The sequence below is a fragment of the Antedon mediterranea genome, chromosome 11, assembly GCF_964355755.1.
Source record: "Antedon mediterranea chromosome 11, ecAntMedi1.1, whole genome shotgun sequence".
Classification (NCBI taxonomy): domain Eukaryota; kingdom Metazoa; phylum Echinodermata; class Crinoidea; order Comatulida; family Antedonidae; genus Antedon; species Antedon mediterranea.
Genome location: NC_092680.1, coordinates 1,150,227 through 1,438,584, shown reverse-complemented (window position 1 = coordinate 1,438,584; position 288,358 = coordinate 1,150,227). Strand labels below are relative to the sequence as shown.

At 33.4% G+C, this 288,358-nt stretch overlaps 18 protein-coding genes, 4 long non-coding RNA genes and 2 pseudogenes across 41 annotated transcripts in view; 8 read left to right on the top strand and 16 right to left on the bottom strand.

The window, feature by feature from the left end:
- Positions 1-15,105, top strand: part of LOC140062288 (protein unc-13 homolog B-like) — a 130,015-nt gene extending 114,910 nt beyond the window's left edge. For 8 of the 10 annotated variants that reach the window (XM_072108438.1, XM_072108436.1, XM_072108435.1 and 5 more), the window contains 13 exons: positions 1,620-1,742; positions 3,314-3,391; positions 3,685-3,832; positions 4,360-4,389; positions 6,272-6,310; positions 6,700-6,765; positions 7,024-7,053; positions 8,083-8,115; positions 8,627-8,662; positions 9,043-9,069; positions 10,515-10,610; positions 10,925-11,084; positions 11,582-15,105. In XM_072108438.1, coding sequence (XP_071964539.1) covers positions 1,620-1,742; positions 3,314-3,391; positions 3,685-3,832; positions 4,360-4,389; positions 6,272-6,310; positions 6,700-6,765; positions 7,024-7,053; positions 8,083-8,115; positions 8,627-8,662; positions 9,043-9,069; positions 10,515-10,610; positions 10,925-11,084; positions 11,582-11,867 — 1,152 coding nt within the window. In that variant the 3' untranslated portion in view covers positions 11,868-15,105. The remainder of the gene's footprint in view (positions 1-1,619; positions 1,743-3,313; positions 3,392-3,684; positions 3,833-4,359; positions 4,390-6,271; positions 6,311-6,699; positions 6,766-7,023; positions 7,054-8,082; positions 8,116-8,626; positions 8,663-9,042; positions 9,070-10,514; positions 10,611-10,924; positions 11,085-11,581) is intronic. The other 2 variants (XM_072108440.1, XM_072108442.1) reach the window with 2 other exon arrangements.
- Positions 15,106-19,438: 4,333 nt separating this feature from the next.
- Positions 19,439-27,590, bottom strand: LOC140062630 (CST complex subunit CTC1-like). Its single transcript, XM_072108928.1, has 12 exons — positions 27,450-27,590; positions 26,830-26,958; positions 26,065-26,443; positions 25,564-25,937; positions 25,261-25,316; positions 24,143-24,367; positions 23,813-23,911; positions 22,708-22,854; positions 22,415-22,501; positions 21,886-22,051; positions 21,532-21,631; positions 19,439-20,293 (listed from the first exon to the last, which is right to left on the bottom strand). The coding sequence occupies exons 1-12, from the start codon at positions 27,549-27,551 to the stop codon at positions 20,238-20,240; spliced, it is 1,920 nt and encodes a 639-aa protein (XP_071965029.1). The 5' UTR covers positions 27,552-27,590; the 3' UTR covers positions 19,439-20,237.
- Positions 27,591-27,824: 234 nt separating this feature from the next.
- Positions 27,825-28,614, bottom strand: LOC140062850 (uncharacterized). The gene is made up of 3 exons (XR_011847537.1): positions 28,536-28,614; positions 28,386-28,448; positions 27,825-27,967 (listed from the first exon to the last, which is right to left on the bottom strand). It is a non-coding gene; the product is annotated as an uncharacterized lncRNA (long non-coding RNA).
- A 1,488-nt stretch (positions 28,615-30,102) lies between these two features.
- LOC140062561 (uncharacterized) lies at positions 30,103-30,960 on the bottom strand. The gene is made up of 3 exons (XR_011847499.1): positions 30,813-30,960; positions 30,426-30,495; positions 30,103-30,169 (listed from the first exon to the last, which is right to left on the bottom strand). It is a non-coding gene; the product is annotated as an uncharacterized lncRNA (long non-coding RNA).
- A 74-nt stretch (positions 30,961-31,034) lies between these two features.
- On the top strand, positions 31,035-32,778 carry LOC140063175 (uncharacterized). 3 transcript variants are annotated; one of them, XM_072109650.1, is made up of 3 exons: positions 31,035-31,107; positions 31,595-32,409; positions 32,596-32,778. In XM_072109650.1, exons 2-3 carry the CDS (start codon positions 31,636-31,638, stop codon positions 32,647-32,649), a joined length of 828 nt encoding a protein of 275 aa, XP_071965751.1. In that variant the 5' UTR covers positions 31,035-31,107; positions 31,595-31,635; the 3' UTR covers positions 32,650-32,778. The 3 variants fall into 3 exon arrangements, with proteins under 3 accessions (XP_071965751.1, XP_071965750.1, XP_071965749.1); XM_072109649.1 differs by having other exon boundaries at positions 31,068-31,391; XM_072109648.1 differs by having other exon boundaries at positions 31,068-32,409.
- A 46-nt stretch (positions 32,779-32,824) lies between these two features.
- On the bottom strand, positions 32,825-49,052 carry LOC140063173 (xylosyl- and glucuronyltransferase LARGE1-like). The gene is made up of 19 exons (XM_072109645.1): positions 49,007-49,052; positions 48,224-48,341; positions 47,669-47,768; positions 46,863-46,986; positions 46,225-46,396; positions 45,625-45,659; positions 45,128-45,223; positions 44,243-44,404; positions 43,625-43,756; positions 43,180-43,275; positions 42,383-42,577; positions 41,679-41,780; positions 38,069-38,156; positions 37,570-37,694; positions 36,897-37,052; positions 36,054-36,233; positions 35,435-35,559; positions 34,835-34,933; positions 32,825-34,547 (listed from the first exon to the last, which is right to left on the bottom strand). Exons 2-19 carry the CDS (start codon positions 48,324-48,326, stop codon positions 34,460-34,462), a joined length of 2,178 nt encoding a protein of 725 aa, XP_071965746.1. The 5' UTR covers positions 48,327-48,341; positions 49,007-49,052; the 3' UTR covers positions 32,825-34,459.
- A 921-nt stretch (positions 49,053-49,973) lies between these two features.
- On the bottom strand, positions 49,974-53,971 carry LOC140063014 (uncharacterized; annotated as a pseudogene).
- A 716-nt stretch (positions 53,972-54,687) lies between these two features.
- LOC140063174 (uncharacterized) lies at positions 54,688-61,741 on the bottom strand. Of its 2 annotated transcripts, none has more exons than XR_011847582.1 (2): positions 61,542-61,741; positions 54,688-54,716 (listed from the first exon to the last, which is right to left on the bottom strand). XR_011847582.1 is itself a non-coding variant. In XM_072109646.1 (2 exons), exon 2 carries the CDS (start codon positions 57,383-57,385, stop codon positions 55,586-55,588), a length of 1,800 nt encoding a protein of 599 aa, XP_071965747.1. In that variant the 5' UTR covers positions 57,386-57,432; positions 61,542-61,717; the 3' UTR covers positions 54,869-55,585. The 2 variants fall into 2 exon arrangements, 1 of the variants encoding a protein (XP_071965747.1); XM_072109646.1 differs by lacking the exon at positions 54,688-54,716 and adding an exon at positions 54,869-57,432 and having other exon boundaries at positions 61,542-61,717.
- Positions 61,742-64,885: 3,144 nt separating this feature from the next.
- LOC140063012 (uncharacterized) lies at positions 64,886-78,232 on the bottom strand (annotated as a pseudogene).
- A 15,929-nt stretch (positions 78,233-94,161) lies between these two features.
- On the bottom strand, positions 94,162-99,024 carry LOC140062905 (epithelial sodium channel subunit alpha-like). The gene is made up of 9 exons (XM_072109293.1): positions 98,973-99,024; positions 97,475-98,481; positions 96,899-97,002; positions 96,497-96,660; positions 95,999-96,203; positions 95,681-95,753; positions 95,087-95,218; positions 94,864-94,939; positions 94,162-94,359 (listed from the first exon to the last, which is right to left on the bottom strand). The coding sequence occupies exons 2-9, from the start codon at positions 98,422-98,424 to the stop codon at positions 94,201-94,203; spliced, it is 1,863 nt and encodes a 620-aa protein (XP_071965394.1). The 5' UTR covers positions 98,425-98,481; positions 98,973-99,024; the 3' UTR covers positions 94,162-94,200.
- A 3,795-nt stretch (positions 99,025-102,819) lies between these two features.
- On the top strand, positions 102,820-109,519 carry LOC140063010 (epithelial sodium channel subunit beta-like; the record flags this gene model as incomplete). Its single annotated transcript, XM_072109439.1, has 9 exons — positions 102,820-103,466; positions 103,802-103,914; positions 104,511-104,674; positions 104,941-105,142; positions 105,483-105,555; positions 105,894-105,951; positions 106,285-106,358; positions 107,055-107,130; positions 109,196-109,519. Coding segments are annotated over 9 exons (1,560 nt in total), but the record flags the coding sequence as incomplete, so codon positions are not given.
- Positions 109,520-110,265: 746 nt separating this feature from the next.
- Positions 110,266-114,111, top strand: LOC140062544 (armadillo repeat-containing protein 6-like). Of its 2 annotated transcripts, none has more exons than XM_072108805.1 (6): positions 110,266-110,295; positions 110,793-111,573; positions 111,820-111,968; positions 112,363-112,494; positions 112,891-113,028; positions 113,366-114,111. In XM_072108805.1, the coding sequence occupies exons 2-6, from the start codon at positions 110,808-110,810 to the stop codon at positions 113,567-113,569; spliced, it is 1,389 nt and encodes a 462-aa protein (XP_071964906.1). In that variant the 5' UTR covers positions 110,266-110,295; positions 110,793-110,807; the 3' UTR covers positions 113,570-114,111. The 2 variants fall into 2 exon arrangements, with proteins under 2 accessions (XP_071964906.1, XP_071964907.1); XM_072108806.1 differs by lacking the exon at positions 110,266-110,295 and adding an exon at positions 110,455-110,470.
- Positions 114,112-114,136: 25 nt separating this feature from the next.
- On the bottom strand, positions 114,137-119,782 carry LOC140062546 (protein mono-ADP-ribosyltransferase PARP16-like). Of its 2 annotated transcripts, none has more exons than XM_072108808.1 (7): positions 119,743-119,782; positions 119,090-119,277; positions 118,676-118,819; positions 118,237-118,440; positions 117,850-118,015; positions 117,483-117,636; positions 114,137-116,870 (listed from the first exon to the last, which is right to left on the bottom strand). In XM_072108808.1, the coding sequence occupies exons 2-7, from the start codon at positions 119,273-119,275 to the stop codon at positions 116,723-116,725; spliced, it is 1,002 nt and encodes a 333-aa protein (XP_071964909.1). In that variant the 5' UTR covers positions 119,276-119,277; positions 119,743-119,782; the 3' UTR covers positions 114,137-116,722. The 2 variants fall into 2 exon arrangements, with proteins under 2 accessions (XP_071964909.1, XP_071964908.1); XM_072108807.1 differs by having other exon boundaries at positions 119,739-119,767.
- Positions 119,783-120,047: 265 nt separating this feature from the next.
- LOC140062556 (solute carrier family 2, facilitated glucose transporter member 10-like) lies at positions 120,048-147,877 on the bottom strand. Of its 4 annotated transcripts, XM_072108821.1 has the most exons (15): positions 147,744-147,877; positions 145,418-145,455; positions 142,050-142,253; positions 141,570-141,686; positions 140,068-140,174; positions 139,091-139,174; positions 138,509-138,612; positions 138,143-138,338; positions 137,917-138,003; positions 137,260-137,487; positions 136,696-136,915; positions 136,293-136,415; positions 135,736-135,868; positions 123,010-123,036; positions 122,251-122,361 (listed from the first exon to the last, which is right to left on the bottom strand). In XM_072108821.1, the coding sequence occupies exons 2-14, from the start codon at positions 145,425-145,427 to the stop codon at positions 123,015-123,017; spliced, it is 1,635 nt and encodes a 544-aa protein (XP_071964922.1). In that variant the 5' UTR covers positions 145,428-145,455; positions 147,744-147,877; the 3' UTR covers positions 122,251-122,361; positions 123,010-123,014. The 4 variants fall into 4 exon arrangements, with proteins under 4 accessions (XP_071964920.1, XP_071964921.1, XP_071964922.1 ...); XM_072108819.1 differs by lacking the exon at positions 123,010-123,036 and having other exon boundaries at positions 120,048-122,361; XM_072108822.1 differs by lacking the exons at positions 122,251-122,361; positions 123,010-123,036 and adding an exon at positions 132,500-132,578.
- Positions 147,878-148,852: 975 nt separating this feature from the next.
- Positions 148,853-183,208, top strand: LOC140063210 (muscle-specific protein 300 kDa-like). Of its 2 annotated transcripts, none has more exons than XM_072109701.1 (66): positions 148,853-149,150; positions 151,335-151,393; positions 153,867-154,018; positions 154,402-154,570; positions 154,732-154,820; positions 155,071-155,278; positions 155,532-155,894; positions 156,092-156,196; positions 156,401-156,496; positions 156,806-156,949; positions 157,197-157,619; positions 157,943-158,263; positions 158,458-158,572; positions 158,792-158,997; positions 159,145-159,462; positions 159,581-159,747; positions 160,077-160,236; positions 160,336-160,534; positions 160,704-160,942; positions 161,274-161,507; positions 161,603-161,749; positions 162,100-162,525; positions 162,607-162,906; positions 163,450-163,564; positions 163,756-163,973; positions 164,464-164,781; positions 164,943-165,109; positions 165,266-165,425; positions 165,812-166,019; positions 166,284-166,516; positions 166,883-167,116; positions 167,288-167,434; positions 167,560-167,985; positions 168,108-168,428; positions 168,668-168,782; positions 168,941-169,155; positions 169,256-169,573; positions 169,731-169,897; positions 170,119-170,278; positions 170,466-170,679; positions 170,775-171,007; positions 171,111-171,344; positions 171,652-171,798; positions 171,912-172,334; positions 172,588-172,899; positions 173,105-173,219; positions 173,460-173,674; positions 173,991-174,308; positions 174,434-174,600; positions 174,683-174,842; positions 175,061-175,295; positions 175,436-175,671; positions 175,849-175,981; positions 176,088-176,287; positions 176,508-176,840; positions 176,983-177,145; positions 177,311-177,477; positions 177,775-178,104; positions 178,433-178,583; positions 178,848-178,990; positions 179,160-179,375; positions 179,676-179,900; positions 180,299-180,511; positions 181,107-181,271; positions 181,554-181,724; positions 181,813-183,208. In XM_072109701.1, exons 1-66 carry the CDS (start codon positions 149,093-149,095, stop codon positions 182,329-182,331), a joined length of 14,358 nt encoding a protein of 4,785 aa, XP_071965802.1. In that variant the 5' UTR covers positions 148,853-149,092; the 3' UTR covers positions 182,332-183,208. The 2 variants fall into 2 exon arrangements, with proteins under 2 accessions (XP_071965802.1, XP_071965801.1); XM_072109700.1 differs by having other exon boundaries at positions 151,335-151,399.
- Positions 183,209-187,948: 4,740 nt separating this feature from the next.
- Positions 187,949-194,173, top strand: LOC140062801 (2'-5'-oligoadenylate synthase 1A-like). Its single transcript, XM_072109134.1, has 5 exons — positions 187,949-188,012; positions 189,581-189,752; positions 190,185-190,461; positions 190,715-191,087; positions 191,638-194,173. Exons 2-5 carry the CDS (start codon positions 189,582-189,584, stop codon positions 191,789-191,791), a joined length of 975 nt encoding a protein of 324 aa, XP_071965235.1. The 5' UTR covers positions 187,949-188,012; position 189,581; the 3' UTR covers positions 191,792-194,173.
- LOC140063009 (NXPE family member 4-like) lies at positions 193,917-197,185 on the bottom strand. Its single transcript, XM_072109438.1, has 6 exons — positions 197,102-197,185; positions 196,740-196,864; positions 195,075-195,799; positions 194,795-194,859; positions 194,072-194,547; positions 193,917-193,949 (listed from the first exon to the last, which is right to left on the bottom strand). The coding sequence occupies exons 2-6, from the start codon at positions 196,812-196,814 to the stop codon at positions 193,917-193,919; spliced, it is 1,374 nt and encodes a 457-aa protein (XP_071965539.1). The 5' UTR covers positions 196,815-196,864; positions 197,102-197,185.
- A 6,272-nt stretch (positions 197,186-203,457) lies between these two features.
- Positions 203,458-214,094, bottom strand: LOC140062243 (adhesion G-protein coupled receptor D1-like). The gene is made up of 18 exons (XM_072108372.1): positions 214,051-214,094; positions 212,985-213,099; positions 212,733-212,876; positions 212,507-212,576; positions 212,154-212,280; positions 211,689-211,768; positions 211,423-211,543; positions 210,547-210,650; positions 209,814-209,910; positions 209,285-209,505; positions 208,781-208,847; positions 208,340-208,422; positions 207,834-208,002; positions 207,227-207,304; positions 206,957-207,014; positions 206,487-206,524; positions 206,047-206,141; positions 203,458-205,372 (listed from the first exon to the last, which is right to left on the bottom strand). The coding sequence occupies exons 2-17, from the start codon at positions 213,067-213,069 to the stop codon at positions 206,058-206,060; spliced, it is 1,626 nt and encodes a 541-aa protein (XP_071964473.1). The 5' UTR covers positions 213,070-213,099; positions 214,051-214,094; the 3' UTR covers positions 203,458-205,372; positions 206,047-206,057.
- Positions 214,030-218,585, bottom strand: LOC140063008 (uncharacterized). The gene is made up of 6 exons (XM_072109437.1): positions 218,374-218,585; positions 217,035-217,107; positions 216,567-216,863; positions 215,415-215,455; positions 214,497-214,673; positions 214,030-214,098 (listed from the first exon to the last, which is right to left on the bottom strand). The coding sequence occupies exons 1-6, from the start codon at positions 218,374-218,376 to the stop codon at positions 214,030-214,032; spliced, it is 660 nt and encodes a 219-aa protein (XP_071965538.1). The 5' UTR covers positions 218,377-218,585.
- A 2,728-nt stretch (positions 218,586-221,313) lies between these two features.
- On the bottom strand, positions 221,314-238,624 carry LOC140062887 (speract receptor-like). Of its 2 annotated transcripts, none has more exons than XM_072109275.1 (22): positions 238,575-238,624; positions 235,793-235,962; positions 235,422-235,544; positions 234,215-234,488; positions 233,961-234,110; positions 233,338-233,501; positions 232,384-232,525; positions 231,587-231,750; positions 230,734-230,842; positions 230,212-230,290; positions 229,652-229,835; positions 229,101-229,178; positions 228,642-228,746; positions 227,798-228,038; positions 226,936-227,088; positions 226,395-226,575; positions 225,759-225,899; positions 224,348-224,471; positions 223,843-224,086; positions 223,212-223,310; positions 222,476-222,567; positions 221,314-222,148 (listed from the first exon to the last, which is right to left on the bottom strand). In XM_072109275.1, exons 2-22 carry the CDS (start codon positions 235,889-235,891, stop codon positions 222,059-222,061), a joined length of 3,036 nt encoding a protein of 1,011 aa, XP_071965376.1. In that variant the 5' UTR covers positions 235,892-235,962; positions 238,575-238,624; the 3' UTR covers positions 221,314-222,058. The 2 variants fall into 2 exon arrangements, with proteins under 2 accessions (XP_071965376.1, XP_071965375.1); XM_072109274.1 differs by lacking the exon at positions 238,575-238,624 and adding an exon at positions 236,865-237,195.
- On the top strand, positions 237,831-257,975 carry LOC140062888 (CYFIP-related Rac1 interactor B-like). The gene is made up of 12 exons (XM_072109277.1): positions 237,831-238,004; positions 238,136-238,337; positions 244,265-244,352; positions 244,735-244,856; positions 246,527-246,632; positions 247,849-247,985; positions 251,208-251,282; positions 252,002-252,124; positions 252,628-252,707; positions 253,048-253,174; positions 253,908-253,978; positions 254,448-257,975. The coding sequence occupies exons 3-12, from the start codon at positions 244,274-244,276 to the stop codon at positions 254,512-254,514; spliced, it is 987 nt and encodes a 328-aa protein (XP_071965378.1). The 5' UTR covers positions 237,831-238,004; positions 238,136-238,337; positions 244,265-244,273; the 3' UTR covers positions 254,515-257,975.
- Positions 257,976-260,895: 2,920 nt separating this feature from the next.
- On the bottom strand, positions 260,896-261,841 carry LOC140062889 (uncharacterized). Its single transcript, XR_011847543.1, has 3 exons — positions 261,729-261,841; positions 261,274-261,401; positions 260,896-260,994 (listed from the first exon to the last, which is right to left on the bottom strand). It is a non-coding gene; the product is annotated as an uncharacterized lncRNA (long non-coding RNA).
- A 1,088-nt stretch (positions 261,842-262,929) lies between these two features.
- On the bottom strand, positions 262,930-264,750 carry LOC140062890 (uncharacterized). Its single transcript, XR_011847544.1, has 3 exons — positions 264,699-264,750; positions 264,089-264,211; positions 262,930-263,532 (listed from the first exon to the last, which is right to left on the bottom strand). It is a non-coding gene; the product is annotated as an uncharacterized lncRNA (long non-coding RNA).
- A 3,991-nt stretch (positions 264,751-268,741) lies between these two features.
- Positions 268,742-272,905, top strand: LOC140062125 (proteasome subunit beta type-2-like). The gene is made up of 5 exons (XM_072108183.1): positions 268,742-268,912; positions 269,562-269,684; positions 270,337-270,407; positions 270,860-271,022; positions 272,146-272,905. The coding sequence occupies exons 1-5, from the start codon at positions 268,822-268,824 to the stop codon at positions 272,295-272,297; spliced, it is 600 nt and encodes a 199-aa protein (XP_071964284.1). The 5' UTR covers positions 268,742-268,821; the 3' UTR covers positions 272,298-272,905.
- The last annotated feature ends 15,453 nt before the right edge of the window (positions 272,906-288,358 follow it).

Below are 288,358 nucleotides of genomic sequence, written 5' to 3'. Positions count from 1 at the left end.
CATTTATGTTATTAAGATCAGTAATTCAAGCATTAATAAACAATTGTTAACAAACTAAATGATGTATTCATCTATAACATTGCATTTTAAGGCTCTGTCTACAAACTTTATATGAAAAATATGATGTGCTCATATATGGACAAGATGATGTCATCACAGCCATATTTGGGTATATCACTACCATATTTGGGCACATCACACTTTTTTTGTCAAACTAGTTTTATAGTGTAGACATGAGCTATAGGGCTTGTGTTCTTGACCCTTTGGACATTTTGTACTAGCACTTTATATGCAAATAAATATTGGCCTTGTAATAGTTCAGATACTTGAATTAGGCTAGTTGAAATGTGTTGTTGTGTTGTAGCCCAAAGTACTATAAAATAAGGCTAAAATTATCTGTACCAACTTAATTGGAAAATATAGGTAGATAATTATTATTGTCTCAGAAACAGTAATGAACTATATCATCCATTAATGATCACAACCTAATTATGTATTACCTATTAACCTAAAACTGTATTGAGCTCTTGCGCCTGAATTAAAATATCAAAGGTCAACAATGATGAAAAACTTTAATTAGACTTGGCACAAAACATAATAATTAACTTGGCTGGAGAACAGGGTGTAGAATAATCTGTATTAATAGTACACCTATAATTTATGCAACATTACCATAAGTTTGCTATAAAAAAAAAGTGGTTATATTACTTTAGATGTTATACAAGTACAGGAATGATTGAAAGAATAGAGTTGAATGTTTCAGTCCAAGAACTAGACTCTCTAACTTAGTTGACATATTAAATAGGACTCCCTAACTTGGTTGACATGATCAGTTCAATCCAGAATAAAAGTACCGGTACTTAAAACTTAAAAATCATACATACTGTAATGTTAGCATTCCAAAAGGCATAGATTTACAAAAGAAAAAGGAATTGTTATGTGTGTTTTAACAATTTTGGTACGGATTTAAAAAACAAAAAAAATCGTATTCTAATTAATTGTTTTCCAACAATTTATATAAGCATCTTACAATTTACCCAACCTACCAAATGATGTAAACCATACTATCTTGTCTTGAAAAAATCCTACTTTTTCTTTTCCTTTTCCAGTTTTACCCCTCCTCATGTTATATAATTATAATTACCATTTTGAACTGGACTTAATTATTTATTGTTGCTTTTGCATAATGCTACTAATTGCAATCAGTAGGAAAATATTAATATGTACCAAAGATAATTAATAAAAAAAATGCAAAACAACTGTTGTTTTTCCTTTCACATTTTTAATTAATAATGGAAACATTATAGTGCAAAGATCTGGCTATTGCATTATACTATATACGAATGGGTTTACAATGTTTTAATTCAATTATTAAATATATCGCAATCAAATAATAATAATTACTATGCATACTTTACTTATATACATTTATATTTGTAATGTACACATATTTAAGGATTATTTTTTTGTATTATTTTATATATTTTTAAATCTTTGTTTTTTTAATTTATTACTTATATTGGTGTTTAGTTGGTGTATTATTTTGATGCATTGTAAAATCTTGTACGGAGGATAAATGGTAAAATGTAACTTTTATTTCTTTTTGATTGCTGATGCAGAAAAATTCTATATTAGCCTCATTCAATCCAAATACGTTAGTCAAATTACCGGGTCAGGACAATACAGTCGCACGGAAGTTAGCTCAGCATGCTGAGGGTAACAAATGGTTAACCACCGCTCTGGTAAACACCAATTTGCATAAATTTGCATATCACTAACATGTGCATATTTTGTGAACTTGTGAAAATGTGTGCTGAATATATTAGTTCATATTAAATACAATTTTTAGTAAATCTGCCTTTAATATTTTTGATTTAAAAAAAAATCCAATCAATAATATGAACTGATTTATTTGGTCGGACACGCTGTTTCTGTTTCGTATGCTATTTTCATTTTGTTGTTTTTCTTTCATTTGGTTGACAATATTTCTCCCATTTTTAGTCTGCAATGGTTTAAATAATTGTGATATATATGAATGAAAATGCTGCTTTTTTTTAAAGATATAAATCTTCCTAAAAACTTTCTACTTTCTGCGTTGAAAGCTGCTTTTCTGAAAAAAAATTTTTATTTTTATTTGGAATAATGCGAAAGTTATAAATACAGAGTTAAATTCTGCAAAAATAAAATCTGCGTGCATGATGATCAATCTTAGATTTCCTAACATATTTGTTCAAAGTACTGTATTTTTCTACCCCTGTTGTTAATAGACTTTCCCATTTTCCCCCAATGTTACATGGTATATTGTGCACTACAGAAAATCACATTCACCTCACCTTGAAAATCTGCACTCAATATTTTAGATTTTATCAGTGATAAGTTGGAGTACTTTATGATAAAATACTGGTAGGTAACCAAGCATCAATAAATCTTTAAACTATAAATTGAAATATTTCAGGGATAATCAAAATTAAGACATATTTCAACAATTCTTATAATTCTTAACAGAAATACACCCACAAAATTATGTTGTGTTTTCTATGGCCCTTAATGTAATCCTCTGATCATTTTAAATCATAATCAAAATACTTTAATAACAATACTCTGAATGGAAATAACTTCCCTGATTTGATTGGCTGAAAGTTAGTAAATCAAGTATTACTTATTTGATTGTATAGATTTGATCACCTTGTTACTACATAATGCACAAATGCCTGTCTCCTACCAAAACTTAAATTATTAAACTGTAATTTGATTGGAAGTTATTTTAACCAATGATATCTCAACTCACTAATTAGATCTCCTGACTGTTTTAGAGGAGAATATATAATTAAACAAACAATAAACAATCGGTTAACAATTATAATTTAATAAATAAATAAATAATCATGTTTTATCAACAACATTTTCTTATCTTGTGTATCCGTTGCTATCACTTTCAGCATTAAACAGACTTGAAATTGTGAGTGTATTCAGTGATGCTGTTGTTGTAATAGTACATTGCTTTCTAAACCTTTTGTTTTGTTGTCTCCCTGTTTGGTCTTAGTGCTGAATTACTGTCCTTCATTTATTTTGTATTGGCTAACAATGATTGTATTAAAAAAGTGTTTTTTAAAAGATTAAATTAATCTGTGTAATTGTTTTTTAATTGTTTGGTTGTAGTTATTTTTAATCAAGACTTTTTATACTCTAAACTGTGTATTAGTAGCGTATCTTGCACACAAGAGGAAACATTTTATTTAGCAGGTGATTCTTTTTTGACGGTCCTCATGTGATTATTATTGTGTATTCTTATTGTTTTTATTTATATTTTCAGGATATGGGTAAAGAAGAAGGCAAGAACCTGACTCCAAAACAGTGTGCTGTCGTTGACATGGCACTGGATAAGATAAAGGTTTGTACTATTATACAAGGTGTCACATGCAACAACATAATAATAATAAAATCTTTATTTTAAAACGGATTGAGGCTAGTTCACAACAAAATGTGTTCCTCCACGAGGACGTATAAAAGAAACAACTACATTAAAATGATGCATGCATTGTGGATAGTAAAAACCAAAGTTCACTAATCTATGGTTCTCTAATATTGGAACCATATCGCCTTTAACTAATCTATGGTTCTCTAATATTGGAACCATATCGGGTTTAACTAAATAATAAAATTGTTTCTTGTTATTTATTACAGTCGTACTTCCATGCATCCGGTAGCGGTCTTAGAAAGGCATTTTTAGAGAGAAGTGAAGAGCTGCAGTCACTACGATACGCTCTCTCCTTGTACACTCAAACCACAGATACGTTAATAAAGACGTTTGTCAAGAACCAAACAACTCAAGGTAGGGCTACAAGTTTCTCACATTCTTTCCATATTAAAACATTCAAAATTATAGATTCATGTTGAAATTTTGAAAGCTCTAGAAGAAAATGGCTTGAATAAAACAATGAAGAAAAGATTAAATGAAATGTCCTAGGTACAGTATAAACGGTAATGTGACCTGTGGTGACCTATGACCTACTCTCAGGGTAAGGCCATTGTTCTTTATACAATTGTTCTTTTGTGAGTCTACATATCGTAATTATCCAAACAATATTCCACTAAAGTTCTAAGTTATACAAAAACTGTACAGAAAATTAAGGTAAGTAATATAAAGTTCACTTTATATATTTTTTCTTTGGGAACATTATTTTATATATAATATATATATTTTCATATAGGCCATTGGTTTTTCCAACATTCCAATAGCATCAGTATTTGTGTTGTAGAACAATCTATAATCTATACTGTACAATACAAATGGTAGTCTACTACTTCATAAAACTTGATAAAATGTAATCGTTTTATGTATACTTTTTACTAAAATAGTCATTCGGAAAAATCGTATTGAGGCAACAGGTAAACACTCATTTTAAAATTAGTTTGGTATTGTTGTTTACTAAATCTAACAATTATAACAGTTTTACAATTGAAAATTAAAATCTCACGATAATATAAACACAATTCTAAGGTTTAATGTTTTTTTTAATTTTTTTATTTACTGTATAAATATTCTTTAAAATGTTATTTTTCCTGTATCATTACAAAATAAATTGTAGTATTGTGTATTGTGATCTGTTTCTTTCTCTTTACAAAGCACATTTCAAGAATTTCTAACTCTTTCTACTCCGATAAAGTGTTGTTCTTCTTATAAGTACTATAATTAAGGACTTATATTACAAATATTGTAGGATAATGATGCATAATTTTACTCTGAATGGTGTATTCCATATGAGCAAAGGTCAAATACATTCAAATTGATCTGATTTGTTATCACATGCTAGTCCCTGCCACTACAACTCTGCTAGGGATATTGTAAACATTTAAATAGGAACTTTTAAGTCTAGTGTGCACTAGCAAACCTTACTTGTCCACTCGAGCAAAGTTTGGCAAGAAAAGTTGTCCAAAATTTGCTAGGATAGACCAGTTAAAAACTTCAGCACACTGCAGAAAACTAGTTTTCAGCAGTTAGGTTGTGAAGAAACTAGTGCTAAGGTTTATAAACTCAACAGTTTTTAGGTGCTTTGCAGTCAACTGATTCTCCAGATAAAATAAGATACAAACCAGCCTCATTAACTTCTGGAATCACAAACTTCTTCAAACAGTTGCAAACTTAGCATTCATAAAAAAGTTTGGTGAAGTTAGCTAGTGTTTGGAAGTAGCAGGAGCCATGCTTCTGCCATGAAAACAAATCTAGTAGCACTCTTCCCACAAGAAACATAGCCAGATAATCTATTGATGACTTTGTTAAGATTGGATTGGAAAAAATACTGCTATTGCCTGTACAACATTTTTGTTTTAAATAATTCTTTGTCATTTCAATCAAGAAACTTTACAAGTTCATTATAGATATATATACAGTACTACCTCATTTTGAATAATTTAATCTGAATAATAAAGTAACAATGACAAGGAGAGATTGGATTTGTTCTAACTGGCACTGCTTTTATTTTAATATCTTAACTATTGTCTTTTGATTTTTGTCAGTTTTTAATTGCATAAGCAGGTGCACTGACACATGTCTTTGCTTATTAACTATGTGGGAAATAAACCAATTCTTAAGGTCGATATATTAATGTAGTACGTTCCAATAACATTTAAATCTAAATTTTTTTTTTATTCTTCTGCTTGCATTTGTTTAATGTTAAGCATGGGTAACTGTGTAATTTTGTTGTCAAAGCAATAATAATATTGCTGAATAGCATCACTCTAATAAATAATTTCCAAAAGCGCCAATGAATGGAGAAGCTAACATGTGAAACAACACCTCTAAGACAGCTCCTCCTCCTCAACGAAAGTTGAATTAGAACTAGATAAAGATAATTTTACCTAGAGATATGATCTGATATGATTGTTGTGTGCCTCAAACTAGTCTACTAGTCTCTTGCCTCAATCAGAGTTGTGATATGGAATGTTGGTCTTTATTGCTCTAGAACTCTGACTGCATTCTTGTCAGCAATATCAGTGTTTTCACTTGATCTTTTAAGTAAGATTGTGCATGATGTTGTCTATAGTATATGGATAACGTAAATAACTCTTTTCCATTTGTTGGTATAACAAGCTGTGTGTTTTGTGCCAGTTATTCTACAAGTGCTAATGCAGTATTTTGTCTTATTTAACTGTTTCTACAGTTGTTCTTTCTCACGCTTTTCATGTTTTTATTCCGACAAACATTTATCACTGTATGCAAATTAGGTATGTTAATTATGACTATGTAATATTTCATTACACATTTGAATAGAACGGAAAAAAGTTGAAGAAGAAGAGCCTCCGCCACCAGGTAAATTGTTAAACTTAAATGTATTTGTACTAAATCATCAGAAAACTTAATTGTAGCAACACAATTTAACTAAGGTTCTAATGTATAATGATAGTAATATGCTTTATTTAAACTCAAAAACTTGACTCAATTGGCAGTTTTTCTGCAAGGCCATGTATAAAAACAAAAATATTCACAAACAAAAACCTTCACTACAATACATTATACTGAAATATAAATACTAATAAACAATCTTAACTTCTGTTTTTGATGTTTAGAAATAACTACTGAATAGATTAAAAATATGTAGCTAAAGAAGTTAAAAATTGGGTGACAAAAAACTGTATGCAAGATTTCAGTATAGTTTTATTTCCTGTACTTTAATTTTCGATTACTTATTCTAACTAAAGATGAGAAAAAGAAAAAGAAGAGGAAAAAGAAAAAAGAGAAAGAGGGTGAAGCAAAGGCAGAACCAGGTAAATGGTTTTGTAACTAACAACATAGAGTAATCTAATTATTACTCCATGCTAACAAGGAGTAGTAGGCTAATGTTCCAATAGTATATAACAGTTACTAAAAAACTATACATTTTTGTCCCTAGCATTTGTTCTTTAAAGGTCTTTGTTTGAAAAAAAATGTAAACTTTGTAGAGTACAGTACGTATAGTATTCAATAATTTATTTGGGTTTAAATTAATTAGTAACATATTTTTCTTTTATTATATTGTGAAATAGAAGCCAAACCAGCTGAACCTGAACCAACAGGTATGAAATGCCTTGTTATAATTAGCATAAAATATTTTATGTTTCAAATTTTAACAATTTTCTATTTAGTGGCCTTTAGAAAATTATGATGGGTCTTTCAGTTTAGCTTAGTGAAAATCTTAATATAGATCTTATTTTCAACTTAATTACCATACATAATAATAAGTTACAAAATCTAAATATTTAATATTATACAGTTTCACAGGTTTCTTTTACTTTTTCCCAGACTATGAGTTAAAATGCCATATTTTCTAATGTACCATTTAATTTTAAATTTGTCACAGTATGATTAACTTTTACAAATTAAATCTTGATTAAGAGTAGACAATAAAAATGTTTTTCTTTTAAAATTTAAAAACAGTTGACTTGACTCCACCGACAGGTACCGTAACACTGCTTCATGCTTTTAAGAAAATGTTAATAAATTACGTACAAAAGAAAAGCAAATGTGTAACTTTATTTTTGTAGATATAAATTATGTGCAGATGTAAATATTTGTACATTTTGATACTGCTACAGCACATTTATAATTCTTTTATTAAACAATGAATACATTATGTAATGTATATAGATTTAAGCATGTGGCTACAGTAGATGGCAATGCAACAGAGCACATTGTCTGAGGTGCGTTGAATGTTTGTAGGATCAAGCAGCTTTGCTTATAGCTACAGTACTATATCAATACACACCATTTGTGACCAGCTTGATCCAGGTGCATGGGCATATCCCCTATTACTTTGTGTATCAAGCTCTATAGTGTCTCTTTCAAATTGTAAAATTTATTAAAACAATGAATACATTATAGAAAAATTATAACAATAATTAAGCTAAAGTGCCGTTTTTTATTACAATTATTGCTATTTTCCAAAATGTCATCAAATAGTTTAGAAAAAAAAGTGACTGTCTTTTTGTACCATTTCAATATTACATAGGCTATGCAAAATAATTCTTGTTGCTTTTTGACAACTTGATAACATAATCTTAACATTAAATTTGTAATCTAATTATTACTCTTTGTATTAAAAATAGATTTAGCACTTCCCGATTCGACAGGGCCAAAAGGTAAACAGCAAATGTTTATATTTTTAATTTGTTGTTTATGTTCCATACAACATGAAAGATCACACTGCAATGTTCTAAAACATGTTTGTATATGATGGTGATAGATCACACTGCAATGTTCTAAAACATTTTTGTATATGATGGTGATACATTGAATGCAGTCTTTAAGCCAAACATTATTCTTCTAGCTTTACATATGATATTCTACACATTATATTTCATAAACAGCCTTCTACACTTAAGATATATGTACAGTTTTTTTGACTGTTAAACTTTTCAACATTTAACTGTTAACATTAACCTGCTCATCTCAAACATTTTTTTTCTTCACATTTACAAAATAAACTTTACTAATTTATTTGCATATCACCTTCTACACTTAATTGTGACAATATTCTGAATATAATAATTGAATTTAAAGAAAAGTTAAAAAAAAAACATAGTAAAAGACAAGATATTTATTTTATATGGTTTAATAATTATTTTTTATTTGTATTGTATTTTTTAATAGTACCATTTGAAATAATAGAAAAGATTGAGCCAACAGGTAAAATGCATTATTTATTACAAGAAATAGTTCTATATTATAATATTTAATAATAATTTTAATCTAAAGACTTGATTTTTATAATAAATAACTATATCCCAGTGCATGACAAAATGTACATTACATTGTAGCATTAAAATTTAATTTAATTTTCTGATTATACATACTAGATTTTTTATTTGATTCTTTGAATGATTTTTGGGAAGAAATAGTTTAAAGAAGCACTCAATACAAATTAGTAGCTATAATAATATTAAACTTCTAACGTTTCAAAATTAACTCTCAGTATATCACCAGGTGGTTTAGAATTTCTTCTATGCCTGTAAATATTAATAAATTTAAATAATTATTTTAAACATTATTTTTCTATCATACTATAGTAAACATACAAGGTTCAGCTCCGCCAGGTAACATAATTATCAGTATTATGTTGTGGATAATTTGATGTTGATTTTAGGTTTTTTTAGCTGTTTTTGATAACTGTCTGTAGCAATCTGAACTTCATAACTTTATCTTGTTACCATAAGACAACATGTCGGCTATAGAATAATCTGGTTGTTTTAACTACTCACTTTTTTGTTGTAAAAGCAAAAATTGTGTGATTCTTAAATAAACTGTTTTTAAGGTGTTTGTGAGTTAATGTTTTCAAATTCAATACATATTTTCACTTTCTTTGTGTAAAGTGTTGACTTTTTGCTTTGACTTTAACAGCATTGCAATTGTGGAGCACGTCTATTGCTTTGTATTTTATTGGAGAAGTTTTTCGTTTTTAAAGATGTAAACTTAATCTTTGTTTTGTTCTAAAACTCGACATTCAATAAATTTGAATGTTTTCTCTACTGAACATTTACATTCAAATTCACTAATATATCTAACATCAGTTGAGTAAGAATATGTCAAATTGTTCTTGAGCTACTTTACAAACTTACAATATGGCTTTAGTAAAACGGTTGGCTGTGTGTTAACATTGGTGATTCAAAAAACAGGTTTGTGCTTTTTGATTTATTTTGGATGCAAATCTACCATGCCAGGCAACTGTAAGTATGATAATAGTATCAGACTTTTCCTTTATAGAATTCCTTCTAAATATGTTTGAGAAAAAAATATGTAGATATGGAAAAAGGTTTGTAAACCATTCATCTGTTGAAATAAAAATGTGTCTGATTTTATCAACCAATATACTAAGGTTGGTTTCCGTACTACGGTATTCGTAGTCCACAACAATGAAATAATATCAACACACTTAATATCATCATTTTGCTGGAAAAATTTCTTTGAAAAAGTAAGTATAGCTTTGATCTGTAAGCTTTTAACTAACCAAACACTATTCTTATTTGTTTTACAGAAAATGTCATTTTTTTTGTATAAAGAGTAAATTTAAGTGTATGCTTGATAAGTGTACTAATTTTAAATGTCATTGTTTCAAGTTGTATGATGTACTATTAATCATTAAAATTATCTTTTTTTGTATGTAAAAAATCTTATCACAAATTTTATGCGATATTGCACAAGTTGAAATTATAATTGTCAATGTTCACATGGAATGCTGGTTTGGAAAGTATGTTGTGTGGTAACAAATTACAAATACAATCTTAGTAGCATTCCTGCACCATAGTGCACTTACTGCTGTTATTGTCTGGGAACCATGGACAGACCAGAAGAGAACCGACTCCTTGTCTTAAACTGTTAACATATAACCTGGTCATCTCAAACAGTTTTTTAACTGTTAAACTGTTAACACTTAACTGTTAACATTTAACATTTAACTTTAACATTAACTTGGTTATCTCAAACTTTAACTGTGTTGAATACTATTCATTAAATGCTAACTGCAACTATTTTTCTTTTTCAGATTTACCAAGTACATCTGATAATGTAGGAGAGGTATCTATTCAGGTTGATTTATTCACTCATCCAGGTACAGGAGAACATAAAGTAACAGTCAAAGGTACGATAATGATTCTCAACAAATTTGTGAACTTTTATCTTTACTATACACCAAAATAGAAAATAATATATAATACTAAATCGGCGATAAATTGGTAACAGTGGCTTAGGCTGCTTTTTTGCTTTCTTGACAGCTAGTGACTATGATTTTATATTCTCTCCTTGTGTCGTGTTTGTTTAATTTTGGTTTAATCTGTGTTATATTTTGTTATATTTTGTAAAAAGCATCTTTTGCCTGAATAAATAATGATAATAATAATAATAAAAGTATATTGTAATAACTATAGAAGGAAATCTTTCGATATTCCATTTTAGTTGTTGCTGCAAATGACTTGAAGTGGCATACAACGAGTATGTTCCGACCGTTCGTAGAAGTTAATATGATTGGGCCGCATCTCAGTGATAAAAGACGCAAGCATTCCACAAAATCAAAGAGCAACAACTGGGCTCCAAAATACAATGAAACTTTCCACTTGTAAGTATCATCTTTTTTTTAAAATATGTATGATCAAATAGTGCCTGGATTTTAATCTGTATTTTATCCAAACTATTTTGGAACATTTTAAATCATTCTTGGGCCAGATAAAGTTTTACATTGCTATGCCTGGAAATTTGTAGCTGTATAAACAGCCAACAGTTAAAAAATATTGTACAGCTCAGTTGTCAGTTGTCATAAGTCATGGAGCAACAGAATGTTCTGACAAGGCAATATAACAACATGATGTCGAACTTGCCTTGCCAAGATATCAACATGTAACAGTCCTTTTATCTTATGTCTTGCTGCAACAAATACCAACAGTACTGTACTATGTACATATTCTCCATCGCGTGTGTTTCTGTTAAGGTGCGTGGAACTGATAGTGTTGCAGCCACAGATAAACCCTTTGATCTCCAGAGCTCAGCATCCTGTTGTTAGATTGCCTTGTTTCTAATCACAACATTGATTGTATTCATTTCTTTTCATTTGTCTAGTATTCTTGGGAATGAAGATGAGCCAGATGCTTATGAATTGAACATTTGTGTAAAGGATTACTGCTTTGCGCGTGAAGATCACCTGATAGGAATTGGCATACTCCAACTACGTGACATTGTTGAACCCGGAAGCTGTGCATGCTGGACTGTCTTAGGTAAAAGTCTGTACATGAACGACACCGGCTGGACCATACTACGAATACTTTCGCAGCGCACCAATGACGAAGTTGCAAGGGAGTTTGTCAGGTTGAAGTCAGAATGCAGATCTGTTGGTGGCGAGCCTTAACATTTCTAAAACATTCATTAATCACATGATCATGTCGTGGATCAATATGTTATGTAATCAATGTGTCATGTGATCAACATGTTACGTGATTAATGCGTCATGTAAAGCAACGTGCTAGGTGGTCAATGTGTTTGATCAATATATTATGTAATCAATGTCATAAGACCAACATGTTCCATTAATATCATGTGATCAACATGTCATGTGATTATTGATCATGTGATTATTGATCATGTGATCAATTGTGATTATATTAATAGAAGAAAACCAGTACACACAAGTGGTTACCGTGAAAGCACTTCATGCACGTATACAGAATAGTCGGAAAATGTATGCGGACACACGGCCAACCGCAACAAATTCATGTAACCGACTCCTGTTGGTTACATATCTCAATACAGCTGTTCATAGCCAATGATTGGCTGTTTGAAGTGTAGATATGTGGCTAAATACGTGGAATTGTTTCGAGTGAAATAATGAATAAAGTAGATCCAGATGGTAAATGTTGGATAACTGCTTTGAATTCAAGCAGGTTGTTGAATATGTACTTGTATATCAACAGCTTAATATTATTTACCAAATACTTTTATCAACTATTAAAAACATATTAATAAAGTTTTCATTGCTCCTTGAGCACCGATTTTCTAATTGTATTTTCTATATCTGACTTAATTTTCAGTGCATTTAGATTTTAAGGTTTAATGGAAGTATTTAGTTGCATGTTCAATCACTTTGTAAGCTATGGTTTCACATTAGTATGTCTTTGGCATTCTATACATGGTATTTAGTAGTAGCATTTTATAACACACCTGAATGTATCCAATATGATTGGTTTATTTGGTTTCATACATGTAACCATTAGAGGTTTCACAACATTAGGCGCTATATAAATCCAGGATCATGATGATCAAATCGTAAATTTGTGTTAAAAACAGCCTGTTTGTTTGAAACATTTTGAGATTTGTGTTATAAATAGTAAAACATGGAAAAACCAAAATGCAGTCTGTTATTTTTCTAACCCAAAATCTGAGCTGCACCAACACCTTTCTGTTTTGATCCAGCCTTAAGCATCCGCACGTTTTGTGGTTTTAATAAATAAAATTTAGATTACACTTTACTTTAGGACATTTAGGTGTGTTATATGTTGTTTTTATTCGTTGAATGGAGAAAACATTTTTATTCGTTGACATATTTACTGTTCCATCTCACTAAATATGGAACAGCCAAATCTTTCAACTCAGGAAAATATTCTCTGCATTCAGCCCATAAAGAAGTAATGCAACCCTTCATATACATAGATATATGTATATACTTATATATTATATAAATAATAATGCACAGAAGAGAATAAAAGTGAAAAGGTATGGGTTCGAGTCCGAGTAGACTCCAAATAGAGGTGAATGCTTCATCATAAGACCTTCTGCTATGTTTAATATTCAAGTATATAAATAATACAGTATATATATATAAAATTATAATTATAGTAATTTATAGGTTAATTCATCATTAAATAATGAGTTAGTTAATCATCAGTAAATAATGAATAATATTTTAATTGAAAGTGGGTGCAGGATGTATTTGATCGGAAGCTAAAATATTGTGGTTGTTTTATGCATCTAAATAATACCAAATTGCTACACAATCCACATAGCAAGTTATTGATATATTAGGCAGCTTTCATTTTGTGAGGACCTTATCTAGGCCAAGTAGGTCGTCGCCTGGCCCTAGAAACAATCAAAATTGTGTCAAGGTAAGGAACAAGGAAACACGTTCCTGCATGTGCACAGTGAATTAACGCGTCATACTTTCGCGGATCGAAAGCTCTCTATTACAGTATAGCAGAGTGTTTTTACAGGTTTTCAAATCAAATCTCAATTAAGAAAAAAGATAATGTTGTGTCAAATAAAGGCCAATATAAGAGATTCCTTGACATCATGAAAAAATCACAATATACTTGAAGAATTCAACACTTTCATTCATTACCTACAAAAATATGTTATTGTGTACCTGCACTCTGGGTACAATGAGTAGATATAATGAAAATGTGCATTATATCTGCATCTTTCATGGGGTGTTGTGTAGATGTGCAATTGGAAAACGACCACCAAATATAGTGCAACTAGGGAGGCGGTAAGTACCAAATAAGGCTGCTTAAGCGAACGTACGTGCAATATCGGTGTAGATCAGAGAGTATATTATATGATAGCATTGCAATAAATGTTTATAATGACAAATCATAAAAAACACCTCATTTTACCTAATAATTGTATTTCATTGATATATTTACACTATACAAATACTACATCATGCTAGACTATTAAGTAGATAGTTTTGTATTAAGGTGATTGTTTATTCCAAAAATTGTAAATATTACGTTTACTTATATTATTGTTAATAAGATGAATTGTATTGTAGCATTTGTTGATTGGATGTTTTTTTAAGATATGATGATATATATTTGTTTTTTGTCACAGTTTTTTTTTTCAGTCTATGCATTCCTGTATTTTTCCCTTTATGCAATGGTTTTGCATTTTACTCAAGATAGTCACAATTACACGGGTTGACGACGACAACGTTAATTTAACTAACATTCAATGTTACATGTTTTCTGTATTGAAAGTGCCTACTCTCTAACACACTTGTTGAGTAATAGGAACCAGCTACTGTTTTATTGTGCCCATCTCAACAAGTTGTGCTTACTATGTATATTTTAAGTTATAAAAAGCATGCTTATTACGTTGTAATGTAACCAACATTAACGGTTAAAAAAAAACAGACAAAAATAATTTTAATACAGTATATGAATATGATACATATAGCATTCCAGTCATAATTTATACATTAAGATGTACAAATCTTTGGTTATATACAATATGATATGAGATATTTATAGAAATACTACACAACTGACAACTGTGGCTATAACTTCTGGGAGATGGGACTATTAGTGTTCATCGCATTTGAAGCTTAGCCAGATAGCATATGACACAGGCTTTTATACCAAGTGTTGTTTGTGTATAAAACAACAACTTTTTATTTCAAGAGTAGGTTTTGTTTGTTTAAGGCATTTGCATATAATGTGCGACTTGTATGCTATACAGCATAATGAATATCTCAGTTTGTATGACATCATTGTATTTCTATCAGTGTTTATTTTTATTGACAATTCATGTACTCAACTTATCTAACATAGCTTTAGTTAATTCATTGTCAAATAAACTACATTTAAACTGTTAAACTGTTTTTTTTGTAATATCACATCATTTTAACTTAGTCCTATTACCCCCATACGATGTAACCCAGTATGTGCACATGACGTTAGTGTATAACAATTTAAGGGGGAATGGTAACACTATAATATGTGCACATATAGCAATAATATTGAATAATAAATTAATTTTAAAAATTCAATATTTTGCATATATGGAAATTTTTGAAAAATTGCCAAATTTCGACCCCTTTATTTTTCGACATTACTAGTTACTATGGTTCTATAAGATGATAATAACACAATATATGCCAATTTTCGACCTTTTTATTTTTCGATAAAACTGGTTACTATACCACTATTGACATGCGCAGAACACATTATTCGCCTCTGCGCATGTTTATTATGCTATAGTAACCATTTATGTCAAATATGGTTATGATAGCACAATTGACATGCGCAGAACCCATTATTCGACTCTGCGCATGTTTATTATGCAATAGTAACCATTTATATAAAAAAATAAAAGGGTCGAAAATCGGACATTTTTCGAAAATTTCCCTGTACTATAGTACAGGGATTTTTTCAAAAAATTGCAAATTTTCGACCTTTTATTTTTCGATAAAACTGGTTACTATACCACTATTGACATTACGCAGAACCCATTATTCGCCTCTGCGCATGTTTATTATGCTATAGTAACCATTTATGTCAAAACTGGTTACTATAGCACAATTGACATGCGCAGAACCCATTATTCGACTCTGCGCATGTTTATTATGCAATAGTAACCGTTTATATCAAAAAATTAAAGGGTCGAAAATCGGACATATTTCGAAAATTTCCCTGTACTATAGTACAGGGATTTTTTCAAAAAATTGCAAATTTTCGACCTTTTTATTTTTCGATAAAACTGGTTACTATACCACTATTGACATACGCAGAACCCATTATTCGCCTCTGCGCATGTTTATTATGCTATAGTAACCATTTATGTCAAAACTGGTTACTATAGCACAATTGACATGCGCAGAACCCATTATTTGACTCTGCGCATGTTTATTATGCAATAGTAACCGTTTATATCAAAAAATTAAAGGGTCGAAAATCGGACATTTTTCGAAAATTTCCCTGTACTATATATAGTACAGGGATTTTTTCAAAAAATTGCAAATTTTCGACCTTTTTATTTTTCGATAAAACTGGTTACTATACCACTATTGACATACGCAGAACCCATTATTCGCCTCTGCGCATGTTTATTATGCTATAGTAACCATTTATGTCAAAACTGGTTACTATAGCACAATTGACATGCGCAGAACCCATTATTCGACTCTGCGCATGTTTATTATGCAATAGTAACCGTTTATATCAAAAAATTAAAGGGTCGAAAATCGGACATTTTTCGAAAATTTCCCTGTACTTTAGTACAGGGATTTTTTCAAAAAATTGCAAATTTTCGACCTTTTTATTTTTCGATAAAACTGGTTACTATACCACTATTGACATACGCAGAACCCATTATTCGCCTCTGCGCATGTTTATTATGCTATAGTAACCATTTATGTCAAAACTGGTTACTATAGCACAATTGACATGCGCAGAACCCATTATTCGACTCTGCGCATGTTTATTATGCAATAGTAACCGTTTATATCAAAAAATTAAAGGGTCGAAAATCGGATATTTTTCGAAAATTTCCCTGTACTATAGTACAGGGATTTTTTCAAAAAATTGCAAATTTTCGACCTTTTTATTTTTCGATAAAACTGGTTACTATACCACTATTGACATACGCAGAACCCATTATTCGCCTCTGCGCATGTTTATTATGCTATAGTAACCATTTATGTCAAAACTGGTTACTATAGCACAATTGACATGCGCAGAACCCATTATTCGACTCTGCGCATGTTTATTATGCAATAGTAACCGTTTATATCAAAAAATTAAAGGGTCGAAAATCGGACATTTTTCGAAAATTTCCCTGTACTATAGTACAGGGATTTTTTCAAAAAATTGCAAATTTTCGACCTTTTTATTTTTCGATAAAACTGGTTACTATACCACTATTGACATACGCAGAACCCATTATTCGCCTCTGCGCATGTTTGTTATGCTATAGTAACCATTTATGTCAAAACTGGTTACTATAGCACAATTGACATGCGCAGAACCCATTATTCGACTCTGCGCATGTTTATTATGCAATAGTAACCGTTTATATCAAAAAATTAAAGGGTCGAAAATCGGACATTTTTCGAAAATTTCCCTGTACTATATATAGTACAGGGATTTTTTCAAAAAATTGCAAATTTTCGACCTTTTTATTTTTCGATAAAACTGGTTACTATACCACTATTGACATACGCAGAACCCATTATTCGCCTCTGCGCATGTTTATTATGCTATAGTAACCATTTATGTCAAAACTGGTTACTATAGCACAATTGACATGCGCAGAACCCATTATTCGAATCTGCGCATGTTTATTATGCAATAGTAACCGTTTATATCAAAAATTTAAAGGGTCGAAAATCGGACATTTTTCGAAAATTTCCCTGTACTATAGTACAGGGATTTTTTCAAAAAATTGCACATTTTCGACCTTTTTATTTTTCGATAAAACTGGTTACTATACCACTATTGACATACATAGAACCCATTATTCGCCTCTGCGTATGTTTATTATGCTATAGTAACCATTTATGTCAAAACTGGTTACTATAGCATAATTGACATGCGCAGAACCCATTATTCGACTTTGCGCATGTTTATTATGCAATAGTAACCATTTATGTCAAAACTGGTTACTATAGCACAATTGACATGCGCAGAACCCATTATTCGACTCTGCGCATGTTTTTTATGCAATAGTAACCGTTTATATCAAAAAATTAAAGGGTCGAAAATCGGAAATTTTTCGAAAATTTCCCTGTACTATATATAGTACAGGGATTTTTTCAAAAAATTGCAAATTTTCGACCTTTTTATTTTTCGATAAAACTGGTTACTATACCACTATTGACATACGCAGAACCCATTATTCGCCTCTGCGCATGTTTATTATGCTATAGTAACCATTTATGTCAAAACTGGTTACTATAGCACAATTGACATGCGCAGAACCCATTATTCGACTCTGCGCATGTTTATTATGCAATAGTAACCGTTTATATCAAAACATTAAAGGGTCGAAAATCGGACATTTTTCAAAAATTTCCCTGTACTATAGTACAGGGATTTTTTCAAAAAATTGCAAATTTTCGACCTTTTTATTTTTCGATAAAACTGGTTACTATACCACTATTGACATGCGCAGAACCCATTATTCGCCTCTGCGCATGTTTATTATGCTATAGTAACCATTTATGTCAAAACTGGTTACTATAGCACAATTGACATGCGCAGAAACCATTATTCGACTATGCGCATGTTTATTATGCAATAGTAACCATTTATGTCAAAAAATAAAAGGGTCGAAAATCGGACATTTTTCGAAAATTTTCCTGTACTATAGTACAGGGATTTTTTAAAATAAATGGCCAATTTTCGACCTTTTTATTTTTCGATAAAACTGGTTACTATACCACTATTGACATGCGCAGAACCCATTATTCGCCTCTGCGCATATTTATTATGCAATAGTAACCATTTCTGTCAAAAAATAAAAGGGTCGAAAATCGGCCATTTTTCGAAAAATGAACAAATTTCGACCCTTTTATTTTTCAACATAACTAGTTACTTTGACTCTATAAGATGATGATAACACAATATATGCATATATATGGCAATATTATTGCATAATTATTGAATTTAAAAAAGTGGATATTTTGGGCATTTATCGAAAAAATACCTGGGGAAATTTTCTAAAAATGACTAAATTTCGACCCTTTTATTTTTCGACATAACTAGTTACTATGGCTCCTTGGCTCTATAAGATGATGATAACACCATATATGTGCATATATGGCAATATTATGGCATAATTATTGAATTTAAAAAAGTGGATATTTTAGGCATTTTTCGAAAAAAAAACCTGTACTATAGTACAGGGAAATTTTCGAAAAATGACTAAATTTCGACCCTTTTATTTTTCGACATAACTACTTACTATGGCTCTATAAGATGATGATAACACCATATATGTGCATATATGGCAATATTATGGCATATTTACTTTTGATTTGTTCGAAAAGTTATTTAAAAAACAGAAAGATCAACATTTTGCTATTTTTTATATTTTTTTCACATAATTCGTTCTCACAAGACAATAATTTGATGGTAATGTTCTATATGTTCACATATCAATAATAACGATTACTAATTTGATTTAACAAAATCTCTTTACTTCTCCCTGTAGTATAGTAAATACATCAACATATATTTTTCATACATCTTTATTCAACTTTATATCAATTTTACTTTAATTTTAGTTTAATTTTCAAATAAACTGCATTAAAACATTACTTGTCTTGTATTGGTTGCATCTTTCCTGTTTAACTGCTATACATGTGTGGCATCTTTCCTGTTTAACTGCTATACATGTGTGGCATCTTTCCTGTTTAACTGCTATACATGTGTGGCATCTTTCCTGTTTAACTGCTATACATGTGTGGCATCTTTCCTGTTTAACTGCTATACATGTGTGGCATCTTTCCTGTTTAACTGCTATACCTGTGTGGCATCTTTCCTGTTTAACTGCTATACATGTGTGGCATCTTTCCTGTTTAACTGCTATACATGTGTGGCATCTTTCCTGTTTAACTGCTATACATGTGTGGCATCTTTCCTGTTTAACTGCTATACCTGTGTGGCATCTTTCCTGTTTAACTGCTATACATGTGTGGCATCTTTCCTGTTTAACTGCTATACATGTGTGGCATCTTTCCTGTTTAACTGCTATACCTGTGTGGCATCTTTCCTGTTTAACTGCTATACATGTGTGGCATCTTTCCTGTTTAACTGCTATACATGTGTGGCATCTTTCCTGTTTAACTGCGATACATGTGTGGCATCTTTCCTGTTTAACTGCTATACATGTGTGGCATCTTTCCTGTTTAACTGCTATACATGTGTGGCATCTTTCCTGTTTAACTGCTATACATGTGTGGCATCTTTCCTGTTTAACTGCTATACATGTTTACCATCTTTCCTGTTTAACTGCTATACATGTTTACCATTGCACTGACAAATAATTGATCACTTTTATCATCTGAATAATAATAAAAAAATCATTGTGGATTAAAAATTGTTGGGATTGACATGCTCAGAAACTTATTTGAAATTAACTACGGATTAGCGTAGTAGGAAACCAGATTAACCATGCTTTAGCGAACGCTCTTCTTGACGCTTTCCATCAAAGAGACACAACTGCCATCAATGATAAGTAAACATTTATTTCAAATGACAGATATTATTAGGAATGTTTTAACAGCACTAGTAACACATTAGGTTAGAAAAACAACATTTATAACTGTTTTATTTTGTTGTACAAGGTTTTATTCTAACAGCTTGGTTAGTGTAATATGAAGTGAGTCTTTTATTTTAACAGCTTGGTTAGTGTAATATGAAGTGAGTCTTTTATTTTAACAGCTTGGTTAGTGTAATATGGAGTGAGTCTTTTATTTTAACAGCTTGGTTAGTGTAATATGGAGTGAGTCTTTTATTTTAACAGCTTGGTTAGTGTAATATGAAGTGAGTCTTTTATTTTAACAGCTTGGTTAGTGTAATATGAAGTGAGTCTTTTATTCTAACAGCTTGGTGTAATATGAAGTGAGTCTTTTATTCTAACAGCTTGGTTAGTGTAATATGAAGTGAGTCTTTTATTTTAACAGCTTGGTTAGTGTAATATGGAGTGAGTCTTTTATTCTAACAGCTTGGTTAGTGTAATATGAAGTGAGTCTTTTATTCTAACAGCTTGGTTAGTGTAATATGGAGTGAGTCTTTTATTTTAACAGCTTGGTTAGTGTAATATGAAGTGAGTCTTTTATTTTAACAGCTTGGTTAGTGTAATATGGAGTGAGTCTTTTATTCTAACAGCTTGGTTAGTATAATATGAAGTGAGTCTTTTATTCTAACAGCTTGGTTAGTGTAATATGGAGTGAGTCTTTTATTCTAACAGCTTGGTTAGTGTAATATGAAGTGAGTCTTTTATTCTAACAGCTTGGTTAGTGTAATATGAAGTGAGTCTTTTATTTTAACAGCTTGGTTAGTGTAATATGAAGTCAGTCTTTTATTCTAACAGCTTGGTTAGTGTAATATGGAGTGAGTCTTTTATTCTAACAGCTTGGTTAGTGTAATATGAAGTCAGTCTTTTATTCTAACAGCTTGGTTAGTGTAAATGGAGTGAGTCCAGGGATTTGTTTGGTCCATGGTTATGAATAATTGTTGATCGATTAAAAACAATTATATATTATTATTATTAGAGCCAAATCATATAGGCCTACTTACCACTTTGCCTAAGGTAGGCAGAGGAACAGAGTAACTGTACTGGTCTCTTTACTTTACAGCTTCTGCACAGCTTCCATAGTAACTTTAGTACAGCATTACTCTAAAAAGATTTATAAAAAAAAAAATAAAACCAAAATAAAATCATCTTTATAGTTTCTATTATAGCTCAAACATTTATCATCTAGTGATTGGTTAAAATGATCATGTGATCAAGTAAGTATGAATCTACAAATTTTTAAATGTTTACTCTTTGGATGATAGTGGCATTGCAGTTTGATGGGTGACATGCTTTATAACAATTCAAACTCTGTCAAAGAGAGAGAATTAGTGAGTACGTATTTGCTGTTGTGTTACCTGATCATTTGTAGAATTAAAGAAGTTGAAATGGAATGGTCCCTTAGCCTGAACAACATCTAATATCTGCTGCCATCTTAGATGAGAAAGGCATAAGATGTATGCAAGTGACTCAGTGTCTGACAACCATACATTAACAGCAGCAGTTCCATCATCAATCAAAACTCTGAAATAACAAATCAGATCATTATAAGCTAATGGGGGCACCTGAGCAGTGCCCAGAGGAAATAGGCATTACAATATGTCGAAAAGAGATAAAAAAGTTTGAAGCCTCCAGTGTTGGAGGGCCACTTAGGGTTCCTAAACCAGGAGCCTCAGGCCTCTGAATTATACTACTGTCATTATGCTGTGCATCACATACAATCTATGGAATTGGGACGTGTTTGGTTTAGTAGTGGGAAAATCAATGGTCCTTCTATGACCTGTTAATGTACTAAAGATTCCATGGTATAATCATGTTGTTTTCTTTTCCCATGTATATGTACATACATGATTTTTATGAAATATTAAATAATAAATAATAAGCTACCTTGCTTTAAAACTCATTTCCCCCTTAGCGGCCTGTGATTGTGCTGAGCATCGACACTGATTAGATCTGCACATATAGCATATCCATCTGTAAAATAATTTTTAAAACGGTAACGGTAAGCAGAAAACTATCTAGTTTGTCCCACATAGAATCTGTATCTATCCGCCCGTTTCCTCTGCCTGTAAATGGTCATACGGAATATTACATAAACTCGACATCGTGTATGTATATAGGCACATCACATGTTTAATTGTGTAGACAGAGCTTAAGAATCTGTTAAGTTGTAACCTTACCTGATCTCTAGACTGTATATTGTATTAATGTATCCATTTAAAATAAAATCATTCTCTTTGGTTCCAGAAAGAAGTGACTGCAATATATGAATGACATATCTTGGTGGAGCTTTAGAGAGGTCCTTTGTATCAAATAAGTTTGTTGTGCTGGGTTAAAAAAAAAAGGTTGTTATTATATATTATAAATGAACAACTTCTGTCCAGGGAGTTGTAAACAATTCACTTTTTTAATAAACAAAATAAAATGTATATAATGTAATAATCACGGCATCTGTGATACCACATAAATAACACAAAATTGCCCAAACTTGCATAAAAGTATAGTACTGTAAGAATTTGAGAATAAATATTAACATATTTGTTACCGAGAACTGGGTTTCATTATACATAAGATCAAAGACATATTTAGAATTAAAATTTTATCTAGTATATTATTTTAAAGAATATATAGGTCAACTTACCTATCTTCAGCGCTACTGGGTATTTAAAATACCTGTATTGATGTTAAAGGTCCACATATATAGGTCAACTTACCTATCTTCAGCGCTACTGGGTATTTGAAATACCTGTATTGATGTTAAAGGTCCACATATATAGGTCAACTTACCTATCTTCAGCGCTACTGGGTATTTGAAATACCTGTATTGATGTTAAAGGTCCACATATATAGGTCAACTTACCTATCTTTAGCGCTACTGGGTATTTGTAATATATGTATTGATGTTAAAGGTCCACATAGGTCAACTTACCTATCTTCAGCGGTACTGGGTATTTGTAATACCTGTATTGATGTAAAGGTCCACATATAGGTCAACTTACCTTCTTTAGCGCTACTGGGTATTTGTAATATATGTATTGATGTTAAAGGTCCACATATATAAGTCAACTTACCTATCTTCAGCAGTACTGGGTATTTGTAATACCTGTATTGATGTTAAAGGTCCACATAGGTCAACTTACCTATCTTCAGCGGTACTGGGTATTTGTAATACTTGTGTTGATGTTAAAGGTCCACATATATAGGTCAACTTTACCTATCTTCAGCGCTACTTGGTATTTGAAATACCTGTGTTGATGTTAAAGGTCCACATATAGGTCAACTTACCTATCTTCAACACTACTGGGTATTTGTAATACCTGTATTGATGTTAAAGGTCCACTTTGACAACGTAACCTGCCTTTGTAACTATCAACTTCAATTCCTCTACAAAAATAAAATGTCTACATGAATAAATACACTAAATTGTTCTTGTTTTTTTCCCATGGAGTTTTGGAAATTTAGAAATTTCCCCAAATATGGTAGTGATATGACATCATCATGTACATATATGGGCACATCACATTTTTTTTGTCACATAAAGTTTGATAGTGTAGACAGAGCTTAATGATAGCAATGTAGTTTTTCTATGTAAACCAATTTTTAAAGTATACGTACTGTAAATATAACACAGCTTGTGGAACAAGTCCTAACGGATACTGTATCTTAGGACATTTAATACAAATTGACAGACTGCCTGTTGCATCAAGACTAGGCTTGATATCCACAATCCTTACATTCATGGATACTGTATCTGATTCGGTTGGTTGGTGCGACTTGTTACTTGAATCACATGATACAATTACTCCAATCAAAGAAACAATACCTTTGGATGATTTAAATCTATTAAAACAAATATGCTTATATGACAATCCATAAACTATGACAATATGTATATTGGAGAAAGCTATAAATCGTAAATGACACAAGGTATTTGTGACATTTTCAAGTTAAGGCCAATTTACACAGACAAACAGTAACAGTAATAAAGATATAGAATCTAATATTATTCCTTATGACCATTTACACACGCGGAGCGGACGGACGGATCCGTTCAAGATAGATACAGATACAGATGTGCATTACCGCTCATCTGCGTAAACTGACCTTTACACTATGCGCCTATTAGGGACCTTTCGATCGTGTGAGCGTGCATGTGGTTCACTTCGACACATGATGCATTCCCAACAAGTTGACCACTTGCCAATGATAAAACTAGATAACAAATGACAGTGGTATATGTCAAATGACAGTGGTATATGTCAAATGACAGTGGTATATGTCAAATGACAGTGGTATATGTCAAATGACAGTGGTATATGTCAAATGACAGTGGTATATGTCAAATGACAGTGGTAAATGTCAAATGACAGTGGTATATGTCAAATGACAGTGGGATATGTCAAATGACAGTGGTATATGTCAAATGACAGTGGAATATGTCAAATGACAGTGGTATATGTCAAATGACAGTGGTATGTCAAATGACAGTGGTAAATGACAAATAACAGTGGTATATATCAAATGACAGTGGTATATGTCAAATCCATAGTCACCTAACCCTCAAGGCAGCAAGTGAACGAGGAAGGCGATCTAATGGATGCGTGACTTTTCAAAATGATGTCGAAGTCGGCATATTTGTAATGAAAATACCCCAATAGTCTAACATACTTTTAAACTCAGCAGTGATGTGATAAAAATGCTTTCTAATGAGGCAAAGTTGCATGTGAGCTTACCGTGAAATCACGTCATCAACAGAATAAAGATCAACTTGCTGCTCCAAGGAATTCACCTGTGACAAAACAATGTGACATGGACATGATGATGTCATAATCCTTGAATTGAATTGAATTGAATATCACTTCCTTAATTGGGCATATCACTACCATATTTTACACCTTTTTTTTTGTCAAAGTAGTTGGTTAGAGTAGACAGAGCTTAAGAATGGTATGAGCTTGATCACAAGAGAGCCATGTCATGCATTTTAATATACAATTAAGTTCATAATTTGTTGGAATTGGAATAAAATATCTACATACCCCTAGTTGTTCAATGGCATCATGTTCAGTGACTGTAAACGTGCTGTGATTACTGAACCGTGACAACACTTTACAGTTATCTGAATTCTGCCGTGCTGTAATCCTGTACACAGATCCTATATACAGAACAGGGTACCATTTGACAGCTTTTCCTTCAAACCTTAATATGATGTTCTGTTTGCTTTTACAAGATGAACTGGTACCTTTGGCAGATGCAGAGGCAGCAAGATCTGGTGAGCACTTCTTTGTGCAATCTTCATATACAATGCCATCAATTGTGAAAAACAGACTGTTGTCAGTTTTTCTAAGCCTTCGAACAAGGTTTCCTTTCTTCATTATTTTAATTGTTAATAAATGTGAGGAGGAGTCTGTTTCTGAAATTTCCAAAGAATAGCATTATTTATCAATTATGAATACAGGTTTGCAGTACACCACATGTTTTAGTAAAATTGAGAATTTTTTTTTTATAAACTTGATTTAGTGATACTACAGATAGAGTACCTTTTGTTGAGGCAGCCCCAGCAGCAGGTACATTCTGCAGTAGGTTCTGTGTGGACATATAAACAACTTGTCTCATGTCAAATACAATGTATGACCTCCCTCGATTTACATCCTGTTGACCCGACTGCTCATGTACAACAATAAACCAAGTAATTTTCACAAGCCCTTTTAAATTCCAAATATGGGCATATGGACAATTGCAAGAGTATGGTGCATGGAATGATTGGTGGTGTTGTAAGTAGCATATAGAGTTCTTGCAACTGTGGCTGGCAGTTCCTTTGGATTGTATACAAGTTGCGATGCAGTCAATGGATCCTGTTTCATCATTAAGACGAAGGACTCCTGTGTCAGGATTTGATGACAGAAATCCAACCAAGATCTATTTTTTGAAGTATTAAAAAATATATTAAGCAAAAGAGAAGGTTGAGACGGGGCGCTAAACTGACAGAGTACACTTTAGACAATGTTAGGTTTACCAAAAAAATTAGAACAGGGAGCTTATACTTAAAAAATTTGTTTTAGGTAAATTGCCATGGGTTGCCGTAAGTGAATTCATCCACTATCCTTTTATCCTTCTATGAATGGATGATTAGGTGGGAACACGAACGCTAGTTGATCATACCCAGTACCGTTTTGATCGTACGATTAATCGGGAAACCACCTCACGACCTTAGTGGCAATCCTGGTCACAAGACAAACATATACAAGATGCTCTTAGTCTACACAAAAAAGTCTAAACGATAAGTGAGTATTTGATTTACTTACCATTGAGTTGTTAATGTTTGAATGACTAATGTATTGCTTATAGCTTTTCTCATCATGTTTATTTGCATCTCTAAATTGTTGAAGTATTTCTTTCTTCAAGTCTGCTACACTTGGTAATATAATTCTACTCTGCAAAAAAAACAACAAAATATTCTTTGACATACAGTACTTACATATAAAGCATTTTCATTTGTCAAACGGTACCTTAACCTATCCTACACATGATGATAAAGAATATCTCAAGAAAGAACAATCAAATATTATCATGGAATAATTAATTTGATTTAGGAGATTGTATTGACAATTTATGAATTCCTAGACTTAGCCTTTTATAATTTTAATGCCTATACATATGTGTTTATACAGCTACAGATCAAAACACCATTACCAATTTTGTCATCATGTAGGCGAAGAAGAGATTGTAAAGTGCTCCAGGACAGTAATTAAGTAACTTGATTTGAATTATTTTATACAAGACAGGAAGAACACGCACACACAAAAAACCCAATAATTTGCATACTACTAGGGATAGCCCTCCAAATCCCAAAAAGATGATTTACATCACGAGGGGACGTTCATAAACCATTTCAATGCAAAGATAGGGATCATGTTTACTGTACCTGTAATTGGTTTTTATGAACATCATCCACTACACAGGATTGGTGAGGTGTATTAAAAAATTCATTATAAATATTTCTTTTCCGTGGCGTTACTCTCTGCATACCATTACTTTCCAATATTGTTCCAATTATTAAACTTATTTTTCTAAAAAAGTAGTAAATAAATCAAAATTAAATTATTAAAAAAAATATTAGAATATTAGAAGCTTAGAAGATTTTTCTTGATACCATAGGTCCTCATTCTTTTTTACACATTTAGATACTTCCCAGAAAACCAGACAAATTAGGTCAGCCCAATGGTGTCAAGCATTGAGAGAGTTCACTGTGCTGTACATTACATTTCAATAATGAAATTTATGTTTAATATTCCTGCTAAACAAAAAACCTCACCTGTGGACATTTTTTGGAAGCTTGTGTGTGAGTTGTTTTAGCATTTTGTGCATGTGGGTCAACAGGGAAAACGCAGGAACAAATTGTGTGATTAGTTTGATAACAGGGTCATCCAAAGAAACTAAACACTGGATTAAGAAACACACACAAATAAATAAAATACATTGAGAATAAGAGATTTAGATATTAGATTCTTCGTATAACTTGTCTTGTTTTACTTACTATAAAATCAGTTTACTAGCCATTACATTTGTGAGGAAAACTTGCCCAGTTAGTTTTACTGACTCGATATATGTTTTACTGGTCAAACAAGTGTTTGTTTGGAAGCTAAACTTAGTTTTATTTTGTGGCATGTGTACCTTACCTAATATAAGAAAAGTTTACTAGACTGTTCACACTAACTAATCAATGGATTTGGATAATGTTCAGTTTGAACAAGGCTTTAGTCCCAAAGGAAAACATAACAGAAGGAAAAAGAACATAAAGAAAGAAAAAAAAACCACAAATCAAAGAATGGGATACATTGCAATCATCAAGATAACTTACTAATGTTGACTTGAATGGTAAAACCTCAACACAAGATCGCATACAACACACAAGATAAACAACCTGAAAGATCAATTTGTAAAACTTTTATTTTGGGAAAAACAAAATGTAAAAGTGAAATGTACAATACAATTTTAAGATCATTTTTACCTTTGAAAGTTTTTTGAAGTGAGCATTGTATACAGTAACATAGCAACCAGCCTTAATGTTGGGCACAACACAGCCAACATCTTTATTAAGGTATGTCATATACAATCTATAAAGAAAAAAACAGAAATAATAAATGACAAGAAACGTTTCCATGTAAAAAAAAAAATATAGAAAAATTTAAAGCTCTGTCTACACTACCAAACTAGTTTTACAAAAGTAGTGTGAAGAGCTCAAATATGGTAGTGATATGCCAAATTTTTTTTTTGTCACATAAAGTTTGATAGTGTAGACAGAGCCTTACACATGTAAAGTACAGTATTGTTTTTGTTTAGTTTTGGGAGTAAAACTCTTGAAATCAAATCAGATATGGATAAATAGATTAGTAACTCAAAAGAAAGTACAAATCGCTGTAAACATTTAAGTGGTTTATCAGTACAGTTGGTGCTAAGTGGGATGTGTCAACAGTGAGGTTATGATCAGTATTATTTAGTATCGAAACTAATTTATTAATTTCTCTAAAAGTATTAATTTTACCTTATACTACCGTCTAGTTCATAAATGCCAGCCTTAGAATCAATTATATCTGTCACCATTCCCTAAAAATACAATGGTTTGTAATATCATAATTGTTATATTTTGTTCTGATTCAATTAGATATTTGGAATTTCATCTCATGCATGTAATGCGTCAACAATATATTGATTGTATCTTTAAAGCCTTGTCTACACTATCAAACTTTATGTGAAAAAAAAATGTGATGTGACCATAATTGACATGATGATGTCATATTACTACCATATTTGGGCATACCAGGGCAAACCTGTTTCATAGTGTAGACAGAGCTTTAAAATAGATATGTTTAGGGTTTTACTTGGTATGATGTACCAGCTCCAGAATTGCATTCCTCATTCTGATCAGTACAAAGTGAGTGTTTATTGGACTGGTCAGTGGCTTGTGGTGGTTTATTGGACTGGTCAGTGGCTTGTGGTGGTTTATTGGACAGGTCAGTGGCTTGTGGTTGTTCATTGGACTGGTCAGTGACTTGTGGTGCATCTGGTACCTTACTAGTTGTACAGTAAATGTCTTCATCCTGTGATTGTAATTGGCTTTCATCTTTTACTGATATCTAGAAACATAGGAGGAATCCCCACCATTATGGTACACTGTGTGTGTATATATTTCACGCAATGTACTCCAAATGGGGATAGAATTTTTTTGGTATTTAGTAACATTGACAAAAATACTATTTTGAGGATACCACTTTTAATATACAATTGAAATGAATACCTGAGTTTTACTTGTGCAAGCATATACCTTGATGTTTTTATCCAAACCCTGCAATTCAACAAAACAATGCATTGAACAGTATTGTCATTTTTATTAAAGCTCATAAAAAATCAGAAACATCCCCAGATAATCATCTCCCATTAAAATGCAATTTCTTCTGATTATTTTATTTATATTAAACAAAATTTTGGTCCATAAGCATTATTTAATAATTAAAGTGAAATAATTGGTACATTCATTGGTTGGTAATTTATAATACCTACCTTTGTGATTGTAGTAGAAATCATGTTTGATAGGATAATATACTTGTGTACTTGTATTTCACTATACAACTTCCACTGTTGACCCTTTGAAAAAAAAAGTATAAATGATTTGTTAACTGTTGCAATTAGTAAACACAACGGTACCTTTACCTTTATAGATGATTTTCGTGCTATAGAAGCAAATAGTTGTGACCAGCCAAGGGTCAAAACAAAAATAACATAGCGTTTTCAGGGGATTTTAGGACACCATGTTAAAACATCGTACTTCCTGAGCTAGTCATGACTGTTTGTCATATCTGCAAGATGGCTTATTTAAGACGAAAATCGTCTATATGCATACCTTTGCAACAACAAAGTGTCGGTTAAGTCGCCATGACAACTCAAATAAAAACATTTTACTTCCATTTCTTCTAAAAAAACAAAAATAATTAATTAAATATTTAATAATTGCACAATGAAATTCTTGCATAAAATAACAAATAAATCGTGCAAATCACTCAAATTGCATTGGGCAACTACCCAGCAGGCCTAGCTCCACTCGTTCTAGGCCTGGTCTAGCTAGGAAAACTACTATAGGCTTACCTAGTTTAGCTCCCTCCTAAGTATAAGCATGGTAGTATAATCGGTATAAGTAGCACCTTTTAAAAATAAATGGGCCGGCCCATCAGACAAAAAGACAGGCCGGCTAGCTAGCTAGGCCTAAGTAATAACAGAAAACAAATCTTACTCTACAAGTGGACTTTTACAAACAACGAGTCCTATTAAATTGAACGTGGACCTCGTAGACTTAGACCTGCATGCTGTTTTTACTTTTGAATGTGACATTTTACTGTAAATTATTCATTTAAATGAGCGACACGAGTTTTGTTTACATTTTGAATCAACCGCGTCAAGAGAGGGAGCTGTTTATTTTACTACCAAAACGTTGAGGTCGCTTGACTTTGTTTTTGTTTACAAATTGCATGCATGAGTCGTTTTTCTAGCTCCGCCGACAGTGTTTTCTGTTGACCTGTATTTTATAAGTATATTTTTACATTTTAAACAACAATTTATATAAACATCACAAACTATATAAACGTCACAATGCGTGACGTTGAATTTGAATAGCTAAATAAAGTAGATAAGCTACAGTGTATAGCCTAGGCTAATTAGTGATACTCTAGCTAGGCCAAAAGGCCTATAGGCCTAGGCCTAGCCTACTAGCTAGCTATAAATAGGCCTAGACTAGACTAGCCCTACTACTTAGTACTAGTACAGTAGTAGTAGGCTAGGCCTAGTTATAGTAGGCCTGCAAAAACAAAAACAGGTACTGTGTACTGACTGGCCACCGAAATACTCAGACTCGCGTACTTCTCTAGACCTAGAGGAGCAACCTGCCTCTAGTAGGGTGTCATAGCATATGCTGTGGCTAAGAATATGATACTATATTGATATTCAAACTTACAATTTATTTAATAAATGTAATAATTTGGTCAATAAACATCTTTAATTTGTCTTTTTTTCTTTAAGATTGAATTGTGTGTATATAGAGATGCAATGTTAGCATAAAAATGGACAAGTCTGCTGGGGGAGATCAACAGAGTAGTGTCCTCTCCAACACACTAAAGGTTGAAGAGTATGTTGCAGAAATATCTATGAAACAGGAAAAAACTGTCAACCTTAGTCATCGTAACATTAAAATACTACCTCCAGTTATCCAACGTCTTTCTCACTGCAAACGATTGCTCCTGAACAATAATGACCTCATTATGCCACCCACTGAACTTGTCTCTTTGATAAACCTTCAAGAATTGTCATTGGATTATAACAGCCTCACAGTCCTTCCCTCTGGGTTTGGTCAGCTTATCAATCTAAAGTATCTCAGTTTGAGCCATAATCAATTGGGGTTTCTTCCACCAGAAATTGGGGATCTTAGCAGTTTGGAACAACTTTGGATTGTTGGTGCACAACTTACAGCACTACCTCCCGAGTTAGGCTTGCTACAGAAACTAAAAAAACTGGGCGCAAGAGATAATCATTTACGAGACCTTCCTTCAGAACTCGGCAATCTTCAACAACTTCAGTGGTTAAGCCTAGCATCTAATAAACTAACGCACATTCCAGAATCCTTTTCAAAGCTTAGAAATTTCTCTTATTTTGACTTGAGCGATAATGATTTGGAAAGTGTCCCGCTGTGTTGTTTGAAGCAAACTCGATTGAACACTTTGCTTTTGTCAAAAAATAATGTGTCTAGTGTACCAGATGATCACCTTGTTGGACTTGCGAAGCTCACCAAAGTTGACTTGCGTGACAATCCATTCAAAGATAGACCCAGTCACTGGAAGGTAAATCTGTTCACACCAGATTACACTGTAATTATAGTTAAAACAATTTAGAGTAGAGGGCGCTTCATGGTGGTTGGACGTGTTTCTGAAGTTGTAAAAGTTCAATAAGTGAATAAGGGAGACTGGTTCTAATAATAGCATTTGTTTTTTTAACAAATTGTTTATAGAGTTTTATTTTGTTTGCAGGGTCTGGGATTCATCTTACTGGGATCATCAACTGAAAACACTGAAGACGAGTAGACATTTTATTGGATGGAAAATATTCCATGTAAAACAAAAATTGTGTTTTCAAATTGTTTGTTTTCAAATAGTTTTTCTAAATCAGCCTGTTAACATAAAGTTTTTTTTACACAAATTAATATTGCAGTACACAACCTTTTAGCAATTGATTTATTTGATCAAATATAAAATATTACATTTACAAGTTAAAACACTTCATAATTACAATTATTTAATCAATCTAACTTTATGTGATGACTAAAGGGAAAGAGGTAGTAAGTACACACTGAAACAAGCAACAATCATGTACATAATTTGTTTTTATTTGTAAACTGTCTACACTATCAAATTTATGTGACAAAAAAAAATACAATGTGCCATATAACTACTATATTTGGGAATATCACTACCATATTTGGGCACATCACACCTTTTTGTTTTTAGTTTGATAGCGTAGACAGAGCTTTAAATGGAAAGGGGTTCCTTATTTATGGTGAGACACCTGTAATTGGGGCCTAGATGTACATTTTAAAGAATATAGTTATAACAAAAAGCACCACTCTACATCTGCGTACAGCAAGACCGCTATATCTGCCTATACCTATTGCTGTCTTCCGGCAAGATTGTGCTTGATGACATGCCAAATAAATATCATTATTACAACTGAAAACATATATGAACTTCAAGATTATAATTTACTAAAAACAAGTTAATGGTAACAACGGTCATAATTGTACAGAAAAAAATAAATTTCTTTTAAAGTTCATATTTTACGTAATATTTTCAATTAAAAATATTATATATAAATTATATCATATTGTTCACAAATAACTTAGCAAGAAAACAAATGTACCTAACTGTGTGAAATGTGTACCATTTAAAAATGTCAAAATGCATGTATTAATAGGAAGAGATCAAAGGATTGATAAATGGGGAAGGAATCGGGAAGACTATATATAGTGTTGTCCAATAACATTTAATGATTATAAAAATAATGGATTGTATATAAAATGGCAAAATCTAAAAAACACATACATGATTTTGTTGGAATCTTGCATGAATTGTACACAGGAAAGAGTGAATTTGTCAATAAAATCTTATATTAATGACCCGTTACCTTATTTTAACTTTAAATTTAGTTTATTATCAATTTAGTAACATTTCATGTATTATTTCTGTAATAAAATACATCAATACACAATTTGTGCTTAGAAATCAAACCATATCATAAATCATAAACAAAATAAAATACTTTAAATCTTTACAATCATTTATTTGCTGAAAGACCAATTTTTCGGACAATAAAAAGTATATGAAACAATTACACGATTTACAGAGAAACCTGCGATTATTCTTTGATTTGTGAAAGTGATTATAAATCTTCCTAATAAATGTTTCAATCGATGTGCGTAGCCGCGTGATGCGTCGTAAAAACAGAACATTGAGGTTCGATTTTGTTTGCCGGAGCCGAAACAGGTGTCAAAGACTCTATAGCAAGCTTTTGTTTGGTATGGTAGACAAAAACAAACATTAAATTGACCAAACAGAGTCCTTATACAAACATCTACCATCCTGAATGCTCACCAACCGGATTTGAGTTAAGCCCAAGTTATGTCAAAAGCCTTAAGCTCTGTCTACACTATCAAACTTTATGTGAAAAAAAAATGTGATGTGCCCATATTTGGATATATCACTACCATATTTAAGCACATCACACTTTTTTTGTCGAAATTGTTTGATAGTGTAGCCTTTTTAAGGCAGCATTATAAACCTTTCATGTCAACAGTTACCCTTCAATAAATACTATAAAATAAATAGATGGCAGATTTCTTCATTCTGTGGCAACATATTTGAGAGCACCAAAACCATATTTTTTGGACAGATCTTTTCTGAATTCATCTTTTAATATTTTCAAACATCTGTATCAAATGAAAAATAAAATATATTTTAAATACTGTATCAGTTTTTATCAATGCCAATTAAAAAACATATATTCTTATTAATGTGGTTCTTCCATTTTAGGTTATTAATTTTATATAAAATACTATTTATTATTTTTAACAGATATATATATTGTGATCATTTTAAGTCCTTGCCCTTTTAGGATCACTTGACTTCACTCTCTAGTTAATTATATAACCTCTTTGGCAAAACCAGACACTGTGAACCAGAGAATGATGTCCAGTGTAATAAATGTTGAACTTACTTTCTGTATGTTGAGCTTGATCTAAATTTTGCAATATCAAAACTTGGGGTATGCGGCATGTGGATAATAAATGAGTTTGGAAGCACTACGAATTCATACCTAAAACAACAATAGGGAATATATACAGATTGTGGAAATAATACATCTGTATCAAATCATATACTGTATGTACAACGATCTATGAAGGCATTATTTTGTCGTTTGATTGGATTATTCAATAATTATTCTATTGAACTATTAATTATGTCATCGAGAGTGCGATGCTAGATGCTAGTACTGCAATGTTTTATATTCATGCACTGGGAAAAAATAATTTTTATTTGATTTATTCAGTAAAAAATTCATAAAAAAGAGAGCACTGAAAGATGAAAACTTGTTATATTTTCATCTCAAGAAATTATTTGTACTATTGCACTCAAAACGTTCACTATTGTATAATAATTGATATGTGTGTGTAAATGTGTATTGTAATTGCTGATTTTCGATATTTAAAACTATTAATCATGTTTTATAGAATGTTGTATAAGCCAAGTGTTGTAATTATTTATTTATGTGTGTTGTGGTGCAGTTTGTACTAAAGGGCCAACAAGTACAACTTACCCCTGGGCGTCAATTTCCATAATCTGTGCAACCTTGTTCCATCCAAATCCAACAAACCGTTTATCATATTGAGGGCAGTCTTTCTTAATAACGATGTATGGTTCAAAATCAGTATCCCATTGTATCTGAAAAAAGACAATGCGGTAAAAATGAGCAATTCTGAGCATAGATAAAATAATTATAATCATTTTTTTTTGTACAAAGTAAAATTCAATGTTATTATTATGATTTATTCTTTATACTGGGTGGCCTCTTCAGTCAAACACTGTTCTCCCAGTGTATAGTACTATGATGAGTTTGTGGCTGTATGTGAACTTACATCGTAATTATTTTAATAACTAGTCATTTATTTTTCATTGTCATAACAGAAAAAAAGACATATTAGTGTAACTATAAGTAGTAGAGTATTTCACTGTAGAAATTCCATACCAGAGTTTATTTATTTAATTATTAAGGCCACAAGATGTTTGTCTTCATCCTCCAGGCATTTGCCTTCATTCTCTGACCTATTTTCATTATATTTATGCATTTAATTTTCCTTTTCCATTTTTGCCAGAGTTTGTATATTTATATATAATTTTATAAAATGAAAAAAAAATTTATGATATAATATGTTTACCTTATATGGCATTGTTGATATCCTCCATTTTGGAAAGTTTGTAGGGGCGTGACCTTTCTGCCACACGTGATAACGAAAGGTAAACAACGAACCCATGTCCAACATGTGTAATAAATCAGTTTTGGATTTTGGAAAATTGATTCTGTAATGAAGAGTTTCAAAAGCAGGAACAACTAAAGCCTGAAAAACAATTTATTTTAACCCAATTAGTATATATTTTCTTTAATTCAGGAGTTTATTTGAACATCAAATGACCAGCCTTAAGCTCTGTCTACACTATCAAACTAGATTGACAAAAAAAGTGTGATGTGCCTAAATATGGTAGTGATATACTCAAATATGGTAGTGATGACATCATCATGTCCATATTTTGGCACATTACATTTTGTTGTCACATAACGCTTGATAGTGTAAACAGAGCTTTAGGACAAAACCTTAAAAGATCATAGATTTTAAGGAAATTAAAACCCTTTTTAAAACTTTTGTTTTATTAAATTATTTATTTTAGCAGATACTTTTTTTTGGGTATTAAATAAAATGCACTTTTTATTGTAGTTTAAATTATACAATCATAGAACAAAACAAAAAAGAGACTAATAAACTTAGATAGTAGAAAGATACTCTTCAAGCTCTGTCTATCAAACTTTATGTGACAAAAAAATGTGATATGCCCATATATGGACATGATAATGTCATATCACTACCATATTTAAGCATATCACTACCACATTTGGACACATCACACTTTTTTTGTCAAACTAGTTTGATAGTGTAGACAGAGCTTATATAACGCATACTTTAAAGCCTTAAATAATTGATGCATAATAGAGTGTTGTACAGTACCTTATTAGTATTGGCTACATCCAATGTACTGATCATCTTTCTAAGATAGCTATATAATCCATACATTGGTAAAAAGTCTATATCAGCCAGGAACACATACGGCGTCTTGACCTCGTTTAAAGCTGTGTTGCGTAGGTGATTAACAGGGTAAAATTGCTATAGAAATAAACAACAATAATGCACATAAAAGTGCAAACAGGTCATTTATTAAATTTTTTTTTTTTACTTTTTGACAAATTAAAGACATACTACAAAAAGCAGAAATTCGTATAACTCAAGTTTGAACTGGTCATTTTTTATTTATTTTTTATTTAAACTTATTGAAAAATTGAAGACATACTATAAGAAATAGAAATTTCTGGATGGATGGATTAAAAAAAGGCAAAGATGTTCGCATTTAAAGTAGCTATCAAAAGAAAAACATACAATAAAAGGCCAATGTAAAAATGTCTAAAAGTTGCGTTCTTTGAAAATAATTCTACTTTTATAGTATTTTGTAAAGAAAGTGAAACATAAAACAGCATAAAAGGACAAAATATAATTTAAAAGAATCAAGCATATTAATCTCATAAACAAAATGAAAACATCTTTTCTACTTTTTAATATTTCGGATGTTTGTACATGAGAGAACTTCTAGCATTATTATAACAGATAAATAAATTCAATAACCTACCCCATCTTTATAAACAACATGATAACTAACGTCTTTTCTACTTCTTAATATTTCAGATGTTTGCACATAAACTAAAAACTGTTGAGCATCAGCATCTGACATATAAACTGCAAGACTCATTGGTCCTGTTAAAAAAAATATAAATAATTGTTAATTAAATATTGTGAATCAGTTTCATAATGATTTTTCGCTATATTAATCTTAATTTTAATATTTGCAAACGATGTTTATTGACAATGACTGTAGTGTGTATTTACAGAGCCATGTTTTCCCAGCTTAAAATAATGTTCTTATTAAGACTAAATTGGTGTTTACAAAAAATTAATAAATAAAAAAAGTACATTTGATTTAGAAAATAAATATTATATAAATTTAATTTTACATCACTGTAGCTATGATTGTATTAATCAGTCCCATAAATTACCATATTTTCATACAATATTTCAACAAAGTATATAAAAGTATATATTTCCACCAGAATGACAGTAAGTAGACCTACCATCCCAATGTTTACAGAGAGCTTCTAGCATTTGCAATCTATCCATAGAAAGCTGAGCTACTAACGTCACATCATTGCCATCTGGTTTCTGAAAAAAAAAATATATAGCATGCACACTTCACTTTGTTGACAAACAAATCTACACTGAAGGTTCTATAGCCCTGTCTACACTATCAAACTTGATGTGACAACAAAAATGTGATGTGTCTATATATGGACATGATGATGTCATATCACTACCATATCTGGGCACATCACACATCACACACTAGTTTTAATAGTGTAGACTTCTTCTACCCAACTTTTATCAAATAATAATGTTAACTTCTATTTGTATAGCATGACATATGACTTTAAATATACATTACTAACTTACTGGTGTGTACTCATATTCTAGATAATATAGACGTGTTCTGTGCATCAGTATTCTTAAGTAACTTACTGGTGTGTACTCATAATCTAGATAATATAGATGTGTTCTGTGCATCAGTATTCTTAAGTAACTTACTGGTGTGTACTCATAATCTAGATAATATAGATGTGTTCTGTGCATCAGTATTCTTAAGTAACTTACTGGTGTGTACTCATAATCTAGATAATATAGATGTGTTCTGTGCATCAGTATTCTTTAGTAACTTACTGGTGTGTACTCATAATCTAGATAATATAGATGTGTTCTGTGCATCAGTATTCTTAAGTAACTTACTGGTGTGTACTCATAATCTAGATAATATAGATGTGTTCTGTGCATCAGTATTCTTAAGTAACTTACTGGTGTGTACTCATAATCTAGATAATATAGATGTGTTCTGTGCATCAGTATTCTTAAGTAACTTACTGGTGTGTACTCATAATCTAGATAATATAGACGTGTTCTGTGCATCAGTATTCTTAAGTAACTTACTGGTGTGTACTCATAATCTAGATAATATAGATGTGTTCTGTGCATCAGTATTCTTAAGTAACTTACTGGTGTGTACTCATAATCTAGATAATATAGATGTGTTCTGTGCATCAGTATTCTTAAGTAACTTACTGGTGTGTACTCATAATCTAGATAATATAGATGTGTTCTGTGCATCAGTATTCTTAAGTAACTTACTGGTGTGTACTCATAATCTAGATAATATAGATGTGTTCTGTGCATCAGTATTCTTTAGTAACTTACTGGTGTGTACTCATAATCTAGATAATATAGATGTGTTCTGTGCATCAGTATTCTTAAGTAACTTACTGGTGTGTACTCATTATCTAGATAATATAGATGTGTTCTGTGCATCAGTATTCTTAAGTAACTTACTGGTGTGTACTCATAATCTAGATAATATAGACGTGTTCTGTGCATCAGTATTCTTAAGTAACTTACTGGTGTGTACTCATAATCTAGATAATATAGATGTGTTCTGTGCATCAGTATTCTTAAGTAACTTACTGGTGTGTACTCATAATCTAGATAATATAGATGTGTTCTGTGCATCAGTATTCTTAAGTAACTTACTGGTGTGTACTCATAATCTAGATAATATAGATGTGTCCTATGCATCAGTATTCTTAAGTAACTTACTGGTGTGTACTCATAATCTAGATAATATAGATGTGTTCTGTGCATCAGTATTCTTAAGTAACTTACTGGTGTGTACTCATAATCTAGATAATATAGATGTGTTCTGTGCATCAGTATTCTTAAGTAACTTACTGGTGTGTACTCATAATCTAGATAATATAGATGTGTCCTATGCATCAGTATTCTTAAGTAACTTACTGGTGTGTACTCATAACCTAGATAATATAGATGTGTTCTGTGCATCAGTATTCTTTAGTAACTTACTGGTGTGTACTCATAATCTAGATAATATAGATGTGTTCTGTGCATCAGTATTCTTAAGTAACTTACTGGTGTGTACTCATAATCTAGATAATATAGATGTGTTCTGTGCATCAGTATTCTTAAGTAACTTACTGGTGTGTACTCATAATCTAGATAATATAGATGTGTTCTGTGCATCAGTATTCTTAAGTAACTTACTGGTGTGTACTCATAATCTAGATAATATAGATGTGTTCTGTGCATCAGTATTCTTAAGTAACTTACTGGTGTGTACTCATAATCTAGATAATATAGATGTGTTCTGTGCATCAGTATTCTTTAGTAACTTACTGGTGTGTACTCATAATCTAGATAATATAGATGTGTTCTGTGCATCAGTATTCTTAAGTAACTTACTGGTGTGTACTCATAATCTAGATAATATAGATGTGTTCTGTGCATCAGTATTCTTAAGTAACTTACTGGTGTGTACTCATAATCTAGATAATATAGATGTGTTCTGTGCATCAGTATTCTTAAGTAACTTACTGGTGTGTACTCATAATCTAGATAATATAGATGTGTTCTGTGCATCAGTATTCTTAAGTAACTTACTGGTGTGTACTCATAATCTAGATAATATAGATGTGTTCTGTGCATCAGTATTCTTAAGTAACTTACTGGTGTGTACTCATAATCTAGATAATATAGATGTGTCCTATGCATCAGTATTCTTAAGTAACTTACTGGTGTGTACTCATAATCTAGATAATATAGATGTGTTCTGTGCATCAGTATTCTTAAGTAACTTACTGGTGTGTACTCATAATCTAGATAATATAGACGTGTCCTATGCATCAGTATTCTTAAGTAACTTACTGGTGTGTACTCATAATCTAGATAATATAGATGTGTTCTGTGCATCAGTATTCTTAAGTAACTTACTGGTGTGTACTCATAATCTAGATAATATAGATGTGTTCTGTGCATCAGTATTCTTAAGTAACTTACTGGTGTGTACTCATAATCTAGATAATATAGACGTGTCCTATGCATCAGTATTCTTAAGTAACTTACTGGTGTGTACTCATAATCTAGATAATATAGATGTGTTCTGTGCATCAGTATTCTTAAGTAACTTACTGGTGTGTACTCATAATCTAGATAATATAGATGTGTTCTGTGCATCAGTATTCTTAAGTAACTTACTGGTGTGTACTCATAATCTAGATAATATAGATGTGTTCTGTGCATCAGTATTCTTAAGTAACTTACTGGTGTGTACTCATAATCTAGATAATATAGATGTGTTCTGTGCATCAGTATTCTTAAGTAACTTACTGGTGTGTACTCATAATCTAGATAATATAGATGTGTTCTGTGCATCAGTATTCTTAAGTAACTTACTGGTGTGTACTCATAATCTAGATAATATAGATGTGTTCTGTGCATCAGTATTCTTAAGTAACTTACTGGTGTGTACTCATAATCTAGATAATATAGATGTGTTCTGTGCATCAGTATTCTTAAGTAACTTACTGGTGTGTACTCATAATCTAGATAATATAGATGTGTTCTGTGCATCAGTATTCTTAAGTAACTTACTGGTGTGTACTCATAATCTAGATAATATAGATGTGTTCTGTGCATCAGTATTCTTAAGTAACTTACTGGTGTGTACTCATAATCTAGATAATATAGATGTGTTCTGTGCATCAGTATTCTTAAGTAACTTACTGGTGTGTACTCATAATCTAGATAATATAGACGTGTTCTGTGCATCAGTATTCTTAAGTAACTTACTGGTGTGTACTCATAATCTAGATAATATAGATGTGTTCTGTGCATCAGTATTCTTTCTCTTCTAAAATCATAGCACTCATCAGACTCATCTAGGTCAGGTGGCTATCAGATACAAACAACACATGATAAAAGCATAAATAAATGATGGTTAACAAGAATCAAGGGTCAGTGCTATTCTTGGTTGCCATTGCGCATCAAGAAATCAAAGAACACATCATGGTAGTCTAAAGCTCTGTCTACACTATCAAACTGACAGACAAAAATGTGATGTGCCCAGTCAAAGGGACAATACATCAGTATAAAATACTATGTTTTATGTACAGCTCTCGGTCCTGTGTTGTACTTAAAATGTTTCAATAATACAGACATGATGTTGTCATATCACTACCATATTTGAGCATATAACTACCATATTTAGGCACATCACACTTTTTTTTGTCAACTAGATTGATAATGTAGACAGAGCTTAAATCGTTTCTAAAATCGTACATTCATGGAACTATATCTAGGTAAGGCACCTATCCACAAAAATATGTCATAAAAAAATAAATAAATGATGGTAAACAGCGGGTCAGTGGGCTTTCTTGGTTCCTATTGTCCATCAACAAGTCAAAGACAAGTACAGTGTTGTGGATATAAACCGTTCATTTCTTGGAATCAATCAATCAATCTGGTATTAAAAATTAAACACTTGTATTTATTACCTTAGTTTCTTGTGTTGATATGTTACTGTTTAGATGATCACAGCTAAATAATTCTCTTCGTAGTAAATTGCCGTCATATTCTAGAAAACTTAGGTAAAGGTTGCGAAAGAAATCAATGTGTTTGTTCTTCACCTGCAACTTTAATGGTGAGTTCCAGTGGATGGCTTGAATGTCACTGAGTTCAGTGTAGCATAGCTAAAGAAACAACAGAATGACGTTAAACAGGATTTTATTAATTTATACTAAGCAGCGTGGCCAAATGTCTATTTTATGTATGTGTTTTATTCTGCTTTGAACCTCACCTGGTATCTATTAATTTATACTAAGCAGCATGGCCAAATGTCTATTTTATGTATGTGTGTTTTATTCTGCTTTGAACCTCACCTGGTATCTGGTTGTCCTGGCAATGGTATTCCCTAACAATGCGCGTCCCCTGTTAATCCTGTCATGGTCTATTCGTATTTATTTATTCTTTTTACGGTATCTTAATTACTGTAACTTTCCTGGAGGTCCTTTTCATCTTTAAAAATATTTTTTACTCTTAGTTTGTTTGTTTTGTGTTTTTATTTGAGATGAATAAAGAGAAATTATTTTTTGTTATGATTCAACAAATTGAAATCATCATGAGGTATAATACATTCCATGAACAAGGTAGGTTGTACACTATGTGAGGATTACATAATTATTAGACTATATAGTTACCTCACTACGAGTATGTTCACTTAACTGAACATTCCACGAACAAGGTAGTTTGTACACTATGTGAGGATTACATAATTATTAGACTATATAGTTACCTCACTACGAGTATGTTCACTTAACTGAACATTCCACGAACAAGGTAGGTTGTACACTATGTGAGGATGATTCTTAATAACGGCATTGAATATATCCTAAAGAAAAAAAATAGTACAAAGTCAATGACCTCTGTGGTCACAAATATGTGCATTCATCCCGTATTTCACAATAAATTCTAGACACCTTTAATCATATGCAAATCTGGATGAAAATTATATGATAAAATTTATTTTGCCGCCAATGAATAATAAGTGAAAGCCCTAACAGATTCTGTACAAAATCAACAAATTTTTTTAAAGGCACAATACTATTTTAAACAAATTATTCGACCAATCAACCCTTTATTTCAATTGATGCTATGTTTAATACCTAATTGTGTAAAAAAAAACCCAATGGCATATACTGTACTATACCATCATTGTGACAACAACAATGATGATATACCTGATCTGCTAATGATGTGGATAATAAACTCATGAGTTCTTTCTCCGCAATCAACCTCCACATTTTCATCCAATCAATTTGTCTGAGCCTGTCAAGGGCCAACAGAATCAAACCAGTGTTATAACCTCTACCCTGTAAAAAAAGACATCATCATAGCAATTACATTATGAGAATAAACTCAGTGTTATAAAATACCGGACATCAGTAGTACATGATGACCTATGAATAAATACGGTTACATAGGTATTCAGTACCTCTTTGGTTATTCCCTGCCTATTGTTACAGTATTTTGCACACCCAAGACTATTGTTATTAATCATATTATGTTTAATACCTGCCAAAAACTATAACAGTTTACTATTATTATTACTGATTTTACATTCACTGGATTTTACGTCATGACACATGTTTTTTTTTTATAATTTATGTACCTTAAGTATAAAATCCTATGTTTTACGTATATCTCTCGGTCCTGTGCTGTACTTAAAATGTAGGTTCCACTCTACATAATATTTCTATGGCTGAGTACAGTTGTGCAGTAAACAATTGGACATTTCAATAATGCCTTGTGTGGTATACTTGTTATTTCACTTGTACACTCGTTTGCTTATATCTTACCAGTGCTGGCCAGGGGTTATGTTTCTTCCAGATGGTACCTAGATACCAATCACTCTGGTTCTCAACCAGTCCAAACAGTTTCGGACTTGTCAAATGACGGAACAACTGCCACAACTCTGCTATATCTCTTGCAAATGTTATGTCTGTGTCCAACACTATTACCTGAAAAAGAAAGTGGAAACCATCAGGGATCAGAAACGGGAGTTGGTTCCAGTGGCGTAACTTCTTTGAGCGCTCACTGGCTAAACCCAGGGGCCCCTGAGCTTATGGAGCCCCTGAGCAGTGCCCAGAGGAATAAACAGGCATTAAAGTATGTCGAAAAAGGCTAAAAACACCCGAGGCCTCCAGCGTTGGAGGACCACAAAGGGTTCCTAAACCAGGGGCCTCGGGCATTTGCTTTACGCCACTGGGTGGTTCCTTACAAGAAGTTTAGCTGAAATGTATTATATTTTGTTTTACTGTATTTATAAATGAAATATGGCCTAATATAGAAAAGGAAGAAAATAATTCCATAGAATGAAAATACACAGTAAATAAAATATATTTGTTCCTAGAATTTATGTCAACTTCTTAAAACCCTGTGAATCTGATCTTGGTAAAAACACCCCCTTTTATACCCCACTCCTGAATTCCCTCTTGATAAAAACAAGGTCCCCTTTTATACCCCACTCCTCAATTCCCTCTTGGTCAAAACAAGGTCTCCTTTTATACCCCACTCCTGAATTCCCTCTTGATAAAAACAAGGTCCCCTTTTATACCGCACTCCTGAATTCCCTCTTGGTAAAAACAGGGTCCCCTTTTATACCCCACTCCTGAATTCCCTCTTGGTAAAAACAAAGGTCCCCTTTTATACCGCACTCCTGAATTCCCTCTTGGTAAAGTTACCTTTTCTAAATCCTTTGGTAATATTTTCATAAATACTAATTTCATTAATCCAAATATTCCAGAATAATGTTTGTTTGGAATCCAAGAAACATCACTCTGCAAAAAGAAAGACAAATATTAAAATAATTTCATTTTCATAACATGCTCCTCAAACATCTGATGACCAGCATACAGTAAGTATCAATTTATTCCTCTAACTACAAAAGGATCCATTAAGCAATGTCACAAACTGAATTGAATTTCTGAATAATTTTTGTAAGTAATAGTACTGTATATATTTTTATGATGATGATTGCCAAAAATTAGCATAAATTGAATTTTTTATTAAAATTTATTTGTAATATAAGATAAATAATAATAGATCTCTAACACCTTAGCCAACCCATGCCACAATAACAATGCGTCGTAGGGCCCCTCGGAAAAGCAGTGTTATATTATTATGAGAGGGCTACCCTACTGAAAGAAAACAAAATAAATAAATAAATAAATTCACTTACCTTGTACGTTTCTGCTAAATAAAAACTAACTTCAACTAAAAGAAAACAAACAATATGATTAAAATCAGTAATTCAAAGCTTTTCAAAATCGGTATCCTTGCTATACCAGTATGGCTCCAATTCACAGTCATGACTATCAGTTCTATAGGTAGCAGCTTATGAGTGCACATTTGAATTTGTTTTTATTTTTAATAATGAAATTATTATCAAAGAATTTCTTTTTTTATTTCATTCATTCATCTCAAAACGAGGACAGTACAAAGATACAAAAATATAATAGATGAGACCAATAACAGAGAGAAATAGAGACACAAAACATTCCAAAAGTGAATCACCACACCACATAATAGTTATTCACTTTGACCACAAATTGGATCGGGGAAAAAACCAAATTTATTTACCTATTTAAACTGTAACTCAAAGAAAAATAGTCATTCAGGCGTCCATTGTCTGATTGTTGGTTAAATTAAAAACTGTTTATCTTTTTTTTATAAGTGAAATCATTATTTTTTGTTCAAAAGTGAATAACCTTATTAAAACTACAAAATGGCCTATTGAAAATTTATTTTTTTCATTTTTTAAACAATACAATATACTTACGCCCTGGCAGATCCCATGTTTTGAATAATGTGCTAAGAGTTAGTTGAGCTATTTCATCTGAGATAAAGTGAAAGTGTAGAGGATTTTTACGATAGAAAAGAATGGATTTAATCAAGGTGATAACTTCACGACTTGAATTGTGACCAGCACATACTATTGCTATATGAATAACCTGTAAAAAACAATTATGAAATAGATAATAATTATAGAATAACAATATTATAGAAGGTAGATATTAAACACATAACAGGAATAGTATAAGCAAGCTTGGTATTAATAGCTCAAATGAATACAGCAGAAGCTCTTCTTTTGGATATAAAAAAATTACTTCAACAATATTTACGAGGATGGTCCATCCAGCTGAAGTTGACTCTCAGAACAATACATGGACAATATAACATTTGACAACTAAAATTAACTAAATAATATAATTAAAAATAGAAATCTTTAAAAGATATTTCTATTAAAGGGACACTGCGTCCTGAAGATGTCTCCTTAATATTAAGCTCCGTTCACACTATCAAACTAGCTTGACAAAAAAAGTGTGACATCATCGTGTCCATATATGAGCACATCACATTTTTTGTCACATAAAGTTTGATGGTGTAGACAGAGCTTTAGACATTGGCCAATCATACCTCGCATTTTGGCATCGTTATCTTACTCCGACAATCTGATTGGTTGACAGAAGATGATATATTTCGTTCTTCTTTGAGTTGTTCATACAGTTCATAAGTATGTTGTAATTGGCTCTGAGATATTCTGTATAAAAATATAAACGGGTAAAAGGTCTGGTAAAACTATTGTCACATCACTTCCACAGAATCCTATGAGGACTATAGTGATTCAAACATTTGTATACGGCGCTTCTAGTATACAGTATAAAATATAATATGATCGACACGCACAATATTAGAGTATGTTAAACCTTTTTTTTAATGAAATGGATGTTTAAATATTAAAATAATAAAGAGAAATCAGTTAAAGGTTTTCTGTTTTAACAATTAACATCTTACATTTTTAAATTGATAGCAAGTGTTTCACTAAATGATTAATGGTAATTATTATTACAGTAGTCAAATCAATTGTGTGCATTGGCACAAATCACAATTAATAGGCCTCTGCCTTATAGAAAGAATCGTTGAAACAATACCACAGTTAAATCTCCCAACTGGACACCTTGGCCTCGGCTGGCCATATTCTGAAGGTGTACTTAATCAGTACAAAGAGACCGGTTAACCTTAAGAAAAGTCCAGTATTGAATAGTAATTAGAAAACTTTATAAAGTTATTTAGATAGTACAGTGCAATATAACATAATACAAGTGCAATATAACATAATATAAGTGCAATAGAACATAATATAAGTGCAATATAACATAATATAAGTGCAATATAACATAATGAAATATAACATAAAATAAACAACACAATGACATTGATACCTTAGCTGAGTTTTCAGCAACTGATTCTCATGTTCAGAATCTTGGACTTTCTTCTCCAAATCTAAATTCCTGTCCAATATTGGACCAACATTTCTTTGGTCTGAAATGTAATATACAAGTATATATTAAAGAATTGTAAAACGTTCAGCGTTTTTCCCAGATTTATTACAAGTATATGGTAAATAATATAAATAAATTATGTAAAATTAAATTCCATAAACAATCATTTTATGAATTGAAATATGTAAATGTGTCTCTAGGCATTGTGCTGGTCGCTGTTTATACACATTTTATCTCTAACAGTTTAAGTGCCAAAAGGTTTTCCATCCTAAACCATGCAGTTAATGCTGTTTTTTTTTTTTTTGGGAGGTGTAATTATTTTCCCCTAAACTGTTTACTGTCACATTATAATTATCTTTATGTTTTAATTATGGTTTGTAAATCGTGATGCAGTTTAATAAAAAATAAAAAAATAAATATAAGTATGTATGTTGATTATCCTACACAGATGCTGTGTGAATTTGATTGTTCTTTTTAATCACAATTTAAACTTACGTTGACTGTTAGTCTTGCTGAAGTATAAACAAATAAGACATGTGGACATAAAAAGCAACAGTAGTCCCTTCTTCCAATGAATTTTCACAGCAGTCATGGTCATAAAATTTGCATCATTCTATTAATTTAGGAAAAAAGGGTGTTGAATGGCTACAGCAGTTACTAAGTTATGTGATAACAAATAATATATAATAATAGGCACCCCTCCTATTCATTATTTAATAATATTTGTATATATTAAACAAATTTATTAGTAATTAAGTTAGGCCTAGTTTAGTTAGCCTTTCTTATAGTTTATACCTTAGTTAGCTCATTGAGGATACCTCCATGGTTAGCTAGCCCGCTTTTCCACCCGTTCGTGACTAGCGAGATCTCCTACATTAACATGCTACAGCCTACTACTTTATTTAAGGTCTAGTCCTAGCTAGGCTATAATATAAAGTAAAGGCCCGGCCTAGCTAGCCTGAGTGTTAGCCACTTCTTCCTACCTGGTCTAGCCTAGCTAGACTAGCCTATACAGCAGAGGGATCCTAGAGTGTAGGCTTAGCTTAGCTATATAGGGCCGGGAATCCATAGGGCCAGGCCTACTACTAGCTAGGCTAGGCCTATACTAGCTAGAGAGGCTAGGCCTAGCTAGGCCTACTTACTAGCTAGCCTATAACGTATTACTAAAATGTTTCGAAAACAAACCTGTTATATCAAAAAGAGATATTGTTTTCTAATTGCTTTAAATATTTAGACGATAACCCTATATATTTTAAACTGTATTTAATGTTAGCCTACCAGCTAGGCCTAGATGTGTAATATGTACCACCGCCGTGCACGTACGGTTTGTTGTGACTCGACCTTTCCATGGATGAAGTGAGCCCTCAAGCTTATTTTATTTTCATAACTTTATACTAGTAATAGTATAAGATCTTTGCTTTATATCTTTACATGCTTTAGTAAATGCGATGGGGAGAATATTTCCAGGGCTTTAAACGAATGAAATATTCTTCCCATTTAACTAAAAAAGTGGAATTTGGTCGCTGAGTAGATTCTGATTTTTTACAAAATTCTAATACAGTACTATTACGGTAATTTCTGTAAAAATTTTGAGAATTACCGGTATATATAAAATAAAAACAATATGCATGCTCTGACATTATCGTTTGAAATTATAACACACCTGAGCGTATCCTTGTCATTTGATGAGTTACTTTATGTATTAGTTATTATTACTACCTACAGAATACTGTAGTGATATTTAAAGATATATTGTCCCCTTAATAATTTTTTTTTTTTCCAAATTAATGTAAAGTAATAGTTATTCACTTTAATTTTTCATGTTTTTGGGGGTACATTATTGGTAATGTGACTTTGTAAAAAATGCAATGTGTGTTGTGCATATCTCTATATACAATATCTATTATACACCCAAATAACAAATTCTAGTGCTGCCTTTTAAAATTTGACATTGGTTGAAGATGGAAATGAAAAAGATGCTTTATAACAGTATGTTTTTTTGTGTATTAAATATTATTATTATTTTTTTTTTTATTCATACTCATCCAACAGCGAGTAACTCACCAATTACAGGATGGATAAACTATTTAATAATTTATTTATAAATATGTGTTAAATAATGTATATTGTGTTGCGTTTACGAATAATATTATTCATGATTGATACATTAGTCCACAATTTCACAAAAATATGCTAGAAACAAACCTATTATTAATTATAGTTTACTTTTAATTATTTTTGCCATTATTACATATTCAAACTTTTTCGAGTTTTTTCTATTCAATTATTTGGAAATAAACTTTCAAACTGAGGCTGTTAATCTTCCATCAATGAGCTTTGCCATATTGCAGTACAGGTATAAATTATTAATATTTTAATATTTTCATTTCATTACAATTACATCCAACAGCAATACCGCCATCAATTACAGGGTGTCTTTATAAAATAAATATATACAACACTACACAACATGATAAAATTAATAGAAATGCAAATTCAAATCAAGAAGCTATAGTTTTAAAGTTTTATAATTTACTAACAAGTTTTTCTTATAATGTTCTTAATGGTTTCCCCAATATTTGCATTGATGGAATGAGTGTGTATTTTTAAATATGTTTTTAACTGGCCTAACAATAATTTCTTCCTAAAATAATATAAAAGTTTTTGTATAGCGCCAAATTCCAATGAATGAATCACTGCTCATTGGCACTGTGTTACACTTTTCAACTACATGCTTCTTCCCTAAGGGTCATGTCAGTGCAGCCACTTTAAGGCTGTCTCTCACCTGTTCATGACACGTCAGTGGCTGTGTGTGAACTAGTACACCGGGTAACACCCTACTTGTCTCAAAAGATGTACTGGGTTCTTTAAAATGCACATGAGCTAGATGTGTACAATAGACCTACGGTTTATAGTCCTTATCCGAGAAAACTTGTTCTTCCATCATAACCCTGGAGTGAGTGAGCCTCGAACTGCTACATAATTACGGTTCCACTGTCTTAACCTCACTCAGATACACTAATAAGTTATCTCTAATTGTGTATTTTTAATATAGTCACATTCATATGTGTGCCTCCTCCTGAATATGTTGTCTCAAATGTCTTTTCAAACGGCCATTTCGATTAAATTTCTTCCCACAATGTTTACATTTATATGCGACTCCAGTGTGTATTCTCTGATGTTTTTTAAAACCGTGACTTCGTTTAAATGTTTTTCCACATTTTTCACATTCATACGGTTTCTCTTTATTGTGTTTTCTCAAATGTCTTTTCAGTTTACTTTTATGACTAAATTTCTTCCCACAATGTTCACATTCATGTGGTTTCTTTTTTGTGTGTTTTCTCAAATGTACTTTCAAGGCAACACTTTGAACAAACTTCTTCCCACAATGTTCACATTCATATGGTTTGTCTTTCTTCAAGTGTTTTCTCAAATGTCTCGTCAAACTCCCTTTATGAATAAATGTCTTCTGACAATGTTCACATTCATATGGTCTCTCTCCTGTGCGTATTTTTAAATGTGTTTTGAGACCATTACTTTGAGTAAATTTTTTCCCACAATGTTCACATTCATATGGTTTTTCGCCTGTGTGTATTCTTAAATGCTCTGTCAAAGTGCTAGTTTGCTTAAATTTTTTCCCACAATGTTCACATTCATATGGTCTCTCCCCTGTGTGTATTCTTATATGTGTTTTCAAATTCCCACTTTGAATAAATTTCTTCCCACAATGTTCACATTCATATGGTGTCTCTCCAGTGTGTATTCTTATATGTACTTTCAGATCATCATTTCGAATAAATTTCTTCCCACAATATTCACATTCATATGGTGTCTCTCCTGTGTGTATTCTTATATGTGCTTTCAGAACACCACTTCGAATAAATTTCTTCCCACAATGTTCACATTCATACGGTGTCTCTCCTGTGTGTATTCTCAAATGTTCTGTCAAACTCCCTTTTTTCTTAAATTTCTTCTCACAATGTTCACATTCATATGGTCTCTCGCCAGTGTGCACTCTTAAATGTTCTACCAAAGTGCTAGGATGCTTATATTTGTTCCCACAATGTCCACATTCATAATATTCACCAGGCACATCTTTAGTTTGTGTTTTTAAATGATCTTTCAGAATGTCATTACAATAGAATTCCTTTGCACAAAATCTGCATTGATTGGTTGTCTGGTCTTCAACTAACCATTTTGTGTGCGAGTGTTGACATTGTAACTCTTTGCTCTGTATATGTATTCCTAAATGCTCTTTTAAAGCATTTAATTCAAATTTATCTCCACAATGTTCACATTTGTAGTTCATTTTTTTTTTGTTAAAGCAATGTCATTAAGAAACAATAATCTGAAATAATAATAATTTAGTTTAGTTTCATTTATACATAATTTTCAAAAACCAAAAATAAAATACGAAATCCATCGGCACATATAAAGTGTCAATGACTTATTTACAGCACATCTTATCATGTAGGCCAATGGTTTGGAACGCATAATTATTACGTAATTAGTAAATAACATTGTATTCAGGCCAGCTTATACTGTTCCTCACCAAACACTGTGTTAATAAAGAATACGACAAAATATGACAAATGAAATGGCCAACAGTTTCTAGCAATTTATTTTATTTCAAATTATTTTTGTTTATTCTCACAACCTGTACTGGTACTACACTATATCTATTTTTTGGCTATTCAAACTTTTAAAGATTGTTAAAACCATAAGTGCTTTTTTATATCCCCTCTTTTAAATAGTGTTTTATGGTTTAATGATTGTAAAAATGTCTTCCCACAACATGGCCACTGTAAACTGTGTGTACTTTCTCTAATGATTATTGTTAAAGTTAAATTTTATTTCCCATTATGGTGTCTCTCCTGTTTGTATTCTTAAATGTTTTTTCAAATGCCCACTTCCTTTAAATTTTTTTCCCACAATGTTCACATTAATACGACGTCTCTCCTGTGTAAATTCTCAAATGTTTTGTCAAATGGCAATTTTGTTTAAATTTCTCCCCACAATGTTCACATTCATATGGCGTCTCTCCTGTGTGTATTCTTAAATGTTCTGTCAAATGCCCACTTCTTTTAAATTTTTTCACACAATGTTCACATTCATACGGTGTCTGTCAAATGGCAATTTTGTTTAAATTATTTCCCACTATGTTCACATTCATATGGTTTCAATCTTTGTGTATTCTGAAATGTCTTTTCAAATGCCCACTGCTTTTGAATTTCTTTCCACAATGTTCACATTCATATGGTGTCTCTCCTGTGTGTATTCTGAAATGTCTTTTCAAATGCCCACTTTTTTTAAATTTCTTTCCACAATGTTCACATTCATATGGTGTCTCTCCTGTGTGTATTCTTACATGTGTTTTCAGATCACCACTTTGAATAAATTTCTTCCCACAATGTTCACATTCAAATGGTGTCTCTCCTGTGTGTATTCTCAAATGGATTTTCAAATACCCACCTCGAATAAATTTTTTCCCACATTGTTCACATTCATATGGTGTCTCTCCTGTGTGTATTCTTAAATGTTTTGTCAAATTGCTATTTTCCTTAAATCTCTTCTCACAATGTTCACATTTGTATGGTGTCTCTCCTGTGTGTTTTCTTATATGTCTTTTCAGATCACCATTTTTTTTAATTGTTTCCCACAATGTTCACATTGATATGGTTTCTCTCCTGTGTGTATTCTTAAATGTTCTGTCAAATGTGCACATTGCTTAAATTGTTTCCCACAATGTTCACATTGATATGGTTTCTCTCCTGTGTGTATTCTCAAATGGATTTTCAAATGCCCACTTCTTCTAAATTTCTTCCCACAATGTTCACATTCAAATGGTGTCTCTCCTGTGTGTATTCTCAAATGGATTTTCAAATGCCCACTTCTTCTAAATTTCTTCCCACAATGTTCACATTCATATGGTGTCTCTCCTGTGTGTATTCTTACATGTGTTTTCAGATCACCACTTTGAATAAATTTCTTCTCACAATGTTCACATTCATATGGTTTCTCTCCTGTGTGTATTCTCAAATGTGTTTTCAAATGCCAACTTCTTTTGAATTTCTTCCCACAATTTTCACATTCATATTCATCAGGCACATCTTTAGTGTGTGTTTTTAAATGCTCTTTCAGAATGTCATTACAATGGAATTCCTTTGCACAATATCTGCATTGAAAGGTTGCCTGGTCTAAACATGTTGTCACAGTGTTGACATTGTAACTCTTTGCTCTGTATATGTATTCCTAAATGCTCTTTTAAAGCATTTAATTCAAATTTATCTCCACAATGTTCACATTTGTATTTCATGTTTTTTTTTTTGTTAAAGCCCCATTCCCTACGTTTTTTAGATCTAATTTAAGATCACAAACTATATTTAATGTAAAAATAATACTATATGGTCCTATTGCGATAACTTTTTTCGTCTTTAAACGGTTAAAAATGTGAAAAATAAATCGATTTTAATAATTATAGCGGCCCGCTATAAATCCCAAAATGCATTGCGCGCGGATTGATATTGTTGTTTTTCACCTGTAATTCGCCCACTTTTCGATCGATCGTGAAGCCAAAACAAATGGAAGACTCCTAACTTTTCAGGGAAAATACTGGGTTTTCCCCAATTTGTATCAACGGAGTCTGGCAAAAATAGAAAGATAATTAATGCAGCAACTATACAACGTCAGACTAGGTATATAGCTAGCGTACGATGTTCGTACGTTACCGATGTTTACCAGCTAGGCCTACAAAACTAAGCCTAGCTAGGCTAGGCCTGAGACCGTCCACGAGAGGTCGATCGCCGCGAGCTACTTAGGTAGTGCATTGTTTCTCACTTTTTATCATAATTTACCATAAAACGTACATTTAAGACAAGGAATGACATGGTTTAATGTTTTTAAAGTGATATATATGTATTATTTTCCAAAAAACGTCCAAAATTGCAGGGAAGGGGTCTTTAAGGCAATGTCAATTACAAACAATAATCTGAAATGATAATAATTTAGTTTAGTTTTTATTTATACATAATTTTTTTTAAACAAAATAAAATACAAAATTTATCGGCACATATAAAGTGTCAATGACTTATTAACAGCACATCTTATCACGTAGGCCGATGGTTTGGAACGCATCAATTCATAATTATAATGTAATTAGTAAATCCCATGGCAGTTAGGTCGGCTTATACTGTTCCTCATCAAACACTCAGGTGTGTCTTTCTTAAATGAAGATCATAAAAGATAACTTGTGGGGTGGTCTGATCTTTTTTTGTGTGTATATGTTTTACCTTGTTGTTTTTCAAGCTCCTGTAATTTCTTCTTTGCAGTTAATAAGTATGTCTTATGTCTTATGTGTTAATAAAAAATACGACAAAATATGACAAAAAAAATGTCCAATAGTTTCTGGCAACTTATTTTATAAACTTATTTTAGTTTATTCACACAACCTGTACAGTGGTACTACACTATTATATCTATTTTTTGGCTATTTAAACTTTTAAAGATTGTTCAAACCTTGGGTGCTTTTTTATATCCACTTTTTTAAAAAGTGCTTTATTGTTTAATGTAAAAAATGTCTTCCCACAACATGACCACTGTAAACTGTTTGTACTGTACTTTCTCAAATGATCATTGTTAAATTTGTTTCCCATTATGGTGTCTCTCCTGTGTGTATTCTCAAATGTTCTGTCAAATGGTCATTTTGCTTAAATTTTTTCCTACAATGTTCACATTCATATGGTTTCTCTCCTTTGTGTATTCCCAAATGTCTTTCCCACGACCAAGTTTGTTTATATTTCGTTCCACAATGTTCACATTCATATGGTGTCTCTCCTGTGTGTATTCTGAAATGGATTTTCAAATACCCACTTCTTTTAAATTTGTTTCCACAATCATATGCTCACATTTATATGGTTTCTCTCCTGTGTGTATTCGCAAATGTCTTTTTAAAGACCCATTTTGTTTAAATTTTCTCCCGCAATGTTCACATTCATATGGTGTCTCTCCTGTGTGTATTCTTAAATGTTCCGTCAAAGTGCTAGTTTTCTTAAATTTCTTCCCACAATGTTCACATTCATATGGTCTCTCCCCTGTGTGTATTCTTACATGTGTTTTCAAATTCCCACTTCGAATAAATTTCTTCCCACAATGTTCACATTCATATGGTGTCTCTCCAGTGTGTATTCTTATATGTACTTTCAGATCATCATTTCGAATAAATTTCTTCCCACAATATTCACATTCATATGGTGTCTCTCCTGTGTGTATTCTCAAATGTGTTTTTAAACACCCACTTTGATTAAATTTCTTCCCGCAATGTTCACATTTATATGGCGTCTCTCCTGTGTGTATTCTCAAATGTGTTTTCAAATACCCACTTCGAATAAATTTCTTCCCACAATGTTCACATTCATATGGTGTCTCTCCAGTGTGTATTCTTATATGTACTTTCAGATCATCATTTCGAATAAATTTCTTCCCACAATATTCACATTCATATGGTGTCTCTCCTGTGTGTATTCTCAAATGTGTTTTTAAACACCCACTTTGTTTAAATTTCTTCCCGCAATGTTCACATTTATATGGTGTCTCTCCTGTGTGTATTCTCAAATGTGTTTTCAAATACCCACTTCGAATAAATTTTTTCCCACATTGTCCACATTCATATGGTGTATCTCCTGTGTGTATTCTCAAATGTTCTGTTAAACTCCCTTTTTGCTTAAATTTCTTCCCGCAAGGTTCACATTCATATGGTCTCTCTCCTGTGTGTATTCTCAAATGTGTTTTCAAATGCCCACTGCCTTTAAATTTCTTTCCACAATGTTCACATTCATACGACGTCTCTCCTGTGTGTAATCGCAAATGGCTTTTCAAATGCCAACTTCTTTTAAATTTTGTCCCACAATGTTCACATTCAAATGGTGTGTCTCCTGTGTGTATTCTTAAATGTTTTGTCAAAACGCCATTTTCCCTAAATTTCTTCCCACAATGTTCACATTCATATGGTCTCTCCCCTGTGTGTATTCTTACATGTGTTTTCAAATTCCCACTTTGAATAAATTTCTTCCCACAATGTTCACATTCATATGGTGTCTCTCCAGTGTGTATTCTTATATGTACTTTCAGATCATCATTTCGAATAAATTTCTTCCCACAATATTCACATTCATATGGTGTCTCTCCTGTGTGTATTCTTATATGTGCTTTCAGAACACTACTTCGAATAAATTTCTTCCCACAATGTTCACATTCATACGGTGTCTCTCCTGTGTGTATTCTCAAATGTTCTGTCAAACTCCCTTTTTTCTTAAATTTCTTCTCACAATGTTCACATTCATATGGTCTCTCGCCAGTGTGCACTCTTAAATGTTCTACCAAAGTGCTAGGATGCTTATATTTGTTCCCACAATGTCCACATTCATAATATTCACCAGGCACATCTTTAGTTTGTGTTTTTAAATGATCTTTCAAAATGTCATTGCAATGGTGGAATTCCTTTGCAAAATATCTGCACTGATTGGTTGTCTGGTCTTCAACTAACCATTTTGTGTGCGAGTGTTGACATTGTAACTCTTTGCTCTGTATATGTATTCCTAAATGCTCTTTTAAAGCATTTAATTCAAATTTCTCTCCACAATGTTCACATTTGTATTTCATGTTTTTGTTAAAGCAATATCAGTTACACTTTACAGAGAATAAATAATCTGAAATAATAATTAATACATGTAGTTTAAATGATGGCTGTACAAATTTTCTGTACTGTAGACATGAATAGAAAGAAGTCCACTCGCCACAGGCAATGTATTTTGTTTGATATTTTCTATTAAAAAAATACAATTAAGTACAAGTCATCAAATACTGTACTTATTTAACTTTTTATAACAAGACATACTGTACTGCAAATCGAAAAGAATGAAAAAAAGGAAAGAATTTTTTTATACAGACGTCCAAGCCCTCTTCATCTGAAGTATCCCAACATACAGTATTCATATTCGAATCATTCAATCAACATGGATAAAGTGAAGATGGAAACACGCTGGTTTGAGAAAGAGTGTAAAATGAAGGAATATCAGGGCACTAAAACCAACTCACAACAAGGATGGGAGCTTTTTCAAACATTCTAATGTTCATGATCCGGTTCTGACATCATTGGCTAAGTTCAAGTCTACACCGCGGGAAACCGGTTATTCCGCTGATAAAGTCTACAACTGCTAGACCAAAATTTCATGGATAAAACATTCTTTTTAAATAATTATTTGATACCAACATAGATCGGTCAATCACAAAATGTTGTCTGTTGGTTTGAAACACAGCACAGAGCAGATCATAACGCTTATATTCATCATTAATCACAACTAACATCTTAATTGAGTACAAGGCTCAAGCAATTTTCTCTTAATTATAGAAATCAAGTCTGCCAAATTAAGCAAAATACAGTATTATTGATATACTGTACTGTATACTATAAGTTATAACTAATCTATACAAAGAAGCCAAATAATATTGTATTTTCCTTATAAAATTTACAAAAAAATTAATGGATACAGTATGCCACATATGCATACAGTACCCATCAGAACTACCCCCCAATGCATCAAGAATTCATCAAGAATGCGTTATGAATACGTCCAATTTTTGGACGCGTCCGACACTTTCTAGATGGACGTACCGTTATGACTGCTAATTTCCCTAACACAGTTTCGTCAAATAATGTCAATTTTGTCAAGTACTGTACCTGCATAGCTAACCATGTTGCTACAGTACAAACAATGCACTAGACTATTACATTGAAAAAAGCAGAATAGATATGATTACAACAGGATTTACTGTATACTGCAATAGATATTTATCTCAAACTAAGCTGTGGTAAAACAAGAAGAAGGGGGTACAAATTAACATTAAATAGTTCATAAATTACGTCATCATTGTTTGTGAAAAAATACGTACGCGCTGACGATTCTTGATTTTTTACAACGTGACGATGTTTTTGTACTCTTTTAAAGTCTGATATTTCAAAATAACAAGTGTAAGTAAAACTAAATTTTAATATAAAAACAATTAAATTTAATGTTTGTCTTTTATAGTGTAAAGCCTAGATTAAGATATCAGCGAAAACATGTCCTAGGCTGGGGTTGAAGCATCAAAACCTGTAACTTTTACAATTTTCACACGGGCGCGGCTGCGCATGACCGGCCTTGGCTTTGCAATATGTATTGTAAGCATTGTCAGGGAAAAATTTCATTTTAAAATTTTGTTTAGCAATATATGCTAATCAAACTGATTTTGGAGTCAAGAAACATAGTTTTGTATTGTATTTTTTGATACACAATTTTAGAAATGTGTAGCAATAAGGTTGTTTTGTATCATCTTTTTGCTATGCTACACTGGCGAAATTCTTCCCTGATTGTTTCACTAGTATCAGTATTAAATAAAATACTAAGAAGCCAAGGGCGAAACGACTTCTTGTTTGCTTACTCACATTGGTGTCAGATGAAATCGGTCGCGTTTGAAATCGGTCGCGATAAAATCAACTTCCGGTATTTTGTATGGCGCGCCGCTAGAGCTGTACCTTTGATGATATCGGTCGCGTTTGAAATCGGTCGCGTTTGAAATCGGTCGCGCTATTTTGTATGGATCGAGCGGGATGCATGCTAGAGCGGGATATACATTTTTCGTTTATATAGTTAATTGATATTTTTTAGGAACTAGATTATTTATGTGGATATTTTTTACTTGGTTAATAAATATTTATTATCAATCATTAAATTAATTTTTTTTTTGTATTTCACAGGTCTTGGAGAAGGACTGTGTCTTTTCAAAATGGCCATTTCTAAACACGTTTAAATATTATATTAGGCATAATGTTATATTAGGCATATAATAATTTACCTAGGACCACAATGGAAATTTAGGACCACAATGGAAATAAGTTTGCCGTCTCGGTACTTTTTTGTGTTTTTATCCTATTGATTTTATATCAGAATAAAGAAATAAAAATAAAAATAAAATACCTCTATTTATATGTACTGTAATTAATATATTATATAGAGAATATACGTCTGTCGTGTCTTTTATTATGCAAACAATTACGTAAAAGAGAACAATTTATTTAAAAACAATAATTTTTACAATATAGCCCGTAAAGCCAGCGTATCCATTTTTATACAGATTATATCATATCCATGTCGTTAACAACATACTATTCGATCACCTTATTTTTATTTCTATCCGTTATGTAGGATAATATTAAGTGTAATGATTATTGTTGAGGCAAATCACGTGTATATTTTATTTCTAATGTTTAAAATAGTTTTTAGTAAAATGATCATTATATGCGGATGGTTAAAAGGGCGAGTTACTGAAATAAACCCCCGAATAAGCCATATCGACGGAGATGCGCCTTCTATGATCGTGAAGCTGTTTCCTCTAACAATACGTTATTTTGCTGACGGGGTTTCCCCTTTTTAAAAAACACGCACTTGTTAGTATGTCAACTCATGGACAAAACACGTACGGTCGTTGTCCATGGCGAGATAAAGATGACGTCTATTACTAATAACCATACGTTTGAAACGTCTATAGGCCTCCTGCACGTGTTTTTGTGAAACGATTCAATGAGCTATAGATGCTCGATGCGATTATGAGATCATGTTCATTCATTCATTCATTCTTTATTTAGCCTTTAAAATCGAAATACATTTAAAACGTAGGTAACAAAATCAAGACACCTGGAATTGAAATCTAAGGAGGCAAGGATAAGCAAAAGCAATTAAAGTCGCTGTAGCTCACAGGCTTGCTATGATCCATAATAATTCCGAATAAAGTACTGTTTCTATAATTTGACAGTATGATTTATATATAATTTACGTAAATACGTCGGCGATACTATAGATTTTAATTTGAATATCTTTTATTTCTTCATTTATAATAATCATTTAATGTAAATAATTAAGTGCAACTCAGTGTCTCGCATTCATACGCCGTTTAGTAAATCTAGGCCTAAATGTTTAAATATCAGTGCAGATTACCTACTAGCTCTTTGAGAATCGTGTTCACCTTTATCTATCATTGTACATCATAGTCCTACTGTAGGCCGGTAGATTGATTTATAACGGCATATTATCTATATATTTTATTAATATCCTAAAACCATACGTAATTGTTTGCATAATAAAAGACACGACAGACGTATATTCTCTATATATATATTAATTACAGTACATATAAATAGAGGTAAATTATTATATGCCTAATATAACATTATGCCTAATATAATATTTAAACGTGTTTAGAAATGGCCATTTTGAAAAGACACAGTCCTTCTCCGAGACCTGTGAAATAGGCCTACAAAAAAAAATTAATTTAATGATTGATAATAAATATTACCAAGTAAAAAATATCTACATAAATAATCTAGTTCCTAAAAAATATCAATTAAATCTATATAAACGAAAAATGTATATTCCGCTCTAGCATGCATCCCGCTCGATCCATTCAAAATAGCGCGACCGATTTCAAACGCGACCGATATCATCAAAAGTATAGCTCTAGCGGCGCGCCATACAAAATACCGGAAGTTGATTTTATCGCGACCGATTTCAGACGCGACCGATTTCATCGTAAACCCTCACATTCCTCATCCCTCATAACACGCCTAGGCTAGAGTTTAGACTAGCCATAATAATATATCTTAACTTAGTTAGTAACTAGGCCTAGGCCCTAGCTAGGCCTAGTTAGGCAGGCTAGGCCTAGCCTGCCTAATAGTATTACCTAGGCCTAGGCCTACGTGTAAATTAAAAATATTTCATCTTACTTTTGACAATTAAACAACAGTTAAAGCTTCAAACTCACGAAACCGGAAGACGGAATATACACATTCAAGCTAATATTAATAAAGATCTTCAAATTTTTTTTATGGTGATAATATAGCCCGGGTTCGGTTGTGGTGGTACAACGGTGGCTTTGCGTGGTAGAGGTAGTAGGAGATCTGAGAGGAGGATCAGGAGAGGATGAATCGAGCGCGCACGAGGATCGAGAAGGAAGATGAAAGTATGGAACGCCGTTACTGCCTCCTGATCTGAAGCGAATAGCAGTACAGAACTAATCATTTCAGCAATTACCTCGAGGTATTTATTTATTACAAGGGCGGATATAGGACAATTTTAAGGGTGGTGAGGGGCTCAACATTAGGCATGGTGACGGAGCCGCCAAGGAGCAAGGGGAGCAAGGGGAGAAAGGTGCTAGAGTAATTTACGTCGTTCCAATTTACGGGCTGGTAAAATACTGGGTATTCAGTTTCCTGGTGGTTAGGTACTAGCCCTAATTAGTTATCACATGACAACTATCTTCTGTTTTAACCTAAATGAAACCAATACATATAAAAATGAGGGTGTACCACACTAATAACAACATTTTATTTTTGTCAAAAGAATTTTAAATATACAGTTTAAGAGCCCAGTTTAGACTGGTTAATGTCGACAAACATAACAAAAATATTAATATTATTTTGGCCTATGTATTGTAGAATCTGTAAATAATAATAAATAATAAAAAAAAAAAAATAATAATAAAGCCCCCAGAATTGATGTTATCTTTCTCGACAAAGCGTTTGATAAACTGCCTCACCATATTATTTTAAATAAGCTGGCTAGCCACTTTAATATCAGAGGCAATGTCTGGAAATGGATCAAGTCATTTCTATTGGGACGTTCCCAAAGAGTCTTGTATCAAGGATCCATTAGCCCATCATCCCCAGTTACCTCTGGCATACCACAGGGCAGCGTACTTGGACCCCTTATTTTTAACTTATTTATAAATGACCTTCCCTCATCTATTATTTCTCCATGTGCATTGTTTGCCGATGACACGATAATTTATAGAAATATATTTACTGTAGACGATGAAGTTGTTCTTCAGTGTGATCTGATCAGGCTTTCCTCTTGGTGTGATCTAAATGAAATGGAGCTTAACTTAAATAAAACCAAGGTTCTCCACATTACAAGATCAAGGAAAGAGTATAGACCTGTTTATCGTATAAATGACTTGCCTATTAAATCCGTATCTAGTCATTGTCATCTGGGGGTCACGATTAATAGTGAACTTACTTGGGATGACCATGTAAACTTAATTATTTCTCGTTCAAATCGAATTTTGGGTTTTATTACTAGTATTGCAGGAGGATCATCCCCTTCAGCTATTTTCTCACTCTATAAAGCTCTCATTGTCCCCATCCTTGAATATGGTGTCCCAGCGTGGTTGCCTCGAACCAAAAAACTTACAGAACGTATCGAGGCAGTCCAGCGAAGGGCTACTAGGCTTGTCCTTAAACAAACAAGAGGTGAAATGGAATACGAGGAACGTCTCACTAAGCTAAATTGGCCTACACTATCTAATCGAAGAAATTATCTTCTGTTATCCTTTGTTTGTAAATCACTTATTGGAACGGTTGATTGTAGTAGTGTTCGTCAATCTATAGTTGTTAATGGCCGTCACCTTGATACATTTAAGTTCATTCATCACTATGCTCGAACCAATTGTCTTCATCATTCCGCTATTAATATATTCCCTAGGTTGTGGGAAGAATTACCGGAAATGATTAAAAATTCTTTAATTTTAGACAGTTTTCAAATATTTTTAAATTCACTTAAATCACATGTTTTATATTGACTTTGTTGAATCGACTATTATGTATTTTATCCGTTTATTTTATATTGACACTGTTGATTCGTCTATTTGTTTTTTAAATATTTTTATATAGTTTATTTTATATCATTGTTGTTACTTTTGGGAGTACGGAACCTGAACTCTTGTTATAGTGATTAGGTTCACTTTTAGGTTCCTGCCTACTCCCTTAGTTTCTGTGTTTTGTTTGTTTGTAACTGGTTTTTGGCAATAAATAATAATAATAATAATAATATAGGTTAGAATTTTTCAATAAAGAATTGAGAACACATGAATAGTGTATACACAGTTGTCAGTTCTTATTTCAAAATCGTGGATACGACCGGGCTTCACGATCCTCATCAGTATTTTATCCTATTAAAAAAACAAAAAATTACACTTCTAAATTAGCGTTTTTTTCATATCATTATACCATCATGTTTTTAATTTTCTTTTACAGGTATCATTTCTTGCGACAAACATCAGTTGCCTTTCTGGCTGCCAATCTCTAATTGGTTTATGCTTCAGTTGCATAGTTAATTGCAATCTATGAACTCCAGCAGATGGACAAGATAAATACTAAAATTCAATCAACATCTCAATAACCACAGCAAAAGTATACATTTTATAGATCATTTAAAAAAAATTGTCTTAAAATGACCATCAAGGGATTCAGATGCAATATCTGTTTTTCTGACATTAAAATATTTTATTATCTCTGGATAATAACCTTAAAATAATCATTGGATAATAATAACATTAGCAACAAGGACGAATTAAACAAAACAACACGTAATATTGATATTATTACCTCCGCCAAGGAGGTTATATTTTCACCCCTGTATGTTTGTGTGCGTGTTTGTGTGTGTCTGTGAACAGCCTGGAGACCACAGTTTTCATCCGATTCTCACCAAATTTGGCCACAATGATCTGTACCCCAAAAGCTCGGACGAGTTCGAATTTGAGAGGAAAAGGTCATAGGTCAAGGTCACAACTAACAAAAAACTATTTTACTGCCTAGTTTTTATCCGATTCTCACCAAACTTAGCCACAATGATCAATGACTCATTATATAATTGTGGTTAAATTTTGAAGGGTCAGGGTCAAAGATCAAGGTCCACAAAAAAAAAGAAATAAAAAAAAAACGTCAGCGGGCCTTGAACCAGCGATCTCAACTGTGAGAGGCTGGATACATAACCATTACACCAAACTCTCATCCACAACTTTGTAGTGTGCAGTTAGCCTATTTACACTTAAAACTAATAAAAAAAAAATTTTTTTAAATATATATATTTTCCGGGGACATTTAATGTAAGTGAATTTTACAGTAGGCGGAGGTTTGTACTCTCGGAGTACCCTCTAGTTAGTTATAAATTCCACTTTTATTTATCTCTCTTATTGCAGTACAAGTAAAGTAAAATGATTGTCACCTGTTCAACCTTTAGTTTAAATATCTTTTTAGTTTTATTAAATTTCTTCCAACAAATGATCCATTTATAGGCCAAGTTTCTGTTTCTGTTCTCTGTTTCCTCAAATGTCTAAATGCATTAAAATGAATAAATTTCTTCCCACAATGTTCACATTCAAACGGTGTTTCTCCTGTGTGTATTCGCAACTGTTTTTTTAAATGCCCCATTTCTCTACATTTCTTCCTGCAATTCATATGGTGTCTCTCCTGTGTGTATTCTTAAATGTGTTTTCAAATGGTCATTTTGCTTAAATTTTAACTCACAATGTTCACATTCATATGGTTTCTCTCCTGTGTGTATTCTCAAATGTTCTGTCAAATGGCCTTTTTGCTTAAATTTCTTCCCACAATGTACACATTCATATGGTTTCTCTCCTGTGTGTATTCTTAAATGTGTTTTCAAATGGTCATTTTGCTTAAATTTTAACTCACAATGTTCACATTCATATGGTGTCTCTCCTGTGTGTATTCTCAAATGTTCTGTCAAATGGCCTTTTTGCTTAAATTTCTTCCCACAATGTACACATTCATATGGTTTCTCTCCTGTGTGTATTCTTAAATGTGTTTTCAAATGGTCATTTTGCTTAAATTTTAACTCACAATGTTCACATTCATATGGTGTCTCTCCTGTGTGTATTCTCAAATGTTCTGTCAAATGGCCTTTTTGCTTAAATTTCTTCCCACAATGTACACATTCATATGGTTTCTCTCCTGTGTGTATTCTCAAATGGCTTTCTAAAGACCCATTTTGTCTAAATTTCTTCCCGCAATGTTCATATTCCTATGATGTCTCTCCTGTGTGTATTCTCAAATGTGTTTTCAAATACCCACTTCGAATAAATGTTTGTCCACATTGTCCACATTCATATGGTGTCTCTCCTGTGTGTATTCTGAAATGTTCAGTCAAACTCCCTTTTTGTTTAAATTTCTTCCCGCAATGTTCACATTCATATGGTCTCTCTCCTGTGTGTATTCTCAAATGTTCAGTCAAACTCCTTTTTTGTTTAAATTTCTTCCCACAATGTTCACATTCATACAGCGTCTCTCCTGTGTGTATTCGCAAATGGCTTTTCAAATCCCCACTACTTATAAATTTTTTCCCAAATTGTCCACATTCATATGGTGTCTCTTTTGTGTGTATTTTCAAATGTCTTTTTAAAGACCCACTTTGTTTAAATTTCTTCCCGCAATGTTCACATTCAAACGGTGTTTCTCCTGTGTGTGTTCTTATATGTGCTTTCTGATCACCACTTCGAAGAAATTTCTTCCCGCAATGTTCACATTCATATGGTTTCTCTCCTGTGTGTATTCTCAAATGTGTTTTCAAATGTTCACTTCTTTTAAATTGTTTCCCACAATGTTCACATTCATATGGTCTCTCTTTTGTGTGTATTATTAAATGTTTTGTCAAATTGCCATTTTCCTTAAATTTCTTCCCGCAATGTTCACATTTATATGGAGTCTCTTGTGTGTGTATTCTTATATGTGTTTGCAGAACATCACTTCGAATAAATTTCTTCCCACAATATTCACATTCATACAACGTCTCTCCTGTGTGTATTCTCAAATGGATTTTCAAATGCCCACTTCTTATAAATTTCTTTCCACAATGTTTACATTCATACGGTGTCTCTCCTGTGTGTATTCTTATATGTGTTTTCAAATTCCCACTTCGATTAAATTTCTTCCCACAATGTTCACATTCATACGGTGTCTCTCCTGTGTGTATTCTTACATGTATTTTCAGATCACCACTTCGAATAAATTTCTTCCCACAATGTTCACATTCAAATGGTGTCTCTCCTGTGTGTATTTTCAAATGGATTTTCAAATGCCCACTTCTTCTAAATTTCTTCCCACAATGTTCACATTCATACGGTGTCTCTCCTGTGTGTATTCTTACATGTGTTTTCAGATCACCACTTTGAATAAATTTCTTCCCACAATGTTCACATTCATATGGTTTCTCTCCTGTGTGTATTCTCAAATGGCCTTTCAAATGCCCACTTCTTTTGAATTTCTTCCCACAATGTTCACATTCATATTCACCAGGCACATCTTTAGTGTGTGTTTTTAAATGCTCTTTCAGAATGTCATTGCAATGGAATTCCTTTGCACAATATCTGCATTGAAAGGTTGCCTGGTCTAAACATGTTGTGTGTGTCTGGCAATGCCGCTCAAAATCATCTTCTTCAAAAAATGTCTCTTCACAGTGTTGACATTGTAACTCTTTGCTCTGTATATGTATTCCTAAATGCTCTTTTAAAGCATTTAATTCAAATTTCTCTCCACAATGTTCACATTTGTAGTTCATATTTTTTTTTGTTAAGGCAATGTCAATTGGAAACAATAATCTGAAATAATAATAATTTAGTTTAGTTTTTATTTATACATAATTCTTAAAAAACAAAATACGAAATTTATCGGCACATATAAAGTGTCAATGACTTATTTACAGCACATCTTATCATAATAAATTAATAATATAATCATAATTATAATGTAATTAGTAAATCCCATTGTATTCAGGTCGGCTTATACTGTTCCTCATATAGAATATGACAAAATAAAACAAATGAAATGTCCAACAGTTTCTAGCAACTAATTTTATTTCAAATTAGTTTTGTCTATTCTCACAACCTGTACAGTGGTACTATACTATCTATTTTTTGGCTATTTAAACTTTTAAAGATTGTTAAAACCATAGGTGCTTTTTTGCTTTTTTATATCCCCTCTTTTAAATAGTGTTTTATTGTTTAATGATTGTAAAAATGTCTTCCCACAACATGGCCACTGTAAACTGTGTGTACTTTCTCAAATGACCATGGTTAAAGTTAAATTTTATTTCCCATTATGGTGTCTCTCCTGTTTGTATTCTTAAATGTTTTGTCAAATTGTCATTTTCCTTAAATTTTAACCCACAATGTTCACATTCATATGGTCTCTCTCCTGTGTGTATTCTCAAATGGCTTTTCAAATGCCCACTTCCTTTAAATTATTTCCCACAATGTTCACATTTTCATATGGTTTCTCTCCTTTGTGTATTCTGAAATGTCTTTTCAAATGCCCACTTCTTTTGAATTTCTTCCCACAATGTTCACATTCATACGGTGTCTCTCCTGTGTGTATTCTTACATGTGTTTTCAGATCACCACTTTGAATAAATTTCTTCCCACAATGTTCACATTCAAATGGTGTCTCTCCTGTGTGTATTCTCAAATGGATTTTCAAATACCCACCTCGAATAAATTTTTTCCCACATTGTTCACATTCATATGGTGTCTTTCCTGTGTGTATTCTTAAATGTTTTGTCAAATTGCTATTTTCCTTAAATTTCTTACCACAATGTTCACATTTGTATGGTGTCTCTCCTGTGTGTTTTCTTATATGTTTTTTCAGATCACCACTTTTTATAAATTGTTTTCCACAATGTTCACATTGATATGGTTTCTCTCCTGTGTGTATTCTTAAATGTTGTGTCAAATGTGCAAATTGCTTAAATTGTTTCCCACAATGTTCACATTGATATGGTTTCTCTCCTGTGTGTATTCTTAAATGTTTTGTCAAATGTGCGAATTGCTTAAATGTCTTTCCACAATGTTCACATTCATATGGTGTCTCTCCTGTGTGTATTCTTACATGTGTTTTCAGATCACCACTTTGAATAAATTTCTTCCCACAATGTTCACATTCAAATGGTGTCTCTCCTGTGTGTATTCTCAAATGGATTTTCAAATGCCCACTTCTTCTAAATTTCTTCCCACAATGTTCACATTCATACGGTGTCTCTCCTGTGTGTATTCTTACATGTGTTTTCAGATCACCACTTTGAATAAATTTCTTCTCACAATGTTCACATTCATATGGTGTCTCTCCTGTGTGCATTCTTAAATGTTTTGTCAAATTGCCATTTTCCTTAAATCTCTTCCCACAATGTTCACATTTGTATGGTGTCTCTCCTGTGTGCATTCTTATATGTTTTTTCAGATCACCACTTTGAATAAATTTCTTCCCACAATGTTCACATTCAAATGGTGTCTCTCCTGTGTGTATTCTCAAATGGATTTTCAAATGCCCACTTCCTCTAAAATTTTTCCCACAATGTTCACATTCATATGGTGTCTCTCCTGTGTGTATTCGCAAATGTCTTTTTAAAGACCCATTTTGTTTAAATTTCTTCCCGCAATGTTCACATTCATATGGTTTCTCTCCTGTGTGTATTCTTAAATGTTCTGTCAAAGTGCTAGTTATCTTAAATTTCTTCCCACAATGTTCACATTCATATGGTCTCTCTCCTGTGTGTATTCTCAAATGTGTTTTTAAAGACCAATTTTGTGTAAATTTCTTCCCGCAATGTTCACATTCATATGGTGTCTCTCCTGTGTGTATTCTTAAATGTGTTTTCAAATACCCACTTCGAATAAATGTTTGTCCACATTGTCCACATTCATATGGTGTCTCTCCTGTATGTATTCTCAAATGTTCAGTCAAACTCCCTTTTTGTTTAAATTTCTTCCTGCAATGTTCACATTCATATGGTCTCTCTCCTGTGTGTATTCTCAAATGTTCAGTCAAATTCCCTTTTTGTTTAAATTTCTTCCCGCAATGTTCACATTCATATGGTCTCTCTCCTGTGTGTAACATTAAATGTGTTTTCAAATACCCACTTCTTTTAAATTTCTTCCCACAATGTTCACATTCATATGGTGTCTCTCCTGTGTGTGTTCTCAAATGCATTTTTAGAGAATTATTTAGAATAAATTTTTTTCCACAATGTTCACATTCATATGGTGTCTCTCCTGTGTGTATTCTCAAATGTCTTTTCAAATGCCCACTTCCTTTAAATTTCTTGCCACATTGTTCACATTGATATGGTCTCTCTCCTGTGTGTACTTTTAAATGTTCTGTCAAATGGCCAAACCGCTTAAATTTTTTCCCACAATGTTCACATTCATACAGTGTTTCTCCTGTGTGTATTCTCAAATGTTCAGTCAAACTCCCTTTTTTCTTAAATTTCTTCCCGCAATGTTCACATTCATATGGTCTCTCGCCAGTGTGCACTCTTAAATGTTCTACCAAAGTGCTAGGATGCTTATATTTGTTCCCACAATGTCCACATTCATAGTATTCACCAGGCACATCTTTAGTTTGTGTTTCTAAATGTTCTTTTAGAATGTCATTGCAATGGAATTCCTTTCCAAAATATCTGCACTGATTGGTTGTCTGGTCTTCAACTAACCATTTTGTGTGCGAGTGTTGACATTGTAACTCTTTACTCTGTATATGTATTCCTAAATGCTCTTTTAAAGCATTTAATTCAAATTTATCTCCACAATGTTCACATTTGTATTTCATGTTTTTGTTAAAGCAATATCAGTTACAGAGAATAAATAATCTGAAATAATAATTAATACATGTAGTTTAAATGATGGTTGTACAAATTTGCTGTACTGTAGACATGAATAGAAAAGAAGTCCACTCGCCACAGGCAATGTATTTTGTTTGATATTTTCTATTAAAAAAATACAAGTACAAGTCATCAAATACTGTACTTATTTAACTTTTTATAACAACACATACTGTACTGCAAATCGAAAAGAATGAAAAAAAGGACAGAATTTTTTTATAGACGTCCAAGCCCTTCTTCATCTAAAGTATCCCAACATATTCATATTGAGTCATTCAATCAACATGGATAAGTGAAGATGGAAACACGGTGGTTTGATAAAGAGTGTAAAAAAAAGAAAAAATATCAGGGCAGTAAAAGCAACTCTCAACAGTGATGGGAGCTGAAGCTCAAACTTTCAAGATCCGATTCTGACGTGATACAGTATGCCACATATGCATACAGTACCTGAATTTCTGAATACGTCCAATTTTTGGATGCGTCCGACGCTTTCTAGACGGACGTACTGTACCGCTAATTTCCCTAACGCAGTTTCGTCAAATAAACAATATCATTCAATTCAACTTTATTTCAGACAAACTGTCCATATGAAACACATAAAGTTTACAAAAACAACACATATTATGGCTTTACTGATACTAGTTAACACACGTAAAAGTATACATGAGATTAAATATACAAAAGTTCTGTCCATTTTCTATGCAACTTTGAATCTTTTAGAATACGAGAAAAAACACATGTAATTAAAGTATTACAGCTTTTTTCAATTTTTGTTTTGAAACAAAAAATTGATTTCCGAATGTACTCATAGAAGGAGGGAACATGGTTATCAACAAACATAGCACTAGCACTACAGCTCCTTGAGCGTCTTAAAATCTTTCTAAGTGCGTTATTATAACAGACCTGTAATGACTTTATAGTTTTTACATTAAAATCGCACCATAAGGCCGCACAATACATACTAATACAGTATGACTTAAACAAAGTAATCTTAACATCTGTTGAGCATTTACTAAATTTTCTACAAAGAGAGTTACCTCTAATACATAATGATCGATATTGCCTTTTAATATCCAGTTCGTCCCTAGTATCATTGCTGATAACACAACCAAGGTAGGTAGTGGATTGAACGTAATTTAGTTCTTTACCACATAGAACAGTAACATAATTACCATTCAGTTTTCTTTTCCTAGGGCAAAAACACATGCAAATTGATTTTTTTTGAATTATATAATACATCAAAGTCATTAGCAAAATCCTCACATATGTTAACCATCTTTTGGAGGGCATCTAAAGAGGGCGCAAGTAACACCATGTCATCTGCATAACTTAAGTTGTTGAACTTTGTATTATTGAGCTCACAACCAAAATTACAATCACTAAGCATACTGTTTAAATTGTCAATGTAAACATTGTATAACAGAGGAGACATAACACCACCCTGTCTAACGCCATTGGTAACTTTAAAACCTGAAGACATAGAGTTACCCCATCTAACAAAAAATCGTTGATTCTCATACCAAGATTTTAGAAGTCTAATAGCAATAATGTTTGTTTCTCTCATAATTAATTGCCTGTACAGTGACCAGTGATTGACTCGGTCGAACGCTTTACTCGCGTCGAGAAAACAAGTAAATACGGGGCTCCCATTCCTATTATAGTAATCTACTATCTGCTTAAAAACAAAGATACAAGTATCCGTTGAGTGTTGACTTTTAAAAGCAAACTGGTGATCCCCTGACTTAAGGGTATCTCCACAATAATTGATTAACAATGTTTCAAATATCTTAGATACAACAGAAGCAAGAGCTATAGGCCTATAATTATCCATACTCGTAATGTCACCAGATTTACTCTTAATTATAGGCACCAGTACAACTCGTACCATTTCATCAGTGACATGGCCGTGGATACACATAGCATTAAAACATAAACTAAGTAAAGTAATAACATGTTTTGAAGCATACTTCAAATGCTCTGCACTAAGCCCGTCAAACCCAGGGGATTTACCACTATTGAGCTTATTTATACTATCCAATATATTACTATCAGTACAAATTTTATCATCAAAAGCAGATACATTAATTTCATTAAGATGTCTTTCAACATAAATTCTATGAGTATCATTGTTAACACAATTGAAAAGCTTCTCATAATGATCAGCCCATGTTTTACATATATTATTATCCCCTCTAACATCATTAATAATGTTAGATGAACCAGAAGATGAGTTGTTCATACGCTTTACGTTATTCCAAAAACTGTTAAAATCGTTATTAATATAAGAGTTCGCAATCTTATCAGCTCGAAGTTGCTCTTCATTCTGTCTGCAGTTCCGAAGAGTCAGTTTAAAACGAGATCTAGCAACTTTCATGGTATCAAATAAAGGACCATGTCTAGGTTTCCCATTACATTTCCACAACAAGAAAGCTTCCCTAGCTATATCATGAGCTTCCGAAACATAGTCGTTCCAACCGGGAACAACGTTAAAAGATTTACTTTCATGCGAAACAAATGAATGATTAGCAGCTTGATTAAGACAAGAAATTATATTATTATACAAAGTATCAATATCATCAAAATGTTTAGTGTCACCACAATTTACATCATTGCATGAACATACTGAAGGAGGAATAACAACATCATTAAGCAGCAATTCAGTACGCTCCTGATAGTTGTAAATTTCCTGATGAGTAACCTTCTGCCAATTTATATTGCTTGTATAATTCTTTTGGTCATCTTTTTCATGTTCAATTTCAAAAGAAAAATCATAAACAAAGCAAAGTGGAAAATGATCCGAACCGATCATGTCATAACGTATGGAAAGCTCTTTTATCCGAGCATTAGCTCCGTTGGTAGACAGGACATGATCAAGCCAACTCGTTGTAGCAAAAGCATCACTGATATAAGTAAAGTTATCAGAGTGCTGTCCTAATAGATTTAAATCAGTTAAAATTAAGTCGCACTCGGATGTAAAATTTAACAATTCAGCACCAAATCTTTTTTTGTGATCAGCATTAAAATCACCACATACAATAACTTTATCACCATGGAAATCACTAATTATAGATTGAATTGTACCCAGGTAGTCAACAAATTCAGCGAAGTGCTCATCGCACTCATAAGGAAGATATACATTGATAAGGAGTGTAATATCATTACCACTTCCTAGTTCCAAACCAATAATCCTATTGTCGTTGTAATTAACTGTTTTGATGTAGTCGTGCAAACATTTTCTATAAAATATGGCAATGCCTCCATAGGGGCGTCCTTCAAGTAAGCCATCGGAACTCTTAACAGACGATATCCCAAAACAATCAAACTCTTCATGTAATGATTTTAATATAGGTAACTCGTCATCAAGCAGCCAATGCTCCTGAATGGCAATAATATCATTACTCATGCAAAGATCATAAATTTCGTTTTTGCGAGATTTAAATGACCTACAGTTAAAAGAAACACATTTCAGTTTACTACAATTAATTTTAGATTCACTATCCATCATGATGTATTGTTTGCCTTATCGGTTCATAATACCGTCTGATTATAGCAGATTGAGGCCAGAGCTCCGCTTCATTAATACAGTTCTTATGTGCAAAACCGCATTCAACCATAAACGAAGTATAGTCAGAACGCTTACTAGGCAACACTTCCACAGTAACGTCAATTTTCTTTACTCTTTTTAGATACGATTTTATTTCGTCCGCTTTAGTATCAGGACTCAGGTTTCCTACATACATCTTGTAAGGTGGGGGATCCCTACCTTTTAAAGCAATATCAACACCGGTTCCACGCTTGAAATTACCCCGTTTGCGTTTTCGTCTTGGGTACTGAAAGCCGTCATCACAATCCATCCAATCACGAGCGTCCGGATCACTGGAAGGCGGAGCTTGCCTACGCGCATGAGTCATTACGTCATGTTTGTTTACTTCTGGACGGGTAATTCCCCTCTTCAATACTGGTACGGTAGCTGATTTCACAAACTGTGTTACCGAAGCGGAGTTGCTGTTCTTACTATTAGCAACTGGGCCGGTATTGGTTGCTACTACGTTAGAAAACAGTTTGTTACTTACAGTGTTTGTAATAGGTTGCAAATCACGATCAGCTAACTTTTTGTGGGAATCCATAACATCCCTCACTTGTTGAGCAAGTTTACATCGCTGGTTAGTAGCGTAGGCTATGTCGGCCTTAACACAATGGAATTCTGTCCTCAACCTTTGTAGTTCTCTGAAAATCAATGGGGCATCAATAGCATCCACAGGCACAACCGGTATTTTATTAAGGTTTGCTGCAGCAAAAATAGGCAATTTAGACAGGTCACATTGGATGAGATAGCCCAACACATCATTTAGTATACCATCAGCTTTGCGTCGAGGTTTATGAATCGCATTTTCAGGATCACCTACACAGACGCATAACATCTCCTTGGCCTTCTTTATGTCATCATTTGGAAAATTGGCCATACAAATAGCATGTAACCGATCAAATGTCATACTACCCATGTTATTGACTATAAAGCACAGAAGTTCATTAATCAATACATCATTTGGACCTTTTCCAGTGGAATCATGATGATCAAATTGGGTGTCATCATCTTCATCAGCACCACCATGATTAGCAATCGAGTTATCATCATGATCGCCATGTAATTGACTTCGTTGTAGAATGTCTTCGGTTCCAGCTAGCCCCCTTTCAGATGACGCCATCACTACGCGCCAATTTCAAGGGGACGCTACCGGTCAAACAATGGGCTCACACAGGTTGGACAAACGGTGATCCCAATGACAGTTCGGGCTAGCTTTTAATGACACAGAGACTGAATAAAAAACATCAATCTTAACAGAATATCTTCACCGATCTTGAAATTTCATACTAGTAGTACATTACCAAATATATAAGCCTACTAAATTTTCAAAATCCTGTTAGATTTGTATCAAAAATCGGGAAAATACACCCGATTCTGTAGCTGTTAGCACACTCAGTGTCAATACCGATACCTGTTCATTGTCAAGTACCTGCACAGCAACCATGATCGCTACAGTACTAAACAATGCACTAGACTATTAGGCCTAACATTAAAACGCAAAATAGATATGTATTACGACAGGATTTACTGTATACTGATAGATATTTATCTCGAACTAGGCTGTGGTAAAACTAGATGATGTTTGGTAATTAACAAAATCATTTTATTTCTAGGCCTAGGCTAGTCTGACTGACACCGTTCGCACTGCGACTATTTTGTTGACAAAAAACAATGCTCGACTTCTGCCCACTGCTGCTGGTATAACACCATGTGTGTTTTAACGCACATAGCAGCATGATGGTGATCTAGAATTTTGCAATTCCATGACGATAAATTGTGCCTTTAAAACGATAAATGAATTAAATTTATAACTTAGGCCTGGTCCTAAATATTTATTCTTACTTTACTTTGTAGTAGTAGTACATAAATTATAAATAAAGTAAAGGTGACCGTGATGTAGTTGTACTAGGCCTACTGTATATACAGGTATGTAATTATAAGCATTGTTGTTAGGACTATTAAATACAATCCTGTAATTTCAATGTATTAAAAATCTGGGTGAAACGACTTCTTGTTGGCTTACTCGCATCACGGAGCTAGTGTAAGGTAAGGTACTAGCCTCTACTAGGGCCTAGGCATATACTAGGCCTAGGTAGTTTAGACGGTTATCAGACGATCGGGCCCACTTCAAGACGATCGGGCCCACTTCAAGACGATCGGGCCCAAATCGTGAGACGATCGGGCCCAAATCGTGAGACGATCGGGCCCAAATCGTGAAACGATCGGGCCCATCAAGGGTGAAAGACGATCGGGCCCTATATTACGCACGAAAAGCACATTGACACTAGCACTAGCCTAGTAATTAAAAATGATGAAATGTGGCACAAACACATTATTTTATATAACACAAATAACTATCAGGCCCAACGCTAAGACGATCAGGCCCAACGCTAAAAGACGATCAGGCCCAACGCTAAGACGATCAGGCCCAACGCCACCACGCTAAACTAAGACCATCGGGACCAACTGGTAAGACGATCGGGCCCAACGTGGTTCTGAAAACACTGGACGATCGGATCCAAAATCAACTGTGAAGACGATCGGGACCAGGTTTTCTGGGCCCGATCGTCTTGGGCCCGATCGTCTGTTCCCCAGTTTAGACTAGCCTAGGCCTAGCTAGGCCTACCTACTAGGCATAATATAGCCTAGCCTAGCCTAGCCTCTAGCTAGGGCCTAGTAGTACGTGCAAATTAAAAATATTTCATCTTACTTTTGACAATTAAAGAACAGTTAAAGCTTCAAACTAACGATACCGGAAGACGATCTTTTATGGTGATATATCGCGGGTTCGGTTGGTTGTGATCCGGTGGCGTCGTGGTGGCGGCGGCGGCGGCGGCGGCTATTAGGTAGAGAGGAGGATGATGATCGAGCTAGAGCGCACACACACACACGGCGGACGAGAGAGGAAGGATGCGAAAGGATCGAGAAGAAAAAAGGAAGGTGAAAGTATGGAACGCCGTTACTGCCTTCTGATCTGAAGCGAATAGAGTAGTATTTAGACCTAATATTTATTTCAGCAATTACCTCAGGGTATTATTACAAGGGCTGATATAGGACAATTTTAAGGGTGGTGATGGTGAGGGGCCTAACATTAGGCTAGGTAACGGGGCTGCCAAGGAGTAAGGGGAGGTGCTAGAGTAATTTAGACCATTCAAAATTTGGCAGGGCGGTAAAATATACTGGGTATCCAGTTAGTTAACACATTACAACTTCTGCATCTTCTGTTTTAACCAAAATGAAAACAATACATATAAAAATTAGCATGTACCACACTAATAACAACATTTTATTTTTGTTAAAACAACTATACAGTATAAGAGCCCAGTTTAGACTGGTTAATGTCGACAAACATAAAAATATTAATACAGTATTATGATTTTTTGGCCTATGTATTGTAGAATCGGTAAATAATATAGGTTAGAATTTTTCAATAAAGAATTGAGAACACATGAATAGTGTATACACAGTTGTCAGTTCTTATTTCAAAATCGTGGATACGACCGGGCTTCACGATCGTCATCAGTATTTTATCTTATTAAAAAAACAAAAAATTACACTTCTAAATTAGCGTTTTTTTCATTTCATTATACCATCATGTTTTTTGTTCTTTTACAGGTATCATTTCTTGCGAAAAACATCAGTTGCCTTTCTGGCTGCCAATCTCTAATTGGTTTATGCTTCAGTTGCATAGTTAATTGCAATCTATGAACTCCAGCAGATGGACAAGATAAATACTAAAATTCAATCAACATCTCAATAACCACAGCAAAAGTATACATTTTATAGATCATTTTTTAAAAATTGTCTTAAAATGACCATCAAGGGATTCAGATGCAATATCTGTTTTTCTGACATTAAAATATTTTATTATCTCTGGATAATAACCTTCAAATTATCTATTAACATTAGAAGGAGTGTGAGCCACTTCTTCCAACAAGGACGAATTAAATAAAACAACACATAATATTGATATTATTAGTTATAAATTCCACTTTTATTTATCTCTCTTATTGCAGTACAAGGCTGAATTGAAAGTAGATATTTACAATAGTAGTTATACTAATTGTAAACAAACTTAAAACAGTTAAAAGAGAGAACAGAATTTTATTTAGTCTTTTAAGCCTTGTCTACACTATCAAATTTTATGTGACAAAAAAAATGTGATATGCCCATATATGGAAATGATGTCATATCACTGACATATTTGGGCATATCACTACCATTTTTTGTCAAACTAGTTTGATAGTGTTTAATGCACATGTCACTGAAATGATTGTCACATGTTCAACCTTGATAGGCAAGTGCAGAATTCGCTAATGAAAGTGTTTAGTTTAAATATCTTTTCAGTTAAATTATTAAATTTCTTCCAACAAATGTTCCATTTATAAGCCAGGCTTCTCTTCTCTATGTTTCCTCAAATGTCTTTTAAGGGTATTTAAATGAATAAATTTCTCCCCACAATGTTCACATTCATATGGTGTCTCTCCTGTGTGTATTCTTAAATGCACTGTCAAGTCACCTTTTCGAATAAATTTCTTTCCACAATATTCACATACATATGGTCTCTCTCCTGTGTGTACTTTTAAATGAGAATTAAGAGCACCAATTCGAATAAATTTCTTCCCACACTGTTCACATTCGTACGGTCTCTCTCCAGTGTGTATTCTTAAATGCATTTTCAGAACACTATTCTGTACACATTTTTTCCCACAATGTTCACATTCATATGGTGTCTCTCCTCTGTGTATTCTCAAATGTCTTTTAAAAGACCCATTTTGTTTAAATTTCTTCCCACACTGTTCACATTCATATGGTGTCTCTCCTGTGTGTGTTCTCAAATGCATTTTCAGAGAATTATTTAGAATAAATTTTTTCCCACAATGTTCACATTCATACGACCTCTCTCCTGTGTGTATTCTCAAATGTGTTTTCAGACTACCTCTTCCTTTAAATTTCTTGCCACATTGTTCACATTGATATGGTCTCTCTCCTGTGTGTACTTTTAAATGTTCTGTCAAATGGCCAAACCGCTTAAATTTTTTCCCACAATGTTCACATTCACACGGTCTCTCTTCTTTGTGTTTACTCAAGTGTATTTTCAAATGGCCAAGTTTCTTAAATGTTTCCCCACAATGTTCACATTCATATGTCGTCTCTCCTGCATGTTTTCTTCTTAAGTGGGTTTTCAGAGAACTATCATGATTAAAATTTTTCCCACAATGTTCACATTCATGATATTGTTTCTCTTTATTGTGTATACTCAAATGGGCATTTAGACCACTTTTTCGAATAAATTTTTTATCACAATGTTTGCATTGATATGGTTTTTCTCCAGTGTGTGTTCTCAAATGTTCTTTCAAAGTGGCAGATAGCTTAAATTTCAACCGACAATATTCACATTCATATGGTCTTTGTTCAGAGTGTCTTTCGTAATGTTTGTTGAAACGGTCACTATCTTTAAATTTCTTCCCACAATGTTCACATTCATATGGTGTCTCTGGTGACATGTGTACTCTCAAATGTGTGCTCAGAGCACTAATCTGACTAAATTTCTCTCCACAATATTCACATTCATATGGTGTCTCTCCTGTGTGTATTCTTAAATGTATTTTTAGATTGCTTTGAATTTTGAATTGTTTACCACAATATTCACATTTATATGGTGTCTCTCCTGTGTGTATTTTTAAATGTATTGTCAGAGCACTACTTTGTATAAATTTCTCCCCACAATGTTCACATTCATATGGTGTCTCTCCTGTGTGTATTCTCAAATGTATTTTTAGATTGCTTTGAAGTTTGAATTTCTTCCCACAATGTTCACATTCATATGGTGTCTCTGTTGACATGTGTACTCTCAAATGTGTGCTCAGAGCACTAATCTGACTAAATTTCTCTCCACAATATTCACATTCATATGGTGTCTCTCCTGTGTGTATTCTTAAATGTATTTTCAAAGAACTATTCTGTATAAATTTTTCCCCACAATATTCACATTCATATGGTGTCTCTCCTGTGTGTATTCTTAAATGTATTTTCAGAGCACTACTCTGTATAAATTTCTCCCCACAATGTTCACATTCATATGGTGTCTCTCCTGTGTGTATTCTCAAATGTATTTTTAGATATCTTTGAAGTTTGAATTTCTTCCCACAATGTTCACATTCATATGTTTTCTCTCTTGTGTGTATTCTCAAATGTGTTTTCAGAGCACTATTCTGTATAAATTTCTTCCCACATTGTCCACATTCATATGGTGTCTCTTGTGTGTGTATTCTTAAATGTTCTGCCAAAGTGCTAGTATGCTTATATTTGTTCCCACAATGTTCACATTCATATTCAACAGGCATATCTTTAGTGTGTGTTTTTAAATGCTCTTTCAGAATGTCATTGCAATGGAATTCCTTTGCACAATATCTGCATTGATAGGTTGTCTGGTCTAAACTCGTTGTGTGTGTCTGGCAATGCTGCTCAAAATCATCTTCTTTGTAAAATGTCCCTTCGCAGTGTTGACATTGTAACTCTGTATGCTGTGTATGTTGTATTCCTAAATGTTCCTGCAAATCTTTTAACTCAAATTTCTCTCCACAATGTTCACATTTATATTTCATGGTTTTGTAAAGCAGTATCAATTTACGATCAATAATCTGAAATAATTATAAATGAAAAAAAAATGATGTGATACTGATAGCCTAGATATTTTTATGATAAAAGAAAAAAAAAATTATTAATTAAAAAAAAATTACCCATCACCACACATAGGCCTAGTGTCACTTTCAAACGGTCAGTCTAATTACCAAAAACAACTGAAAATAACCGCAAAAAAACAAACAAAATAAAAAAATCTAAATACCGAAAACAAATTTGTAAAATAAAATAATCTACTGATGGGTGTTTCTAAAGGTAAGACCATGCAGAGAAAAGACCGCGCACGAAAAAGCCACAGAAGACCCTACGAAATGGTAGTGTGCACAAAATACAACTCAAAATCATACAAATTCAATGATATACTGTACACCGTGCAGGGAATAATTTCACCGTACATTACTACATTTACTTACAAAATCTATAAACACATTTCGTTGCTAGTCTTCAGATTTGTCATTCATGGTCTTAGCCTAGAAACACCCATCAGTAGAACCTAGAGGCCGCCATAAAAAAATTATGCAACTTTGTTTCCGGTATTTAGATTAGGCCAAATAAAAAAACATACTTGTTAAGCGTCACCGCCCGCTCCTGATTATCCAGCCGCCTCTCTTTTTATTTTTTTTTTTTTTTACCCATATACAACGGAAAGTTCAGCGGCCCGGCCCAGCTCCAGAGTAGGGCTCGAAATTCACGCTAGCAAACTAGCATTTTGCTAGTAGATTCTTCATAATTCAGGGCCGTAGCCAGGATCTGTCAAGGGGGGGTTCGGACACTAAATATTTGGGTCAACCCCTCCTCCCTCCCCCAGCCTGATGCGAAGCGAATTTTGTTAAATGACACCCCTAGATGGCCGGAAAAGACACTCTCGTGCAGCATGCTATATAACCAATGAGCAAAAAGGTCGTACTTTTTTCCTCCTCCTCAAACACGTCGATAATTTAAATGACGATAACTATTTGTTGCCGTATGTTAGATGCGCGTGCTCTGTGCGGAACCGCCGATTGTTTGATCATTTACTCCGTATTTTGTTTTGCGTTGAAGTTCAATGCGAACGTATATCTAGTCTAGGAGCAGCCCCGAAAAAAGCACACTGGGTGAAGGCAAATGCTATTTGCTAGCTCTATCTATAATATTTATTTACAGCAATTTGTTGAGGAATATAAATATGTAAATAGGTGATATTGATACATTTTAGTACGTATCGGCTGGTGGTCTAGAAAAAAATAATTGGATGCCATAATGTGAACTACAGTACTTGATACCATAGATATTATAGTGTAAAATATTAATATTCACTATAATCCTCTATGATACATTATACTTCATAGTCACACATACTGTACTGTAAATACTGATGTACGTCGGAAGGCTATATACTTTATGCATGCTGCCTGACTGCCAGTGATCTAAACAATAGGTACGCAGTTGTCTGGCGGTGTCCTTTGTACGAATCGTTCGTGCGCCAGCTCGCTATGAGACGCGTCAATATCATGTTACATGCAGGGACCAAACATTTATTTTTCAGGTTAAAATCGGCAATTCATTTGCAGCTTTTAGAAATTTACAGACACGTATCACTAGTTGACGCTCATACAGAGAAGAAGGTTCACGAACAAGTTTACGAATTTTTCAATTTACAAACAACTTTTTGTACTGTGGGGCACGTATTTGGAGGATTTTTGGAGACGAGGGTGAGGTATTGGGCATGTCGGGGATGGGGGTTCGCAGTTGGTTAAGGGGGGTTCGCTGTAAAGGGGGGATTCGCCCGAACCATAAAAACCCCCCCTGGCTACGGGCCTGTAGTGTAATTTTTGAAAAATACGTACTTTTTAGCTTAGCCAACGCAAGCCGCCAATCGCTCTATGTCGACAACGGCAATTTGGTGAAAACAATTGTTTCATTTACACGCCGCCGATTTACGTCAAGGAAACGCGAATAGCACCGTGAATCATGTAATGTGGTAAACAGCAAGCTTTTTCCCCAACACATTAAATCATGTGCATTTAGTACGTCGCTGAGGATTATATCATCAGTCACGTGATTACAGAATACGCGATTATCAATTTAGGGATTTAACGAAATAAATATTTTGCCTACACAGTGGTCGAAGCGCGTTTTTTTACAGGTTCGTAAATAGGAAACACCCCATACATGGACTCTACCAATTTTGTTTACGATGATCTCGCGCTCGAGATCAGCACACCACGAGGTCCTGTTGGGCGATGGGTTTCCTTATGCCTGGTTTACCTGCCTGGAATAATTACATACACTTTTTGCATCACAATTTTAAATACTGATTTACACAGCAATTGGCAAAGGATTGAATACGTTGAATAAAAATTCACTTACGAAATGCCGTAAGCTGTTTTCAAACTATAAATCAGCCCACTATTTAGTATTATTGAGACTAAATCATGCTTCTTGCGATAGGGAATTTCCTGGATAGATGAGTCGAGCGAGAGACAGCGGATGGCCGATGAGTGAGGCGGGGGTAGCAGCTTGGACGGATTAGTTAGCCTAGGGCCTACAATTTCGATTGGTGGCAATTAAATTTAATGTTTTAATTACGTCTGGATATAAACAATACAAAACTCAATTTTGTCATAGGCAATAATATTTCATACATAGTAATTTTGTTACGTTTCGCATTTTAAAAGTTTGACGTTTCGTCCTAAAAAAAGTGGGCCAAAACGTCCACCGCGCAAAAATATACCTCCATAAAAAGTAAAAAAAAAAAAAAAACCGTCCCCCGCCCCTGAAAATTTATGAGGGTGTGACGCTTAACAAGTAGGCTATATTTTTTTATTTGGCCTTACTGTATTTAATTTTGTTTTCGGTAATTGGACTGACCGCATGCAAAATTACAATATCATTTTAGATAATAATCTAGGCCTAAAACTAATGTTAACAAAATTCGTACACTAAAATGAAGTTAATTTATAACTAATAATTTTTTATTAAAAAGGACGAAACGACTTACTTATGGCTCCCTTCCTAAAAAATAACATACCTAAGCCTAGGCCCCTAGCCTAGGGCTAGGCCTACTACTACTAGCCTAGGCCTAGAGTAGTAGTAGTCTAGGCCTAGGCCTAGCTAGCTAGGCGCGCCTATAATAATTATTAATATAAATATAGGCTAGGCCTACCTAGGCCTATACTATACAGCAGTATTATAGGGAGATGTAAGACATTTATAAACGCAAATCTAAAAATAAATTTTTATCTTACTTTTTACAGTAAAAATAAACAGATAAGTCGGCTAAAAACAAAAAAATTGCCTCTAGCCTCCTCTCTCAGGCTAGCCTAGGCCTCCTAGCTAGAATATCTCTATTAAACCACCGCGACATTTGGTAGAGCATTCTCTACTTCTCTACGGCGCGCCATTTATGCCTTTATTAACTTCAATAATAGAAATAGTACTACGGTAACTGCTCAAGTAGACCCAATTTAGCACCAGGGTAGCACAGTGATATAAAATAGAAATAAGTCACTACTTTTAATATCGTTTCGTATGTTAATACACTGTGTTCAAGTTGACCCAATTTGGCGCCAGTGGGGCACAGTGATATAAAATAGAAATAAAGTCACTACTTTTATTATCGTTTCGTATGTTAATACACTGTGCTCAAGTGGACCATATTAGCGCCAGTGGAGCACAGTGATATAAAATAGAAATAAAGTCACTAAATTTAATAATATCTTTTCGTATGTTAAAACACTGTGCTCAAGTGGACACAATTTGGCACCAGTGGAGCACACTATATAAATTAGAAATAAGTTACTGAATGAATATCTTTACTTATATTTATTACTATATATATAATCACCTATGATAATTATGATAATGTTAAAATTTCAACTATCCAGATGCGTCTTCAAAATTTTAGGTGGGGTTTTCTACTTGAAACCTTGACTTCGTATCTGCCTAAGGCCTTGTCCGGCGGCGAATAAGCTCCGAAATTGGTCTAGAAATCGGCATCTTTGCAAATGTTCTATATTTTATCTCATTTCACTCTCCATTACCCCCATACATCGGAGACAAACTATCTGTTTAAAACATGTTTATTCTGGGACGGTGCGGCCATACCTACACACCAACTACGATAAACGTGTATTCATATATTACAATACAATATCTTTTCGCTACCAATGTAGCAACATTGATTAACAAAATCGATCAAAATTTGAAGATGTATTGTCCCTCTTGAAACACAAAAAATGATTTTTTTTTTTAATGGAAAATAAATATTGTGTTTCTTTTATGTTGAAAGAGAGATATTAAAAGGGACCTGTTGCCAAATTAACCTCAAATTGGGTTTGGGTTCATTTGTATTTGTACTTGCTGGCTCGCACCTTGTCAACACTCTACCATGGTTGGAGTTGAGTTGAAAAATCGAGTTGCTTGGTCCCGGAAATTGACCGCTATATTTTGAAATATGAAACGAACTATCCAGAACCAGCCAGTGTCACCAAAGTGCAACTTTGTGAGGCATACAACACATGTGATGCCATGGCGGTAATTCAACAGAACAAAATTATAAAATTCAACCAGCAACACACAAAAGCCAAATTATAAATTTTAATATTTTAACAATCCATAAAACAATTACAAAAATCCCCTACGATAATTTATGATAATTTTAAAAGTTCAACTACCCAGATGCGACTTTAAAGTTTTAGGTGATGAGGTTTTCTCTAATTAATTAATTCAACTAATTTTCAAGTATTAAAAGCCATGACTCTGTTTCTGCAAAAAATCTTTCTACACGTGAATCGTATAATGTCGATAAACAAGATGATGATCTCAACCATTGTGATCGTGGACAAGCCGATATAAAGACCAAGGAGACCGCCGAGTGAACCAAGAAGCGAAGCAGTCTGAAAATAAGTAAGTATTTATTGAGCGTCGAACTATAAAGCTTGGTTCCCATTTGCACACAACGCAGCGCCATATTGACGCAAAGTGATGTATTGCGTAATCACAAGTGGGAACCGACGACGCAATAGTGCTGCAAACATCGCAGGTTTGATTTCACGCAGGCGGGGGCAAACACAATTATTAAGCTTGGTTCCCACCAGAACGTAACGCAAGGACGTAAACGCAACGCAAGCGTTTTAACCAATGACAAGCGAAGTTATAGACAGTTAGCAATCACAAGCGAATAAGCCATCGCTTGTGATTGGTCAATTCACTTGCGTTGCGTTACGTCCTTGTGTTGCGTCGCTAGTGGGAACCACGCTTTAAAGAAGGGCATTTTCTTACGTTGCGTAGATTGCGTTACGTTGCGTCGCTAGTGGGAACCAAGCTTTAGATTGTATTTAATACGCTTAATCGTTTTGCCTGCAATATCAAGTTTAATATACCGTATAAAGCATATAGAAACTTTACACTTTCTACAACTTGAGTTGTAATGTTTGCATTGATGGGAAGTTCTATAAAATATGATATGATGATATGATATACAACATTTAATCAAATAAATACTATATATAGTATTGGGGATTTATTCGGTTAAGCTCTGTCATCAAACTTTAGGTGACACAAATATGTGATGTGCCCATACATGGACGTGATGATGTCATATCACTACTACAATATTTGGGCATATTACAACTAAATTTGGGCACCTTACACCTTTTCTGTGATAGTGTAGATAGAGCTTTATGTAGACTTGTGACAATTCTACATAATTGAGTAATATCTATTTAACACTTGAATTACTTACACTGTAAACACCTGAATTACTTACACTGTAAACACCTGAATTACTTACACTGTAAACACCTGAATTACTTACACTGTAAACACCTGAATTACTTACACTGTAAACACCTGAATTACTTACACTGTAAACACCTGAATTACTTACACTGTAAACACCTGAATTACTTACACTGTAAACACCTGAATTACTTACACTGTAAATCGGTACCTCATTTATAGAATGAACATCCAACACTTCAAAAAATACTTTTACCTGAAGCAAATTTTTTCTGTGAGAAAAATAATCGAAAATTATATGTATTTTAAAAATGTCGAAGCAGGCATTAATAAACAATATAATCATATATATATTTGTTTATAATAATATATAAATCCAAAGGCAAATTACTGAAAAAAAAATGACAATGCTGTGGTATCAGTGGCTGGATCGCAATGGAGATACAAAAATAAAAAGCGAAAAGCTAAATCAAAACGATAAAGTAAACAGCCAGAAAAGTTAGCAGAGCTTTCGGGCAACACTAGCCCTTCATCAGTGCAAGTGAAGGAATTTGGATAACGTCAGAGTATAAAGCTGGCAAGCTTTATATATATATATATACAAAGAGTCGCTATATATATATAGATATTTTGAAGTCACCTTAGTTATAAATAGGTTCAAGTAATGCGTGACATCACCAATTTCAGGTTTCTAATTAAAAACTCTGTCAAAAAAATATTCTATTTATCAAAGTGTATGGTTAATTGTTTACCGACAAACTGAACAATTGTATTGGACGCCAAGGATTACTACTATGTGCGTTGCAATTCAACAGTAAATGTAAAAAACTTAAACAACAATTAATAGTTCCTTCTTATATAGAGCATAATCTCTCAATGCGCTTACAATAATAAATAGACGAGAGGTGACAATGATTACAATTAATGAACAACTGTTTAAAATTATCAACATATTTGAGTTTAAAATGATATGATGATAATGCGATACTAAACTGATACTGGATAAATAAATAGACTATAATAATCAACAGGTATATTTTCTACTATAATATCTACCAATCTACCTCATCCATGCCACTATGCTATGTTTAAATTATCAATCAATATCTATATATTCTGTTAAATAACTTTAAGCAGATATTATATCTACCTATGAGAGAAGCTATCATACAATTAATACTTACCTTTAAACTTATAGGCTCAGTAGCCTACTAAGTATAGTAACACCGCATCATTATTAGTAGGCCTGTTAAGTGACCCAATCCTTCAAATTGTGATAACATTCTGAAACTTTGCACAGTTATTCATTAGGGTGTCAAAAATATGAAATGGAAGGGTTGCACAAAATTTGGTCAGGGGAAAGCCGCCATTTTGGATTTCAAAATGGCGGACCCAAATTGTTCACTTTTCAGGTATATCTCTGCTAAATAGGCACCTAGAGTTCTGAATTTAGGTGCAAATTATATGGTAATGGGGTCACCCAACATATTGGTATAACTAACATTTTAATTGCATGGCGGCCATTTTGGATTTCAAAATGGCGGACTTCAAATTTTCACTTTTTAGGTATTTCTCTGCTAAAGAGGCACCTAGAGTTCTGATTTTAGGTGCAAATTATATGGTAATGGGGTCACCAAACATACTGGTATAACTAACATTTTGATTCCATGACGGCCATGTTGGATTTCAAAATGGCGGATTTCAAATTTCCATTTTTCAGGTATATCTCTGCTAAAAAGGCAACTAGAGTTCTGATTTTAGGTGCAAATTATATGTTAATGGGGTCACCAAACATATTGGTATAACTAACATTTTGATTGCACGGCGGCCATTTTGGATTTCAAAATGGCGGACTTTAAATTTTTACTTTTCAGGTATCTCTGCTAAAAAGGTACACAGAGTTCTGATTTTAGGTGCCAATTATATGGTAATAGGTAACCAAACATATTGGTATTTAACTGACATTTTTATTGCATGGCGGTCATTTTGAATTTCAAAATGGCGAACTCAAAATGTTTCAGTACGGTACCTACAGTTATAATTTTAGGTACAAAGTATAATATAGTATTGAGGTCAACAAACATATTAGTATAACGTCATTGATTGCATGGCGGCCATTTTGAATGTAGCTCAACCCGTACTGGCTTTACACTATTTGTTTATGTTCATAATTACATGCATTTAACACGGACACTTATTGTAGGTCACATTTTCCCTGGCAACCACACAGCTCTGTACATCGTAAATCACTCTTTCTGCATTTACAGCATCCAAGATCACAGTTGGTGTGTCCAAGGCGAATTAAAACCTTTGTGACATCTGAAAGTTCTCCAAGATATGAACTCCAAGCTGGACTAAATTTGTTGCCGTCCTTCCTCTATCCCCAGTTCGCTAGGTCCTGTTCAACCCTGAATGCATCTAGACAGTCGTACCACTTCCTGGTTTCCATTTCACATGTTCTCTTAATGCCGCAGATGTTGGGGGATATTTTCAATAGTCTTTCTCTTGTTGTAAAAAGATATCGTATTGCATCATTAAATGTTCTGCAGTAGACATAGTTACAACAAACTGTTCTAGATAATCTGTGTCTGTTTCACTAACATGCCCTACAGACAATGACATCCTCTCAAAAACTGGAGTCCTACATGGCATCTTTTTCAAAGTCTCGTTAAATGTAGCTTTACCTTTTCCTTAAACAGATGAAGTTCTATCACAACCGCTAATGGTATGAAAGAACAAGTAAGCGGCTGATGCTTGTGATCCAAGAGAAGAAGCAATCTCGTGTATTGGGATGGCCTTCAAGTGCTTCCCCACTCCAAACTCAATCAGAAGCTCGTGGATGCCAGGTATTCTGTGGAAAGCTGACAACACTGTGTACAGTCTTGACAATGCGTGGAAAATTTCAGCGGCTATGTTACATGGCATTAGCGATTGTATATTTACTGGTTTGTTACAGCTCTGTCTCCCAAAGACCCTACAAACATTCCGTGATTTGTGCCAATGTTCTCTACTACTTCAGTTACAATAAATGAAAACAACTCTGATTTGTTGTCATCAAATCTAAAAAATGTGGTCCAATTGTTGGGCATGCTCCCGCTGGCTTTAACGACCCTCCTTACACCAGAAACGCGGTTGGAACGCATACCAGACTTTAAACTGTCATTAAAGTATCTATCGAAAAACAAATCTAGTCGTGTCACTGATCGAAGTTGACACAAATCACGGAATGTTTGTAGGGTCTCTAGGAGACAGAGCTGCAACAAACCAGACTGTAAATATACAACTGCTGATGCCATGTAACATAGAGGCAGATGAATGTATGTTTGTTCATGTTAAACATGCCGCTGAAATTTTTCCGCGCATTCTTGTCAAGACTGTAGACAGTGATGTTATTGTTATTGCATTGTCAGCTTTCCACAGAATACCTAGGATCCACGAGCTTTGGATCAAGTTTGGAGTGGGGAAGCACATCCCAATACACGAGATTGTTTCTTCTCTTGGACCACAAGCATCAGCCGCTTACTTGTTCTTTCATTCCTTTAGCGGTTGTGAATGTGATACAACTTCATCTGTTCAAGGAAAAGGTAAAGCTACATTTAACGAGACTTGGAAAAAGATGCCATGAATGACTTCAGTTTTCGATAGGATGTCATTGTCTGTAAGGTAAAGTGTCGAGACCTAAGCTAATGATAATGGCTGTGGTGCCCATCTCCATTTCTTTAGCGTTTGAGCCAGACTCCACTAAGTGTGTATGTTTGTGGGGGTACGCCACTCCTCCCGCACAAACAAGTCTGATTTACCTTCCCAGTACTTTTTACATACCGGTACCCATTTCTATCATCTGGGTGGGGAGAAACAATGTGGATAAAGAATCTTGCTTAAGGACTCAACACTGCAGTAACCAGCTTGAACCAGCAACCTCTTGATTGCAAGTCCAATGCTCTAACCACTGCGCCACATTGCTCCACACTCTCAGATGTCACAAAGGTTTTAATTCGCTGTGGACACACCGACTGTGATCTTGGACGCTGTAAATGCAGAAAGAGTGATTTACGATGTACAGAGCTGTGTGGTTGCCAGGGAAAATGTGACCTACAATAAGTGTCCATGTTAAATGCATGTAACTATAAACATAAACAAATAGTGTAAAGCCAGTACAGTTTGAGCTACGTTCAAAATGGCCGCCGGCGGCAATGCAATCAAAGACGTTATACCAATATGTTTGGTGACCCATTACCATATAATTTGCACCTAAAATCAGAACTCTAGGTGGCTTTTTAGCAGAGATATACCTGAAAAGTGAAAATTTGAAGTCCGCCATTTTGAAATCCAACATGGCCGCCATGCAATCAAAATGTTAGTTATACCAATATATTTGGTGACCCCATTACTATATAATTTGCACCTAAAATCAGAACTCTAGGTGCCTTTTTAGCAGAGATATACCTGAAAAGTGAAAATTTGGGGTCCGCCATTTTGAAATCAAACATGGCCGCCATGCAATCAAAATGTTAGTTATACCAATATGTTTGGTGACCCCACTACCATATAATTTGCACCTAAAATCAGAACTCTAGGTGCCTTTTTAGCAGAGATATACCTGAAAAGTGAAAATTTGGGGTCCGCCATTTTGAAATCAAACATGGCCGCCATGCAATCAAAATGTTAGTTATACCAATATGTTTGGTGACCCCACTACCATATAATTTGCACCTAAAATCAGAACTCTAGGTGCCTTTTTAGCAGAGATATACCTGAAAAGTGAAAATTTAGGGTCCGCCATTTTGAAATCCAAAATGGCGGCTTTCCCCTGACTAAATTTTGTGCAACCCTTCCATTTCATGTTTTTGACACCCTAATGAATAACTGTGCAAAGTTTTAAAATATTATCACAATTTGAAGGATTTGCCTAAAATATGCACCTTAACATGCCTACTATATGTAACAACAGCAAGGCTGACCAAGTGCGCGTCGAGTTTTTTTCTCTCGCAAGAACAACGCTATTGATGTTATTACGTTTGAACGAACATTCAAGCTGCTTGCATGGATTCATTAGTATCGAAAGCATGCCAAGCATTCTACAGTATTGACTTTACATTGAGGGGATAAGTAGATAAAGGCTTAATATTCTTCTGCATTCATCGATTCCAGAATCTATCAGCAAAGTTGGAGCGAAAAGTGGATAGACAAATAAAACATTTTGTTTTAGTGTTTACTGTCATTATTTTCAGTTTGCAGTAATGTTTATGACAAATATCGACATAAATCTATAATTCGAATCCGCAGTCTTCTTTAAAACAAAACAGTACTAGCATCAATAATGATTTACACGTGGCATGTTTTAATACAAAATAGTACTAGCATCAATAATGATTTACACGTGGCATGTTTTAATAAAATCTATCAACTGTACATTATTAGTTATTAGTTATTTGCAACCTATCGACAATTATTTTTATGTTATTTCAATAAATACTTACTTTCTATATTTCAATGAACTAATATGACCTATTAATAAGAATACAATAAGCCTAATTAAATGTGTTACTTGAATCCATGGAGGTATTAGGCCTACATAGTAAGCATGTGTTACTTGAATCCATGGAGCAGGGAGTTGCAACTCCCTGCATGGAGGTATTAGGCCTACATGGTAAGCATGTGTTACTTGAATCCATGGAGGTATTAGGCCTACATGATAAGCATTCATAAATAAAAAGAGCAATAACAAAAAATAGTGTTTTTAGCATGATGGTATCATACTTATTTGCATAATCAAATTCAGAAGGTTATTTGACGTCATAGATTTTGATATTTTTTTACGTCAACGGATAATTCCAGAAATGTAACATTGGACCAATATAAGAATGTGTAAAACCTATACAAAATATATTTTAAAGCATAAAAATAATATTATATCGTAATTTTACTTGTTTCATTCGATAGTATAAGTATAATCCAAAAAAATCCAAAACATTTTTATTATTGTATTCAGCCTTATTTTGCTCATTATATTATTTGGAATTCATTGTTTTTAATATTAAAAATATCTATATTTACAAATTTAATGGTCAATATTTATAATATATTCCAATAAATAATATCGTATTTGTTTCACTACAAAACCTTTACGATATGTTACAATATTGAAGATCTTGCATTTCTATATGTCATATAAATATATATAAGTATAAGTATATATAGCATATCAATAAGTACATATAAGTATATATATTATATCAATAAGTATATATAAGGATATACACTAAGTATATATAAGTGTGTATAAGTATATATAAGTATATATTATATCAATAAGTATATATAAGTATTATATACAATAAGTATATAAAAGTATATACACTAAGTATATATAAGTGTGTATAAGTATATATAAGTATTATATACAATAAGTATATATAAGTATATACACTAAGTATATATAAGTGTGTATAAGTATATATAAGTATTATATACAATAAGTATATCATTCAGAAATCAAATTTAATTCTATATACATTCTGGGTATTTGAATGTCCTATTTCTATTAGTTAATTATTTTCATTTAAAGATATTGTTCTTCATTGTTCAATATTTTATTTCTTCTTTTTTTTTGGTTGAATATGTCACATAATAGTTATTCACCTTGACCTAAAATTGGACCGAAAACAAATTTACCTGAAAAACTGTAATCTAAAGCAAAATTGGCGGCCATTTTCTAATGAAATGTGACTTGTTAAAACAATAAAATGGTCTAGTTAAAATCTGATTTTAGTACCCTTGATTTTTCATGTTTTTGGGGGAACAATACACCTTTAAAAGTAAATAATAAATAATATTTACAATATACAATAAAAAAAAAACTACGTCATGATTCTGATTTATTCTCACGATCATGATGACTCCATAAATAGACAAACAGAATATTCGTTCAGTGGAAAAATAAGCTAGTAGATTAGTGGATTTTGTTTGTTCAAACATCTTAAGCTCTGTCTACACTATCAAACTATGTGACAACAAATGTGATGTGCCCATATATGGACGTCATATCACTACCATATTTGGGCATATCACTACCATATCTTGTCAAACTAGTTTGATAGTGTATAAACAGAGCTTTAAATAGCGATATCATTATTTTCACTCCGAATATATCTAATAACTTGTAATGCATGTATTTAAAGAACACATCGATATCCCGTTCAAACGTATTATTCTGTTATTGATTATGAGTACCATTTGACGTAATATTGAGTTTTGACTGACCTATGTTAATCTATAAACTATCGTTAATTTAAACACACGCAATTCTATTGATCTTAATATTGATCATTTGGAATGTATTACCTATCATGTCAAGTGTATTCCTTTGTTCTTAGAAGATAATCAATACATTATTTGAACCTTAATAATATAAAGAAAATAACAGCAAACAATTATAGTAAATAATAATTGATTGTATAATTGATTACTTTGAGTGTTTATTGTTATACCTCTTAGTTTCTAGACGGCGATTCAACTGTTTGATATTAGTAAAAAGATAAGCATTTTGTCACACATGTCGTTTCATACGTATAACAGTTTAGCTTAAAGCCCAAAAAAGAAGAAAGGAATACTAACATAAAAACATTAAGAAACAGTAATTCCGACTAAATCCCAATTAGGGGAGATATTATAGAGGAGACCATCTTGATACCACACCCATCTTGATACCACACCCATCTTAATACCACACCCATCTTGATACCACACCCATCTTGATACCACACCCATCTTAATACCACACCCATCTTGATACCACACCCATCTTGATACCACACCCATCTCTGAATGTGAATTTAACAAACATATCTAAATACAGTAGGCATATGTTTTCTCTGTTCTTCGACAAGCTTCACAGTAAATATCCAAGTCATCAACATTAAGTAAAAAATGTACTATAGGTACTTACTAATTTTGGCTCATTGTTACTACCTATAGTTATTTAATCAATTTTGAAAAGCCATAACTCTGTTTCTGCAAAACATCTTTCTACACGTGAATCGTATAATGTCGATAAACAAGATGATGATCTCAACCATTGTGATCGTGGACAAGCCGATATAAAGACCAAGGAGACCGCCAAGTGAACCAAGAAGCGAAGCAGTCTGAAAATAAGAAAAGGCCAATGTTTGCGTGTTTCTAATATGTATTGCCATCCATAATATACACAATGCAATACATTATAGTTTGAAATTAACAAAATCATATAGATACTAAATAATTATAACTGTTATGGTTTAGCAGAGGATAACCCTTTAATAATGTTTCAGACAATTATTAAATGAACATCTAAATTTTATTAACAACATAAAAAAAACATAGAAAGATATAATTTAGTTATATACTACAAGAGGTCTGCATAATTATCAATAGTAGTCCTATAACAGCTGAACAAATGCATTAAAAAAAGTGTATAATTAATATAGATAATTAAACGAATTGAACGCTGCTTGGATTGCATCATTATTTTAGTGAAAGCAATTGAGAAATACAAATTCAAAATCTATTTTTGGTAATTTTACTATTTATGGAGAATCTATTTATTTTGAAAATAATTATTGATCAATACCATATTAATTCATAAAATAATATTGAGTAATGGAACTTACGCTATAAATCGGTACTTCATTTATAGATTGGAAGTTTAACTCTTCAAAGAAGATTTTGACGCGAAGTAAATTTTTTCTGTGAAAAAATCAGTCAATCAGTTAATCAGTTAATGTATTGTGTTGTTTCCTATCATAGGATAGTTATATTCTGTATATTTTGCATCTAAAGTATTTTTATATTTATTTTCCCGTTTAATATTGCCGTTAACAACCATTCAACTACCTTGTTTTTTCAAAACTGTCCAAAATATTTGATACTTTAGTATTTTCATCCTTCACTCTGCTGTACAAATGGTCTTGATAACGCTCAGACGGCCACAGAGATGTTGATATCGAAGTGTAATAGCTTACTTCTCTATAATTTAAATATACAGTGATTCTCCAATTTAAAAAAAAAATATAGAAAGCAAAGATATAAGGGATAGTAGCCAATATATATCCAGTAGTAGGGTAAGTTACGAGTCTATAATTCACTATTACATGCACGTTGCAAGCGTGGGGCAATGCTGTATATCAGATTCAAGTTTTAAAACTCTGTCTACACTATCAAACTTTATGTGACAAAACAATGTGATGTACCCATATATGGACATCCGAATGATGTCATATCACTACCATGTTAAGCATATCACTACCATTTGGCACATCACACTTTTTTTTTTTGTCAAACTAGTTTGATAGTGTACACAGAGCTTAAGGCTGACGTAATTTGATCAATTTATAACATGATTACTATCATTTTTGTCTAAAAGACATATTTACAAACAAAATTAAAAAACAATTTACAATAAAGAGAACTAAACTGGAGGTAACTCACGTGCATCGCAGGGGACAGTTACAATCTAGTTTATCTTCAGTTGCAAGAGTTTCAATCAATTGCTGGCATTTCTCTGAAGCAGAAAAGAAAATACATTTGATTTTAAACTTTCATGTTTTGATTTATGCTTTAATTTTTTGTTTAGGGGTTGGTATTAGACAAGTTCTTTTACTTCTTTTTCCGATCCCTAAAACAGTTCCTATTTATTGTTACCATTTAAGTTATTGTAAATGCACGCTTCTTTTATTTCTTGAACTGTTTCTAAATAAATGTTGAATGAATCTCTGAATTTATAGTGTAAAATTACATAATACCCACGCTGTGTTTTGTTTAGAAAGTCACATTTTGGTGCATCGATGTATATATCAGAAACACATCCACAATTCTCTTCAAGTTCGTTCTGTAGACAAAACTTCTTACATGACGGATAGGAATAGTCATAGTAGTACATGCCTTCTTCTTCATTTTTGTCTTGCTCGTCGGAACAATTTCCGTAATTTCCATTTAGTCGAGTTATTTCATTCTATATAAATATATTGGTGGAAAGATTAAAAAAAAATGAAAGAATTGATTATAACTTTGACCGATCTAAAAATACATATTCAATTATATTATTATATTGTAATACTTATAGAAATAGTGTGAAACCATCTTTACTCAATCTTTTCTAAGCCATAGGATATATACTTGCACTCACATAACTTGTTCCTCCGAAGTGTGTTGTTATAACCCCTGCTACCTGCGTTTGGTCATTTCAAAGTAAAGTTGTCTAAAAATCACAAACTGTTAGTAATATATGTAGGCTAAACTACTTACTTGTCGTAAACCAATCGATGTAGATGTTCCCGTCTCAATAGCAATCCCAGTGTCTTCCGGATGAGGCGCAATGTTTGGTGCGTGAACAGAAACCCGAGCACCAACATCATGTGACAGAATTCCAACATATTCTGGTTGTTCGATTAACAATGTCAAGTGCAGTCCTAATGCCATAAAAAAAACAATTTTGAAATAAATCGATTGTGATGCTTTATTATTACTATTTAGTAATAGGTCGTTTCGTATAGTAATCAAGAAATGCATATCTCTTATAAACAGCGTACTTTTCACAGAACTACTTTATGATGTTAAACAACACACAATATTTAATGAAATATACTTTAAATTTAAATGGCATTATTAGTTGTTGAATAAAGAAAATAAGATAAAAAAAATTGTTACCAAACTGAGCGCCGGTTTGACTAGTATGTCGTAAAACCTCGTCTGTGCCGTGGTTAAATGTATAGCAATTTCCAAATTCTAAATTTTGAAACTGGAGAAAATCACTGAAACAAAATAAATAATAATAATAATAATAACACCAACACCAATAATAATAATAATAATAATAATAATAACACTAATAATAATAATAATAATAATAATAATAATAATAATAATAATAATAACACTAATAATAATAATAATAATCAATTTTAGACCTAATTGAAATTTGGTTTCGATAAATCGTTAACAGAGTTGATAGTTATTATTTTGGGGTTAACGATGTCGACATATTTTTAGTCGCATGCAAACGCGGCAATAGCTCACTATGTCAGTGGTCGATCAGTAAACAGTAACTCAAATTTGCGCACACGACTGCAGCCATGTATATGGCCTTGTTTGTTGCTAAACGTAATAACAAAAATTAAAAAAAAACAGCAAATAATAACTAAACTTGTCATGGTGGCGAGTTGAAATATAGTTGAAATGTATTTTGTTTTATAAAAGGAAAAAAGATAAAGTTGTTGTACTTACGTATAATTACACATTCTCTTATCAAACGTACATTGCAGTATAAAGTCTCTTGCCTGGTGGCCATGGTCTCTTAGTTCCTCTTTTGTAGGGTTAAGAGCTTTCACCACGTCACTATAATCCTGACTTACTGAATTATCGTAAATTGCCCTCCAGTCGTTGGGGTTTTCAATATTTCCCCAGTTGTAATAATCATCGTACACAAAATTGAGCGATTGAAAGAAATTGAAGTCATACCAAGAGTAATAAGAGGAAGAAGAAGAATCACCGTTATAATCTCCACCACCACCAAAACCACCACCATCCCCACCAGAAGGACCACCGTAGTCATTTCCACCACCAGAAGGACCACCGTAGTCATTTCCACCACCAGAAGGACCACCACCAGAAAGACCACCACCAGAAGGACCACCGTAGTCACCTCCACCATTGTCACTTGCCCCGTTGGATGATGGGAAAGTTGGTTCTGTTCCGTTATCCAACAAACTTGATGACGTGGTTGAATAATTAAGAGGTTGCTGTGATTCAGCATCGACACTCTGCGATTCATACGATGAGTCAGCAAACACATCGGATGCAAACCAGTCGTTGTAATCCTTGTCAAAACCACCATCAATGTCAACCAGTTCTTCAAATCGTGTTCCTGTTAAAGCTGATCTCCGTAAACGGTTCATATTACAGATAGTCACCGAGGGAAATGAAACTTTACTTTTTGGTATTAATTCTAATTTCGTTGTAGTTGGGTAGCTGCGATATTCTTCGAGAATCTCTATAGATTGATAGGCAAAGAAAGAAAACGCAACCAGACACAGCACAGTCCAAAATAATTTTGGTAAAAGGCTCGTTGCGGTGATAATCCGGGGTATTCCATGTGCTGTTGTGTTATTACCAAAATCTTCAATTATCTCTTTTAGTGTCTCGTTGGGTTGTTTAGAACTTGGACTATCTGCCATTTTGAAATCACGTCGAATTGTGGAAAATCATCAAAAACATAAGATTGAAACCACACACTGTGAATAGATAATTGTAATTTAATTTAACCCTTATTGTTGTGTGTGTTCGGATCATTTATTAAAATTTAAATTCATAATAAATAATAAATATACATAAATAAACTGGACATTCTTCAATTGTTGCATTCTAGTTATATAGTTTAACAATTAGGCCTCCAGTTTACATTTATCATGCAGAGGAGGCGTTCCATACTCATAACATTATATCTCGAAGAATGTTCTTTTATCATTATTGGTAAAACAGACCAGTAAGAATATCACACAATCAATTATCGGTGATCTGCCACTTCTCGCACGGTCTCATGTCGAACAACAAGAAACTATTGGCGCTAGCCATAATACCGTCGTACGAGAATCTCTGTACGCAAAAAAGCAATTAAAAAAAATACATGCTTTATAAATGAATTGTAATTAAAAGCCTGCAGCTGAATTCTTAAAAAAAAAAAGCAACTAATAAAAGCAAAAAATATAACAATAAAACGACTTACATTATTGCACACATCCATTGTAAAGTACAGGGATAGGAATTGAATATCTGCGTCTTTTTTTTCTTCTAAACAAATCGATGAATTAACACTACACGATTGAACGAACGCGCATTTGTTGCTACGCATTCGGTTTATTGACATCTAAAAGAATTCTATGCAATTTCATTATTATTGACTTTATAATGAGTAAAAGATAGGTCATAAGTACCGAAGCCGCTTATCACTTTCGCCACTTTCAACATTGAATAAAAATCAGCCAATATGGAATACAATTTTACATATTCGTAAACAATACACCACGGAGCAACTTAACTGTGTTGTATCTGATTATTTGTTGAAAACGATGGAAATTTCCATTTTATCAAGATATCAGAAACCTCCCAGTATATTCCTTCTATGCCTTAACATTTGGCCTACTATACTAATAATCAAATATATAACATTAATTAGCATTTTATTTATAATATATATATATATTTTTTTTAACGAATAATATGACTATCTTGCCTCTTTATAGACCATACTAGTGTATTTTACACGCAAAGTGAGTGTTTTCCTGAAATGTATAACCAATTTGAGGATACTGAAATCAATTTGCTAATAGATTTTGCTTCTATGACCAAACGATGCATAAGATATACAGTAATATTCGATCATAACATAACGGTTTCGAGTGAAATTGGATGGCTAAAATTGTCGAGTCTCTGCAGCATCTTCGACATAACGTTCTTGAAAAAGTGGCTACTGTATAATGTCATGTGACACACAGTATCACATTGTCTTGATATTATTGATATAAGTTTAGTAGGATATGAGAAGTGGTAAAAAAAAACATTAATCCCACTGCCTTCCATTATGATGCTGTACTCGAACTGTTCAACCGGTTTTCAGCTATTAAAAACCATTATCGTAGGAGGTGATAGGAAAATGCGAAGCCTCCTCGCATTTATGTGGCGGGTAATTTTCAAGATGGACATCCATTAGACAGTGTATACCACGATCGGAAAACACCCCTATTTGGGGCAAATCGTTGAACCTAAATTCGTTTTAATCGTCAATAACTAATTATCTAACTTAATTTAATTAGTAAACAGGGTTACATCAGGTGGTTAAAATCAGTACCGAAAATACGAACCAACTTTATATACCATTGAGTAAAAATTCTAGAAGTAAGGCGCGATTTACCGAATTTTGCCCTTACGTAAATTTATATATAAGCACATACTTAAACAGTTCATGAACTAATACCAAATTGCCAGAACATTATTATTCACATTTCAGAAGGTAGGAGAAAACATGAATGCGTGTTTCATATTTTTTTAAATATTTTTTTATTCATATTATCATTTGTAGAAATTGGTAAAAATACAATTAAGTTTGTGTTTTGTCACGTCTTTGTATATCGATTTAGTTTGTAAGTGTTATTGTTTATTAGCAATGCAGTATTGTAACAATTTCTCTCAAAAATGTGTCATTAAAAAAAAATTACAATAGTAAGTGGTCATTTTCTGTATCATAATTACCAATCGATATCGGTTGTTGATTTAAATACACATGCTCCAAAAACAAATGTGACTTTGATAAATTATCGACGCTATTAAGGGTTAATGTGATATTGGTCGGCACTATCGATCACAAAGCACCTTAAAGTGTACACATTAGGTGTCAATGCCATGTGGCTTTAAATTGAAGCAAGAAAGAAAGGAAAAATGAAAGAAAGACAGAAAGAAAGATGGATTATATTCAAGGAACAAATCTTAAATATGTGCCTATCATTGGAACAGTGTAACTAAATGTGTATGTTCAACATCGTGTTAATGTTTTAACAAGGCCATATACATGGCTGCAGTCGTCACGTGCTCAAATTTGAATTAATGTTTATCGACCGACCGACCGACCGATCGACATAGTGAGCTGTAGAGTCGCATTTGCACGCGACTGAAAAGCCAGAAGCCAGGCCAATTCCTCGAAGATATCATATTTACTCTGATAGCCCATGTTCAAAACGCTCAATCGAGTAATTACAATACGAGTTTGTAAATGAAAGGATTCCTGAAACGAAGGCTGACCTAATATAGGTAATGAAGGAATTTTGTAGTTGGTTATATTTCTGACCCTGATCAAGCAGTCGATAATGTTATGGTAACTAACTGATTCTGGATTAAACAAAAGCTAAGTACAAATGTAAGACATTTACATAAATCTCTTTACCAATTGTGAGATTGATAAATAAAGCAATTGTTTGGATTGACAGTAACCGAATGCAGACGTGTTTTTACTCCAACAAGTTGATACGAGTTTATTAACGGAGGACAGACAGATATGCAGTAAGTTAATTCGTTATTATAATTAAAAACAATTTAGTATTCTTTATTTCTGTGTATATTGTAAATGCTGTTATGTGTTAGTATGTTATAATTTGTATGGTCTTAAGTATAAATGTATCCTTTAGTTGGAGTTTGTTATGTAAGTCATGGACGCACAAGTTTAAGTATAAATGTATCCTTTAGTTGGTGTTTGTTATGTAAGTCATGGACGCACAAGTTTAAGATACAAAAGTACAGTAGCAATAAATGTTATGGTTAATTATTTTAAATTTACAATTTAGCACAAGTGTAAAAATAAAGAAAGTGTTATTGTTAAATAAACCAGGAAAAGTCCGCACCACACTGTTTCACTAACTTATTATTAAATCAGAGATTAACTTTGATAATAATTTCTCTTTTCTGTGGTAACTCTTATAAACATCCTTTTCTAAACATATTTTGAAAAAAATAACCTATTTTGTCAAAATAATAGGAAAGAAACAACGTGTTTTTGGGCCAACGATAATCTATTCTTTGGGGCTGTGATATCTAAATTGCATCATTTGTTTATGATTGCACTGGCTACTCATGGCTGCCTGAAGTGTAGAAATACACAGAATCGGTCACATCGACAAACTGATTTTTCGCAGAAAATTGCCATTTTAAACATAGTATAGCCAAACGCTTAGCAATGTATATATTCATACAAAACATTGTTATAGGAGAGGAAAAGAAGTACAATTACACGTTATTCCGTTATAATATAGATGTCGTTCTCGGTTATTTGAAATACTAGTATTTTAAATTCCAATTATTGATAACATAATGTACATATTAATATTTAATGCCAAAAATACAAATACTGTAATTGTGGATTAATTTTAATGATCTCATTAGTTATCGAATACATTGAAATCAATATGTTTCAAGGGAATTCTGTAATGAAAATAAGATTTGCAATTATATTACATTTTCACGTGGTAGGACAACAAATTGAGAATGTCTGAGAGCTGATAAGACTTTGAAAATGTTGGTGGCAATGGTAGTTACAAAGTGGAGTTATGAATTACAATTAGGATAGTGATTATGACTGTACAAAACGAGACTAATAAAATAATGATTGAAAAAATGTATAAATAGTTTATTAATCACCAGTGCAGTACATTTTTATTTAAACTATTACTAAAAATAATTATTTACTAGTAATAATTCAAATTTCAACTTTTATTTTAAAAATCTAACATTAATCATGGTAATAAATTGCAAATAGTATTAATAAATCAATAATCGGGTGATAATTTCATATGATTTACTTTATGATTGTTTTGTTTTCTCATAGGCAGCCAGCAGTCATCATCCATGGTAACACGGAGGGATATGCAGTACCGATATATGAACCAGCACCCGTGGTGGAACATGCCAATGAGGTCAAACTAGATAGGCCCAAACGGACGTCATACACCCAACTATTCAATGAGTTTGCTGGAAAGACAAGTGCGCATGGAATTGCGCACATTGCAGAGAAATCACATGTTCTTCTGCGCATTTTCTGGTTGTTGTTGACCCTTGGTCTGTTCGCCCTCTCTGGTTACCAGGGCTACTATTTGATCTCGGATTACTTAAAAAGACCGACGATCACGCAGATTCAAGTGGTGTCAAAGAGCGACTTGACTTTCCCTGCCATCACTATTTGTAATATGAATCGATTAAGAAGATCTGCTTTGCCAGGAACCCGATTCGAAGGTCTTCTTGAAGTCGATGGTGGAATAGAAGGTGGAGATTACGATTACTCCTGGTGGTTTGATTGGTCCTACGATACGTCATATTCCTCTTCTTCGTCTAATTATTCTTCCTCTTCGTCTAATTATTCCTCCTCTTCTTCCTCCTCCTCCTCCTCTTTATCATCATCGTCGTCTTCTTCCCTATCATCTTACCACAATCTATTTGATTGGTACGACAACTATTATTATGATTCTGATTTCACCTTTGAATACGATCATTATTACGACTGGGGTGACGTGACGGATGAAAACGACTGGCAGGGATTTTATGACAATTCAAAGGCAGACGACTTCAGTGATATACTGGAGGTTACAAGACTGACGAAAGAAGAACTACGTGACCTGGGTCATAACGCCGAGGACCTCATAATACAGTGTACATTCGACAAACGCAGTTGTAATTATACGTAAGTTGAATACTATCAAACTAGTTTGACAAAAAAAAGTGTGATATGCTCAAATATGGCAGTGATATACCCAAATATGGTAGTGATATGACATCATTATGTCCATATATGGGCACATCACACTTTTTTATCACATAAAGTTTGATAGAGTAGAGCTTAACATTTAGTGACCTTTAAAATATATCATGTGGCGCATGTTTTTCGAGAGGAAATCATGGCCCATATGCGCATGCGTAAATGTATGTATTTTCTTAATGATTTTTCAGCATTGTTGCCGGGCAGTGCAGACTTTCTCTCTTAACTTTACCTTAAAAAAGTTTTTTGTTTTTGTTTAGAGAGTTCCACAAGTTTCAGAATAAGCATTACGGTAACTGTTACACATTTAACCACGACGTGAACACTGACTTTTATCCGTTGAGAAAAACAAGTAAATCAGGAGCACAGTATGGTAAATAAAGATTTCATATTTCAATAGAAACTATAAACGTAGAACGGTACATAATAGTGAAAAATTCTCTTACAGTAAATGGTAGAGCCTTATAGCTACCAGTTCTACGACCAAGATCGAAAGTACTATTGCACGTTGTTTGAAATTTATAAATAATATGCAGTAGTTAGAAGATGAATATACAATTTGAATAAGTTCACCAGCATTGAAAACAGCAATTAGTTAAATGTTAACCTTATAAGCTACCAGTTCTACGACCAAGATCGAAAGTACTATTGTACGTTGTTTGAAATATGAATATACAATTTGAATAAGTTCACCAGCATTGAAAACGGCAAATGAAGAGTTTTTTAGTAGCGTGGACGCGACTCTATATAATATAATAGTTCACTATGTCGGTCGGTCGGTCTGTCGGTCTGACGGTCTGTCTGTCGGTCTGTCGGTCAGGTATCACTATGTGTTTTAGCACGCGACTTATGGCTGTTGGCCTTATTTTAAAGAGAAGAGTAGAAACAATGGTACACTGGCTTTATCCAGACTAAATCAATGCTTGGAGACATTATTCTATATTTTCTTATGTTATTTGTTTTTATCAGGTCTTCATCTGACACTGTTTCTGGAGCAACCTGAGTACGTAGGAATTCTTTCTCCAGAAACAGGTGTAAGAATATCGATTCATCCATCCGACATTAAACCTTTTCCGGAAGACGATGGCATCACTGCCAACCCAGGGACTGCTACGTCAATTGGCATACGACAGGTACACAAGAAACAAGAAATATTACTTACTGTACACTCTGAAATATTATAATTAGTAACATCAATAGGGCAAGCATGTCTTCCACCGCAAACGAAGTTTGTTTCATTTTCTTAGAAAGAAAATTTACAAGTGTTGTCAGTGTTTTTAGCTTGTTCTGAGTCCCCTTTCTTAAGACATAATAACACAACATAAAACATATTTGGAGACGAATAATTTGCTGCTAAATTCGTTATACGACAGCAGTTATTTAAATGTTTACCTTTCAGACAGCTATATCCCGTCTACCAGAACCTTATGGAAACTGCACTGTAGATGGATCTGACTCCCAATATAGATCAAGCTCGTTTAACTACTCGACAGCCGCTTGTATCAAATCGTGTGTACAGCAGGAATTATACGGCAAATGTGGTTGCGTTACCGACATCCTGATTGAAGCAGACCAGTGCAGTGTTCTAGATCAAAAACAACGTAAGAATAAGAAAGAAAAAACACAATTACAGATTAAAGCTGATTCACCAGAGATAGACAACTCAATATGACTGCGTAATACGACGGTAATACAAATATAGAATCTATGTTATTATTCCTTATTTCTATTTACCAATGCGGAGCTGACGGGCAGTTTCCGCTTAGGATAGATACACATTCTACAATGGGATAAGCTACGCGGTTTTCCGCTTACCGATACCGCTCGTCTGTGTAAATATTGGCCGTAAGTCCCCCGCGCAACTAGATACGCAGTAACGCACTGTATCATGTATCATCACTTTCAACTTTTATTTAATAACTATAACCAATTTTATTTTAGAGATATGCCGTCAACTTGTTGAGCAACTGTATGAAGAAGACGAATTGGAATGCAACTGTCCACTGTCTTGCACGTAAGTTATGATCCACTTATGGATATCAAACAAAATGATGACTTGCATGCAATATAGTTTTATTCTGAGCAAGTATGAGCAGTCCCATTCCATTTGATATTAATTAAAGTAAGTGGATGGTATCAGAAAAAACGAGCAGTAAACATATTATGTGGTACAGAAACTATCATAAAAGCCTACAATTTTAATTTTTGTTTAAATAACATCAGGGAAGAGTTAAATTACACCCTTCCCTGATTCATTTACATTTACTTATTCTAATATTGTATTAGCATACCAAACTGAATACCGGTAATCTTTATTCCAATTCCATTAATTCTGTATCGTTTGTCTTAAAGGGACACCACTTACGCCATTTCCACCTCGACGTCACTTTGGCCATCTGAACGATATGAGGTAACTGTAATTTACCTTTACCTAACAAACTACAAAGTGATTGAACTTAATAAATGTTTTAGTCTCAACGATTATAGACAACGTCTTATATAAGTCAAAGATGCTCTCCGGGTGAAATGCCATCCCGAGATGAGTAGTAGTAATTAGTACTTGTCTTGTTTATTTTTAATTAATTTATACGTAATACGTAATTTTACTTTCTGTGGACCAGAGATTCCGAAATAAAAGATTGAATGAATGAACGAACGAACGAATGAATGAATGATAAACAGTATAGGCCTTGTTAATTTTGTGTTTTTTTAAATCTTATAAGTTATTCGGTTTTTTTTAAAGGAGCATCTATATTCTAGACTGTTAACAACTAACCTGAATGCTGCTAGGATGTTAACGAATATCGAAACATCAAGGTAATTATTGTATTCATGTATCAGGGCGTGGTTTGTAGAGAGTGTGGTTTGTAGAGGGTGTGGTCAACTGGACTAACCCGAATGCTACTAGGATGTTAACGAATGTCGAAACATCAAGGTAATTATTATTCATGTGTATTAGGGCGTGGTTTGTAAAGGGTGTGGTCAACTGGCTAGGCTAGCGTACAGAAACATCCCCCCAATGTGGTATATTCTCCAACGTGAATAGGCCTATATTATATGTATAATATATTATGTTTTGCCACATTCTCCAGCTGGCCCTATTCTTCAGATGACTTGTGATAGTCAGTTAGAATCTATCTTATGACATCGGGAGAATCGGAAGGTTTTGCACTGTTTATGTGTACGCACTCAGAGAACTAAGATTTACAACTCCATTTAACAAAAACCGTAAATTGGTTTTTCCCTATACCCTATATATATAGGTATTTGTTTGTGTTAATAGGTATTTGTGTGTGTTATATCGGCCAAAATTTAAAAATACCGAAAAACGATTTTCCTCATTATTTTTCTGACATTCTATATGGTATACCAAAAAAAAAGATTTCATTTACTTATTTCACACAGTTGTGTATATTAACTGTTCTGTGCACTCAGGCTATAATAACAATTATTCTATTCAAATACTGTGTTTAACTTAAAGAAAAGGATAAATAACAATGTGTTCTCTTTCAGGAAGAACCTGGTGCGATTGAGATTATACTTTGAAGAATTAAATTTGGAAAAACTAGATCAAATACCTTTGTACACGGTAAAGTATAATGAAAATAAAAAAAGAAATACAATGATTATATATGAGTTAATATCATACCAGCCAGGTTATTTCCATGTGTAATTACCTTTAATTTATATATTTATAAATCTTACTTTTGTTCCTTTAATTTTCCTTAACCGATGTTCCACTAGGCGAATTTGTAACAAAATCAAAAATGTTCATTGTGGCGTGTTGACTGCGAATAAACCATTACAAATGCATAAGCTCATTTGCATAACAACGCACAGCATACCAAACTGTTTAAAATAGAGCTGCAAGGTCCCCGGAAATGACATCTATTGAAACAAAACGTATAAGAGTCTTCAGTACCCCACACCATGGTTGGGGATGAGCAAAGACAATTTGAAAAATAGAGCTGCTAGGTTCCCGGCCGAAAAAAACTTTACATGATTTGAAACAAACTAAGACTCACAAGGACAATAGAGCTTGTCCCCGGAAAGTGCACCTATTCATTGAAATATGAAATTAAATATGAAGTCTCCAGTGCTAGCCCGCCATGGTTGGGACAGAGCTAAAGAATGAAAATAAAGCTAACTCCCAGAATTGCACTTATACTCATTACATAATCACCTATGATAATTATGATAATGTTAAAATGCCAACTATGCAGATCGACTTTAAAAATGTTAGGTGGGGTTTTCTACTTTAAAAAATCGACTTCGTATATGCCTAAGGCCTAGCCCGGCGGCGGAATTAGTATATAAGTTTAGAAGTTGGTCTAGACATCGGCATCATTGAAAATGTTCCATATTTGGTCTTATTTTACTCCCCATTAACCCCATACAAAAACCATCGGAGACAAACTATCTGTTTAAAACATTTTCTGGGATACACACCAAATACCATAAACGATTATTTATAATATATTATAATACAATATGTTGCATGAATCGGATATTTCGCTAGCAATGTAGTAACACACTGATTAATAAAATCAAAATTTAACAGTGTGGCGTGTTGATTGCGAAAGACTAACAATACCATCTTTCCCACTACACCTGTATAAAATCATTTGCATAACAACGCACGGCATACCAAACCGCTTCGTACTTCTGCGATGAATATAAATTCCATTCTAAATACGTAAGGAAGAGAATTATTAATTTCTTTAAAGTTGAGGGCGCCAAGCATACAATTTACGAGATCGAATACAGGTTGAAAAAAAATTAAATAAAAAAAAAGATGTTAAATGTGCTCTCCCTGCCTCAGCACTAAGGCCCTGCCACAGCCTTTTGGGGTCGTTTCCAGCACATCACCAGATGCATTGATATTGTCGCCTCATGATGTGTGGTGGAAAGGGGGACGTTTGATCTGTGAACCCCAAACACAGGTGCTCGCATAGCATTAACTCTATTCCACCGGCCAGCGTGGGAATCGAACCCACGACATGCGTGTTGTTAACACGACGCTCAGGCGACTGAGCCAACTGGTCATTTTTGGTTTTACAAAGGTTAATATGATGCTTATGACGTAATGATGAATTGCGTAATACACGTATAAATAGACTATTATCAGCTGTTCAGTCATGTACGTTGTGGCGTAACGGGTAATGCTCAGGTTTGAGTGCTTTCTGCTCTAGATTGGGTGGATTCGAACCTCTACGGATACAATTTTTTTTAAAATAATAATTTTGTTGTTGTTGAAAGAGCGATATTTACAGGGTTGACAATATCAGGCCTAGGCCTAAACAAGAGTGGATCATTAAAAAAAAAATCAGAAACACATTTGTATGGCATTAAATTGTTAGACAATTAAATATAGACTGCTATAAAACCTCGAAAAGAAGCCCATGTGCTCCTATATTTTTTAATACTCTTGGATGAGCTACTTTTCCAGATATACTGACGCTTTCGATTCCGCCTAGTGAAAAATGAACTTTACATTTGTAATTTTGTAATTTCGTTCCAACGTATTAGATCTAACGTAAAAGCATTAAACGGGTCTCAACGTTTTGATTTTAATGTAAATTTTCATTTCAATTCAGATGCGTATATCAATTGGTTTTTATGGATTTATTTTAACCGTAGTATTTTTTCATCAGATTGAAAACCTTCTTGGTGGCGTCGGAGGATTGCTTGGCTTGTACATCGGTGTTTCAGCCATGACAATCACTGAATTCATCATTTTCTTTTGGAATCTTATTGCGATGACGTGTAAGAAATCAGTCTGCAAGAATTCTATTGAACCAGCATAAAGTGCGAAGAAACCAAAGATAACTCATAGTACAGCATCTTAATGTTTTGAAATAGAGACTATAGTTCAGCATTGCCTGATGAAAAAGAACGAGGAGTAATATTTTTATAATGTTATTCTTGGTATCATGCATCAATTCGTATCACTGGATAATAATAATAAACATGTTCCATTTCGTTCAAATAGCTATTATCATGTAGAGACATTGATGAAAATGTATAGGCACAGCACGACACAACTGAGTTGACAGTACTTTGTTAGTAATACTGTCACGTTTGGCAATTGTTGTAATTTAATATACAAACTATACCCAAACAATAAGTTTAATTTGTATTAGTAGGTAGGTAGGTATACAGGCCTACAGGATTAAATGTATTTTTAATGAGAAAGTAAATGCTATTAATTTTGCATTTACCTGTTAATGTAAAATAAAGAAGCAATTAAAGATGGACGACATTACCATGAGCAATCATTGGCGGGGGAGCAATTGGACTGTTATTTGATTCTGGAAAAATAATCAGACCTGCAAAAGAACACCATCCATTATTTGTCACAACTATTGTGTTTTAATGATATAGTACGATTGCTCGGACAGCATGTGATCTAGTTATAGATTTGATTTAAAGTTTACTTCAATTTGTTCGGAATGAAAATGAATCACAATAGGCCTAAAGTCTTTTCCGGTAATGAAATTGCTAGTCTAATGTGAATAAATTACATGTTGGCGCTATTGGGATATCATTTATATTATATTATAATATATTATAATCAATATTATTATTATACAGTAAATGAAGAGATTTTCAGCATTTCTACTACTACTGTAAAACTTTTTTTGGAGAGTCGGAAAAATTAAAGTGATCATAGCGTAAGGGGCGCTATTTATTTTCCCTTTCACACTTTTTTTCAGCTGCTTGTTTTATAAAAAAACAAATACGAAAAAGTAACGTAAGTAGTCTTGCTGTGCTAAATATTTTATATTATTAACCATTGAACTATTTGGATTGTTATCTATATAAAGATGATAGATTGAATTGCATTGGTAGACCTTGAACGGCATGATAACCTAGCTTACTGTAGCTAGGCTACCGGCCTGCTAGGTAGGCCTACCGTTACCTACTAGGTAGGCCTTAGGTCGTGTATGCCAAATAGTTTTTTAGCTCGGGTGCCCGGCATGCCTAGGCCTACACTAGAAGAGGCTGATAAGGCCTATAGCATGCATAGGCCTATTGCACCTAAACATTTCCGCTTGCACAATTTTGAATTTATATATAATTATTATAATAGGCCTAACTAGGCCTAGAACATTTTTTTTAAATTTTAAATGTATTCATCCATAATTATTTATTATATAGGCCTAGTCTAGGCCTAGCCCTAATTTAAAAAAAAATAAAAGTGGTTACACTTTTCAGTCTTACTTATTTTATATTGTGTCTACCTAATAGGATACATACAGCAAAATGGCAAAACGAATTACGCAAGAGACTTTTGATGCAGTCGTTAAGGAAAACATTGAAGAGTTTGGTATGGAAGGACAAGAAGCTGTGGATGATGTCATTAAACAATTTGAGTCGCAGGGTGTCAACCTCGCAAATATTGTAACTACACTCTACCTCCAAAAAGAGTCAGGGGATAACACAAGCCATCGCATACTTGAATCTATCAACAAAATAGCAAAGATAGTTGACGGTGGAGATTACATTGACGAGGAACTTACAGAAAGTATAAAAATATTCCGAGAGGAATGCGATATTGATTTGGCACATAGAGTATTAGCGGCAGCAAATAATGCTTTTCCAGTTTTATTTTCACTTTGCGAACGTTTTGTTGATGATGAAAGCAGCTTGAAAGAAGTACTAGAAGCTTTATTGTGTTTGTGCAATGGCCAGCCTGATTTAATTACTTTGGAAGCAATAATATTCATGATAAATCACCTGGAAAATGATAGCACAGATGTTACATACTTGATGATTAAAATCACAGGAGTAACATCCATCATGCATGAAATGAACAGACAGAGGTATGTAGCAAATGGACTGATAGAGAAATTATTATCTGTGTTAAAGAAAGAAAATGTGGACTGCAAGATTGTGAAAGAGGCATGTAAGTCACTGAAGACTCTAACACTTGATGATGACATCAGAGCACCATTTGGTAAGGCTCACGAGCATGCCAAGTTGATGGTAGAACTAGGTGCCATTGAGGCCATGTTAGATACATTAAAAAGTAAGTTAATTTGCAGTGATTTAATATTTTAAGATTTTATTTAAACCAATTTACATATTTACTAAGCTTTAAGTTTCAATTTATATTATAACCTAAAATTACATTATATTTCTTATTCAGAACTTTAAAACATAATACAAAATAAAACTTGAAAAAAACATACAGTAACACCATAATAAATTATCTTGTTTTAAAAAAAATTGTTGATAATTGAAAACAAAATTGAATGATTAAATTGTTTTGTAGACCCATTATACCAAGATGAAATCACCTTGATAGAGGTTTGCTCAATGCTAAGCAAACTAGCTGTTAGAAATGAGTTTTGTCAACAAATTGTTAACCTAGGTGGCCTCAAGTTTGTACTTAAGATTCTAGCGGAACATCTGGAATGTCAGGTTAGTGATCATTTAGTAACAAAATCGTTAATTAAAGCTGTACAATAAATGCATTAAACAAATGTAATGTATTTCTCGCTTGCAGACTGAGTAAATTAAAACCACAGTAGCCAATGTGCAGCACTCCTATATGGATCCAAGAGGAATTTGGCTAAAGCTCTGTCTACACTATCAAACTTGATGTGACAAAAAAATGTGATGTGCCCATATATGGACAAGATGATGTCATATCACTATCATTGGAAATATCACCACCATATTTGGATACATCACACTTTTTTTTTTACAAACTAGTTTGACAGTGTAGATAGAGCTTTAGACTATACTACATACATTTATCTCTCTGAAAAAGTAATTACAATTATATAAAATATTTTTATTTACTTTTTTGTAGGAGATTGTGAAACAAGTATTTGCAGTGTTGAAAGCAATAGCTGGAAATGATGATGTCAAAATAGCAATTGTTAATTCTGGAGGCACTGGCTTTATTCTGAATGCTATGTCTAAACACATCAAGCAATCCCAGGTTTGTGTTTTGTACTGTCATGTAAAGCTCTGTCCACACTATCAAACTAGCTTGACAAGTGTGATGTGCCCTCATATGGTAGTGATATGACATCATCATGTCCATATGGCCACATCACATTTTTTTGCCCCATAGTTTGATAGTGTAGACAGAGCTTTAGTACCTGCTACCTGATTGTATATATGTATTGACATACATAGGACCTTGTAGTTTTTTACTCGTCACAGTTTTTGCCAAATTTGCTGCATAGGAACCAAATAATGCCTGGATAAATAACTAAACTAAACAGGTTCTCCATTCTTTCATTCATCTCTCTATTCAATTTTACCTCAAAAATTATTTTATTTATTTAAACTATTATGTAATGTAGTAAACATGTTTGTTTGTGTTCTTCAGGTATGTGCTTTGGGATGTGGTGCAATTGGTGCCATTGTACTTCGTAACCCAAACCATTGTAAAGTGGTGATGGACAGTGACGGGCCTACTGTTATCCTCAAGGCTATGACACTACATCCAAACTCAAAAGCAGTTCAGGTAATCACCATTCTGACTCATTTATAAGCCCATTCCTAGTGATTTATAAGCCCATTCCTTGTCATTTATAAGCCCATCCTTGAATTGAGAATTTGTGATTTTAATCATTCTCTTTCAATAAAGGTGACTTATCTTTCTGTGATGGAATGTCTTGATAACTGAATAACATCCAAACAAACTTGCAGAGAGCTTAATAGATATAATATAGTACAAATTAAGTTATAGTAAAATAAATCTAACTTTAAACTTATCCAGAATATTTCTTGTATAAAATTTCACAATAATGTAATAATTTTCAAGGATTTATGAATTATATATAATTTATTTTTATTCATAGACAAATGCATGCATGGCTATTCGTAACTTAATAGCACGCACCAAACAATACTGTGAGCCTATACTTCAGATAGGTGCTGAAGAGCTAATACAGCAGGCTAGTAAACAGTGTCCAGATGAAGCTAAGGCAGCACTGAGAGACCTAGGTTGCAAAGTGGAACTGATTGAACGTTGGAAGGGCGAGAAAAATGGTGTAGTAAATTAAGGAATGCACAATTGGATGGGATAACAAAGCTTTTTGAAGGGAGTTCAATCAATTATGATTTAATACCCCATTCTATTATGTTAATTGCTTCTGGCGCTCTGGACTTATATTACAATTGTCAACTACATGCTTCTCCTCCAATGGTCATGTCAGCGCACTCTCGTCTGTCCACAACAACTATTAAAATGTGGTAAGCCCCTATTTATCTCAAAAGATGTACTAGTGCTCACAAGCATTATTTTTTTTACAATGGACATAATAGTGTGTATTTTGTAAAAGATCTGTGGTCATCTAGCTTGGAACTACAGTATATAAATGATTCATGCATTTATAATTAATTCTTAATGAATGATAAAGATATGTGGTACAGTGACTTAAATTTTATAAATAAATGTATTAATGTCTATACTCCCAGACGAATGTGTGTTGCTAATTGCTAAATATGCTTATTCTTTTATTATTTATTGCTGTCTGTACAGTACATTGAATTCATGACCAAAATATACAGTATGTTGCAGTGCAATCAATCAGTTTGTATGAAAATAGAATAAAGGTAGCAAAAATACAAAGATTTTGGAGTATTTATTTGATTTAATACATTTATACAGTTTTATACGGTAGGCTCTAATGCATACAACGTAATTATTGGTGGGTTATTGGTAATTTTTACTATATACTTGCACAATCTATGCTCTAGGTTATGACCAAATAGCCATGAGTTTTTTAAGAGATATCTAGTACGAGTCCTTATTGTAATTTAGATATAATCTTGCAGGCCAGTTAAAGTGTACCGAGGGGTTCCCTTGTGGGTTTGAAGGACTTTGATGCTTGCAGGCCAGTTACAGTGTACCGAGGGGTTCCCTTGTGGGTTTGAAGGACTTTGATGCTTGCAGGCCAGTTACAGTGTACCGAGGGGTTCCCTTGTGGGTTTGAAGGACTTTGATGCTTGCAGGCCAGTTACAGTGTACCGAGGGGGGTTCCCTTGTGGGTTTGAAGGACTTTGATGCTTGCAGGCCAGTTACAGTGTACCGAGGGGGGTTCCCTTGTGGGTTTGAAGGACTTTGATGCTTGCAGGCCAGTTACAGTGTACCGAGGGGTTCCCTTGTGGGTTTAAAGGACTTTGATGCTTGCAGGCCAGTTACAGTGTACCGAGGGGGGTTCCCTTGTGGGTTTGAAGGACTTTGATGCTTGCAGGCCAGTTACAGTGTACCGAGGGGGGTTCCCTTGTGGGTTTGAAGGACTTTGATGCTTGCAGGCCAGTTACAGTGTACCGAGGGGTTCCCTTGTGGGTTTGAAGGACTTTGATGCTTGCAGGCCAGTTACAGTGTACCGAGGGGTTCCCTTGTGGGTTTAAAGGACTTTGATGCTTGCAGGCCAGTTACAGTGTACCGAGGGGTTCCCTTGTGGGTTTAAAGGACTTTGATGCTTGCAGGCCAGTTACAGTGTACCGAGGGGTTCCCTTGTGGGTTTAAAGGACTTTGATGCTTGCAGGCCAGTTACAGTGTACCGAGGGGTTCCCTTGTGGGTTTGAAGGACTTTGATGCTTGCAGGCCAGTTACAGTGTACCGAGGGGGGTTCCCTTGTGGGTTTGAAGGACTTTGATGCTTGCAGGCCAGTTACAGTGTACCGAGGGGTTCCCTTGTGGGTTTAAAGGACTTTGATGCTTGCAGGCCAGTTACAGTGTACCGAGGGGTTCCCTTGTGGGTTTGAAGGACTTTGATGCTTGCAGGCCAGTTACAGTGTACCGAGGGGTTCCCTTGTGGGTTTAAAGGACTTTGATGCTTGCAGGCCAGTTACAGTGTACCGAGGGGGGTTCCCTTGTGGGTTTGAAGGACTTTGATGCTTGCAGGCCAGTTACAGTGTACCGAGGGGGGTTCCCTTGTGGGTTTGAAGGACTTTGATGCTTGCAGGCCAGTTACAGTGTACCGAGGGGGGTTCCCTTGTGGGTTTGAAGGACTTTGATGCTTGCAGGCCAGTTACAGTGTACCGAGGGGTTCCCTTGTGGGTTTAAAGGACTTTGATGCTTGCAGGCCAGTTACAGTGTACCGAGGGGTTCCCTTGTGGGTTTGAAGGACTTTGATGCTTGCAGGCCAGTTACAGTGTACCGAGGGGTTCCCTTGTGGGTTTAAAGGACTTTGATGCTTGCAGGCCAGTTACAGTGTACCGAGGGGTTCCCTTGTGGGTTTGAAGGACTTTGATGCTTGCAGGCCAGTTACAGTGTACCGAGGGGGGTTCCCTTGTGGGTTTGAAGGACTTTGATGCTTGCAGGCCAGTTACAGTGTACCGAGGGGTTCCCTTGTGGGTTTAAAGGACTTTGATGCTTGCAGGCCAGTTACAGTGTACCGAGGGGTTCCCTTGTGGGTTTGAAGGACTTTGATGCTTTTAAAATGTATAAAGCTCTGTCTACACTATCATACTAGTTTGACAAAAAGGTGCGATGTCCCCAAATACGGTAGTGATATGCGGGGTGATATGCTTAAATATGGTCGTGATATGACATCATTCATATATAGGCATATCACATTTTGTTGTCACAAAGTTTGATAGTGTAGACAGAGATTTAGATTTATAACACAAATATTGTATTAACTATTATAACTAGTTAATAAAAAAACACTAATGTGCAAACAGCAAGTATATCAAATGATAATTGATAAATAAACTAAAATTCATCTAGACTTCATAAATAGTGTATTGCTAGTATAATATTGCTAACACACATCCTACCACAACTTAATTCTCCCATTACAAGACGAAAGCTTTAAACTAAGTATAATGACTTAAATAGATTTTATTACTGTATATAGCCAGTATTATGAAATCTATTACAAAATACTCAGACTGTAAAACTCTGATGAACAATTTTAAAATGATGACATGACATTTATTGTATTTTATAAATTGGCTATAAAATAATGTCTTCCATGCCAGTATTTACCAAATTAAACAATTTCAGATTTCCAGGGCAACACTATAAAACGTTTTCCTGCACGATTTCAACTTTTAATGACAAGTTGGTTCTCAATAAAAAACAAACTTTCCAGAAAAATGCTGTACAGTATTTATATAATTTTGTTATTTTATTATAACATAATATTTATTCTACAAACAATAATGATTGGAAGTAAAAAAGAAAGTAAAATAAATCGTTTATCATAATAGATATTTTTTTAAAAACTTCCTTGCATTCTTAGAATTATACAAACCTATAAATAGAAGGACCATTATGTAAAATAAAATTGTTACTAGAAAAGAATTTTGTCGTATCCACTTGACCCACTTTGGTTGTCTATCCGCAGACCTGATAATAACAAAAGAATAACAGAATGAAATGGCTATTAATCTCTGTCTACATTATCAAACTAGTATGATATGCCCAAATATGGTAGTGATATGCTTAAATATGGTAGTGATATACATCATGTACATAGGCACATCACACCTTTTTTGTCACATTAAGTTTGATCATGGAGGAAAAGGAGAAACTCAACAGTTCTTTTCAGAACTACTATACGTGGTGTACCGCAAACTTTATATCAACATTTGGTTTCGCCATGCAAACCTTCAACAACAAGGAAAAAATAGATTATTTTTTTCCTCCATGGTTTGATAGTGTAGACAAAGTTTAAAGTTGTTAAGTTGTTTTCAAGTCATATTGCAATCATACAGCATACACTACTGTATTTATCTACATGTAATCAAATCATTAATTTTATGAATTAACAATAATAATTATATTATGTAATATTTACCAATTTCGATAACAATATACAATAAATAAGAAATATGAAACAAGGCAATAGATTTCAGTTTTAAACTCGAACCTCTAAAACTGTTCATTGATAGTGAAAATTTATAAAAGATTATTATTAATATTTCAAAAGACAGAGAACTAATAAAGTATAACACTTACCGTACTTTAGTTTTACTAACAACTTTGCTTCCAAACACAAGTAAATACTTAAGTCTTATAACCTCATTATTTTGTACAACGTAGTATTTTTGTGGAACCTCACCACCCATGCTGTTTGCTGCATATGTCCGTCCCTTTGATCCTGTTTTTGAGTCTATATATAAGACAAAAGAAACATGATTGTATGTGACCAAAAAATGTGATGTGCCCATTTATTATATGGATATGATGATGTCATATCACTACCATATTTGTGTATATCACTACCATATTTGGCCACATCACACCTTTTTTTGTCAAACTAGTTTGATAGAGTGTAGACAGAGCTTTAGAAATAGTAAAAAATACCAATAATAATAATATTGACCTTTAACTTGACATTTGACATCTGGGTGGTCAATCATCTCACATACCGCTACACAACTCAAGCTTTCTCCTAGATTACTGCTATGCCAGCCTTTACATGTTGGACTATATGGTAACGATATGCTCAAGTCACTTGATAGGTATGTGCCTTCACCAAATAATGATGTCTGCATTGAAAACAAATACAAATTAGAATAGGAACAATACTTGTGTTGCATATCACCCAACAAAAATAAAAGTGTACCTACCTGATATTGAGTATAAGTAAAGTGTACCTTGCTGATATTGAGTAAAAGTAAAGTGTACCTTGCTGATATTGAGTACAAGTAAAGTGTACCTTTTTACTTGTTCATATAGATTAAAAGTACTTGTTTCTTATTGAGCGTACCTTGTTCATATGTGAATGAAGACCATTATGTAAGATTGAGTAAAAGTTTTCCAGGCGACTGCCATGGTAAGCATAAAGCAAGTCCTTTGATTGCCGCAATCTGTTAAACTTCTCTTCACTCGCTGTACAATATTGTACCTCAAATACATAGTCTGGTTTCACTTCATAACTGGCTTCTCCCGTTAATTCTAAAATATTTTGAAACTGACGACAAAAAAACAATAGTTATAATTAAAATGGTGAATATATTTTATTTTCCCACTGTTTATATGTTTAAAAGTATTCAAATTTTAATTAATGTTGATACTTTCTAAATTTGCTAACCTATCAACAATAAGCAACAAACAAGAATTGAACTGCAATGGTAGAAACTGTATACAGTATTTACAGAAACAGGAGATTATAGCAAAACTGTTGTTGTACTGATAGTTTACAATACCTGCTTTGTGTCTTGAGTTTTTAGACTAAATGTTTTAGTGTCTATCACCCAATTTAATAGTTGGCAGGACTGTTCAGGAATTTGATTTGCTTTCAAAGCATCTGGCACCAATTTCAGGTTAGGTATATCTCTGGCAACATTTTCCTAAAAAAAAGTTATAAGTCATGATATATCTATATATAAAGTTTAAGTATATAGAGTTTGAATATATAATATATAAAAATAATAACTGTGTATAAAGTTTGTGGATTAAAAGAACACATCCAGGTGCATATAATTTGTAGCATTTAAATGATAAACATAAATTAAGAATAACATACAGTTGATATACTTTAAAGTCAATAATATTAATAATTAATACATTCTCGATTATTACAGAATAAATCAATTAAAATTATGTCTACTGAGGCTTACTAGGTTCTCAAAATCCTTCTCCCCATTTGTATCTATGAAATCTGATGGAAATGGTCGAAGTACAGTATCATGCCGATACGTAAATAATGCAGCAGAAAAGAGGCTCCAAAGCAGGTCACATGATACTGCATCTGATGAAATATGCTGCACAATTTTATTCTTTAATTCATCAGTCATGTTTATCATCACTGAAATGTAAATGAATATGAATAAAGTACGAGTGGAAATAAAAAACTTTTAAACTAAACAGATCCGTAGTAGATAAGAAAAGTAATGTCACATCTGATTATAATCATAATAATTTAAGTTTAAATCATACTCATAGGCTAGGCCTGGGTAACTAAATGTGATTGTGTATCGTACGATGGTACGAGTTGGCTGGATGTAGGGGATTGGCCGGCCGTCACCCTTTTACTACTGATGGGTGATGATACTGATTGTAAGCCTAGGCCTAGCTAGGCCCTAGTAGTAGTAGGCTAGGCCTAGGCCTAGCCTAGCCTAGCAGCTAGTCATATAAAGATTGGATAGTAGATTCAAATCAATATTTCTATTATGCTCTAAGCATAGGCCTAAGACCTGAACATATATAGCATAAGTATGACACAGTGAAACATTTTGAATATCTTTTTTAGGTACAAAAGATTCTTACCAACCAAGCAAGCTATTTCGCTGCCACACGTCGTGTTATTGTTTTCATTATTTTTTTTCTGTAGTTCAAATGCGCCCTCTATAGTTAGTAAAAAGTTTCTAAAAAGATACACACCTCCAACAACACTTTGATTATTATCATAACCAGACAAAGTTTCGGGTACTAATTATGTTAATACGATTTAATCCAATGCTCACAAAGACACCACAACAAAACAAACAATAGGTACAAAATAATATACACATCTTTTATTGCAAATAAGTAAACCTAGTATGTATTTCAACATATAAAAATAAATTCTATAGCAGGTTCAATTTTTCGTAAAATTATATAAATTAAAACTAAACTACTTTTTCTTTTAATGAACACACTTTCATGATTTAAGTTAAGTACTATTATTTAGAAAAATAAGGAATATTTATATATTACTGAAACAATTGGTTGTTGGAAGATATGTACGGCTCCGATAACAAAATTTTAACTGTATTATTGCAGTCATATCCAATAAATAATACATTTTATAATTCTTTTTTACAGAAAAAACAACGTTTTACACTATATTATTGGAGAAGCATAATACTAAATACATTTTATACACTTTACTACTTTTAATACTGTGCCAATACTACTTTAATGTGCGTTTTAAAAATATAATTAAATATTACTCATAAAAATAATATATTATATAGGAAATTATAAAACTATGATAGAAAATCTAAATTATAAACCAACTTAAAAACATCTATAGAATAAAAACATACTCTGTAAGTAAAAGAATACATAGCAATATTCAGATAACACAAAACAATAGTGTTGCTGGTAGTCTATGAGTGACACCTACCTAGATAAACTGAGTTAAAAATTAACATGCCAACACTTGGACATCTAAATAAATAAATGGCGAGATATGCAATATGCAGGGTTGTTGAGAGCGTAGCTCATGGACATATCCACTATCTTGGAAGTAAAGGCATATGTCTGTTAACACAGGCTAGGCACAAAATAGACACTTTAACCATCCAATGATTGTGCAAACAATTAATTGCACCTTTCTATTATCCAAAAATATAGTTTACTAGAATATGATTATATGGTGGCGCTGCTCCATGGCGACAAGTCAATCAAGGTAGAGTATTACTTCACCAATTATGAATGAAATTAAATAATTTACACACAATTGATTAAATCCTGACTGTTGTTAAATGGCCTTCATAATATATATATCACTTTTTATACACTACTTCATTTTTTATCTATGTTGCAACTACTATCTGCTCACTAAATGGTGAATGTATAGATCAAGATGGTACACTCTGTAGTACAGTATCTCTGTTTACTTAATGGTGACCAAGATCTCATCAAGATGGTACACTCTGTAGGTACAGTATCTCTGCTTACTTAATGGTGACCAAGATCTCAAGATGGTACACTCTGTAGGTACAGTATCTCTGCTTACTTAATGGTGACAAAGATCTCAAGATGGTAACACTCTGTAGGTACAGTATCTCTGTTTACTTAATGGTGACCAAGATCTCATCAAGATGGTACACTCTGTAGGTACAGTATCTCTGCTTACTTAATGGTGACCAAGATCTCATCAAGATGGTAACACTCTGTAGTACAGTATCTCTGCTTACTTAATGGTGACCAAGATCTCATCAAGATGGTACACTCTGTAGGTACAGTATCTCTGCTTACTTAATGGTGACCAAGATCTCATCAAGATGGTAACACTCTGTAGTACAGTATCTCTGCTTACTTAATGGTGACCAAGATCTCATCAAGATGGTACACTCTGTAGGTACAGTATCTCTGCTTACTTAATGGTGACCAAGATCTCATCAAGATGGTACACTCTGTAGGTACAGTATCTCTGCTTACTTAATGGTGACCAAGATCTCAAGATGGTACACTCTGTAGTACAGTATCTCTGCTTACTTAATGGTGACCAAGATCTCATCAAGATGGTACACTCTGTAGGTACAGTATCTCTGCTTACTTAATGGTGACAAAGATCTCAAGATGGTACACTCTGTAGTACAGTATCTCTGCTTACTTAATGGTGACCAAGATCTCATCAAGATGGTAACACTCTGTAGTACAGTAGCTCTGCTTACTTAATGGTGACCAAGATCTCATCAAGATGGTACACTCTCTAGTACAGTATCCCTGCTTACTTAATGGTGACCAAGATCTCATCAAGATGGTAACACTCTGTAGTACAGTATGTTTGCTTACTTAATGGTGACCAAGATCTTATTAATGTGGTACACTCTGTAGTAATTTGATGTCCAGAATCTTTACATACATCTCATCAATTAGGCCACTGTGCCTTCTCCTCACAGTAACTCTTTGAGTAAAAAATCATACTGGACCACAACAGCACAATCTAATCACTTTGACTGAATCCACCTAAAGGCTCATAGTAATGATTTGAAAAATGCCACGCTCCAGTGAAGTGTATCTGATCACTACTTTAAGGAAGTTAGAAGTCTATTATCTCCATTCTCAACATTCTTCTGAAGGCATAGACGTATATCGCTGTGCATTAACTGGTAACTGTAACCCACGTATCCTGGTCGGCAACGATACAGGTTCTCTTCTTCTGCTGTTTGAGAATTTTCTGTGAAGCCAAATTTTAGATTTAGTAAATGATAGGATATGCAGTTGTACTTGTGTTAAACATTGTACATTTTTCTCTCTTGCATTGCAAATGTTTTGATTATTATAATGGTAATAAATACAAGCATAGGATTATACTAAGTCAAATATGTAACATATATAAATTGAGTAAATGTATTAAAATTTAAAATAAATTAAGTCAGATTAACAATATTTTAGTGTCCATTTTACAAACAATATTAATATTTTGATTACATAATTGAGAAAAGTATTACAATTACAAATGAAATCAAGATACAGGTAAGTCAATGACTTCAAAATGAGTTATCAGGCTTGTATCTATATTAAGTTAGAGTTTATTAATGAAAGATAAAGATATCTACTTGGACTATGTCATGCAAAATAATCCACATAGGTATATTGTAGGCAAACCCATTGTAAAATAACCCAAATGGGAACAAAAGTCCAACCACCAAAGTTAAGTTAATTGAAATTTAGAAGTAAAAAAAAATTATGTTTCATTCGCAGTCAATGGTACACTTATGTTTGTCATACTGTAGTAAGAAAAAAGAAATTAGAAAAGAGCGGAGAAAATTCATATATCAAGCCAAGATGCTCCGAACCTAGTGTTGGCAGTCAACAAACCTACCTCTGTTAATATGCATATACCTTTGCCCTTAATAAGAACGTAATAATAAAACAAAAACTAAATTTATAAAATTAAAATTGAAAAAATGAGAAAGAATGCTGTGGAGATCCATTTTATCTCAATAATTACATTAAAACAAATTTGAAGAATTTTGGGCACGTAAAAGTGAGATGCGCTCTATTTAATGTGATGAGCAATAACGAAAGAGTAAAAAATCCTCTATTTTACATTCGTGTGGCCATACGATGCCGTCAGAACATCCGAGAGGTAAACATTCTGCATGAATTCATATCTACAACATATCTGCTTACATATTAAATTAAAAAAATTGGGGTCGTGGATGATCCTGAGGAGCTATAATAGATTCAAAATAGGCATTATTTTGACAATATTTGTAACTTTTTCAACTAAAACGCGCGCAAATGGTCTAAATCAACGTGCTCGTATGACGTCATTTTAATTTGAAATGATGTAAATCTTTTTTAAAATGACTAAGAAAGGCTGTAAAATCATAATTCAAGAAAAAAACACATGATTTTCATGCTCTGTGCCCACCTTACGCGTAATTTTTTTCGCGCGCGTGGGAATTTTTGACATGCTTAAAATGTCATGATCAGCGTAGAAAGTTGATTAGAAATTAATTTTGCGCATTTTGAAACTTTAAATGCGCGTGCGCACGTAACTTTATGTCAAACATGCCATTTTTAATCCATAGAAAGTTTGCCCCTGATATGACTTAAATGTTCACCAAGTGTCATTACAAAATCCCTTTTGCTTTTTAGTCTATGTTAAATACGCGAAATTCATAAAATCGCGCGTAGCTTACGCTGCGCGACTCTATAGTAAAAAAACGAGCTGTCCTGCACTTCTACAGATAGAGGTAAATCTTCTGACAAAGTTATACGATCTAATGTTGATCAGAATTTGAGATACACGTGACACAAAATTCTGGGAAAGAAAGAAGAACTAGACATGAAACTCGTCACTTTGACGAGTTAGTTATCCGCTCGACAAACGCCACGTGCACGTCATACGTTGGAATGTTGCACACAGAAAAAGATTATGGCATTATGACCTGAACTGAAGAATATGATATGTTGTTAGTACTAAATTCTGTCTATTTTGTGTCATAGTATATACATTTTAAAGTACACAGTATAATCTGTATACACCTAATTTAAATTTTTAGGCATGATGATGTCATAAAAATTAAATATTTTTAACACATGCGTAAGATAGTTGATTGACCTAGACAATATTAAAATCTCGGAGAAAAAGGAATACAGATATTGGTGATGCGCTCCATTTAATGTGAGGAGCAATAACGAAAGAGACAAAAATCATATATTTTACATTCGTGTGGCCATACGATGACGTCACAATGTCCGGTTAACCATATTGATTAATGATCCGATATCTACAACTCATCACCTTCCAGAATATGTAAGTAAAAAAAAGTTTACCTCGTAGTTTAGAATCTATGATTGTTTAAAAAAAGGCATAATTTTGACGAATTTTTTTATTTTTTCATTAAAAACACGCACAAATTGTACAATTCGACGTGCTCGTATGACGTAATTTTAAGTCTAAATTGTTTTAAAAGTTGATAAAATTACTATAAAAGGCTGAAAAAACATAATTCACGCAAAAAAGATGTTTTTAGCGCTACATGCGGACCACGCGCGTAAGATTGTTCGCGCGCGTGGGAATTTTTGACATGCTCAAAATGTCATGATCAGCGTAGAAAGTTGATTAGAAATTAATTTTGCGCATTTTAAATTTTAAATGCGCGTGCGCGCGTAACTTCGTGTAAAACATGCCATTTTTAGTGCACAAAAAGTTAGCGCAAGATATAAATTAAAACTTTTGCTAAGTTTCAATTTAAATTGTTATATGGTTTTCAATCTATGTTAAATACGCGAAATTCATAAAATCGCGCGTAAGTCACGTTGCGCATTTCTGAGGTCATTCACAATAGGAGGTGCACAACTTCACGTGAATGCCCATATGTTGACAAAGTTATGAAATGTTATATTTACACGTTTTTGAGATACGCGAGACACAAAAATGGAGGAGAAATGCGCGTGTGCACGTAACTTCTTGTAAAACATGCCATTTTTAATCCATAGAAAGTTTGCCCTTGATATGACTTAAATATTCACCAAGTGTCAATACAAAATGACTTTTATTTTTTATCCTATGATCAATCAATGAAATTCATAAAATCGCGCGTAAGTCACGTTGCGCAACTCTGACGTCATTAAAAAATAGGAGGTGCACAACTTCACGTAAATGTCCATATGATGACAAAGTTATGAAATGTTATGTGTACAAGTTTTTGAGATACGCGAGACACAAAAATGGAGGAGAAAGAAAGAAGAACTAGACATGAAACTCGTCACTTTGACGAGTTAGTTATCCGCACGACAAACGCCACGTGCACGTCATACGTTGGAATATTGCACACCGAAAAAGATTATGTCATTATGACCTGAACTGAAGAATATGATATGTTGTTAGTGCTGAATGCTGTATATTTTCTGTCATATAGTATACACAGTATAATCTGTATACATGTCACAAACAGTGTAAAATAGGTGAAATTACGGGACCCGTATTTTATTTTAATTTTCAAAAGGAAACGCGAAGGTACAGTAGTAATTTCGGAAGAAAATTATCTCAGCAACAACATATTAACGTTTAGAAGAAATTTGAATACGTGAAATATTAATGCGCGCTTTTTTAAATGTAATGAACTATGACGCAAAAGATGAAAATATGACTTTGTTTATTTAACTGGCCATATGATGACGTCACAACATCTGATTGCTGAAAAGTTCACATGATTTCGTATCTACAATCCCATAGCTTCCTGAAAACGTTTTAATCGTGATTATCACATTTTATTCTTACGAGCTATAACAGATTAAAATTTACTGTAAAGATGAAATTAATGACGCTGTTAATTAAAATTTTTAGGCATGGTGACGTCATAAAAATTAAAATATTTTTAACTCATGCGTAAGATAGTTGATTGACCTAGACAATATTAAAATCTCAGAGAAAAAGGAATACAGATAGGCGTGATGCGCTCCATTGAATATGATGAGCAATAACGAAAGAAACAAAAATCCTATATTTTACATTCGTGTGGCCATACGATGACGTCACAATGTCCGGTTAGCCATATTGATTCATGATCCGATTTCTACAACTCGTCAACTTCCAGAATATGTAATTAAAAAAAAGTTCACCTCGTTGTTTAGAATCTATGACTGTTTAAAAAAAGGCATAATTTTGACAAATTTTTTAACTTTTTCATCAAAAACGCACGTAAAGTATCCAATTCAACGTGCCCGTATGACGTAATTGTAAGTCGAAATTGTTTTAAAATTTGTAAAATTACTATAAAAGGCTGGAAAAACATAATTCAATAAAAAAAAAATACTTTTAGCGCTACGTGCGCACCACGCGCATAAAATTGTTCGCGCGCGTGGGAAATTTTGACATGGTCAAAATGTCATGATCAGCGTAGAAAGTTGATTAAAAATTAATTTTGCGAATTTTTAATTTTAAATGCGCGTGCGCGCGTAACTTTGTGTAAAACACGCAATTTTTTTCCACAAAAAGTTAGCGCATGATATAAATTAAAGTTTTGCTAAATTTCAATTTAAATTGTTATATGGTTTTAAATCTATGTTAAATACGCGAAATTCATAAAATCGTGCGTAAGTCACGTTGCGCATTTCTGACGTCATTCACAATAGGAGGTGCACAACTTCACGTGAATGCCCATATGTTGACAAAGTTATGAAATGTTATGTTTACACGTTTTTGAGATACGCGAGATACAAAAATAGAGGAGAAATGCGCGTGCGCGCGTAACGTCTTGTAAAACATGGCATTTTTAATCCACAAAAAGTTTGCCCTTGATATGACTTAAATTTTCACAAAGTGTCAAAACAAATTGATGCTTGGTTTTTAGTCTATGATCAATCATAAAAAATCATAAAATCGCACGTAAGTCACGTTGCGCAACTCTGACGTCATTTAAAAATAGGAGGTGCACAACTTCACGTAAATGCCCATATGTTGACAAAGTTATGAAATGTTATGTTTACAAGTTTTTGAGATACGTGAGGCACAAAAATGAGGGAGAAAGAAATAAGAAAAAAACTAGACATGTAACTCGTCACTTTGACGAGTTAGTTATCCGCACGACAAAGGCCACGTGCACGTCATACGTTAGAATATTGCACACAGAAAAATATTATGGCAATATGACCTGAACTGAAGAATATGATATGTTGTTATTGCTGAATTCTGTTATTTTTTGTCATATAGTATATACAATATAATCTGTATACATATTACATACAGTGTAGAATAGGTGAAATGACTGGACCCGCCATTTATTCCAATTTTTAACATGGCGACGGTATCAAAATGAAACACTAAGATAGCAATTTCGGAAGGAAATTATCTCTGCAACAACATATTAATGTGTAGAAGAAATTTAAATACGTAAAATATTATTGCGCGCTCTTTTAAATGGAATAAATTATGACGCAAAAGATGAAAATACGACTTTTTTATTTAACTGGTCATATGATGACGTCACAACATCCGATTGGCAAAATTTTTACATGATTTCATATCTACAATCCAATAGCTTCCAGAAAATGTTTTAATCGTGATTATCAAATTTTATTTTTAAGGGCTATAACAGATTAAAATTTACTGTAAAGATGAAATTAATGACCCACGTAATTAAAATTGTTAGGCATGATGACGTCATAAAAATTAAAATATTTTTATCCCATGTGAAAGATAGTTGATTGACCTAGACAATATTAAAATCTCGGAGAAAAAGGAATACGTATAAGCGTGATGCGCTCCATTGAATATGATGAGCAATAACGAAAGACAATAAAATCCTATATTTTACATTCGTGTGGCCATATGATGACGTCACAACATCCGTGAGGTAAAAATTCTGCATGAATTCATATCTACAACATATCTGCTTACATATTAATTACAAAAATTAGGGGTAATCGTTGATCCTGAGAAGCTATAAAAGATTCAAAATAGGCATAATTTTGACAACATTTTGTAACTTTTTCAACTAAAACGCGCGCAAATGGGCTAAATCAACGTGTTCGTATGACGTAATTTTAATTTGAAATGATGTCAATCTTTTTGAAAATGAGTAGGAAAGGCTGGAAAATCACAATTCAAGAGAAAAAAACATGATTTTCATGCTCTATGCGCACCGTACGCGTAATATTTTTCGCGCGCGCGGTAATTTTTGACATGCTTAAAATGACATGAAACGCGTAGAAAGTTGATTAGAAATTATTTTTGCGCATTTTGAAATTTTAAATGCGCGTGCGCGCGTAACTTTGTGTAAAACACGCAATTTTTTCCCAACAGAAAGTTAGCGCATGATATAAATTATAATTTCACAAAGTGTCAATTAAAAATCACTTTTAGTTTTTAATCTATGATCAATCATAACAAATCATAAATCGCGCGTAAGTCACGTTGCGCAACTCTGACGTCATTAAAAAATAGGAGGTACACAACTTCACGTAAATGCCCACATGTTTTCAAAGTTATGAAATGTTATGTTTACACATGTTAGAGAAACGCTCTACACAAAAATGGAAGGAAAGAAATAAGAACTAGACATGAAACTCGTCACTTTGACGAGTTAGTTATCCGCACGACAGATGCCACGTGCACGTCATAAGTTAAAAACTATAATAAGAGGTGGTCCTGTATTTTCGCCTTGTATTATAATTATACAGTACACTGTGTATAAAAGGAGTCATTAATTCTACATGATACAGAGGGCGGCAAACAACAATTTGCTCACATCAGAGACTATGCTGGTGTACATTGTACTACTGTATATTATATGACATATTAACTGAATTATGGGACCTGCCTTTAATTCAAATATTTAACATGATGACGTCATAAAAAAAACAACACAACGATAGCAATTTCTGAAGAAAATTATCTTAGCAACAACATATTAACGTGTAGAAGAAATTTGAATACGTAAAATGTTGGTGCGCGCACATTTAAATGTGATGAACTATTACGCAAAATATGAAAATACGACTTTTTTTATTCAACTGGCAATATGATGACGTCACAACATCCGATTGGCAAAATGTTTACATGAATTCGTATCTACAATCCTATAGCTTCCAGAAAACGTTTTAATCGTGATTATCACATTTTATTCTTACGAGCTATTACAGATTAAAATTTACTGTAAAGATGAAATTAATGACCCACGTAATTAAAATTTTTAGGCATGATGACGTTATAAAAATTTAAATATTTTTATCTCATGCTAAAGAAAGTTGATTGACCTAGACAATATATAAATATAGGAGAAAAAGGAATACAGATAAGCGTGATGCGCTCCATTGAATGTGATGAGCAATAACGAAACAGACAAAAATCCTATATTTTACATTCGTGTGGCCATACGATTACGTCACAATGTTTTTTTAGCCTTATCGATGCATGATCCGATATCTGCAACTCATCAACTTCTAGATTTTGTAATAAAAATAAACGGTTCACGGTTTACTTTAGAAACTATGACTGTTTAAAAAAAGACATTATTTTGATGATTTTTTAAGCTTTTTCATAAAAAACGCGCACAAATTGTCTAATTCAACGTGTTCGTATGGCGTTATTTAAACTGGAAAAGTTCTAAATTGTTTTCAAAATTACTAGGAAAGGCTTGAAAAATATAATTCAAGAGAAAAAAATATGTTTTTATCGCTACGTGCGCACCGCGTGCGTAAAAAATTGCGCGCCCGTGGGAATTTTTGACATGCTCAAAATGACATGAAACGCGTAAAAAGTTGATTAGAAATTAATTTTGCGCATTTTGAAATTTTAAATGCGCGTGCGCGCGTAACTTTTTGTGAAACATGCCATTTTTAATCCGTAGAAAGTTTGCCCCTAATATGACTTAAATTTTGTCAAAGTGTCAATACTAAATGACTTTTGGTTTTTAATCTATGATCAATCATTGAAATTCATAAAATTGCGCGTAAGTCACGTTGCGCAACTATGACGTCATTCAAAAATAGGAGGTGCACAACTTCACGTAAATGCCCATATGTTGTCAAAGTTATGAAATGTTATGTTTACACATTTTAGAGAAACGCGACTCACAAAAAGGAAGGAAGGAAAGAAGAATGAAACTCGTCACTTTGACGAGTTAGTTATCCGCACGACAAACGCCACGTGCACGTCATACGTTGGAATATTGCACACAGAAAAAGATTATGGCATTATGACCTGAAAAATATGATATGTTGTTAGTGCTGAATTCTGTCAATTTTGTGTCATATTATACAGTATAAACAGTATAATATGTATACATATTACATACAGTGCAGAATAGGTGAAATTATGGGACCCGCCATTTATTCATATTTTTAACATGGCTACGGTATCAAAATTAAACTCTAAGATAGCAATTTCGGAAGGAAATTATCTCAGCAACAACATATTAACATGTAGAAGGAATTTGAATACGTAAAATATAGATGCGCGCTCTTTTAAATGTGATAAACTATGACGCAAAAGGTGAAAATACGACATTTTTTAGTTAACTGGCCATATGATGACGTCATAACATCTGATTAGCAAAATTTTTACATGAATTCGTATCTACAATCCAATAGCTTCCAGAAAACGTTTTAATCATGATTATCACTTTTTATTCTTACGAGCTATAACAGATTGAAATTTACTGTAAAGATGAAAATAAGTGACCCACGTTATTTACATTTTTAGACATGATGACGTTATAAAAATTTAAATATTTTTAACTCATTGGAAAGATAGTTGATTGACCTAGACAGTATTAAAATCTTGCAGAAAATGGAATACGGATAAGCGTGATGCGCTCCATTGAATGTGATGAGCAATAACGAAGAGAAAAAATTCCTATATTTTGCATTCGTGTGGCCATACGATGACGTCACAATGTCCGGTTAGCCATATTGATCCATCATCCGATATCTACAACTCATTAACTTCCAGAATATGTAATTTAAAAAAAAGTTCACCTCATAGTTTAGAATCTATGACTGTTTAAAAAAAGGCATAATTTTCATGAATTTTGGAACTTTTTCATCAAAAACGCGCGAAAATTTTCCAATTCGACGTGCTCGTATGACGTAATTTTAAGTCAAAAATGGTTTTAAAATGGTAAAATTACTCTAGAAGGCTGGAAAAACATAATTCATACGAAAAAAAGATGTTTTTCACGGTACGTGGCCACCGCGCGCGTAAAAAAATGCGCGCACGTGGGAATTTTTGACTTGCTCAAAATGTCATGAAACGCGTAGAAAGTTGATTAGAAATTGATTTTTCGCATTTTGAAATTTTAAACGCGCGTGCGCGCGTAACTTCGTGTGAAACATGCCATTTTTTTCCCACAGTCAGTTAGCGCAAGATATAAATTAAACTTTTGTTAAGTTTCAATTTAAATTGCTATATGGTTTTCGATCTATGTTAAATACGCGAAATTCGTTAAAACGCGCGTAAATCACGTTGCGCAATTCTGACGTCATTCACAATAGGAGGTGCACAATTTCACGTGAATGCCCACATGTTGACAAAGTTATAAAATGTTTTGTTTACAAGTTTTTGAGATACGCGAGACACAAAATTGACAGAAAGAAAGAATGAAACTCGTCACTTTGACGAGTTAGTTATCCGCACCACGACAAACGCCACGTGCACGTCATACGTTGGAATATTGCACACCGAAAAAAATTATGTCATTATGACCTGAACTGAAGAATATGATGTGTTGTTAGTACTGAATGCTGTATATTTTCTGTCATATAGTATACACAGTATAATCTGTATACATGTCACAAACAGTGTAAAATAGGTGAAATTACGGGACCCGTATTTTATTTTAATTTTCAAAAGGAAACGCGAAGGTACTGTAGTAATTTCGGAAGAAAATTATCTCAGCAACAACATATTAACGTTTAGAAGAAATTTGAATACGTGAAATGTTAATGCGCGCTTTTTTAAATGTAATGAACTATGACGCAAAAGATGAAAATATGACTTTGTTTATTTAACTGGCCATATGATGACGTCACAACATCTGATTGGCGAAAAGTTCACATGATTTCGTATCTACAATCCCATAGCTTCCTGAAAACGTTTTAATCGTGATTATCACATTTTATTCTTACGAGCTATAACAGATTAAAATTTACTGTAAAGATGAAATTAATGACGCTGTTAATTAAAATTTTTAGGCATGGTGACGTCATAAAAATTAAAATATTTTTAACTCATGCGTAAGATAGTTGATTGACCTAGACAATATTAAAATCTCAGAGAAAAAGGAATACAGATAGGCGTGATGCGCTCCATTGAATATGATGAGCAATAACGAAAGAGACAAAAATCCTATACTTTACATTCGTGTGGCCATACGATGACGTCACAATGTCCGGTTAGCCATATTGATTCATGATCCGATTTCTACAACTCATCAACTTCCAGAATATGTAATTAAAAAAAAGTTTACCTCGTTGTTTAGAATCTATGACTGTTTAAAAAAAGGCATAATTTTGACAAATTTTTTAACTTTTTCATCAAAAACGCACGTAAAGTATCCAATTCAACGTGCCCGTATGACGTAATTGTAAGTCGAAATTGTTTTAAAATTGGTAAAATTACTATAAAAGGCTGGAAAAACATAATTCAATAAAAAAAAAATACTTTTAGCGCTACGTGCGCACCACGCGCATAAAATTGTTCGCGCACGTGGGAAATTTTGACATGGTCAAAATGTCATAATCAGCGTAGAAAGTTGATTAAAAATTAATTTTGCGCATTTTGAATTTTAAATGCGCGTGCGCGCGTAACTTTGTGTAAAACACGCAATTTTTTTCCCACAGAAAGTTAGCGCATGATATAAATTAAACTTTTGCTAAGTTTCAATTTAAATTGTTATATGGTTTTAAATCTATGTTAAATACGCGAAATTCATAAAATCGTGCGTAAGTCACGTTGCGCATTTCTGACGTCATTCACAATAGGAGGTGCACAACTTCACGTGAATGCCCATATGTTGACAAAGTTATGAAATGTTATGTTTACACGTTTTTGAGATACGCGAGATACAAAAATAGAGGAGAAATGCGCGTGCGCGCGTAACGTCTTGTAAAACATGGCATTTTTAATCCACAAAAAGTTTGCCCTCGATATGACTTAAATTTTCACAAAGTGTCAAAACAAATTTATGCTTGGTTTTTAGTCTATGATCAATCATAAAAAATCATAAAATCGCACGTAAGTCACGTTGCGCAACTCTGACGTCATTCAAAAATAGGAGGTGCACAACTTCACGTAAACGCCCATATGTTGACAAAGTTATGAAATGTTTAGTTTACAAGTTTTTGAGATACGTGAGGCACAAAAATGGAGGAGAAAGAAATAAGAAAAAAAAAAAAAAAAAAAAGTAACAGGACGATTACAAGAAGTTATCCGCTACTAAGCGGATAACTAATAATACAGAAAAAAAAAAAAATGATGATCCCATACAATCACAAGGAGTTATCCGCCAAGTGGGATAACTAAAAAAAAAAAAAAAAAAAAAAAAAAGTAACAGGACGATTACAAGGAGTTATCCGCTACTAAGCGGATAACTAATAACACAGAAAAAGAAGAAAAAAAACTAGATTTGAACTCGTCACGTTGACGAGTTAGGCTATCGCCCAACGCATCGTAACACGCACATGTTATTTATTATGCTTAGTCTACAATAGGCTGCACTACAACGATTGTAAAGAACAGCTGGAATACATCAAAATCGTTTAATAAGTGTCAACAGTTGACGGTATTAGCATTGTAAACGGTTTAGTTGACGGTTATTTTTTATTTTATACCACTCACGTTTATTCAATTATTTGAAAATGATGACCTTTTCAAATTAAAAAAAAAGTTCATAAGTCTAAAAAGGAATTATTTTAGTAATAAAATATTGAAAATTGGAAGTAAATTGATAACGTTTACGCGGTATGCGCTCTATTGAATGTGACGAACTGTGTCGAAAGAGACAAAATCCCTATATTTTACATTTGTGTGGCCATACGATGATGTCACAACAGCCCAGAGGTAAAAATTTTGCATGAATTCATATCTACAATATATATGCTTACATATTAGGTTAAAAAAATTGGGGGTCACCAGACATCCCGGAGAGCTATAATCGATTCAAAATAGGCATATTTTTACACAAATTTGCATAAAATTACCAATTTTCAAGCGCACGATTTTTAAAGTTTGACGTGCACGTGTGTCATTATTTTGCATTCATAATTCATCAAATATGAAAGAAATATATCATAAAACTATGAAAAACAATAATCAAGCGCAAAAACGGGCTTTCTAGGCTGCGTACGAACGAAGTGCGCAATAGCGCGCGCGCAACGCAATTTTTTTTGAAAAATGTGAAATGCTTAAAATGTCCTGAAACGTGTAGAAAGTTGATTAGAAATTGATTTTGAGCATTTTTAACTTTCAAAGCGCGCGTACGCACGATTTGACCAATGTTCAAAATTTTGCTGATGATACAGGAAGATGACCCTTGACATGAAGCATACGTGTGTCAAGTGGTATTTAAAAATAGCTATTGGTTTTCAAGTTATAGTCAATCTAAGAATTTCAGAAAATCGCGCGTAGTTACGCTACGCGACCATATTTTCATTAAACCAAAGTTTGTTGCACAACTACATATATACGTGCATCTGCTGGCCAAGTTACAACATAACTGCTACCGCCGTTTTTGAGATCTGCGTGACACAAAAATTGAGCCGAAAAAATGAAATTTGTGACAATAACAATAGGCTATCGCTCTACAGAGAGCGATAGCCTAAAAAAAAGATCCTGACAATAACAAGGGTTTATCCGCACTTGGCAATAATATTGGCACAATAAACAAAATTATGAACAGAAAACAAATTAAATTAAAAAGATGAACAAAGAAAACAATGCAACAAAGCAAAGTATAAACATAAAAAAAAAGAATAAAAAGAACCAAATATAAATAGTAAAAAAGAAACAAAAAGGGAAAATTAATGTATTTAAAGTTAGTAGTAACATAACAATTTACATTCTCCTTTAATCATTGTCCAAATTCATATACGTAGAATCAAAAGAACCACTACAGCAATACCTCCTAGAATATGTACAGTGTACCAAAGGAAGAGTGATATAGTGTTATCAATTTATATTTGTTGGTTGACCCTTGGTATCTGTTTACCAAGCACTGTCATGTGAGCAAAGTAACAGAGGTAAATAATAATAATAATAATATGAATTTGTAATGCGCCAATTCCAGCAGTAAGTGATCAAAGGCGTATGAGAAAGCTCAATTTGAAAGAAAAAGATGAGTTTTCAAGGCAGATTTAAAGGCGTAGTAGAAGAACTAAAATTGACGAACTGCGTACAAATTGTAAATAAGGCAGATTTTTCTATGTCTTTGTATGCGGTAAAGTTAATATCTGTACAAAAATATGTAAAACTGTGTAAAAAATAGCAGCAAGACAATTTTTACAATGTTTCAATGTCTACAATGTAGTATAGGTAAATCTGGACAATTTATTGAACATTTTAATTTATTTTTGTTCTAAAAGCAAAAAAACAAACCTTTCACTTAAATCTTTTGATATTTCTTCTAATGTCTTGTTTTTAGTTTCTGGAACAGCTACATATATAAAGAGTATGGCAACCAGACAGAATGCACCGTACACCAAGAATAACGTTGCAATACCTATAGCATCTAAAACAAAATTTACGTCCGAATTTATTATAACTTTATTTAACTACTTAGGTATATGTCACCTCATAGTTGTTCTTCTCTGTGTAAATGATTGTAGGGTAATGGATGACTGATTGTCAGAACCAAGATTATTCCATTCCTATTCAACATTGAGATTTTTTTTTAGAGATGACGTCTTTTATTCATCATCAGTAAAATGTTAACTGATCAAATCCATGCCAGATAATTCTTTGTTGAAATACATATAATTATTATTATTGTATATAATCTTTATCCAAGAAGTCTTGTTCGACCATACAAACAAATAAATTGCAAAGCCTAGCTGATTAATTAATGTCAGTTTATTGTGCCCTGCCTTAAATGTCTCCTGTCTAAATAACTTTTAATAATTCTTTTAAAATAAAGCAAAACAAATTTAACTAACTCATGAGATTTAGGAATGTAAGTGACAACACCATATTTGTTCCCCAGTTCAATGTCGTCGCCAGTGAGGTCGCTCTTCCACGAACACCGAGTGGGTAGATTTCGGTTAGCAATAACCATGTAACTACAAAATAAAAAACCATAAGTATTAGCGGAGAAGATGGAAATTACTACAGTTTTGATTGATGAAAGTTGGTCGCACTATATCTGAATTTCTGCTGGTCAGTTTACTAAATATTCACTGACTTTATGATTATGGTTTTCACATCCCTACTTGGCCATTTGACCCAATCACTAGCATAAAAGACTTTTTTTTGTAATTAAGTAACAATTATGCATATTAATTTCAACTGACATTGTCTGATGCTTTTACCTATTCATAACATATAATGCATTTTGTTTACCTGGGCCAAAGCTAAATGCATAAGCAGACACAAACATCATAAGTGACACCAATGAGATTACTTTAGCTGCTGTGTTAGAGTCTGATGACTCATCCCATGTCAAATTTGAACTCTGATAAAGTGAGGTCATGTCAGTCGATTCAAATGGAGTACTTGTAACATTGATGTCTGTGTCTATATCTATTATGGTTGAGTTGAGCGTTTCTGTTTTATGGCTTATCTGAAATAAAGTCAATTATTAGTACGTTTATAGTTCTTTAATTACAATAAAACTCAATATCATACACTTTAAACAAATAGTGTAAACAATTATTAAAGATGTCCCCCAAAAACATGAAAAATGAAGATTAATAAAATCAGACTTTGAATAGGCCATTTTGTAGTTTTAAACAAATTTAATCACTTCCGTAGAAAAAAAAATTAGGTTTTAACTTATAAAATGACAAAATAAACAGTTAAATCCAACCAAAAACTCATTGGCTGGCAGCCAATTTGACTACTTTTTGCTTTAAATTGCAGTATTGAGTTATATTTAAGTTATTGAAGAATAGATTAAAAACTTACTTTAGTAGTTACACCAAGAATCACAATTGAAAACATCATACACGTCACGCCAGACAAAAGCAACTTACGCCTTCCAATATAATCAACGATTAAAAGACAGAGGGCAGTAGACAGGAATTTGGTAAAACCAATGCCGACCGTGGCTGTAGATGCTGCCACATTGCTTTCAAAACCGATTCCTTGGAGTACGGTTGGAGCGTAGTAAACTACATTTGTTTGACCTGTGATCTGTGAGTAAAAAAGAAAATAACTGACAAAATTTTTCATTTTCATATCAGTGTTTACTGTATGTATTACAAAATGTATAAGCAAAATAAAAACGGTATTGGTAGTCATATGACATCATCGTGTCCATATATGGGCACATCACATGTTTTTGTCACATAAAGTTTGATGGTGTAGACAGAGCTTAAGGGGTTACATGCTGCAATTGCATAATTCAAGCATTTATACTTGCAATTGCACTATGTAACCCCTTAAGCTCTGTCTACACTATCAAACTTTATGTGACAAAACATGTGATGTGCCCATATATGGACACGATGATGTCATATTACTAACAATACCATATTTGGCCATATTGCTACCATATTTGGGCATATCACACTTTGATAGTGTAGACAGAGCTTTAGAGTAAAAAAAAAAGCTTTTGTTTACCTGTTGTAAAAATACAAGACCTCCACCAATGACCATACGGATACGCATATTGGCTTTTGGTTTGAACAAATCAGCCAATGAGTAGCCCTGTGGTGGAGAAAAAATATATTTAAATTTAAAGAAATATATAAAATAGAGGCAAATTATGGTAGGCTGCATAGACCCATTAACAGTTTTACTTGGCTACTAGATAACCTACACCTGGAAGTTGTGATATTTGACTTACGTCCTCAATGGCCAAACCAGCTTTCATTCCGTTAATTTCATCGCTTACATCATGTTCACCGCGCAACAATTTAAGTACACGGACGGCTTCTTCAACTTTGCCACGCTTGATTAAGTAACGAGGACTTGAGGGTAGTATTACCATGCCACATCCTTGTATAATGGCTGGTATTATGGAAATACCAAACATAAAACGCCTGAAATTAGATTTAAAATGATTAGTTTTTATTTCAATCTTCCTGGCTACACACACAGCCCCAAATTGTAGATACATTACGACTACACTAAAAAAATCAATAATAACAATTAACATATTTTTTTTTAAAGTTCAAATAACTATGAAAGAGCTAGTGTATATTATATTTACCATCCATTTTCAACAGAAATAAAAAAGTAGTTGATAAGATATGCTAGTAAAATTCCAATAGTAATGCCCAATTCATTCAGTGAGACCAACTGACCTCGACGATCCTGAAATGAAACAGAACCATAATTATGTATTGGTATCACTGTCTATTTCAATCAAATCTTTTTTATTCTTTTCTACAGTACAAATAAAAAAGAATTATCACAAAATGGAAAATAACTAAATTATATACAGTACATGTACACTGCACCTTTGCCACTACAGAGTGTGCAATTATTTAATTTAATTTAATTTTTCATTTATTTATTTGACACAATCAGTGAAGGCGTTGCCACAGCAACAATGCTCCATAACACGAAAGTGTCCACAAACCCTACAAAAATATAACAATATTTAAAAGAACATTTAAAACAAGATAAAATACATTATGTAAAGACAATATTAATATTATATAAAAAAATTAATTTAGAAAATATGACGATCACTAAATGCTACTACAGTATGCTTTATCATGGAATTAATGGTTAATTTGAAATATAAACGATTTTTAGCAACATAATTGTTTTTTTTTTAAATACTTACAGATGGGGACACTTCAGATATGTAAATACATTCACCAATTGCTGATAGAGACACTGCAAATCCTACAATTACACGCCCTATATTCTATAGAAAAATGTTCAGAAGAATATAAAGGATTTATTTAAATAATTTTATTAAATTATAAATAAAAAATGTATTAAGCATGGGGGGATCCAGGGGCCACTAGGGTTATAGGCTCTCCCTTTGACAGCTAAAATAAAATTATGAACTACTTGTCTATATCTATTTTTGACAAAATATGTTGGTGCTCCCTAGTTAAAAAACCTTAGATCCATCCCAGGTGGCATACACAGTCAAGCAAGTCACATTAACTTTAAATTGATATAGATACACACAGCAAGTTATAATTTTGTCATGATTTTTCTTGAAATGCTTTTGAGCCGTATAAGGTTGCTTCATAACTAGAGTAGTAGAATTTAAACAAAGCCGTTGATTGATTACAATTACAAATTGTGCCTACAATAAGGACGAGGTGTACTCCACACCAGCTGTGACGTAACTGCAGTAGAGACACATGATATTCATTTTGCTGCCAACAGACAACATTGTAGTCACTGTAGCCACTAGTATGCACATTGAGATACAGACTACTAAATTTTGAATTTTCAGTAATTTGCCTTTCAATTTATATACCGTAGTTGCTAGATACTGCAACCATACCGATTTCATCAAGTATTAAAATGGGCTTTGATAAAGTAATTTTACACAAAGCAAAGGATATTTACTATACAGCTTAATCTTACAATACAACTCACATTTTTTACAGTAACTCTAAACTTTTATACAAACATTTTGTTGAGGTATTACTGAATTTATTTGACTAGTTAAATTATGAATAAAATAATAGTAAACAGTATACAAATCATATGATAAAATTAATAATAAAACCTCTTGACCTTCAGATGAGGGTTTAGTTTAAAATCATTGCATTAGTTTAGTAGCTTGTAAAGTCTTACCAAAGCTGTAAAGGAAGTAGCACAGGTGAGAATCACACCACCAGCAGTGAACACAAATGAGTTGAGGATTAGAGAGTATCTTCTGCCAAAGGAATCAATTATGAAACCTACAAGAAAAAAAAAGAAGCTTATATACAAATAATCAAATACAGACAAGTACACAAATACTTTTGTAGAGGCACAAAGAGAGTATACATATTTGTTTAAAGATTTATTGCCTTCACTTCTATAAAAAAAAATGATTTCACAAAAAGACAAAAGAGACAGTCAATTTAAACTAAAAACCATTGTCTGACAGACACATTTTTTAAGGTAAATATTTTTATTTGGATCAGTTTTTGGTCTATTAGGTGACATTAAAAGCATATTCAACCAAAATGTGAAAACATTTTTTTTAGGGGGACAATATCTCTTTAACACAAAATACTAGATACTTTTAGATATATTTTATAAACTTTCCTCCTCAATGGCCTGCACAATATCTAATCGGGCATGGATGATATAATATCGTATCAAACTATCAAACAGTTTTGATACAGCATAAACAATATATCAAAATCATTTACTTTAACTATCCTGGGAATTTAAATGATGTAAATATCTAAAGTAATATTTTAACCAATTTAATACCATAAACATATGGTTTCAAATAAACACAGGCTAAATTTCTCTTGGGAGTGCTGTTAATGCAACAATCATCAACAACACTTTTAGTATCTCAACTTGCTTTAATTACCGTCATGTAATATGAGTTCTAAGTGGTTTTGGATGATCTAATAATAAAACCATATTTGATGTCATTTATAATAATCATACCTGAATAAATGTTGTTATAGGGAATCACAGTAGAATAAGCTGTTCATTTAATTAAAATGTTTATAGTTTGTCCGTTGAAAATGTCTAATACTGTATTTATAAACATTAAACATAAAAAATATAAATTTTAAAAAAATACAAAATTAAATTTGTTATTTGATATGTTTAACTCGCTAGGATTGAACCAAAATAATCATTTTATAAAAAATAAAAAATAAAAAATTTGTTATTTGATATATTTAACTCGCTAGGGTTGAACCAAAATAATCATTTTATAAAAAAATAAAAAATGTAAAAAAATTTAAAATTAAATTTGTTGTTTGATATGTTTAACTCGCTAGGGTTGAACCAAAATAATCATTTTATAAAAAACAAGTTATCACTAGTGTAAGGATAACAATAACTATCATAATATCAGTGTGTGGCACAGTGCATTAGTGCACAGTGCATTAGTGCACAGTGCATTAGTCTTTAAAACCAACGCTTATTGCATTCTTGTCCTTTGGTAAAGTTGAACACAACTGTGCTGACTACAACATCATTAGAACTAGTAGAGTACAGTATGTGTTCCACACATGTTTGATCAAATGACCAGGGTAATAATGTGATCAAATGACCAGGATAATAATGTGAAGCGCTTACAGGTAAACGCTATACAACATCAACATATTATATTTTTTACGTACCACCTAACAATGATCCAAACACAGCCCCTAACAGCATAGCACTAATCACAACCTCTTGTTGTAAATCACTAAGGGAGAATTCCTCACGTAACTGTAACATGGCTCCAGCGATAATACCTAAATAAATAATATAAAAAGTATGATACATAAATAATATAAAAATATGATATTTTATTAATGTTTAAACTATTCAACTAAGCAAAATAGATATTAAAGGTAAATTTGTTTTGTTATGAAAACATTTATAAACATTAAGGCCAATTGACACAGACGAGCTGTAGCGTTAAGCGGAGAACAAGTTCCAAGTAGAAATCTATATCTATCTTGAGAGGAAACCGCCCTTTCGCTCCCTGTTGTGTGTACAGTAAATGGTCATAAGAAATAACATAGATTTTATATTACCATTACCGCTCATCTGTGTAAATTGGCCTTTAGTAATCATTTACAGTTTTAAAATTGATGCTAAGAAAATGAACATACCTATGTCGTAGCCAAAGAGCACTCCCCCCAGAGCAGCCATTAACGTTGCTAGTAGAAGATGCGGGGTCATCTTTGATTTTCTAGGTTTGTGTACTGGGTTCATTTCTTCACAATCCTCCTGTATATCAAAATTGTGCTCAGAAAATCCATTAATATTTTCACGGTAATCGTCCTCCATAATATACTCCGAAGAAAGCAGGTTCACTGAAAACAAGAGTGAGAAATTTAAAGGAATTGCAAAATGTTATCACAGATGTTCATTTGTTAACATATGAACAGGTTATTTATATATTAGTTTATAATAAATAAATGAACATTATTCATGTATGTGAATACTGTCTCACAATAGACACACTGCAGATATGCAATGATACTATTATCACAATTCATTAACTATAAATTATTTGGTGAACGAGTATTTTGAAATATGGTGCCCATTTATGAGTGTGGATTCTGGAATATGGTGGCCATCCATGAGTGTGGATTCTGGAATATGGTGGCCATCCATGAGTGTGGATTCTGGAATATGGTGGCCATCCATGAGTGTGGATTCTGGAATATGGTGCCCATCCATGAGTGTGGATTCTGGAATATGGTGCCCATCCATGAGTGTGGATTCTGGAATATGGTGCCCATCCATGAGTGTGGATTCTGGAATATGGTGCCCATCCATGAGTGTGGATTCTGGAATATGGTGCCCATCCATGAGTGTGGATTCTGGAATATGGTGCCCATCCATGAGTGTGGATTCTGGAATATGGTGCCCATCCATGAGTGTGGATTCTGGAATATGGTGCCCATCCATGAGTGTGGATTCTGGAATATGGTGCCCATTTATGAGTGTGGATTCTGGAATATGGTGGCCATCCATGAGTGTGGATTCTGGAATATGGTGGCCATCCATGAGTGTGGATTCTGGAATATGGTGCCCATCCATGAGTGTGGATTCTGGAATATGGTGCCCATTTATGAGTGTGGATTCTGGAATATGGTGCCCATTTATGAGTGTGGATTCTGGAATATGGTGCCCATCTATGAGTGTGGATTCTGGAATATGGTGGCCATTTATGAGTGTGGATTCTGGAATATGGTGGCCATCCATGAGTGTGGATTCTGGAATATGGTGCCCATCCATGAGTGTGGATTCTGGAATATGGTGCCCATCCATGAGTGTGGATTCTGGAATATAGTGCCCATTTATGAGTGTGGATTGTGGATTCTGGGATATGGTGCCCATTTATGAGTGTGGATTCTGGAATATGGTGGCCATCCATGAGTGTGGATTCTGGAATATGGTGGCCATCCATGAGTGTGGATTCTGGAATATGGTGGCCATCCATGAGTGTGGATTCTGGAATATGGTGCCCATCCATGAGTGTGGATTCTGGAATATGGTGCCCATCCATGAGTGTGGATTCTGGAATATGGTGCCCATCCATGCGTGTGGATTCTGGAATATGGTGCCCATCCATGAGTGTGGATTCTGGAATATGGTGCCCATCCATGAGTGTGGATTCTGGAATATGGTGCCCATCCATGAGTGTGGATTCTGGAATATGGTGCCCATCCATGAGTGTGGATTCTGGAATATGGTGCCCATCCATGAGTGTGGATTCTGGAATATGGTGCCCATTTATGAGTGTGGATTCTGGAATATGGTGGCCATCCATGAGTGTGGATTCTGGAATATGGTGGCCATCCATGAGTGTGGATTCTGGAATATGGTGCCCATCCATGAGTGTGGATTCTGGAATATGGTGCCCATTTATGAGTGTGGATTCTGGAATATGGTGCCCATTTATGAGTGTGGATTCTGGAATATGGTGCCCATCTATGAGTGTGGATTCTGGAATATGGTGGCCATTTATGAGTGTGGATTCTGGAATATGGTGGCCATCCATGAGTGTGGATTCTGGAATATGGTGCCCATCCATGAGTGTGGATTCTGGAATATGGTGCCCATCCATGAGTGTGGATTCTGGAATATAGTGCCCATTTATGAGTGTGGATTGTGGATTCTGGGATATGGTGCCCATCCATGAGTGTGGATTCGGGAATATGGTGCCCATCCATGAGTGTGGATTCTGGAATATGGTGCCCATTTATGAGTGTGGATTCTGGAATATGGTGCCCATCCATGAGTGTGGATTCTGGAATATGGTGCCCATCCATGAGTGTGGATTCTGGAATATGGTGCCCATCTATGAGTGTGGATTCTGGAATATGGTGGACAAAGACAAAAAAAGAGCTAACGGTAACAGAGAAAAGTAGAGTGCATTACTAACTGTTTGAAAATGAAATGCAAATCTATCAAATAGTTTAAAAGGCTACTGTGTATTGGTACAGACACTGAATGGAAGCATGGAATAAATGCATTGAATGGAAACAAACTTATAATAACTGTGGCCAATGTACACATTCAAATGTAAAATGACAAACAAAAATGACGCTTGTGTCCAAGTCATGAACTGGAATCTGTCTTTTTAAGAGTGCAATAAAGTGTATCGTTCGCTTGCACTAATCAAACAATCTACAATTTCTATCGTTATTCTATTGTTAATAATCAAATGCTCTTTTTTAAAGGTCACTAGACAAAAAATATGGGGATGCATTGATATACAAAAAACAAGGTTATATCTATACAAAATTATTTTAGTAGGATAATATGCATTTTTTTAAAATATTTAATAAATTCTTGAAAAGTGATATACAGCACTGTCAAAACTAAGTGTAATAATAAAAATCACCACCAACCATCATCAAAATTGTAAAAAGCAAAAAATCTTTTTCATTTATATTTCAGGTGGAGCAGTATCAAGAGATTAGAGCACGTCATATTGTACACATAAATTGTGTTAATTTAATACATAATTATGAACTCTCTATCCCGGATGCATCCGTTTTATGATGATAACAGTTAATGTAGAAAAGGACTCGCCTAAAGTGCATGTTCCAATATGTTTTCAAGTGTTGCACATAGAACTAATTACCTGTCTAATTGATTTTAAAGTGTGATAAAATTATGATAATAAAGTCCTTGATAGAAAAGAATCTGTAGTGTTGCTCATAGTCCTTATGAATCGTGCAGTGGACCAGAAGACATATTTTCCATTTTGTTTTCAAGGTTCTTTCGTGTTCTTAAACATATGCATATTTATACTGTATATGTACATTTGATTACGAAATAAAGAATAAATGAAAATGAATTAATGTCTCATTTGAAAAATGTTGTATTGCAATGTAAATTAAAATAATAATTAAAAATATTTTTTCTTTTCTGATGAATAATAATTTCATAATTTATTAAATGTTATGTACTGTATTCTATACATTTTATTATATAATTAATATAACATCATGTTATTTACCAGTATCCATTTTGATATCAGAAGTCCACGGAGATTACCTGGAAAAACAACATTTTTTTTGTGACCAGAGAAAAACAATAACACAAATACACAACAAAGTTGTTGCGAATCTTTAAAATAAAATTGCATTCATATTTTTGACAACAACAATGTTAATACAGTACAGTTTATCGTTTATCATTACTTTGTGATAAAGTTTGAAATTGACATATTATTCTATGGTTAGTTTAAAGACAATTTAATTATAAAAATGTGCATGGCATTTGCAGTTAGCTTTAATTTCTAAACATAAGTTTTAGTTATAAAACATCTTAAGATGGAGCTATTAATTAGAATTTAATTTAAGTTAATTTATAGCTCCATGATCTTAATATTGTTTAACAAAATCCAATTAACATTACCTCAATTATATTTTTACAACATTAAGACCTGTAAATTACTAATAATCACCAGTTAGGATAAATAAAAAAAAAAACTCTGCTTATACTTACTACGCTGCAGAAAAATAATCAGTATTGCTGATAATATTACTAGTTTGTATGTGCAATGATAACTAAGCACTGGAGCTAACAACTAAGCACTCGCGCTTACATCAGTTAATTCTAACAGAGTTCAACTTCATCAGAGGGATCACATTGGCTAGGTGATCAGACTACTCAGGAAAGGCATCATTTCCTTGTCTATGACCTTTGACACATAAGTGTGCCTGCTGTCAATAAACATTACTGTGTTTCAGCATAGACATGTGTAATTTCAATATTAATCCAGTTGGTTTAGAAAACAATTCATGTGTGAACACACTATTCTGGTGTCTATTTATATGTTGAAGAAATACAGGTGAAAGTTTTAATACAGACATTTTTTTTTTCAAATTGTTAGGTGATCATTTAGAATAAAATGTCAAAAATTCCCACGCGCGCGAAAATTTTTACGCACGCGGTGCACACGTAGCGTTAAAAACATATTTTTTTCGCGTGATTTATGTTTTTTCAGCCTTTTCTAGTAATGTTACCAAATTTTAAACAATTTCGACTTTAAATTACGTCATATGAGCAAACACATTAAATTGTTCTAATTTATTTTACTTCATTCCATATTAACAACATGGAGGTAAATGTTTTACCTCCATGTTGTTAACAACCTGTACTTAATGCAATGAAAACTACAGTAATTCTTTTTTTAGGATTAATTTGGTTGGGATAAATGTTTTTCCGTTGTTTTTTCTCTGATTTTGTTCATTTGACTGTTTTTATGTATTGTATTATGAAATGTATGGATTTGAAATAAAATCAAAGACATAACATTAACAATACATACAACAAGCAAAAACATTTCTCACATCATTTTCAAAAAAACATTACTGGCATCTTATAAATCAAATTCTGTTACGATAAAAAAACAAATTTACTAAGTGACAATTTTCTCCATATAAAGCAAACATTTATGCACTTGTCAATTGTATGACCCACTATACGACCCCCGGGAGAGGTGCGTCATTTGTCCGATGTGCGTCATACTTTTGAAAACCATGAAGGTGACTTACCTTTAGGTGACCATGACGCACCCATTTTGACGCACTGTGACCATGTTGTTTATGATATGGTGGGTGGTAAAGTGACGGACATTGACACACCTTGTTCATTGATGTGACGTACCATCTAGGTTTTTTGACGCACCCCTGCGCGCGTCAGTAATTATTTGTAAATGACGCACCCATGACGCACCTCTCCCGGGGGTCGTATAGTGGGTCATACAATTGACACGTGCATTACACATTTACCTAATAATAATATAATATTAATTAATATAATAATGGAATTTTAGTAATTTCTTAAGAATGTTTACTTTCTATAAATATATTTTGTTATAATATTTTGTTGTCATCTAAAATAATTTCTTTCAAATCCTAATAGAAATACCAAGTTATGTCATTTCTCTGGATTGAATGTTGGAATTGTGATGGAAAAATATACATTTTTATTTACATCCAGCCAATTATTTCCCCATCCTCACTATAGTATATATGGACTACTGTACACCTTGTCTAGGCTAGCTAGGTAGCTAGTAGGCCAGATGAGTAGCCAGTGAAGTTAGGGGGCCTAGCCAGGCCTACTGTACTAGGCCAACCTACACTAGCTAGCTAGGCTAGAGAGAGGACCAGCAAGTAGGCCTAGCCTAGTTAGTAGTACTAGTAGTAGTAGTAGGCCTAGCTAGTAGTAGGTTTACTTTACTAACTCACTGTAGCTAGCCTAGATCCTAGTGCTCTCTATTCTACTTTTGTACTCAAATCAATTATTTATTCAGAATATCTAGTATCAAAACCTACCGTCCATCGTTTTCCATGCCTCTCGTCCTCCTTCTTTTAATGAATAGAAGTGTTTTTTAAGACTAGAGGTAGCTAGGAGAGGTAAGCCCGTCTCTCTAGTCTGTGCTCCGCCGCTGCATGTCCACTGCTGCTGCTTTGCTGCTAGCTCTCGGTCGCGGCACCAGCCTGTGTTTACGTCGTTTATTCATGCATGACTGGTTCCAAATGATATTTCCGAGAGAGAGGGGGGTTGTTCATATTTTTTTTTTAAAGATTGATCGATTACCTGACAAAATAATTTTGTAAAAAAAATGTTTTTGTTATATATTATTTATACTAAACTACTATAATTTAAAGCAAAATATAGTCAAATTGACTGGAATTGTCAAAAGTGAATACTTTTTTAAAAGTTTTTTTTTTCTTTTGAGAATGTTATTGAAACAGTGAAAGCTTATTCAAAGTTAATTGTTCATATTTTTTTGGGAACAATTATATCTTTAAGCTATAATCATTCTGGATTTTACTAAAACTATAACTTGTTTATTAGACAAAATGCTTGTATCTGAACTTGTTTGAAGGTATTTTAGTTGAATGAATGAAACAATTCTATTGGTGATATCAGATGCTTTCGGTTCATTAATTCAAGTAGTCCGAAAAAGTCATACTACAAATGACATGTACAAATGATTCCCAAACAAAGATATATTGTGGCGCAATTACAGTCATTAAAATGGGTATGCGGATCGGATAGTTATTATTCTCTTCTGGTTATAAGCGGATTCAAGGGGGCGGGGCAGTCGGTGCAAAAGATAGGAAACTATTTAATTCAGTTCGGCACTTAAAATGTTCAATTTTTATCCCCCCCCCCCCCCCACCACTCTCTCCCTATTTCAAAATCCCTCCCAATTACAGTCATTAAAGTGGTTATGCGGGGATCGGATAGTTAATCTAACTCTTCTGGTTATATGGTGGGTGTCGTTTGAGCCGAAAGCATGCCTGTCCATTATCACACCTTCCATTGTCTAACCTTTACCACAAAGTGAATCAGATCATTTAAAGCTAAGATTAGTTCATGGACAACCAAAGAAAATGTGTCTCTGACAAAATTCCTTTAACTTAAAAAACCCATTGTACTGAAGTGTACAGCATGACGATTGTTATTCTTATGCTAAAAAGCCCTACCCACTTCTACAAGTGAAGTCGGATCCCATCCGTGACGGACTATAGATAATTAAACACTAATACTCGGGCACTCTTCACTGAGGAATAAGGTTGAGAAAAAGGGTAATACGTGATAAGGGCCTGACATAGGAGTGTTGTCAACTGGCCCACATGTCACTGTAGGGACAGTGATATAGGTCCAAGTTAGGATGTCGTCAAAAGAAAAGAAGACCCAATCTCTGAAATTTGGATTTCGACTTCCAAAAGGTAGGTCTATAAAGTATCTGTAATTTACCACAGTTGCATAATAAAAAATAAATAAATCAGCGTCGTATAAAGTATAGTCAACAACATGTATTCTAATGTAACACCAATTGTAGACCATTTGAAATAAGTATAGGCCCAACATGGGCCTATACGTGGATTAGTTTAAAAAGCCTCAGATGCATGGATGTAGCATACCATAATCGTGGATCAGTTTTGGTATAATGTATTTGGTTTCATTTTTCCCATGTTCCTTTAAAAAAGGCTTGTGTTGTATATTGATGACCCATGTCGACATATTATTATATACATTTTTTGAGTGATTCCATTATTTCAGCATGGATTTTTACGAAATAGCGCTATAATGTCGCATAGATAGAGTAATTTCAGAGACCATTTAACATATTATTATTATTATTCTTATAATGTTTTTTACACAACAAGGCTTGTGGATTTACTAGAAAATATTCACATTGCATACCCTATGCGGCGTTGGTTTCATTAGAATACAATGAATGTATTCTATACTGTACGTTTAAGTCTTTCTTTCATTGTCAACTTGTTTGTATATAAGTATGTGTGCAAACGGAACTTACAGTTCATATGACGTTTTCTGCATGTTCTCTCATGTGGTGGTTCAGTATTAACATCATTAAATATAGACTTAATATAATTGAAGGCTTTTAAGCTCTGTCTACACTATCAAACCTTATGTGACCAAAAGAAATGTGATGTACCCATATTTGGACATGATGATGTCATATCACTACCATATTTGGCAATATCACTACCATATTATTATCAATACCACTTTTTTGTCAAACTAGTTTGATAGTGTAAACTGAGCTTTATATATATAAGTAAATTATATTAATCCAAAGGCAAATTACTGAAAATAATGACAATGCTGTGGGTATCAGTGGCTGGATCTCAATGGAGATACAAAATGACAATGCTGTGGGTATCAGTGGCTGGATCTCAATGGAGATACAAAATGACAATGCTGTGGGTATCAGTGGCTGGATCTCAATGGAGATACAAAATGACAATGATGTGGGTATCAGTGGCTGGATCTCAATGGAGATACAAAATGACAATGCTGTGGGTATTAGTGGCTGGATCTCAATGGAGATACAAAATGACAATGCTGTGGGTATCAGTGGCTGGATCTCAATGGAGATACAAAATGCCAATGCTGTGGGTATCAGTGGCTGGATCTCAACGGAGATACAAAATGACAATGCTGTGGGTATCAGTGGCTGGATCTCAACGGAGATACAAAATGACAATGCTGTGGGTATCAGTGGCTGGATCTCAACGGAGATACAAAATGACAATGCTGTGGGTATCAGTGGCTGGATCTCAACGGAGATACAAAATAACATAAGCAAAAAGCTAAATCAAAACGATAAAGTAAAACAGCCAGAAAAATTAACAGAGCTTTCGGGCAACACTAGCACTTCATCAGTGCAAGGGCTAGTTAATATTAGTGCAAGGGCTAAAGTATATTAGTATATTTATTTCGCCTTAGTTTCCTCTATTGTATTAACAATAGATAACAATGAGGTATGAGATAGTGTAGCTATCATTACAGGCTAATCAGTGGGAGGATTGAGATCAGAGAAAAGTTTGATCACTCTAGTGCCTAATCCTAACTTTCAAGTTATCAATGATGGCCTTGACTTTTCCCAGGCGCTCTGTGCGTCCTGTTTGGACTTGTATTGTAGTTTATGCTTTTGTGAAACACTGAACCCTGGTGTGTAGTTCAATTGCACCCTAAAGTCATAATATTCTAAACTTTGTAAAATATTGTTGATAATATCGTGGGTTAATCCAAGGCAGGAAGAAGTAAACACTAGAAAAACGCAATGAAGACAATGATCAATGAAAAGCCGGCTAGTTACAGTTACTCTATAGTCTAGCTATACAATACTGGCAACTGATCATGAAGGCGAGGTTAATGTAGGCTCTACTGCCGGAATTCCTAACTCCAGGAATATTGATTGGACATGGCAGCCTAATAAGAATTAATTCCCTTTACACGTATCTTATGTCCAGCAGCCCCTCTCGAATTATGTCCAGCGGTCCCTCTTGTATATTATGTCCAGATTATCAGAAATATTACAACAATTATGTAAACTGTTTTGTATGCACACAAACACATTGTGATCTTTCGTTGTCTTGTAGATAAAAAGAAATCCAAAAAGAGCAAATCACAAACACTTGAACGGATACATGTATCAGAGGTATCGGTAAGTCTCTCTTTGTCCCTGTTGTTTTACTGAATGCTTAATTAATTCATTGACTATTCTTTAGTCCATGCTTAGTTTAAATGATAAACAATTTTATACCTTAAGAATTTATTCACAATTTACAATTTTTACAATTTACAATTTTACAACATCACCCAACAGTACACCAACAAAGAAACGAGTGTCTTGTCAGTTTGGTGACTATTATTTAAATACATCTACATATACATACAGCATAAAACAACAACAGTTATGTAAAAAAACATTGGTCGCCCACGACCGGTCATCAGCATCTACGGTGCTGACAACCTACCCCTTTAATTTGTGAGGTGAAACTGCTTTAATTACAAATGTTACGATTGCTAGAAAAAGACGAATATAACCGTTGCGTTTTTACTGCAATTATTGAGAAAGTATTCATTCTTTTTAGTAACAAAAGGTTTGCAGTTGTGTGTCTATGTTTTTTTTAAAATATGAAACTCTGATGTTATGGCCAGTTATCATATTATCGAATAATTAAGTTGTCGCCTCTTACGCAGATTTCAAGTGCTGAATACTTTGACTATAATGGCATGGGCAGCATTTATCTGTATTGTTTTCACGAATAATGTAAGGGTCACGGCTGCTGTGTCTTTATCCAATACCTTTCATGGCATTGCACATGCAGCGATTCGTTTATCTAACTTAAAGTATATAAACTTATGGTAGGCATACAGCACAAAACAATATTAGGGCCTATTTAATTATCAAAACGACTATTACTTTGAGGTACGGTTAAGTATGGTTTATTTCAAGTAGATTATAATATAACCAAGTCGAAATGGGTTATACAAGCAACAACACTGAAAGAAAAACATAATAATCCGACCGTTTTAAAGTCACAATTTGCGTAAACCGAAGGAATTTTTTTCTAGGGCACTAAAATGCTTTACCAAATACGTACCTATTCATTCGTATACGTTTCACACGTTCTTGAATTAACTCAATACTTGTGCATGAATAGTATATTTACTAAAATATTCACGATAACTGTGGTTTTCATTGTTGATCTCGTGTCTATAGTCAAAAGTCACACCCCGTGGCTTTGGAAAAACCCACTGAGTTATTTACTCCATTCAATTGGATTCAGTTTCGATTTTAACAAGTTTGTGACAAACACGAGCTTCAGTTGTGAAAAGATTAGGTATGATAAAATCACAATCTGTTTTAACAATACAAAAGATCAACAGTATGTTTAATGTTTCCACTAAACTTTGTAATAATTATTGTTATATTTCAAGGTTAAACGCACTGCTGGTTAAATAAATATTACAAATATTTGAATTTATTAAAGCTAAATATACAAAAACAAAAACAGGCCTTTTTTTGTAGGAAAATACAGATAACATCTAAATATCGCTGGTGAAGTTTTGTCCTCTACTCGCCTTTTTAAGTTTACATCAATGGCTCCCAAATGATTACAATTCAAGATTTTAATATACTACGGAAAATTGTTTGTAAATTATATTATTCTTCATTACGAAAAATATATAAACGACAAAACGCTATTAAAAAAAAGAACCGAATCACTGTCAAGGGGAACCTTACATACAGAAAGTACAACAAAGTGTGAAAAGATAATAAAAGTAAATGTGTAAATATGACTTTTCATAGATAGAATTGAGCAAATATAATTCATACAAATGATCAACAGAGCCGTGCGCCTTATATTGTTATTTGATTGAAGAGGTGTGAAACTGAATTCCGTCATCTTAAGTTGACTTTTTCGGCTGATTGGACATATTTAATACCTAATTGTATGGTTATTTATTTATTCATTCATTTAGTGAAATCAATGACCTTCGAAATATGTATGTCAAACAAGAAGGTGTGACGGGATTTAAGTACTGTAGTAGTAATGACCGATGATCCGAATTATTTAGAAATTTGCTTAATTATTACTAATATGATTCCTAATACATTCCGGAATACATTCATTTTCATAATAATTGGCATTTGAACCGCGCATGTATTTCAACATGCATGTTCGTTGTATAATACGTTTGTCCTGGAGACGAGTTCAATTCGTGTTTGAATTTAAAAATCGTCATTTAAAATCAAGTATGTTTTCACACGTTTTGAACGTCTTATTTCAATTTTTGTTAAGTACACTTCATTCCGTTTAAAAAATAATTCTATTAAATCATAAAATGTTACAATTAATTAATAAAGAATAAATATGATCACATTCGAAATTCTTAAATAAGTCTTTTTATTTTTTTCTAATTTTGTTATGTATGCTTTTCTATGTTTAGTTGAAAGTAGGCCTAATACAATTTAGTATCATAGTTATGAGCAAACATTTTCCAAAAGTGGAGGAAGGGAAATTCAGTAAAAAACACCGGTAAAAAAATTGCACTTAATGCTTAGTTTTTGATTGAACTACGTAACTATAATAAGTAACTCTATTATCTTGATCTTTTTTCAGCCTTCTAGTCATGAGGCTACGACGAGTTCTGCCGCCGCAACCAATACATCCGTCATAGTCACAGAGACGGTGCGACATGGACACATTGACGACAGAGAGGATACTATAAGCGAATATAGCCATGCAAGTACCGTACATTCAGGACTAACAAGGTAATAGTAATCTTCTGAGTTCCATCATCAACCACCCAATATTGATGTGTATGTGACGTCACATCCGGTCTTATGACATCATTACAGCTTTTTTTGCTGTACCCCGAGTATCACATATTCGTGCTTGTTAGATAGAGTACCTATAGCACATTTTTAGATAGAGTACCGGTATTTCGTCACAGTAATAGCACCTATGTTTCTTGTCTGCTTTCTTTGGTTGTGTTTTAAGGTTAAGTTCGAGAGATAAAACACGTTCTTAGCTGTTTAATAGTTCCTCACAGTTTGTAGACAGCTATTGCAAATGTGAACTTATTTTATGAGAGACAAATGGTAGATATTTTGTTTAAAAAGAATATCATTTAACTTCTGCACGTTGTTAATAGAGCGGAGAATCTGGTTGTTCGTGGAGAAAAAGTGCGTGACCAAATCGAATCTGTTACTCGCGATTTGGACAATATTGAATCACAGATCAAAGATGTCGACGGCAAAGCCTCTAAACTGAAGAGCGCAGAGGTGAACAGATTGATATTCATTATAGAGACAAACTTAAAGGTAAATTATTTTAATGTTTCTTTAAAGAAATTTGAATGAAAATACATTGTCCTCTAAAATGTTCATTCAAATTGGGGAAAGATCACCTCACGTTGTTCTAATCGTGAAACTATTGGAATTAGTTTGATTACAATGTGTATTATTTTTATACTAATTTGTAGACATGTGACAAGAATATACACACGCTGTATACAAACGTTCATCAGCTTCACGAAGATGGGTATCAAGGTTGGGAGAGACTTCAGGAAAGGTAATTTATAACCAAGATTTGTTGGATAACAATTAGTAAATAGATTCTTTACTTAGTAATTAATTAATGGTAATGTAAGATAATACGTTAGTACATTTGATTCGCTTCTTTTCTTATCAAACTAGTTTGACAAAAAAGGTGTGATGTGCCTATGGTAGTGATATTCCAAAATATGTTTTAATGTACAAACCTATATATTTATATTTTTTTTAAATTTCTTATAAAAAAAAACTTTTTACAAATATCATAGAATTGAAGAGCTTCAAAAACGCTGCGCTATTCTCAGCACATTTGAGATTAGAAGCAGATCAGAGAAAGACTCCACGATGATCAAGACCCATGGGGAAGGAATGAGTATATCAAAGAAAAAAGAAGAAAAAAGAGAGGAAAGAATTGTTGTCAGAGATGAGATTTATATCTTTATGACAGAATGCTTGACTTGGATACAGAAGATGATGGTATGTTTAGAAAACGTCTTTGTTGATGCTATTGGTTAAAATGTATAATATATCTGATTTAAATTTTACCAGAACATGAATAAACTATTATTGATTCCTCTATCTATAATGCTGCAGTTTGTAGCACGACTTTTCACAGCAATGTTCATAATTCAAACTTGTCACGTGATTTGTATCGTTGTGTAATGACAGCAGAGTATTGTTTACTGCACATGGTTTGTTTTCCATTTATTTTATATCTTTATGTCTATAGTCAACAGTGAACAAAATGTCGTATGGCAGTGATGTCTCCAGTATTAGAGATCTGTATCATAAACTATCTTTAGAACTTGAGAACATACGGCAGTACAGAGCTAACCTGGATCAGTGTCAAAGAGATCGTACCAAATATTCAGGAGAGGAACTGAGAAAGTACAATGCCACGCTCCAGAAGCTTGAGGCAGAGTACCAGAGACTGTTAGACGCTGCGCTGCGTCGTCTTCATCTGCTCGAGGTCTTGCTCGAGTTCTCACAAGACGCCACTCGAGAGTTGTCCTGGCTTGATGGCCTTGGAGATATAGAAGCACAATGGGAAAATACTCATCCTACTATCAAAGAGATGGAAGATCACATTTTGGTAGAACATCTTAGTTATTAACAATCTAAATTTGTGTTTTATTCATTCTTTAAACCAAACAAAAACAACTAATATGCCTAGACTTTCATATTTGTATTTAGTTCGTTCATTGAACCAAACAAAAACAACTATACCTAGACCTTTAGTAGTATAGGGTAGTTGATCATTATCATAACGTATTATTATCTTTCGTTTAGAGTCTGGCTGGCGAAATAGAAAGACATAGAGACGAGTTCAACCAGGTGATACAAAGAGGAGAGACAATGATCAGCCAAAATCACCCAGGCTCAGAATGCATCAAGGTATCCTAGTTTTATTTCTCCAGATGTCATGTTCTTTGCATTCAATAATCCATTACGAATTCGGATATATAATTTCATAGGCAATAAATCTAAAAAATATATGTTTCATTAAAAAAATAGCAGGTGGTTTAATACGCGCGTCGGACACGTGATGGGATTATGATTTTGTTCAGTATTATAAAACTGTTTTTTCATCCTCTACAGAAATACTTAACTGCGATGAAAGGACAATGGGCGTGGTTGATAGACTTTAAAGCATCAGTTGAAAAACATCTCACGGTAACTCGTGGTAATTACGATGTAAGTTGACCATAGCATTGTGTCTGATTGTGTTTCTTTAATTGAAGGTTATACTATGTATATAATTATGTTTATTATCCTGATGAATATAATACAAATTTATTCACAGGTACATTAAAATCAGAAAGCCGGATGTAAATGGATTCGTATTATAAAGCGCTTTAAACAATATTTAAGATCATCTCGAGGCAATCGGCATATTGTTGTACATTCTCTTAATCATTATGTGTATTTAGATAAGTAGGGGATTATATACAAACAAAACATTACGGAATAAGCTAATATTTATCTTTCATAACATTTTCCAAGGTTCTTGAAAAGAGCTACCATGATGAAGTCACGCTCGCCGTTGAACTACTGAGTTGGATGTCAAATGTTGAACACACACTTGGATCTATGCAGCCACAGGCTCAACAATCTAAACTTCTAGAAACTCAACTGCAAGAGGTTAAGGTTAGTCAATATAATAGATTATTAGTTCGATAATTGTTGTTGTTGCCTAAAGCTCTGTCTATACTATCACACTGTATGTGACAACATGGGTGATGTGATGATGTCATATCACTACCATATTAATTTATGCATATCACTACCATATTTAGGCAAATCACACTTTTTTTTCAAACTAGTTTGATGGTGTAGACAGACTTTAATAGTTAGTACAGCAGGCATACATAATTATTGCTGGTCTTTTTAACAGAATGTGCACACAGATGTACAAGGCCATCAGAGAACAATTCGTGATTGCGAAGACAGTATGCAACTGTTCGTTAACATGCACAACGCTGCCCTTGGTCGTGACCAGATTGACGCAATTAATGACTATATATCCCGGATGATAGATTTATTTGATCGTCTTCAAAATCAAGTTAGAGTTCGTGAAAAACATCTGACTAGCGCCCTCGATTCACTCAAAGCTGTCGAACACGATCTGTCAGCGTTGGACATTTGGTTTGAGAAGGCTGTATCAGATATTAGAGAGCTGGGAGGGAACATAAACCAAGAGAAAGATGTTGACAAACTGTTTGCACATCTTGACACGATCACAACAGACGTTAAAACAAACACAAAACGTCTGGATAATATTAAGGATGCTGCTGAAAATTACATTGCTAGTTGCAAGGTAGATATAATGATATTTAATATTTGTAGGCGAATGTAATCAATATCATGAATCGTATCGTGTTAATTATAGTCTCACCCTATGACGTCACTAAAGCGGCAGAACTGGTATATGAGAGACTTATGTATTGTCAATAAAAGTACAGTCCACGTCGGCGTATAAACGCTGAGAATCATCATTTGTACGCGCGCGCAATATCATGTTAAGTGCTACATATTGATGGTATATAACGTACACTGGTTAATTAATTAAAACATAAACATAACTGTTTTTTACATATTTAACTCAACTTAATTATTGTAAAAGTAAGTTTATTTCTTTAGGAATACAAACACATTTTGAAGGATTTCCGTGAAACTGCACTTTCCCGCCAATTTAATCGATCGTACGTTGAACCGTCTGATCCAATGTACATACGTGATCGTCTGAACAGACTAATAGCAGATTTCAATCAGCTTCAGATAACATGCGAGGAGACGCATGACAATCTGAAGAAAATTCAGGAAAAACACAGAGTTTTTAAAAATTCTCTGTCAACACTAACCTCATGGCTTCAACAAGCAGAGAATGAAATGGCTAGACTAAACAGGGAACCAGTAACAACCGATAGAAATACGGTTCAGCAAAGGATAGAACACAGCAAGGTACAGTATGTCATTTTTATTTCAATATGTTTAGGCCTTTGATGGAGCCAAGTTACTTTTCGTTATACGCAAGCATCATACGATATATTACCCACACAAACCGTCATGGTGTTGCCATTTTGAAATCCTCTAGGCTATGATCAAAGTAGGCCTACTATTTTATTTTAAATATTGATAACATAATGTCTGTTTAGGCCTTTAATGCTGACGTAACAAACCACGCCAGAGACATTGATCAACTGAGAGACGACGGAAAGTATCTGGTGCATTCACACCAAGTCATGAAAGAAGAAGTGGACAGAACTATCGGTAAAAAAAAACTAAGTATTTTAAAATAATTAGGTTACCATAGCTTGCTGCTAAGGAAGAAATTAATTTTTTTAATCTTTAATTTTTTTTAACGAAATCTATGTCTATCTAACTTGTTTGTCTCGTTTGAAATAGATGAGTTTTTCTTGTGTGACAGAGAGCGCATACTTAAATACGGTTACTTTCTTATTTTTGTTCTCCATTTTATTGATATTGTAGATGGTATTGTCCAGAGGTACAATGAACTAGAGACAAGTCTCCTAGATCATATTCACAGGTTGAGAGTAGGTCTTGACAAAAACCAACATCTAGACGACCTTATCCGATGGTTGGAAGAAAAAGAGAAGCTGGAATTTGAGATGGAAAAAGGAACAATGGTTGTGATAAAGAGGGAACCACTTTCAACGAGATTACAGAAATACAGGGTATTGTACTATATGATTCATATATTAGTAGGCCCGCCTTCCAATTTCCCAAGAGCATATTGACAGCACTGTTTCAGTTTCACCGTGTATCCTCTAGTTATCTCTATATATTCTCTTATATGTTTTTACTTTATAATCTATTTTTAGGTATTTGAGAAAGAGGTTAGTGACTATCAAGACGTGATAGAAGCAGTGGTTAGTTCCACATCAGAACTCATCAACTTGGCCAAACCAGAAGAACGCACAATCTACCAGTCTAAACTGGACGATTTTCGGCGAAGACACAACAACCTGATTTCAAATTTGAAAAAGCACGGAGAGCTTCTGCAGATGTTTTCAAGTAAACTGGTTGATCTTGAGTTGGAAGTCGAGAAGTTTGAAAGCTGGCTCTTGCCATTACTACAAGAGCTTGAAGCAAAAGACATTGCCGAACTAAGCTTATCGGACATGGATTCCAAGTTGCAGGTAAACTTCTTGTATATCTCTTGTAGTTATCTAATTTACATTCTCAGCATTGTCATTATCTTCCATTACTGCCGTTTTAGTACAACAGCCATTCATCCTTTATTTTCCAATTTTTAAGATGGCAGCTCAATATATAAATCGCCAGCAGCTACAGTACCAGAAGATCCTGAGTCTCGCAAGAGAATTGTTTGATCATCCTCGCGCTAATAATACCACACAGCTTTCGGCGATGATGATGAACTTTAAACATAACTGGGCATTCTTAGAAGCCGCACATGCTACAAGGTTGGTATCTTAAGACGTTTGTTATTATTGATGATATAATTTATAATGATGAGTATACCAATGGTGGTAATTATGATGGATTAAATATAAATATAGAAAATGTTATTGATTATTATTTTATGTAAATCATCATTACAATTGATGACGATTTAAATTAAAATACGGCATAAGTAGATCTAAATTACTAGTGCATTCTGTAGAGTTTATGGTTTTAATGTTGATTAATACACAAAGAATACACAACATAAATGTATACTACTGGTACACATCCGAGTAATATACAACAGCAACTTGCTTTATTTTTGTTCAAAACACCCCTTTTTTTCTAGACGTGGACAGTTTGATCAGCGTAAATTGACAGAAAAGCGATATGAGAATATGGCAGTTGACGTACGGTCATGGCTTGACAGAATGCAACATACTCTTGACAGTATTACATTGAAGGCAAGAGACCAACATACAGTTGACATGCAGCTCCAGCAACTTAAGGTATTACAAGAACAAATATTTCAATTTTATGATTAGCTTCTTTCTTGTTTTACATCATCATTCTTGTGTATTAAAAATGTGGTTGCTTATCAATTTCAGCTAACACAGGAAGAAATTGGCGACAACGAGAAGCTGATTGATGACATCAACAATCTAGGGACAACCTTAAACAACCTCTTTAGAGAGCATCAAGTGAGCATAGCAACTAGTCATCATCAAAAGTCAGACGAAGTTGAAGAAGGTCTACAACCTAGTTGGTCAATTGCTAGAAGTTCTAATTCTCTAGATGGCGCTCTTGGTAAGAATCGTTAGTTTATATTTATTATCTCATCGTAGCATGATCTATTTCTAAAACTACTAATAACTCACTGTACGTGCTATTGTATTGGTTAATTAGGTTGAGACCCATTTAAAATATGTTTTGATCAAAATGTAAATTATAATTTAAAACTGTTTTCGATCAACAGATGTGGGAGAGACTAAATTCGACAAAGAACTTGCCTTAATAAATCGACGCTATGAAGCGCTAAAGAGGACAATATCTGGTTTTATCGAGGACCTTGCTTTAATTCGCCTATGGCTCAGCAAGCAGGAAGATGTGACCGCTACCAAGTTATCCATAGAAACCCTTCTGAGACGACTTACTGAGAAGAAGCCAACGAGCAGAGATTTAAACAAACTTTCAGCCGAAATCGATGCTTTCTTGGTAATTATCTAAAGAATGAGGAAAATAAATAAGTAGACCTAAAAGATAAAGTGAAAGTATTTTTAAAGCTCTGTCCACACTATCAAACTTTATGTGACAAAAAATGTGATGCCCATATATGAATATATGGAATATGGAATATCACTACTATATTTGGGAATATCACTACATTTTTTAGCACATCACAACAAATAGAGCCTATGACTCAAAACTGTTTTATTGAGTATCACTAGATTCTATTTCTAAGAAATGAATTATTAAATCTATAGAAATTCATGAAAAAATCTTACTGACCAGAAATTTACTATTAGGCCTATATTGCATTTTACAGATTGTAAGTAAGGAGGTTGACGAACTAGATCCGTCTATTCTGGAAGTTATCAACGCTGGAGAGACGTTTCTTCGAGAGAACCATGACACACTCACCACTGAATGTTACTCTAAACTTCAACAACACATCAGTGAACTTCGAATCATGTACGAAAAATTGAAGAAGAATGCCGCTGAATGGTTAAGCAGTTCACACACTGTGCTTGATGAACTTGAGCAAAATCAGCAAGATTCTGTAAGTTACTTAAAACAACTCCGGATTAGGACATTTTACACCGCTTTTTCTCTGTTATCAATTAATAAGTTATACATTTGTGTTTTACCACATAGGCTATGTTGAGTGAGCAATATAGAAATGCAGTCATGAGCCTACAGGATCTCTTAGATTGGATAAAAAAAGCAGAGAACAGCCTGGCGAGTGAAGACCCTATTGGCAGCTCAATATCCACACTTATGAGACAGGTCACTAAACAAAGAGTAAGTTTTCTATTGTGTTTATCTCAACTGTATCTTGGCTAATTAACAGTTTAGATGTATTCTTGTATTCTACATAACAGCTTTGTTTAATGGTTAATGGTTTTAAATGTATATAGCACAAAAATACATATTCTCTATGCACTGTTTAGCAAAAGTGTAAAAATGAAAAGAGTTCATGTAAAATAAACCAGGAAAAGCCTAATAAACCGAATAAATTGACCAAGACAACAGAAAAACGGAATAACCACTCTGTTTTACTAACTTGTCAAGACAAGCAAGCTGTTTATTCACAAGTGTCCTAATGACGTGAGTTCATATTTTATTTTGTATTTTGCCTCAATTCCTCCTAGAAACTGCTAGATGATATCCAAGAACATCAGACTCCAGTTGTAAAGTCAATAAAAGATGCACAGGAGATGTTACAAAAGTATCAGTCAAGACTCAGTGAAGATGAAGTTGATAAATTGACTGATCTTAACTCTGAATTAAGCCATCGCTTTAACCGCGTCAATGGCGAGTCTGGAACACGATTTACACAACTCCAGATAGCTTCTCAAGATCTTCCTAAATTCGAAGAAGAAACTGCCGAATTTGAACGTTGGATGGCGGTAGCTGAGCAGCATCTGGATACGTCCATCAAAACAGTCAACAAAGACCTCTCCACTATGCGCCAGCAGCATGTTCAACACAAAGAGTTTAATGAAGATGTTCTCACACATTTGGCCGACCTAAAGTTTATCATCAAGGCTGGAGAGAAGATTATAGAAATGTCAAAGGTCAGAATATATTTCTACTCAAATATAATTAATAACATGTTTACATAATACTATATGTAATCGATATAAATATTTTTACAGAACTATGAAGAGTCACTATTGAAGTTCAGAACGAGCATAAACGACTTCCAGTCAGTTTCTTATCCCGGATTCACAATAATATATGACCGTTTGAACAATGTGACGAGACGTTACGACCGCCTGAAAGCTGGAAGCAGCGAACATCTCTCAAGATTGAGTGACGTCATTGGTCTGCAACAGTTGTTTGAAGATCGATCAGATAAATTTCATCGCTGGCTACAAGAGACTGAATTAGCATTGCGTAGATTGATATCAAGTGGGAGTGGTCAAAACATGCAACAGCAGACTAACAAATTACAAGTAGTGTATTTACTATTCATAAGAAGCTTGGTTCCCACTAGCGACACAACGTAACGCAATCTACGCAACATAAGCAAATGCCCTTTCAATAAGTGTGTTTACTCCCGCCTGCATGAAATCAAACCTGCGATCGATGTTTACAGCACTATTGCGTCGTCGGGTCCCACTTGTGATTATGCAATACAGCACTTTGCGTAGATACGTCGCTGCGTTGCGTTCTAGTGGGAACCACGCTTTATGATACATATTATGATACATTAATGTGCAATATATTTAAATCATTTTATTGTATCCTAAACACCTGATTTTAATACATTTTTGTGGAAAATAAATTTATATTTCGCTTATTTGACAAAAGTAATGTATTGCTCCTGAAAAGCCAATTGCTAATTTGTTTCTAAAACTCAAACTTCATTCTCATTAGAGAACACACTTTAGTAGGCCTAATGAAATTAAACCGTCATTAATTTGTTTGTAGCCTACATGAATTTCAGAGAGCATTATGCAAATTTAACTGTTTTTTTGTGTGTTTAATTCGTATAGTTAATGCAAGAGGACTTAGTGGCTCACTTGCAAGACATCGACCAATGTAAAGAGTGTTGTCGAGAACTTGGTGACGCGGAGCCTAAGCTGGAGCCTGGCGCAAGAAGGAGATTTGGTAAATATAGACACGATTGCGATAAAGAGCTGTTATTTGAGTACTATAATGAACTGGTCATATAATCTCGAAAACAACAGCACCGTTGCTTTATTTTTTATTTATAATTTTGTAGTTGGTTCACTTAGGCATAGTTTTTATCAGTTGACATTGGTTGAATACTTTTATGAAGCGCCTTTTTGTTTTAATAGATGACATGGTTAGGCGATACAATGCACTTGATGCCGACATAAAGTCCTACAGTTCCCAGCTTCACGAGGGCCTCGTCCAGTCACAGAGCTTCCAGGAAACCTATCATGACCTGTTGCAGTGGCTGGAGCTTATAGAAGCAAAGGTTTACAAGATGGAAAAAGGAACGCTGTTGATACTCAAACGACCTCCACTTATTGAAAATCTTCAAGAGGTTAAGGTACGAAATAAAACAAAACAATATATTTTTTCTTCTTATTTTCATATTATGATAATATTAATAATGACAAAATAAACAAACACTGCGGCACTTTAGCTTGGTTTCCACTAGCGATGCAACGTAACGCAACCCACGAAACGTAACAAAATTCCCTACCAATAATTGTGTTTGCCCCCGCCTGCGTGAAATCAAACCTGCGATTTTTGCAGTACTGTTGCGTCGTCGGTTCCCACTTGTGATTACGCAATACATCACTTTGCCTCAATACATCACCGCGTTTCATTCTAGTGGGAACCACGCTTTAAGCGTAATGCCATATGATTCGTTGTTTGACTGCGGTGCTTGTGCAGGTTTATTTAGTTCGTTTATAAATACATTACACGCCTATCTGTTAATTGCATCATTATTCTAATTTATTATTTAGTAGTTGTTTACAAAATTATGTAATTGTGTTTGAAAAATAACATGTTCCATTTGTAATGCTTTAAAGACACTAGAGGGTGATATTGAGAGCCATCAGTCAGCGATACGAGCCTTTAACGCCATGGCAGAAAAGATTATCAAAGACAGTGAGCCACAGGTTGCAAAAGCAATGCAGACAAAGGTCACTACATTCAAAAACCGATATGATGAACTAATCGACTCTGTCAAACGTCATGGAAAAGTAGTTGACGAGTTTATTGCAAGACTTGACGAATTTGAGAAATCAGTGGACCAATTAGAAGATTGGGTGCTTCCAGTCTGTGATGAGTTAGACTCATGGGCCGCGGTAACTCTTGACTACAGCCAAGCTGAAAACAAAATCAAAGTACGTATTTTTATTTGGTTACTATAAAACCCTTTGATGCTCAATGTTGTAAACTTAATTCAAACCTGTACTAAAGCGTGGTTCCAACTAGTTAGTTAGTTTCAGACACGGAATACATTATAACGCTTACTAATATATGTTAATGACATATTATCTTTTAGAAGTTATTTCAAGAACAATCCGTTCACCAAAATAAATTGAAAGAGATTCACAGTCTGGGGCAACACCTGATTCAGGACCCTAAGGCTAGTGACACGTCTTATGTGGAATCTGTTCTTACCAGTGTGGGCAACAACTGGAGAGCTCTTGATGATCTTCTGCAAAAGAGGTAGGGCTACGTAGTATTTTACTTTTTTTGAAAACCCTTTCTAATAACTTTAATAAATGATTGATTGAAGATGATTAATATGTAATATCTATATATAATGTTTTATCTATTTACAGTTTATGTTTTAAGTTTCACTTATTTAATTATGTTTCTTAGGAGCAAGCAAATAGAGAGTAGAATCAGAGCTAGTAGGAAGTATAATCACGCGTATAAGGAGGTTGGTCATTGGCTGGATAGCTCAGAGTACAAAGTCAAACAACGTATACCTTTTCCCAATGATAGGAACACGCTTAAAAATCAATTGGAAGATACCAAGGTATGTATCACATTCCTACTAAACTAAACTAATACTAACGATCCTGCGCCTTGTTGAGAAATATAGTTGAGATTTGAGCCTATTATAGCGTTGCTGTCATTTCAAAACGGAGATACAGAATTGATAAACAATATTAATCTCCGCATGCGCATAAGCATGTCGTACATTATTCCGTCGAATAAACGTCTGTGCTTCGTCTACCGTCCCGGAACGACAGCTCGCTATTTGTGCGTAACTGAACATCATGATACTATAGATATTTATTTACTACATTCTGTTTACATCATGAATACTATAGATATTTATATACTACATTCTGTTTTTACGAAAGCAGTAAAATGTAATAAACCAACGGTTTTAACAATTTGAAATTATTTTCCAAACAGAAATTCCAAAGTGACGTGTTAAACTACAAACCAACCATTAACGATTACGCACGATATGGGAAAATACTAGATAGGCTTACACAAGAAGAAGCACTTGAGTTACATATTCCACCCAGATTCCGATCTTTGTATATGAGTACAAGTAACATTACACAATCTCTGAAGCTGAGATCTTCGAATGATGATGATTCTATGATCAGCTCTGAAGGTACATTTTGTTAAATAAGCATAATATTAAAAATGAATATGCATATTAACTTTTTGTCCAATCAATCAAGTTTTTTACAGTACAAAGAATTTTAACAGAAACCTGGATAACAGGTTTTGTTTTTCAAACTACGGTGTTACTAGGTGGAGCAAAATAATTCATATAGTAAATCAATTTATATCTATATAAAATCAGAATGATACGTTTATATCAGCGAATTTATAAATTTGCATAAGTTTTGTTTAACCAATTCTTTCTAAATAGTTGATTCGCCAATCCAGCAACAAGTAGTAGTGATTGAACAGCGCTATGCTTCATTGACCAAACAGTTGGATGACGTCATTGATCTCCTACATATCGTCGAATTGTGTATCGATAGAAAGCTAGATCTCACCAATTTACTCGATTGGGTAACAGAGGTCGACACACATGTCAACCAGTCGGCGCCAAGAAGTCTAGATATAAACCAACTAGATAGAGAATTCAAATCATATCAGGTAACATGTGATTAGTACAACTACGGTTTCAATCCACCCCACCTCATCCCCTCACACCCTACTGTCCCATCCAATTTCCAGTAACGACGCAAAGTAACGCAACCTACGCAACATAAGAAAATTCCATACCAATAATTATGTTCGCCCCCGCTTTCGATGTTTGCAGCACTGTTGCGTCGTCGGTTTCCACTTGTGATTACGCAATATAGCACTTTGTGTCGATACGTGCATTGTGTTGCCTTCTAGTGGGAACCACGCTTTATCCAACTGTTATTTCACTTACTATATGCTTAACCTATAAGTTAAGATACTATAATTTTCGAACTGCCACAACTTACATTGCAAATTCCTATGTTATAAAATAAGGTCATTCATGGTGATGTGGACTCAAAGAAAGCAGCCATATTGGATTCTGTTCATGGTGCCGAGAAATTTCTTTCTGATAAACGTCACCGATTAAACGCCTCGCAAATCGATGATCTTCAGAAGCTAATTGCAGAACTACGTAATCAATACAAGCTTCTGAGTCATAAATCTGGAGATGTGTACAAGAAGGCAGAGGAAACACTCAACAGTTTACGTTTAAGCCATGATGAACAGGTATGGATTATTCATTACAATTACTGTTGATTGGTCTCAAAGGGTGGTTAAAAGACGGAATGCCAATGTACATACTTGCTTCAATACCCCCATAAGACTTTGTATAACCAAATAAGGCAGTATGTGTTACACCAAAAGTAGACCTAAATGTATGTCATAATTGTTTTTTAGATAAAACTGCAGGAAGAGTATGATTCCATTAATGGGAATATCAAAGGGTTACTAGATTGGGTAACTCAGGCTGAAACCCAAATGAGTTTAGGCCAGCAGCTATCGGAGCAGGTTACGTCATTGTCAGACCAGCTTAGTCAACACAAGGTCTGTTATGTTTCGTGGGTGGAAAAGTAGAATAATTAACAGGACGGTTTTTATTATAAGTAATATACTAAGTAATCGTCTAACTTATATATACTAAGTAATCGTCTAACTATATTAACCATCAGATATTCAACGAGTCGGTAGTAGGTCACCAGGAAGATGTGTTGGAAGCATGCCAGGAAGCCCAGCATTTTCTACGACAGGCGCTTGACAATTTCACCTCAAGTGACATCGAAAACCTACAGAAGGCCGTCACCAGCTTGAGATCTAGATACAACAGCCTTAGCAGCCATTCGAATTCACGTCTTACCAAACTTCTTCAAGCCCGTCATGATCTGGAACAAGTTCTAGCAGAGGTCGAAGAATTCGAAACGTGGATGTCTACAGCCACTGGACAGTTGCATCGATCAATAAAAAGTATCGGAGTGGATGCTGATCGTGTTAAACAACAATGCGAAGAGCAGAAAGAATTTGCTGAAGATGTTATAAGCCAGGCAGCCAATTTAAAGTTTATCACGTTGGCAGGCTCCAACTTTGTAACATTCTCAAAGGTAACTTAGGACTTTTGAATAAGCTTAATTGTTTATGTGGATCGATCAGACTAATAGTTATTATAAAAACATAAAATAAATAATATGTCATTTCATGCATTTTTGTTAAATTTCGTGCACAGGAATACCAGAAAGCTTTGGCAGAGTTCCGAGACTCTATAGAAAACCGTCATTTTTCTTCGTCTTTCACTGGTCACATCGATAGTAGTACATTGTCTGACAGACTAGGTGAACTGAACAATCGATACAAGCAATTGAAATCACAATGTCAGGCTCACACGGCTCTGATGATGAAGATCTTTGATATGATGCAGATATACCAGTCATCATCTCGGTTCATGCATGAATGGTTAGAAGATATGACTGATGTTGTCAAAAAACTTGTGAAAGAGGAAGTGTCTGGAGAGCCAGGTCAATATCAAGAGCAGATCGACAGAGTAAAGGTATTAGTCCGAGTAACCTATTTCACTCGATACACTTCGTCTCACGTGGCGTCTCCTGATACAAATATATGACATGATACTATACGCTAATCGGCTACTTATTCAACCAATAATATTTACTAAATCCACGTGCTGATTTGCATCCACTACCGGTTCTAAATACATCAAATGACTTATTCACAACATTCATAATCATAAAAATATATTGATATAATTTATATTGTAACCGTTTACTCTAGGATGTATCTGACACAATTATTCTGCATGGTAGAGAAGTCGACAGATTGAAGGAATCAGGAAGAGGTCTCTATGACGTTCATGATGACGTCAAGCCGAGTGTACAAACGAATCTAGGTATTCAACTATTCCTTAGACTAATATCAGTATACTCATGATTACGAATCACATGGCAATGTATTGCATCATACGCTTTACAACCGGGCGAATATGGTTATTATACACATACATAATACAATAGTCTGTTACCTGCTTTATTTCAATTTCAACTTTAGAAACGGTCACCAAAAGGTACAACGATCTAAAAGCCCAGCTTTCTGACTACAAGATGAAGCTTACCAGTAGTCTAAGTGGCAACATTAGCCTTCGAGAAAGACTTGAAAACCTCTTGCGACAAATTCAGGACGCAGAGCATATCTACGCACGACTTGGACAGATTCCAATCGTGTTGAAGAAAGAACCTCTTACAAACATTCTACAAGATTATGTGGTGAGAACAATATTATTATATAAAGGATTTTCCCTTCAATAATACCAACCTTTACATTTACAGCAGCAATCACTTTTATCATGCATATTTTTCTTGCTAGAATTTGAAGAATATGTTAACTGCTCTGCAGTCCGTTGTGACAAACATTAATCGTGATGTTACCAGCGTTGTTCAGAGTGGAAGGAGTAGCGCCCTTTCTAACATTCAGATGAAACTAGATGACATGAACTCGCGTTACAGTAGGCTTTCAAGCCCCGTTATGGAAAGATGTGAGTTTGTTCAGCGACTGCTGGAGAAAGTAAATCTTTTGCAGAGGGAAGCAGATGAAGTAGAAGATTGGGTTCTTCCAGAGTTGGAGATGTTGCAGTCTGGGGATATTAATAAGAAAGAGTTATTAGAACTTCAGAGCATACTACAAGTAAGTCTTACGAACTACTAGTACATTTTAGTGATATGCTATAAACAAATAGACCTTGTATAATATCAATACACAATAAGCCTATGTACAATAGATATACAATCTAAACAATGTTTATTGCAGAAAATTTTATGCAGTTTTTATTTGTATTATATAGAAAACCGAAACCGGATTAGACAGATCTGCTCTTCAGTACAAAACGGTTATTGATATTGCTGATGAGCTGTTATGTGAAAAGGACGTTGCCGACTCGTCTAGTGTAGTAGAGCTCCAGGAAAGTATCCACGATAATTGGAATGGGCTCAAAGAAACACTATCTTCTAGGTATGTACAAAATGAGACAATACTATACCACTTATCCGAAATACACTCCAATAACCGTAAGGTTTTATTGGGTCATCCTGAGCTTTGTTTTTTACTTTTAAGTTTATATTACAACCGTTCATTATTGTATTGTTATTTATGTGCTCGAATAAAATTGAATTGAATTGAACATAATTATTGTATATAATGATAATTATATTACTAATTTATTCTAACAATAGAAAACTATTAGTGGAGGAAAGAATCGAAGCGATGAGGCTCTACAACTTTTTATTAAAAGAGGTTATTCCGTGGCTGGCCAGCATGGAGAGAAAGCAAGCCCAGCTTGGTAGTGTGCCTAGTACTATGGAGGACATACAAGCACAACTTAATACAATTAAGGTAACTGCAACATTTCGAATGAGAGAATTCTAACAAATTATCAATTAACTATTTGTAAACATTTATGAAATTTTCATTACACCCACTGCGCAACTGTCGAGTCGAAAGAGCTTGATACATTATGAACATGTGCAGATTATGTGCCAGTTATCATAATAATAACTAATTAATCAATATTTTATTTCAGCCATTCAGAAGTGAGGTAGCAGACTATCAGACAAAAATCTCCAAGTTAAATGTTGCTGGCGCAAAAGTAGACGAACTGATGCATGACGTGCCGTCAATGATGGGCCGCTCATTCCGACGATCGTCACTTCTCATCACGTCATTACCAATGTTTGATAGATTCGGTTCGTTATTTTCCTCTAAAACGTCCGGAGAAACATCAGTTTACCACCAAGGTATATTCTTAATTTCAATTTCTATTTTTATTATTATTATGTGTAACAAACTGTATATAATTGAAAACTATGAAAGTTATATATCTTTTTTATAGACGATTCTGAGGTACAACAGCAAATGGCCGACATAAACAAACGTTATAAATCGCTGTCAGTTTCTCTTGAAGACAGGGAGAATGAACTTGAAATGAACCTAGACATTGCAAGAGTTCTTTTACCAATTGATCAGTTGACCAGTTGGACTGTGAAAACAAAATCTAAATTATCAAATTCAAAGCAATTATCAAATGATATCACCGGTGCTCAAGCTGATTTAGACAGATTAATGGTAAGCAAAGACCATCGTGTTGTTTTAATGTATACAGCACATTTTAAACACACAACAGAAAAAAATCATTTTGAAAATTAACTTCCGAAATTTAATTTGACAGAATATCCATCAAGAGATACTTGATCAACAGTTGCCAGTACATAAGTCTTGCGACAGTGCCAACAAGTTACTGCATGACAAGAGGGAGCATTTCAGCCAAGAGCAGTATGATGCTGTTAGCGACAGAAGTGGAGATCTTAAGACCAAATACAACGACCTGTTAGTGATCTTCAACGACGGCAAGAGATCGTTAGAAGAAAATATGTTAAAACTACGCATTCTTGAAGACGAAAGGGTATGTTTTTAAAATGAACTGCCGGGCAACTACGGATTCTTATTCTTACACTTATACTGTGTTAATTTCTAGCGTTGTATAAGATCCAATAAAGAACTTTCCTAATACGTGTAAGCAAAGATGTAATGTTCATTAATCAGAAGTATAAAATGTATATTCTGTTGCCTTATAAGTTTCTCTCTGGATATTTACGTTTACTTTCACATTTTCATTTTGCTTATCTATCTAGTATCTCAATTGTTTACATCATGTTCTTTTTTATCAATTTACCTTTGGTTTTAACTGTTTTATAATTATTATCTATCAGATTCTGATTAAAGGAAAGCTGGAAGACTCAGCCACATCACTTACCCATCTTGTTGATTGGATAACTCAAATGGAAAAGAAGTTAGGATCACAACAACCAATGGCTGACCAACTAAGACCTCTCAGTTCTCAGATTGATCGACACACCGTATGTTTTATAATATTTTTGTAAAATACTGATTCTTTCTGCAATTATCGTACATCTTGTATCTTATTTATACTACAATCTATCAAATAATAGTGACAACATTGATTTTACAGGCACTGAATGGTGAAATTGTGTCTAGGCGGTCATCTGTTGTTCAGAATCTCGAAGATGTTCATTTATTGCTCAGGCAGTACGGAGACAAAATTCGCAAAGAAGATACCAAACATCTGGGCATCGGAAACGACCTAATGCAGCGTTATGAAGCTCTTAGCAGTCAATCACACAAACGGTTAAACCAGTTGACATCCGGGTTTGATGACTTACAGAGATACCGTGAAGAGTGTGATGCTTTCCTTCAATGGTTGCAGACAACAGAGATCTCTTTAGACAAGCTCGAGAGGTCAAAGGGTCACGATCTCGTGAACCTTCAACGCCAGTTACAAGATATGGATAGTCTGGTTGAACAAATTAGTGATCAGAAAGGAGATTTGAAGTTCTTAAAGAGAGCAAGTCAACGATATATTGATATTTTTAAGGTAATATAATCGTCGAAATTACTTTCTCTATAAGGACATTATAATATCATTTTCAATGATTGCTTTTGTTTTTCTTGACATTGTTTATATTTTGTATTTTTGGTCACTTGCTTGAAAATCAAATACATAAATGAAATGAAACGGTCCATTATTTTACATGAAATTATTCATATATAATATAATATATAATTATATATATATTTATATCAATTTCTTACTGATTTGTATTCTTCTATGTTGGTTCGAATAATAGCATTTCCGAGATGGAATTTTTGAGTACCGTCGACGTGTTGATATGGATCATAGTTATGCGGAACTCCCAGAGTCACGTCAGATCCAAAACGAACTATCGGACATCTACGAAAGATACACTGCTTTGAAGGCTAGTTTACAAATACGTTTAAAACTACACAAAGAACTTATAAACAAACACAATAAATATACAGATTCGATAAATGTGGTGCTGCCATGGATACAGGGCGCATATAGCAGTGTGTCGAATTTTATCAAAGAACCACTCGAGACGGAGCCTGAAGGAGTTGCCAGACAAATGGAACAAGTCAAGGTATAGTAATATATTATTGCTATTACATAATAGATAACAATGTTGTTCTCCTGAGAACTCGCTCCAACGAAACGAAACGAATATAGACGCGTTGGCATTACAGAGATTATCCATTAATATTGTGTACTTTATGTGGTTACAGGAAAAATTAAAAACGTACACATAAAGGCTATATAATTTGCTTACACATTCATGTTTTTTACAGACACTTCTCCATGATATTGTCTTGCATACAAAAGATATTGAAACGCTTAAAGATTCTGGAAAGAGTTTGGCTTTAGCCCAACCAGACATTTCAGACAAGGTTATGGGAACTGTTGGTGAGTTTTATTTCTACGTTTATACCCTATGTGTTGTCTACCATCAATAAGATAAAGTAACATTAAATAAGGCGAATCTTCTGACATCCAAATTTACTATGATATATTCAGAAAGTATAAGTAATATCATTATAATATTGGTGTAACATTTTTGTGACCTGTTCTGAATGATGCAAAGATATACAGTATATTATGTATAAAATCAAAATAATTATTATTATATGTTAACTCAATGTATAGATGATGCATCCAAAAGGTATGAATGGATGGAAGCCCAGCTATGCCTTCGTAGAGATGAATTAGAAAGAAACTTAGGCTTGTCACGAAGCGTCTTAGATGAACTTGATCGTCTGCTTGCATGGTTGGAGGTGACAGAGAAGAAATCTGCCAAGGTCGTTAATGCTCCTGTCGTTGTTAAAAAAGACTCTATCTACGAAATTGTGCAACAACTGAAGGTAATGAAATGTGACATAACAGTAATATTTCTTAATATTAGGGAGATTTCAATTTTCGACGATCTAGGAGTAAGTTAGGCCATGTTAATTCATTTGGTGACAGGGAAGTTGTGATGAGCTTATTCACTCTCCTCGTTGGCGGTTTTGGTCCAGGCGGACGATACATCGATGCTTAGATCCTAAGTCGGTTGTTGCAAATCGTCCCTGAGAGTATTAATCTTATGTTATTATGTTGAGTATCGCCTTAGACCGATAAGGAATCATAGTCAACTGTAAGAAAACTTCATTTTTTTAATATAACCATTTTTTTGTACAGTTTTATGAGACAGATATTGATAGTCATCGACCACCATTTGAAAATGTCAAAGAGTCTGGACGACTCCACATCCAGAAGAGTGACCATCAAGCCGGGCAGAAAGTCAGATCCAAATTAGATTCACTAACATCAAGGTTCAAACGCCTAGAGGGAAGTGTTTCGAACCATTCAGAATTCTTACAGAAATTGTTGTCAAAGTTTAACAACCTCCACAGCGAGGTAACAAAGTTTGAAGACTGGATGACACCAGTGATTGGTGTTCTTGAATCACATGATCTAAATCACATGAGTTTATTGGATCTTGGATTGAAATTAATGGTAAGAATGTTTTTATATTTCGAGAAAGAAGTGAATGTTCTTTATTACAAAAGTGCAAACCAACATTTTTAATTCATATTATTAGGCATAAGTTTTATTACATTATTTATGTATTATATATGTAGGAGGTTCAGCGGTCCGTTGACGATCAAAAGTACACTCTCCAGGACATTAAACGTCTGGCTAATGACATTACACGTGACTCCAAAACATCAGATAGCAGCGCTGTGACGGAGATTGTTTCACATCTTTTACACAACTGGGAAATACTGGAAGAGCTTCTCAAGAAAAGGTTAGAATATACACCTTTTTTAAGAGTTTGTAAAAATAATACAAGTACTTCCAAATTGTATATAACACTTCTTTTGTTTCAGAAATCAGCAACTAGAAGAGAAAGAAGCTGCTTATAAACGCTTCAATGATTCCATCAAGCTTTGTACTGATTGGTTAGAAAAAATGGAAGAACGAGTCAGTCGTCTAGATATAGTGGCTGTAGATGGAGAGATCCTGAAGAAACAATTGGAACAATATATGGTTAGTTTTTAAATGATGACGTTCATCATTTCTGTATTTTATTTTGTATTGTTATGGAGGAAATTAAATGTCTTTTGAATTGAATTGAATTGACTGATTCAAATAGCAATTTTTCATACTACTTCAGGAATATCGCTGTGATTTTTAAAAATAGTTTAGTCATTTTTCCAGGTACAAATGTTGTAGGAAGAATTATATAACATATCTTTACTTTTCAGCCTCTTCGCAGAGAACATTCTAGTTTTTCGACGTTGCTTGAGGAATTGAACAGATATGGTAAAGCGATTGAAACATTGAGTGAAGATCAAGAAAGAATGGTTCGCTTGTCAGCTCAACTCCGCACTCAGCAGACTGATATGGCAATTGGTCGCCCTGCTGTGGTAGGAGGAGGAAGAAGACGAAGAGCATCGATTGGCTCTGAGTTAGACTTTGGCTCATTTATGCAGGATGAAGGTATCCAATGGGTCATAATATTTATGATTTCTGATGTAAATGTTAAATAATATTCAAAATATAAAGATAATAATATAATTGTGTTGATAATTATTGTGTAGCACTGGTTATTTACCTTTTAAGTCTGTTGTTTTTTAAAGGTTTATCTGATATACAACGCCAAATCATGGATGTCCAAGATCGATATCAAGTTCTTGGTGAGAAGCTAGCTGATCGCGAGTATGACATCACCACAACGCAGAAGACTGTTCAGCAGTACCAGATGGAACTTAACGAGTTCAGCAACTGGTTGAAGAGAACAGCTCAAGCCTTAGAAGGAGGTGTTACGTCTGTAGAAAGTATGGATCAGGCTCAGAAGCTACTTGAGAAGCACGAGGTAGGTTGACGTTTAAAAGAATGAGAAAGAGAGGTCGTTGGTAGTGGCACTGTTAATTACTCGTTAACTTGTTAGTCCTCAATATTTTGTACATTAGATCGTTTGGACTGATTTGATTTGACTATGTAGTTTGCAGTCTTGGTGCGCCATGCTTGAATGCTATTCTTGTTTTTATAGGTTCTTCGTAAAGATATAAATGACCATTACAAATTCATGGAATCTGTGATGGAACTTGCTCGTGAATTAACCTCATCAAAGAAAGATCATCCTCTTGGATATGACAAAATCAACTCACAGATGAAAACCATTGGTAAGTTTGTCCACAATTACAAAATATTGTGATTGTTATCCTTTCAGTTCTGACAGATTTAAAACAATGTCTGTGTTTGATCTCATCAACTATTTTCTTTTATTAGAGGAGCAATGGATTGAACTACAAGAAGGTCTTACCATTCGCGGGAAAGACATAAGAGGAATCATAGACGCGCTAAATGATTTTGAAGTTAGCTGGAAGCAGCTCAGACTTTGGCTAGAGGAGACGGAAATGATTATGTCAGTTTTCGGACCAATTGGAATTTCACCAGAAATCCTTCGAAACCAGTCCTACCAAACGGAGGTATACATTTAATGTTTTGTATAAATGGATATTATCATAAAACTATCGATGTAACCCTTGAAATATTGACAGTTGTGGTTATCTTTTGGTCACAAATGAAGTTAAATGTTTAGTATCAGTGTGTCCAGTGTTTACAGTAAGTCGACTAAACGAAATTCTTTAAAATTCAATCAATCATTTTAGTCTTACCTATATGATAATAATAATTATGTTATTTTAGGTGTACCAAAAACATTTTCCTTCCCACGAGGTCCTTCTTGAAAACATGAAAAAGAGTAGCCAAGCTTTAATCAACCGGTTCTCCTCTCGTTCACGGACGTCCTCGCCGATCAATGACAAAGTCAATGACGTCACCAGGCTATGGACTGTTCTTTATCACAAGCTTGAAGATCGCCATGACACCATTAACAGTGTTTTGCAAAGTAGCGAGAAATTTCATACATCTCTGCAAGGTTTTACTGATTGGTTGATTCAATTTGGAAAAGTTGTCAAAGGTCTTTCTCCAATTGGTGGCAGCAACGAGCAAATTAAGAAACAGATTGAAGAAACAATTGTAAGACCATCTTGAAGACTTTGCAAAAGCATATTATTGTATTAAACAATTAGCTTTCACCCGATTTGAAATAGTTAATGGCATTCCTCTTTTAATTGCTCATTTATATTAACTCTTATAATATTGCTACCTTTGATTATAGGCTCTTCAACGAGATGCGGCTCATATGAACCCACAGCTTCAAACTCTATTGTCAGGCCAAAGTCACCTTCTAACATTGAACCCTGAAACGACAGCTAGGCTTGAGATGAATCTAAAGTTAGACAGCGTACAAGTTCCGTTTGATGAATACAAAAGACGACTAGGTAAAAAGTGACCAAATAATGTTGTTTAATATGACAATATAAGAAAAACAAAATAATGTGATACAACATTATGTTTTTTTATATTTATTTGGAAGGAATATTCATCTAGAATGGTAAATTATGTCATACATTGTGATTATTTTAATTTATGTTTGTTTACTGTAGATGAACGTTTGGCTAGACTAGAAGGAGCACTTTCAGAAGTCGATCATCTAGATGACGAAATAGCTGCAATGATTAAATGGTTGGAAAGTAAAGAAAGACTATTCAGCGTGTCTAACTCTATTTCAGCCAATCAGGACTCTCTAAGATTACAGATTACACAACACCAGGTAAACCGGTTATTTACGCAAATAGCGTGCGCGATGCATGTTGGGAAAGATTTGGGAGCAAACGTCACGACGCGTACGTATGTGATTTGTTGTTTGTACGTACGCGTCGTGACGTTTGCTCCAAAACTCTTCCCATCGTGCATTGTACAATGACTTTCCACGCGCGATAAACCTTATTACCAGAGAAATTACTGGTGTATAGCTCTGATTATAAGAATATTTATTACATTGTTATATGATAAATTGATTTAACTATATTGATTCGACTATATGCATAATTTCTATGACATGTTTTAGGAGTTAACAAAAGAACTTATAAGGCAAGCATATAGCTACGAGAGACTTACGGATCAGATAAAATCACAGATGTCCAAGTTGAAGAAAGGCCCAGAATACGACATGCTATCCAGTGTGTATGACGATCTTGTGCGACGATGGGAGACCGTTAACCGAAAGGCTGGTGATACGGATCAAAGGTTAAGAGAGTGTGACAAAATCTGCCAGATATTCCTAATGGATAAATACCGGTTTAGTCAGTGGTTAAGCAGTGCAGAAGAGAGACAAGTTGACGTTGGCGCCCTTGTACTCAGAATGGATGTTATAAGAAGACAGCAAGATATACTAAAGGTACCTTTCTCTTATAAATCTATATTTCCATGAAATAGTTGTACAGCTACATTATAACATTGGATTATAGTTTGATGTTTTTAATGTAATAGATATCTGGTATCGATAGATATAGATATAGATATCTGATATCGACAGATATAGATATAGATATCTGGTATCGATATCTGGTATCGATATCTGGTATCGCATTATTATATATTATGTTTAACTTAACCTCAAATAAACAGCAAACAATTGCTAATTGCTAATTTTGAACTGGAAATACTTTTCTGTAATATTATTATGTATGTTACTTGCTTAATAAACACAATTGTTTCTCTTATAGCAAATCGAAACGGATATTAATAACCATATCAAAGATTTTGAGAACACAAATGGAAGTGCCAATAACCTGATAGAGATGACTGATGTAGACCATCAGTACATCAAGGACGACGTTGTGGACATCACAGGACGGTGGAAAGATATGAAGCAAGGTGCGACATTTAATTCAGTTCGGTTCACGTTTAATGTGACTGAGAGATAATATTTGTGTCTTTCACATCGTGATACCATAACTTAGAGAAAATAATATTCTATAAAATTCTATTCAAAACCGTTTTAATGAAGTTAACACATTTCCAATGCCAATGGTCTGAATATTAGGCTATTACCGAGAGCTTTTCTTCACTCTAAATACTTTTATGGAGATTTTTATTCCATTGTGTTGAGGTTAATGTTGCATATACTTTATGTTACAGATGTTGTAGATTTAAAAAGGTTATTTGAGAGCTTATCCAGTACACTGATTGACTTCGAAGATCGACATGCTAAAGTAATGCAAGTAATCGAGAAGTGGGAACACAGACTAAATTCAGGTGCCATTAATGGCAAAGACTTTAAGGTACGCAGTTTATACAGTATGGGACAACATACACAGCAAAAGTATAGTGCTAACATACACTTCTTTTTTTTTAATTACAGGTCAAATTTCTTCAAACGTACTGTGTATTTTTTTAAATAAAATAAAGAAGGTATTTTTTAAATAAATCCATTTAATATTTTATCTTAAGAGCGTTCAAGAAGAAATAAAGGCTTTAGGTGAAGAAGTGGCCGTTATCCAACATCTGATGGACTTACTTATTTCCAAAGCACCCTCGCGTATTGATAGTTTTGATGTAAAGAAAAATGTGGAAGTTATGAAGAAACGTTACGATGCACTTGTGGCGACATTATTTGAGCGAGAAAAACTGTTTGAGACAGGAAGAATGGAGACATCTTCATTCCAGGTATATCTTACTTTACTATAATAATACATTTTGCATTAAAAACAAACAAACACATGTATATTTATAAATCAAATGCTATTAACTATTTGTAAGGGTCACATATAAAATCATATTCCAGTTCCAATTATTTAAATAACTGTATAGGCATATGTAATAGAGTAATTAGGTTCTAATAATCAATATATCACACACACACATATCACACACACACACACACATAAATGACAACATATTTAGTCGATAAGGGAGAACATACCATAAGGATGAGAACGAATAAACAAATAAACTGTTCTTTTACAGAAAATGCTAAACGAAATTCATGCTAAGTTAGCAGGACACGAAGACGTCCTGGACCAGCACAAACGAGCGCAGGATGTCACCACGTTGCTGAAGCAGATCGAAGACGTCAAAAAGATCTACAGCAGCTTAGATGGCGTAAAGAGTCTCTTAGACCAGGCAACCCGTATATTTAGGGTCATTTACGATAAAGGATTTCTGACAGATCCTGAAGGTTCAAGAGAACAGGTAATTTGAATTCAAACTTGCTTCTACTCCAAAGTAGAACAACTTGTGTAGGCCTTCTGAGTATTCCAGTACATACAATCCATATGTTATGATGAACGATGAATTAAATTATTAAGATAATATAATAACATAAGTTATATAAGAAACAAAGCATGGAATAAAAATAATAATTACCTATCAAATGGAATTATATTTATACATTGTACATGTATACTTTAATTTAATGCCTATAAAAATATAATACCATACAATTTATGAAGAAGAAAGTGTAAAAAAAGCTATATTCTATGTAATTTATGTATAAATGAAAAGAATAAATGTAAACAAAAAGAGAAAAAAAATTAAATAATCAAACATTAATAACAAGATTACGTAACTTTTTAAATATTACAATACAGCTTGATATTCTAAACAAGAGATTTCATCGCATGACCGATCAGATCACAATACGATTGGAGGACACAAAGAAGATCATTGTGAAACATGATGAGTTCCAGAATGTTGTAGAGCTGATATTGGGAAAGTTAAGCGCAGCAGAAAGCCAAATGCAACACCAGAAAGCAATTGGAAACGACCTGGAAACACTGAAAAGCCAGCAGTTGGAGGTTCAGGTAACATGTTTTATTTAGCAGAGCAACAGTTTTTACAACTTAAACTAATAATACTACTGAATTGCCTTGTTTTTTTAAGACTATCTTTTTAATTCATGATTTAGTTGACTTTTATGTTTACATTATGTTTTATGCGCAAATGTGCTCGCCTGTCACGAGTTTTCTAATTAAACCTGGACACATGAATGTTGGTCTAGACCAGTACATAGGCATACAGAAGAACCCTTCTCTCTAAACATACCCAAAATTGTTAGTAATTAGAAAAACCAATTTCATTTATATATATATATCGTATAAAATTAATTAAATAAATTTCAGTATATCACCGGGCGGTTTAGAATTACTGTTCTTTGCCTGATTTGTTTATATATATATATACGTGTGTGTTCATGCAACCATCTGCATTATTGTGGTGATAGTTGGAAAATCTTGTGAAGTCTACCTAGCTCTATAAATCCTGTATTTTGGTTTATAGTAAACAATACGCCAGACGCATTTTGTCTTTCTTTCTATAATAGTATAATTTAGGCCTACTACAACAGTCAGTCAGTTTTCTTATAATGTGGGTTTAACATTTGTTTATTTTGTTTCATAGACATTTATTAAAGGTCATGTTGATCCACTTGTCGAAAAGATTAAAGACCTCAACCGCCTTGGACAAAGCTTACATGCTCTCTGCCAAGCAGCAAATGTTAACGGACAAACGTTACAAATTCGAATGAAGACGATTACTGAAAGATGGAAAGTTCTCAATACAAGGGTAAATATCGGTCCGCCGACATTCAAGATGGTGATACTTACTGTATAACCGGACTTTTATTGATGAATCATTTATATTTCACATTGCCTAGTATACAACTCCGGCGTTTACATACAACGGGACGCAGAGACGGTGCAAAACGCCAATGTGTGTCAACCCCAGAGTTTTGCTTAATAATCAAGTTTGATTATCTATCATTCTATTAAATCAGTCACATTTAACGTATGACAATCCTATCGTAGTTCAGTTACTTAAATTCACCGTTATTCACTTTATCTTTAGCTATCTGAGCGTGAATTGAAGTTAAATGAAGGTCTATTGCGATGTGGAAAATTCCAAGATGCCTACCAATCTTTGTTTAACTGGATAAAGGATACCGAAGAGCTTGTGTCCGCCCAAAAGACACCTTCATCAGACCACCGTGTCATCAAAGCACATCTTCAAGAACAACTGGTAGGTATTAGTTGTTATTGGGCTGCCATGAAAAAATATAACATCGATAATAATTGCATGAATTAATATACCTTAAATTTTGTTTTAGTTACTAGATCGGCTTATTACCGACCGCAAGGCTAGTGTCCAAGCACTTCGGACAATGGGTGAACAATTGTCCAACATTTCGGACCCATCAGACCGTGTCCAAATCAATCGGTCACTGGAGGAGTTGGAAAGAAGATGGTCGTTACTAGAAGAAGTCGTCCGAACCCGAAGAAGTAACCTGGAGGCGTTAGAAATGTCAACAAGAGGTCAGGTCCACGAACGAGAAGAAACATTTGAAAGACGTGTTGGTTATAACTCTAGCACTTTAGAAAGAAACGTATCTGAAAGAAAGTCCGCTGTAGGCCAACCAAGCAGTGGACTTTACGCAGAAAATGGTATTCGAGACACGCCAAGATACGCTAGGCCACCAGATGGCACGTCTTACCGAAGGACGGATTTGGAGAGCCGAAATGAACAAGGCCAGCAACAGTTTGGAAGGCATTCTAGATGGGAATCAGAAACACAAAATGGCCGTTTGACTAAAAAGTCAGATAGCAGGGAATGGAATAGAAATTACTAAATAATGCAATGCTGAGAATTAATACCAATGTTGAGTAATATTTAAACAATAACTAATGGTATACAGTAATACAATATAAAATAGTATCGAAATAATAGTTATATATATAATTTTAGGGTTGAATAAAGTATATTCATTTTTGTTTATAATAGAATTAATGTAACCCAGAGAATATCTATATGATAAGAAGTTGTCCAGAATGTTGATATTGATATTTTCATACCGGTAATTCATATTTAGGCCTATGCTATAAACAGCAACGCTTGACTGGGTTCATAATGCAATCTTCGTTTCAAAGATGTTATTATTTTAATATGTATATATTATGAAGGTTTAAGAAGTAAGATTGGCAAACATGGTTTAAGGTAAAATAACGTAGTTCGAATATAAAGACACATTTTTCTCAAAAAGTTATTATTTTTATATATTAATATAGTAACGTTGCATAAAATAAAGTAGTTTAAAATTTAATTAAAACAATTAACTCGAAAAGTTTTTATGTATATATTTGGTATTTTACAGCTTATATCAATACGTTAGGCTTAAATGTTGCCAATATCGATTGGGTTTCGGTAAAATAACCAATCACTATGGGGTCCGGTAATTTGCTAGATATGTAAACATACCGTAAAGGTAGCCTAAAAAGACACGTATTATTGGAATTTGTATTTAACTTTTGGTTTTCGTCAATTTGAACATTAACACATTTAACGAACGTGGTATTGCGAAACATTATAAACAGATGATTCAATATCAAATAATGTATCAGTAACAATTTAAATTAACCAAATCGAATTTTTAACTTACCGTATTATGATATGTAATTAAATAATAACTATATTGGATTTTAATAAATAATAAATAAATGGATGCAGGGAAAAGCAATTAATTGTGTTTTTTTGTCACGTGATGATATGAGCTGTGTGAGCAACTGCTAACTATTCGTCTCGAAAGCTGTACAGTACTGGGTTGAGACCACCGTTCTCTCGCACAAGCTGCCACAATCTCTTCTACCTCAGTGGAGAAGGCAATTCAATTCAAATTTTAGTTTAAAAGTGTGGTTCCTACTAGGACGCAACAAAACGATTGACGCAAAGTGCTGTATTGCGTAATCACAAGTGGGAACAGACGACGCAGCAGTGATGCAAACACGCAGGTGGAGGCAAACACAATTATTGGAAGGGCATTTTCTTACGTTGCGTTAGTTACGTTACGTTAACGTCGCTAGTGAGAACCACGCTTAACCCAGTAAGTTATTCGATCATTTTTTATCGTTTTTAAGCACATTTCATTATAATTTTAACATATCTTATTCTGTGAACTGCAGTGCATTTTTCTCGATACTACAGGTTTCGGTTCTAAATACCAAATGGGACCGGGAACCAGAAATAGCAGGTCTACCGCATGTTTATACTGCAGGAGGCTCGCAACGTAATCAGTATTCAATACTACGTTCATGGTTTCTATTCTAAATTCAGAAATATACGACGTTGTTCTCTCTTTGGTGCGGTCATGGCAGTAATTTCCAGAAATAAGTATGATAATATTATGATATAATAATAACCCACGAACTTGGAATTTCCAAATAAAATGTTGAAATGCACAGGCGAAATATTCGTCACATAACACGCACGCGAGGTGACACACACTGTTCTCTTTGCAACAAGTATCCTAGTTACAATATACATTCTTCTGGATTTCTATTGCTTTAGTGGTGAGTCGTTTTATCATAAATATATCATATCGTTGTTATATAAAATAGTAGTTCATAATTTAGACATATTATTAATCAAATATTCGGTAATAAATGAAAATGTTGCGTTAATCACGTATGTTAAACTCAACGAACGCGATTAGTATCTTAGTTACAAGTAAACTTGATTGAAATTGTATTGATTGAATAGCGATTATTGTTTAATCATACAATTTATCATGTATCATGTAATGTATTTGTTGGCAATTATTGAGTATTGATAGAGTAGTAAACGAACGCGATTAGTATCTTAGTTACAAGTAAACTTGATTGAAATTGTATTGATTGAATAGCGATTATTGTTTAATCATACAATTTATCATGTATCATGTAATGTATTTGTTGGCAATTATTGAGTATTGATAGAGTAGTAAAATGCACACAGTACAATAGGCCTGTCAGTAGTGATCAATATCTGATTATAGGTCTTGTTTGTATTATACCTACCTAACATTATATTAGACAAGCTATAAGCTTGGTTTTGACTAGAGATGCAACGCAATGACATGACGCGCACAACGCAAACGAGTTGACCAATCACAAGCGACAGTTCGGATGATCCATTGATTGTGATTGGTCAATTTACTAACGTTGCGTCTACGTCAATGCGTTACATCTCTAATGGGAACCAAGCTTTAGTGACACAGTGTTACAAATCAGGCCCTACTTATTTGAATCTAAACTATTATAACGAAGCCTTAATTTGGTGAAATCAAGCTACCAATCTTTGTAAAATATACCTCCGAAAAAGTAATCTTTTCGTGAAAAGCCTTGACATTGGTTGTTACAAATAAGTAGATTTGATACTAATCATAATGATAAGTACAAATACATAGTAGAGTTTGGAATTCAATCTAAACATAATGTAAACTATTTCAATGTACATTACTTTAGTTTAATTATATAATATCATAATGTAGGCCTAGTGTAATTTATTGACTGAATTATTGATTTTGTTAGTTAGGGCCTATGTACATTGTATGTGTGCAGTGTTGTGTTTTTAATTTTTTCATTGAAACTATTAATATAAATGACAGTTCCTTTTCGGAATTTCCGAACGTTATTTACCAATAAAAAACCCATAGGTTACGCATGTACGGCTGTCAGTCATGTTCAATAAAGCGTATCCATGTCGAAATTTTATTCTACGCGAAACGAATCAAATGACTGCGTCACGAGCATGCACTTGACGCCAATCAGCGTTGCGATACCTCCCTAATCAACCCAAATACTAGGATTTTAGACGTTTTTAAGAGCTTTCAAAACAGCGGCATATATGCTAAAATGCATTCGTTATGTACGCTCTCTATCGCGTAAAATACGGGTGTAATAAGAACATATTTTGTTAAAATGTACTACCGACATAAAATCCCTATAATATAGTATATAAACATAGCTAGTGTAAATTCACAACACAAATTGATTACACAATACAATTAAACCCCCGTCCCTCCCCAGGTCTACAATCATGTAAAATAGGCCTACGGGTGAAATAAGAACATGTACTGTATATTGTTAAAATACTAATTACACAATAACAACCCCCCCCCCCCCACCCTCCCAGGTATACAATAAAACAAATGATTAAAGCCCGGAAATATAACAAAACCAGAGTGTATATTATGACCGTGCACCGACATTAATGATTATGAATATATAATTATTACCCCTCGATTAATGCCATCTATTTTATCAGCTGTTACAAAAATAATTGACAAACGTCAAACTCGATATCCGAACCAACTGTCATATTTAAATATTCCTAAAAGAAGTCACATGTAGTACACGAATATTATTAGGCCTATCAGTAGGTCATAAGTTATTACATTAGATCAGTTGTATACGTCAAGCCTGCGAATTAACTGGTATGCATTCACATAATGAATAGTAAAGGGGTACGTGTTTACGGCGTGTTTAAATAGCATCTTTTAATAGTACAGTCGCTTATTATGGTAATGTGTACTGATAGACATTTTTAGTAAGTATGATTCAAATTTCTTTCGTTATTAATTATTACCACACAGTAGGCCTATAGTCTTCAATTAATTTTGACCTTTGTGTTTGAAGGATTTTGAAATTAGGGGGTGGGGGCTAAACATTATAAAATGCTGAACTTGCCCCAGCCCTATCTTTTGCATTGCGATTTTCAAATTTTACGAGGCCGCATAATAGATGTAGCTTTTATTTATTTATTTATTTATTTATTTTTATTTATTCTGGTATAAAACTTACAACAAGTAGCCGCAAGGCTAAAAACGTTGCAATTACAAAATTACTATACAATACTTACATAACAATAAAAAGGATGTAAAAAATGAAATAACAACAATATCACTCTGACTCTTTGGCTCATGAACTATTGTTTAGCAAATTGATTATTGTAGGGATTGGTGAATTTTTAAATCTTTCGGTTCTCGGTTTGTATTGTTGATATTTGACCTTGCCGTTGCTTCGGAGAACACGAGGAATACTACGGATAGGGGGGAGCAAATAACTGAACTTGTCCGAATTCGACATCTTCTTGCCAAAAGTCAGTACAAGATTATCACGCCTGACTTTTAGCAAAGGTAAATTTAAAAATTCTAAAGCTAATTCATATGAAATGTAATTAAGGCCAAGAATAATTTTTAGGGCCCTTTTTTTGAACCCTTTCGATAAGTTGGGTATGAAATTGTGTAATGGCACCATGCCATACAGGGCAGGCGTACTCCAATATAGGCCGAATGTAACTCAAATAAATACATTTCATATCGTCAACTGGGGCATTAGCCCTACGTAAAATACAGAGTGTAAATAACCTACGGGAAGCCTTTGTAATTATTTCATTAACATGTAAATTCCACCTCAAGTCGTCTTGGATAAAAACTCCTAATAGCTTAATATGCTTCACAACCTGGAGTAGCTGACCTTTATGGTGTGTAGGCCTATAATGTGCCCTTATTTGACACAAACCAGGGCACTGGCTTTGATATTTAATTAGTGTAAATACTATCTATACGTATGTCTATGAAGCAAGCTCAGATTACAACATTTTGTATAGTTCATCAAGCATATCGCCCCGGGTCAATCATTCCTGATATATTGACAAGCATTAGTTTGCAAAACTATAAATGACATACTTGGATGCATACATAATAATCGATAATACAATTATATTCTGCTGTCGTATATGCCTAGGCCATTTTAACACCAATCTGTCCTAAACGCATGCACCTTAACGTTTGGTTTAAATCAGCGTTTGTAAATCGTGATTCCTACTAGAACGCAACGCAACACTACGCAGCGACGTATCGACGCAAAGTGCTGTATTGCGTAATCACAAGTGGGAACCGAGAACGCACAGTGATGCAAACATCGCAGGTTTGATTTCACGAAGGCGGGGGCAAACACAATTATTGGAAGGACATTTTCTTACGCTGCGTAGGTTGCGTTATGTTGCGTCGCTAGTGGGAACCAAGCTTTAGCAAAATAGTATTGTTGTATGTTTTGTATTTAAGAGTGATGTGATTTTCTATCAAGTTAGGTGACTATTGTGTAGGAGTTTACGGACGATTTAATTACAAAAAAAATCCATCTACGTAGGCCTTTAATCTCCTAAAGCTTTGTTATAATAAAAGATTGTTGCCTATCTTTGTTGACTAATAAATAACAATTACTGTGTTACTACGGACGCTGACCTATTGTCTGCTATATTAACCCTGCTGCTGCGTTATATATATTAATATTATTATCGTAATCGGATGGACTCTGTGACTAAGAGTTACCCTTGAATTACTCAACCGTGGAAATGAAAATACTGGTACAGTTTCCCTACATTTACACTAGTAGGACTACATGCACATTTATTGTATAATATTCACTGTATTATTAAACATAGCCGGGCTTCGTACACTTTCTTAAAAGAAATTGTAAATAACAACACAGTCACGTAAGTACAATACTGTTATTTGTTTATTTAACACACTTGCAGATAATAACAGTATAGAACTAGGCCTTAAGTAGCTTTATACTTTATCTTACTTGATGTTGTTGAACACATTACCACGTATAAAAATTATTCAGGAGTCATTTTATATAAAGTATATATAATTATAAATAAGTTAGCGTGTGTTAAAAAGACGGCACTCTATCTTAACATAAGAGTGCAGGTAGAAACGGGTAGGGGCGTGGTTCCAGTGGTTCAGTCAAACCATGGAGTCAAACTATATATTTCCTCCATGGTCAAACAGTGTTGTGTCTATACACAGTAGTATGTTTGTTATAACTTATCCACTTACTGATTAATTATTAATCTCACAGTGACAGTGAATTGAATGAAAATAAACAAATAAAGTTCGAAATATTGAATTATAATGATTTGCCTCACTTTTTTGGAGTTATTTACTTATCAGTGGACTCCCTAAAAGCAAATACTATTTAAAAGCATTCAGTAATAAAGTGTAAACAAGGACTTGTCTATCCCCATTATTCGATGTTTTGTAATACAACTTACTAAGGCGATACTCGATAATTTTACTCGAAAATACACGCTAATCCCGCATATGTAAATAGTACCGTTAAGTGTTGTACGTATAATATACATATATGTCCATACGTACAACACTTAACGGTACTATTTACTATACTACTAGAGCTACTGTAATAGGTATCAAATAGTCTAAGAATGGAACTGACAGCCGATTTTTTTTTATTAAAAAAATAAATTAGTCATCACGAATTTCGAAATCTTTGTATACTTGCATTCATTCATTAAATTTGACATTCAATTCAATTCACATTTATTTACTCATCGTTTATAAATACAGTTTCATAGCATAAATGATGGCAAGGATCCTGCATAGAGAAGTTTACACTTCTGTTTTCGCAGGACCCTTTTACATAAAAAACATAAAACAATAAACACAACATAATAGATACAAAATAAAAAAAAAACATTTCCTATATACATTTTAGAGTTGTTCATCATCAAAAAGCGATACTGTTTTTCTAACATGATTATTTATACATTTTGTCTTAAAAAAGAAGATATTCAGTTTATTATTTCCAGTACATGTGGATTCTTTCTATATATATTATAGCAAAAGTATGATGATCTATGGTTATATAAAGATATATAGCCTAGACATTATTATATGAACAATTATGACGAGATGATGATCTCGTTAACTGCAAATTTCGATCAATTACATCTTGAAATTTCAATTATTAAAAGTTTGATTCGTGTCAGAAAAGCATAGCCCTATACAAATAATAATAATTATACAATTACGCGAAAACAATATGGTATTTGTAATTATGCATATATTGTATATGCCTTATTCATAGGACTATGAACACCAAATGTCGCTTGTTATTCTTACTGGTTCCATATTTGGGCACATAACACTTTTGTTTGTCGTCAAACTAATTTGATAGTGTAGACAGAGCTTTAAGACAATTTGTAGTATATTAAGATTATTGTGTTACATTTATATTTGATAATTGTTTTGTTTACAGAATGCTTTGGAATATGGATTTCGTTGACAAGAATTGTGTGGATTTGGACAGATTCATCGTAGAGGCTTTAATACCTTCGGACGCCCACCTAGATGCTTTTAGGCATAGAATAGACGGTTTAATAGAGTTTTTAAAAAACAAAACTGCATTAAAAATACGTCGTGTTGTCAAGGTATATATCCACAGATATATTTAGGTTCTCAAAATATATATGTCCTAAAAGCGTTTAGATCACGTGATGATTAATGACCGATCTTTACTTTCTCGATCCTTCCTTTTAAAAATCATTCATTCCTTATCTATGGGGTGCTTTTGTCGTCATAATTGTTCATATAATAATGTCTAGGCTATATATATATATATATATATATATATATATATATATATATATATATATATATATATATATATATATATATATATATAACCATAGACAGCAAAGCAACATAATCCGATAGGTTAATATTTATCGATATAATAGGTTATTAAAATAATTTAGTATATAGTAATAATAATAACATAGTGATAATAATGATGATGATGATGATCAAGAAACAATTTGAATTAGGCCTATAATACAAAATAAAAACAATGAATTTAACAGGGCGGATCACTTGAAAGAGGTACATCACTGAAAGGAAGAACAAACTGTGAAGTTATTTTGTTCTTAGATGACTTTAGAAGTGTCCAAGATATGAAAGCAAAGATGTCAGAAATCCTTGCCAAAATAGAGAGACGAATGAAGTCTATGGAGAACGTGAGAAATATCGAGCGCGATTCAACACAATCCATTGCATTTGAAGTATTGGTCGAAGGCAGTTGGTTCTGTGTTCGTATAAACCCTTCCTATGATATTTCTTCAAGGTCCCAGTCTGATTTTGGTACGTATACAGTAGTAATATGTACTTTTTTTCAGAATAATTATATCAATTCTAATTGAGTCAAGTAAAATCAATTCATCAAAAATAAAAAAAACTGAAATTAATATTACATATTCACAGTATTTTCTTAAAGTTTTCAATAATAGGTTATTAATAATTGTGTAAAATGGTACTTTTTTTATGATTTTTTTTCACAGTGTTTCATATGAAAGGGATACACGTATATAAATGTATTTGTTCTTCTTTCAATTAGGCCTAAATGTGTACAATGACATCGCCACTAACCTCGAATTAAGAGAGTACTGTTCTACAGCACTAAACGAACACAGACTTAATCTTATTAAGTCGCTACCGGATAAAGTTAAAAACCTGATGCGTTTGTTACACCACTGGAACTTACACATCTGTGAACGACACGACGTGGCTAAGCTCTCAGACTACATCATCGAGTCAATTGTGCTCTGGTGTTGGAAACGCGCAGGTAGTAATGCAGATTTTGACATTTCACGAGGAATGAAAACAGTTATGTCTGAGTTAACTAAGGGAAATGATATAAATATCGACTGGCATGGGATGTTTGAAGAAGTTGACAGTAATTGCTCAAGAAAACAGAAACACCCTGAACTGTAAGTAAACTACTGTTATTTTGGTACAGGTGGTATACAGGTGGTAGGGATCTCACATACATATCCATCGTAGCAAAGGCCGTTGAGTTCTATATATATATATATATAAATCCGCCTACTGCATGCTACAAATCATTGATTTATCATTTAACCTGCCTCAAATGATTTTACTAACAAAATCATAAATAATATAAATCATAAATTCACATATAGTAATAATAGATAATCACTTTCACCATGGTATACACTCATTTTATACCTCCATGCTTTGACCTCAAATTTGATCGAAAACATATTTACCATTGTCAGGAAGTTAATGGGTTTATGCTTACATTTTATTCTATCATTTTTTATAGTGCGAATTATTATATTTAGTAAAAATTTGTTTGGAAAGTTTGATTTTGTTCATCTTTATTATACATCGTTGACGGTTCTGACCCAGTGACGCGAGTGATCAGTATCCACCATGTAGGCCAACACTTTTCGATGACTGCATCCCCTGACGGACACGTAGGCCTACACTTTTTAATGTTTATGTATTTTCTTCCAGGCCTCTAGTATTAGACCCAGTTGATCCGACAATGAATATGTGTGAACCTGTCAACAGTGGGCAGAACAAACAGTTTTGGCAGAAAATCTCACATTACGCTACAGACACCAATAACCAACCGATACTACGTAACGTTGCTGGGTGGATATGTTAATTTGAATACATTTTATTACCAGGAAATCTTTCATAGACTGCAAAATTATGATGCAATAAAAAATAAATAATAAAAAATAATGAGATTGTTATAATTACCAAAAAATCGAACGATAATATATAATCAAAACATGTCAGGATATAAAGCACTAATCGGGGTAAAATAATCAGTACGGAATCAAGTTTTTAACTTCTAGAAGGGATCCATGATAATAATGACTACCAATTACTGTTTTATCTATGTTCACTTTAATATCTTTTTTCTATTTTGTATATATTCATTCATTATTATCTAAATAAATATTATCTGAATATATCTGAATATCAGAATAAGTATTCATGTATTGTAACAGGTTATGCAATAAGAATAGTTATTCGCAAAACAGTATACTTGTGTAAGTTGTGTATAAAATAATATAATTTATTTATATATATTAATTCAATTCAATTCAATTCAATTCAATTCAACTTTATTTCAGACAAACTGTCCATATGAAACACATAAAGTTTACAAAAACAACACATTATTATGGCTATACTGATACTAGTTAACACACGTAAAAGTATACATGAGATTAAATATACAAAAGTTCTGTCCATTTTCTATGCAACTTTGAATCTTTTAGAATACGAGAAAAAACACATGTAATTAAAGTATTACAGCTTTTTTCAATTTTTGTTTTGAAACAAAAAATTGATTTCCGAATGTACTCATAGAAGGAGGGAACATGGCTATCAAAAAACATAGCACTAGCACTACAGCTCCTTGAGCGTCTTAAAATCTTTCTAAGTGCGTTATTATAACAGACCTGTAATGACTTTATAGTTTTTACATTAAAATCGCACCATAAGGCCGCACAATACATACTAATACAGTATGACTTAAACAAATTAATCTTAACATCTGTTGAGCATTTACTAAATTTTCTACAAAGAGAGTTACCTCTAATACATAATGATCGATATTGCCTTTTAATATCCAGTTCGTCCCTAGTATCATTGCTGATAACACAACCAAGGTAGGTAGTGGATTGAACGTAATTTAGTTCTTTACCACATAGAACAGTAACATAATTACCATTCAGTTTTCTTTTCCTAGGGCAAAAACACATGCAAATTGATTTTTATATATTTTTATATATTATTATATTAATTTGACAAACAAAATCAAATTAATTTTGCTAAGTAAAATATTAACTGGTACCCACATAGAGCACACCGATTGGTAGCAATCTTCGGATGCCCAATCTTCCACACTTTAGGACGTACAGTAGGGCAGGGTGTGTCATCATATCAGATCGAATATTTAGAGATTTCGCTTTGCGACCACCCAACTAATTCATTGGGACGTGTGTTTCTTCAGGTTTTTTATATATATTGTGGTTGCTGTTTTTCATCTAACTGTTTGCCTCTTCAAGTTTTATTGAAAAATGTTTATAAAAAACGAATATTCCTTATTGCATTTTTCTTTTGATATACATATGTTTAAAAAAAATTATTTATATGAGAACATTTTAAATAAAAAGTACTAAAAATACGTGTTCGTGTTTGGTAGGCTTGTTTTCAAATTCAAAATAAAATCACTCAGATTTCCTCTAAAATCTTTCGAGCATCAAATTTTATAGTTTTATGTAATGTATATGAAATGTATGTTTGTGTATATCTTTAGGCCTATCTATGTATGTTTGTGTATATCTTTAGGCCTATCTATGTATGTTTGTGTATATCTTTAGGCCTATCTATGTATGTTTTCTCGCCTAATAGTAGTATTTTAGAGTTTTGCATTGTCCACTTTTATCGTCTGTGTATGATAAGTTAATAAAAAAAACTCTTTTCTAGCAAACATTGCTGTATTCAACAATTTATTTACAAAATTACACAATAATAATATCACATTTTAATATATGGCATAGGATATGCACCAAGTGAAATTCAACCACTGGTATAAAGTAGGCCTAGGTAATCAGCTAGTTAGGTGGGACTAAAAATAGGATTCATTGTATTCACATACATGGGAAAAGAAAACATAGAGTTGTTGCAAAATAACTGATGACGGCATATGAATTTGGGTTTTCGAGGGATGTGAAATAACCATATCCCATACGTCAATAAAAAATACATCAGTATCAGTGAACACAGACATCATCAGCTGTCTCAACCTGTAAATTATGTAATCGTTAGCGTATATAAGTTGCGCCAAATTTTTGTGGTTTCTAGGATGTGGAGACTTTAAAACCACGGGAGTATTGGGGCATCTATCCTTAAAACGAAGTACAGCTACTTTTAATAACTGCAGTCTTTCTTTGTATGAATCTCTTGCCCATTGTGTATAATGTGCCCAAGGACTGATTACTATGTAGTAATCGCATCCAACGAGACCATTCAAAATATCAACATCAAATGTCAATTTTGTTAAATCATTTTTGCTAGAGCCTAGCATAAATGGGTGAAAATAAAACGTTAGATTTAGCGTATCACTTCTTTCTGTAATGTGTTGGAAATGTACATGCTTTGTGCTTAGTTCTAATGTTTTTAACAAAACCTCTCCCCATTGTCTAGTAGTTGAGTCGCCCATTAGTACGAGGTGTTTTCCTCTGACGCATCTGCGTATTTCAGATGGACTCCATTGCTTCGTTTTGCAGACTAGTGAATGCCATACGTCACCAGTCCAGAACCCATCACTCAACGGACTTGGTATCATTCCTTTGCAGACAGGCAGATCAATTGATTCCAATAAAGGTCTATTCACCAATGGATCTAAATAGATAATATTAAGTTACACACACCGTTACTTTCTGAAATGTTTGCTTCCGGGGCAAAATTATTTTAATTCTACATATGGCTCAATTTCTCCCATTCTTAATTTTGATAATACCAGCATAGGCTCAAGTGGTTGCCGCCTGAGCTGTGTAGACTTTCACAGTTTCAAACGGTAAGGACTATAATGATATCAATTTAAATATTTTCCCGAGTGAGTTTTTACTAAAACAACTTTCATACTCACTTTCAGCAGATTTTACAATGATAGGTATAGATGATATGTAAGTAATCGCTGCATACTGCACTTCCCTAAGAAAAGAAAAATACACAGTGAAGTTATAAAATAGATTATGTGTTGGATGGATTTAAACATAATAATACCGTTGTTTAAACCTAGCTATACAATGATGATGAAAATTAATAATTTTTAAAGACGCATATCTGTCGACGTAATTTCATCGAGGATACAGACTTAATAAAAATAAGGTTTGAAAGGAACTAATATGCCTTAAAGTGATACTTACTTTGCAAAATAGTTTAATACCTCATGTGAAGTGTTTTTGAAATTCTCGGCAACAATGTCTCTAGCAGTGTTTGTAAATTTTAGAGAATCGCATGGTAATGTTTTTGGTTTATCACAAATAAACATAATTCCACCAAGAGCTTCGGGATAAGTGTATTCACATTTGTTTTTCCAACTTCCACCCTTTTTAAGCATACACAATGTTTGTTCTTGTTGTCCTTTTGAAGTAAACGTGGCACGCCAATAGACGCGTCCTTCTATAGGCCATAGTTTATTTTCAAGATAGTCTACAGCTTCTTGAGGATGAACAAGAAGGATGTTCGGTTGCACAATTCCTTCATGTGAAGCGAAGTAAATCACTTCATATGTTCCATTGTCAAAATCAATAATTTTTCCTGCGGAACGTGTACCATTTATAGATAATTTTGCAAACAAAAAGTCTCCACCTTTTATTCGCTGACGACCAGAGGAATCATATAAATCAACAAATATACTGAAAAATTCTCCCTTATGAATAATGTTGTTGGTAATACGAATTTTTGTCTCAGAAACATCAGGTAACCCCATGTTACCCGCTAAGTGATCGGCATGGTAATTACGTTGGACACCTCTACCTAGTTTAGATGCCTTAACAACTTGGTATAGTGGCAACTTATTTGTAATTTTTTTTGTAATTGTCTTTGATCTGCTTTTACTTTTTACTGAGACTGTCTTGAGAATATTTGCCTACAATTGAAAGAAATGTTACATAAGTACAATGTCTAGCTAATTGGCTTTATCCATCACTTCATATGCTATTGTTACTAAGGCTTTAAAGCTCAGGTACAGGCATGAATTTAATATTTGGTTAATTGTACATATATCAAATATTTGTAACAGAAATCGAGACGAAAAAACATGAATTTCCCTTAATATGGTCAAATACAAAATTTGGCAAAATTCTTCCATAAAAACCAGGAAGACTTTTTTTCAGTAGTTAGGTAGTTAACCTAATGTAATAACATGTCTGGTGACTCCCTAGACGGTGAAAAAAGATGGTGGATATACGGTGGATATTTTTTTCTATAGCATGAAAATAAAAATCTGAAGTTGAATAAAAATATCAGAAATGTAATATTCAAGTTATATTACCTATATTTAGTCATCTGATAACATTTTTTACCACACCGTTTATTTTTCATTCTATTTACAAAATTTGTGTACAAAAGAATAGATATTTTACTGTGTAATTTGAACTATCCCCCCACTGATAAGAAAGTGCTTATTTTCAACAAGCTCGTGTAACACAAATAAAATCCCAAAAATTATGAAACATATGGGAAACTATAGATCGATAATTATTGGAATGTATGATCAACAGAAATTTTTTGCCCGCACCTGGCCTTTAATACTATAGCATTATTGTTATATTTTCAAAGAATATCCGTAAGCTTTTTTTTTTGTTATTTTCTGTAGGCCTAAAAGTCTCCACCTTTCATTCGCTGACGACCAGATGAGTCATATCAACAAATATACTGAAAAATTCTCCATTTTCGAATAATATTGTTATTAATACAAAGTTTTATCCCGAAACATCTTCTTTTCTGTAGGCATAATGGTATTTGTTTTGCTAAACAGTCGTCTTCATTCGTACCTTTCGTAACGAAAATAGAGTGTAGTATCTTACCGACAACATTCCTGAAATAACGGCAAGGGCTACCAGTACCATAAACAACAGCGGTAATTTGTATTTTGTTAACATCTTGACACAGCCGAAGGACTAGCATACATGCCAAATTAAATATTTACTAGCTGTAAAACAATAGTATCATAAAGAATAGATGTAATTTACTCTTACATGATTTGCATTTTATTACAGTAAGATTCCTGCACCATAAACAGCATTTCATGATATATAACATAAATATAATAACTTTCAAGTCACATTAAATAAATGTATCATACCAAACGGATGGCGATGTTATAAACAAGAAAACCATATAATAGGGTAACGTGCAAATGAATAAGCTGTATTAAAAATGATCTTACCCAATTGTCCTGTATTAACCATAAGTGTTAACAGTTACAGTTCTAGTATGCTTATGGTCTTTTTGAGTCAAGTTGAGTTTGCCGTGTGCGTTGTTATGCAAACGAGTTTGTGCAGCGAGGGAAGATGGTATTGTTGGTCATTCGCGGTGTTTGATTAAAGATGTATTGTCCCTTGAAACACACACAAAATGAAGGTCAACATATTTTAAATTTAAAGTGGCCATATCAAAGTAATATTAAAGTTATTCACTTTAAGTCGAAAATTTGAGCCAAAAACAACAAATTTACGTAATTAACAGGTAAATTAGTTTGATTACATTTCATCTGGAAACTCGTCACGAGCGAAAGTAAACAAAGATTTCAAACCATGAGTACGCATTATGCATATGCTAAATTAGGATTGTTTACTCGTCACGGTTAAGAAGGTATTTTCACACAGATCATGAGGAAGTTTTATGATTATGCATACAGAGTATCCAAACAAGCGCGTTTCATTATGGGATATGTTTTGATTGAAAACTTTGACTGGAAGTCAAAGTTATTTTTTTAACAAAAAAACGTCTGCATTTCAGTTAAATTTTATTTTTTTCGAAAAATGTTTGGTGATAGTTAATAACTATTATGATACTTCAAAATGACCATCTTTTTTCGAAATCTTTTATTTTTTATTTTTTTGGAATTAGTCAAAGGGACAATACATCTTTAAGTATGACGGAAGCAAACTTTGAGAAGCATAATGCACTCAAATAATATGTGAATACATTCTATATAAATATGCTTAAAGCCTGCATACGGTTTAATAATATTTATGCAAAAAAACATCAATGTATATGTGAAATAAAAACTCAGAGGTTTATATGGGAGAATATAATATATGTCATGCATAACAAAAAATCAGTATTCTGTAAATCTTAGGTGAATTCAGGTATAAAAACAGTAGGAGATATTATGGTTAAGACTAGATTTAAGCATATTAATGAAATAACTCCACTGTTGAAACGAAGGGAAAATGCATTTTTAATATATGGCACTGATTGACGCTATTCCGAGAAGCTGAAAAGTTATAGTGGTTGAGAAACCTTGTTGTTATATGCATAAAGAGGTTGATACAATAGAGAACAAGGCCAACAGCCATAAGTCGCGTGCTCTCAGAAAAAAAAAATGAACTTTCAAAAAGTAATGTACTTTAAAACTTTTCTGTACATCAAAACAGTTAAAAAAGTACAGAAAAGCGATAAAACGCATAGTGATACCGGACCGACAGACAGACCGACAGACCGACCGACCGACCGACATAGTGAACTATAGAGTCGCGGCCACGCGACTAAAAATATACTATAAAAATGTATTTCTTATTTTATTTAAAAAATCATGAGTCTCCTCTTCTTAATTGCAAACACAAAAAAACGATCTGAGCATGTGCAAATGTATATAAAAGCACTCAGATAATGTACAGAGGGCAGTATAATGATATAAGCAGTGAGTTAGGCAGATCATAAGTCAGCTCTGCATAATTGCCTAAGTCACACAGCTGAAACACAAAAAATATAGTATATTGATATAAGCAATGAGTTAGGCATAAAAACAAAACAAAAATTATGACTTAGACACTTTTGTTATGAGGCTGTCGATATCATCTATATACAAAAAATGCTACCTTTAAGTAACACAATTTAATAGCATCAGCTCTTCAGATTAAAATTAACACTGATGATTTTAGAAAAGGAAAGTAACAATAAAAGAGAAAGAATTTGTAACAAATGGGTTAAAAAATATACTATAAAAATGTATTTCTTATTTTATTTAAAAAATCATGAGTCTCCTCTCCTTAATTGCCTAAGTCACACAGCTGACTTAGGCAGAAAAACAAAAAAACGATCTGAGCATGTGCAAATGTATATAAAAGCACTCAGATAATGTAGAGAGGGCAGTATAAAGATATAAGCAGTGAGTTAGGCAGATCAAAAGTCAGCTCTCCTTAATTGCCTAAGTCACACAGCTGACTTAGGCAGAAACACAAAAAATATAGTATATTGATATAAGCAGTGAGTTAGGCAGATCATAAGTCAGCTCTCCTTAATTGCCTAAGTCACACAGCTGGCTTGGGCAGAAACACAACAAATATAGTATATTGATATAAGCAGTGAGTTAGGCAGAAAAAAAAATTATGACTTAGACACTTTTGTTATGAGGCTGTCGATATCATCTATATACAAAAAATGCTACCTTTAAGTAACAAAATTTAATAGCATTAGCTCTTCAGATTAAAATTAACACTTATGATTTTAGAAAAGGAAAGTAGCAATAAAAGAGAAAGAATTTGTAACAAATGGGTTAAAAATATACTATAAAAATGTATTTCTTTTTTTATTTAAAAAATCATGAGTCTCCTCTCCTTAATTGCCTAAGTCACACAGCTGACTTAGGCAGAAACACAAAAAAACGATCTGAGCATGTGCAAATTTATATAAAAGCACTCAGATAATGTACAGAGGGCAGTATAATGATATAAGCAGTGAGTTAGGCAGATCATAAGTCAGCTCTCCTTAATTGCCTAAGTCACACAGCTGACTTAGGCAGAAACACAAACAATATAGTATATTGATATAAGCAGTGAGTTAGGCAGAAAAACAAAAAACAAATTATGACTTAGACACTTTTGTTATGAGGCTGTCGATAGGATCTATATACAAAAAATGCTACCTTTAAGTAACAAAATTTAATAGCATCAGCTCTTCAGATTAAAATTAACACTGATGATTTTAGAAAAGGAAAGTAGCAATAAAAGAGAAAGAATTAAAAAAGCATGAGTCTCCTCTTCTTAATTGCCTAAGTCACACAGCTGACTCAGGCAGAAACACAAAAGTTAAATTAATTCTGACATAGGCGAGCACAATGCAAAAACTTCGGTACAAATCTCCGCCTTGGATACCTACCTTATCTATCTCAGATGTACCGCGAAACGTAGATTTGATAACTTTAGTGTTCAGATCAACGCTATTGTTCCATATTTCTATCTTAGGAAGATATTATAAAGAGTTTTTTAACAATATTTATGATTTCAACAGTATATTTTCAACTCAATTTCAATTCTTCGCGGTCAAGTAATTTCCGGGTTTACGATGAATTCACCTTCCAGCAACATGGTTTCAACTATTTTCTCTCTTTTATACACAAGGGAGCAGTTGAAATAATAGATTTGACCCTAAAGGTGACTGGAAACAGGCACTTTCCATCAATCAATACAGTGTCCCTTGGGAAGACGGAAGAAAAAAACAGACAGTAGGACTGGAGCTTAAGTTGGCCATTAGTCATAGCCATTTTAGTTTTTTGTTTATTTTAGGAACGAACCGCGCGTGTGAAAGGTACAGTAGTTAAAAAATAAAAATTATACTGCAAATTAATAAAGATCAAATTAAATATACGCCATAAAGAATCGGAATATATTGTGAGGAATAGTATTATAAAATTACATAGGGAGATTTGATGATAAGACATTAATCGAGTGAAATCCCGATAGCCGAGTTTTATTAAGTAAGCTGGCAGGAATAACTGTGGCTATCTGTGTCCCGTTAGGGCCGAGATGTCTGCCCATGTTGCAAGCTGTAATGTCTTCTTTCTTGGGCCGAAGCGGCGCACTCTGTCGCGACAGTTAGTTTCAAAAGATGTTAATTAAATAATGTATTAATACTTATTAGGATGATATTTATTTGAATAAACGCCTCTCCAATAAAACATCACTTGGAATAATAATCCCCCTCCCCCCAACCCAACTATCTAATAAACGTCCATCCCATCCACATTTATAATAACACAATTATACTATTTGTAGTAGAATTCATCGCACTGCTATCTACAATTTACCAAGCATTTGTTATTCTTTTTTACCACTTTTCATATCTATTAGAGGATTTCATTTGATTATAAATGTTACCATATTATTGAAACTAAAAAATTTAACATATATCCCTTGAATAAGCACTTCCCTCAAATGAACTCCGCCTCCCCACCTCAGCCCTATACGGGCCCTACCAAATAATAAACACTATACTTTAAAATGTTATTAATCATCTAAGATACTGTGAAACAGAATAGTTTAGTTTTACGAATGTCAAGCATTTTCAATAATGGTAACCGACAGAAAACGTACAAGGAGAACTGCAAAAATCTAATATACGAAAAGCATACCATATTACTTAGAAGAACATCTTTTATATACAATGGACCGTATATATTGAACAACTTACCGCTCAATCTAAAAGCATACCATATTACTTAGAAGAACATGTTTTATTTACAATGGACCGTATATATGGAACAACTTACCGCTCAATCTAAAAGCATACCATATTACTTAGAAGAACATGTTTTATTTACAATGGACCGTATATATGGAACAACTTACCGCTCAATCTAAAAGCATACCATATTACTTAGAAGAACATCTTTTATTTACAATGGACCGTATATATGGAACAACTTACCGCTCAATCTAAAAGCATACCATATTACTTAGAAGAACATCTTTTATTTACAATGGACCGTATATATGGAACAACTTACCGCTCAATCTAAAAGCATACCATATTACTTAGAAGAACATCTTTTATTTACAATGGACCGTATATATGGAACAACTTACCGCTCAATCTAAAAGCAATAACCATCATAAATACATTTAAAAGAAAATACAAACAAATACTTATTTCAAACTATTTAGAACATTAGTAATTCACAATTGCCTTAAGACTGTTTTAAAAAAAATTGTTGTGCCCTTTTGTTTAATTTTATTTGTTAATTTGACAGAAAGAATTTGAAAGAAAGAAGTGTTTTTGTTCTCTCACTTAAATTAAATAATTTATATATTACTTATCAGGAGGACCAAACTTAAAGCCTTGGCTTAATGCGTCCTCCTCACACAATTGTATTTATTAATTTATGTTTTTGTTCATATTGTATTGTATTGTGTGAAACAATGAACTTGAAACTTGAAACTTGAAACTTATCATTCCGAGAACCATCGTCTACACTTCCTAGAGGGGAAGCGAGCGAAGCGAGCTCGCCCTCTAGTTTCAAAAATAAATGTAAACTTTTTTTGTTAAACCAGTTTTCAAGTACTTACTTGCTACGTCTCGGCTATTTTCTAAATATCGCTTTCAACAACAAACAAAATATCCGTAGAGGTTTGAACCGGGTCCAACCTAGAGCTGAGAGCACTCAAACTTGAGTATTACTCGATACGCCACGACGTGACATGACTAAACAGCTGATAATAGTCTATTTATACGTTTATTCCCACGCTGGTCGGTGGAATAGAGTTAAGGCTATGCGAGTCACTGTGTTTGGGGTTCACATATCATACGTCCCCCTTTCCACAACACATCATGAGACGAAAACATCAATGCATCTGGTGATGTGCTGGAAACGACCCCAAAAGGCTGTGGCAGGGCCTTAGTGCTGAGGCAGGGAGAGCACATTTAACATCTTTTTTTTAATTAAATTTTTTTTCAACCTGTATTTGATCTTGTAAATTTGATGTTTGGCGCCCTTAATTTCAAAAGAAATTAATGATTCTCTTCGTTACGTATTTGCAATGGAATTTATATTCATCGCAGGAGTACGAAGTGGTTTGGTATGCCGTGCGTTGTTATGCAAATGAGTTTATATACGCCATACTGCGTTGAAACACCGGTTCTCGTCAGATCACCGAAGTTAAGCAACGTTGGGCCAGGTTGCGTTCTGGATGGGAGACCGTCTAGAAATCGCGGCGGGTGCTGTATATACTGGAGAGTGATGGCAATATCGGACTAGCATGTGATAGGCATGGGTTCGAGGTTATCTGTACCATACTAATTGCATCCTTAGGCAAGATGCTTTACTCTCATTGCCTCATCCTTCGGATGGGATGTAAAGCCGTTGGTCCCGTGTACTTAACAGTGCACGTTAAAGAACTTGGTACACTATTCGAAAAGAGTAGGGGATCGTCTCCCGGTGTGCTGATCTGGTAGGCGCTGCACTGCTGGCTTCCGTGGGTCCGTGGAGGGCCTAATCCGAATTTCCTCAGTTTCCAGTTAAGCTTGAGGACAAATATAAATACCTTTACCTTTACATGTGTAGTGGGAAAGATGGTATTGTTAGTTATTCGCGATCAACACGCAACTTCGATTTTATTAATCAATCTTACTAAATTGCTAGCGAAATATCCGATTCATGCAAGATATTGTATTACAATATGTTATGAATAAACGTTTTTGGTAGTTGGTGTGTATGGCTGCACCGCACAGGAAGCATGTACTACAATTTGTGTTCACTTTTTTTTTAGTATAGATGCACTTCTGAGCCGGACGACTGTCGATGTAGGCCTACTTTAAGCATGACGTAGAGATTTTTGTTATCAAATTTTGATTAAATTGACTAGGCGTTAATGATTAAAAACAAACAAATAATACACGCTAACTGGATATTTATTTTGATTTAATAAGTAAAATACAAATTACAATTACACGAGAATGTTCCACATTAAAACTTTTTTTAATCTGATTTTAACCTTTACCAATCGTTGATAGTTAAATCTCTGATTTGTTTTCAGTGGTGCGTAATTTAAGTAAAGCAAAGTATGGCCGTACTGTTATGGTATGTTGTAATCTCGGATTAATTACCACTATACAATGTTAGTTTCTCCGTCAATCCACCCCGTCGCCACTCTACACTATGCCGTCCCTCAACACCACCGCCACTCTCTACACCTTGCCGCCAATCAACACCGCCGCCCCTCCACACCCCGCCACCCCTCTACACCCCGCCGCCCCTCTACACACAGCCGAACGTATGAGAAAAATGACAGCATTCCTCCTCTATAATGATTCTCTGCATTAACTTAAATCAGAGGGCTGAATAAATTTAGACCCGGTTATAAGGACTAAGGTAAATTAATAAGACTGAATTTACTTAATATCCGTAATTTACAAATAGTTGATACAAAACTTTGTTTAACTTCTGTGTAGGCTTCTAAAGTGAAAAACAGTTTACAAAATGAATAACGATTAACATCATATAAACATAATTAATAGTATCATGTATGTACACGTCACCATAACAACCTAATGTTGGGTTTGTAATAATCATATTATATAGACCGCGCCTATATCATATTTTCACCCGATTCCTAGTGATGAAATACAGCATCACATGTGGTGCCTGTATCATGTAAGGTTATAGTTAAGGTTATTGTGAAACACATGTGATGTTGTAGTACCAAGTATTCCTATGATACTTCGGAAATAGATACAGTTCTTGAGAATCGGTTGATATTGTTACCATTTTGATTCTACCATGAGCTGTGTATTCAATGTCTGAATGATTACCCTATTCATTGTTATTATGTTTCAATTATTTATATTAATGATCGTTATCACAAGTACAAATAGCGCACTGAAATCAATAAAAATTGTTTTAAAAGCTGAAAAATATACAAATGATGTTTTAAATTACTCTATAAGATCAAGGGCATTTAAAAGCGTTTGTTTCCATGATCTGTCTGAAAGTTAAACCTCATTGATAATAATATAACACAACTATTACTGATAACATATAAAATTGCCTCTCTCGTGTGGCACTTTATTCGTTTAAATCATGGAGCTATAAAAAAATAAATATATAGGCCCTATACCTCCATGTTGGAATCAATGATGACAAAACTATTTCCAATTTTACTTGAAAAACATTGATTAAAAAATAGAATTAAATCCAATAAGAAAATTATCGACGATAAATATAATTATACTAAGCATTATAAGCAAGTTAGAAACGGTTTTCATTCTAGAACTATAGGAGAAATAATTTTATTTGCGCTGTCTTTGATATATCTTTTTAAAAATAAAATCAAATGACGTCATGATAAACAACAACAATACAATTGTTATCGTCACGTCATTCATTAATTTATTATTGCTCTTACTAATAATGGCGTCATTTGATTGGACGTGTAAAAATATTATTTTCATCAAAGGCAGGCATTAAAAAATGGTTATCCAAATTTCATTTTATGTAATCTATAATTGTCATTATCGTCCTAGTGAGTATCAACCTTCAATGGGTCCCGAACGGGCCTTTATGATACATATTTTTCGAACAAATTTTTCAACAATGCCTAAACTTAGGCCAACACAAAGTCATCTGTAGCCTACTCGGCTTAAAGCTACGGGTTTTTTTTAAAAAAGGAGTCGCTTGTTAAGCATCAAAATCTACTCGCTTGCCCATCATGTTGCTTATCTGAAAAATAAAACAAATAAAGCATTGTTATGATAAATTAAGTCGAATCATACCACCAGGAGAGAAAAATCGACACTCTCAGACACTTCCATGCCACCTAAGGGCTGGAAAATAAGACTATGGGGTCAACGGGTAAATTTTGCTTGCGAAATATGGAAACCACACACACGCGATTTGTTTTATATTTCAAAAATATCGTTTGAAAATAGATAATTGTTTTTAATTCATTGTAATTACGATCGCACATGAAGTACATTTTAATGTTTAATTGATGATCGAGGGATTTTAGAGGAAACCTGACAACGTCACCGTGGTGTGAAGCTATGCCAGGGCCTGTAGCGAAAGAAATAATTCGCCTGCAAGAAATGTTCTTAGCCTTGAAGAATGGATTGACATTGCTATCAGGATAATTATCTATAGGCCTAGGCATAGTCAAACCGGAATGCAGGGTAAGAGTGGTTTATATTATAATTTTACATAAAAATATGTTGGCTACAATCATATTTTCTTAGATAATTGCACATATAGGCCTATTTGTACTTAGGCCTATTAATAATATTATCAATGACAAAGATGTTAATATTTCGTCGTGTTATTAGTATATTTATTAGGCCCACTAGAAGGCCTAATAATAAAGTAATATTAGTTTTTTAGTGTCATAATACTACAAATACCCCAAAATAATTTAGTCGCCAATCGGTTCGTCGATTCCACCTGGCATATTCATATCAATACCCTCATCAGGTATGCTTGGACTTCTTGCTTCAACCTATGAATTGTGGAGAAAATAAGTTGATTTTTTTTTAACGCACCACTAGACTTTTAAAATATTTGAGTCGAACAGTTATACATGGCATTATGCGCATGCTCAAATGTGTGCAGAATGACCCTTCAACGCGATAGCTGCGTAACCAAAACGAAAAGTCTCATGATATAATGAGTTATTTGATATTTCAAAATGACCTATAGGCCCTACACGCATTGATTTATCGTCTGAAATCTGTGTCGAGGAATCGCCCCACTCCTGACCTGCGCGTGTACACAGAATGACATGGTCTAACTTGTAGTTCCTAGTTCGTTTAGCTTCCTACTAATAATATGAATGTTTAAATACCTTCACTGATATTATGTCTTTCTTATCATCGGCACTCTCTAATAAAAACAAAACATGGATATAGTCATGATTTGAATTAATGACAGGACTTTTACTTCGGTTTCCAGTAATAATCAAGTAATGATTAACAGCGAATGGTAGGCTACAGCATGGGTGTTCAGACGTGAGTCGTAGCTACAGTATAATAACGTGGATGACGTCAAATTAGTTTCGTCAGTTAATAATTCTGACAAACTGCGCAGTTTGAATGATTTGGCCGACTACACAGAAAGAAAATCGTACAGTAGTTAGTTTTTCATGTAGGCCTTACCATTTCCAAACTCTCCGTTTGGACGCCTGGGATATAATACGATTTGTTTTAGTTTTACGTTTGGCAGCGTTACTACTACTCACGTCTGAACACTTCCTTGAAGTGCGATCTATTATTATTATTGTTACCCCAGCCGTGTCCCTCCTTATCAGAAACTTACGCAATTGAGAATGTGAGAGTGCTGTAATTTTTGATTGCTTAGATGATTTTCCACTTCGCTGTAATAATAATAAAATAATTAAATAATTTACATTTTAGACATTATTTTTCGAATTTTAATGAACAGAGAAAATTTATGCAAGACAATGTTATCAATTATATGCTTTGTTATATAATCTCATGTATTTTTACATTTGTTTGATTTTGTTATGTTTAGGCTATAGTAAGCCAATGTAATTTGTATAAATATAATGGCTAGTATTGTTCCTACCGAAATGTCCATCGTCGAAAGGATGTCTCCGTTGTTCAGCTGATTCTGTTTGCGTTTTCTTTCGAATGATGAACGAACCTATAGGAGGTTTAATTGATAAAGGTATCGTTATAAATGCTGCTATAGTGAAGAGTTCAGGTTTATATGTTTATATGTTCAGATGTGTAACTAATGCGGGATGTACGGTAAGGCAGCAGCTCTGTCTGAAATAAAATATTGTTTTTTTTTTCAAACTGGAAACATTGCATTCACACTCATACTGCTGTAGTAGTGTTTGATATATTATATTCAGACCATTTGTTATTTTTTCTATGACTTGACGTGGCCATTTTGTATCTTAACTAATGGCGGCGAATTAGTTAAATAGTTCATAAAGCATGTTTTTTTTAAACCGCTGGTAAATGCACATGCATGCGTTCACATTTTTTAGAAAAAAAAAATGCGTAAGGATGAAACATCGCGGAGGTCAGATTAACGAACGCTCTTTTTGGAACAAGACAACACTTCGCGGTAAAACTTCCATTTTAAATGGTATGCATTAGGAGAGTTGTTTACGCCACAGCATTTAATGCCGTTCGTCTGAACACATCCTTAAATGTCTACGCACCTCTGAGTTCATCAGGCAATAGAATATGAAGATAAACAATCCTTGCAGAGAGTTGAGTATTGAGAAAATGTACTGAAACATCAGCGTTGCTGAGCCAATAGCAAACAAGCCAAACACCCACGTGATTCCTAGAATCGGCAGCAGAACCACTATGCCCTTGATAGTTGCTCTGATCAAATTCAAAATTGAAATTAAGTTAAATAGGCTAATGTCATAGGAAAAATATTTTCAAACTGTTGATTATACAGTACTACTAATGACTCCTTTAAAGTCTATGTATATGCATATTCGTTCCATATTAACTAAAAAACACGTTTCCAAACTATCTATGAGGTGCCGACACCGTCATAATGTTCGGAATCAAATTATTGGTGATATATTACACAGCAACCAAAACACGATCCCTTTTTCTACATAATATAAACTGCACTATATAATTTGAAGTGTTCAGTACTGAATTACTGCAGTAATTTTGCTTTTGATTTCACTAAAAAAGAACAACATACTTTGCCGCTACAATGTCATCGTCACTTTTGTTGGTTGCCCGTTTGATGATTCGTACCACTAGAACTAGTACCATAAAGTTGATCTAAACTCAATAGAAGAAAAAAATCTTCATTACTATTAGTGTATTTGAACAAACAGCAGTTTTAAGTACATTGTAGGCAGTGGCGTAACGCAGAGGCCCTGGTTTAGGAAACCTTAGTGACCCTCCAAGTTTCAAAGCTGGAGGCCTCGGGCCGCTTTCGGCATATTTTAATGCCTTTTCTTTTCCTGTGGGCACTGCTCTGGCCCCCATAAACTCCGGGCCTCCTGGGTTTAGCATTATGGTGTAATGTAATACCGTAAAGTACACCACCAAGAAAGACAAGTTCACTCTTCCCTCGTTTCACAGGAAGCAAGTGTCGCCCTAGAGGGATGTCTCAAACATAAATGAGTGCATTTACCAAAATAATGAGTAGAGCCGGACCAACAAATGCCCAGATTAGACCAGATTCGACATCCAACCAACAACTGAAAAACACATTAAAACAATTACCGGTACGTCAAGTAATCATTAACATAATATCTCGCTTATGTGTTGTTTTCAATAAATTAACCATCTTCATATTTCACTGTAAACAACTCTGAAGCACAAAAAAAATTCTACACCTGTAGCATTAAACGCTCGTGATCACTGTCAGCCACAAGAGAGAAAATCATGAGTTAAGTTACAGTAACACGTATGAAAATAAGTACCTTTGTCGGGCGCAGATGATACTGTGGATATTTTTAGATGTGTTGGTCCCGCAATTCCATAAAATGATAAAACAACAACTTCTTACGGATTTAAATTGTTTTTTAAATTTTAAACATCCTTGCATTGAACATGAATAGGCGCCCTGGATGGAGTACGACATATCTTGTGACGTGGTAGTATCTATATTTAATACTTATTTAAAATACCTCACCTGGTATCGTTTCCGTAGCCATCCAGATTTGCCCCAACTGACACACCTACTACCACAATCGGAAAAGCCCAGCCCACTATGAAGTAATAGTTAAAATCAATGTTCTCACTGCCAAACACCCGGATGATCATGACGTACATGTGTATACCTTCCACCAACATCCAAGCAAAGACCGACAGAAAAGAGAAGTGGAGAATCACCGCAATAGTCGTGCAAAGTTCCTGTGGAGCAATCAACAGGGGGATGTTATTGTAATCATTTGTGCCATCAGCAACCGGCTACTACGAGGCATTTTGTGTAACACGACATGAGGCCCTGGTTTAGGAACCCTCCAACGCTGGGTGCCTCGGGCATTTTCAGCATGTTCGACATATTTAATGCCTGTTTTTCTTCTAGGCACTGCTTACGGGCCCCCATAAGTTCAAGGCCCCCCTCCCCCATAAGTTCCAGGGCCCCTGGGTTTAGCCAGTGAGCGCTCATAGCTGTTACGCCACACTGCTACGAGGTATAACAAACTTCAAAAACTTACCGGCGGTTTTGTTAAATTCAAACCAACCAGCATAAAGGATTCAGCAACCAGAAGCGTAGCGCACAAGCAAACATGGATTTTTATTCTGTCAGTCAACCTATTACATATTTTTTAAATGAAAACAAAGTTTTTAAATTTGTTTTTGCGTATGATAAAAGATAAAAAGAATAATTGAGTTCATGCTTGTAAACCAGTATTTTTCTTTCGAATGAAATCGTTGAAGTTTAATAGTAACGTAAAATGCAATTAAAACATGGTTCGAGTTACCAAGTCAATAATCTGAACATAATACTGAGCATTTACAAAACTCTCAAGTGAGTTTTAAGAAGAGACTTAATTACATTAAGGAGTGTCGGATGAGAAACGGAAGCCAGTTCCAGATCAATGAAATCGTTGAAGTTTAATAGTAACGTAAAATGCAATTAAAACATGGTTCGAGTTACCAAATCTTGTTTTTAGAATAATAAGTAAGTAAGTTCAGCTCGAAAGGAATTCCTGGACATGACGGCGGAACAACACTCGAAATAATAATAATAGTCCTGGACGCTTAATGATGCGCTAGTAGTTTTTAGTTAGATACCTATTATTGAAGCACAGCTCTAAAAACATTACCATAGTTTAAGATACCATTGGTGGGTATTATTATATTACCAGGCAAGGGTGATTACTCAAAGCCTACTGTCTTATTTTGTGTAAGTCGTAGGATTGGATAATGTACACAAACATGACGTACCCTACGTAAGTGAAGGTAGCAAGGGCTACAGATAGAGCCACTATCGACACTCCACAGCCGATATACATTATCCAGGAGAGGGCAGTTTCATGTTTAGTGTCCACCTATTTGTGTTGAAAAAGACAACGTTAATGTTACCATCAAATGACACTCTCAAATAAATTAAGAACAGTAGTAGAACAGAGAAAAAATATTTGGAACAACAATAACACATTGATTAAATTAATGTAAAATCTTACACTATAATTATACATCTTATATAACATTTGAAATAATTTTCTTTCTCTCACAAGCGATGGATTATTTGAACTACAGTATTGCTTTTCTTTGGAAAAACGCTTTCGTTTCGTCTACGTCTTTACGTTGCGTCTACACCTTTACGTTGATTCTACGTCTTTACGTTGCGTCTACACCTTAAAGCGTGGTTCCCACTAGCGACGCAACACAAGGACGTAACGCAACGCAAGTGAATTGACCAATCACAAGCGATGGCTTATTCGCTTGTGATTGCTAAACTGTCTATAACTTCGCTTGTCATTGGTTAAAACCCTTGCGTTGCGTTTACGTCCTTGCGTTACGTTCTAGTGGGAACCAAGCTTTACGTTGATTCTACGTCTTTACGTTGATTCTACGTCTTTGCGTTGCGTCAACGTCTTTGCATTGCATCTATAGTGTGAACAAAGCTTAAACTCTCTACTTAATAACTTTCATTATTTTAATTTTACTCATTTTTTCATTTTACTAATTTGTTCATTCTTAAAACATTAAGAAACCATTATGTTTTACATTCCATTGTAAACCTTTTCTTACATTTATATTATTTTAATTTAATATCCAACTCTTTAGGTACATTATTGTTGTTTGTTGTTTTATTACCTCAACGTCATTGTCAGTAACTTTCATCAATACTGCAAAACTTGTGGTGTGGTTGCAACTGCAGTTCGAATGACGTAAGTTGGTTGCAACCTCTGTAGTGCATCCAAAAGAACTCCAATGGCTACATATTTTTATACAAAGAAGAAGTGTTTCAAATAAAACAAATAAGGATCCACTTCAACGTGGCTGGTTGGTTCATAAATTCGTTTATTGTTTTTACAATTCTAAATAATCGATAGATAGAGCATATTAGTACATTTCCTTACATTGGTTCCTTTGTTTCGTCGATGAAAGAACAATCGAAATCAGTATGCTTTCCATTTTCTTCAATTGAGCTCAGATTTGGCTTAAACATTCAAGAAAAAAAACATTAAATTAATTGTTAGGAACATGTTTTAATTACTAAGCATGTCATTTAGATTTAATTCTAAGTACCGTACATCATTGTTGATAGTATTAATATTCTTGATTTATAAGTTAAAACTAATATTACTTAAGCTTGGTTCTCACCAGGACGTAACGCAAGGACGTAAACGCAACGAAATTGTGTTGACCAGTGACAAGCTACCGTTTGAATAATCCATCGCTTGTGATAGGTCAACCCACTTACGTTGCGTTACGCCCTTGTCTTGCGTCTCAATTGGGAACCAAGCATTATATGTTTAAAGCCAAACTAGACGATGTGTACTTGAAAGTACAAACAGATGAATTAAAGGCACACTTGTACTTACAAAGGTGTGTGCTAGTGTGAAATTGATAGGTACAGACATAACCATTCCATTATTGATGAAGCGAATGATCAAAATACTGCTAGCGGTTTTCGTTATTTCTTCCGGTTTTTCTGCCTCGTTGTCTTTACTGAAATGTAGGCAGAAATGTTAAAACCACAGTACTACTACACTATTACGACACTTGAAAATATAGCAGTGCATTGTCTCATTCGAATACGAGTTTATTTAATGATAACGAAAAATCAGAAGACAAAAAAAAAGTAAATTAAAAGTCAAAATAGAGATGAACGAAAGAAAGTTTTTGATGAAGTAAACCAACAGACTACGAGGCTACGAGTTTTATTGGTACTCACCTGACATTTCTGTTGGGGTTATCTGGACCATATCCACCAGAGTACAGCAACACAACAAACGTTAAAGTGTCTAAAATAATGTAATTTTGTCTTCAGAAATAGACAGCGAGTTAACTTAACTCTATAATATACATAGTTTATTTTATATAATAGTTAATACTCCATAAATAAATAAGACATACTAGACTTAATTAAATAAATAAATAACATTTAGGCTTGAATTTACCATCTTCCTCAACATTGGAAATGTCGACACTTAGTTTGTTCAAATTATTTTCTGCATTTCCGTTATCAGTTGAAAATGTATCAAGTCCAAATTCTATGACGTCATCCGCGTTTGTATCTTTAGTGTATGTACCAAGGTATACCTCTAACAATTTATTAAAAAATAATTAAAAAAAATATTATGAAATATAATATTATAAACAAAAAAAAACCCGTAATTTGCCAATAATACTATCAAACCAGTTACTCGTACCTGTATCAGTAGTAGATATAACAATGGTTTCGTCTTCTGAGTTTTCATTGAAAATGACAGCAGCGTTTGAAAAAGTCTTCTCCATGGATGCGATAACATTTGCAAAATCTTCTTCCTGGTAACAATTAAAAGTCACATAAAAAGTGTACACTTATCGTTACTGTGAGTAAACCAATAAGTAAGAAGTAAGTAAATTTATTTAAACATTGATGCACACAATAAAAATACAAAACGAACAAAGTGCAACTATGAACAATTCAAGTGAAGCTTTAAACTCAAAAGAAAACATACCTATCACATGTTTAGGCTTTGAGTTTCTCTAAAGCTCTCTCTACACTATCAAACTAGTTTGACCAAAACAAGTGTGATGTGCCCATGGTTGTGATATGCCCATATATGGTAGTGATATGACATCATCATCATTTCCATATATGGGCACATCATATTTTTTGTCACATAAAGTTTGATAAAAAGAGCTTTATAATTAAATCTTTAGAATTCCATGGAAGTACATTGTTGTAGGTTGATTAAAGATGCAATATCTGACGGATTGTCACGTTTTAGTTTCAGTACAAATGACATGTACTTTTACAATAACTAATTTTGTTTGCAAGATAATACTCAACAATGTAGATTCTAATGAAAGAGATTTAATAAACATGTCTAATTGTCACGAAATAGAAAAAAAAAATATTAATGTATGAGTTCTAAAGGAAATTTCAAGGACTATCCTAATTAAGGTAATGTTAATTGAACGTAGAATCGGTGAATAAAAACAAATTCTAGTAATTAGAATAATTTGAGAAAACCGTAAATAGAACAGTATATAAGTAATCTTCTAATTAACAATACAAGTATACGAGTTGTAAGGATTAATTAAGACTGTGTTTGTAATAGTGCTGGTGGAGATACAAAAAGAACGCCTTTGAATTATAATTAAGGGAATAAGATTAAAATAGTTATATAGAAAGCAGAAAATAATTAATGATACAAAATGATGTATACATTATAAAAATATAGTAATAAAAATGCTCAGTAAATAAAACTATACGGTTAGTTTACTGACCTCTAATTTAGGAACATTTAAAGTTTCCGATGTTAAGTCAAGGAATGGCTGTAAAAGAAGCATAATAATATAACTAGTACGTACTGTATGCAATGATCCAAATTACTTTATTGTCAAATTATAAATGTGATTTTGTCACGGCAACAATGTACAGTACATAATAAATATGATATAAGTGAATCAACAAAGTGGCATAATTCACCGTGAAATCTTTATTAAATGGATATTGGTAACATTATTCAGAAGATATCATCTTTAAACGAGTTACATTGTAGGCCTGGTGAAATTAATACATTTTGTGAATGTGATGAACTGAACATGAACTTAACAATACGTCATTATTCGCAACACAGTCAATTGTGCAAGTAATTCAAACATTCACATTTCCAATTATCGTTTCATGCAATAATGGAGAAAACAAAATTGTCATGGCATTAATTAATTACCTTCAATATATTCATAGTTTGGTTCCTTTCGGTAAAATTAATATTCGATACTGTGTCAATAATGTCGACGAAGACATCTAATTCGTCTTGGTCCAACGAAGCTGCTTCATAGGTGTCATACAGCTCATTTGCAAGTGACAACACATTTACAGCCAATTCTACCGTCGCCTCCTCACTCTAAATAACCAGAAAAAAACATGTGTTAAAGAGTGTTAAAACTTTCCAGAATAATTACCGTATTTAAATTAATGTGTTGTTTCAACCTTTAAACTAAATGTTCTTGATTCATATTAAAAATCAATTTATTTTGAAATTGGTAAGTAGTAACATCAACAATCATTATAGTAATTATTATTTAGATATTAACAAAGATAACTGATCAGGTAATTCTATTAAGTTTGAAAAAAACTAAAATTGTTTTAATGACTTTAACAGCTTAATTCGTTTGGAAATTCAAGTACTTATTAAAAAGTCGACCAGTAACATTAAGGTTATTTTCCCGCTGCAATTTACCCAATTACCCTAGCCCTTATTCGTACCCTCGGGTCGCAACAAGAGTTGATGATAATGACCGGCAGTGAAAATTATATTTCTTTGCTAGCATATCAAAAACACTATTTCGTTCGTTAACCATGATTCATAATATTACGTTAAATATCGATTTAAAGGCCTTACCAACTTAAGTTCGTACGTCAACATACAAAAGGCCTTGGTTTAAATAATTGCTCCTTTGTAGCGAAAACATAGGCCATTTGACTATTTTTATAATCAAACTATGGTTTATTGGTAGGCGAATACATTGCATTGTATTATGCAAATATTGGCTACTTGAAATGAATATAACGCGTCAGAGCGCTGTAGCCTATTAATATCAAAATCATATGTTGATATGAAAATACTAGAACATCTTATAATTACCAAGCTAACAAGTTCCAAAAATGCTGGATCCATTGATATGTCTGTATGAAAAATAAAATAATAATATAATTCTACAGTTATTATTATTATTATTATTATTTATTCAGGCAAAGAATACATGTTATAAAATGTAATACAAATCAACAAATTAAACAAACACGACCCAAGAAGAAAATATAAAATCATAGTCACTAGCTGCCAGGAAAGCACAAAAGCAGCCTAAACCACTGTCACCAATTAGGTGTGTATAACTGTATATAATTCACCAAATCGAATACACTATACTGTATCACCGGTACGTGTGTATTGTTAACATAATAATGTACAGTACGGTACATGATCGTTGCTAAAATATAAATGTGTATTGTTTGATAAAGATTTTGCAGATTTCAATCTAAACAGGTTCTTTTAATCGAATACACTATACTGTATCACCGGTACGTGTGTATTGTTAATATAATTATACTGAATACTGAAATGCTTTATTTGTCCATCATCATCATAAAATAACAACAGAAATTCTTCTTGAAGATTGACAATTATTAGTACAATAATAAATAGATATACAATATAATATATTATATACACACACATAATGGCACAACAAATATAAGTTATGAAACACGGTGTAAAAATGACTAGGTATTAAAATTGAATAGGATTCAGGAGATTAAAATAGTTTAAAACAGCTTTAAAAGGATTAAAAACAGCTTTAAAAGGATTCAAACCATTGTGTACGGTATACGGTAATTTCCAAATTTATGGATGAATAAAGCGATGTCTATGTACCGGATCGCTACTAAAATATAAATGTGTATTGTTTGATAAATATTTTGCAGATTTCAATCTAAACAAGTTCTTGTAAGTTATTGCTGTTTTACAATATTATTCAGTATTGTTCTCATTAATTCGTTCAGCATATATTTTTTTTTAATTCATCGCACTGCAAAGTAAAAATGCAAAATCAATGAATAAAGAAGATAAATTTGTAATAAGGAGTAATTATTTAGGAGTAAAGTTAGAAAATAAATTCTTATAAGATCCCAAAATAAACAAAAATGAAATCATAATCATTTTCTCTCATAAATAAATATATTTTGTTAGAAAGAAACTAAAAGTTACACGTCACATTAATATTATTTTGAGTATTACCGTCACATTTATTGATAAGAAAATGTCCACCAAAAAGTATATCTCCAGTTGTTTGTCCAATACAGTAGTACTCTCCCTCGTCAATGGTCTCATTAAATTCAGAAACACGAAGTTCAGTGAGGTATTCTTCTTCAACGCTTTCACTTGTTGTCTCTATCAGGAATCGGTCCGCTTCATCCGGGTAAATCACTGACGGATACGTCCATGTAATATTGGTAATGTTTGGGGCGTTGGTGAAATTACATCGTAAAATGAAATCATGAATTGAGCTTTCAAGTTCCAAAAACGTAATGCAAACTAAGTGATTTTCAAAAAAATATATTTCAATTCAAAGAAAAAAAAATGCACATTCTAGGCCTATACATGGTGCCTCAGCAATGATGCAAATAAAAAATAAACTATGTTACAATTATGAAAATAAAAAAAATAAATTATGTTACAATTTTTGTTTTCCACATTGTCAGTTACCTTCCGGTTCAGCACTGCTGGTGGTCAGTAAAAGTACAACTAAACACACTGCGCCAAACCTCACCTCTGTTTCCTACAAGTAGAATATTCCGATTCTTTCACGGTTTGTTTATTTTGCACGATTTTTGCACGGTGGTATCATGTCTAGCGACATAAACAAATGATGGGGTTCGAATCATGGTTTACCGAATAAGAAGTGAACTCCCATTCTGTAAAAAAAAATCTAACTTCCTCTCACCTTGATTGTGAAGAAGCTAGCGCTAACTTCAGCCGAAGCTTGCCATAAAGCATTAATATAACGTATTTCATTTTCATTCATTTCATCAAAATGTTCCATATTTGAAAAAGAGAAAATGTAGTGTATACTGGGGAAAAGGTTGTAGTCTGGAGACAGCAACTTAAAGTGCTGTTTATTATCTTATAGACATAAATTACGTAAGATTATATTTTGGGATTAAAATATCAATTTTAGATAGTTGTTTGCTAATGAATTGTCCTACTGGACACCATGCCTGTATTGAGTTTGATTTCATTCTTTTAACTATATCGATATTATAATAAAATTTACGAAATGTCGACACATTTTCAAGTTAAAAAACATGTGTTAACAAAGCTTATTATAGTTCAAAAAACATTTTCTAAAATAATACATAATAAATGAGAAAAGGCTTAAGCTTTAAAATGTGGGGTCCAGGCAACATATTTAAGTAAGCTAAGAAGTTATATCATGCTTGCCAACCTCTGTATTTAAGCAATCATACGCATAATCTAATTTCTGGTATTATAATAATTATGAACTGAACTAAATTTTGAACATTACATTTAAATATAGCAATATTTTTGGTAAGTAAGTCATAAATATTAAGCGTATTAGATAAAGCAAAAAGAGGAGAAGAATGGTGGAGGTAATGCACATTATAAACTTATCTTAAGGCTCTTTTTTGCAAAATATAAATACGGTTTAAATTAATTTTTGAAGTAAAACGCCAACGGTTATACCATAAATAAAATAGGTAAAAATAAGTAAAATCAAAGAAAGTACACCAATCGGCCAAGAACCAGAAACGTTGCACCACACAATTACGCAAGTCCGCTTGTTTTGATTTATTGTATTTGATTTATTCGATAACTGGATGAATAAAAACTATAAACGTTTATCATAGTTTTATAAAAAAAAAATATATGGTATCAAGGATTAACCGATAAAAAACTAACAACAATTCGATAATGAAAAATTATATTCTAATCAACTATTACATGAACCACCCTCGTAAAATATTGTTGAAATAAAATAAAATAAAAAAAAAACATTGCATGTAATACAGTAAAGTATAAATACCATGATATCGGTGGTCTCAGATGCCTGTGTGTAGGCCTATTAAATTCTCGTAATTTACTTTGTACACTTGCTTCACATGCAACAATGATGATGATACTCCTTTTCCGCCGCCGCAGTAGAACTGCTAAAAAATGACACAATATCATAGTAATAACTACATCACCATTATATACCACCTGACTACATTCCCGTTACTAGGGAAACGTATACGGCCTTCATCCCTTCGTTTTTTGCTGCCTGTCCATTTTAATAAACGAGACAATATTGTTATTTCCTATTTACAATGCAAGAAGCATGGTTATTGTTAGCTTTATATACGAGTTTCCTATTTCCACAATTAATTAATGTTTGAATTTTAATATTGCTTTTGAAGTTTTATTTTCAAATAGCATCGATCAATTTCATTCGATATAATATGACTCTCTGAATTCAAATAAAATAATAGACGACATACTATCAATTATTTTCTTTACACGAATATGTTATATACATGTCATGTTTCACCGATTCCATCGACGACAACGAATTCAGACATAATAATATCGTATTATGTAAATAACGACAATGATCGCAATAATTAGTTTCCGTTGGATATATACGCGTCTCAAAAACTAAAAAAAAAAAAATTTAAATAAAAAGCAATTATTATTATTGATTGATCGATTTGTGTTCGAGGTACGTATTATATTTATAAGTTAATTTTGCCTATAGGCCTAACCATCACAAGAGTTTAAATTACAAGCACGACAGCCTATGTATAGTCATATTCGTAATCATCTATTATATTTCATGTATTTATTTATTTTTTACAGCTCAAATTTGCGCACTCGACTGCAGCCATGTATGGCCATGATCATTTTTGGCGTAGGGTCCTAAATAATTTCAGTCTTCAGTGAACACCAACGAGGAGCGGGTTGTAAAATAATTAGGCTAAAAAATCTTTTGTTTTTACATTTTCTTCAAACATCATAATAAAAGAACTCACCGGCCTTTAGTTATATATACATGAAAATTTAATATAAAATTCACAGTTGTTCCTTTTCACGGAATGGAAGACGGTTTCATGGAGGAACTTTCACTTTAAAATCGTATAAAGAATAAACGGCGCCGCGTAGCACGATTAGAGTTTTGCGAAATTTAAATGCGGCGCTCATTTTTTTTTTTTTTTAAGTTTTTTAATCAACATAGTTGTTTGTATAGCTCGTGACGTCTCCATTCTTGTAGTAGACAGTATCATCATGTTAGTATTTCTGGTAAATTTTTATTGCTGAAATTTAAATGAGGCTTATAACATAATTGTTTATCATATAGTATACAGTGCAATCATATTACCTTTCTTTACACCATTTTGTATACTGTTTTTATTTGAAGAAAATAAATGTTACTTTGATTGATTGATTGATTGACTTGAATTTAGTCGTTACTGATATGGTTACATTATAGTCTTCCAATATCTCATAATTTTGTATTTTTCTTATATGCTATATATATATAAATATAAATTGTTATTCTCGCGTAACAAAAAGCTAGCAAAGAATGACTTCATGACCAAATCATTAATACGCAAACATAAAGTCAAAGAACACATTTGATTGGGTTGTACTATAGTATGCTAAGGCAATGGTGCAAACACAATGAATTATCTTTATAATTTATATACCAGTACATATTATTGACTGCTTAGAGGTGTATTATAACATTTTGAGGATACAGTAATATTAATTCACTCATACAGAATTAGGCCACATTTCCCCAGTATATCGAGTGTCTTATTTATTTCGCAAAAAACGCAATTATTAGAAAGAAGCGATATAATAAAAATATCCTTGGTGGTAGTTATATGCCCAAATATGATATTGATATGACATCATCATGACCATATATGGACACACCACATTTTTGTTGTCACATACATTTTTAAAGTGTAGACAGTCGAGCTTTATCTACAATATTGTTTGGCAAAAATACATATAATTTTCACTTTAGGTATCATTATTTATGCACCTACATTGCGTCTTCTTCCCTAATGTATGTCATGTATCTTGTACGTACTTTTGTTGATTTTATAAGTCTTACAACTAAAGAAAACACCCTTTTCTTTTGTATAGAATTAATTCCATCAAAGAACTTATAACACAAGAATCTCCTGTTCTTCAATTTACATTCAAAACACAGTATCGGAAGTACAGGGTTAAAAGGTCAAACTGGGCGACGCCATTTCACAGCATGGAGCAGCGCCCCCTCCAAACTAGGAAGTCAATTACTCTACCCCCCCCCCCCCCTAGAATATTGGCAGATGATCCCCTCTATGATTTTGACTTTCTAATTTGAAGCGGGCGCCCTACTACTCCATGGCTCACAATGCCACCCATAGCTCTATTCTATCCCACAATGCCTTTCGAAATTGTTACGCGCTTCGGACGAACAGGAGATTGTTGTGTTATAAGTTCTTTGATTCCATACATTTAATAGATTGTAGACCTGAATAAACCAACTTAGTTGAGGAAACATTATCTGCTTCAACCATATGAAAAAAACTAATAATAAATAACATTATTAATATTATTTCTCTTATTATCTACAGATATTTATGACTATTTCAAACTATGAAGATGTCACATCTGCAATTATGTACGGAGTAAGTATTTTTCTACGATGTAATTTAAGATGTATTGCATTTAGTGATATTATGTAGCCTATACAATAGGCCCATGTTAAAGCAATGTAAGTATAGAAAATGTCGATCAAGTCATGTCACAATTATTCACAAGACGCAACGAGACTAATTTAACATCTCATGAACCTATTGTGCAATTGACAATGGAGAAGAACAAAACATATTATTCTGTTGATTTAACACTGGTAATTTAAGACGTACTGGGATACAGTTAGCTTTATGTACACAATGATAATAAGAAAACAAGAAATAAGAAATGTCAAAACATCAATCAATTCAACTTTTTTTATTTAAACTTTATGAAACTATACAAATATCGACAAATTGGGATGGATCGATACTATTGTCTATATCTCAATCTATCGACAAATTGGGATGGATCGATACTATTGTCTATATCTTAATCTATCGACAAATTGGGATGGATTGATACTATTGTCTATGTCTCAATCTATCGACAGTTAAATGTATTTTTGTTTATAATTATTTTAAACATGAACAATTACGTTAATAACCACATAAGGTTGATTTTTTTAAACTTTATTTTCTAACCAGAAAATTGATTTATTTTTTATAACATTTACAAATCTATTTCAAATTTAATTATAATAACCACGAGACTTAATAATTGCAATTTTAATTCATTTGATTTATTTTCCAATTTAATATTCATTCCAATTCAATATTCATTCCATATCGATGCAATTTAAATTGATTAATTAACAGTTAAATTATTTTGAATTATTATTTAATTTTTTCATTTCATTTATAAACGTTCAGCAATTATAAAACAGAGTTCTTTAAACTACCTCAAATTACATTGATTCATTTATTCACAGAGTTTTTGAAAAAAAAAACTAGGACAAAACGCAAAGATATACACGCAACAGAATTTAACCAATCACAATCGAAGGATTGTTCAAACTGTTAGTTGTCATTGGTCAATTGCGTTGCGTGTAGGTGTTTTCTTGGCCATAGTTAACTGGTTCTACAATGCACGATTTGCTTCTAGAAGTCTTGCTTTGGAGGCTTCACACGCTCTATTTTATACTCAGGCTCTTGGCCTACCATCCAATACGTCATAATCTCACCTTTGCCCTGCCAGATAGATTCGGTAATAAGTGTTGATAGTAGTTAGCAATAGTACAAAAGATAGCATGAATGATAAACGGAGAGAAAGGGGTGGGGGCGGGGGAAGGCAAAGTTATAGTCTCAATGTTGGATTATCATAATTTATTAACATTAATACATTTTAAATGAAAGAAATAAATGTTTATTTTCATTAAATTGAATTAAGTGGAATCGACATCAATAAGTTTAATCTTTTAAATAATTTAATCAATTAGTTTATTTCTTTCTCTATTTCTATTTGTGTAGTTTAAGTTAGGCCTGTGTAGTTTTAAAATTAAAGCGTGTGTACAGTACCTTCATAGCTACCAAACCACGTTCATCCAGCTTATAACCTCCTAGCCTCTCAAGAACATTTCGACATTCAGGGCTCACGTGAATCTTCAACGCTAAAAGAAAAATCAGTTTAGTTTATAGTATTAAGTTCTGTCTACACTATTAAACTAGTTTGACAAAAAAAGTGTGATGTGCCCAAATACGGTAGTGATATGCTTAAATATGGTAGTGGTATGACATCATCATGCCCATATATGAGCACATCACAATTTTTTTGTCACATAAAGTTTGAAATTTGATTTGACAAGGCTTTAGTAATGGCTTTCGATTTGCACGACCTGTGATATCTACGCCTGGACCTATAATCCGCGAAAATTATTCAGTAGGACTCTATGCAATGACGTAACTAATCACAAATCAAAAGCTTCCTAATTATATATTATTATTGCGCCTAGGCGATAATTAATAAAATTAATGAATATATTGGTTTAGTTTGTATTGCCGTTTATTAACAATAACCACGACCTACCACCAACTTAATCATTTCAAGTAACTAAAGTAATAGTAATAGTAGTTGAACGTATTGATTGTTTTGTTAATTAAAGCAAGTGTGTCCTTTTAATATAATTGTACACAATTGTATCAATTTCGTTCGAATAATTATCGTCACAGTATTCTTATATTGTGTGAAAGAAAAGAAGTGAAACCAACGTAGACGACTAGACTCCATTCTGCCGTGAAACAAAAAGGAACTTACGTAACCCATTAGACTCCATACGAGACGCTGTGTTAACCGTATCGCCAAACAGACAGTAACGAGGCATGGTTAAGCCAACCACTCCTGCTACACAAGAACCTATTATGTAGAGAGATATTAACATGAATTAATTTACATTAACATAGCTATTAACATAGGGACTGCTGACTCTTGTAGATACAGTAATCTTATTTACTTTAGCAGTCCCTGACCAATGTATCTCTGTATATTTTATCTTATGGTTTGTTGGTCAAATAAATAATTGAAATGAACATTACATTAACATAGACATGTTTTCGATGAGACTATGAGCTGTAGGTTCTATTACAACATGGCTTAAGTTTGGTTGCTACGAGAGGCCCAACGCAAGGACGTATTGCAAGCGAGTTGACCAATCAAAAGCAAATAATCCATCGCTTGTGATTGGTCAAATCTCTTACGTTTTTTAGTTTCGTCCTAGTGGGAACCAAAGTAAAACCGTGAACTCTTTCAAAAGTGGTAGAGGGTCGTTCCCACAAAAATGCCTAGTTGACTGTGAACACGCCTCGACACAATACCTTGAATCTTGTTTACTAGCATTTTTAGCGAAAAGTTACATACAACGTGTTTTGTCCAGACGGTATATGGTTACCTGAATGGATTCCAATTCGAAGTTTGAGAACTTCATCTGGTTTGTGGCGTACTCTGAATGATGAGATGGACTCGAGTAGATGCCAGGCTGTGGATGCGATCTGACCAGCATGACGGTCACCGTTTCTGACCGGTAGACCTGATACCAACATGTAAGCGTCTCCGATTGTTTCTACTTTATACACGTCATAGTTAGCAATAATAGCATCAAAACACGTGTACAAGTCGTTCAACATGTTCACAACCTAATACATCGTTAAAACGAGACGAAATGTTAGTATTTTGTATATTGCAATACATTTAAAAGATACGGTACCGACAATTGGACAGCAATACATAAACTGTTTCCAACATTGTGGACCCTTTTTATTTATTCATCAGTGGAAAATTACTTCCATTTATTGTCATTTGCATATACATAGAACTTATGTTTGCTCTGAGATATACAAAAACTGATAAATGAAAAACTAACAAAAAAATTAATAGCATTACAAATTCTGACGTACCTGAATAGGTGTACTAGCGGCTGACAATGCAGTGAAGCCAACGATATCAGAGAAGAAGATCGAGACCATTTCAAATGACTCTGGTAGCACAGATATACCTTTGATTAGTTGAGAGGCAATAGACCTATAAAATAATATACAAACAATAATATTGTTAAATGGAAATGTATGTGTACTATTATATAACGTTTGCTTTTGCAAAAACAAAACCGAAAAAATTAATTTACTAGGAAGGTTGTTAAACTACATTTTAAAAATCTCACTGCTATTGTTGATAATACAATGTATGATACGTTGTATATACTTCCAAGAATGAAAACAGACATTTTCATTAAAAAAATCGATAGCAAGTAATTACTAATTAGTTTTAATTTTAATTATATTATTATTAAGAATCTGTGGAAAAATAAGATAGCAAAAAAAAACACTTAAGAGGAAATAACTTCTCCAGTGTAGAATAGCAAATTCTATACAAAACAACCCACAGTAATTGCTGCACGTTTCTGAAATTGTGTGGCAAAAAATACAATGCCTAATAATAATTTCATAAACAAGTTGATTACATAAATATGTAACCTTGCTATACAGTTAGACATTATAAATATAAAATATAATAGTTAATTAAATTATAATCAATATATTATATTGAATAAATATATATATATAGTATCATTCAAGAAATTTACTAATTAAATTATAATCAATATTATTACATTGATTATAATTTAATTAGTAAATTTCTTGAATGATACCGTACTATACCAGGTAACTAATAATACAACGAACATTATTGTTGTAACACTGGCCGTCCATTAAACGTCTTCCCACCCTTCTAATTGCTCTTTCCAATTATAATCAATTTAATTTTAAACAAGAACACTTTTCTGAAATATGCTATTTTAATTTGAAACTGAATCCGGAAACAAGTATTGCACTTAAAGCCAACAAGCTGGCCGTTGAATAGAGCAAAACTACCAATGCCGCGTGATATGAAATCAGCCAATACATTTACACGGACATAATATTTGTGTTATAATAAAGTCTAAAAAAAAAAAAGTAATTTTTAATTACTTGGTATATATAGTATTTATAATTAGTAATTAGTATTTTTTTTGAACTGGTAAAATATTGCCTGCACAGCCCGGCCTTGTTGTATCTTTATTTATCTTTGATTACTGCAGTACTTGTTGAGTTCAATTTTTTTTATTTTTTGAACTCTTAAATATTGCCTGTACAGCTCTGCGAATAATGTGGTTTTTGTTGTTTTTGTCTTTTTTTATCCCTGATTAGGCCTGCTTGTTGGTTGCTATGTTTAGAATTTTTTATATGCGATATTTTATGTTCAAATGCAATTTATTTATCTAATGAATTAATGATACAAATAATAGTAAAGTATAAATGAATGACATACGGTGGCAGCATTCTATGTAGTAGCTGTTCTGTCTTAGCTTTCTCTTTTCGCAATTCTTGTGTTCGCTCATCTACCAATTCCTCCAAGTTGTTAGTGTACCGTTCCATGATAGCTATCATGTTGTCCAAAATGTTTGGTTTTCTATATAAAAAAAACGTATGAACGTGATACAGTAACTATCATTTGTTTTGTGTGAGTTCATCTCATGTTTATTTAAATTCCCAGTTATGAATATATTGTATAAAGTTGGATATATTGGATACACTATCTCTTTATATATATATAAAAATAAAATAAAAATAGGTACATGCTAGACATCTTGTTTAGAGAAAGCCTACATCACCCTAAAAAGAAAGACCCTCTGCTAGGATTAGTCTTGTATTAGATTGATTAAATGGCAACAAAGCTGTTTAATGTAAATTCGCTTAAGCTCTATCTAAGCTATCAAACTAGTTTAACAAAAGAAGTGTGATGTGCCCAAATATGGTAGTGATATGCCCAAATATGGTAGTAATATGATCATCATCATCATGTCCATATATGGGCACAACACATTTTTTTGTCACATAAAGTTTGATAGTGTACACAGCTCTTTATGTAGTGGTTTCAAAAGCTCTCTAATGTAAATTCACTTACAGTCCTTTCTGTAGTGGTTTCAAAAGTTCTCTGATTTCTAGGAAGTTAGGTCTTTCCTCAGGATGTTCTTGCCATGATTTACGGATGACTGTCAAGACACATTCTGGTGCTGATTCGTTGCAGTCACTAATGTCAGGTCTGTATGGAGGTTCTGAACCATCTTTCACCTTCTCAATTATATCTACAAAAAATGTATACATTCATCAGTGAAATCGTCCGACACTATTATAAATAGGACAGATTCAAAAGGTTACCAGTGGCGTATCACAGAGGCCTGATTCCCCTGGTTTAGGAACCCTAAGTGGCCCAGCAACGTCTCTACAGCTCACTATGTCGGTCGGTTGGTCAATCGGTAAACACTAACTCCAATTTGACACACGACTGCAGCCATGTATGGCCTTGGTTCCTCTGGCTCTGCTCAGAGCCCCTGTAGCTCCGGGGCCCCCGGGATTCAGCCAGTAAACGCTCATAGTCGTTACGTCATTGTTCGTTACACATTGATCTTTAACACAAAATAATTAGTTTCATTGGGGTTGTGTACCTTCGATGCTCTCTTCGTTTAAATGGAATGGTTCTGCTCTTGCGTAAATCTCCTGCAGAATGATAGCAAATGAGTACACGTCGCCTTTTGTTGTTCCTTGGGCAGGCATATCATTTCCTTCTCGTATATGTTCAGGTGCACGCCATAACAGATCTAAAATAATTATGAAACTTGTTTTGATTATGTTAAGCCTTGTCTACACTATCAAACTTTATTTGACAACAAAATGTGATGTGCCCATTTATGGACATGATGATGTCATATCACTACGATGAGTGAGTCGCCGATCAGATGAGTGAGTGGCCAAGCGGTTAAGACAGTGGAACCGTAATTACGTAGCCATAACATCGGCATGGGTTCGAGGCTCACTCACTCCATGGTTCTGGTGGTAGAACGAGTCTTCTCGGATAAGGACTATAAACCGTAGGTCCAGTGTACACATCTAGATCGTGTGCACTTTAAAGAACCTAGTACATCTTTCGAGACGAGTAGGAGGTTACCCCAGTGTATTAGTACATCACAGCCACTGATCATAACTGGGCTCTCTGGGAGACCAGTCTTTGACTGAAGAGTAGTACCCAGTATAAATATATATTTCATTTCAATCACTACAATATTTGGGAATATTACTACCATATTTGAGCACATCACACAAAGAGTTTTAGCTAGAATTGAGGTTCACAAAATAACTAAATCAAGATTCAAGTTTCTTTTATTATATCACTGTCGTAGCGGAAGCTGAATTACTGTGTATTTACATTAACATTTTTAAAACTGGTTTTCGACTCCAGTTCTACGACGTAGAAGAAGAGGATCCCATTTATATGTTTGTATGTAAGTAACGGTCAATATATATACTCACTTCTTAGCCTAGCATGCTCGCTAAGATCCGGGTCTTCCATGGCACCTTTCTTGAAACTAGGAAGACCGTAGTCCGTGACTTGGAGAACCCATCGGTTGTCAACGACACAGTTGGATGACTTAAGGTGTCCATGTGATCTGATTTCACTGCTGTGAATGTATATCATACCTTTCACAAGATCGGCGATGAGTGAAGCAAGGAACATGACATCCAGTTTGATATCTTCATTCTCAAGAATATCCTAACAGAAAAGAGACAATTTTTGTCATATTTTAAAGAAGTCATCAATAGTAAACATATAAGATGACCCTAAAATTGCGGCGAGAATAAATAATGTTTTTTATTTTATCAAATGTAAATTTACTGTACACTTTGTTAGATGTCTTTGACTGCCGAACATTAGAGATTGTTACACATTTATTACATTTATTACATCCAATATGATACAACTATGTGAAATTTGTTTAACATGCGGTTGACTAAAAAGGTTGAATCTCATACATTTCGATATCTGAGTGAGAGAGATCTACATATTTTGTATTTGGTGTCGGGTCCACATTTACACCTAGATATTACATTTTTTTTAAATTTTATTTTATTTCAACCACATCCAACAGCAAAAAATCGCCAATTACAGGATGCCTTAAAACTCTTAAGATATAAATATAGAATTAAAAGCACATGAAAATACAAAACATGAAACATACAAATTATCTCTATGTAAATAATAATTACAATGCTTAATTTATTTGACAAACAAACAAATAAAAAGCTTTTGCTGTTTTTTTTTGTATTTAGCCCTGTAAATAAAATATAAAGTAATTATTTTAACAGATATATCTACCTGTAGACTGCCCTTTGGAGCGTACTGCATCAGTATACAAATGTGTGGGCTATCTACGCATGCTCCGATAAATGGACATACATTGTCATGTCGAACATCTCTCATCTATAGTAAAAAAATTAGTGTTATTAGTTAGTTTATTGTTACTTTAACATTTAATTAGCTATGGACAATAATTTGTAATTTGACTTCGGATTTCGTTTGATGCATGTTATTAACAAAACGTAAAGACGTAAACGTAATTGACTAAGCGTAATAACGATAACCATGCATAGGGTTGCAACCATGTTGCAAAACGTAATAGCGTTAAACAAACGTAATAACGTTAGCCAAAAATAACCAAACGTATATTGTAGAATTGATATTATTGAGCGATATATTGATGAATAAAAGATAAAATGGAAAGAGAAATGAAAATGAGTAGTTTTAGTAATAATAATAATACTGATTTAAACTTACATCTTTTAGCTCTTTTCGGATTTCTCTTGTCAAGTCTACGGCATGTTTATTGACAGCCTTAATTGCACAAATATTCCCCTAAATAGTTATACAGTATACATTATATTAGGACATCAATTTCCTTTTCATTTATCATCACAGTAGTGGCATTTTTGTTTAGGGGATATACTGCCTCCCTGTCAAATAGTAAGATCTTTTCTCACGATAAAATGAACTCCCTACTAATATAATGCCTACCATTTTCCCAATATTATTGTCAACAGTAATAGGCGAACTATTTGTAATTTATGTTAGCAAAAAATGTAATTTTGTTTAGCCGCGATAAACGACCAACTTTTATATTTAGTACCTTTCTTCTTTATTTATTTATTTAATTATTGTACAGTAATCTCATTGTAATGTTTTTTAATTTTGTTAATGGTGGTCTCTACTTAAAGTCTATTTCTAGACTTATTTTGACCACCATCCACATTTATATATACTTAATGATTTCTAAAGAAATATATGTATTATTTGTGGAAAAAAATAACGACAAAAAAAAAACAATAAACCTTGAAAGTTCCAATCTTGGTGAATATCTGTTGCTGTTCCTGGTTGGTTATCACTGAGATGGTACTCATTACCATACTTTTCATTGAGAAGCCTTGAGTATTTACTTCATCTCCCTTCGTCTGCATCTCATCCCAATTCACTTTCCATACTAAACTGTCCAATTCTGCTTCGTACTTTTTCTTTCTATGTTTATACAAAAAAAAAAACGTTTTACAAAACACAAATACATTCCTGTCATTTGATTGATTGATTTTGTACCACGTGGTTATTTTCAACTGATTAAATGGAATTTCATTTCATTTATTTCGCTTTACTAATAATTCCACGTTGAATGGTTGACTATTCAACTCATAAAATATTATTCTCCCTCATAAAAATTCGTTCTTTTTTACGTCATATCTTCATTATCTTTCATCACAATTATTCAGTGAACAGTCCAGTATGTGCCAGCTTGTATGTTTAAAACGTATAGGTAAGGTATAATACTGTTTAAAAGTATAGAGGTGACGTTAAAATTGTATGCCTAAGATAAAATATATTATCAATAATATTAATATACCTGTAATAATAGTACACCAACACTAAACATACAAATACAAGTGCAGCCGGCACACAGGTTCCAACATACAGCACGAGTTCTTAACAAAAATACAAATCAAAATTAAGGTGACGATAATATTGAATTAAGTTGTAATGAAATATATTGACTAAGCCTAAATTCTTTTATCCACATTTTTTAAATATATCACCATTGTGACAAAGGGATACAGGCTTTTCACGTTTTTTTTTTGTAAGTTCCTCAACTTTTTCATTATCATCAAGGGTATGTATAACAATATACATTAATTATACAAAAATTGTGGTTAGACATTTGATAAATCAAATGAATTACTCTATCAATTTAATTGTTGTTGATAAGAAGGAATGCATCACACATTACGTCACAGCTTATGGATATGACTAATGAATATTCATGTTTATTTAGTGACGTTTCATGAGTGGTCCCCAACTTATGTTCGAAAAGATAATATATCGCCAGCGGCACTGTTAGAATTATTCTTTATCAATATAGTTAGCCTACTTGTGGTCAAGCATAATTCGCCATGGTAGCCACAAGGCGGCATGTCCAGTGGTGGTGAATCTCCTACTGGCCATTCGAATGGCAGAGAATCATTGAAAGTGAAGTATTCCTATAGAAAAGAAAGAAAGAAACATATGATTATTTGTAGATTGGGTTCCAGATGAAGTTTTGACTTAATATTAGTAAAAGATAAATATTTTGGCACATATGGCGTTTCATACATGTACTACTTGAGCTTGTAGTTTACTGTAACTATGTAGACTTGCCCCAAGTCTGAAGTCTCTTGTCTTTTTTATGTTAGTCCACTAGTCGGCGTTTTGATTTTTGTCTGAATAGTACGAGCTCATGTATTATACGTTTGAAACGCAATATGTGCCAAAATATTTATCTTTTTATTAATTTCGTTCTAGAACCTAGTCTAGTATATGTGATATCATCTATAAGATAAAATAATTTTACGGATTAAAGGGTAAGTGTTTCCCTTATTCTAAGTCTGATTATTGAATACGGCCACTCATTAGCTCTTCCTTTAAGACACACGAGTAAAATTAAATCGCCGTTAAGTACACGTTGCATTTATCACTCAATCTTGCATGGCGGTAAATGTAACGTCACTAAAAGTGCCCATCGCAACTGGTGACGTTTAACCAATCCAGTGATTGGAGGAGCAGCGTTTTGTACGATCACAAGATAGAGACCATTATTTATTAAGGGCTAGTTTTGCCCGAAAGCTTTAACTTTTCTGGCTGTTTTACATTGAGATCCAGCCATTGATACCCACAGCATTGCCATTTTTTCAATAATTTGCCTTTGGATTTATATAAATAACATAAAAATATGATATGTGTATTACCCAAACACCGTCTTCAACTTCTTCAAAATATCCCATAGCGACATAGCCCCAGTCTCCAGCTGATGCTAGGCCGTCGTCGTAGGCAATTATATTCAAATCTCTCAGTTCAAAATCACTTTTACCATTTCCATTTTCATCGATACTCGACTCAAAATTCATTATACCTTTAAAATAAAAATGTCTATACTATCAAACTATATGTGACAAAAAAGTGATGTACCCAAATATGGTAGTGATATCCTTAAATATGGTAGTGTGACATCATCATGTCCATATATAAGCATGTCACATTTTGTTTGATAGTTTAGAAAACACGTAGGGCCTACATACTACAATCTGACATTATAGTTGTAAGTAGTAAAATTGTCCTATTTTAATTTATTATTTTTCTATTTTGGTAAAAATAGAAATTAAAGAAAATGTAAGTAAGTAGTAGAATACATTGCCACTGCCCACTAAATGTTGTATACGCTTCAACACCAAGCGTGAGTACCATTAAGAAACCACCAGTAAATTAACGCTACGGTTAGTCCTATTCATCATTAAACCTCCTTAAGCTCTGTCTACACTTTCAAACTAGTTCGACAAAGTGTGATGTGCCCAAATACGGTAGTGATATGCCCAAACATGGTATATAGTGATATGACATCACCATGTCTATATGGGCACATCACATTTTTTTGTCAAACTAGTTTGATAGTGTAGACAGAGCTTTAGATTTCTCACTGTACGCCTTAATTGTTACTACCCACTGCTATGCTTACCAAGCCACAGTGCCGCTATCATATATTACTTACTATGATAAGTTCGACCCAATAGTTTCGACATAAAATTTGCTCCCACGTAGGGATCCTCTCCAGCGGCAAGGATCTCTCCAAGAACAGTGCCCATGATCAAGCCAGCATCGTAAAGATACGAACCAATTGTTCCCCAGTTATTCTATAAATAGTTTTGATAGATGCACGTTTTTATAGAATGTTTTGTAGATAGTTACCTTTTTGTAAATGTGTGTGTACTAATGTATTACTTTGTTAGTTAATAACAGTTAACACACAAATCAATATCAATATGTTAATGTGCCTTTTAAGTCCGTTTTGTGATATACGGTAACTAAGTACTGTACATTTATTATCGTTTGCAGACTACATACGAGAGATTGATTGAAACCACTAGGAAATATTTAAAGCTGGCCTAAGTTGTTCTACCATTAGAAGGATTTATAGACAAAATTGCGTTAAGAATGTATTAATTAAATCTGGAAATCACTAAACATTACATTAAGATAAACAATCAAGCAAAATTATAATCTTTCATAATACAGTAATATATATTATAATATATCGGACGAAAGCCAACTCTATGATATCACATTTTGACAAATCAAATGTGCTGGTCACAGGGCAAAGAGTTAATCCACATAGAACATGGAGCCTTGGTAATCATTATATTTATAAATAATTATAATTAAATATCCAAGATTGTTAATCTGTATGTTGATCTGAAAGTTGACTGCCAAACATATCAATAATTCTAAACACATCAATCATTTCAAAACTTATTCATAATATTAATGGTAATTTATAATGTGTTCTAACTACATGGTAACAACCTCAAATCTTAAACTTTATTCGAACAACGCTTTTGGATCAGCGGCACACGTTATAAAACGGTGCGTTCCAACATTAACAATACAGTTACAAGAGAAAAAAATAAATTTAACTTAATAAAAACCTCAATTCAATATAACATACCGGATTGCCAATACCACCAAACTGCCTCACCGCAATCGACGAATGGGTTGTGAATATGTCGTAAGGTAAGTCATGCTTTGGGCCACGTGGTTCAACCAGCAATATGCCGTCGAGAGCATACAATGCAGTCAGAATCTGATCATCATCGATATACCAACCATTCACTGATGATGATGTACACAAACAAAAAGTTAAATCGTTTATTAGAGAGATGCGGGCATTAGCAATATTGCTAATCAAATTGATTTTTGAGTCGAGAAACCAACACGTTTTGAATTGTATTTTTTGCTACAAAATTTTAGAAAAGTTTAGCAATAAGGTTGTTTTGTCACTAGCTTGTTGCTATGCTACACTGGCGAAATTATTTCCTAGATTGTATTGTGTATAAATAAACTGATGCGGCGGCGATAAGTTCCCATGTTTATAAACAGGTAATGACTCTATGTTTATTTTGTAAAAGCTGTTTTTAAGTTAATTTTCAAAATGTAATCCATTTTTATAAGCAGATTTTGTAAGAGTAATGAAACAATCAATCACTGATGTAATTTCATAATGTTAACTTTATCTTTCAAATCGCTATATTTACGTTACCGGTACAGTAACATTTACAAAAATTTACTTGCCTACAACATAGTGAAATTCTTGTGTATTTCTGTCCATATAGTCCATAATTCCGCCAACAATCGCGTATTTATTTTCATCGAACATACCCTTTAGTTCCGCCTGTATTCCAAAGCGACGTAGGGTCAGATACTCGCCAAGAAAAACATAAACTGCAAAAAGACAAAAATATATTATTTAAATTTGACAATATTTTAATATATATAAATCCAGGATATTATTATTATAGATTATTATACAATACAGTTTTACTCACTTCTGGTGTCTGCTTTTGTTTCTTCAATGATGTCATCAAAAGGATTTTTATGATAGCAGATGTATCTATCATTCCCGTTGCGTACTCCCAGGTAGCAATCTTGAGTGTCCGTCGGTAGATTGGTTTCATAATCCATGTAGATGGTCATGTAAGGGTTATAACCAGGTTCGATGAATATTTCGTGGTTTGTTATGATGTCATTATCTTCGAATAGTTCTTTGACAAAGTCATAAGTGTACGTCCACTTTGTATTGTTCACTACTATGAATGATACCTGCAATAGAATAGTCACACATGTCTGCACCATCGGTTTAGTTATTATGAAAAATGAAAACAATTATATAGGCCTATAATTATAATTATAAAAGAGACACGTGGATAGGGGGTTCCCGTTTACGCGGGAAGAGTACCGGTACTGTGTCCCATAAATAGGGGTGTCAGATGGAAGGGATTCTTTCTTTTCAATTCCACATTTTTTCTTTCATTTTTTCGTATTTATATGGTGTTTGATTTCTTTTGTAATATCACGAACTTGTGTAAAAACTATCAAGGTTGGTTGAACGAGTTGTACTGCACATCAGTCTCGTGAATAGTTAGTTTACATATACGATAATATCGCGGGCGCATTACATTTCCCCCTTGACAAATCATGTTGATTGTGTCGTATTTATATCGCCAGATTGTCCACCAATAAGCTTAGTTTAGAAAAAAATGGATTGAAATACTAACAATAATAATGGATTACAAAGAACTAAATCGAGTCAAATGGCCGAGCGGTTAAGGCAGGGGCGCCGTTTACCGTACCCTAAAGAGCCAACAACATCGGCAAGGGTTCGAGGCCGACTCGCTCCTAGTTCTGGTGGTGGAACAAGTCTTCTCGGATAAGGACTATAAACCGTAGGTCCAGTGTACACAGTTATAACCTGTGTGCACTTTAAAGAACCCAGTTCATTATTCGAAAAGAGTAGGGGGTTACCCCGGTGAACTGGTTCACAAAATAGCCCCTGTATCAGTGGGATTATCACCTCTGATAGGACAGTGATTAATTCACTATTGGTAATCCTTGGCCACATTGCCTAAAGACATAAAATAAAATAAATAAAACTAAAATTATGTGTTTTAAAAACATAGATTGAAAGTATATCCATTAATAATTAGCGCCATAGAAAGTTTATTATGGTCATTTTCATCACTTGTGTTTACATACCCTACTCCAGTCCCACATCTTTATTGTCTCCAACAACGTGTACGCGATGTCTCGACTAGACGGCAATACACGAGCATAGTACGGGTACAAATCTTTGTCAGATACTTTCTGATCCTCGCAACCCTAGAAAATTAAGTATTAAACAATGCTATGTTTAAACGATAACGAGAATATTTGCGTGAGTTTAAAATGTTAACACAACCATGCAGGTCATTTTTTCACACTCTTAAAATAATATATCTTTTTTTTCATTAAAGTTTCAGTCAGTTTTCAAACAGCAGAATGGTTATTCAAAATCGAGTATAGAAAATTATACATAATTCAATATTTAATAATAAATTGATACAATTGCATTGATATGTTAGGCCTACATAATCCAACATTGGAATCTGGAGAGCGGAAGTAAGTTTGGCTTCGTAATCACAAGAACAACCGGGTCCAACAATTCCAACTGCACCGTCTCTCCACATATCTGCAATAGCTTCCAATCCTTTATTCACGTTACACTCAGTATCAAAAAATCTCCATTCGAGAAAGTCACCTGGAAAATGAATAGAGGGAGGCCTAACTTAATTTTTATTTGTTAGAGCAACCTACTAGGCCTATATAAATTATATTAATTTAGTCCTAAAGGCAAAACTAATAATAATAAATAATATAAAATACTGTAGTAGTAGGCCTACTATTAGTAATAGTAGTAAGCTTAGGCCATATGGACGAGTGGAATTCCTTCTTTTTTTAAATTTTAGTTTTAGTTTAGGCCGACCTAGGCTAAGCTACGCCTACGTTATTAATATTATTATATATTAGTAATGTTAGGCCCTAGGCCTAGTTTATTTTAATAAATAAAAATTATTGGAGACCTAGGCCTGAGGCCTAGCCTAGGCTAAACAAGTTTATTCATAATCATAAATCATTAGGCCTATATTTTATAGGCGCACCTCTAGTCAATCTTCAAGAAAAATTTCTGTTGTTATTTTATGATGATGATGATGGACAAATAAAGCATTTCAGTATTTCATTTTCAGTATTTTCAGTAGCCTAGCTAGACCTACCTTGACTAAAATATATATTTTTTGGAAAGACATGTTTTTTTAGATGTTAATTATTTACAATTAGGCCCCTAGTAGGCTTAGCCTAGTAGTAGTAGTAGCAGCCCCCTAGCTAGGCATATTTTAGCCTATTTATATTTACTGAGTCATGTTTTACAGTTTACACTGAGAGTGGCATCTGTAAGCTACAGAACATTTCCAAGAAAGCCATGCATGGCATCCATGATGGACCGTTTGTCATGTCAGTGTCTGGAAAATTCCTTTTTGATTGTTCATCCAGGAAATTGAATTTATTATTGCTCGTTCATGATCGATTGCCATGCCTAGAGAAAATCTTAAATTATCTTAAATTAAATAAAATAATATTAGAATATTGTAAACACTTTCTTACCGTCTGGCAAATATGAACCCGCATTTATGTGCTCCATGGCAAGGGGAAGCGCCCCTGCTATGGGGTCGCCGGGAAGCGTCGAGGTGAGTGGATCACTAAACGCAACCAAAAAACCAAGTGTATAATTTGTAGCCATACTTGTGTCTAAAACGGATAAACTAATAAGACACAGAATTACGAATGCTCCAGAAGACATTGCGATAATACCCCGCATCTCTATGTCACGATTTGATATAATTATATCGGAGGTTTGTAGGCCAGATGCACTAACAACAAATTTCAAGATGTCAAAAAGTAGGATGTCACTTTTTGTATAGTCTGCTGCGCAGCCCCTCTCTCAGCTCTGCATGCTTCTGTCTTTTTTTCTGATAAAAACTACGTACGCGTATGCGCGTTGTATGCGCGGCAGAGATACGCCATGCTTTCGCGTGATTTCTGATCCAATCAGAGCAGCAGAGCTATTGGTTGCAATTATAGACTTATTATTAAATTTATTAAATGTATTTTTTCATTTCCGTTGTTTTTTGTTAACTTTTCGTTACAACTCAACCCATTTTGATTTTTGGAAAACTTTGGTTTAAATGAATTCGGTTGTAAGCGTTTCGACAAATTAATTGATACTCTTCTAACTAATTTGAGTCACAACATAACTAGTATTTGCAAACGATTTTCGATTGGTACTTTTTTCATCCACCAGTTTCAACGTAAAAAAAGTTTAAATTCCTAAACGAAATGTAAAATATTCGTTTTAATTTATATATAATAAATTATAATATTCTCTTTTAGTAAAATAGTAGCTCGTCCTGTAGCTCGTAGCCTACGTCCTTCTTTTTTTATTTTTAATCTTATTTCCAGCTGGTTTCATACGGTAGTTCCATTCAATATATTTTTGTCAAAACAATGCAGAAAGCAAAAAAACAACTCTCAACTAACTTTACATCATAATTATCATAGAGATAAAACTTCGGATTTCTTTCCTACTTTATTTATACTATACTATATTTAAATACATTTTTTATATTTCTTTTGATATTGCGCCCTCAATTAAGAATATTATTTTCGATATACCGACAAAAAAGCGTTACTTCCGGTTTACAGATCAGAGAGACACCTATCTCGCGGGGACGACTAGGCCTAGGAGTAAGTTATACCCGGAAATTACTCGATTTAAAAATAATATTTATGATTGGTAATTGATTTTATGTGATGTTTCTTTTTAAAGACCTCTATATTTTATTTTGGTAATTATATCTGTAGCTTTCATTTAACAGCTTCCTGACACCAGACAGAGAACGTTTGAGTTTTTGCGTGTGTTTATCACCCACACGACCACCGGGAGCGAGTGAGTCTTGCCCGTCTGCCTGCTATACGTTCACACGCCTACGACGCTAGCTGAGTATACAGAAGGCCTAATAAAGAGGGCCTAGCTAGTCTAACGAACTGACTATATCCTTTCTGTATTCCTGTGATTTGGTAAGTCCAAAATAATTATTAATAAATTATAACATTTGTGTGTGTTTGTTTGTGTGTATTTATCAAACAAATGTACAGAGTATCAGTAGCCTGGATGGAGTGGAGGGAAATCCCAATATATTATATAAATTATAAGCCTACCCTAAGATTTAAAAGGACATTATTAATATTCAGTTAGGCCTAGCTTGCTAAGTAGGGACACACCTCTAATCTATTCATATAAATGTGCACCCTTACTTAGTACAGTATAGATTTACTTGGTTCATTGACATCGGGTCATTGTGTGCAATATTGGGACGAGTGTCACTCCATGCTTCACCTCTACAGATGTTTTGATGGTTTCTATGTCCAGGCGTTGATATACGCTACATTGTCATTGATTAACCTGACCTACTGGGTTGGTTGTCAATTGTGGCAAATCAAAAGCTCCATACATTACATATAACTATATTATTTCTAATGCTATTATAATAGTCAATTTTAAACAATCCATGTCATTTTTAGAATCTTTTACACTTTCTGCAAAGTACTGAAGGGTGTATTTTGAAAAGTCTAATTGATGAGTGAGTGTCAAAAATATTGGGTGGTGTATAGGAACAAAAAACGAACCAGGACATTAATTATTAAAATTAATCTGGCCGGCGGATAGTTTACTGTACACTTCAAGGGTGGATCTATGATTTTCAAGATTGATGTTCCCACTCCTGTCCATAACATACTGTATCCTTGTAAAATATTGCTTCTATCATTTGTTACAAAACAAATGATAGAAACTATTAGTACAGTATAATACAATTAAACAAAAACATACTACAGTATACGTATAACAATAGTACTGTAATTTTAGTTTAGTTACTCTCGTAAATTCTGTTTTATAACAATGTCACTATATTACACACACAAAAAATAGCGGAACTTTCTTGAAAACAAAATTGTTTTGCACAATAACAATGATTCCATGCATTGTATTATTTTCAGAGTAAAACATCCTTCTGTGAACTATAAAATACAATGTACTGATCACTTAACCAATTTTGTCAATGATATTCTTTGAAATCATTATAATGGTTAATATTATACAGTAGAATTTCCCACTAAAATCCATGTGATGATACCATGTTTGATTGTACAGTAGGTACAGGATTCATGTGGTATAGGCTGCTCAGTACACTGTACTGTATGCCAATAATAATAATAATGATAATAATAATAATAATAAGCTTTATTTAATCACGGATACTTAACTCAACTAAAAGTTGTTTTTCAGTAAGACCGTGCTCAAAGGAAAACACCAACAATAATAATTGTAAAAAGCAGATATCAAATAAAATAATAAAACAATTACAATGAAATAAAATGAAACAAGGATACACTTACTAACTATAAAATTAAATAATACACTACATTTAAATAAAGCTACATGAAATTAGCAGTTAACAGTTTCTTAAAAAGAGAGACAGAGTTCACATTTTTAATATCTTCATGTAGCTTATTCCAAACCTTGGCACCTCTATATGATAAGCTACGTTTTTTGCAGTTTGTTTTTGGTTTTGGTACTATTAAATTTGGCTTAGTTCTAATATTATAGTAATTGTTTTTGATATTGAACTTATTTAATAAATATGGAGGTGCAAGGTTGTTCATAATCTTAATGTATGACTCATTTATTTACAACAGTCATTATAACCGACTCCTCCCCCCAACCCCTCTCTGTACTAGAATTAGGCTACAGACACATTAGTTTAAAATAAAATGTATACTGTAGATGGAATAACTAAATAAACTTGGAACAGTCATATGTAGAAAAACATATTTTCTCCTACCTGAAATTGTCTGTGATAGTGAGTGATTATAGTGCGAAAAATGTAGGTTTTGATTTCCATAAATGGTTTGGTTTAAGATAATAGATAGCTGCTTTGTTTGTTTTAAACAACATTTTGTTTTGTTTTAGAAAAATTCTGTTCATGTCAATATAGCAAGCACTGTGTGTTGCTGTTACTGTCATCAATTATGCAATTAAGCCATTTTTACAATGTCCCTATAATCTGAGGGGATAGTTGTAGCATTAAAAATTCCTAACCATTGGTAACTGCATAACGTAGTACTGTACATTGGAATGCAAATTAATTTGTAAAATTGCTTTTAATTCATCTTATTTAATTTTGTACTTTTTAACTGGTAAAATATCAGTTTGTACAGTACTGTATCATCAGTAAAGATTAAGTGGGGAGTGGGAGGAATATAGCATACTGTATATTAGCAGGTACTACTCTTAATAGTAGGGAGGAACTTTTGAGGAGGCAACAACAATGATTGGAATGGGTGTAAGTTTGTTTTGGGTGGAACCTCCTTTAACTGCCTTACTACTACATAGGTAGTAATTTGCATTACTGTATAATACTTATCGTAGTACAGTATTAAAAACAAAACCAGATTATACAACTTGTGTAATTAATATCCAGTTTACATTGTGTTGCAAATTAATGTTTGTCTTAGAAAGAATGGCCTTGTTTTCAATTTGTTTAAAATGTTCACGGATTTATATTGTGATTTACAGTGTTTACTTTATTTCACAAAAAAACATAATTAAAATTACAGCTATTAGGTAGAACCCTTATTAAATATTAGACACTTTAGTTTAAAAAAAATGAATTTATCAATTTTACATTTTACAGAACAAAGATAAGTACTACATGTGTCTAAACTGCATTTAGACTGCCTTTAATATTACTTATTATTATCAGAAATATTCTCAGGTTTTTCGTATTTGCATACATGAAGGGACTTTCCCTTTGATTGTTAATATTATGAGGTAAATGGTTAACAAAAGAAGGCATTGTTGTTTAACTGTTTACAAGTAGGAAATGTGCTACTGTACTGTATGTCAGTACTACAAGCTTGATTTTACTACTAGTACAGTAAAGTGTTTATAATGTAAGTACCTAATGTTTTTAAATTATATTTGTTGTATATTAATTAAGTTTTGTACAGTACACTACAACAGAGTAGGTCTATTTTGTTAAAATAACTGATATTCAGCCCTCCAATAATTTCCAAATTATACACTGTATAATTATCATTGTACAGAGTATTTTTTTTTAGGAATTTAGAGATCCAATAAAACAAATTTACCTGGATAAACCGACATTACAATAGCTCTCTCTCTCCCCTCAAAGGCAGGATTAAAACTGTTAACTATTGTGTTAGATACCCCTATTAGATAATGGTATTGTCCATGACCCGGACAGTATCTTTGCCATGTAAAAATATAATCCAAATGTATTGATGAAAAATGATATTATTGTTGACAGTGTTAAAACATATATTATTATTAGCACTTGTTGGTTTCATGGGAAGGTGTACACTTAATAGGGATGTCACCTGAAAAGGAGGGGTTTAGTCCACTGTATAATAATATACTGTATATAAATAAAGCTAAAATAGTGTAATCTCCACTGGTGCGTCTTCCTTTTCTAATATGTACGTTTAGTTTAAAGTCAAATGTGTTTCAAATAAAGTGTTGGGACTGGCGCAATCTGTCTCTCAGTCATGCAGCTTGGCATCTGTATAAAATGTAATATAATAGTTGTGTGCTTCGTTCCATTGGCTAGTGCTCATTCACGTTTCAGTGCAAAAGCTGAAAGAGCTATTACGATGCATCGGCATTCTCTAGACCTCATATGCCTCATCAGGTTTAAGTACATTTTAAGCGCAAGCCCAATCAGACATTGACAAATACAATTAACACTGTACACTACAGTATGTGAACAAAACAAGCAAACATGCAATCTCTTTTGAATCAATGGCATATTATTTATTTGTAATCTAATGTGCAATACTGCTGCTTACAGCAACTTATGTATGATTTATGTACAGTACAGTACTTGGATGAATTTTAACAAGGTTGTTTATTATGAAAATATGAATACTGTAACTTTTAAATACAATTTAAAAACATAAATAATAAAACAGTGTCATAAATGAAAAAAAATGGTGCACTAAACTAACATAAAAAAGACTTTGCAAGTCAACCATTACTGTGCATTGTATTTGTTTTATTAATAGTTGACAGACACACATTATTCAAGTTCTTTTTACATCAATTTCTATCAATTAATTACAAATTATATTCAAATTATTGTATTCAACTTCCTTTTATGCATTGTGCAGTATCTACTCCAACCAAGTCAAGTGTTTGTCATTTTGTACAATTGTGTTGTATTAGTCATCAGTGAAATTAAAGTTGCTGTTAATTTCATTTTCAATTGTCATATCAAATTATTAATTTTACAGAAACTATTCTTGATTTCTTTCTAATGCATTGTATTGTTTAATTAACATATTCTAATTTTTTAACCAAAACAAACATAAAGATAAAAAATAAATTAGAGGCATATGAGTACTAAAAAATAAAGTTCTATACTGTATGTTAATTTTGTCACTACACATGTCATGTGACATGCTGTCTTCATTAAAGTATGGTACGCAGATTTACGTTCAATGCCTTTCCATATTTGATTTTGGTATACGTTAATCTGTTCAAATCAACGGTATTTTAATAAAATAGTAACAAATATACACAAAACTCACACATGCTTCTTAGCTCTTTGATGTACAGTTATATATTTAATCTGATGAGTGAGTTAGCACAAATCAATTAAAAAAACTAAAGGTATTATGATTTTAAGTTTTGAAGTGTTACCGAAACCAATACACATCTTGGAGAGCATTGAACATGAATATAACTATCTTACTCCTAGCATGTCACATGTCACTGTGAGATCACATTAGTACAACTCTGTAGCATGTTACCAGCAATGAAGTAGAGCAATATTACATTTTACTTTTATTATAAATACACGCATACAGAATTCTTTAGATTTTCAGAAACCAACTAGAAATATAATTATATAGTATGATACAGTGACCTTTTTCTGTCTGGCTATGACCTCACATGGGCTGATTTTAGGCTGATGAGCATCCTGAGTGGTCCTGATATCCTGACTAGTTGGTCCTCTTGGGGGAACACATCAGTCTTACTTGAATATTTAGTAGCATACTTATAGTACTGTACCCCAATGTAGAGTTTATTCATAAAAGTAGACCAACACATACACAATACAATATACAGTGATATTAAGTACTGTATTCTATACCAGACAATACTGACAATAAATATTATATATAAAAAGTTGATATTAATTAATTTATTCAGTTTATTTATTTGATATACAGTATATACTCTACTAAATGCAACCGAAGTTGAGATTCTTGACAATTTACAAAAAAATAACAATTAAAACTGACTTCTTAAAAAAAAAAATTTGAACACTAATAATGTAAAAATAGTATTCTCACACAACAGATGTAAAATGTAAAACTAAGTGATATAAATTCAACATTTACTATATAATACTACACTACCATGAATATAGTAGTACTAGTACTTGTAGTAGTTTTATAAAAAATAAAATGACAAAGTAATATTAAATAATAAGCACAAATAGCAGCAAACTGTGTTGCACAATTTATGATTTCCAAAAATACTGTCTAAGTCTGGCTTTGTTTTTATTCTTTTTAAGAGACCATAAATGAGAAAATAAAGATTAAGTTGTTTACAGGTTGTTGAAAACAAACTCTATGGTTGTCATTACATTTATTATTATATGTTTCAATTATTATTGTCCATTTATTATTTCATTACTTATATTAATATATATTACTGTATATTGAGAAAACTTCAGAGACTACTAACTATACATACAGGAAGGTACATGACGAGACCCTTAGGGGAGAAGAAGCATGTTACTGAAAGTGTAACATCTAGTCCACAGTGAGCACTTGACTGGATATGTGCGCTTTACCAATCTTATACAGTATTATTATAGTAAGGTTGAGTAACTATTTCTTTTCTCTCTTGTAAGCAGGTGAGAACTATGGGTAATCTATTGAAGATTTTGGGTGCTGGTAGAGAAGATGATGGTAATCGTGCTGACTTCTTTCTAGACTTTGAAAGTAAGCAAAGAAGATTATTAATATCCTCCCTACCCCTTGCCAAATAATTACACGGTTAAATTGTAAACAAAATAATATTTGTTACACGATCCCTAATTCTTGGTTCCCACTAGAGTTGATCGCTTACATGCTTGTGTTGCGTTAAGTACTAGTGCGAACTAAGCTTAAGGCAACTCAATGAATGCTACAGTTGAGTAGGCTCATTAGAGCTCAATAAAAGCTCAGTTGAGTAAACTGAATTTAAACCTTGTACCGAATTTTAATGTTTTGAAACACACCTTTTAATTTCATCACTGAGTATGTAAAGATAATAATTAAATATAATATAATATAATTCCATGATGTAGTTTAACATATTTGTACCCGTTTTTCCTCGCCATAGATGCACAACCCACAGAGAAGGAGCAGGCTATATGGCAACAAGTGAGGGCTGAGCTTGATAAATTTCCAGACATACTGGACGACCTTCGGAATTATCAAGGAGCGGGTGACGAGATTCGAGAAGTAAGTAAAGCAACAAAATGGCAGTATTACTATTAGACATTAACAACAAATTATCACCAATTCAGGAGGTTGACTTATAATTATTATTCTTATACTAACACATACCGTATATTTCGGTGTATAAGTCGCACCTGTGTATAAGACGCACCCCCAACTGAGAGTAAAATATCGGTATTTTTTATATCGTCGATGTATAAGACGCACCTTATATTTCATCAAAACAATGTTTTTTTAAATTGTAATCAATATTATTGTAATAATTATTTTGTTATATCTACAACGGCGTCCTTTATTTAGGTTTTTTCTTACCTAGGCTCGGCCGCGCCCAGCCTCAACAAGTTCTTTCTAACTTGTTATTCATGAGTTTCGCCGCAACATCGAGTGCATGACCGTGTGTGTAACACGCACGTGTGTGGGCTAGCCTCGCTCGATCATTTCGAGAGGGCGCACGTTTTCACGGACAATCGTATTCGATTGGTATCTATGTATCCGAGAAGTGTGTACGCTAGGTCCATGCTATAATCACCTGGAGAATATACTAGTCGAATACCGTACACCATGTGCCACCAAAAGAAGGGGTGCGCTTGGGGTACGGCGATCGTGCGTATAACTACTGTATAAATAAATACTATTCCAATCGTACGACGTAAACGTTTACAAATGAAATTTTATCGGAGCGCCATAAGGAACAAATCTTTTCATCATATTTAGTATAACATCATGCTAAAATGACTTTAAAACTAGGCCTAGGCAGAAGCAGGTTGCCGTTACGTTAGTTAGTTACTGTAGCTAGGCCTAGCCTACTCAGGCCTAGCAAACGAGGTGACGATAGCCTAGGCCTATGTACAATCTGTGTGGTGAGGCATTTATGTTCGGTGTATAAGACGCACCCTTAATTTAGAGGTCAAATTTGCGTGTCAAAAGTGCGACTTATACACCGAAATATACGGTAATCATATTTTCTTTAAAAGTCGAAAATTGTTCCAACATTTGATAATCTATTTTGTTATACTCTATATTATATTATAATTTTCCATACATTTTCTTGGAATTTTTTGGTTGAATTTGAAATAACATTTTGGAAAATAAATCATCTGTAATTTAGTAGCAGTCAAGTGTAGTAAACATGTCACACAAATACATGGATTTCAAATGACATGTTTTGATTCTTTTTTCCCAGGTCAGTATATACTGTACTACTGACCATGCTACCTTTTTTTCCAGGTCAGTATATACTGTACTACTGACCTCGCTTCTTTTTTTCCCAGGTCAGTATATACTGTACTACTGACCTCGCTTCTTTTTTTCCCAGGTCAGTATATACTGTACTACTGACCATGCTTCTTTTTTTCCCAGGTCAGTATATACTGTACTACTGACCTTCCTTCTTTTTTTCCCAGGTCAGTATATACTGTACTACTGACCTCGCTTCTTTTTTTCCCAGGTCAGTATATACTGTACTACTGACCTGATGTTGATTAATTATTATTCCAGAATGGACTATTCTATTATTATGCACTATGTTCATTCATGTGGAACATCTATAAAGGAGTGTGCATTTTTAATAATAATTAATATATTATGGTCAACATGTATTTTTACCAAATTCCAAATATTTAATATTATGAGAATGCATTCAAAATAACAGAGCAATTATATTTTTTTAAAAGGCCATTTCAAATCCTAGAAATGAGGAACTTCAAGAAATCGCATGGCGTGCCGTATGTCCACTTGTAACAAAGTTGAAAACATACTATGAATATTCATGCATTTTAGGTAACGATTTTTTAACATTTTACTGGCAACAAACATTGTATTGCTTGCTTGCTTTATGTAAATTATATTTCTTTTGATAGTTCAGTTTAAATCAGGTGTTTTCTTGTTATTTAACATTTTTATTTTTATTGTTTGAGTGCCACAGAGATTCAACAAATGAATATAAGTATTGCAACCATTAAATTTATAACTGTATTAGGCCAAAAATGGGCTATGCTGTTATGTTGTACATTTGAATGAAGGGGAGTTTAAAACATTCAATACAGGGATTTCACATTTTTATTCAACACAGCATTTTTTTTAATGGATATTAAGCCATATGGACAAACAGTGGAAATAATTGCCTGCAAACAATTCTTTTTTAAACATTGTTAAGATTTGAAAATAACCTTCTAAAGCGAAACACGTCCGGATTAATAACCACCTTTTTGGTGTAAATGTAGCAGCTAACCATAAATGATCATAACATTCTTAAAGGAAATAATTAATAGGATTTAAAGATGTAAACAAATGAAACTAAGCATAGTTATACGAATTTAAATAAAAACTAATACATAATTTGTTTTCCTTGAATTTAAAGTAGATAGTGTAAAGCTTAGTTCCCGCTAGAATGCAATACAATGATGTAACGCAACGTAAGCGATTTGACCAATCACAAGCGATGGATTATTCGAACTTTCGCTTGTCATTGGTCCGGTACGTGTTGCTTGGTGCTTGGCTGCCTAGGCCTAGCGTAACATCAAAGCGAGTGAGGACTTTAAAAACTGCTATTTATCAAAATTGTCTTGGCATTTTAGTAAATTACTTTAGTAAATTACTTTCAATAAATCTATAATTATATTATAATCATGAATCATTCCTGATTCAAATGCAAAATAGATTAAAAACTATACTCGTTTTGTAGTTACGAATATGACTGGTTATATTCGTCAACACGAATACGCTTTACGAATATGAAATGGGGATCAGCTCAAAAGTTTCACAAATGTATGACGTGTCCGTTTTCGTTATCGTATTCGTAAGGTTGCGAAACCTCCCTACTGTGTTTGGTGATTTGACTAATTCAGAACACTGACCATGTGCACTAAAGGGAGCTTTCCATTTGCATGGACCAAGGACCACCCTAGGCCGCCTTATCCAATTTGGTTGTATCTCTACTAAATATAATTCTAATGTTCTTTTACTACATTCATTTGTTTTTGTTTCTTTTTTTTAGAAACCGTAGTAGAACAGCTACTTTTTGTATTGTGTTCCGATGAAATGTCGCCCACTCAACATCTTGAGACGCAGCAAGCTTTGTCCAAGCAATTTGCAGAAATACTTCATTACACACTCACATTTGATGATTTAAAGGTAATTTAATTAAAAATTTAAAACAAAACTGAAATATTTTACATGTACAAATGAGTGCCTATTGTTTGCACTGTTAAGGAGTTGTGCAGTTGGCTACCAATCCAAGGGTCCTAGGTTCAAGTCCTGTCAGGATTATTTCTAATGACAATTTACAACTCCACTCCCAAAGACTTGTAATAAGACTTTGTTTATGTAGAGCATCTTGTGTATATGTTTGTTTTGTAAACAGGAATCCCAACTTTAATAAGGATATTGAATGAATTCGCTTATGGTTATCCTTGGCAATTTGCCTAAATATTTAAAAAGAACCAAAAATAAACTAGATTTGAACTCGTCACTATGGACGAGTTAGGTTATCCGCAGCGCAAAAGCCACGTGCACGTCATACGTTAGAATATTGCGTGCAGAAAAACGATTATGCCACTGAAAAAAATGTTAGTGCGCCATCTATTTTGTGTCACGTCTAAGTATATACGGTATACACTATATACTGTATACGTACTACATACAGTGCAGAATAGGTGAAAATTAGTGACCAAAGTTATTGACGCTTTTGGACATGATGACGTCATAACAATTTTAAAAATGGTGAATCAATCGAAAGATAATTGATTGACCTAGACAATATATAAAAATGGGGGAAAATGGAATACGGATAAGTGGAGATGCGCTCTATTAAATGTGATGAACTATGACGAAAGAGACAAAAATCCTATATTTGATATTCGTGTGGCCATACGATGACGTTACAATGTCCGGTTAGCCAAATCGATGCATGATTCGATATCTACAACTCCTCTACATTCAGAATATGTAATTTAAAAAAAGTTCACCACGTAGTTTATAATCTATGACTGTTTAAAAAAAGGCATAATTTTGACAAATTTTTTAACTTTTTCATCAAAAATGCGCGTAAATTGTTTAATTCTACGTGCTCGTATGACGTGATTTTAAGTTGAAATTGTTTGAAAGTTGGTAAATTTACTAAAAAAGACAGGAAAAACAAAAATCAAGCAAAAAAATGATGTTTTTGCGCTACGTGCGCACGCGCGCGTAAAAAAAATTGCGCACGCGTGGGAATTTTTGAAATGCTCAAAATGACATGAAACGCGTAGAAAGTTGATTAGAAATTGATTTTTCGAATTTTGAAATTTTAAACGCGCGTGCGCGCGTAACTTTTTGTGAAACATGCAATTTTTAATCCATAGAAAGTTTGCGCATGATATGACTTAAATTTTCACCAAGTTTCAATTCAAAACGACTTTTACTTTTTATTCTATGATCAATCATTGAAATTCATAAAATCGCGCGTAACTTACGCTGCGCAACTTGGACGTGACCGAAAACCTTATTACGACATCTTCAGATAGAGGTCAATCTTCTGATAAAGTTATACAATGTTATGTTAAGAATATTTAGAGATACACTAGCAACAAAATTCGTGGAAAGAAAGAAGAAAATAGAAAAAAAAGACTAGACATGAAACTCGTCACTTTGACGAGTTAGTTATCCGCACGACAGACGCCACGTGCACGTCATACGTTGGAATATTGCACACGGAAAAAGATTATGGCATTGTGACCTGAACTGAAGAATATGATATGTTGTTATTGCTGAATTCTGTTATTTTGTGTCATATAGTATACACAGTATAATCTGTATACATATCACATACAGTGTAGAATAGGTGAAATTACGGGACCCGCTATTTATTCAAATTTTTAACATATTGACGGTTTCAAAATGAAACGCGAATGTAGCAATTTTGGAAGGAAATTATCTCAGCAACAAACATATTAACGTGTAGAAGAAATTTGAACATGTGAAATATTGATGCGCGCTCTTTTAAATGTAATGAACTATGACGCAAAAGATGAAAATACGACTTTTTTTATTTAACTGGCCATATGATGACGTCACAACATCCGATTGCCAAAATGTTTACATGATTTCGTATCTACAATCCAATAGCTTTCAGAAAACATTTTAATCGTGATTATCCGATTTTATTCTTACGAGCGATAACAGATTAAAATTTCCTGGAAAGATGAAATTAATGACCCACGTAATTAAAATTTTTAGGCATGATGACGTTACAAAAATTAAAATATTTTTAACTCATGCGAAAGGTAGTTGATTGACCTAGACAATATTAAAATCTCGGAGAAAATGGAATACGGATAAGCGTGATGCGCTCCATTGAATGTGATGAGCAATAACGAAAGAGACAAAAATCCTATATTTTATATTCGCGTGGCCATACGATAACGTCACAATGTCCTGTTAGCCATATTATTGTATGATTTGATATCTACAACTCATCAACTTCCAGAATATGTAATAAAAATAACTTTCACCGTTTAGTTTAGAAACTACGACTGTTTAAAAAAAGGCATAATTTTGAAGATTTTTTTAGCTTTTTGATCAAATACGCGCGCAAATTATCCAATTCGACGTGCTCGTATGACGTCATTTTAAGTCGAAATTGTTTAAAAGTTGGTAAAATTACTAGAAAAGGCTGGAAAAACACAAATCACGCGAAAAAAGTATGTTTTTAACGCTACTTGCGCCCCTCGCGCGTAAAAATTTGCGCACGTGTGGGAATTTTTGACATGCTCAAAATGACAAGAAACGCGTAGAAAGTTGATTAGAAATTGATTTTTCGCATTTTAAAATTTTAAATGCGCGTGCGCGCGTAACTTTGTGTGAAACATGCCATTTTTAATCCACAGAAAGTTGACTCTTGATATGAATTAAATTTTCACCAAGTCTCAATACAAAATGACTTTCGGTTTTTAATCTATGATCAATCATTTAAATTCATAAAATTGCGCGCAATCACGTTGCGCAACCCTGACGTTTTTCAAAAATAGGAGGTGCACAACTTCACGTAAATATCTATATGTTGACTAAGTTATGATATGTTCTGTTTACACATTTTAGAGAAACAGGGCTCACAAAAAAAGGAAGAAAGACAGAAGAATAATACAGAAAAAGAAAAAAAAGATCCCATACAATAACAAGGAGTTATCCGCACACTGCCATGTGCGGATAACTAAAAAAAAAAAAAAAAGATCCTGACAATAACAAGGGGTTATCCGCCAAGTGCGGATAACCAATGATGTGACACTCAGGGTGTTCATATCTAGAACTTGAATCCAGGATTCTGGGATTGAAAAATAATAAAATTATGAAAAGTTGTTATATTTTTTTTTTCTTTAGATGACCAATCCAGCAATTCAGAATGACTTTAGTTATTATAGGAGGACATTAAACAGAAAGAAAATGGTTAATAAGGTAGGAACTTGGATGTCCTTGTTCAATCCTACAGAAATGCAGTTCTTAGGTTGCTGCTAACCTCTTATACATCACTATCAAGCCATGCTGACTAACCTTAAAGCTCTGTCTACACTATCAAACTATTTGACAAAAAAAGTGTGATGTGCCCAAATATGGTAGTGATATGCTTAAATATGGTAGTGATATGACATAATCATGTCTATATATGGGAACATCACATGAAGTTTGATAGTGTAAACAGAGCTATACTATCAAACTGTATGTAACAAAAACGAGTGATGTGCCCATATATGAACATTATGATGTCATAGCACTACCATAATTGGGCACATCACATTTTGTTTTAGTGTAAACAGAGCTTTAGACATGAAGATGGCACTTGACAATAATAACAGTGTTTTATTTCAAGAGTATAGACAAAGGAGACGTTAATGTTATAGAAAGGATGAATCTGTGCTGTATACAATAGATTGAACAATCATTTTTAGTCGAAATCTTGCTACTATATAAGTTTGGAATATACATAGTAATTCCTTGTCTGAGTATATAGCTCATAAAATTAATCATTATTAATTGTGGTTAACATACAGCATAGCATGTCATATTATACAAAAATACTAAATTATACTTCCTTAAAGTTCTTTGTTGTACAGTATAGAATATTGTTTCCTTATAAGTCTTCACAAAAACAAACATTTACTTAAATCTTATTTCAGGATGATGACGAATCTGAATTAGCAGTTTGTAACGAGACAGCCAACAGGATGTCGCTGTTCTACGCCCAAGCAAACCCAATGCTTAACACACTCAGTACTGTTACAGCTAAATTTGTTACAGAGGTAACAGTCTTTTTTTTTTCAGTTTTAATTTGGTTTTATGTAAATGGGGGAATAACATGCGATTTGCAGCCTACTGTGCTGAATTGCGCACATGTAGACAAAACATACCACAACTTTTTAGCCCCCCCTCCCCCCTAAGGATCTCTTTGTGCCAATTGCTGCCAAAAGGCGCCCGTTCGTCTGTCCACAACAATTTTTAAAAGCATCTTTGGCAGAAACGTTCCTTTATGACACTCCTATTCAGTGTGTACATTCCTATTCAGAAAATATTTGGAAATTGCAAAGTGTTGCCTGAACAAAAAAGGTGGTTTAAAGCAATACAGTACACCTATAGCATATGTGATGCAGCAAAACTCCCAATAAGCAGTTGCTACAATAAAGTGCAAGATTTCCATATATGGAGAGATCATAATGGTCATGCATAAAATCTATAATTCCATATGTATAGAGAGAGATACCATTTGTTTACTAATTCTTGTACCATATTATTTTTATGTATATAGTCAAAATCGCTACCAGTTGAAAACACAACAGATTTATTACATACCATGGCTGCTGTATGTAGGGTAATGATAGATAATAAGTAAGTATTATTGTGTACTAAGTAGTTATAGCTTATAATCATACTACAGTCAACTTTCCCAATATCAAACTCTCTGAAAACTGGAAACTCGCCCAAAACCAGACTCTTCTTGAGGTCCAAAAGTTCCCAAATTCATTTTAACTATTATATGTATGTAACTATTATACATATTAAAGAAATAGCAGACTTTCTATAAAACCAGATATATTAGACCACCCCAAAGGTGTCCGTCCTCCGTGGTGTATTGGAAAAATTGACTGTACTTTTTTTGTGCATGCCTAGAACGTTGACTATACTACAAATAGATTTGACTAATAATTACATTGATTTGTTAAATTAGGGATTATCAGGCAAGGTTTCAGAACGACGAGACGTTGTTATTTTGTCTTCGTGTGATGGTTGGCTCCATAATTCTCTTTGATCACGTCCATCCAGTTGGCGCCTTCGACAGACGTTCTCCAATCGATGTAAGCAGCATTTTTGTATTATATCAATTCACGGTTTATAACCCTCCAAAATTTTCACAAAATCCACACAATTGACCCCAAATTCACTTTTTTATGTTATTGGTATTATTAAATTTCTTTTTTCTTTATAATTTACAAAAAAATTTGTTTGGGAAAATTGTTATGTTGGTCATGTCTTATTTACCCCAAAACCGATCAAACCTATTGTCAGCTTTTTCATAATTGAGTATTACAATATAGGGCCCTCTATTTTACAAACTCTGACAAACGCGGTAAGGAAAAATACAATGCAAATAATATAATGATAATAGCGCCCTCTATTTTAGCCTTGAAAGTTGTTTTTTTTTTTGTATAGCAATAATACAAAATCAGCTTTCTTAAAAATATATGAATATATACATGAATCAATATTAATATATATATCAACTAATCATCAACATACACTTTCACCCATTCTTTCGGATCAATTTCATCAACATTTATTCCCTCAACACCTATTATCATTCTTCATCGTTTTATCAATATCGTATCGCCTACATTTTCGTCAACATAATAACTTTTATGCTCTGAATTATTTGTATGGGATTTTCTTGAATTGAACCATTCTTCATCGTTTTATCGTTTTATCAATATCGTAATCAATTGATGCTGTTCTTGGGCAATATATCAATTTTAAAGACTTACTAGTGAACTTGCTTCATTTCTTAATGGTTTGAACTTTTTAACATTTTAGATTAAGAGTTGCATCAAAGTATTAAAGGATCAACCAGCCACTAAAGTAGAGGGATTACTCAATGCACTAAGGTGAATTAATAAGATCTTACACATTAATAAATTATCATTCATCATTTAGACAATATTAAGCTCTTTTTACAGTGTGATGTGCCCAAATAAAGTAGAGGGATTACTCAATGGTCTAAGGTGAATTAATAAGATCTTACACATTCATAAATTACTGTGGTAATGTAGAGGAATTAATCATTTAGAAAATATTAAGCTCTATCTACAGTGTGATGTGCCCAAATATGGTAGTGATATGCTTAAATATGGTAGTGATATGACATCATCATGTCCATATATGGACACATCACATAAAGTTTGAGCTTTAATAGGAAATGATTTATAACAATTGTTAACATGAACTAATGAAAAAGAAAATCATAATTTTTTTATTTAAATCATTATTTCATTGCTTATCTCTGAGATATAATTTTAATAGTTACCCGGGGTTGCTTTCAGGAGGGTTATTAAACTCCTTTTTGTGTTCTTTCAGGTACACGACAAAGCATCTCAGTGATTCTACCACGCCAGAAAAGGTAAAGGGAATGTTAGAGTGCTAGTTACCTCCACGCGTACTTGAATGCATATATAGCAAGTCTAGCCTCAAGATGCTGTGCAGAAAAAGATGCCTGCAAGGTAAGAACAGACAGCAATGAAAGGTGCCTGTGTCAGAGTTAAACTACCTGAAGAATGTATCAATATACCTACAGTGTGTATAATCATTATCTCTACCCTATCCATTCTTATTATTGATCAGTGTTTTTGTATCGTTTGAGGCTTTATATGGTTATAACGGGCCAACAGTTTGTCTGCATTGTAGACTTGTATTAGCTAGCAGCTAATGACAGTTTTCATAATTATGTTTAAAAGAAATTGTACTAGATTAAAATCAGGGAGAATTTTAACGACTACAAAAGTCAAAGGGGTTTTTACAAGGATATTTCTAGAATTTTTATATGATTTTTTAATTATAATTAATTTGAAATATGTTTTGTAGATTTTATTGCTGTGTGTCAAATTTGTAATATTCATGGAAAAAAACATTCCTTTTAACTTTGATTTGTTTTGTAGAATTCTTTTAGGAATAACTGTATAAAATTTAGATTAGAATTGTGTGTGGATTTTGAAATTGAAAAACAGTTTATTTGTTCTGTTTTCAATAAATGTAAAGATAGTAATTGTAAAAACAATTTGAGATTAGCACAGTTCAATATTCGTAATTGTGGTAGTTTACCCTGAGCGATTTCTCATAAGATGTTGTTGGTGAATTAGCAAATGCGACCTATTTTTCATGTCTTCCCGAACTTTTGTTTTGGGACGGTAGAGAAAGGACAAACGTTACATTGAACAAATAGAGTTTTGATAATGAACAGAACGGTGTATACACTGAACTCTCCCAATACTGCAACTCCTTCAGCTGGCCTAATAATATGTTCTGAATGTGTTTTTAATGAAAAAGAATTTGGTACCTTTTGTATCCCAAGTTAGTTTTTGGATAGTTTACGGTTTTCAGGTAGTGTGGTATTAGGAGGTTTGACTGTACTGGGCTTATTATACACATGTATTTATTGATCTTTCGTATATACCATCCCAAAACAAACCGAAAGGGTCGCTAATAGTTTCCCATCAACAATATCATTTTATTTTATCCGTCATGATAAATTCCATTTTGTCATTCCTATATACATTTGTGTTGGTCTGTATTTTTAGTGAATGTTTATAAATATTTACATATGTCCCTGTCCCATAAATAGTATTTTGAAAAGGTGAAAATTTAGAACGAACAATTTCAACTAAATGTTATTTTGTTTTGATTATCTGTGAGATAAATGGTTCGGGTAAGTTTACCTCGTGGAACAATTATCGGCAACTCTGTTAGATGTCACACAGGTTAATAACTTGCCTAAACACATCTTGAAATTGAATTCTGCTCAAATTTAACTTTACTTACAAGTTCATTTTTTGTTACATCTATATTTCCATTAAGTTGTGTGTGTATTGTCATTCCAAAGTATTAAACAATTTGTTACTTTATATAATGAATAGATGGATATGATGGTGTTTTATAAAAATATGATTTACAATTCAATGAAGTGAACTTATTGTACTTATATAAGATGTTAATGTTATAGCAGTTACGAATGGTGGATAACCGTTTAAAATATGTAAAAAGTAATTATTAACCCAGGTTAAAAAATAAATAAATAAAAATAAATTATTAAATACATTAAATTAATATTAAATTAATTCACAAATATATGGGGTCAAAGCTTGATTCCCGTGAAACGCAGTAAGTCAAGCGTGATAGTTTGACTAATTACGACACAAATGTATCATCATCATATCACAATGGTCAATTGGTCAAACTCGCTTGCATTGTGCCTACATCATTGAATTGCATGGAACCAGGTGTTAAAGTATAGCAGTATCATTACATGCTACTGAGACTAAAGCTTGATTCCCACTAGCGACGCAACCTAGGCAACGTAAGAAAATGCTCTTCCAATAATTGTGTTTTCCCCCCGCCTGCGTGAAATCAAACCTGCGATGTTTGCATCACTGTTGCGTCGTCGGTTTCCACTTGTGATTACGCAATACAGCACTTTGTGTTGCGTTCTAGTGGGAACCACGCTTAAGAATGTTAGAAATACATTTCTTTCTCCCTTTGTATGACTTTATTTGTTAATATTTCTTTACAATTGAATATGTAGTATAAATTATATTAAATTAGGTAACATTAAAATATTGCAATTGCTTTTATACAATAAATTTCTTAGTTTTTTGATTGTTTATATATTTTTGATAACATCACAATATGCAAAATTGTGTATTAGACATAGACATGCTTTATTGTCACATAATAAACATTATGCCTACATACAATTTTAAGCAACCAAGTTTGTAATTCAGTTGATTCTCGGTACAGTATCTGTAACGATTTTAGGAAGATTATACAATACTGAAGTCACATGTGATGCCTGTACCATAGACCTTAAACTAAAGTGTCAACCTTCCATTATATAGAAACCACATGTGATAACATGTGTGACACCGTATTCAGTATTTGTTCATCATACCGAGATACTGTGATCAAATCCACCAAATTATCTTGTTTCCTATGTATTGGTAACGAAGCAAACAGGCTTATTTTGTTCAAATGGTGTGGGTTGATGATTGGTGTTGTGCCACCAGAGAATGTCTGGTCCCACGCTACCAATCATAAGTGTAACATACAGCAGTATGTATATTAACCATTGTTCAGTATTGTATTAAATACCAGGAAAACTGTATTTTGAATTCGTACATTCCCCGTCTTGTATTGGCAGAATCCGAGTAAATTTAACGATATTAACCAAGAAACAAATGTTGTATATTAGTATACAATTATCATGTGACACATACAGCATGTTAACAAATACACATTTTTCTAGTTGAGAAATGATTATTTTAAGCCATAAAACATGAAATATCAATATTTAATTTTCGTTTTTTTACAACAATATGTATCCATATTGATATTAATTACTGTTTTCCGCATAACTGCGTGTGTGTTTTTTCTGTACATGCTTAAACAAATTAAAGTCTGATATGTTATTTTGAGTACGAAATATATAATGCACGCCTTCATGTTAAGCTCTGTCTACACTATCAAACTAGTTTGACAAGAAAGTGTGATGTGCCCAAATATGGTAGCGATATTCCCAAAAATGTCCATATATGGGCACATCACAATTTTTTTTCACATAAAATTTGATAGTGTAGACAGCGGTTTAGGATTCAATTGTTTGACGTAACTAACGAAGCCAACTGTTGGTAGAAGTATGTATTATACTTTTCGTACTTAAAGTTGATCAGTGAATTGTTAGATTTATTTGTCTATTGTGGAATATAACGTATTTGAATATTTACTGTATTTATATAATCCATACAAAGTTGGCATTATAATGCAGTTAGAGGCGACTGTAGGGATTTACGAATTATCGAAATATATTTGATTAATACAATTACAGTTGTATACTTATGAGGTAGTCCGAATTATTATGTATATGAATATATTTATGAATACTTATTGGTTAGGTTTAGATTTAAGTAATTTTATTAAAATCCCCAAACAACGAATTAGCATGCAGCCCTTTACTTGTAAGTTACACAGCATATTTTTTCATTTTTTCTTCAGATAGTTTTGTTTCACATTATTCTGTCCGATACGTACCGTAAAGATTGGGCCCCGGATTGGGCGCAATGTAAGTGGGTTGACCAATCACAATCGACAATTCGAGTTATGTATTGCGTCGTGATTGAATTGCTTGCGGTGCGTGTACGTCCTTGTGTTGCGTCCAAGTGGGAACCGAGCTTAAATGATCGAAAATAAGATCGATAAGTATAGTTTATCGGAGCTTTTCGTTTGTATCGGCTTGTTTCGCACGCTGCAGTTAAATAACTCCGGCGGAGTTTACACACGCCGCCGCGGCGCGCGCACTGACTATAACAAACGCACATGTATAAACAGTTTTGCTAGGCGACGTGAATACAACAATCGAAAGATGATTCAACGAGCGCAGAATCCGGACGAGAGTTTTCGGCGGTATAGTAGAAATAGTGAACCTGTAGACCAACTTGCTTATTCGAAATCGTTTTTCGCAATCACCTGCTGATGCATGAGTCTCATTATGCTCACAATGCTTCTTAGGTTTATAATAAGTGGGAAAGAAATCATTGTATTATTATTTCTCGCAATTATTATTATGTATGAAATATTTGTAAATTATAGGCGTAATTCATTTCAATTATATTCGTTTTAATGATAATAATATACGTCTCGTATAATAGTGTGGGCCCTTCATATTCTGTGTACCGAATCGAGTATGACGTGTTACGGAATTGTAAGTCTGTATGGCAAAATATGTGTGTAATCTTCTTGACTGAATAGATCAGTGGTATTATTTTACAAAAGGCGGTATTAGTTTTTGGATACACAATAAAATTCCAATTAATAATCAGTTAAACCGTGTTTATTATTAAATATTATGTTGAAATATTATATAATCCAATTTTGAATTATGAGCTTAGGATCTTGTGAGAATAGCACGGAACTAATATGTTGCTTGTATTAAATAATCTCCCTGTATTCGAACCTTGAGAGTTTTAACTCACAGCGAGATCCTCTTCCATCCAACAAATTTAGATTTTTATACCGATTTTACGTTTTGTCCAACGTTTACATTTACATGACGTATACTATAGACTTGCCCCAAGTCTGTATTTATTGTTTTTTTTATGTTAGCCACCATTCGACCTTTCGATTTTTGTTTACAAGCTCAAAGTAGTATTATATTGTTTGAAGGTTTGCATGGCGAAATCAAATGTTGATATAAAGTTTGCGGTACACCACGTGTATTAGTTATGAAAAGAACTATTGAGTTTATCGACGTTGCGATCAATATGCTTTGATCCTCCTCAGGAGTGAGAATGGTATACGTATTACGTACGTATCTACTTAAACTACTATACGTATATGAAACGCCCCACTTGTGATTACGCAATACATCACTTTGCGTCAATACGTCGTTGCGTTGCGTTCTAGAACCACGCTTAAAGCCGATTTTCCACTAGGCGAATTTGTTCGCGCGAATCGAACGCGCCAGCTTGTACGCATGTGTATTCATGTTTACGTCTTCCAAATCCTTCTCTACGCATGCGTATTAGCTGACGCCTTCGATTCGCGCGAACAAATTCGCCTAGTGGAAAATCGGCTTGAGGGAGGGGATATTTACAAGCCAAAATCATTGTTATTATATACCTCGTTGAAAATATAAAGGTTATTTATAGAAATAATCAGCTAGGATATTCAATACAAAATGTTGATTGTTCCTTGGTTTACTGCAAGTCAACGATAATCATTTTATCTAAAATGAGGAAAAATATTTTGTTTCTTTTGATTGAAAAGCACCAGCAGACCATATGAATGGGTTTAGCAATACGATGTCGCCTGTCGTCATTATTAATATTATTATTATATGATAATATCAAGCAACGGTTACCAACAACAATCGACCTGGAGTTTCTTGATGAATACATACATACATACATTGTTACAACGACGTATTGACGCAGTGAAATTAAAACCTGCAATGTTTCCAGCACTGTTTTGCGTCGTCGGTTCCCACATGTGATTACGCAATACAGCACATTGCGTCGATACGTCGCTGCATTGCGTTGCGTTCTAAGTGGGAACCACGCTTTAAACAGCACATGTGATGCCTCTTTCCCACGTTCACAACTTTTGCTACGATTCGTAATGGTATCGTACACCAATGTTCATTGTCGGTCAATCGGGGTCCGTCGTAGTGCGCCCAGAATTACATCGTACAATAATATACCATAACAAAATCGTATTTTTCATGTCGTATTTAATTCGTAGTAAAGTATATATTTAGTCAATTTCAAATCCTGACAACGTCATAATGATGCCTAATACAGTCGTAAAGTTACGTGCGACCGTCCTGGCAAGAATTTGAGATAGAACATAAAACTATAATAAAAAGCTGAGTTTGCTGGACTAGTGTTTATTGTTGATCAATTATGAAAATCAATTAACAAAACATCATAATATGTAAATAATCAATGTGCGGTTGAAAGTTGAAAAGTGTTACATACACAAGAAATAGAGAACAAAGCTTTCAAAAATCATTATTATTGTCATTTATATGCATGATATAAAATAAAATAGGATAAAGAGTTCGTATAATGGCAACCATTTATATTATTAAATGAAGAAAGAATTTACGCGACACGTTTAGACAAAACTTAACACTATTAAGACCATTATTATATTATAAGCTGATAAACCACACCAACTATTGTCATTATCATGAAGTAAATATTGGATATTTTGTTCTGATATCTAGTGATGTTATATTCTAGAGACCCGTCTTTTTTCCGCTTCGTCGACGTCTATTTATACTCAGTAATCTTCTTCCCCGGAACTTGTTAGCCCCTTCATAGACGTTGTTGTCATTTATGGCATTCATCGCATTGTTCTAAGAAAAATATATATATATATAGTAGTTCAGTAGTTCTGATAAGAAAAATCGCTTCGTAGACTAACTGGTCTACTGGTCATTGGAACTACTAACTATAAGCCTTATTTTTCAGTGTAACCAAATTTATTATTATTTACACCCAACAAGCACTTCGCGAGTTGATCACGTGGTTTGAAGGGTGCGCGTGCGTCAATTTTTTCCACGTCTAGCTATCCTTCATTATAATGGAAATAAATAAAACTCATTTATTAATATTACAAAAAATAATAATACTACCTCGATGTCTGCCAAGCCTTCAGTTGACGTAACAACCACTGACAGTATCAGCAGAACAGCAACACAGACCAACGATTTATTCATGATGGATAATTTAGGTTGAAGTATCCTGTAGTAGTACTGTGTACCTAATAAATGGAGAAATGCTGTTGAAACAACTGTAAAGCTCCAATACCCTAAACATAAAAGAACTTTTGATCAACGCGTATTGATCGAAACGTCGAGAAACTCAACAGTTCTTTTCAGACCTAATAAACGTGGTGTACCACAAACTATATTAACATTTTATTTCGCCATGCAAACCATCAAACAATAAAAGACCGGAACTTTGACATCTGTAAAATATACCTAATTAAGTAAATTAATCTTCAAAAACTAAAATGGTAATATGAACTAAACTAAATGATCACTGCTCGGCATGTTAAAGAGAATGTATATAAAATTTAAAAACTTACGTCTTACTCTAGTGATCGACCGACTTTCCACTACTAACAATTTCCGATGACGATGTGGCTTTTTGTGGGCATTGTCGATTTCTGGACACCTGAAATGGCTGCCTTTGATTGGCTGTACACATCTAAACGTGCATTTTATTTGAAGGTCAAACAAGTTACTCTATTATACAATTTCACAAAAGTTTTAATGGCTGATAAAAAGATAAATGTATGCGTTGGAGTTCAATTATTTAGGTTGAATGTATGTATTTTTCTCGCTTTGTCATCCGTTAAAGAGTACAGTTATATTACGCTTCCCTGGACAGGCTGCTCTACAAGAATCAACAGATTTAAACACAGGAATTATTATTAAATATGGATATACACTTTTAAATCAGTGACATGCTTAATAATACTTTAGTATCAAGGTACATCTTTTAAAAAATAACACGATAAAAAAAGCACTTCGTAATAATTTAGCTGTCGCACTTTGTAATAACTGAGCTGCCGCACGTTGTAATATATGAGCTGGACGCATGCACTTTGTAATAACTGAACTGCCGCACGTTGTAATAATTGAGCTGCCGCACGTTGTAATAACTGAACTGCCGCACGTTGTAATAATTGAGCTGCCGCACGTTGTAATAACTGAACTGCCGCACGATGTAATAACTGAGCTTCCGCACGTTGTAATAACTGAGCTTCCGCACGTTGTAATAATAATTGAGCTGCCGCATGTTGTAATAATTGAGCTGCCGCACGTTGTAATAATTGAGCTGCCGCACGTTGTAATAATTGAGCTGCCGCACGTTGTAATAATTGAGCTGCCGCACGTTGTAATAATTGAGCTGCCGCACGTTGTAATAATTGAGCTGCCGCACGATGTAATAACTTAGCTTCCGCACGTTGTAATAACTGAGCTGCCGCACGTTGTAATAATTGAGCTGCCGCACGCTGTATAATTACTGTAACACTATATTGCATTTTGGTATTGCAGTATATTACAATTATTTCAGTGTTTTATTAGCATACTTAATGGTTGTGAGACTGGAGACGTAATACATGAGTTAGCATACTCTGGCGCGACGATTGCCTTTCGGAATTTTAGCTACGGTGTGTGACAAAACAATGAAGATGTGAAACAGTTGCTTGATCTATAATTTTAATTCAATAAAAAAAACAATACAATAAACAAAAGGCTAATGTTTTGTTTTCTTGTGTTTAGTTTTAAAAACACAAAAATAAATTAATGTAATGCATAATTATTAAAAATAACACTAAACATTAGGCCTATGGCTATAATAATTCAAACGTAAACGTATGAAATAGCAAGAAACAAAAATACACGCCAAGCTTTTAAAACAAAGTGTATAAATTAGGCGATAAACCACACCAATACGTCGGTAAGTAAATATACAATATTAAAATTGCCAATACAATTCAATTTTAAAAGGGGGACAAATGGTTTATTATTATTAGATGATATAAGATAAAATAAGATCAAAAAGTCGTATTGATAACAATTTATATTATTAAATGTATAGAAAGAAGTTACGCTAAATTGTAAAAAAACGACAATGTACGTTTAATTTAGTAAACTGAACACTATTATTATATTATAAGCTGATAAACCACACCAACTGTTATCATGAAGTAAATATTGGAATATTGGATGTTTTTTTCTGATATCTGGTGATGTTATATTCTAAAGACCCGTCTTTTTTCCGCTTCGTCGACGTCTCAGGATACTAAGTAATCTTCTTCCCCGGAACTTGATAGCCCCTTCATAGACGTTGTTGTCATTTATGGCATTCATCGCATTGTTCTAGAAGAAAAGTATTGAGAAAAAGAAATCTAGTTAGATTCGCTGTACCGTCATCGTCATCATTAAGCTTGGTTCCCACTGATGGGACGCAACGCAAGGACCTAAACGCAATACAAGCGAGTTGACAGTCGAATAAATCTATCACCTGTGATTGGTCAAATTCCTTATGTTGCGTTACGTCGTCGAGTTGCGTCTCTAGTGTGAACCAAGCATTATGTCGAAAAGTATTGCTGGTTATCCTGTGCTGATTTGGACGCTGTTTTTCATTTGTTTACATTCTTGTCGGATGTTCATAGGCCTGGTTATATGATTTCTTTGGCGTTCCATACCAGTCCTTCCAGTGTAACTTAACCACGAAGAAGAGTGGACGCGTGCTCAAACTAAATGATTAACTTAACTTTAACTAAACAGATTCGTTTTGCGCTTGTTGTGTTGGTGACGCCAAAGAATCGCGCGCGTCACGAGTTGGCCGGACGTACACGGCCGCCATTCCACTCTTATGATAACAAACATATGAAAAATCATTTATCAATATTACAAAAAATGATAATACTACCTCGATGTCTGCCAAGCCTTCAGTTGACGTAACAACCACTGACAGTATCAGCAAAACAGCAACACAGACCAACGATTTATTCATGATGGATAATTTCACGGTGATGATTTCAATTCGAAGTATCTATAAAATAGAAATTTAAATTATGTTCAAATTAAACTGTCTAATAAATTATTACAAATGAATGTAATAATTACACCTGTTCGGTCGCGGTTAGGAAACAATAACAAGAGCCCATTAATATCAGCCTGGAATCGATAGACAACCAAAGCTGTGTTTTTTGTAACTTGAATATTAACAACTTGGATCCATCTATCGTGGAATACAAACGGAATCACACAGGGCGTTTACCGGCGCTGGAATGTCTCTTTTTTTTTAATATACGTGTTTTCAGCAATTAAAATGTTAATATCAGGGAATACTCTTCTTCACACTCCTTGTCACATACGAACTGAACTGACTTAAACAACGATCAATAAAAGACAAAGGTGGATAAAATGTTCAATTTCCGGCATTTTGAAGAGAAGAGTGAATATTTTAAAGCTACGCCAACGAAACAATAATTTATGTTTTTTTTCATAGCGTAATAATACTATTATCTAATACTTACCGTGTATTACTCTAATGGTCGCCTGGTTCCCGATGCAATTGTCAAGGACGTTGCGACTTTTTGTCGTAAATACTGCACTGACTACGGACATGGCTACTTTTGATTGGTTGACTCCTCTTGTATAATGAATGTGTAATGACCACATCTATTATCTGATTTTCATAAAAGTTTGAATGGCTTATAACTATACTATAGATTTTTACCTTTAATTAATTATTCTAGGCTATCTCAAGTTTGTGGAACATAATAATATATAGTTTCTCATCTTTGTTTGTGCTTCCCGAATTTACCGAATCGCCTCGGGTGAATCATCCCGGATTCCCCTGAACAATTAAAAAAATGAAATATCTATTATTATTTTGAAATAATTAAATTTTCATTTTTTTTACAGTGAAATCATGAGTTTTGTTGGTTTTTTCGGTGGAAGTAAATGACTTAGTTAAAAATATCTTTAAATGTAGAGAAAACAGTTAATAAACCTAAAATCGTAATATCTGGAGAGAGCCAACACAAATCTAAGCCAGAGGAGGAGGGGAAAAAAGTATAGCAATATAAAAAGTTATCAATAAAGCCTAGAGAATAAGTGGAGGTACTGTTCAAGTCAACGGTATATTAAGCCTCAGTCTATACTATTAAACTATTTTGACAAAAAAAAGCTTGCTGTTTCGTTACAAACTGCTAATTCAGATTCGTCATCATCCTGAAACAAGATATAAAGTAGATGTTTGTTTTTGTGAAGACATAAAAGGAAACAATATTCTATACTGTACAACAAAGACCTTTAAGGAAGTATAATTTAGTATTACATGCTATCCTGTATGTTAACCACAATTAATAGAGAATACTTCTAGTTTTATGAGCTATATGACTCAGGCAAGGAATTACTGTTTAGGTTTCGAACTTATAGTAGCGAGCTTTCGACTAAAAATGATTGTTTAATCTATTGTATACAGCACAGATTCATCTTTTTTATAACATTAACGTCTCCTTTGTCTACCCTCTTGAAATAAAGTGCCGTCTTCATCTATAGCTCTGTTTACACTATCAAAATTCATGTTAAAACTGGTGATATGCCCAAATTGTAGTGATATGACATCATCATGTCCATATATGGGCACATCACATTTTTTTCACATCAAAGTTTGATAGTGTAGACAGAGTATAAGTTGTTCTTAATACGTCTGTTGGACAATTGAAATGCTACAATAATTCGTTACTACCACCAGATTGCAACTACAACAAGTAGTCTTTGAGAAGGAATCGACAATTGGTTTCTAAAAGGTCAATATCTAGTCAAGGATAAGTTTAGCTTTCTAAAGATCTCAAAATTAAAAATTTGTCAGGCTGTACATTGCTTTTGTGAATCGAGTGTTAACACTGTATAGATATCTATTAGTGTTAGTGGGTTGGCCTTTATAAAAAATCGATCGATATTTCCCCAAACACAACTCGCAGATGAGCTTAGTCAAATTTAACAGGTAGCTTCTCGTTAGTTGTTCATTCAGTCTGTCTGTATTTTCTGCTCTCCAAATTATGCGTTATTATTTTCATTATATATTATATAATATAATCAATATTTTCTAGTAGGCTTAAATGAAAATAATTCGCACCATTTTGTTGCATCATCCGTATATGAACCTAACACACAGAGCAGTAATGTTTAGTTGCCAATACGTTGTTGTTACGTAGCTTGTATTTGTATATTAATGTAGAATCTTTTTTTAGGATCACATCAATAATTTGATTGCATCGGAACACATTTAATCGGATTGTAGAAGTATCCTATATTTAAGCTTGCGAATGTTCTTTTTCTGTTTGTTGATATAGATGAAACTTTCTGAAATAAAAGAAATTGAATTGAATTCATTCGTATTCATACATAGCATTTTCGTCACTGTGATACAAAGGTAAACGTGTTTTTATCCCTCGTTGAAATCTATCTATAGTGAACACTGTGGAAAAGGACCCATTAGTTAAAATCATGTATTGTATTGTTTAAGGGATATTCAACAAATGTTATCTATTTTCATTGTCAAAATAAATTATCTCCTAATCCCAAAATATTTCATATAATATGTCTATTGAAAATAGATTGCAAGGTGTTGAATGATAACATAAAAGGAAAAGTAAAATTATGCTAACGTCAAGCATCAAGAGTCAAGCATCATTCGTCAAGTATTTCGTCAATAATCATAAGACGAAGTGTCCTTAGATATTCCATTTTTGTACTGTTGTTCTTTGCGCGTACCATAGAAATGCACCAGACCGAATCATTACTTTTTAGCCTTACCTGAGTCGGTAGAACGGCGCCTGCCAGTCTCATTCATTTTATTGTAATACAATTTTGATAAATATTTTTAGGTTTTAGGTAAATTGCCAAGGAAAACCACAAGTGACTTCATTCACTATCCTTCCCAAACGGGTGGCAATCTTGTTCACAAGACACTAAACATAATAATACAAAGATGCTGTACATAAACAAGACACGTGACCATTGGATTGATAGCAAAGCATCATAAACACTAAGCCACAACTCCACAATACAGAAATAAATGGTAGAAAGTGCATGTAAAAGAGTTAGGGGACAAATGCGTATTTATAATTATTAGGAATATTTCTTGTAACCAAAACACCGAAGCAGCAAAATCAACAAATATAAACGAATGATTTTTTTTTTACGGAGGGGTGTAGTGATACTTGTCAACAAATAGGAAACGGAGGGGTGTAGTGATACTTGTCAACAATAGGAAACAAGTTGACACTTTTAATAGTTTTAATTTGTCCGATATAAGACTCATCACATACAAAAAGACCTTTAACTACAGAGCAAACAAAAATGGTTGATCATAAATGATGATGATGATGATGAAAAAATAATATATCAAATCAATAAAGTATAGAACTATGTAAATATTATGTAAATATTTGGTTAGGGTTAGTATAGAGTTTGACAATGAATAACAAAAACAGATTCCATCAATAATAGCCAGAAATCAATAATAGGTTTGAACACGACATAATAACTTGGAGCAAACCGATCGCACAAATTCATGAACACAATAATGGATGTGTACGTACAAACCTATCCTTTTAATTATTAAGCGTTGTTTGTTACAGTAAATCAGAACTGTAAAACAGCCACTAAAACCACCCCCAGAACCGCCGTGTACCCAACAGGCCTAATAATAGATTCTTGCATTACACACGCAACCAATTGTGTTATTATTGAAAGGTATTGAATTAAAAAAAAAAGGTAACAATAGAAAAATTGGCATATAACCTTGAACACATTTAATTATCTAGCATCAGGCAATGGAGCTCGTCTATAAAGTCGACGCACTCTGCGTGAAAGTATTGATCCATTGTAAAAAAAAATTTTAGCAGAAAGAAGAAGAATAGAATTACTTAATTTATTAGTCTTGGGTGAATCAGAGAGTTGATAACAACTCCCTGGGTGAATGGTTCAGAGAGTTAACTGGGTGTGTTTATGATTTTAGACCGATCACAAAAGCGACAGTTAGAATGATCATGATTGGGTCAAGTTAATATCGGTACGGTTACGCATTGCGTCTGTGGGAACCGAACTTTAGCCCATGCGCTTTGAAAATAATCGACAAGAGATATGAGAGGTCTGGCTAAACGGCCAGTGCAGGGCAGATCCAGCATTTCTTAAACGAAATCTAAGATTTCTGGAATGGAAAGTGTAATATATTATAGATTTCAAGAAATGGGTTGAGATAAAAATGGTGTTCCATAAATTATGTCATAACTTAGTGCTTCTATCCGATAAATGGTGGGCTCCTCAGTCAAGTGTGATTTAAATACTCTATTTGCATGTAAATAAATGTCTGTCTTATTTTTTTAGTTTGGAATGAATAAAAGCTTGAAATATGAAGGTATAACTTCCTCCATGCTTGAAATAAATCCTTTCTCATACAACAGTTTAATCCGATCCATCGGTTGTGTTAACGCCACCACTAGTTTTACTGTAGGAGTGGCGTAATAAATAAAGTAAATGCACAAACAAACAAACAAACACAACACATTGTAAAAAAAAAGTTGATTTTGCACATTATTTGATAAACGCCTACAATATCAAGGTTTATTGTCAATTTAATAGAAAATGGAGTTTTTAATTGGCATTGTAGGAGATGGGTTTGTTTTAGTTGCATCTGACAGAACATCTGCAAGGAGTGTGTTTGTTATGAAACATGGTAATTGTTGATTAATTCTTTCATTAAATTCAGCATCACTCTCGCTAGCTAGGCTGAACAAGAAACATGACTTGCACTAAACAACACCGGGAAGAAAGAGCTTTCATGGCGTTAGTTTCAGTGGGATTTAAATTAGTGAAATTTGGCCTAGGCCTAGCATATTGAAAAATGGGGTCTAGTTGCTTTAGATTTACCTATAGCAGTTCATGTACAGTCTAGTTAAGTATTGTTTAAAAAAAATGATGAATGATTTGAGTGACAGTCCCAATTTCACCCAATCAATTCAAACTGTTTATACTACTGCTGTGTGTGTAAAATAAAGTTGAAAAATATTAAATACAAAAGTGGAAATGTGGAAAACAAGGCAAGGAAAGGTGGTTGGATTGAGTTGGGAGGGGGGGGAGGGGGAGGTCATATATATATATATATATATTTGTAAATAAATACAGCAGGTGGCCATACAGCATTGGTTATTTTTGTGTGCAAATAACCGACCGCAGAGAGGGCATTTTTCGTGATTGGCTGCAGGTTTTGGTCCGTGACCTACTACTAGTAGTTAATCGCCCTTTATTTTTTGTATTAACCAGTACAATAACCATGTCCTTAGAATATGAATTAATATATGTTTTTACTTTTATTTATTTTACAGATCAAGACAAAATGTTTAAGCTTAGTGATAAAATTGCGCTGTTGGCAGTTGGCGATTCTGGTGACACAGTTCAATTTGCAGAATTTATTCAGAAGAATCTACAACTTTATAAAATGAGAAATGGTAGGTAAAAGTTTGAATGTTCTAAAGGCAATAAATCAATTACTTTATAATTAACTAGATAATCCTAACATATCTTGGTATTATAAGGAACATTTGAGCTCTAGTCTAAGCTCTGTCACAAAAATAGATATGGACTTATTCTACTCTTATGACCGTGGCCATTTATTCTACACTTATGACCGTGGCCATTTATTCTACTTATGACCGTGGCCATTTATTCTACTTATGACCGTGGCCATTTATTCTACTTATGACCGTGGCCATTTATTCTACTTATGACCGTGGCCATTTATTCTACTTATGACCGTGGCCATTTATTCTACTTACGACCGTGGCCATTTATTCTACTTACGACCGTGGCCATTTATTCTACTTACGACCGTGGCCATTTATTCTACTTACGACCGTGGCCATTTATTCTACTTATGACCGTGGCCATTTATTCTACTTATGACCGTGGCCATTTATTCTACTTATGACCGTGGCCATTTATTCTACTTATGACCGTGGCCATTTATTCTACTTATGACCGTTACCATTTATTCTACTTATGACCGTGGCCATTTATTCTACTTATGACTGTTACCATTTATTCTACTTATGACCGTGGCCATTTATTCTACTTATGACTCTTGATGTTTATTCTGCTCAGGTTATGAACTATCACCTCATGCTGCAGCCAACTTTACTCGCAAACAGCTTGCAGATGCTCTTAGAACTCGGGTATGTACAATGTGTTCTACAAAAATACCATAGATAAAAAGAAGTCTTGTATTGGATAATACTAAAACATAAGTAATATTGCATATACATTTAATATATACTTCATGTTTAACAAATATATACATTCACTCTATTATAGTACAGGTACTGTATGTTAGTGTTAATGGTTAAATACAATTTTTGTATATCCAAAATGTCTTTTGTGGCCATGTAAATTGTTCTACCGCAGTTACTGAAGGTAACCACATTTTTTTAGTCTTAAACCTAGTTTCATTAGCAAATCTGAATGACCCATAAACAATAAAACAAACTAAAATGCATTATTACATGTAAACAAAATGTAGTAACTGCAGTAGTAAATTAATGTTGATGTGACACCTACAATTTCATACATGTATCTGCTGAAATTATTATAGTTAGCGTATTTTGCATTGTGTATATTTGCATTGCAGTCGGCATATCAGGTGAATTTATTAATGGCAGGGGTAGATGATAAGGACGGCCCATCATTATATTACATGGATTACCTAGCATCTCTCAATCAAGTTCCATTTGCTGCTCATGGATATGGCTCATTTTTCTCGCTCAGTGTATTAGACAGATATTACAAAAAAGGTTTGTATCATTTGTTTTAGTTCATAGTAATAACGTGTAATGTAAAATTGGAGTAGTTGTTATAGCGCCCTCTATTTAGAACATAGAAATAGGCCCTCTATAGGAGCCTCCTAGGAGTTGTTGATAGCCGAGTGGTTAGGACACTTGACTGTCATACAGATAGACCCGGGTTCAATTCCCGACAACTCCCAGTCCACTTGGCTGTAAATGAGTACCTGGTTGAAAATACTAGGGAGAAAAAAAGGCAGCGTGGAAAGGAACTGGCCACCCTACCACATAATGCCGAGGCTTAGTACAATGAGCTCCTAACAGCTCATTCCCCTACGTTCAGAGAACACGTGACTCACCTTTACCTTTATAGGAGCCTAAATACCCAACACAGGGTGGAATCTCTTTTTTTTTTGACGTCCAAAAGTTCTTTTTAGCATTAAAAATGCATTTGGAATGCCACAATTCTGGAAACCAGACATATGTATCCAGTCTAAACGTATCTGATGATGTATCTAAAATATTAAAAAACAGAATTCTAGTTCTGACTTCCTCTTGTTAAGATGATGATTAGATACCTTATACACACAACATAGATTCACATCCTACCCTGCACAGGGTCCTGGGTTCTCAAACTAAAATAGAACTCCCATTAGACGTCTTTAAGCCTGTGTAGAACATCTTGTGTATATTTTGTGTTGCCACCTCTGAGAAGGATAGTGAATGAGTGCACTTATTAAGATCTGTCTACACTATCAAACTAGTTTGACAAAAAAAGCGTGATGTGCCCAAATATGGTAGTGATATGCTTAAATATGGTAGTAATATGCTTAAATTTGGTACTACTGATATGCTTTTATGGTAGTGATATGCTTAAATATGGTAGTGATATGCTTAAATATGGTAGTGATATGCTTAAATATGGTATTAATATGCTAAATATGGTAGTGATATACTTAAATAGTGTAGTGATATGCTTAAATATGAAAATCATCATGTCCATATTATGGGCACATTACATTTTTTTGTCGCATAGCGTTTTAGACTTTACAATATGCCTAAATTCAGAATAATAATAATAGTTAATACAAAGTAAACATAAACAGTACTAGTCGTTATCGTTGTATTTTGACAGGTTTGTCACAAGATGAAGCGGTAGAACTGTTGCAGAAAGCACTCACAGAAGTACAGAAGAGGTTTATTGTCAATTTACCGTCATTCCATGTTCGAATCGTTGACAAGGACGGTATACATGACCTACCTACCATGCCAATTGCAAAATCCTAAGGCATAATGATTTTTCTACAAAATATAGTTGTTTGTCATTAAATAATTTGCAAATACACTGGAATCTGTTTATTATCTGGTTTTAATTTTCAAAATTAGAGCTTTTCTTTGAGAAGCTTCATACAAGGACTGAAATAGTTTACAATTTTATTTGTTCAAAATACAATGTCTACAAACACCTGAAAATATGTTTTGGCACTATGGCCAATCCCTATTCAGGTGACACCCCTAGTCAGGTGACATCCCTAGTCAGGTGACATCCCTAGTCAGGTGACCCCCCTACTAAGGGGATTGATTTTCCCCCTAATAAGGGGTTCTACTGTGTGCCTAAATACAACTTATAATCCTTAAATACAATTTGAAACAAATGAAATGTGTCATGCAGTTGAGTAATGGTGTATGTTGCATAACAGCAATAGTGTTGTGGTAATCACTACCTGTCTAATACATACAGGCTTTGTGGTAATGGTTATGTATACTGTACATCAGCTATGTGTTATCTACAGTAATCATCTGTATCATGTTCTACAAGTGTATGTTTGACAACATGGAATTTTTTCCTGTTATTGTTACAGCCTAATTTAGATCTTATTAAAAACTTATTTGTACAGGAACTGTGTCTCAAATTCTTTATTACAAAGTTCTTAAACACTGTTATATATGAATGAGCAGCGCACTTATAGCATTTCAAATTCTTTATCAAATACCGTTAGAACAATGCACCATCTCCGTCTACACTATCAAGTGTGAGTGAGTGAGTGGCCAAGCGGTTAAGACAGTGGAACCGTCATTACGTAGCCATAACATCGGCATGGGTTCGAGGCTCACTCACTCCATGGTTCTGGTGGTAGAACGAGTCTTCTCGGATAAGGACTATAAACCGTAGGTCCAGTGTACACATCTAGCTCGTGTGCACTTTAAAGAACCTAGTACATCTTTCGAGACGAGTAGGGGGTTACCCCGGTGTATTAGTACATCACAGCCACTGATCACCAACTGGGCCCTCTGGGAGACCAGTCTTTGACTGAAGAGGTTACCCAGTATAAATATATATTTCAATTCAATTCAACTAGTTTGACAAAAAAGTCAAATATGCCATCATCGTGTCCATATGGGCACATCACATTTTTTGGTCACATCAAGTTTGATAGTGTAGTAAAGCCGCGTTTCCACTAGGCGAATTTAATGGATATGTGGAAAACCGATTTTAAACGCAGACAAATAAAAAAAAGAATGTTTTAAAGGCATGCTGACCTTTAAATTAAACTACAATGAAGAAAAATGTGAAAAGGTAATATTGTAGACCCTACTGGTCATTGCTTGGTAAAACGTGAGGTCTGGAATATAATCAATATAGGTCTAATATCTTAAGCAACAAAACGAAACTATTTTGAAATTATTCAATTACTATATTAATCATAATTTAATTAATTCCATCTGGACGGACACCTCCGCAATAATACATCATTATTTTTATATCTGTATATCCGGTTCATTACCAACTGAAGGGGATTTGTGTGGAAACCATCGATGAGCACGGCTTAATAATGAGGATTAGCACTTTTCAATACACTGTTCGTTCATTTACACTTAATAACCTTCCTACGACTAAAAACAGGTCAATCTACGCCAGCATGCTTTATTCTTGTGGTTGTCATTTGTATTCGACGTAGATAATTATAAGGGCTTTTATTCTGAATGTTGTGTTGGATATTAAGAATTACAAGGCAGAAAATCAAGTGAGTACAGGCATAATTATTTGTTCGTACATAGAAAAGATTTATTTGTTACCGACAAGTTTTATTGAGTTAAGTTTCACAGAATAAATTGTACAGTCGATTATATAGTATTGCATTGCAATATATTGGGACTATATTAGGCCTACACATTAGTGGTTGCTTTATAAGTTATTGAGTTTACAGTTACGGGCTCTGTTGAGGACATTATAAATAACAAACCTTATTTACTAAAAAGATATTTGGTAAAAATGCACTATGAACAACAATAATTAAAACTAAGGGTATTATATGAAGTTAAAACCATTTATATTAATCTAATACATTTTTTCTATTTATTATAGTTTTACTTTGTAGATGCGTAGGCATGTCGAGAACATGGTTGTATGTCGTCATTGCGACGTCATTATGCATTTTATCGGGCTATGTATGTGAAGCTGATATCTCTTGTTACTTGTTCAGTAAGTCTCCGTGGTTTAAGATCATTTCGTTTATCGTTTTTGTTGTTTTCTTGTAAATCATGGCTCATTTTGTTTTACCATGGAGGAATCACTATAAGATAGATAATATAAATAATTCCTCTATGTTTTTAATAATTGTAACTCACGCTCCAAAAGATTTATTTTATATGTGCAAACTTTCCTTATACTACTGTACAGTTCAACCCGTGAGCGGCCATATGGTGAGGGGTCCCCAACTTATGTACAAAAAGAAATATCGCGAGCGGCCACCGCCTCATTTAACGACCGCATTTTCAAAAGCCCGCTTGTAATTCTTGCTATCTAACTAATTAGTGCATTTGGTACCTTCCGTAACCGGCCACTTTTCCCGGCCCCGAGGGTGTACACTTATTTATTAAATGAAACCAGCCCCTTTAATATGAATTGAAAATATCCAATCTTATATTTTTGATAGTAATTGTAATAAAGATTATTTGATTTGATTCGATTTGAAACAGTAAAACTCAATATGAGGTTTCATTCGTAAAATCCTAATCATCTATTAATACAAATCAATCATTATTTATTATTATTGTATGTACCCTTTTTCTTGTATTAATAGACTACCAAGCTGTTAATGAGGATCTTATTAACGAAGTTCAGTTTTCAACTTATAAAGACGACTCAGAAATGAATGCAACCAATGCATGGGTTTTCCAAACGAACGTTTCGTGGGCAAAACCAGAGCCAATTAGACCAGGTAAACAATTCTATAATCGATATTATTTTATTTGTGTATCTTCTTATTATGTTTTTTAAAATTATTAATTATTAATTAATTATTAATTAAGGCCTATAATCTTACCGTGTGTGTGACGCAGTGTGTTGGACGGTGCATTACTGATCGTGAGATCGTGGTTCGAATCCAACTTTCGTCGCATTGCTTGTCTCCTAGGCAAGACACTTTACTTACATTTGCCTCATTTGTGTATAGGCCTAAAACTCTTTGCGCAGATTACTAGCTGCCTATATCAGAGTATGTTTCCATACATGTTTGATCTAAAAAATGACCGGGGTTAATAATGTGCAGCGCATTGATAGCTTTCTTATATGCGCTATATAAGAATGAACAATTTTTCATCCGTAATACTTTTAAATTCCAATGTTTCAGGTCACAACATTGATCGGTGCGTAGTTGTATTACAACGTGTCCCGCTTGATAATAATCTTGGTACTGTGGACGGACATTGTGGCATTGAAGTTACCGATGACGACATAATAACTGTAGGTTTTTTAAAAATAAATGATATGTCTTATTTTTTATTATAATATGTATTTAACATTCCTATTAAACATTGTCATTAAATGTTATATTATTATTTTTTTTAATAACGTTTAATCGATTATGCAGAATCATCTTATGGAATTTCCATAATTGGTTAGTTATATATTTTTTTTAGAATGCAACGGAATATATATTTGAAAACTTGGCATATAGAGAACAATACTCATTCCGAGTAAGTAGTGTGTCTCATTATCTAAAGCTTGGTTCCCACTAGATACGCAACGTAACGCAACCTACGCAACGTAAGAAAATTCCAGTTTTTCACCCGCCTGCGTGAAATCAAACCTCCGATGTCTGCAGCACTGTTGCGTCGTCGGTTCCCACTTGTGATTACGCAATACAGCACTTTGCGTCGATACGTCGTTGCGTTGCGTTCTAGTGGGAACCAAGTTTTAAAAGGTACATTGAAGCCCTCTTCACAACTCTCTCTCGCGTAATAAAACCTACTCGCCTAGAACCATTTCTGATCATAATAATGTAGTTTGTCTTTACATTTATTTTGATAAGTTATTTAGGCCTATATATCAATTATTATTTTTTTCTTTATAATACTTAATAGGTATATTTTGTAGAGGAGGGTAAGAACACTTGGAGTCAGCCAAGCGTACAGAAAATATTTACTACAGAGGGTAAGTCGTATTTATATAATTCCAATATGTATTATATGCAAGATTTTTAAATTATTTTAAAATAACAATGTTTCTGAAACCAACCTCCGTTACATAAACTAAAGCTTTGTCAATACAAACCAGTTTGATGAAAAAATGTGATATGCCCAAATATGGTAGTGATATGACATCATCATCATCTCCATACAGACAGAGCTTTAGCAAAGAAATAAACTTTTCTTATCAAATGACAAACCCATTTCTTAATAATTGTTCGTTCGTATATTCATTTTATTCATTGTTTTCCATTAAAACAGATTGTTACAAATTAAATGGCGATGCAGAATTTTGTAGAAAACAGGGTAAAGTAGCATTAAACAATGTTCTTATTCAATTGTCAATATTTGTTTACAAAAAAAAAAAAAATTAATAAAATAACTAATAGCTTTACAGACTTGTTTCCCCATGCTTGTCAGCTATGTATTTTTTTAGGATTTATTTATAAAAAATAAATTATATAATTATCATCTAATGATACCTTGAATAAACAAACAAACAAAATATACCAGTATTGTTTAATTTTCAGCAGATATGAGATACTGTGGTGACGTCATAGATTTACGTGTAGATAACGTTACTATGAACATTGATATGAAGACGGTCGCAGTTTATATATCGTGGATTCCGCCAGTACACGTGCGAAAGAATGGTACACTATCAAAGTACAGCTATTACTACGCAGGCGAAAATACAGAAACAGTATACAGCGTAGTGGAGGTCAGTATCACAATTATTTAGACTCATTTGATTGGTTTAACACTAGTAAAAAAAATGTTTGTTGAAGTTAACGTTACTAAACTATCAAACTTTATGTGACAACACAATTGATGTGCCTAGGCTATATAGATAGTGATGTCATATCACTACCATATTTGGGTATATCAATACCATATTGGGGCACACCACACCTTTGTCAAATAGTTTTATAGTGTAGAAAGAGCTAATTAAGATAAGGTATATAAAAACTAGAAGTGCACAATTGGTTCACACAGAATAATATGGAATGATATGTAGGCCTATTAGCATGGAGTATCTCCATACATACCATTAGAACATTTTGTTTTTTTAATAGGCTAGAAAGATGGATAATTGGTTGGATAGACAGAGTTTGAACATCTCAGGATTACTCCTGGAAAATGCATATACATTTTCAGTAAGTTGGAAGTGTTTCATCTTCGACAAATTCTCATCACTCTCAAAATCATTGCAGTAACTGCTGCAATACCATGGTCGTTCATAGTATGCTTTAAAGAAACAGTTAAGCTGTATCTACACTATCAAACTTGATTTGACAAAAAAAATGTGATTTGCCCATATATGGACATGGTGATGTCATATCATTACCATAATTGGGCACATCACACTTTTTTGTCAAACTAGTGTGTAGACAGAGCTTTACATTGAAGAAGATTCATATGATATTGACATACATTTTCTCCTCCACCTTCTATCCCGTCAATGGCAATTAGAATGAAAATTGTTGTTTATTTTGTAATAAAATGGTTGACATTGTTTTTTTAGATACAGCCGTTTGTTGAGATAAACGGCAGAGAGAATGCTGCAACACCATCGGATATAAGCTTTACTGCTTTACCAGGTATAGGCCTACAATGTCTTTTTATTGTAGTATCCAATAAAAATCAATCTGCTTGTAGAATACCTGGGTTCGAGTCTCACAGTTAGCAGTGTCGACTTTGTCACTGTCACATTTTCATTTTCGTACAGTTGAACCTCCGTGAGCGGTTACCTCCTGTAAGCGGCCACACCTTGAAAAGCCTTGTTCTTCCTAGTGTATCTGGTACCTCCGGTAAGCGGACACTTTTCCCGGTCCCGAGGGTGGCTGCTTACAACTGTATTTCTATAAAATAAGAATCCAGAAGAAAATTCTTTAAAAAATAATCAAATCTAAACCTTTCCTTTTATATCAATATTTCAGATATTGGATATTGGTCAGAATGGACTTACTTATCAATGTGTGACTTAGTTTGTGAAGGTTACCAAAACAGAACACGAGAATGTTACCCCTCATATGCTAAGTGTTCAGGAGAAACGTACCAAAGTACAAAATGCTATAATGAAAGTGAATGTATAACTGCAGGTAAGAATATTTCAACCTTGCTTCTAAAGAAAAAGAAGAAAAATACTCTTAGATATATCTGTCTGTTTGTGTATGGACGTGTATCTCAATGTGGCCCCTCTTTGAACATGCATTTTAACTCCCCTATTTCCAATACCATATATATCTGTTTATTTTTTTCCACAAATATACAATAAGTATAGCAGTTGACACATATATTTCTTATATGATAGATGTTTATTATGAATTTGTAGAAAAATATAAAAAATCTTGTTTTATAGCTTTCTTTCGGAACCTCTAAAATGCAAGTTGCTCGGGACGTAATATCCAAACAAATTTGTTCAAAATAAATTCATACGCAACGAATTGCTTACTTTAAAATAAGCTACAGTAGTATTGTGTCTCCAAGAATAAATGTATAATTAACATATTTAACTTAATAATATGACATACTTTCAGAAAACACCAACGCATCATCTGTGGTTACTTACGTCGTAACAACAATTCCAGTTGTTTTACTTGCTGCAGTACTTATAATAGTTGTTTATTGTCAGTACAAACGGGTAAACAAATACAAGGATGCAGATGATATCATGAAAGGTGAGTTCCATTCCTCTCCATTATATTTTAGTATTTCCATTTTAATGGTTGGTTGCATTTCATGAACCAATGCCTGAAGAATAACAGCTACTGTAAAATTAGAAATCATGGTTATATTTGCAAAAATAAATTTATTTATATACCGATCGTAAATACACTACCAAAGTAGTGAGTGAAATAACCCTGTGGTCATAAAGAATTAAAAAAAGAATACTTATTTCTCCATGATATTACTGTCTTTGTTGACTGTAATACTGTAGGTCCAAGAATTTTAATTGTCAGTTTTCATGTCCTTATATCTCAAACATCTTCTTTTCCATTAATAATATACTAGGTACGTCATTTATTTGTGAATTGGATCCTGTCTTTAAAGACTACGAAATAAAGTCGAAAGAATTTGTTGTTTGGGAAGAGAGAAAGAAGATAGGAAGTGGGAGATTTGGATGTGTTTATTCATGCCCTGTGTATGATCTTGTGTTAGAGACTCACTATTCACCCGCAGCTATTAAAACTCCACTAGGTAAGTCATTAAATTAAAAATTGTATAAACAGTTATAATTAATAACATGTTTAGTTTAGTTTGTTGTTTTAAAACTATGTTTAAATGTTTTGTATGCAGGGCCCCTCGGAAGAGCAGTTTTATTTTATTACCCTACTGAAAGAAAACGAAATAAATAAACTGAAAAAAAATGGTGTCGTATTCAATTGCGTAAATGTAGCTTAACCCCCTTTATGGACATTTTGTACTCAGAGACGTCAAGTGCAGCAGAAAGAATGTCATTTAAGAAGGAAATAGAACTAATGATTCAGATAGGAAAACATCGGCACATTGTAGATTTGTTAGGATGTCACACTACATCGGATCCGATCTATATGGTGATGGAACTGATGCCTAATGGAAGCTTACTTGATGTACTCAGAAAATGTGAACAGGTATTGACAGTTATCTATCTGATATATTTATTGAAATGCTATATTTTATCTTTATGTGCTACTTGGTAAGAGGATTCACAGGCTCTTGTCTTAGGGATTTAGTTCCCTTTTGTGTTTCCTGCCACTTATTTTGTAGTTATTTGTTTGTTCTGTTGTTTTATGATTGGCAATAAAGAATAAAAATAGCCTTTAAAATTTTCTCTACTTTGTAGGCTTCCAGCAGTGGATTATACAAATACGACTCCTACAACTTAGATGAGAATGATCTGTATAGCTTTGGAAGGCAGGTAGCATGCGGAATGGTAAGTAGGGTTATATATCCATGCAATGTAAGGCAGGTAGCATGCGGAATGGTAAGTAGGGTTATATATCCATGCAATGTATTATGATTACTGTAGCAAAACTATTTTTTTTTAGTGTACTTAGTAAATACGACAGCATTATTGATGCCTGACATATCATAAAGCTCTGTCAACACTATGAAACTTTATGTGTCAAAAAAATGTGATGTGCCCATATACTGTATGGTAGTGCTATGCACGCATGACCATAATATGGGCACATTACATTTTTTGTCACATAAAGTTTGGTAATGTAGACTGAGCTTAATAACATTTTATAAAACAATACAGTAATAGACTGTAAAAATGTAAAGTAGAATATTTAAATTAATATGACATGTCTTTGTAGGAATATATTTCAAGTCAAAAAGTGGTACATGGTGATTTGGCAGCTAGAAACGTCCTAGTTGGAACAGATAATCTTGCTAAAATATCTGATTTTGGACTTGGACAAGATACATACGAGAAGAGCTACGTTAGGCTAACAGACGGCGAGATGCCGGTGAAATGGTACAGCCTTGAAACTATTACTGAAAATCTTATGACTGTTAAAAGTGACATGTAAGTTTTTGGTCTATATTTATTTAACAACAAATGACAACAACACTAAATTCACCAATGAAGTGTTTAGTTATTGTTAATTATTCTAATTTATATTTTTTATTAACACTAGATGGTCATTCGGCATCCTTCTTTACGAGATATTCACGTACGGCAAGTCACCATATCCAGGTATTGTTGTACAGACACTGCCATCGCTTCTGCAGTCAGGATATAGAATGCAAAGACCAGAGCACTGCCCATATCCAGCGTAAGTAATATCACTGCATTCTATGGAAATAATTTATCTATCTTTCTAAAGATTGTGCAATAAGCAACTTATTGTGACTGGACCTTTTTAGAGTTGCTTACCATGTGTGTTTTTTATATTTTTTCTCTATATGCATTTTAGTGAGAAATTAAATAAATAAAAAGTAAATAACCAGATTGACTCCCACCGAATCCCAGATTAGAATAGGCCTATCATTGTTTAGGTATATTAAATTGCTATATTTCTCAATACAGGTATGAACTAATGAAACACTGCTGGCATGAAGCTGCCGCTAAAAGACCCTCTTTTACAGAGCTGTTGAAGGAACTAGACGCCATAATAGAAGTGAGAACCAGTTCACAAAATCCTTATTTTAAATTATCTACATCTGATTTGAAGGTAATCTAGTATGTTTATTTCATTTCATCTTTAATTTCGAAAAAAAAAATACAGAGTACAACATTCTCCATAGCTCTAAAACTTAAGTGTGGTTCCCACTAGAACGCAATGGAACGCAGCAAAGTATTGACGCAAAGTGCTGTATTGCGTAATCACAAGTGGGAACCGACAACGCAACAGTGCTGCAAACATCGCAGGTTTGATTTCACGCAGACGGGGTCAAACACAATTATTGGAAGGGCATTTTCTTATGGCGCGTAGGTTGCATCGCTAGTGGGAACAGAGCTTAAGCCAAGTGTACATCAGCAAACTTTGGAAAACTTTTCTTGCCAAACCATGGGTTTGCTATTATTCAATTATTCATATTTTCAATATGTTTTATCTTGTGAGTGAATTAATTTATACTAACTGGAAATTTAAACAACAAAGAAGTAATCATTTATTATACTTTAAATTTTAAGGGTGAAATGGATTGCAAAGACATTGAAGAAGTATCAACTAATCAAGGTGATGACGAATCAATCATGCGTAAAGATTACGTCACATTCTCTAATGATGTAATGCAAATTAACTCGAATCTTTATCCAGATGATATAGCAATGTGTCTTCGAAAAGGCAACACTGAACTCATCAGCAATTGTGATATAGAATTCATTCCTCGATTAGAGGATAGTGAGACTGGCAGTACTGTCATATCTGAGGTAACATATACAGTGTTTCTAACATTATCTTTATTTTAGATGACATAAAATAATAGGCTGTTGATAAATAGTTATATGTACTATATCTCCACATTTATGGCATCATCTGACCAGTATCAAATGTAATACAGTTTACAGCACATATGGTGACATAGGCCTACTATTATGTTATGGTTAGGTTTGGTTTTATCTAATTACTAAATAATATTATAAATATTGAATGTTTCACACAGCAATCATAGGATTTATATTATTCATCCCACCAATAGGTGCTGGAGGGCAGTGTAATATCATCAACTGACTCGTCAATTCTTGCCAAGTGTCTGATGTTCAACAACACTAAATTCACCAATGAAGGACTCAATAAAGTGTTATTAGTACCAATATTTGAAAACAGTGGTCAAACAGAATTATCTTCATCAAAATAATTGTAATATTTATAATAGGCCTGTAATATACATACTAGGCCTCCCCTACTACTACTACTACAGTACTAGCCTAGGCCTAGCCAAGCTAAGCTAAGTTTGTCCAGACATCATTAACGGGTCCAGCAGGACTAAACCAGACCAGGCTAGGGGTTTAGCCTGTATCAAATTTAAACCACATAACATTATAGCAATTATACCTATCTTATTCCATCACCCAATTAATGTTCTTACTGGTGGGCAAATACAGGGCAAAATTGTAATAATAAGCCTAGGCCTAGGCTAAACGGTTATGTATAACACACACACCGACGTGACACAAACTTTCCTCCAATCCGAAACCAGCATCTTGGAAATATATGATTGCCAGAATTAATATTCGCCAGGAGAGCAAAAATACACAAATTATTTGCTTAAAAAATAATGTTATCAAAATAAAAAATAAAATATTCATTCACATATAGACGGAAATATATGTTTTAGAATTACCTAAGCATTTCCTAATGTTTTTCTTTATTACTTCGATCGTTTAATACCAATAATGTATTCAATATTTTGGTAGCTTAAGGACTCTGGCGTAGATATTTGTCCGCCGTATCAATAGAGAGGGCGCTATACCATTTAAAGGATACCTCAGAAGAGACCTGGAAAAAAAAACACGCGACCTGGAAGGAGTACATGTACTATTATTATGTATATTATTATTATTACGGTAAATCTCTGTCAACAAATAAGCAGATATCTGGTAATACAATAATTTCTTTGAACATAAATTGTTAGCTTTTAATAAATAGTGTAACTATAAATAATGTTGAAATCAAATCAGTTGCATAAGGCTCATTATTCTTTCTATCTGATCTTCAATATTAAATAGATTTAACTAATCATGACGTCACAGTTTATTCCTTTTTTCCTAAATTTAAATACAGGTGGTGTTAAACGCGAATATCTATTTTCTGTTTATAAAAAAGGCAACACAATGTCTGCACGCCGCCGTCCGACATCTGATTCGTCTGAAATGTACCCCCAATATCGATCTTGCTGCGGATGATCATGTCGAGCTATATCAAAAGTTTGTAAACGAAATATTTACACTAATATAAAATAATAACATTACCAAAGGGTTATTAAATATGGAATTTCCAGAGGGAGTCATCCAAGATTATAACAGCTGGAACCATGCATACGGCATCATTACCGTTTAGAGAGGTGAGTCGACAGACACAATTTTAAAGTGTTTTTTTTTTTCATTCTCTTCCATTGTATTATAAACATTTTGAGGATGACCTTATGTAGGCTTTATAAATTCCTAAACTGCGTTTGTTTATTCGTTTTCTTAGCGTACAAATCTTGCATCGGCGATGCTAACCAGGTATAGCAACCAACTGTAGTTTAGCAGCATTGTAATTAATTCCAATACGCCTACTACTAAACGTTTGTTTGTACGGTATGGTAATCATTCATTTGAATAATAATATTTAATTATTTGAATATCTAACGACGTACCACCGAAAACTCTTCAATATGTTCTAGCAATACTTTAACAAGTTTGACGTCGAGTTGAATAAAGACTTCATATAATAATGAAGATTTTTTTTATTAACTAACTAATATAATATTCATACATTCTGTAGTGTACCTATCCACACTCATGAACTTCAATTGCCTCAAATATTATTTATTTAGTTTAAGATTTGTTTTATTATGATAAAATATACATGTTACCTTTTATTATAGACCTACAGTAGTTGTTTTTTGTAAACAATATTCATATTTGGTTTGAAATATCGTAGTAGGCCTACGGTTTCAGATGTATTTTTCAGCAAATTAATCTTCTTTAAGTTTCAGTAAATCTTATGAATTAAATTAAGTTTACTGCTGTATATATAACTTTAAAATAAAATGTAATGACAAAAAGGTTTTACGAAACGTTGATCCGTTTTAACTGGAATAATTATGGCTTTGTCTTATCCATAATACCGCCACCTAACGTAAATTCAATCATTCAGACACCCTAACTTAATAGAAAAGTCATTTTGACTGTCCAGGCGTTTTGAGGTCATTTGCATAATAACATCATAAAACATTATTGTATGATCCTGGCAACTCTTCCACCTTGTAAAGCGCCCTCTAGTAAAACAGTTCTTAAAACTTCCTTTGGGCGGAGTTTGGTTGTAGCATGCGGGAGACACGTGTTTCTGTGAAAAAGTTGACCAATCGTTGTTCCGAGATAGTTCAGAATACGCGGGGGCAACAGTAATTATTGAGTAACCAATCAACGAGTTGCAGCAAAAATAGTAACGACGATTTAGCCAATCACAGTTAGAATAAGTTCATCTAACAATTTGCATATTAAGTTTTCGTCAAGTCACCCACTCGGCGATTTACGTTGCCATTTCGTAAGTTGACGGCGACGAAGAAACATCAAGAGAGAGACGATAGAGCAGGTAAGTATTTTATTTGTTTAAAAATATGCACTAATACAAAATATTACGAGTTCCCGGTTATAATACACACATATAGTAGGCCCTAGCTCATAATTTAGTTCTTTATTTTATTTAATGACACATTTTTATACAGAAAATGTTGATTTTATAAACCACCTTCTTCGCCTCGACCCTCGATCTACTCTCGTATGCAATTTTAGGCATAGGCCTGCTGGTGCGAATTTGGCCTACTAATTTGCCAATTTTCAATATCAAAACATTCTATTACCATTTACAACACAGATTTCATCAAGATAGTTAATTTTTTTTCAAATTTAACGAAAATAACTGAGCCTACATTGAGCTATGGTTTGTAAAAGTAAATCGCCGCGAACCGTTATTATCGTCTGCTCAGCGCGTTCACTGGTGCCCGGTTACTGTGACGTCACAGGTGTTCAGCGCGTACGTCGTCTGATTTTCTACTCAGCCCAATCTACAAGCGGGAAAGGAGTCTCGGGGCCTCGGGAGATGTATAATTTTAATACGGGAACATTTATTGTTGAATTGAATAGGTTAAATTGATGACTGAGAATATAATAATACAATTATTAAATTTATTATTATTAGTCAAATTAGACTTAAAAGTATACTTCTTTTATTTAAGGACGAATATTCATTTATTTTTTGTTTATTTTTTGCAGGACTTATTTCCAGTCTTCAGACTGCTGTTGTGGTATCATCATTCATGCTGTGCTTCTTTACACTTATGACAGATAAGTATTATTATTTTATATTCTTATATTTCCCAGTAAGAATGTTTAAGTTTAAATCACATAATATTCAATACTTCTTGTAATTTGCAGTTAGATTTTAGGTAGCTTTTGTTTCTGCGCGTACTTCTGTAACATTTTACATTTACACAAATAAATAAATGTTTTGTCATTTATATGGGCCCTGTTACTGTTTTTATGTATGTTAACTGCACATTAATAAAAATAATTTTTTCCCTGCACTTTCTTTTTTTTTCAGACAATTTAGGTTTCTTGGGACGACTATTAGTTAATGCAGACACAGCTATGAATGTTACATGTATACTAACACATCAATTGTTTATTGTGTAAAATGTAAAATGTTACAGAAAGCATCTAAAATAAATTTGAGGGACCTGGAAAAATTTTAGAAGAAGTTTTATTAAAGTGTATAATTTTTAACTTAAAACCATGAAATCACATGTTCATATATAGTTTGTTTTCTTCTCTTTTCAGATCTAGTTTGAACAATACAAGGAAACCAATCACAGGTAAGAAACATCAAAGATCTAATGGTATAATTAAATGTCTTTATACTTTCTCATTTCAGATATGGACATACCAATGCAGGACTTTTGGAACCAATCACAGGTAAGAAACATCAAAGATCTAATGGTATAATTAAATGTCTTTATACTTTCTCATTTCAGATATGGACATACCAATGCAGGACTTTTGGAACCAATCACAGGTAAGAAACATCAAAGATCTAATCGTATAATTAAATTTCTTTATACTTTCTCATTTCAGATATGGAAATACCAATGCAGGACTTTTGGAACCAATCACAGGTAAGAAACATCAAAGATCTAATGGTATAATTAAATTTATATTTTCCCTTTTCAGATATGGACATACCAATGCAAGGCTGTTGGAACCAATCACAGGTAAGAAACATCAAAACCTATGCAATGGTATAAATAAATTTCTTTTTATTTTCCCTTTTCAGATATGGACATACCAATGCAAGGCTGTTGGAACTAATCTCGGGTAAGAAACATCAAAGCCTATGTAATGGAATAAATAAATTTCTTTTTATTTTCCCTTTTCAGATATGGACATACCGATGCAAGGCTGTTGGAACCAATCACAGGTAAGAAACATCAAAACCTATGCAATAGTATGAATAAATTTCTTTTTATTTTCCTTTTTCAGATATGGACATACCGATGCAAGGCTGTTGGAACCAATCACAGGTAAGAAACATTAAAGGCTATGCAATGGTATAATTAAATTTATTTTTATTTTCCTTTTTCAGATATGGACATACCAATACAAGGCTGTTGGAACCAATCACAGGTAAGAAACATCAAAGCCTATGCAATGGTATGAATAAATTTCTTTTTATTTTCCTTTTTCAGATATGGACATACCGATGCAAGGCTGTTGGAACCAATCACAGGTAAGAAACATTAAAGGCTATGCAATGGTATAATTAAATTTATTTTTATTTTCCTTTTTCAAATATGGACATACCGATGCAGGACTGTAGGAACCAATCACAGGTAAGAAACATCAAAGCCTATGCAATGGTATAATTAAATTTCTTTATATTTTCCCTTTTCAGATATGGACATACCGATGCAAGGCTGTTGGAACCAATCACAGGTAAGAAACATTAAAGGCTATGCAATATGGTGTAATTAATTTTCTTTATATTTTTCCTTTTCAGATATGGACATACCGATGCAAGGCTGTTGGAACCAATCACAGGTAAGCATAAAACACCATCTGCACATAATAATTGTTCTTTACTATTACTCATTTCAGATAGCATATATGCATTATACATACAGTATGCACCTACATATACAAATCTGTTGGAACTAAACACAGGAACATCTTCTCTGCGGGTATGTTTGTTGCTAAAATATACTATATTAAGTATCTAAGAATGTAGAGGTTTAAGTTTCTGTTCATTTCAAATAAATTTAAATATTTGTTGTAAATTATGATATATAATGTGTAAGGTGGCATTATATCTTGGTATTGTAAACTTTTCCTGTAGTTGTGTGTTTAGTTAAGTTATATTAAGTGTAGCTAAGAATTTATACAGGTTTAAGTTTCAGTGCATTTCAAATAAATTTAAATATTTGTTGTAAATTGTTATATATATTGTGTAAGATGGCATTATATCTTGGTATTGTAAACTTTTCCTGTAGTTGTGTGTTTAGTTAAGTTATATTAAGTGTAGCTAAGAATTTATACAGGTTTAAGTTTCAGTGCATTTCAAATAATTTTAAATATTTGTTGTAAATTATTATATGATGTGTAAGGTGGCATAACATCTTGGTATTGTAAACTTTCCCTGCAGTTGTGTCTGTAGTTAATTTATATTAAATGTAGCTAA

Excerpts from the sequence above, each read along its gene's own strand:
- LOC140063173 (XM_072109645.1), bottom strand. The coding sequence starts at position 48,326 with ATGACCATGACTGCTGTGAAAATTCATTGGAAGAAGGGACTACTGTTG. Across the intron at positions 38,157-41,678 it reads TAGATTATGAGTACACACCA|AAACCAGATGGCAATGATGT; the intron begins GTAAGTTACTTA and ends TTTTTTTTTCAG. Across the intron at positions 37,053-37,569 it reads ATGTTGTTTATAAAGATGGG|CAATTTTACCCTGTTAATCA; the intron begins GTAGGTTATTGA and ends TTATTTCTATAG.
- LOC140062243 (XM_072108372.1), bottom strand. The coding sequence starts at position 213,069 with ATGGAGAAGACTTTTTCAAACGCTGCTGTCATTTTCAATGAAAACTCA. Across the intron at positions 208,003-208,339 it reads GATGACATTGTAGCGGCAAA|AGCAACTATCAAGGGCATAG; the intron begins GTATGTTGTTCT and ends GAATTTGATCAG. Across the intron at positions 206,525-206,956 it reads ACTCTCACATTCTCAATTGC|AGAGTGCCGATGATAAGAAA; the intron begins GTAAGTTTCTGA and ends TGTTTTTATTAG.
- LOC140062544 (XM_072108805.1), top strand. The coding sequence starts at position 110,808 with ATGGCAAAACGAATTACGCAAGAGACTTTTGATGCAGTCGTTAAGGAA. Across the intron at positions 111,969-112,362 it reads CGGAACATCTGGAATGTCAG|GAGATTGTGAAACAAGTATT; the intron begins GTTAGTGATCAT and ends ACTTTTTTGTAG. Across the intron at positions 112,495-112,890 it reads AACACATCAAGCAATCCCAG|GTATGTGCTTTGGGATGTGG; the intron begins GTTTGTGTTTTG and ends TGTGTTCTTCAG.
- LOC140062801 (XM_072109134.1), top strand. The coding sequence starts at position 189,582 with ATGCTTTGGAATATGGATTTCGTTGACAAGAATTGTGTGGATTTGGAC. Across the intron at positions 189,753-190,184 it reads AAATACGTCGTGTTGTCAAG|GGCGGATCACTTGAAAGAGG; the intron begins GTATATATCCAC and ends TGAATTTAACAG. Across the intron at positions 190,462-190,714 it reads AAGGTCCCAGTCTGATTTTG|GCCTAAATGTGTACAATGAC; the intron begins GTACGTATACAG and ends TCTTTCAATTAG.
- LOC140063008 (XM_072109437.1), bottom strand. Across the intron at positions 216,864-217,034 it reads CAGCAGTGCTGAACCGGAAG|TTTGCATTACGTTTTTGGAA; the intron begins GTAACTGACAAT and ends AAAATCACTTAG. Across the intron at positions 215,456-216,566 it reads TCTTATCAATAAATGTGACG|ACATATCAATGGATCCAGCA; the intron begins GTAATACTCAAA and ends TTTTTCATACAG.
- LOC140062630 (XM_072108928.1), bottom strand. The coding sequence starts at position 27,551 with ATGCAGAGAGTAACGCCACGGAAAAGAAATATTTATAATGAATTTTTT. Across the intron at positions 26,444-26,829 it reads CAAACATTAACAACTCAATG|ATCTTGGTTGGATTTCTGTC; the intron begins GTAAGTAAATCA and ends TTCAAAAAATAG. Across the intron at positions 20,294-21,531 it reads TGCCTACCTTAGGCAAAGTG|ATGATAAAAGTGATCAATTA; the intron begins GTAAGTAGGCCT and ends ATTATTATTCAG.
- LOC140063174 (XM_072109646.1), bottom strand. The coding sequence starts at position 57,385 with ATGAAATACAAATGTGAACATTGTGGAGAGAAATTTGAATTAAATGCT.
- LOC140062887 (XM_072109274.1), bottom strand. The coding sequence starts at position 237,078 with ATGCGGGGTATTATCGCAATGTCTTCTGGAGCATTCGTAATTCTGTGT. Across the intron at positions 231,751-232,383 it reads ATTGGGTCGAACTTATCATA|GTATAATGAATTTTGAGTCG; the intron begins GTAAGTAATATA and ends TTTATTTTAAAG. Across the intron at positions 224,472-225,758 it reads CTACATAGAATGCTGCCACC|GTCTATTGCCTCTCAACTAA; the intron begins GTATGTCATTCA and ends ATTATTTTATAG.
- LOC140062556 (XM_072108819.1), bottom strand. Across the intron at positions 136,416-136,695 it reads TGCATTTAGCTTTGGCCCAG|TTACATGGTTATTGCTAACC; the intron begins GTAAACAAAATG and ends TTTATTTTGTAG. Across the intron at positions 135,869-136,292 it reads TACATTCCTAAATCTCATGA|ATGCTATAGGTATTGCAACG; the intron begins GTTAGTTAAATT and ends ATTTTGTTTTAG.
- LOC140062905 (XM_072109293.1), bottom strand. The coding sequence starts at position 98,424 with ATGGCAGATAGTCCAAGTTCTAAACAACCCAACGAGACACTAAAAGAG. Across the intron at positions 96,661-96,898 it reads TCAAACCGGCGCTCAGTTTG|GACTGCACTTGACATTGTTA; the intron begins GTAACAATTTTT and ends TTATGGCATTAG. Across the intron at positions 96,204-96,496 it reads CATCGATTGGTTTACGACAA|AATGAAATAACTCGACTAAA; the intron begins GTAAGTAGTTTA and ends ATATTTATATAG.
- LOC140062546 (XM_072108808.1), bottom strand. The coding sequence starts at position 119,275 with ATGATAAACATGACTGATGAATTAAAGAATAAAATTGTGCAGCATATT. Across the intron at positions 118,441-118,675 it reads AAACTCAAGACACAAAGCAG|TTTCAAAATATTTTAGAATT; the intron begins GTATTGTAAACT and ends TTTTGTCGTCAG. Across the intron at positions 117,637-117,849 it reads TGTCAAATGTCAAGTTAAAG|ACTCAAAAACAGGATCAAAG; the intron begins GTCAATATTATT and ends TCTTATATATAG.
- LOC140063210 (XM_072109700.1), top strand. The coding sequence starts at position 149,093 with ATGTCGTCAAAAGAAAAGAAGACCCAATCTCTGAAATTTGGATTTCGA. Across the intron at positions 168,783-168,940 it reads GAGTGTACAAACGAATCTAG|AAACGGTCACCAAAAGGTAC; the intron begins GTATTCAACTAT and ends TTTCAACTTTAG. Across the intron at positions 178,584-178,847 it reads GTGGAAAGATATGAAGCAAG|ATGTTGTAGATTTAAAAAGG; the intron begins GTGCGACATTTA and ends TTTATGTTACAG.
- LOC140062125 (XM_072108183.1), top strand. The coding sequence starts at position 268,822 with ATGGAGTTTTTAATTGGCATTGTAGGAGATGGGTTTGTTTTAGTTGCA. Across the intron at positions 268,913-269,561 it reads TGTGTTTGTTATGAAACATG|ATCAAGACAAAATGTTTAAG; the intron begins GTAATTGTTGAT and ends TTTATTTTACAG. Across the intron at positions 270,408-270,859 it reads CAGATGCTCTTAGAACTCGG|TCGGCATATCAGGTGAATTT; the intron begins GTATGTACAATG and ends TTTGCATTGCAG.
- LOC140062888 (XM_072109277.1), top strand. The coding sequence starts at position 244,274 with ATGGGTAATCTATTGAAGATTTTGGGTGCTGGTAGAGAAGATGATGGT. Across the intron at positions 252,125-252,627 it reads CAGCTAAATTTGTTACAGAG|TCAAAATCGCTACCAGTTGA; the intron begins GTAACAGTCTTT and ends TTATGTATATAG. Across the intron at positions 253,979-254,447 it reads GGATTACTCAATGCACTAAG|GTACACGACAAAGCATCTCA; the intron begins GTGAATTAATAA and ends GTGTTCTTTCAG.
- LOC140063009 (XM_072109438.1), bottom strand. The coding sequence starts at position 196,814 with ATGTTAACAAAATACAAATTACCGCTGTTGTTTATGGTACTGGTAGCC. Across the intron at positions 195,800-196,739 it reads TTATTTCAGGAATGTTGTCG|GCAAATATTCTCAAGACAGT; the intron begins GTAAGATACTAC and ends TTTCAATTGTAG. Across the intron at positions 193,950-194,071 it reads AAAGACTGCAGTTATTAAAA|GTTGAGACAGCTGATGATGT; the intron begins GTAGCTGTACTT and ends CATAATTTACAG.
- LOC140063175 (XM_072109650.1), top strand. The coding sequence starts at position 31,636 with ATGGACAAGTCTGCTGGGGGAGATCAACAGAGTAGTGTCCTCTCCAAC. Across the intron at positions 32,410-32,595 it reads ATAGACCCAGTCACTGGAAG|GGTCTGGGATTCATCTTACT; the intron begins GTAAATCTGTTC and ends TTTTGTTTGCAG.